This window comes from Giraffa tippelskirchi, chromosome 7 (assembly GCF_054371585.1).
Source record: "Giraffa tippelskirchi isolate mGirTip1 chromosome 7, T2T-mGirTip1v1.2.pri, whole genome shotgun sequence".
In the NCBI taxonomy this organism is placed as follows: Eukaryota; Metazoa; Chordata; class Mammalia; order Artiodactyla; family Giraffidae; genus Giraffa; species Giraffa tippelskirchi.
In genome coordinates this window covers 145,676,425-145,900,065 of record NC_137281.1, presented here as the reverse complement: position 1 = coordinate 145,900,065, position 223,641 = coordinate 145,676,425, and the positions used below count along the sequence as shown (strand labels likewise).

Here is a 223,641-nt window from a genome sequence, read left to right as displayed (position 1 = left end):
GTTAAGAGAGACTGAGCAGTTTATCCAGAGTAGAAGTGGCAAGGACAGAATTTGAACCCAGATCTTCCAAATTCAAATCTACAATAAAGCCAAAGATAGCTGTGGATATCTGTTTACCATTGTTAATCATAACGATGATGTTGACACCTCGCTTAATATGTGTCAGGCTGTGCTAGTGCTTTTCATGAATTTTCATGAATCCTCACATTCTCTGACACGGGTGGGTTTGAAGGACAGGGATGCTGAGTGGGATGAGGAGGGTGGTAGTCCTCTTGGGGCCTAGCCTGGGGATGGCTAAGTCCCTTGATCTTTCTAGTCAACAAAAACAAGCGTGGAATTTTTTTCAGAAGAAGCTTTGGTTTAAAAAATGAAGGAGGTGTATAGCTGATTCATTTTGCTGTTCAACAGAAACTGACTCAACATTGTAAAGCAACTGTACTCCAGTAAAGATTAATTTTAAAAAATTAAGGAAGTAAATGAAACCAAGAAAATGCAAAAGAAGAGGAGTAAGTGGACTTAGTAATATTGATGTCGCCTGCTATGAAGTCCAAACTCAGGGGTCAGATTCACTGTGAGCCCTGACCACAGGCCTCAACCTTGCCTGGCAGATTTGGGATTGAGAGGCAGCAAAGAAAGGAGAGCCCAGAACAACAGCGAGCCACGCTCTTTACAAACACACACACACACTTGGGGTGGGGCTGAAACCCACAGACCTGACACTGTTACGAGAGTCTGGCCACCCAGGCCAGATGTCCTGAGAAGCTAATGAGGCTTATCCTTAGGGCCTCTCACTTGTATGAGTCCCTTCCAAGATTATGTAATTTTTCAAGGTCATAAATTTTATAACACTTGGAAATTAAGGTTTTTATACCGTAGTAGGGTTAGACCATTGTCTCCACCCCAGCTTCTCATCTGTCACACCTCCCTTCACGTCAGGTGAGGGAATGTGGCTGTGGCATTTGGAGGTGTGACTAAGGGAATTTGAGTTGGGAATACGTCAGTTGGGTTCACTTTCATATACTCATTGGTTATGCTGGGAAAATATCCATTTGGGTCATGTGTAGTGCATTTATGTATGTCACGTATTTATTGCTAGCCAGTTTGGTTAGAAATGTCTCTCTCTCAGGGAACTTGTCCGGCAGGCCAGTGGTTAAGACTCCGCAGGGGGCACAAATTTGATCCCTGGTCAAGGAACTAAGATACCGTATGCCACTCGGTGTGACCAAATAGAAGAAAGAAATGGCTTTTCTAGAATATTCCAATCACACACCATGAGGACTCACCTGGCTCAGTGACAGGTGCAGGGGCAGAACCTTATCACATCCGGCCCCAAAAGTGTGCAGGTGAAGGAACAAGGGTTGAGATGGACGGGGCCAGGAGCCTGTCTGGGAGACATTCTTCCACACGACAGATGGTCAGAGCACATTGAGATTTTCTGTTGTCTGCAGCTTGTAAAGTTTGAGGAGCCTGCTTTAAGAAAAACAATAAAAAATTAGGTATGAAAGACGATACTTACTTAGACTAAGAAAAAAAAAAAATCACAAGTCACAAAGTGTTAAGAAGCTAGCAAATACCACAAACATCACAACGTCCAGAAAAATAATCCAGACCAGCATCTGGATCCGCCCCTGCCAGCACTGCATGTAGGTCTGCCGTTTCTCCTCTGATGGATGTGAGCAGAAGGACAATAAAGATATTTAACTTCAGCAGGACTTCTCTGGTGGTCCAGTGGTTAAGGTTCAGTGCTCCCCATGCAAGGGAGCCTGGGTTCCATCCCTGGATTCCATCTGTTGAACTAGATCCCGCATGCCACAACTAAAGATCCTGCCACAGTGAAGACAAACCATCCTGTGGGCCTAGCTAAGACCTGGTTCACCCAAATAAATTAAAAAAAAATAAACATTAAAAAAAACAAACAAGATCTAACTTCAGCTTACCCATTTGGAGTTCCCAGGAAAGAAAGGTGGCAATAATCAAATATGAATTTTAGCCATCTTTTGGCACCCTGTGCAGGCCCCTGGTGGTGGACACAGATACTCCTGAAGTCAGCAGCTCAGACGGTTTCCTGAACTGAGGGCTAAGAGCTACAGGCCTGCTTCCCATGGCCCTGGCCTTTGCTGTGCTCAAATAGAGAGAGCAGAGATCTCCACAGAGTCAGAAGGCTTCTGGGACTGATCCTTAGGAACTCTGGAGGACCCCCTTGGGCCAGAGGGAGGCTCTGCAGGAAGACTGGCTCCCACAGCTCAGGGGACACCTCCTAATGTTTACTTGGCAGTTGGGTGTTTACTGTACCCTGCTTCCCCAGATGCAGGCCACGCAACAAGGATTTGTGTGAAAGTGGAATTCTTCGAGATCTTCCCAGGAGTGGGGGAGGGAGATTGAGAAGAGAGAGAGGCTGAGCAAGCGGGGATGGGAGGTCAAGCAAGAGGCCACAGGAGGTGGGAGGGGAGTGGCCCAGCATGCAGGGAGCTTGGGAGATGGAGGTGTTTGTAGTCCTCACCACAGCTAGGGGTTAGGGGCTGACCACAAGGACCGAGGGTCTTCTAGGGTGGTAAAGAACCCACCTGCCAATGAGGAGACATAGGAGACACGGGTTCGATCCTTGAGTCTGGAAGATCCCCTAGAGGAGGGCATGGCAACCCACTGCAGTATTCTTGTCTGGAGAATGCCATGGACAGGGGAGCCTGGCGGGCTACAGGCCATGGAGTCGCAAAGAGTCAGACACGACTGAAAAACTTAGCACGTGGCACACAGGGACTGAGGGAAGCCACTTCCCAGGCACTTCCCTGACCTCCATGCAGGCAGCTGGGGACAGGTCCCAGCAGCCGGGGACAGGGGCTGACGGGGGTCCTGGAGTGACACAGGGCCCCGAGGATACGCGGACAGGGCACCGACAGCACACGCTATGCTCCCCCCCCTTCTGCTGCTGCTAACCCTTCTAGCTGCCTGCTCCTTACTCATGGTTTGTTATCACAACCAGTCACCATGTACTGATTATCTCGGTGACTCCTCAAAAAACAGCTCCATATTGCCCCCATGTCATGGGTGAAGCAACTCAAGTCAGAGACCACTGCGGTGACCTGCCCCAGACCCTTCCTGCCCACCACCTTGGGCCTCACCGCCCTGTCTGCTTCCTCCCTGAGCCAGGAACTCTGTCTGGTTTGCTCACCTCTCCTACCCATTGCCTAGTGCAGCGTGGGCACAAAATAGGCGCCCAGTTCATAAAGGATCCCAGAACAAAGGGCTCAGCCATCTCACTAAATGCCAGGCCTCTGGGGACCGTGCCTCCTCATACGGCACCGTGGCGATGCCCCTCAGCGCCGGCCCAGGGATGACAGGGCACCCCTGAAAAAGAAAAAGAAAGTGAAGTCGCTCAGTCCCCTGAGCAGAGGCTTGGAGAGTGCCCAGGGGGATGGGCCCCAGATGTATTCTGACAGCACCCTCATTCACATCCTGTAGGAGCATTTGTGAAATTGCCCTCTAACCATCCCGGTCTCCTGGGAACGACAGCAGCCTGTTTAGGGATGGTTTTCAACATGTCCCTCCAGCTCCCACCAAACTGCGTAGCATTCTCAGCCAGTATGTGAGTTTTCAACGTCAGGCTGGGAGCTCGCGAGTGGTCTCTGGAATGTGCCCCCAGTGGTCTCAAGGTCCTGCCTGCGAACTCAGAGGGCTGTGGACGGCCCCTTAAAGGAAAATAAGGCAGCTGGAGGTGGAGCCATAGCAATTGGATAAAGTATTTAGACGGCACACAAGCCAAAGGAAAAGCACATTGGCCTTTGGAGACTGTCTGAGGCCCTGCCGGGGTTGAGAGGGACATGTTGCTCCCAGATCTTGGGAGGGCACTGAGGGATACAAAGCCCACCCCATCCGGTCCTGCCTGCCCCTCACCTGGGTCTGTGTCCTGGGTGGGGGGAGACAGAGACCCTGGCACCTGGCTGTGCCACCTCTCACTGCTGCTGGAGCAGGGAGAGGGGGGTCTGGGCCAGGAGGGAGAGGGAGATGTCACCCTGAAGGGGACCCCGAGCTGGGGAGGGGCCGCAGCCAAGCAGCGCTTGCAGGCCCCCGGGGAGCTCCAGGCCGGTTGCCACCTGCCCTCCCCAACTCAGACTAAATATCCAGCCCTGCGGGTAAGTGAGAAATTCTTGGCCTCAGCCTGCCCAGGCCTCCCTGGCTTCAAATCGCTTTCCTTCATGGAACAGGGGCCGCAGTCTGCCCTTGGCCTGCTCTTCCTGTCCCTCACTCCAGGGGCCCACACTGACTGGCAGACTGGTCCAAGCAGGGAGGGTAGGGGCACTGAGGCCTTGGGAGGCAGCCAAGAAGGGGGCGGGAGGGCGAACCAGAGACTGAGGGCAGACATGGAGTCAGAGACTGTCTGAGAGCAAGACACGGGGTAAGGCAGGCTGTGAAACGAAGGCGACGAGGTGGGATGAGAGAAAAAGAGAAAGTGGGGCGGGTGTGCAGAGAGAGAGGCAGAGGCAGGGAGAGGGACAGAGGAGAGGTGGGGAAAGAGAGACATCCCATGGGGATGCCAGAGAAGGAGAAATGCACAGGAAGGAGAGACAGAGGGCGGGGCCCTGAGCTGGGGCTCCCACTTCTGAGCGCAGCCGCGCCCATCAGACCTCTGCAGGGAAAGGACCGAGCTCTCCAAGGTGGGCCTGAGGGGCTGGCACAGCGACGGCGGCATCTGCTTCCTGTCTGCACCCCTCTCATGGGGGACGGGCACCCCCCAGGCCTTGTCTCCAGAGCTGCAGTCCACTCCAGACAAACCTGGGCTCTGCATTGGGAGCTGCAAATCCACACGGACGGCTGTGGCTCTCGAGTTGTGTGGGCTGGAGTCCCGTAGGTTCTGGCAGTGCCATTGTGGAATCAGGCAAGAGCGGGCAGACAGTGGAGAAGGGGAGGAGAGACAGCACCTCCCTCCCCGGCTCTGAGCTGGAGAGAACTGGGAGTCTGCACTGAAAGGCTTTTGGCAGGTGCCCTGAGACCCCCGGACCTCCCAGGGCCCGACCGCGCTGTGGCCAGCTGTCTTCCCCACATCTCGGGGAGCGATACGTGAGAGCGGAGCCCCCAGCAGTCCAGACTGGCCAGAGCAAAGCAAGAGGCACAATGTTCTTGACAAATGACACTTATATGAGAAACAAAAAAAAAGTTTGAAAAGCTAATAAACGGGCTCTGTAAACGAGTCCAGGCCCAAGCCCGGCGTGTATCCCTCCCAATATTCTGCCCATCCTCTTGCGAGTTTTCTTTCTCTGCTTCTCCGCTCCCTGGGCCCAAGCCCCACCCTCTCTGTAGGAGTTTTTTGATCCAGTCCTACTACTGCTTCTCCTCATTAGTCTATTCATTTAGTCATTCACTCACTCACTTCACCATCCATCCAGTAATTCATGTATTCGGGACTTCCCTGGTGGTCCAGTGGTTAAGACTCTGCACTCCCAGTGCAGTAGGCCTGGGTTCAATCCCCAGTTGGGATCCCTGGTTAGAGAACTAAGATCCCACACAGCTCTCAGCACAGTCGATAAATAAATAAATACAAATAATAATTTATGTGTTCAACCACTGATTTCTTCATTCAGTGTTCCTTGAACAGTCCCCTAGGTTTACAGTCCAGCTGCTGCGGACCAGATGCTTGTGTCGCCCCAGAATTCATATGTTGGAGCCCTAATCCCCAGTTCAATGGTATCTGGAGGTGGGTTTGAGAGGTAGTTATGTTTAGATGAGGTCTTGGAAGTGGGGTAGGGGGGAGGTCTCATGATGGAATCAGTGTCCTTCTAAGAAGAAGAAGAGGCCAGAGCTCGCTCACCCTCTCTCTGTGCCATATCAGGACACAGCAAGAAATCAGGAAGGGGGGGGTCTCACCAAACCCTGGATCTGCTGGCCCTTGAGCACCAACTTCGCCGCCTCCAGGCTGTGAGAAATAGATTTCCATTGCTTGAGCCACCCAGTCCGCAGAATTTCATTACGGTAGCCCAAGCCGATCAAGACCCCAGTCAGTCAAAGAGGATGATAGACAGAGTGAAAGTTAACATGAGAGGGGTTAGAGGCCAGCACAGGAAGTGTTGTAGTCAAGGTATGCTGAAGCAGTTTAGACAGCAAATTCCCGAGACTCTTGGAGAAGGGAGATGGAGATTTTCCCAAAGGAAGTGGAGGTTTGGGTTCCCCTGGTCTGCTCTGGCTTCTACCAGAACTTGGAGGCAGGAGAGCTCCGACGTCCCCAAGTCACAGGAAGACCCCGGGACAGATCAGGTGATGGAAGGGGAGGCTTCTAGGCTGTGAGCCTCAGTGTGCCCCTGGAGGTGGCCGTGGCTCCCTCAGTCCTGCCCTCCGGGCGGGGCTGCAACAGGCAAAACTGAAGGCTGGGAATCCAGCCAGACGCTCCAAGGAGAGGCTTGGGTGGAAGAGTTTGGGGGATAGGAGGGTCTAGGCGAGCATGAGGGAGGGGCTCCAGCTCTGGAAGCAGGTGGAGGGGAGGCTGATTACTATCCTGGGGCAGGGGTCTCCTGGGGAGGAAGCAGACGTGAGCCGGCCAGAGGTGGGAAGTGGGGTGGAGAGAGAGTGTGTGTGTGTGTGTGTGTGTGTGTGTGTGTGTTGGGGTGATGGTGGTTTACACCTTGGGACAAGGCAGGAGATGAAGAAGTGCTCAGACCAAGAGCAGAGGCTCAGAACATCGTCCAGCTTTCTGCTTAGGCATCAGCTTTCTCGGGACTGAAGTAAACTCAGGACTTCCTTGGTAATGAGCAGTAAAAGAGAATGTATTGGCTGCCTGCCTGAAAAGTGCAGAACAGGACAGACTTAAGGTCCGTTCTCAACACCATCTGGACTTGGTTTCCCTCCACTCTTGGCTCTACCCTCAATGGCAGTGGCTTATTCTCAGGCCAAGTCCTCTGCCCTACGGCTCTTTGCTCACAGGTTCTAACCATTAGGAGCCCCAGCGCGAAAGCCTTTCTGGTGCTGATGGGATGTATCCTGGCCTCAACTAGTCCTTGTGGCTAAGGCAATATAATGCTTTGATTGGCTAAGATCTTCATCCCATGACACCACAAGGAAAATTGCTTCCACCAGAAAAGTGTGAATGGTTTTGAAACATAGCTGTTCCCATTGGCCCACTACTGTCTTTAAAAAGTATTATGATATTTATGTTGGGCTAGACTATTTTTATTCCAGGAGAATGTAAACTCCATGAGAACAGAGACTGGTAACATTGCTCAGTGATGGAAACCCAGCACAATAGTGCATGCTACAATGCTCAGTGAAGGACCGCTGAATGAATTCAGCAGGCTGAGTTAACTGGTGGAAACCCCAGATTACTGGCTAGTGATTGTTCACTGTTTAGTGTACCTTAGACCATTCTAAGCAGTTTAAACATTTAAAGTTATTTAGCCATTACACAATTCCATGGCAAGTTACTGTTATCACCTGATGGGGAAATAGAGGCACAGGGAAGCTACGCAGCAAGAAGCAGACCTAGGGTTCTGATTCAGGCATCTATCTGGCTCCAGCACATGTGTTCACAAGCACTACCTCATACAGCTCAACAGATGTGGAAAGTCCACATGTTGGATTTTTAAGGCAGATGAATTTCCCAGACTATAATTTCTATGGACACTGCTTCTTTTATCTTTAGGTTAAAAGTTCCTTCAGCTTTCCTTGACCCTCATAGGGGAGTAGAAGGAAGTGATTCTGTGGAACCTGGGAACAGCTCCTGTTGTTCCTCCCGGCTGCTCTGTGGTCACCTAAATGGAAAGGAAATCCAACAAAGAGAGGATATCAGTGTATCAGTGAATACAGCTGATTTACTTCGCGGTACAGCAGAAATTAACGCAACATTGTAAAGCAACTATACTCCAACAAAAAAAATGAATTGGATATAGCTTCCTAGTTGGGAAATCGCAAAGGGGCTGAGTTTCTATACATGCACCTTCTTTTTCTATCATTCAGTCATTCAAAAATATTTACTGAATCACATGAGACAGGAACATCTCATGGTACTAGAAAAGAAGGAAGTCTTTGGGAAATGATGGGGCATGGCAGAACAAGAAGCCAACTTGTGGGAGGTTCCAGGGGGTAGAGCAATTTGAACAACAAAAGAAAATAATAACATTGGATTATAACCCATAGGATAAAATAAGTAGCCATGAAATCCAACTGAAGTCTAAAAAATACTGAAAAAAATGAGGAAGAAGGAACAGCTCTTTTTTTTATGGAAGAATTCCAATAAATATGGAAATAATGAAGGAAATACAAAATCACCATTAGGCAAACAGTAATAGTAGTAATCATTGGCAAGATCCACCAGTGCCGGATGCTGTAATCAGTGGAAAAAAGTTTGAGGAGAATCAGGATATTTGCATAGTTTCAAAAATTCTCCCCCTACCAAGAAACTTACTAACTACGTAGGGAAGGAGAACAGTAATTTTACAGTAGTGAAACCCAGTGGAGAAACCCAGCAAACATATGCTTAACCATGTGATCAAGTTTAATGTCATCAGTAATAGACATGTTCTCATATGGTGAGGAGGATCCAGCATCACGTCCATGGTATTTTTACCCAAAATGCATAACCTCAATCACAGGAAAACATCAGACATACTCAAGTCAAGAGACAGACTAAAAAAATAACTGAAAGGCGCTCATTGAAAGAGTCAAGGTCATGAAAAACAAGAACAGACTAAAGAACTATCACAGAGTAGAGGAGACGGAAGAGACTCAACAGCTAAATGCCAATAAGGGTCCTAAAAGAGAAAGACACTATGGGACAAACTGATGAATTCAGAAAGGGTCTGTGGTTCTGTTAATGGTCTCATAACTCTTGTTAGTTTACCCATGTTACTTTGGTCATTGTGCCATAGCTACATAAACTGTGACCATTAGGGGAAGCTGGAAAGGGCATGTGTGAATATCGTATTAATTTTGCAACTTCTTAGCAACTTTTCTCTAAGTGTAAGTCATTTGAAAACAGAAAGTTAAAACATATATTTATTGAGCACCTACTTACTGCTGAGCACCAGGGATACAAAAACTTGTACAAAGACAGCTCTGCTGGAAACAAATCCTGTTTCCAAGGAGCAGTGTTTCTCAAACTTCGATGTGCAGTTAGAACCCTGGGGACTTTGTTAGTAAGCACATTCTGCTCCAGTGTGTCCATGATGAGAGTCTGCATGCCTAACGAGCTCCCAGGGGATGCTGTTGCTCCTGGTTTATGGACCACACTTAGGGTGACAACGACTGAAAGTATAACAGGAGAGCAAAACATACACACACCAGGCCACAAGGAAAGCAAGAGAGTGTGCTGTGTGGTGAGACCTGGAGGGCGCACAAGACGGGAGTCATCAGCTTCTCATATGGGCTCCTGCTCAGAGAAGGATCCTCCAGACCATTCACTCCAGGCTATTCACTCCATCTGGCCTCAGCATGTTGCTCAGAAGTGTTGGCCACTTCTTTCCAGGCTGCCTTAGGCTGCAGCCTTTCTGGGCCTGCCCAGGCTGGAGTTCAGTGAGAAGGGACAGGTGTGGCGCTACTGACGCACTCAGAAATTCCGTCAGGTCTGCGAGAGCCAGGCCTGGACCTGGGGTTGCACACATGTTCCTGTTCAGACCTCTGTTGGCCAGCACCGGCCTCACTTTCCCTGGAGCCATCCCCTTAACCAGCTCCTCGGCAAGGAAGCGCTGTGGGGCCCCCTGGATTAAATTCCACTCCTGTGCCTGCCCAGGCCCCACCATCTCTAGGGCTTAAGTGTGAACTTTGAACTTCTCCCTAAGGCTTCTGTGAAATCCTACAGGCTTGTAGGCCCACAGGCCCTTCTGCATTCATACCTGCTGGGGCAACCCTACCACAGTCATGGCAAAATAAAACCACTTCCTCAAAGCACGCCAGTGGTCAGTGTGGAGATGATCATGGTAGGAGTGGTGATCAGTCAGTCTGACTCTGGCCAACCCTCTGCCAAGCTTCCCAGGGGATCTGTTGCCAGCCTGTCTCTCCATCCTGATGCTAGACTCTCCAGGAGGACCTCACAGGTTCCCGCTTGTGCTCTGAGTCCTTTCTTGAACAGCCAAGTTTTTAAAAATGACAGTACTTCAGAGAGGAAGCAGTCCCTTGTGTTCTAAGGATGGGGGACTTCCTGATGTCCCATTTTGGGATCCCATGAGACTTCAGGGATCACCATCCAGCCTAAAACATGTCTCTCTCTCCTTTGAACTGAAGTAAAGCTAATTTACAATGTTGTATTCGTTTCTGGTGTATAGCAAAGTGATCCAGTTACACACACACATAGAAAATATAATATATATGCTTTTTCATATTCTTTTCCATTATAATTTGTTACAACATACTGCATATAGTTCCCTATGCTATGTAGTAGGACCTTGTTGTTTATCTCTGTCATACATGGTAGTTTGTATCTTCCAATCCCAAACTTCTAATTTATCCCTCACCCCTTTCCCCTTTAGTAACCATAATTTTGTTTTCTAAAACATGTCTCTCTTTTGCTTTACCCATCTTGTCCTTTCTTCAGGGTCCTATAGAGCTCACAGCCTCCAGAAAACTTTCTCTGACCACCTCAGCACACAGCGACATCTCCCTTCTCTCCCCTGTAATATAGTCTTATTGTCGGATGCATCATCAGAGGTATAGGGTTTAGAGGTTTTCCAGGCAGGTTCTGAACTTAGCTGTCTGGATTCAGATCTCAGCCCTGCCATCTGGGAGTTGTGTGACTTTGTTACTTAATATTTCCAGGCCTTGGTTTCATCATCTGTAAAGGGAAATGAAAATAATTCCTATCTCATTGAGTTGTTAGGAAGATTAAAAGATATAATGTAGGTAAGCAACCCAGACTGAAACCTGGAGCGCAGTAACTGCTCAGTAAACATTACTCATTAATAGCTATTGGTATCAGCTATTCAATCAGAGTGTGTGTGCATGCCAGGTCACTTCATTCATGTCCGACTCTTTGCAGCCCTATGGACTGTAGCCCACCAGGGTCCCTGTCCATGGGATTCTCCAGGCAAAAATACTGGAGTGGGTTGCCATGCCCTCCTCTAGGGGATCTTCCAGACTCAAGGATCGAACCCACGTCTCTTATATCTCCTGCATTGGCAGGAGGGTTCTTTACCACCTGGGAAGCCCGTTCAATCAGTACCTAATTTTATATTGTTTTATATCAAGTGACTTTGGGATGTGATCACAGGAAGCATTCTCTCAATAATGATAATCACAACAACAACATATCTAATGATGATTTTATGCCCAGCACTGGATTAAAATCTTCACTCGCAGTATCTCCAGACTTCAGGAAACATTGGTCCGACCATTAACCAATGAAATATTGTGGAAACCATAACATGTCATGAGGGTAATTTGAAATGAAGGACAAGTACAAAGGTTTCAACATATTGGCTTGTTTTTGATTCTGCTTTGTTTTGTTTTGGTCGACATAAGTTGGCACTAGAAAACAGAGAAATGAAAGGCACAGACTTGCCAAGGTTTTTCCATCCTTGTCCAGGAGGAAAACAGTTATAATTCTTTTCTGAGCAAGAGTTACAAATCGATCAGAGGAAACAGTGGGGCCAACCTGCAACCCTTCAGTGTAGAGTTTGGGTAGCTTTGTCAAACACCTCCATGAGACCTAAATGAGACCTGTTAGCTGGGAGAGTCATGTCCACCATGCTCATCTTCTATATTTAGGTGGTTAAGTGCAAAGTCTTGTTTGGCTCCCAGCTCTGATGCTTATAAGCTGTGTAACATGGACAAGTTGCTTAACCTCCCTGAGCATCTGTTTCCATATGTGTGGAATGTGGATAATAATAACTGTCTCATCGCTTGCCCTTGAGGATAAAAGAAAATGACATATATCAAGAGCATAGTATAGTGTCGGACACTTGGCACAACTAGTAGCTGTCATTACTTTCCTTATCTTGGAACGTGAAAACTGCTTTATAAACTCCTCTCTTCCCAGATTCTTGGCTTTTTATATTTTAATTTTGTTCTCTTTTCAAGTTTTCTAGATAAGCTCCTTTTGAAAAATTCTAGCCATGTCTTGGCTGAACTTTGGGAAAATGAACATGTCTAGCCCTAGACAGTGGGTGAGGGCTGTCCTTTGAGCCTGGTCACCATGGTGGCAGCTGGAAACCTGGGGAAACTGGGGCAGGTGGTGATGGGAAGATGAGAAGCGTTGGTGGGGGACCATTTCAGATTCTGTTCTCTTCTCTCATGGGGACACGAACGTATAGTCTTGCCTCCCTAACAAATGATAAGCCCCTTTGGTTAAAATTCTTAAGTACCCTATGCCTCCGTTTCTCCATCTGTAAAATGGGTGTCACCTACCTAGGGCTGTTATGGGGATTCAATGAGATAATACACATAAATGCTTAGCACAAAGCCTGGCAAATAGTGTGTACTCAAAAATATTTGCTTTTCCTCTTTTACAGTGTGGTAATGCTGAGCATCGCTGGGCATAGAGTGAGGTCCCCGCGTCGTGGCTTCCATTCCCCGTGCCGTCTGCTCTGATTCCCTGCGGTCTGCCCTAAGTTCAGCGACTCACACCCCCACCCTTGTTGATCCAGCTGGGAGGTGATATCGAAAGCAGGTGATGCTGTCTGTTTGGGGACTCTGAACTGTTTCTGGACCTTGTGTCAGCAGTGTTAAGGGAGCCAGGTTACAGCCACACTTAACGAGGAAAACAGGAGCTCAGTGCCTGCCAGAGGGCAATGGAGCGGAGAACACCAGCCCTTCCTCCGGGGGAGACGCTGTCTGCCCGGGCTCTTGGCTGGGATGTGTTGTGAGGTCTGGCTTCCCTCTTTCTCTTTTCTTTTCCCTACCTCAAGCCCTCACCACCCACCATCCAGTCCAGGCTCTCTAGCTTGGAGATGGGGTTTAAAACCATGGCTAACTAACTAAATATGGCTGAGGTCTTTCCCTTTGTTTTCTCATTAAGTCATTCCTACAGTCCTATGAGGTAGGTCTCAATATTATTATTTTTTAATTAACTCTGCCTACTGGACACCACCTCTTGGAGGTTCCACTAGCATGTCATAGTCTAGAAGTATTCATCCCAATTTTACAGAAGGGAAAGTGGAGTCTCAGAGAGGTGGTTGTGATCTTTGCTGCAGATTGCACAGCTAAAATGGCGAGCAGCAAAGATATGAAGTCAGGTCTCTGACACCTGCTCCCTCCTGTCCTTATACCCACCTTCCCCTAGAGGCAGACAGCAGGATGACAGAAGTCTGATACTCACAGAGCAGGAGGGAGAAGGCTTTTGTGGCCAATTCTGCCATATGTGTGTGCATGCTTAGTTGTTCAGTTATGTCCGACTCTGCGACCCCATGGACTGAAGCCCGCCAGGCTCCTCTGTCCATGGAATTTTCCAGGCAAGAATACTGGAGTGGGTTGCCATGCCCTCCTCCAGAGGATCTTCCCGACCCAGGGATTGAACCCAGGCCTCCCACAGTTCTGCCATACTCCAGCTTTGGCTGATGAAACCACCTTCTAGGCCCAAGAGACCTCTCTTCATGGCTTCTTCTGATCCAGCCTGGGTTCAACTACGTCTGCCTCCCCTTTTACCTTCAGAACCTTCTCACCGGCCTGACCTGCTTGTCCTTTGGCCCCTTGCAGGGCTTCAGAGGGCTTGGCCATGCCTGTGTGCGTGGACCCTGCTGGGGGCTTGGGGCACTGCTGCTGTCTCCCCAGGAATTGCAAAGGTCAGCAAGGGTCTCAGAGAGGCCAGACTCTGGGGTTAATTAGATGAGGACCAACTGGATTGGGGCAGGAAAACCGCCACTTCGGCTCAGATCCCAGACATGCACCCTGTTTACCATCACCAGGTTCTACTTCTACTTCCTCTCAGGCCCCTCCTCCCGAAGCCTTTTCCGCTTGCAGCTTTTCTCCAAGAGACAGCTGACTGCTTTCTTCTATAGCCTGTCTTCGCTGGTAGCTGCCCTTCCAGCCCGGGGCAGTGACTGTACATGTCAGGAGGCGCCTCTGTTCCCCATGGCTTGGGAAAATACCCCACAGCTGACCCTGACCCCCGGGTGGAGAGGAATGTTGAGGCTGGAGCTTGAGCGGGATCTGCCATCCTGGCCAGCGGCCTTCCCCTGACTGGGGATGAGTGATGGGGAGGGGTCTGGGGGGGCGGGTCAGGGACTCTGGCTGCAAGCACGGGGGAATCTTCTGAGAGCCCCAGGGGCAGGCAAGGGACAAGATCCCATTCTTGGAGCCCATTCCTCATGCCAGACGCTGGACTGGCTCCTGAGGCTCCTTCTTGAAGCATTGAGATGTGTAGTGTTCTGGGAGCCTGACCCTAGATCATACCCAGCCAGCCTTCTCTCCAGGGAGGCTGGGATAGGTGCCCGGAGTTAAGAGAGAGGATACCGGGGGAGTGGATGACTGTCAAGACTCAACTCTTCTCATCTGAAAATGCCAAGTAGAGCTGGATTAGTGGTTTCCAAGCTGTTTCTGATAAGCTGCGTGGTTCCTCTGAGATGCCTCGGAGGCTACAAGGCAAGGGGATGAGTGTGTGTTGGGGAGTAGGGAATTAGGGTGGGCCGCTTTTCAGCTGGAGTGGCTCCCCAGTTTCAGTGTCATCACTGAGTTGGCCCATGAGGCCCTGGTGGTCTGGTGCCTACATCCCTTCATCTTCATCTGAGCTACCCTGCTTGCCTGGCTCCACCATAATGATCTTCTACAATTTCCTCCAACACAAGCGTTTTCTTGCCTCTGGGATTTTTCTTGTAATGTGTCTTGTCTGGACCATCTTCCCTCTAGCTCTTCGCTTATTTCCTACTTCTTTGGGGATGCCTTCCCCAATGTCTCTCAACTCTGTGATAGGCCACCTAGCTGCATACAACTTTTTCATAGCTCTACTTCAATTGTAACTCATTGTTGATCTACTTACCCAATTATTTGTTCAAGGTCTGCCTCCCCCACTAGACTGTAAACTCACGAGGTTTGTGAGGGTTGGGTCTGTGTTGCTACTGCCATGTCCCCTAGCACAGCACCTAGCACACAGTATCCACTCAGCAAGTGTTTGTTGAATGCTGAAATACTGCACAAAGGTTCTTGCTACTTTTTGAAAAAGTTTGAGAAGCACAGACCTACAGTCTCTAGGCCCTGTCCAGTTTTGCATTTACATCTTTAAAACTTAGGTGCTGCTACTTTCACCACCAAAACACAGTATTTAATGGGCTCTTTCCATTAGAACCTTACCTGGCTTTTTCTTAACTTCCAGGGTACTTAAAAGGGAATGATGCATACAGTAATGGGAAGAAAAATAAAGGAATCCCAAGAAAGACAAGGTAAGAGCCCTCTCTCTCCTCTAAAACCAACACTGGTGAAGCAGGTGGGGGTGGGGAGGACAGCCAGGTACAGGACCCAGTATTGAGTCCCAGGGCACACCTGTCCCATGTTCATCAAGCTGCCTGGTGGGGTAAGGATGGGTAGCCACTCAGGCCATAATGACCATAGCTCTCAGGCCAGTTGTTTGCTCACCTGTGAATTGGTGGCTGACCCTATGCTGTCCCCAGCCTGTTCCAAGCAGTTGGGGAGACTTCCAAGCATGTCTTTTTCAGGCCAGATGTGTGTCCACTGGCTGTGAACTCTTGCATGGAGAACAGGTGGGTGGTAATGATTCTAGCAGGAGAGCTGAGAGTGACTGGAAGCTAAGGAGACAATTCTATCAAGCTGTCAAGAACAGAAAAACAGTGTTCTTTCTCTGTGCTTGCTTTTACAGCAGGGAGGAGATGGAATCCAGGGCTGGAGAAAGAGCCTTGGCCCCCATGGCAGATTCTGGAGTCTCCTGCAATTTCCCATACCCCACCCCACTCATCTCCCTCCTCTGTAAATTGACATGCCATGTGTAGTGAACATCTGTTGTATGAATATGCCCAGCACTCCTTCTCCTTCCTTGGATAACGGAAACTCAATTTTCCTTTAGGGAACTCTGCCTTGCTGATTCCAGGCATTCCTGGTGGGGCTTTCAGCCATGGGGACCCTCCCAACTATCTACCTCAAAGGGTGGGCACAGGATCCCAGACACATCCAACAAACTCTCTCCTAGGGAATTTGAATCTGGGATGGAGTCAGTACTGACCACAGAAGGCAACTGGCTTAGAGCCACCCTGGCTTCTATAGCTGCTCTGGTCCCTGGCTTCCCAGGCCTGGTTGTTGAACACCTCCTTTAGAACCCTGTCTCTTTTGAATAAATTCTTTTTCCCTCCTGAAGTTTACTGGAGTTGGCCCCTAGAACTTACAGTCAAAGCTGATGTGTAGCCCATATGCTTATATCCCCTGTTTTCTAGCCTCTCCCCTTCCTCTAGACCCACATTGAGACCCATTTTCACTTTCCACACCCTGAAAACCTTAGTATTTCCAGACATTTTCTCCTATGCTGGTCTGCTCTCAGGAAAGAATCTACACCCATCATTACACTTCAGAGTGAATGAAAACATTGTTTTGCTCTTCTAGGGGAAGATGGATTTCCAGCCCTGTGTCTAAATGTTCACTGAGAGCCTTTGTCTCTTGTTTTGGGAATGAGAGGTACTCACGAAGAGGTGGGAGAGAGACTTTGGGGACAGAGTAGGCCTTCCCCCAACACCCTGAAATGGGTCCTGACCACTTCCCCCCGCACTCATCATTTGCATGCAGTGGGAACGGCTTTCTCCAGCAGTTGCTTACATCTTGATAATTGCAAAGCTGCTCTGATACTTGTTAAATTTCTTTCCCACTGCAGTTACCTGCTTCAAGCTGTGAGATCTTAATTCAGTGCAACTGAGCACTTACAGTGTGCAAGACTCAACCATTCATATCCAGGATACAAACGTGCTTAGTTGATGTTCGCAGTCTTGTTGAGCAGACTCTACCTGACCATGTCTCCTACACGAGCTGAGTGCTGCTAGAGAGCTGAGTCAATTGCCCTGGGACCACAAAGAGAGAGGGCAGCAGACAGGAGGGGCCCATCATCTCATCCACCCAGCTTTTCTCTTTTGGTTTGTATATAAATAGGGATTCTTTGGTTGCAAGCAACAACAAGGACTCTGACTAATCTGTACATTAGAAAAATAGAATAGAGTTACTGGAAAGATTTTAGGAGCAAACAGAATAGAAGAACTGAACAGGTAAGTATCGAAAAGGTCAGGAATTCAGGCAGCGACAGGGTTCTCAGGCCCAGAAACTCCTTTGGAGTATGTCTGTTTGGGGAGCTGAGATTGAGTGTTCGAGTTATAAAGTGCGGGTCTCTGGGTCAAATCATGGCAGAGAATCTAATTGGCCAGTTTGGGTCATGTGCCACATGGCAGGTATTGTGATTGGCTGCCCCATCAGAATGATCTATAGAAAGGTGGAAGGACAGTTACCTAAAGGAAAATGGATGCTGATAGCAGAATAAGAGAGAAGGGATGCCGGGTAGACGAAATGACAAAGCTCTCCTTAGTCACAAACTAGAAGGTGATTGATACCTTGTCTGCTGGATCCACGTTCTGACTTGGATTGTTCCCATGGCAACCACAGGCTGAGCAAAAGGCTATAACCAATGAAAATCACTTTGCACAGAGCAGATGCAGTCTCTTCATGTTGCAGGTGGATAAACTGAGGTCTGGAGACAGGAGACGCCTCGATTGTAATCTGCAGCCAGTGCTGAACGAGGAGCACACAGAAAGTCACACTGGACCCCTAGGCTTCTGCCTCTGGTAGAAGTTATCCACGCCAGCAATGGAGTAGGGGTGAAGGTCCCTATGGATGCCATTGGGAACGGTCCTAGGATCCTGTATGGGAAAGGCAAAGTTGGATGCTTCGTGAGTATTTGTCCAACTGCCCTGGCCCCACCCTGGTGTTAGGAGGCAAAGTGGGCTCCCCCACTTCTAAATTGCATGCGTGCTTAGTCACTCAGTCGTGTCTGACTCTTTGTGACCCCATGGACTGTAGCCCACCAGGCTCCCATATCCATGGGAATTCCCAGGCAAGAATACTAAAGTGGATTGTCATTTTCTCCTCCAGGGGATCTTCCTGACCTAGGGATCGAACTCGCGTCTCTTGCATTCCCTGCGTTGGCAGGTGGATCCTTTACCACTGAGCTACCTGGGAAGCCCATATCCAGGGTTCAAACAAACATGCAGTGTCGAGTCCCTATATCCTGGATCCCTGCAGGAGGGAACTGTCTGGGGCTGTGTTGAGCTTCTGGCTTTGGTGGGGCTTTCTGAGCTGGCCTTGGCGTTCCCAAAGCGACCCTTCATCCAGGGCCTCTGGACGGCCCACTGCAGAGAATGCCAGGCTCAGTCCTCTGTCCTGGACTTGCCCCTCTCTGCTCGGCCTCGCCAGGTCCCTGCAGACCCAGACAAGGCCCGTCCCCCTTGGTGTTTACAGTCTGTGAACACTTGTGGCCATTTCTGCCGCCCCGGCAGGACTGGGAGGACTCATCCATCCTGCCTGCCCTTATTAAGTCAGTCGACCGTCAGATTTGCCTCTGCTCAGCTACAGCTGACGACCGCCCTGGGGCCTCTTCCCTCCCCAGGGTTGGCAGGGTGCCTCTGCAGCCCCTTGGCTCTCTCTCCCCCTCATGCCACCGCAGCTCGGCATCTTTCTAATCCCCTTTCCCCCAGGAGGTCTCATTTCAGCCTCCCTGATCTGCCCACACCTCCCAAGTCCCTTCTCCTGGAAGTTCCAGGTTCCAGCTTGAGAATTCAGGGTGTGGAGAGGGGTTGGGCCCTGTGCCCACCCTGCTCGGCCCTCTCCCGTCCAGCTGGCATGGGGAGGCCTTTCCCTTTGCTGGCCTTCACATGCTGGGCCATTTCCTCCTGCTTCCAGCTCATTAGCGCAGGTACGCCAGGATCCAGACCTGTCTCCTGCCCAACCCTCAGCTTAGGGGTCTGCTCCTGCCTGGGCGGCTCCTTCCTGCTCTCCTGCCCCTGCCCCTGCCCCTGGGTTTCCCACCCAGTCTGGAGCACTTGGCACTTGGTGTCCAGCCCTCTCCCCTCCCCACCCCGCAGTTTCTCTCTCTGGTTTTCCCTGGTCTGGCTCTCTTTCCAGGGTCTGGAAATGGGGAAGCCTTTCTGCTTGGGGATCCTATGGATCCAGCCCAGTCTTCCTTAGCCAACATGGAAACGGCGTGAAAGTCCAGGGGCAGGTTTTGTTGGGGTGAACATAAGAGGTCATGACTCCCAGGGCTGGATGGGACTGCCTCAAGCCATCTAGCCCATCCCTTGTCTTTTGGAAAAAACATTAAAACCATCCCGCTCCCTTGGCACTTTAGGGGCAGTTTTCCTTGTACTTCAGAATGAATAGACTGCAGGCTCTGTGAGGGGGCCTGGTTTGTAGAAGATGCCCCACAAATATTTTCTGGGCAAATAAATCACCTCTTGAGTGTCTGTTTTGGTGAGTGGGCAGAAATACAGCTTGTCATCTGCTCCAGGGGCTGTTAAGAAGGACTTCTTCCCTTTTGCAATGGAATCAGAGTTCACACTAGAGCAATGCCAGCAGCTACGGTCACGGTCATTGGCAACGGGGGCCATGCAGAAGCTCCACACAGCTTTCCAAGTCCTTTGAAAATAAGGCTCTTCCAACTCCTGGGTGCTGGTTTTTTATCTCTACATCATGGTGGCCATTCCTGGTGGGTAACTAAGGGTATCAAACAAAGCCCTGATTAAGAAAGCTTCATTCAATTCTTCTTGAACCCACTCACATGATGGGTTCACTTTCTCCTTCCCATATTTTACCTCTGGGGGGCGTTGGATGAGAGTGAGGCAGAGACACAAGGGCAACTGTGGGACTGGTCTTTTGGCACGTTTTAAAATGAGCACTGGTCCTTTCTGGCAGTTCAGCTTATCTCCCCCTGGTCTCCCAGGATTACTCAGTTCTCTGCACTAACTGGTGAAACCTGCTGTTGTATGACCACTGACCTCTGGGCTCAAGGGAACTCTCAGTGGCTGAAGAACTCCTGGACGACAGCAGTGGGGTGCCTGGGGTTTCAAGAGTCACTTTCCAAAGTGGCTCTTCCCAAAGGTCAACTCTCAGTGTCTGAGATGAGGAGCCCAAGGCCAAGAGTGGAGAGGAGACCTTGGGCAAAGAGAGGTAATGAAGTCTTTGGAATACCCTGAGTCTTTCAAAGACTGAGACGCTCCTTAGAAGTCTTCCTCCCATGTAGAAATCCTTTCTAAATGCCCGTTCAGCCTCTCTTTGAACACTTCCACTGTCAGAGAGGGTATCACTCAGCAATGGGATCTGTCCTGTTGTTAAACATCTCTAAAGGTTGCATTTACTGTTAAGTGTAAATCTGTTTCCCATGTTCCTATCTCTGGATCTGGAACAATACTGTGAACCCTACTATGGCAGACAAGAGTATCAACCTTCCACTTTAGGTGACTTCTCAGTAGCTTTGATTACAGTTGAGCTGACCATGCTTTTCTTCTTTGAATCTTCTCTTTCCTTGGATTCTGTATCACTTCCTCCTTCCACTTTGAATAATCCTTTGTTATTTCCCTTGTAGGATTATTCTCTTTGCCCCATCTTAAAAAATACTAAATCTTTAACTCAAAAAATAATATTATTGAGGCATATTTTGTCACCATGTAGTTCACCATGTTTAAGTTTACAATTCAATTGTTTTTTGGTAAATTTACCAAGTTGTACAACCATTACCATTAATCAAGTTTAGAACATTTTTATCTCCCCAATAAAACCTCTTGTGCTCATTTAATGTTAATATCTTTCCACCTACTCCCACCCCATCACTTGAATCTACTGCCCTATAGCCTTGCCCTTTTCGGATATTTCACATAAATGCAATCATAAAATACATGGTGTTGTGACTGGCTTCTTTCACTGAGCATAATGTGGTTGAAGTTCATCAATGCAGTGGTTGAAGTTCATCAATGCAGTAGTTGAAGTTCATCCACATATTGGTAATTCACTTCTGTTTATAGTATTTCTTTGTATGGATATACCAAATGTTGTCTGACCATTCACCAGTCTATGGGCATTTAGACAATAGGTAACCTTTGATTTTTATGACTAATGCTGCTACGTCTGTATTGTTCATGTGGATGGAGTAGAAAATGGCAACTCACTCCAGTATTCTTGCCTGGAAAATTCCACAGACAGAGGAGTCTGGCAGGCTACAGTTCAGGGAGTCGCAAAGAGTCCACACGGCTGAGCCACTGAGTACATTCATATGTAAGTCTTTGTGTAAATATACTATAATCCTTAACTCGTCTCACTCCTAAGGTAGTCTCTTCCAAATCTACAATTCTAAAGCCCGCACCCACAGCCTTTTTCTCCTGGGCACACAGAATACATTTTCCAGCCTTCCTTGTTATGGTAATCACCTTGTGATTGAGTTCTAATCAACGAAATGTGGGCAGAATGATGTTTGCTTCTTCCAGACACTACCCTTAGAAAATCTGTGCTATCCTCTGAATTTTTCTCTCCTTTCATTTATTGGCTGAATGATAAGGAGGAAGAATCTCCATATTGGTGCTCCATGATGGAAGGATGGCCCTGCATGACCATGTGGATCAGAGCCCTGCCTGACATGAATAAAAATAAGCTTACTCTTCTGGGATTGTTTCTTATTGCAGTTAACCCGTTATGACTAATGCAAACATAGAACAACTGAAGCCCTCTCTTACCTGACAATCCTGCAACAGTTGAAGATTGCCAGACTCTTCTCCAACAAGATTTCTCTTCTCCAGTATCTCAACCTTTCCTCCTAGGTTATTTTTATCTTCATTCAGGTCATCCTCTCCTAGATACATTTCAGGGCTGTAATAAGCCATTTAAGACATGGCAGAAGAATTAAGCACAAAATTGCCATTGTGTTATAAAATATGGAGTACACTGATACCCTCCCTGTACTGAGCCCTGGATTCTACCCAAGATGGCACTAGACCTTTTAGAAGTTTACATTGTTGGTTTATTTCACACCAGTGGTAAACTAGGATCTTCCTTTTCAACGGTCTTGGTCCACTCCCACCCCTACCCCAGCCCCCCAAAAAAAGTCATTTCACATGAGCTGCTACTGAAACGTCTCTCTCGTTCTCTAAGTACTGCTTTTTTTGGACTAAGATGCAAGACTTTTTCACTTATCTGTATTAAATCTCAACTTATCTGTATCAGTATAAATCTTGCTTCTATCCTCCAATTTTATCGTTTATCCCTCCAGTTCTATGTCATGTGATAATTTGATAAAAATGCTTTTTCTGACTTCATCCAAATTGTGAGAGGTCTTGTACAGGTCCCAGGCCTGTCTCATGTGCTACTATAGAGCTCAAGGACCTCCCATCCATTCTTCAATGTGGGGAATCATCGATTCCCACATAACGGCCTTATTGGAGGCTCCAGATTTTCCCCAACATATCCACATTGAGTAGCTCTTGAATTTCATTTGACTATCATTCCAAAATCTGGCAAAATTTCTCTGATCAGGAACCTCATTGAAAAAGGAAATGGATTTAGACCCTGGTGTGGTTTAATTTTTGCAAACTTGACTCTGGTAACCATCACTGTGCTTCTTTCTCACTGTCCTGTCCACCTGAGACTTGTCTTGACTTACAGACCCTGCTCATATAGAATCCTCTCTGGGAACTTCCCTGACCAGTTGCCCCATATTTCCAGCCTGTGGGGCTTTGTCCTGTGTTCAGTTGCTCTCTGAGATGATCTCAATCACAGCACTTACCATGATAGTTGTTTCTGCCTTTCCTACTACACTGGAAGCTCCTTGAGGATGGGGACTAAGCTTTATTTTTCTTGGTGATGCTGATGCCTGACAAAAAGGTGCTCAATAAAGGATGGCTGAAATGCACAGGGCATTCCCCAGCTATCTGCTTGAAATCAAAAACATATGGCTTATCTCACTTTGGGGCAAAGGTATGAGAGAGGCTGCAGGGTGGATGGACTTGGATATATAGATTATGACATGGGCAAGATACAAGTTCAGCAACATGAGCTTGTGGGATTATAGGAGGGACCTGAGGCCAAGGAAGAGCAAGACTGAGGGACAGAAGTCTAACTGGGGGGCTGAGTCTCCAGGGGCCCAGAGAAAGTGGGAATCAGACAATAGAGGTAGCTGGTGAAAGGGTTGGCAAAAAAGGGCCCAGTTGGGTTGGTGGGTCATGGCATCAGAAGGCTGGGGACCAGGCTCCACCAGTTTTATAAGGGAGGAGCCATGTGGAGGGACAGATTAGTTGGAAGCAGTGCTGGGGACTGATTTTAAGCATGGCAAATTCACTGGCTTTATATTGACTGGTGATAATTTGGAATGACTTTGGATAGGTTGAAGGAGATTAAGAGCATGCCACTTCCTCCCTCACACAAATGACTCCTTGCAATTGACCAGAAGGCATCCGTTTCAGAATCCCAGATAAATATTCTGTCCCCTTCGGGGCCACCTGATAGTTTAGATGTGGGGAACAGGTCTATCTGTCTGAGAAAAGGAGCTGACTAGAACTAGGCATGCCATTCATTGACCCCAGCCTACCCCTCCAGCCTCATCTCCTACCTTTACTCCATTCCTATCCAAACTCCAGCCACCTAAGTTACTTGTAACTCCCTTCAATAGCTCAGGTTTTGTCTTCTATCCATGACTTTCCCTATGAAGTGCTTCTTTTGGGCATGTCCCCTGCTCCTACATGGTGAACTCATCCTTAGCCTTCAAGATTCAGGTCATGGCTTGGGAGGTGGGAGGAAGGTTCAGGAGGGACATATGTATACTACAGCTGATTCATGTTGATGTATGGTAGACACCAACACAATATTGTAAAGCAATTATCCTTCAGTTAAAAATAAATAAATTTAAAAAAAAGATTCAAGTCAAAGTCAGGGCTCTCTGAGAAATACTCCCAAGCCAACCTCAACTGCCTGGTCATTGGTTTTTCTTTAGGGTGCCCACCAGACTGGTAATTCCCATCTCACAGGCAGTGAGGATGGCTACCCACCTCCAGTGCCCAACACAATGCCTGGCATGTGTTAGGTGCTCAAAAAATGTCTGTGGAATGGGGGGGGGGGCGGGCGGGCGCATATGCCAGCCAAATAGGCTAAGTATTAGAAAGTAGGCAGGAGCTCAGAGGCAGCTCAGGCAGCAAAAAGAATTCCAGATCCCACCAAATAATACGCCTGAGAATACCAGTACATATCTTTTTTTTTTTTTTTGAAGTATTTATTTGGCTTCACCAGATCTTAGTTGCAGCACACAGGATCTTTTAGTTGCAGCATACAAACTTTTAGCTGTGGCATGTGGGATCTAGTTCCCTGACCAGGTATCGAACCCGGGCCCCCTACATTGAGAGCTCAGAGTCTTAGCCACTGGACCACCAGAGAAGTCCCCTTGGTACACATCTTGAGACTGAAGTTGCAGGTGGCAGAATGCAGCAGCTAAATAGGGTGTGTGTGTGTGTGTGAGAGAGAGAGAGAGAGAGCGAGCAAGGAGAGGGGCAGAGAGGGAGGCCAGTCCCCTGTGGAGCAATGGCTCAATCAGAAAAGGGGACTGTTTCCCCTCACTCATCACGGACATGTCAATGTTTCTTCCTGCCATCTGGAAGAAGGGAGATGCTGACAGATTATCTCCCATACGCCTTTCTGGCCCCCCGCCCTATCCCTCCCCACCACCGGCTTTGGCACGTGCACCTACCCTGTTAGAGATGTTCTCAGGCTCTGAGGCCCCGCTGCTGACATGTACAGCCATTCTTGGCTCCCCTGGCCCAGACAGCCAAGTGGCTCCCAGCTTCTTGGGGGAGTTGAAAGAGAAAAGGTTGAGAGGCCTGGGGGTCAGGCAACCCCGGTTCAAGTGCTGGTGCTGCCAGTAGCCAGTCACGTGACCTTGGACAGACATGTCTCCTGCTTTGGGTCTCAGTTTCTTCAACCGTAATCGAAGGAATTGGCTGGCTGATCTCTCGGGGAGGTCCCCTCCAGGGTTCACATTCTGTGGATCCTACCGCTTTTGGATCCACTCCCATCGCTTGTCTGTCTGCTCCTCAAATCAAACCCTCAGTGTTGACAGGGAATTTGAGTTCATCCAATAAAACCCTCTCTATCATACACGAGGAAGCTGAATCTGGGAAGGGCCAAGGGCACGACAGGGAGACGCTGGAGGCACAGGCAGGATGAGAATCAGGGTCTGTGCTCCCTGCTGTGACCTGTCTTTGTTCTTTCAGGACTGCCTTGTTCCCAGGCTGCCCAGAACAGGTTGATGCCCGGCACAGCGGAGCCTTGGTCTTTTTCAGGCAGTTAGCTCAGGGCCACTGCTTTCTGAGCCTGTCCCAGAGGCCCACCACCCTGGACCAAAGCCAAGTCTAGAGACCTGAGCGTCAGCCCTCTCTGTGTTACTGACCCCAGGCAAGTCACTACACCTCTTTGGCTTTGTTGTTCCATGGTTATATGGACCCCTTTGGACTGTGAACTCTCAGGAATGAGGATTTACCTGCTGTTTTAAGCCCCGGGCTTAGCTTTCAAAGTCAAGTTGCTTAGTTCAGATTTTCAGGACAGAATCTTGTAGGTCCAGTAACAAAACCACAGAAGTCTTAGATCACTGATCAGCCAATGAAAAGGCTGCCCCTGGGTCACGTGTTCATCCCTGATCCAATCAGCTGTGGCTTGGAGTGCTGGGTTGGTAAATACTGTTGCTTTATCTAGAAGTGAAGCTGCTCGCCTTTGCGATTCCATGGACTATAGCTTACCAGGCTCCTCCATCGTCCATGGTATTTTTCAGGCAAGAGTACTGCAGTGGGTTGCCATTTCCTTCTCCAGGGGGTCTTCCCGACCTGGGGATCGAATCCGGGTCTCTCACGTTGCAGGCAGACGTTTTACCCTCTGAGCCACCAGGGAAGCCCAATGCTCCATCTAGGGGTGGCGCTTTAAAGGACTTCTACTCCAGTCTCCTGTTGGTGAGGAAACTGGCTCAGAGAGGCTGTCACTTTAGGCAAGGACACACAGCTGGTGAACGATGATGCTGCGGATTGGTACTCCAAAGTCCCATGTGTTTCCCACTGCTTCCGACGGAGAGCAAAGAGGGCAGAGTGAGGTCCAGGGGTTCAGCTGAGGGAGTGAGCTTTTCCTGGACTTGGCAGTGGTGTTCTGGGAAGGCTTCTTGAAACAAGTGGGAGTTTTCAGATGGGCATTAAATGACAGGCAGGCAAGGGGTGGGAAGAACATTCCAGGTGAAGAAAATGGTGTGAGCCGAGGAATTGGGGTAAGGGGACGTGGGTGGGGAAGTGAGGGAGTTCTGAGTGGGACTGTGTTGAGTATTGGCAGACAAGAGGGGAAGGGGTGTGAAACCCACTGGTGTTGGGGGCCTGGTCAAAAGGTGGGGCTGGATTTATGCAGTACTGGGGAGCCACTGAAGATTGTTGAGCAGGTTTTTGGCCTCATCAGACCTGTGCAGCCAGAAAAAAAAAAAAGTGTGATTAGTTGTTTACACGTCTGCTTCTCCCTCACTGTTTTTTTTGGACAGAGATGGGGAGGAGTGGAGTGGAGCTCAGGAGGTACTGGTGGCACCCGCTATCTGCAGGCCAGGACCTGAGGAGGAGTGAGAAGAGAGTGGATGGTGGCCAGGGCCTCCCGACTGGAGGTGGAGGGTGAGGAGGAGAGGGAGGAGCCGGAGATGCCTCTCCTTCCTCCCTTGGCCATCAGCCTCCTCCGGCCTGAGGTCTGGTCTGGTGAGGCAGAGCACAGAGCATGCCTCTGCTGTCTGTGTGAGTTCCTGAGAAGTGAGATCTTTAATTTTTGTCTGTTGAGTCCCAATGGGCGAGGGGCCAGCCTGTGTTACAACCTCCCAGAGGCCCCTGGGCCAAGGCACTCAGACCAGAGTGGACGGAAACAAGGAATGAGTCATGCAGACCGGCTGGGGCCCACTGGGATCTGGCTGCCCCTCCTCCGACCCCCCCAGCCTGGTGTCTGTACCCTGTCCTGGGGAGTTTAGGAGTCCAGGCCTGTCCCTAAGGGCCTGGGGTCCTAGAGAGAGGGTAGGGGCACCAGGGAAAACCTCATTGAGTATCTCGATCCTCAACATATAATCCAGAGGAAAATGGGCATCTGAAGATGGTGGCAGAAGCTGTCATCCTTCTTTCTTTGTCTTGATGATGAACAAACGAGCTGCTATGGACTTATTCTGGGAAAGACCCCACAGCGGCCCCTGTCCTCTGTCCCCCCCAAGCTCCTATCCCTTGGGGTGTGACAGATGTCACTGTGTCCCATCAGAAAACTAAAGTGAGGACAGGCTGGGAGACGCCGACAACCACTAAGGGCAATTGCTTCCTGCTCAGCTTGCCCTCAAATTCCTGCCCACCATTCCAGAATCCAGGGCAGGGCTGCATTGTCCTTCAGCCCACAGGGATTTCTCCCTGGGGACTTGGAGAAGATAATACAGTGTGTGATCTGTCCCCACCTGAACAACCCCCTGACCCCTAGGAGAGTACTGAGGCCCCTGAGGTCTTAACTGTTGTTGTTCAGTCATTTAGTTGTGTCTGACTCTTTGCAACCTCATGGACTGCAGGATACCAGGCTTCCCTGTCCCTCACTGTCTCTCAAAGTTTGCTCAAACTCATGTCCACTGAGCCAGTGATGTCATCCAACCATCTCATCCTCTGTCGTCCCCTTTTCCTCCTGCCCTCAATCTTTTCCAGCATTAGGGTCTTTTCCAATGAGTTGGCTCTTCCCACCAAGTAGCCAAAGGATTGGAGCTTTAGTTTCAGCTGATGATATTCTTCCAGTGAATATTCAGGGTTGATTTCCTTTGGGGTTGACTGGTGGTCTTACTGGGGGTGGGGGGCGCTCAATTAAAAGAAGGAGGACTTCCTGGCTGCTCACATCATTTCTTGCTCAGGTCTTCAGAGACTCTGCTTGGAGAGAAGTTATGCTTCAGCCTTCCAGGAGTTCTAGAGCAGGGGTCCCCAACCCCTGGACCTCAGATTGGTACAGTCCACGGACTGTTAGGAACCGGGCCGCACAGCAGGAGGTGAGCAACAGGTGAGTGAGAGAAACTTCATCTGCTGCTCCCCCTGGCTCCCCACTGGTCACATTACTGCCTGAACCACCTCCTCCCAGCCCCTAGTCCATGGAAAGGTTGTCTTCCACGAAACCGGTCCGTGGGGCCAAAAAGGCTGGGGACTGCTGTTCTAGAGGATTCCACTCCAGTCAGGGCTGAAAGGATTTATCCAGATAAATAGGAAATGTGGTCTGAACTTCAGCTAAATGCACAAAGCTTTCAGATCAGCCCACCCTTGTATCAGGGATTGGAAATGAAGGGAAACGGAGTGAACTCAGTTATTTTGAAGAGCTGCCAATTTCACATCATCGCAGGACATCCTGGAGCGAGTGCAGTGTGCTGTAGTGGAAACAGCACGGACTTTGGAGCCGGTCAGACTTTTCAGTTAAATCCTGGCTCAACTCCTGGCGGTATGACCTTGAGCAAGAGACTTCATCCCTCTGGGCTTGTGAAATGGGAATTGCAATGCCTACCTCATAGGGCCACGTTGAGGCTCTGTCTGTGTCACTTCTCTTTTCCAGAGAGAAAAGCTGAGATGAGCCTTACTTGGCGATAGAAAACAACTTGATGTAGGGTGAGCTTATTTCCTTCCTTCTCCTTGGTGAGCAGGAATTGGATGTACCGAACCTCACCACAGTGACTTTTCTCTGCCCTTGACCTAAAATAGATCCCTAGTCGTAAAGAGGCCTGAGAAGGGTAGGTTGGGTTTGATGGGGACCAGCTCGTGACAGCAACTTCATGTGACCATCAGCCCACACCCTGCCCCCCACCACACCACAAACAGCTCTGCATGTTTCCGGTTCCCAGAGAACTGCAGCCGGAGATGCGATTCCAGAGAACTGCTCCTCTGGAAGCTGGCATCTGTATAATATTCACCAGGAAAACCAGGAGGGATTCCACGCGTAGCCACGTACTAGCTTTGTAATTCATTTTACCTCTCTGAGCCTGCATTTCCTCATCTGTTACATGAGGAAGTAACAGTACTTATTACCAGGATTAAAGGAGAAGGACTGGAAAACACTTAGCACAGTGCCTGGTACTTTCTAAGCGCTCCAGAAATATCAGCTGGCAAAGGAAGGAGCAGTAACTGACCGCCTCCCATCCCAGGGCAGATAGGACTGGTTATCTACTTTGCCCTGAAGGTGGGGATGGCAAGAAATGCATCATTATCTCCATTTTCAGATGGGAAAATAGAAGCCAAGCATAGCTGAGCCCTGAGCTCACCGAAGGCAGAAACATTCACGTGTGCCTGGAGCGGGGACAGCACTGGCAGACCAGAGCAGGGTGGTTGTGAGTACTGGGGGGGTGCCAGGTCATGGTGTCTGAAGTGGCATGGTCTTGGCAGCCCCTGCGGGCCTTGGAAGCTTCACGCAGGAGAGAGCTGGGGCCTTTGCATGCAGCCTCCACCTTCCAGACTGGAGGCCAAGGCCGCACGGTGCTGGGTCCCAGCTGCCCAGTCTCTGGACAAAGGCATCAGAGCCCGTGAGCTGCTCCCATCTGGAAGGCCAGGGGCCCAATTAACCTTCCTTCAGCTGTTCCACACACTGATTAACCAGGAAATGTGTTATTTGTTCTGAGCAGGGGAACAAGCTCTCCTAGACAGAGGAATTCAGGACTGGAGGTCCAGTCACTTCCAAGGAAGAAAAATCCCTGGAATTCTGTCAGGAGTCTGGGTCTCAGCCAAGGGAACAGAAATTCGGTCCTCGTTTTTGGTCTTTATTTACCAAATTAGTTCAGGTTCTGGTAGCTGTCTGGCTGCCAGCGTTATCCCAACAAGACGACACAGGGAAGCAATTCAGTTGCCCCGGTGATTAGCAGCCTGCCATCTCCCTTTGTGGTGCATGTGTCCCAGCAAACCTCTCCCCACTGTAATCTTTCTATCAACCCCTTGGGACTCTCTCTGCAGGGCTTTCCAGAGATGATTCCTTTCCCCAGACCCAAAAGAGGCTTAGCATCATTTTGTGCCTCTTTAGGGAGGAAGTGGGAATCAGGGATAATGAAGTTAACACCCGGTGAGTCAGAGACCTTGCTGGAAACAGCTCCCCTTCTTTCACTGAACAGGGACGGTAGAGGAAGACAGAAAATTCTGCTACCTCCACATCCCCTGGGAACTGAGTGGTAGGCTACCCAGCAGGGAAGAGGCTGGGGGGTGTGCAGTGGAGGGTCTTAGGTGGGGACTGCTGCAGAAATGACTGGGAAAAGCATTTCAGTAGTCAGAAGGACTCCAGAGGCTCAAGCCCAGGGAGAAGGCAAGACAGTGCCGTCTTAAAAGCTTGGACTCAGGTGGGAGATAACCAAGGTTGGAATCCTTCCTCTGCTACTTATCAGCTCTGTGATCGTGGGCAAGTCAGTACCTATTCCCAGCCTCAGTTTCCTCCTTTGTGTACCTGGAAATGACAACACCTCCTTTCTTTTGTTGAATGAGTCAATTTATGTGCATGCTTAGCACATAAATGTTGGCAGCTTCAAAAAGGAAAAACAAAGAAAAAACTCAACCATTTACGGGACTGGAGATTCTGAAGAGCTGTATCCACAGATTCCAACAGTTACAGGGAAAGGGAGTGATGGGCAGTCAATGGGAGGCAGGACAGGAGGATGGCTCTGGGATGGGGGAGTAGGAGATGCCAGTCTTTACAGCAGACTAGCCTGGCTGTGGGCCCCCAGGAGAACAGGGTGGGAATTTCCAAGGACCACTTGTCCTCACCAAGGAGTGGGAGGGGCGCCTAGTGGTGAGCGAAGTGTCTGTGCGAGGGTTTTGGCTGAGGTGGAGCAGCGAGAGGCTGAATGGGCGGCAGACTTCCAGAAGTGCAGACGGAGGAGACGGAGCAGTAATAATGACTTGGACACATGGGAGGAAAAAATAGCTCAGGGACGAAGGAGATGCCAAGGTTTCTGGCCTTGGGAGGCTCACGGGGACTTGAGGTGAGCACCAAGGGATGAAGAGGAGAGATCCTAAAGGAACTGGGGAGATAGTGAGGTGAGGAACAGAAGCCAGAACTAAAGAATTGGGTGGATGATGGGGCAAGGAGTGGGAAGTGTGGAGCTGAGGCTTTCCCGTAGCCTCGAAGGAGCAGTGTCTCAGGGAGAGAGAGCGGTGCATTCTGGGAAGTGAGATGGCATTCATCCCAACACGCAAGTGCAGAATTCAAGGAGATCCTGAGGGCCAACCCTGCAGGCAACAAGCACATGAACTTGGACCAGGAATCACCACCAGGAACTCAGTTATTCTCTGTGAAAACGGGTATAATGATACCAGCCCGCCCTTCTTGATGGGATTCTTCTGTGGTTCATTCAGTTAGCCATCCACTGAACACATAATTCCTGGCTGTCTATGAGAGGCAAGCACTGTTCTAGGTTCTGAGGAAACAGTGGTGATCCAGGCAGGCAAGATATCTATTCCTTTAGAGCTATCACTGTGGCTTGGGAAGTCAGACAAGACTTTCATAGGTTGTTGTGCAGGATTTTTTTTCTGTGGTCTTCATATTTCTGCTGAAGCTGCAAAGGCTGAAACAATAAGATTAAATGCTCTCACATGCCAAAGAGAAGTACTAGGCATCTTAGTAAAGGTAGAACTAGTTCAATAACTATCAGGACATATCCCTGGATGTGCTGTGTGCTTAGTCGCTCAGTCGTGTCAGACTTTTTGCGACCCCACAGACTTTAACCCACAAGGCTCCTCTGTCCATGGGATTTCCCAGGCAAGAATACTGGAGTGGGTTGCCATTTCCTTCTCTATATTCTTGGATTCCAGTTTATAAATTAAAAGGGGTTGAAGAAAGTCACTGAGTCAGAGAACAGTTGCCTTGGTAAGCAGGGCTGAGATTTCCCCTGAGGGTACACCCCAAGCTGACCAAGTGAGGAAAACCAGTCACAAAGATTGGGGGCCTCCAAAGAAGAAGAAACTAGCATGACTCCCTATAACTCTGCCTCCACTGATGCTAGCTGAGGTGCTAGAAATTGCAAGCACCCCAGTGCACCAAGGCACAGCAAGAAAGTCCTTGGGAGAACCCTACCTATGTCTTTAGGAATTGGGGATGCACTAAAGGAAGTAAACTGTGTGCATCTTTTATCTGGAGAATTCTGCCTATGGAGCCTGACTGGAGCGGCTCTTGTAGCAGGATGAGATGCGCCAACTCAGCCCTGGTTTGTTGGCAGGGACAGGACAGTCCCGTGGCAGATAGGGGACACAGGGAAGTTGTCCAGAGAGTGCTTTTTCTATGGTAGTGCAGGGCAGAGATCCTGCAGAGAACTTCCCAAGAACCCCCAAATGTGCCCACGAACAAGCCAGAGAGCTGGGCACCTGCTAGCTAAGGGCACCCGTCACATAGAACTTTACCACTTTTCCTCTAACACCTCTCCCCGAACCCTGACACTTGGAGGAGCCACTGCAGAAAAGGAAGGTCAGAAAATCAGACCACACCCCACCCTCCCCAGTACAGGATCTTGAGCCAGGGGACAGACCTGTGGCAGGAGAGGAGGGGTATTAAATTGGATACAAGATTGATTAAATTGGATGAGGTTTTGATTTGGACAGGACCAGACATTTTATTGCCTGAAAAATTGGTCTTAATTATAGAAATGAAACTGTTTTTGTGACTGGTAGGGATGGGCAGCCAAGGACTCTGCTTGAGATGTCATTAAGGGTGGAGAAGAGAAATTTACTACAGTATGAATCGTGGCTGTGAGGGGAGAAAAACAGAGCTGCTTCATGCTTGTCTCTCTTCAAGTTCAGCCCATTCAATAAATCAATTATCCAGGCAAACAAATAAATAATTTCAACTAGTCTAGGGCAATGAAGGTGAAACAGGGTGATGGATGAAAAAGCGATGACTTGCGAGGTGGTTGGGAAGATACCCTGGAGAAGGAAATGGCTACCCACTCCTGTATTCCTGTCTGGAGAATTCCATGGACAGAGGAGCCTGGCGGGCTACAGTCCATGTGGCTGCAAAGAGTTGGACAGGACTGAGCGACTATCACTTCCATTTTTCACTTCACTGGGAGTGGGAAGGCTGCTGCTCTTAGGTTAGGGGGTCAGGGATGGCTGCTCCAGGAGGTGATGTTTGAGCTGAGAGGGGAAATGGTGAGGAGCTAGTCCTGTAAAACATCTTGGAGATGAGTGTTTTGGGGAGAGGAAAAGTGGGCATTAACTTTTAACTTAGTCTGTTCAAGAAGCAGAGAGGAGACCAACATAGCTGCAGTGTAGTGAGCTCTCCAGGCCAAGGTGAGATAGATCAGAGAGGGGGCCCGCCCTGCAGGGCTTTGGAGGCCAGGGTCAAGAGTTGAGGCTTATTTTCAACATTAGATATTTACTGGGTCTGTCCTTTGTGTGATGCGGAATGTTATAAACCGGTGTCTTCCTGCCTGTTGGGTCTCTCTGCCTCTCAAGAAGCAGTGTGCTGTGCGTGTGCTTAATTCCTCAGTCGTATCTGACTCTTTGCGACCCCATGGACTGTAGCCGGCCAGGCTCCTCTGTCCATAGGGATTCTCCAGGCCAGAATACTGGAGTGGGTTGCCATGCCCACCTCCAGGGGATCTTGCCAATCCAGGGATCAAACCCAGGTCTCCCTCACTGCAGGCAGATTCTTTACCATCTGAGCCACCAGGGAAAGCCCCAAGAAGCAGTAGGCTGCAGAAATGCAGGGCGTGGGGGCAGGGATGGTTGCCAGGCCTTAAGACTTTAGGGCAGGGGACCACCGGGGTGAGTGAGGAGCTGATGGTCGGGGGAGGGGGTACTAATATCGGTGGCCTTTGGCATTCTAGCACCCCTGCCCTCTCCCTGCGAGCACACACACTGCATCAGTCAGAAGCAATCCTGAGGGAGGGAGGAGTGGGATGGGAGGCTAAGAAATGGGATCTGAACTCCAGGCTGCAGGACTGGATTTCATTCACCTCTTGCTCACACGCTGTCTCCTTAAGTGACCTTGTTCCAGATCCTCCATGTTTATTCCTCTGTGAAGAAAAAGAGGACACCTTTTGCGGGATCCGCCGCCATCACCGCCTTGGGCTTGTAGGCTCGACGCTGACGCAACAGGAAGGGGATTAAGATCAAGGAGCGAGGGCGGCCGGCAGCGGCAGGTCTGGACAAGCCGCGGGACGGCCAAGGACGCGGCCAGGTCCACCAGAGGGCGCCCGCCTCCAGACGACCCTCCCGCGCTCCCCGCGTCCCGCCGCGGCGGAGACAGGCGAGCTGCCCCGCGCTGCCCCGGCTCCAGCCGCAGCCCTGGGCCGAAGCCCCCAGTGGTTCGGGCGGGAAGCGAAGGGTCCAGGGCCCGTCCTTCGGGTCCGATCTCTGGCATGCCGTTCTTGGTACCTCTCCCGACCGCCTTCAGACCTTCGAGGCTGCAGCCTTGGTCTTCCAACCGTGCAGTTTGTCCCTGAGGTCAGGGGCGGGAGATCAATTCTGGACAGGTCAGCAGTTCAGCTTGCCTAGGACAGCAGAAAGGTGGTTCGGGTGCCCCTGTCCCGACAGTTGTCATCTCGCCTGCCAGCCCTCGCTCGGGTCGGCCCTGCGCCGCCCCCAGCTCCTCACGGGTTAACCCCCCTCGCCGCCCGCTCGCTTCCCGGTGCCAAAGTGGGTGTTGCTGGAATTCCTCTCTCTCCCTCTCCCGTAATAAGGGGGCTGAACTGTCCCTCCGAGGAGGGGGCATGGTGTGGATAAAAGAGACGAAAAATCAGGGGGAGGTTTCCAAAAATAAAGCCCTCCAGTTCTCCTTCCGAAGGCTACAGCGACAGGGAGAAGGCGCGAAGGTGCAACAGCGGTGCGCGCCCAGCTGGAGACGCAGCGCGGCCTCCGGGCTCGGTGCGCGCAGCCCCCGGCCGCTCCCGCCGCCTGGCTCCGGCTCCAGGGAGAGCCTGGCCCGCAGTCTGACTCGGGGCCCCCTAGACGGGGAGAGGCGGGCCACCGGCAGGGGACCAGAGCGCAGCCAGCGGGCGACGGGCGCACCGACTGTGAGCCCCGGGGGCCGTTCCCCCCGCGCGCGCAGCTCTCCAGGCGCCCAGGCGCCATGAGGCCCCCAACGACCGCCCGCTGCCCCGGGCGCGCCCTGCAGAACCCCTGGAGGAGCTTCTGGCCGCTCACCCTGGCTCTCTTCGTGGGCATGGGTCAGGCTCAGAGGGACCCGGTGGGAAGATACGAGCCGGCTGGAAGAGACGCGAGTCTGCTGCGGCGCCCTGGGGGCAGCCCGGTAGCGGCTACAGCCAAGGTGTACAGTCTGTTCCGGGAGCAGGACGCGCCCGTCCGGGGTTCGCTGCCCGCGGAGCTGGTCCAACCTAGCTGGGGGAGCCCCAGGAGGTCCACCGAGGCGGAGGCCAGGAGGCCGCCCCGCGCGCAGCAGCCGCGGCGAGTCCAGCCACCTGCGCAGACTTGGAGAAGCCGACCCTCGGGCCAGCAGCAGCCCGCACCCCGGGCCCGGGCCGCGCCGGCTCTGACGCGTCTCGGGACGGTGCAGCGGCCGCGCGCTGCGCGAGGGCGGCTTACGGGGTGAGCGCTGGAGAGGGAAGGGTGGGGGTTTGAGGGAGCGAGGGTCGGTCTCCCGAACACTCGTTCGTGGAGGGGTGTGTAGGCGAGAGGACAGGGCGGGGGTTCTGCCTGTCTCGCCTCTGTCCTCAATACTGCGGGAAACAGACCGAGGTCCCGAAGCTGGGGCTCGATCTGACCCGCTTTCAAAGAGTAGAGAGGAAAGAGAAACACCGTCCACACCCTTTCGTACCAGCTCTCGCCCAGATCCGACGTTAAATCCTTTCCCAATGCGGCAGTGCATTCGCCCGCGCTCCTCCCGTCCGCCTTAACCGGGTGTCTGCTGACGCCCGCTGCCGGCAGCGGCGTGGGGATCCGAAGGGGATCTCGGAGAGGGCATCGGAGTGGATGTTCCAGGCTCTTAGAACCGGGAGAAGCTGAGCGGCCTTAGTGCGCGGTGGGTGGAGGATGTCGGGGTGGGGGGTGGGGGCTCCAGAGCGCGAGGGCTGATGCATCTCCAGGAACGAGGCTTCGAAGCCTGCGTGTGGGGACAAAGCTGTGCGCTGGGGCACAGGCCGGCCTGAGTCCGGGGATGGCTGGACGAGGTAGTGGGCGTGGACTCGGGGGGCACTTTGGGCAGGAAGCCTGTCCTCGGGTGTGGCTGCGACACTGTGGGTCCGTGGCGGAGTGGGTCTGTGTGTGCGCCTGTGCAGCTAGGTGTCAGCGCGACTTTGCAGGACTACGTCTCCCCTCAACCCTGCCATTTAGTTCCACCCCCCTCCCGATGCAACACCCGCTGCCTGTCGAGGGCCCCCTCGCGGCGTGGGGAACGCTCCCCAGCCATCCCCACCCCCAGATGAGGATTCTTGGGGCGGCGGGGCGCTGGGCCTGGCCGGAGTGGGACAGATGTCTACAGAATGGAGGGCGACCGAGCCCGGGCAGTAAGGGTGCCCGGTATGGGGCACCACTGGGGAGGCTGGGAAGGAACCTGGCGGCCCTTCTGGGCCTGGGCCCGATTTGCCAGTTGGGTTCAGTCCTCCGGCGCATAGCAAGAAGGACGCTGCACCCCCAGGGCTACTCCTGAGGCTGTTCTTACTGCCTCTCCACTCCCTGTTTTCCTTGGCTGCAGCACTGTTCTCCTGTATTTCAGCAGGATTCTCTCCCTTCATTCAAATTTCTGTTTAGAGAGGCCCCACCCTCTCTCTCTTCATCCTGCGTTATGTTTCTTCATGGCACTGATTCCCATCTGACATATTATGTTTCTGCTTTTATGGTCTGGTCTCCCAGGGCACACTAATGTCAGCTCTAGGAAAAGAGAGGCTTTGTATTCTGCATTGCCAGGTCACCAGTGCCTAGAACAGTGCTCGAGTATAGTTGAAGCTTGCTCAGTACCTGTTGAATGAGTGAAGGAATGTCTCACTGTCCGTGCAAGGCCCGGCTTAAGGCAGACGGAGAGGAGACCTGGGCACTGCCAAGTAGTTTACACGGAGGATCAGTCAGTGAGCGATAATGGCTGTTCAAGTGAATACATGCTTCCTAAGAGCAAGTGTGCCGAGCTAGGGACAGGGGATGGGGCCCAAGACAAAGATATTGTTCTTGCCAGGAGAGCAGCTCAATTATTTCAAATCAAATTGGAGAAATGAATACATATGCACTGGCAAACATGCTTTCTAGTATCAGAATCTTCCTGTTAAGAATAAAGGAATGGACGGTTGGGGCTGAGGAGTTCAGAGGAAAAAGAAGCCCTGTAAGCTCGAGCCCCTGGGGTTCATGTGGGAAAGAAGGGGGAGGGTAACAGGAGTAGAACCCCCAAGATGTAGCACTGCCAGAGGACAGCGGCTTTTTTTTTTTTTACTGTGGGCAGTGGTTTAGGGGCAGGACTGCACCTTGGTGTCAGGGAGCCACAGGGCTGAGGCTGGAGGCATAGATTTGGGCCAGACCATGGAGGAGCTTACCCTGTCAGCATTCTGATGGGAGTTGGGGGGAGGAGGAATACTGCAGTGGAGGTGGGAGGGTGCACTATTAGCAGCTGTGAAAAGAGGTGGTGATGAGCAAAGCAGACTGTCACCAGGATAAGGCTGGTAGATGTGCACAGGTGTGTAAGGACCTGGGCTGGGTGCCACCCACAAGCACCTGCCAAACACAGGTGCACACATCGCATCACATGCTGGGTTTGACTCCTCCCCCAGGTTATTTTCTGCAGCTTTGATAAAGAGTGGGTTCCTCAGGCACTCCAGCTAGCCACTCCAAGGCAATTGGGGAGGGACTGAGTGGCCATCTTCCATCGACTTCTTCTCCCTAAGTCCATTCTGACTAATGGCTTACGGCCAGGCTGACCTCTCTGGTAATTGCCTTGAGAATTTCTCAGGTGGCGCTAGTGTTAAAGAACCCACCTGCCAATGCAGGAGGCACCAGAGACATGGTTTTTATCCTTGGGTCGGGAAGATCCCCTGGAGGAGGGCAGCTTGGAGAATCCCAGTATTCTTGCCTGGAGAATCCCATGGACAGAGGGAGCCTGGCGGGCTACAGTCCATGGGGTATAATCGACTGAAGGGACTAAGCTTGCATGCATGCAAGGACTAAGTGCCACCTGCTGGTAAATCTTGGAATTGCACCACTACTACTGGGGATTCTTCATTCATTCAACAAATATTTGGAAGGTCTTCTGTATGCCAGGCACTCAGCTGGACCATGGGGATATAGCAGTGGCCAAGATAGCCTCTGTCTTCGTGGAACCTGCCATGTAGTGGGGATTTATTGCACACAATGAAGATTTTAAGTGTGCGCCAGGCACAGCGCTAGGTGTCTGGGACACAGAGTAACCAGAGCAGAAACAATTCCTGCATTATTGAAATTTACAGTCCACAGGGGAGTTTCTAAGCCATTGTTTCCCAGTATTCAGTGTTTATTAAGCTTAGCCTCACAGCATATCACTTTCATAATATTTTCCTCTTTTTTTTCTTGTTCTATTATTTTCTTTAAATTTATAAACTGTTAAAAATAACAGGATTTTGTGTTTTATTTATTTTCAAGTGTTTTTTATTATGGAGTTTTATACAAGCCTATAAACCCACAAAAGGTATTGGAAATAATACAACTAACAATCCAATTTTTTTAAACTTTAATATTTTGGCATAGTTTGCTTCTGATTTTTTTTAGTTGAAGTATCTTCTGCAAGTTTGTCTCCCCTCTCCCCAGATGTTAACCACTACCTTGAATTTACTAATGATGCCAATCTATGTTTTTATACCATTGGTACGGATGCATGCATCCATAACATACATAACATTGTTTTGCATATTTTAGATAAGTGATACCATGCTGCATTATTCTTCTACAAGTTGCTTTTTCCTCATTAGATTTTTGAGATTTAACTAAGTTAATATAATCAACCCAAGTTTATTTATTTTAATTGTTGGATATTATGCCATTGTCTGAATATACCACAGTTTATTTATCCATCCTTCTGTTTTTGGACAGTTAGATGAGTTACATATTTTGGTATTACAAACAGTGCGTGACTCATTTTTCTAAATAACTAAATCCATTTGCAAGGACACTTTGTATCACTATCCTAAGTTGAAGATAGTACCACTTGTCATAAAGAGAAGGTAACTGTAGGAAAATTGAAGTGAAAACAAAATGTTCTCCAAGTCTAGTCAGATACTATTATCGTAAGAAGTTCAGCCCCGTGGTGTGTTCTCCCTATTGGAAAGGGCAATCGGCAAGTGTTGGGGGGAGAGGACTTGGCATGAAGACCCAACCTTGGATAGAGATTTTTCCTCACTGACCTAGTCAGACTAGAAACATCGCTAAAAAGGGAATCACTTTCTCCCTGTGTGATTCAGCATTGCTGCAAGTTCTGAGGATGGAAACCTCAAATCCCCTTTTCTACCCTCAGTGTTGTTCATTCCCTTTTTTGGGAAACACTGGATTCAGTGAAACAATGAGGTAGTAAAGGTGCACCACATGTCAGGCCCTGTGTTAGACTTTCGGGGCACAAAGAGGAATAAGAAAGCCCCGTGAAGGTACTCGACACATACACCAGCAGCCTGAGACAATCAGTACCACATGGTGTGGAGGTTGGAGAACAGAGAAGGCTGGGTAGATGTCAGGGGAGGGTTTACCCGAAGGAGGTTAGCGTTTGATCTGGAGCGTGCCAAGGATTTCAATCAGCAAAGAAGAGAGGGAAGGCCATGTAGGCAGAGAGAGCAGCTTAAGCAAAGGCATCAAATGGTGCCCAAGTGTCGTACAGGGAGGGGGGAGGATAGCAAAACTTTGTGTCATGGCTTTGGTTGTGGGTGGCCATGGAGATAAGGGAGGGGTGGTGGGGGCAGTTAGACTCTACAGGCAGGTGGGGTGGGGTTGGCTTTGTAGAGGCCAGCGGAGAGCCTGGAGGCGATTGTAACAGAGGACCAGTACGGCCAGATTTGTTCCAGGTGGAACAGCAGCTGTCCTAGGCTGTTAGCCAGATGTGTTCCCAGGGGTTGGGCAGTGATGCTGGACATCGGGCTAATGTTTGCAGAGCAGTGCCGCCCCAAAGGCTGGGCTTATAAAAATCTCTGAATGGTATGTTCCAGAGAGCCAGAACCCCTGAGTCATTTGCCCCAGCTAGTCAGTCTCATCTGCTCTCTCCAGCTAGCCAGAGCCCACTGAACAGTCATCTCCCATCAGGCACCTCCTGGAGCTTGCACCCAAGGCTCTGGCTAGTCTCCTGGACTTCTCTGGAAGGCCCTGTTAGCTGAACATGGCTCCCTTGCTTGGCAGCTTCGATCCTGACCAGTTCTCCCGGTGGCCCTGGTGGCCCTGGTGGCCTCGAAGGCTGTACCCTGGGCAGGCAGGGCAGGGCAGGCCGAGCTGCTGCCCTCCTTCAGTCAGCTCTGTGGCCATCCTGAGGGCATCTAGGGTGACAGCAGGCTCAGGGAGCCTCCTGGAACCGGGCTCCACGCCATGACCTCTTGGCCGGGCAGACTTCTTGGTCTGTGTTCTCTGGCCACCCCCCACCCCCGCCGGGCGCTAGACTTTAGGAAACTCCCAGGGCATGCTGCCTGTTTCCTCTCAAAGACCTCCCAGGCCTCTCAGAGGCCTTGTCACCACCACCAAGGGTAATGACTTACAAATGGGTGGGTCGTTTCCCCTCCCACTGGGGCACACACCTCAGAAGCTGTGGGTAGGAGGATCAGCCCTTTCTGCAGAACCCAGTGACTGACTGGGGCCCTGGTGGGGAGGAGGCCTTCAGGGAACCAGTAAACTGCTGAGGGAAGTGGTCCAGAGAGGCTTTGAGGTGGCCGAGATGGCACAGCCCTCGGCCGAGAGGACATTCTGTGAGCTCCCTGGGAGGCAGCTCCCCAGAGCTTTGGGCTGAAGGGCCAGAAACGGGCCTCAGCATTTTCAAACGGCAGGAATTTATTTTGAATGTTTCGTAAGGTTTCAAAACCCGCACGAGTTTTGGGCTTGACACAAACATCAACCAAACTCTTAAGTGAGACCAGATGCCCCCATGCTGGAGACAGAGGTCACGGGAATGGCCTCCCGGTCAGTCCTTCACCCCGACTCTCGGACTCTGAACCTCTGCCACCTTGTTCACCCTGCATTTCAGTGAGTGCTCGGTAGACAATTTCTGATGGAAACCATGGGATATGTGAGGCCAGAGCCAAGCCCACTCTGAGCTGGGGAGGCAAGACCCCAGAGGTCTTTTCCAAGAAGAGCCCTCTGGGGACATCACTGGGGTCTGGGCATGTGGGTCTTTAGATCGACAGTCAGGGTGGGTGAAAGCTATTGGTGCTGAAGGGCCCCACTGGAAACCAGAGGGCAGATTTTGGGTGAAATGGGTGAATGGCAGCTGCTGGGCCATGTCTCCTGTGGGTGTCCTTAGTGCTGGGGGAAGGACTATCCCACTTCAAGTAAGTTCCATCAGCCTGCCCAAATAAAAAGTATACTCGCCATGCAGAGCTGCTTACCCCAAGTCCCCAGCCCTATTGTCCCACCAGCCTGTCACCTCCTCAGCCCCTCTTAAGGAACATTCTGGAGCCTGGCTCTTTCCATCACCCTCCTAGTTGCTCGGTCTCACCCTGTACCAGCCTGCCCGAGGGCTAAGGCTCCTCCCAGTGTGGATTTGTTGGCAGGGGATGCAGATGTGGTCCTTAAGGCTGTGGTGTGTGTGTGTGTCTTCCAGCTTCCCTTGGATCATCAGCGTTTGTTGGCAAGGGCCATGGTGATTATTTTTCGGTGAGAGGCCACGTGGAGTTGGAGCATGACTTCGAGTTGGGCCAACCTAGGTTTGAATCTGGCTCTGACACTTCCTTCTTATTTAGCCTTGGCAAGGGACTGAGCCACTCTGAACTTGCTTTTTGGTCGTCTTCGTGATCCCCGTGCCAGTGGAGTGCCTTCTCATGTCAGGGGCTCTATGTCCCTATCTTGTTGAATCCTCCCAACAACCCCATGAGGCAGGTATTATTATCTGCCTTGTACAGATGATGAGAGTGATGCTTCCCAAGGTCGTGTCACCAGTGGCAGATCAGGATTTCATCTTAGTGCCTGCCCCTGGGCCATGCTGCCTCCCTCGAGAAGGGGGCAGTGCCTGGCCTGGCAGAGTTCCCCCAGGCCCTGCCTGTAGAGGGCAGGACCATCAGACATTAAGCTTTGTGAATAATCTTGCTGTGAGCATCCCACGCTGACCCTGTCTTGGTGGCTCCACAGGAGGAATGTCTGCGGGGGACAGTGCTGCCCAGGATGGACGACGGCAAACAGTACCAACCACTGTATCAAACGTGAGTGCCTCCACTCCATCCACCGTCCCTCCCTCTCTCTCCATTGAGCTGGGTCGGGTGTGGCATCTCTGGAACCTGGAGCACGAGTCTTCCCCAGTTCGCCTTCTGAGCAGGCAGCCCCCTCTCCAGCGGGAAGCGGTGGAAGGGAGGAGATGAAAAAGTGCCTCCAGGAAATTCCTCGGTAGTCCAGTAGTTAGGACTCTGTGCTTTCACTGCCAAAGGCCCGGGTTCAATCCTTGGTCAAGGAACTAAGATCCCACAAGCTGTACAGCAAAAAAAAAAAAAAAAAAAGCCCTCCAACTGAAAATGACTTCTCAGATAAATCCCCACTGGTGTTTATAAAGCTTCCTGTATGCCTCTTCTGATGCCCCCCTGTGTTGGGGCTCACCCCTAACTTGCCCTGGGGTCTGCAGAACACACCTGGCCCCAGAGCCTCAGCATCACACATTCTGTGGGAAGAGGGTACTCACAGCGCGTGCTGTGGGATCCACCCCTGCCCTGGCCCCCCTGGCCCCTGGCCCCTGGCGGGCATTCTACCAGCACGGTCAGATGAGTCTCTGGTTGTGTCTGGGGCAGTCTTCCTTTGGACCTCTCTGAAGCCTGGCAGGCTGGCCCGACTGGCACCTTTACTACTACCAGCATGACTACCGTTACTACCACTAGTACCATTACTACTCCTACCGCCTCTACTACCATCATTACTACTACAGCTGCTGCTGCTTCTACTACTGCTATTACTGTACTACCAACACCACCACTGCTGATACTGCAACAGTGACGATGACTACTACTAGCTAACAGCTGGGGACTTGCTATATACCCGATGCTGTGCTAAGCTCTTCACATATATCATCTTACTTGAGTCTCTCAATCCTGTAACGTGAGTATTTACTGCTCATCCCACTTACAGCCTAGGACACTGAGGCTCAGTTCGGTTAGGAAACGTGCCTGAGGGGACAGTACTCTAAGTCTGGCTCAGGAGGCAGACTCTAGGCAGTATGACCCAGAACCCCGTACTCTTACCTGTGGGGCTTTGCTTTCTCCCAATACTGACTGAGTTTAGGGCCTTCTGGACTCTGGGAGCCCCACAGGTGATGACTGGGCAGTTTCAGAGAGCTTGGATCTTCCTCCTTCATACCCCGGGGTCCCTCTCGAGCCCTCATCAGCACCCTGCCCCCCACCCCAGTCTTTGTGGCAGTACCAGGAGCTCTGCCCAGCTGTTCCATCCTGGATCCGATTCTACCCTCTGCCCTAAGCCTGGCTGCAAAGCTCTAGTCCCACCAGCACCCTTTCCCGCCCAAGGACAAGCCCTAGGCCCTTTCCAGTGTGAGATTTTCACAGCTAGTGGTCCAGGGGACTGACGAAACCTATGATGTTCCTGTCCCTGATGGATGCCCTCATTTCTGGTCTCCTGATGCCTTCTGAGATAGGGATAGACAGGGATGCAATGGAGTTGCTTCCATTCCTACCGGGCCGGCTCACCAAGCTTCCAGTTCTGCCTCTGACCTTATGGCCTTGACCCTCTCCTGGTCTGATGATGAAGCCTGGGCAGAATCCTAGGTCTCTCTGAGGATCTCCAGATAAAGAAGGCAAAACCCCAATCTCAGAAACAAACAACAAAGCAGATTTCTACCTGAAAATTCTTTCCTTTTCGGGGAACCTGGATTAGTGGGGCTTGCAGAAGCTAGGTACTCAGTGACTAGGGGCACAGTTGGGTGAGGGGCCCCTCTTCATAATTTGAAAGATAAGCACTGTGTGCCTCAGATGACTGGCTCAAGGTCACACAACTCCTTAGTGGAGGATCTGGGACCTGAAATTGGTGACTCCCCTGGGCAGAGAAGCCAAGGATGTGGGTAGCCCAGTAAGTTTATGGTTAGGAGAAGCTCTGGGGCTGGGGGCTGGGCACTGGTATGTTATTAAAGTTCTGTAGGTGATTCTAGCCAGGGCTGAAGACTGCTAAGCAGAGTTTGGGGTCAATCATGGAAAGAGCTGCCTTGGGAGCCCTACTCAAATTTGAATGCTCCCATGAATCGTCTGTTGTTGTTGTTGTTGTTCAGTTGCTCACTTGTGTCTGACTCTTTGTGACCTCATGGACTGCAGTACATCAGGCTTCCCTGTCCACCATCTCCCGGAGCTTGCTCAAATTCATGTCCACTGAGTCGCTGATACCATCCAACCATCTCATCCTCTGTCATCCCCTTCTCTTCCTGCCCTCAATCTTTCCCAGCATCAGGGTCTTTTCCAGTGAGTTGGCTCTTTGCACCAGGTAGCCAAAGTATTGGAGCTTCAGCTTCAGCATCAGCCCTTCCAGTGAATATTCAGTGTTGATTTCCTTTGGGATTGACTGGTTTGATCTCCTTGCAGTCCAAGGGACTCTCCCAGAGTCTTCTCCAGCACTGCAGTTTGAAAGCATTAGTTCTTCAGCATTCAGCCTTCTTTATGGTCCAACTCTCACATCCATACATGACTACTGGAAAAACCATGGCTTTGACTGTATGGACCTTTAGCAACAAAGTGATGTCTCTGCTTTTTAATATGCTGTCTAGGTTTGTCATAGCTTTCCTTCCAAGGAGCAAACATTACTTAATTTAATGGCTGCAGTCACTGTCCACAGCAATTTTGGAGCCCAAGAAAATAAAATTTGTCACTTCGACTTTTTCCCCTTCTATTTGCCATTAAGTGATGGGGCTGGATACCATGATCTTAGTTTTTTTGAACATTGAGTTCTGAGCCAGCTTTTTTACTCTCCTCTGGGATCTTATTAAAGTGCAGACTGTGACTCAGCAGGTCTGGGGTGAGGCTGGAGAGTTTGTTTCTAACAAGCTCCTAGGGGATGCTGATGCTGCTGGTCCTCGGACCACACTTTGAGTAGCAGGCCCGGGGCCGGGGTTGGGGGATGCTCTGGAGGCCTGGGGAGGGATTTGGGGCTAGAGGTGAGGAGGAGGGCTTGTAAGTTCTAGGGAGCTTAGTAGAGAGTGTTGCTGAGGTTTGAGTTGAAGTTGCGGGGGCTGGCTTCAGAGTGGGTGGCCTTCTCCCCAGCTGCCTGAGGGTCTGGGCACGAGCCTCACCCGGGCCTGAAGGCTCTCGATTTCCTGACTTGCTCATGACTTTCCAGCATCATTCTCTGCCAATCTGGAGTTTCAACACTGGAAACTCGAGGTTGGGTGAGTCTGCTGATTGTCAGAACTGACATGTGTGTGCACCCTTGCGCCCTGAGCAGGGGGCGGCTGCTCTGGTGTGCTGTCAGTACCCACTCCAGCCTGGGGGTCCTCAGCCCTGTTATTTCTCTCCCTGGCCTTCTGCTGCCCCTCCAGGTGTCTCTGGGACTCTGGCATGCAGGCTGGCAGCGCTGTGGGAGAACTTTGCCAGTGGGTGTTAGCCTCTCCCACTAGAAGTCGACTTGCCCACTGAAGGTCTGTGTACTAATTAGCTGGGCCCAGTGCTGTTTGCTTGTTGCTATTTTGCTGCTAATGAGCCTAATGAGAACCACGTGGATGGCGGGATGTTGGCCCTGGATGGCTGGGTCCGAAGCTCTGTCAAGTATGGGCTCTTGCTTCCATGCCCTGTCAGCTGGCAGTCCTGCTTCCCCTGTGTGGTTTGCGTCTCTCTATCCCCTCCCCATGCTATACTCCTCTGGCTGGAACCAAGGCTGCCAGTTCTGGGGAGTGCTCATGACTCTGGCCTAGTGGTTTCACAGATGTGGGGTGCCTCTCCTGGTCTGGCAAGGTTGGGGGTGACAGGGAGGGGTGTGTGACATTCCCCCAACTGCCAAGTCTAGGCTCAGAATGGTGCAGGGAGTCAATCCATCCCCTGGTCTCTCCCAGATACCTGTGGGTCCAGCCCACTGCCCACGCACAGGGAGTGATGGCCTTTGGGCCCTGGGTCTCCCCTGACCCCCCACTTGCCTCCTCTCACGGAATCCTAGGTTGCCGTAACATACCAGCCATCTTCCTCACAGCCTCTCTATTTCTGTCTGGTCCCTGGGCCTCGGGGAGCTATGGTGTCTGCAGGTGTCCGTTGCTGGAAGCTCAGCTGCTCTCTGCAGCCTGGCGGGGTCTGGAGCTGGGCCCTCGCCTCCTCCTCTGATCTTGGTCTCCTCCTTCCCTTCTGTGGCTTTGCCAGCCCTGCCACACAATTTATGTGTTTATGTATTTGTGCAGGCAGCTCGCTGGGGCCTGCCGGCCCGCTCAGCTGAAGCAAAGGACTGCAGGGTGTGGGGAGGCTGGATCCTGTTTAAGAGTTAGGGCTTTTGGAATACTGTCCAGGCTTCCCAGACTGACTCACCCCAATACACACATAGCCTTTGCGGGGACTTCTAAAGGCTCATCCTGGGGAAGAGGATTTGAAGAATTCTCTGGCTTCTCCTTTTATCTCAGCCTAGATGCACAGGGGCCACGGATGTTCTGGGGAAGGCAGAAGGCTCTCGGGGAAGGGGCTAGGAGGGTTACCACCCCCACACTCCCACCAGGAGTAAGGCACAGAGTGAGAATATGTACTTCAGATTCCGGTGCCAGATTCATAGAGTCATGGCTTTGAATCCCAGCTCTGTGTCCTCAAGCAAGTGCCTGGCCCTCTCCCAGCCCCAGAGCCTCACCCAGTAAGTGAGTATAACACCCAGTAAGTGAGGATAACACTTCACCCAGTAAGTGGGTATAACAGTCTCTATAGAGCTGCTTCTAATAATAGTAACACACTCAAGCTCTTACTGAGGATCAGAACTTGATTATTAATTTTTCACCCTGACAACAACCCTCCTGTAAACCAGATTTGATCTTTATCCCCATTTACAGATGAGGTTAACTCTTTGTCCAAGTCATGCAGCTGGGAATCGGCAGAGCCTGGGTGTGAATTCAGGTAGCCTGGTCCAGAGGACAGGGCTTGACGCCACGCTCCTGGGAAACGAGTGAGTGCGTGTAGAGAGCCTGGCATGGGGTAACTTTGGCTGTGATCTTAATCTCAATCCAGGAAGCTATGCTGCCTGCCTGGGTTTAAATGCTGGCTCCATAGCTTAGCTGCAGGACCCTGGGCAAGATATTTAAGCTTTCTGTGCCTCAATTTCTTTTTCCGTAAAATATGACTAATACTCATCCCTGCCTCACAGAATTCTAAGGAACAAAGAGATGGCTTAGGGCAAATGTTTAGTTCAAAGCCTGGCATGTTCTGGGTGCTCTGTACATGTCTGGCCTTGATGGTGAGAGCAGGGACTGTATCTCGTGGGCCCAATGCAGGTGTTCATTGGATACCAGGCGAAGGCTCACCGACAATGTGTTGAGCAACACACGGCTTTTCCCAGGCCCGTGCAGAGAGGTCTCCTCCTGCTGCCCTGGGCTCATCAGCCTTTTCAGAAAACTCCCCATGGTGCTCAGGAGACCCTGGAATGGCCTAGGCACTTGTTCTTGTGTTTTGACCCCAAGCCTCTCTACTCATGGGGCCATTACAACAGCATGACTTCTAGACCACATCTCATTGCTGTGAGGACCCCCATCCCTTCTGATCACAGCTTCTCCTGAGTTTCCCTGAAGGAGCTCTTCCAGCCCACCCAGCCCAGCCCTGCAAATGACCCCACCGCAAAGGCCAAGACTCTGGCCGGATGGGGAAGAGCCCCAACTTTGGAGCCAGACTCTCTGAGTTCAAACTCTTGCTCCATCACTTACTAGCACGGGGATCTCAGACAAGTTGCTGGACTGCTCTAAGCCTGTTTGTCCATATGTCAAATGAGGGTCAGACTGGTACCTGTGGTTGTTGTAAGAATCTTCAGAGGAGATACATATAAAGAAATTGGCCCCAGGGTCTCATAATGGTAAGTGCTGAGCAAATGTTAGGGAAAAGGGTCAGGGGACGTGTGCGATTTGCAGGTTCATTACTGATTGTTTAGGAACCAGTAGAACTAGAGGCTCGAGCCTACCTATGGCTCATCTCTGGGTGAATCGTCCAGTGAGATTCAGTAGTTGGTGGGAGAGATAGAAAGGAAAGTGAAAGGCGTTAAGGAGAGTTATCACATGACTGCAGTGGAGACCCAGCTAACACAAAGGGCACAGTCCTAGCAAGAGACATTGCTCATTTCTACCCCCAACATGTGGGGGTACCTTAGATCTTCCTGTTGAGCAGGTGTGTGCCCCCAAATCTTTTTGCTCAAAGGAGTATTTAGGAGATGCTGTTACCCAGGGCCTTCTCTGGAGGCTCAGACGGTAAAGAATATGCCTGCAATGCAGGAGACACAGGAGTCGCAGGTTCTATGCCTGGGTCGGGAAGATCCCTTGGAGAAGGGAATGGCAACCCACTCCAGTATTCTTGCCTGGAGAATCCTTTGGACAGAGGAGCCTAGTGTGTTACAGCCCATGGGGTCACAAAGAGTCAGACATGACTGAGCGACTAACACACACATGCACGGATGTACACACATGCATGCACACATACACACACACACACAAAGAATTCTATGGAGAGAGGAGCCTGGTGGGTTATAGTCCTTGGATCACAAAGAGTTGTACATGGCTGAGCGACTAATGCTTTTACTTTCACTTCCCCAGGAGGGTCCTGAAGCCAGGGGCTGTGTCCTGTCTATGTCAGTGGGGTGCCTTCTTGGTACACGTGTATTAAAGGACTGAGTGGGTGAATGATTACTCGAGTGACCTGATAGTTTCCTTCTGCCATCCCCAGCTGCCTCTTTTCATCTCCTCGGCTTCGCCTTTCCTGCTCAACCTCTTAATGCTGGTCTACCTTTGACTTTCTCCAGATCTTCCAAATCCTTCTCCCAAAGAGGGGGGACCATGTGAAGCAAATCCAGCATTAATTGCTCCCCCTCCATTATTGAGTGCCAGTAGGCACTGTGCCAGACAATTAAAGCACAACAATAATAAGAGTGGCAGTACTCGCTCTGTGCCAGGGACCACACTAAACCCTTCAGCACCCCTCACCCTGTGAGCGGCCACCACGTCGATCTCTGTGCCGGCCCCTCCCACGTCCCTTGGCTGCTGCTTCTCCTCTGCCCAGCAACTAAACATTGGACTGAGTTCTGGGCTCTCTTCTTTTCTTTTTCACTGCACCGTCCTGGAGTGATCTAATGCATTCCCATGGATGTGAACATCGTCTGTGGGCTGATGACACCCAGATTTATGTGCATCTTCAGCCAGACCTCTCCTCCGACCTCCAGACTCCTTTCATCCTGCTGTCTCCTCGACCTCTTGATGCTCTTGATGCCTCCAGACACCACCCCCCACCCCAGATTTACCAAAGCGAGCTCATGGTTTCCCTCCCACTGAGCCAGCATCCCTGACCAGGTCTTACCCACCCTGTTAAAAGGCAACCCGTCCATCTGAATGCTCGAGCTGCACTCTTGGGGACCATTTAGGACACCTTCCTCTTGCTTGGTTTTTGTCCAATCCATCACCAAGCCCTGTGTGCATCACTTCCTAAATCTCTTGGGAGTCTCCCTGCTTCTCACTCACCCACCCCCCACCCCACAACCAGTGCTTCTCCAGTCTCTGGTCCCGGGCACTAGCATGTCCTCCTAGGTGACCGCTGCAGCTGGCTGACGGCTCCCACTGTCCCCCTTACCCTCCAGTTCCATCTCATAAATTGGATAATCACACATGTATGTGTGTTAAGTCACTTCAGTCTTGTCTGACTCTTCGCAACCCTACGGACACTAGTCCGCCAGGCTCCTCTGTCCATGGGATTCTCCAGGCAAGAATACTGGCTGCTGCTGCTGCTAAGTCGCGTCAGTTGTGTCTGACTCTGTGCGACCCCACAGAGGGCAGCCCACCAGGCTCCTCTGTCCCTGGGATTCTCCAGGCAAGAATACTGGAGTGGGGTGGGTTGCCATTTCCTTCTCCAGGGGATCTTCCCGACCCAGGGATGGAACCCGCATCTCTTACGTCTCCTGGAGTGGCAGGTGTGTTCTTTACCACTAGCGCCACCTGGGAAGTCCAGATATTCACCCATCCCTAGTCAAGCCTTCCTGCAGCAGTATGTCTGCCCCTCGCTCACCGAATCCAGTCTGGGTTCCTGGGATGTGCCGCCTCCAGGCTGTTCCACGAGATTTCTCTCATCTCCATAGGTGGCTGCCTCCTCTTTCCGGTCTCTGTTTCCAGCCCCCCCAACCACTCCGTGGAGAGTTGCCCCCAGCAGCCTTGTTTTTCTGGATCTCAGCCCCTTGACTGTTTCCTCCAGCCTTCATATCCCAACTTCTCTTCCTCTGCTTGTTTGTTTACTTGTTTTATGAGTCTTGCTGAGCTGGAGGCTCTGTAAAGAAAAGGACAGTGTCTGTCTTGTTTACCGTCCTAGGCAAAGAGTAAATGTTGGATGCACGACTATTTTCTAGAGAAAACGAGACTGGCAGGGGTGATGAAACTTGCCTGAGGTCACCAGGTTGGAATTCAAATGCAGGTCTCTTTGGCTGTAAGGCTGCCCTCTCTTCCACACGTCTGCCCTGGCCTTGGCTTAGTTATAAGTGGGAATGGTGTACTCCTTTCCTCTCGACCTTCGTGGGTCCTGGGCATGGAGCTGGTGTGTCTTGCAGAAGGGCTTGGATGGCTCCATGTCAGCCACAGAGCTGTCCTCTGTGTCCTGGAGTGGCTCCCCTGGAAAAGACTGGGTCCCGGGGCATATCCCCCATCTCCAGGGACCCTCTTTAAATCCCTGCCTCCTCTAGACAGAGCCCTCGGGGCTGTGAAGGGGGTGGACAGGTGAGGTTCTGCTTTAGGGCAGGAGCTTGCGGCGAACCCAGGCCTCAGCCCTGGGCCCCTGAGTCCTACCCAGTGGTCTCTTCCTCATGCCTGCTGGAGCTGATGGGAATTGAGGCTGCTCTCTGCCCTAGCCCCTGGCCCCCCAACTGGCCCAGGATCTCTGCATTTGCTAATGCAATTAGCAGGGCGGTCCATGCTGAGGGGCTGGGGGCCAAGGTCTGACTCACACCTCCCCTTCCTCCCCTCCCGCCGCCAAACGGTAGAGGCTCCTTCGGCCTGCCAGACGACGACGTCTGCAGAGCGCGCGCGAGGGGCCAAGAACGGCATCTTTCTCTCATTAGAGGCTTTTATGTGAATACAACTGCTATTTTGGAGCCGGGCGCTTGGCTGGCCCCTGAGCCCCAGGGCTGCTTCCAGCCCTCCTTAGCTGCCGCCCCAGACCAGCTGTGGTGGGAACGGCGGAGTCCTTGATGACCTGACTTCTCCCACAGCCTGGCAGTTCAGGGCTGAGTCGGCGTCTGGGGGGACACAGCCCCTGGGCAGAGTTTAGGTGTGGAGAGAACGAGTCCCCCATGGATTCTGAGTGTATGAAAGCCAGTGAGGGATTTCCTGGCCCTGGGGGGGCTCTGACATCAGAGTCCCCTTTCTTTGGGAACCAAAGCTCAAGGCTGTGGAGAAACAGCTCAGGGCCATAGTTACACCCCCACCCCCACCCCCTCAGTGAAGTGAATTCCGAAGGCAAACAGACTCCAGGTAGGGGTCGAAGGTGGGGTGCCGTAGGAAGGGCAGTACTGAGAGTGACAGGAGACTGTCCTGCCTGCAAAGGCCTCTAGGTATGGAAGAGACAGGGCCCTGTCCTGAGGAGGGATCAGGTACTCAGTGGAAGGGGGTCCTAGTGTTCCACTGAAGCAGAGTATAGGAAAGATGGCGGTTTAATCTGAGGGGCTGTTGAGGAGCCTCAGGTGTGTGGGTGCTGGGCCCAGCATCTAATCTGGAAGTTAGGTTTATCTCCCAGACAAGACAGCATGCGGGGGCCTGGAGGCTTCAGAGGAGGGTGCGGGCTTAAGCCACCCACCCTGAAGTCAGTGCCTCACCTAATGGATAACTGATGGGGGGAGAAGGCATCTCTAAGTCCCAGGAGAGAGAGCTGATGACAAGAGGCCTATGTGGTGAGGGTGGGAGGAGGTGGGGAGGGGATTGGCTGTGTTCAACACCCGAGAAGCAGCCCTACCTCTGCACCACAGTGCCTGTTACATCTCTGTAACCAGGGCCCACGATGTCGTTGCCTTTTCCTGGGAAAAAGGTCATGGCAGAGAAATCCACAAGCCCTCTTGCTTCCGTCCCTGGAGGTGTGGATTTTTTTTTTTTTTTTTTAATAAAAGCTTTCTTTTTATTTTTAAAAGCTTTGCAAAATGCTGTCCAATACAACTTCCTGTGGAAACTTCCTGTGGAAATGCTCTGCATCTTGCCGTCTAACACGGTAGCCATGAGCCTCCTTTAGCTGTTGAACCCTTGACATATGGCTAGTGCAACTGAATTTTAAATTTTATTTAATCAGTTTCATTGTCAATAGCTCTGTATTGCTCATGGCTACAGGCTTCCCTAGTGGCTCAGAAGGTAAAGAATCTGCCTGCAATGAAAGAGACCCGGGTTCGATCCCTGGGTTGGGAAGATCCCCTGAAGAAGGGTATGGCAACCCACTCCAGTATTCCTGCCTTGAGAATCCCCATGGGGAGAGGTGCCTGGCGGGCTACAGTCAGGGTCGTAAGAGTCGGACACGACTAAGCCCAGCACAACACAGCTCATGGCTACAGCACTAGACAGCTCTGGACAGCACAGCCTCAGAGAGTACAGAGCAACTTCCATGTCCCTCGTTTCTGCTGAGGCTCACACAACTCTTTGAGGCAGTAATTGTCAGACCCATTTGATGGATGAGACAACTGAGGCACAGGTTGAGGCATCTCAGTGAGACAAGAGGTGCCCAAGGTCACACAGGTGGGGTGTGGCTGAGCGAGGGGTCAAACAAAATCTTCCTGACTCAACCCACGGTCCTTTTGCTACCAAGTCACTGTTCACAGAGGTTCTGAGCAGATGGTAGAAGCAGCCTGCCTGGTGGGAGCTCTTTCCAGACTCTCCCCTCCCCAGGCCTGCCCATTCTGAATTTGGTCTCCTCCCAAATGGAGGGGTTTTGTGTGGAAAATCTGAGCAAACCTCTTCTTGACTGTACTGGAGCAGAGTGAAGGTGGAAGGGGGCACAGCCAGAAGTCGGGGGAGGGGGTGTGGTGGAGAGAACGATATTTTCTATTTCTTACTTTCAAAGCAGTTTCGGGAGTTTTCTTTTTATTCCGTCTCTTTTGGCATCCTGCTTGCTAACTTCACAGAGCTAAACTCCCAAAGCTGAAACTTTCTACATGTCCAATCCTCAGTGAGAAAGAGAGTGCCAGGAATGTGGACAAGCCAGGGTTCAGGAGCCCAAATTATGAATGGCCAATGGCTGGCATTGGTGAGTGGGCATGGGAATCCAGAAGCAGCATCACCTCCGGGTTCTGAGGATGCTGGTCCCCAACAGGGAGGGGCTGGATATGTCTTCGATGGCTAGACATGGGCATGATGGCATCATGCTTGATAACCTGTCACCAATAATCAACAAAGACTCGTTAAAGCCATCTACCCTCTCTGGGTTGATTTCTCAAATATAAGGCATGACCTCTGCTCTTGTGGGGAAAAATGGGAGGAATGAGGATCCAAGCGTGAAACATGAAGACGGCCCAGCCCACCAGGCTGGGAATTTTCTCTCTTAAACTTCCCACAATGCCGCATGAAACTGCCTCTCTGGGGGTGCCTCGGCATTTCCTTCTTTGCTTTATGCAATCGCCCCTGCCATGGGCGATTCTGCAATGGCTGCGCCCTAGATACTTCAGTTTTGAAATCTGTGCTCGTTTGACTTAGGAATGCTTTTCACGGTCTCCTTTAAATAAAAGGCACATGACCACTATGGCCCCCTCCTTCCCCAAGGGTTCCAAACTTTTGCATTTCACGCACCAGTAAATATCCAAAAACATTTTGTGTATCAAAGTACAGTAGCCAGCTTTTCATTTCGCCAAGTGAGGATATTAGAAACACCATTTGCCATCACCTTTAAACACTTCAAAGAACATTTTAACACCAGAAAAGGAGACAAGATATAATCTTAAAATAAAAGGCACTTAAATTTTTTTTTTTTATTGGAGTACAGTTACTTTACAGTGTTGTGTTACTTCCTGCTGTACAGCAAAGTGAATCAGCTATCCATATACATATCTCCCCTTGTTTTTGGATTTCTTTCCCATTTAGATCACCACAGAGCACTGAATAGAGTTCCCTGTGCTACATAGCAGGTTCTCACTACTTATATACTTTATACATAGTATCAGTAGTATATATATGTCAACCTCAATCTCCCAGTTCATCCCACTGCGCACTTTCCCTGTTGGTATCCATATGTTTGTCCTCTGCATCTGAAAGACACTTTTTCAATGGGGAAAAAATAGTATTATAAGAAACACAAGAAACTGTTTTGTTTTTCTTGTTTTATGGCAGGCCGGTAAAAACTGACCTAAGACTGTACCCCTTCATGGCAGGCACTTGGAGCCACCATTTGGGACCAGTTAGGGGTGGTTTTGCGGGGAGTGGGGAGGGAGGAGAGGGGTTTACGCTCCGATCCCATAATGCAGATGCTCAGCTCAGAACAAAACACTGTAGCAAGGGAATCTAACCTGCTGAGACTTGTGAAGACAACTGCAGAGGAGGATGCAAATGAAGTCGGTGAGATCTGGCTCACAACCTCTGAAAACCCACCACTTGTTTCAGGAGGACCTTTCTTAGCCGACCTGGCCTCTGTGCTGTTTCAGAAATGACTGGTCCAGAAAGGTTATCTTTCCAAACGAGTTTTTTCTGCCAACACGTCTGGCTGGTTTGGAAGCCTTTTAGAACTTTTATTGACCACAATATTACATGCATACACACATGCCAGTTTTATAGTTTCCCCCAGCCACCCACTTACCGTGAGCTGTTTGTTCATCACACCAGCCAAAGTTTGCCAAGCCCGGTCCTCATTGAAGACCTCACTGCCTGGTGGCAAAGGGCTTCTGTGGTTGTGAGAACCCACCACGGGGCTGAGCTTCCTCCACGCAGGGACCACTCTTGTTGTCTTTGTATCCCTGGCACCCAATCTGACCCAGAGAAGGTGCTCACTAAATGTTTACGGATGTATTGGTGAATGAGGCAGAACCAGGGGCAGGTGAATCACAGGGAACCATAGGCTCATATTGCAGGATGGGGGGTGTTGGATTTTTACAGAGTGTAAGATCTTATTGTTAACATCAAGGACGGGCCATCCTTGGAGCCCAGGAGGGGAAGGACAGAAGCTAGACTGGTTTCGAAGGGCTCTCTTAAGGGCAAAGACCACCCACGCAGAGGTGGAATAGAAACGGAGACTGGGAGGGGCTGTGTGACCTTTCCCTCCCCCAAACCAGGCTTTGCCAACAGAGAGGTGTGGGTGGATCTGAGGGGCTAAGGGTGATGTAGCATCTGTGGCCCACATGGGAAACCACTCAGGCCCTCCCTTTCTACTCCATCCCCAAAATAAACCAGGGCTGACACCTATCCTGCGCAAACCTGCTTCCGCAATGTTCGCTGGTCCTGGTTTGGCCCCAAGCAGCCCGTGTCTCTGATGGTCATGGTGACAAGGGCTTGGTGGCTGATCAGGTGGGGGCTTGCTCCACTTGGGCAGGTGGAGGGGCAGCTGAGTGATAGGCCAAAATCCTGCTGAGGTGGCAGTTTGTGTTTGAGGACGTGCTCAGGGTTACAATTCTCTCGCACAGACTGCTTACCTGGAGGTCTGGGGCCTACCAAGAACGGATGCCCAGGCATTGAGGAAAATGCTCTTGCCTTAGGATCTAACTCATGGTTGGGATCCTACAGTGAGACCTATTATTTCCTTACTTGCCCCTGAGTAGGCAAGCTGCCCTTGGTTTACACTATGCCCAATCTATTCACCCTTTCTGTCTCTGGTCAGCGTCACCACCTCCAGGAAGCCTTCCCTGACTTTTACTTCTTGCCTCAGACTGGGTTAGAGGCTCTGGTCAACACTTATCACATGCCCTATGTCCTGGCTTCCATGTGAGACAGGACACTCCCTGAGAGTGGGAGCCTCTTTACCATTGGCCTCACACCTAGTGAGTGCTCGGTGAATGTTCACTGAATGAATGCATGAGCTGGTAACACATCCTCCCACAATCTCAGATTGACTGTGTGGGCTTTGGAGAGGGATGGGTCTGATGATCTGAGGTCTGCACCACCAGAGCTGACCTGGGATGCACAGCGTCCCGGGGCAGGGCTCCCAAGGGTGCATTCAGTGGCTGACTTAAGGCCAACAGATCCCTTTTGTTGTTTCATCATTAGCTCTGGGCCAAGGTTCAGAGGTGGGTCAGCCCTGCTGGGAGGCAGTGGGGGTGGATGGAGCCTGAGCTTTTCAGTCAAACACACCTGGATTGGGTCCTCCATCCAATACAGACTGGCTGGGTGACCTCTGCACGTCTTTTAATCTCTCTGAGTTTCAGAGGCATTATTTGTAAAATGAGAATCACGATCCCACATGCTGTATAGGATTGTTTTAGGCTTAAATGAGACAGTGTACGCAAAGCACAGTGCCTGGCATGTTGTAAGCACTGAATAGATTGATAGTAGCTGCCATAATTAAAGAGCTTCCCAGGTGGCTCAGGGTTGGTAAAGAATCTGCCTGCAATGCAGGAGATGCAGGAATTATGGGTTCGATCCCTGGCTTGGGGAGAGCCCCTGAAGGAGGGTATGGCAACCCATTCTTGCCTGGAGAATCTCATGGACAAAGAAGCATGGCGGACTACAGTCCATGGGGTCACAGACAGTCAGACATGACTGAAGTGACTGAGTACACACACAGGCTGTAATAAAAATAATATCGGTTGTGTTGCTATGAAGCATATGCTAGGAGTTAAGGAGGCAAAGAGATGTAAAGGACAGTCACTGCACCTGGGGGTGCTGACTGTATTAGTTAGAGAGTTGAAATACATACATAAAAAATCTATCACACTGATGGTGGGTGAGGGGGCTTCCCTGATGGTTCAGTGGGTAAAGAATTCGCCTGCAAAGCAGGAGACACAGCAGATGTGGGCTCGATCCCTGAGTCGGGAAGATCCCCTGGAGGAGGAAATGGCAACCTTGACAGGCTACCGCCCAAAGGCTTGCAAAGAGCTGGACACAACTGAGCACCAGCCCAGACGGACAGACTGATGGTGGCCCGTCGGGCATGAGTGCTGTGCACCGTGGTTCAGAGGAGGGAGCAGTACCTGGAGGCAGGTCATCTGGGATGGGGGGCAGGGAGGCCTTGAGGGAACAGCAGGACCTGGTGGAGAGGAATGGGAGAGAGCCCCACGAGGGGGACACAGCACACACAAAGGCTGAGAGAAAAGAGTAAACCACGTCCGCAGGCCAGTCCCCAGCTGTACAGACCACGCACAGGGAGCACTAAGTGTGTGTAGAACATGGTGTCGGGGCTGACGCCGGTCACACAGTCTTTGATGGGTGGTCCAAACACAGCCGGGCGGCCCTCACCCTCTCCCTGTCTCCGCAGCTGTGTGCCAGCCGCCCTGCCAGAACCGGGGCTCCTGCAGCCGGCCCCAGCTCTGCGTGTGCCGCTCAGGCTTCCGCGGAGCCCGCTGCGAAGAGGTCATTCCTGAGGAGGAATTCGACCCCCAGAACTCCAGGCCAGCACCCCGACGCTCGGCCGAGGGGCCCCCCAACCTGCGCAGGAGCAGTGTGGCCAGAGAAAGCACCACGGTCAGAGCGCGGCCCCCAGCGCCACAGGTGCAGCTGGCCAGGTAAGTCCCCTTCCTCAGAGGGCCCTCCCTTCTTGGGGGGCGGTGCTCAGCCTCTCTGGGGGGGCTTCTGCCTTCGGCCTGTTTGGTGAAGACCTTGATGGAGAAGGCCAGAGTCCCTCTGTCCTGCCCCATCCTCTCTTCCCCATCCCCGGCCCCGCCAGAGGGGTGGCAAGCAGGGCAGCAGGTTTCGGGGTTGGCACAGGCTCTGGCAGACTGGACTGCACGGTGGAGGTGGGAGGGGAGCTCCTACCCTCCAGGTCCTGGGAGAAAGATGAGGAGGGCATGTGCCTGGACCCAGGCTCTCTGCTTTCAAATCCTAGTTGCCACTTCCTAAATGGGTGACCTTGGGCAAGTTACTTACCTCTCTGATTCCTCATCAGTAAGGTGGGGACAACGACGTTGATGATAACCATGGAACTGTAAGGATTAGGTTCGTTAATAAGAAGAAAGTGTTTAGAAAGGTGCCTGGCACAGAGTAAACTCTATAAATGTTTCTCCTCCACTTCCTTCTTTTCTACCTGTGGTCTGTGCGATTCAGGAAGGACTCCTCTGCCAGGAAAAAAAAAAAAAAAAAAACCCTTCCAGGATTTCCCTGGTGGTCCAGTGGTTAAGACTCTGCTTGACTGCAGGGGGCCATGAGTTCGATCCCTGGTCAGGGAACTAAGATGCCATACGCTGTGCTGCCAAAAAAAAATAATAATAAAAAAGAAAAAGTTTTTCAAAAGCCACTTCAGCTGACTTACCACCAGTGCTAGCAGCCTCTCTCCTTGGAGTGGCCTGCAGGAACATGTAGGGGAAGGGAGACAGCTAAGAAGTGGGAAAGGGGTGTTCTCAGGCAGAAGTCCCTGGCCTATTTGCCAGCCAACCTGGCCAGACATTTCCTAGCTCAGGACAGGAAATCTGAACTTTGGTAAACTGGTCCATTTCTGGGGGCTGTGTTTTCTTTTTGGTTTTTCAGTTTAGTTTTTCCATTTGCTTCCTACTTAGAAAGTTCTTTCTGAAATGTTTGAACCTTGTCTTGCTGAACTCAGGGAAAAAAAGGATTTGCCCTCCTGGAGGAGGTTGGCAGAACCAGCGGGAGGAGGCTGACCTCGAGACCATGTCCCCAGTGGGAAAGCTCAGGAGAGAAAGGAAAGGAGCTTGAAGTTGTCCAGCCACTCTGAAGGGAGAGAGCAGGGGCAGACCAGGGTCTTGGTAGGGGTGTTTCGCCACCCAAGCGAGCAGGTGGTTTTCAAGGGCAGCCAGGAGCAGAAAAAAGCAGAAGGGTGAACTTAGGTCAAGGCCTCGGGAGCACCAAAGTCAAAACCAGAAGAGCCAAACTCTTTGGCCAAGGCCTTGGGATGCTGGGGCAGAGAGAGGGGCAGAGCTAAGGGCCAGGTGGACAAGGCGGGGGCACGGCGACCGCCTGGGATTGGCTGTGACCATCTGGGCAGGGCCTGAGCCTTGTTCTAATGGGTCCCAGCTCTGGGTCCAAGGTGGGTGGGCCTAGTGTGAAGGCACTTGGAAGAACCCCAGGGGTGGCAGCTCCAGGGCAGGTCCTGGAAGCAGGGTGGAAGCAGAATCCTTCCAGCCGGGCTTCCCCCCGCCCCTCTCCCCGAAGCTTTTCTTGGCTTGTGGGATTTGTTCATTTTATAGTGCATTTATCCCCCTGTGTTGGTGCTTGCTCAGCAGGTCATTCTGTCCCCCTTGGACCCTTGAGTCGGAACTGTTTGATATTCCCTGCCCCGTCTTCCCAGCCTCTCCGGCTCCTCTTTCTCAAAGCCCAGTCCCACTTCCTTCAGAAAGCACCCCCCCCCATCGTGTCCGCCCAGCTCTGACCTCCTGCAGCACACGCTTGGCCCATGTCCCTGGAGTCTGTGCCCTGTGTCTGCGATCAGGCTGTGCGGCCTGTGCCCTGGAAGTCAGTGCCTGTTTCAGGGTGGATGTCCCCACAACGCCGCTTCGCAGAAATCACTCCATCTGCGTGGCTTTCTGTCGCTTGGTCCCAACTAAAGAGTGACCTCACAAAGGGCCAATTGGCCCTGAGCCCTCACCTTGCCCGGGAACCAAGGGCACCGCCACCCCTCCCCTCAACCCGGGAGGCCATGCCTCCCGGTTGCCGCACTTCTTACTTGGCCTTGGGATGGTCTGTTTATTTGCTCCCTGGACCAGGAGCTCCCTGAGGGCAGAGACCACTGTGCCCTCCTCCTCTTTCATGGACATGTCCGTGGTGCCTCACATCAGCCCCGGCACTCTGTAGTCAACACAAGCTGAATGAGAACATGGATGAGGCACGATGCTGGGGAGAGGAGGAGGCCGGGAGGGGAGGAGGACGAACTCTGCGAGGCTTTGGTCCCTGGGGAGGGTCCCCCGTGAGCGGGAGGCAGTGGAGGACGAAGGCCCGGGATGAGGTCTCGGGCCCCACAGCGGGGCTGTCCTTTCTGAGCTTCACAGGCTCCCTGGCCAGGGGCTACTGTGATGTTTTTAATGAGCTACAGCCTCAAGGCCAGCGCGGTCTCTCTCTCTCTCTCTCTCTCTCTCTCTCTGCCCTGGCTCCTCAATGCCATGAAATCTGGGAAAGTCCGAGCGGCCCGCTGTCGGCCCAGCTGTGTTTTGCTTTGGGAGGCCAAGTCCCGCTTGCCTGGTGGTGTCAGACATTTCCTGTGAGCCTGGCCAGCTTTCCCAAGCAGCCTCTGGCCTCTCTCCTGATGGCAACTTGGATAGGCCCTTGGTGTCCAGATAAAGGGAGTGACATAAATGCAGTGGGCACTCTAGGAGGGAGGGGTGCAAAATGAGCAGGGAGGGGAGACACTGAAGGGGCTGGTGACAGCCAGAGGCCACCATCAGGAGAGCACTAGACAGAGGCCAAGAGACTTGTGTCTCAGAAGGAAGATGCGAGGGGGACGGTGGTGAGGAGGGACACAGGAGAGCCTCGGGCAGCAGGCAGCATGCCCTATGAGAGCCAGACGTGGACTGATGTTGTCCAGCTGTGGCCTGGGCTGGCTACAGAGGCCCAGAGACTCCCTCTGAGACCCAGATTCAGACTTCTTCCCCAGGCTGGGCAGAGAGCCTGCCCCACCTGGGGAGCAGGAGCCAGGCAGCTGGGAAACAGCCTCAGGAGACTGGGGGGAGGAGGTGGTTATGACAACCTAGGACTAGCAGGCCTGGAAAACAGTGCTTCACACCTGTGCTTCTCAGCCTGCAGTGGGCATGTGACTCATGTTAACTTGTTAACATGGGAACTTGTTAACATGCAGCCTCTGATTTGGCAGGTCTGGGGTTAGCATCTCTATTATGATCTCAGGTGATGGTGATGCTGATGCTGTTGGTCCATGGACCCTCTCTCGCCTTGATGCGTGAGGGTCCAAGCCTGTGCTTGGATTCAGAGACTCCTGGAGTCCAGTTCTGGATTTACCAGCTAGCTGTGTGACATCTGCTGTGCTCAGTCGCTCCGTCGTGTCCAACTCTTTGTGACCTATGGGCTGCAGCCTGCCAGGCTCCTCTGTCCATGGGATTCTCCAGGCAAGAATACTGGAGTGAGTTGCCGTTCCCTTCTGCAGGGGATCTTCCTGACCCAGGAATCGAACCCGTATCTCTGGCATCTCCTGCATTGCAAGCAGGTTCTTTACCCACTGAGCCACCTGGGAAGCCCTGGTAGCTCAGATGGTAAAGCATCTGCCTGCAATGAAGGAGACCCAGGTTTGATCCCTGGGTTGGGAAGATCCCGTGGAGACAGGCACGGCAACTCACTCCAGTATTCTTGCCTGGAGAATCCCCATGGACAGACCATGGGTTCACAACGAGTCGGACACGACTGAGTGACTAATACTTTGTGTGACATCAGACAAATATCCTAACCTCTCTGAGTCAATATCTCCTCCTAATAGGATTGCAGAGGGGAGGAAATGAGATCATGTGAGTAGAGCATTTAGTACGGTGCCTAATATGAGTGCTAATAAGATACGGGTTAGTGTTCAATATGTGTTAACCATCAGTGGACGAGTTCTCTTTGCTATGGGGACTTGGGTGGCAAAAAGCAGGCCAGCAACTGGGATGCCTTGTGTGTGTGCGTGTGCAGACCTGCTCTGGAGAGAAACCAGAGCCCAGCCCCAGCCTCAGGGGTGCTGTGATCCAGCAGTGGCATCAGTAGTGGTTTCTGGCTGGTTTGGCTTTTCCACCAGGACCGTTCTCACCAGCCCTATGGGGGAGGGGGAAGGGGAGGCATCACAACATTTCTCAGAATGAAAGGGACCTCCACAGGGGTTGCTTCTTAGTCTGGCCTGAGGACATAGAGGCAGGGCCCTGGGGACATCCTCAGCAGGCTTGGTCAGTGCTGGAGCAACAAGGGGCCTGGGGGACAGTGTTGAGGAGGACAAGGGAGGCCGGGGGAGAAATGTCTGGGAAGCTCTGAGCCCCATGGTGATGGCTGTCAGTAGATGGTTCCCTGAGAAGGCAGCCTTCTTTCCACTGTTCCCATCCATCTCTCCCTCTCCTCCTCTGTCTCCTCCTCTTTGCACGCCCCGCAAAGTTAGATGTTTAAAACAATGCTGCATGTATGATCCTTCAGTTCTATAGGTCAGCCATCTGACACGGGGCTCACCAGACTAACGGTAAGGGGTCGGCAGGGCTGAGATCCCGGAGGCTCTGGAGTGGGGGGGGTGTGTGGGGGGAATCTGTTTTCTTGCTCATTCAGGTTGTTTGTTGGCACAGTTCGCTTCCTTGCAGTTGTAGGACTAAGGTCCTCACTTCCTCGCTGGTCGTCACTTGAGGGCCATCACATCTAGAAGCCGCCCACATTCCTTGGCTTGTCGCCACCTTCCTATCTTCAAAGCCAGCAACAGTGGGTGAATGCTTCATATTTTAACTCTTCCCCTCTGCCTCCCTCTCCAGCTGAATCTCTCACTGACTCCTCTGCCTCCTTCTTCCACTTTTAAGGGCATATATGATTACATGGGCTCCCTTGGATAAGCCAGGACACTCCCCATATTTTAAGGTCAGCTAATTAGCAACTGTAACTCCACCTGCAAACTCGATTTCCTCTTGCCATTTCATGTAAGGAGGGGACAGAGACCATGGGGGCCAGCCACACCCACACGCTGCAGCCCGTTCCAGCTGGGACCTTCTACCTGCAGTATCACAGCTCCTCTTATCAAGGCCTTGCCACAAGGGCGGCCCTACATGAGTGATCGGCCCCCAAACATCTCCAACATCAGCTCTTACCACTCACTTACTCTGCTTCTGCCACACGAGCCAGTGGGTTTTCCCTGCAATATGCCAGAGATGCTCCCACCTCAGGGCCTTTGCAATTGCTGGCCCCCCTCCCTGGAACACCGTGTTCCTTTCCTAGGGCTGCCGTAAGGACCACAAACAGAACGGCTTAAAACAACAGAAATGTATTTTCTCATGGTTCAGGAGGGAAGAGCCCAAAGTTAAAGTGTTGGTAGGGTTGTTCCTTCTAGAAGCTCTGAGGACAATCTGTCCCATGCTTTCCCCCAGCATCTGACAGCTCCCTACAAGTCCCTTGGCTTGTAGTTGCATCACCCTAGTCTCTGCCTCTCAAAATACATGCTGTATTTTGTATGTGTGTGTTGGGGGGTATTCTTATAAGAATACCAGTCACTGGATTTAGGGTCCACCCTAATCCAGTAGAATCTCATCTAACCCTAACTAATGACATCTGGAACCACTCCTCCCCCATAGCCAAATAAAGTTATATTCACAGATTGGCAGTTAGGACCTCAACATACCTTTTGTGGGGGCAGAGGAGCACCCAATTCAACCTACATCAAACCCTCTTCCCAGTCACATACGCACAGGGCTCGCTTCCTTCCCACTCCAAGTCTTTCCTTCTCAGTGGGACTCGTGCCCGTGTTCACCGGATTTTATTTTATTTAAAAAAATTTTTTTATTGGAGCGCTGTTGCTTTACAATGTTGTGTTGGTTTTTACTGTACATCAGAATGAATCAGCTATTGTTGTCGTTGCTATTGTTGTCGTTCGGTCACCAAGTCGTGTCTGACTCTTTGTGACCCCATGGACTGCAACACTCCAGGCCTCCCTGTCCCTCACCATCTCCCGGAGTTTGCCCAAGTTCATGTCCATTGAATCGACGATGCCATCCAATCACCGCATCCTCTGTCGAAAGGTTTTAGGGGTCAGAATCAGCTATATGTATACATATATTCCCTCTTTTTTCGATTTCCTTCCCATTTAGGTCACTACAGAGAACTAAGTAGAGTTCCCTGAGCTATACAGTAGGTTCTCATTAGTTATGGATTTTATACATAGTAGTATATATATGGGGCTTCCCTGGTGGCTCAGCGGTAAAGAATTTGCCTGCAATGCAGGAGACCCGGTTCGATCCCTGAGTCAAAAAGATCCCCTGGAGGAGGGCATGGCAAACCACTCTAGTACCCTTGCCTAGAGAAGCCTGGCAGGCTGCAGTCCATGGGGTCGCACAGAGTCGGACACAACTGAACGACTAAGCAACAGAAGCAGCGGTGTATACGTGGGCTTCTCTGATGGCTCAATGGTAAAGAATCCGCCTGCCAATGCAGGAGACGTCGGTTTGATCCCTGGGTCGGGAAGATCCCCTGGAGAAGGGACTGGAAACCCACTCTAGTATTTGTGCCTGGGAAATCCGGTGGACAGAGGAGCCTGTTGGGCTACAGTCCATGGGGGCACAGAAGAGGCGGACACGACTTAGTGACTAAACGACAACAACAGTCTATGTGTGTCAGTCCCAGTCTCCCAGTTAATCCCAGTCCCCCTTCCCCTCTTGGTGTCCATACATTTATTCTCTTTGTCTGTGTCTCTTTTTCTCCTCTAATTTGAAGCTGCACACCCCAAACACTCCCTACCCCCTACCCAACTATTCTTTTTCTTACCTCCGTAAAATGTCAGGCCCAGGAGGACAGGGGTTTTATCTCTTTGCAATGTATCTCCAGCACCTTGAACACAACTGGCTTAGAGTGGAGTGGAGCCAACAGGGCTGAGGGCAGCTCGACTCTCTCCCCATCGTCTTCACTTCTCACAAACCCTGCGGTGGGTTCCCAAAGTCCCCGTTCTGCTAACAAGGCTTAGGGGTGGGGGTACCAGGCCCCTCAGGGCTCTCGTCTGTGGGGAGAGGGAGGAAGGGCAGGGGCACTGGGGCAGCTCCTGACTCAGGCCTGGCTGTGCCACTGGGCACGTGTGGCTGTGTGTGCCTGCAGGGTGGGCAGGTGTAGAACTCCCCTTCTCGGGAGGACCCCTGGCATCGTTCAGCCCCATGTCTCCACTCTGGCCCCGGGGGACTTCCTGATGTGTGACCTTTAACCTGCTTTGGCTGAGAGTGAGCCTGCAGGCTTCCTGCAGGAGGTGCTGCCTCCCCTCGCCCCCAGGCCTCCTGCAGGGGCTGCAGGGACTCTGCCCCAAGGTGTGGTCCCTGCCAGTCTGCACCATGAACCACCGCAGTGGGGACCCAGGCATCCTTCCTAACAGAATGACAAGGCATTTGCCCAGGAGATCAACGACCTGGAATCACACCAGGTCCCTAGGGACAGGGCAGCAGGTGCAAGGAGGCAACCCCACTGTGTGTGTGCTGGGAAAGTGCTGGGCTTTAGGGTTGGCCAGCATTTAAACCCTAGTGTCCTCGAAAACTAGAAAACTAGTCGTGCAAGTTGCTTTACCTCACTGCAACTCAGGTTCTTTGAAGTGGGAACAGTGATGCCCATCTCCTGGGGTGGCTGTGAGAATTCCTTGGAATAATGCACAGAGAGTGATTAGTGGGGTGTCCAGAAAAAACCTCTTACCGTACTTGCCTACTTCCCATGTTTATGACAAATCAGTGAGATACCCAATTTGCCAGAAGGAGTTTTTTCTCCAACCCACAATCTGGGCTTACAGAAGGGGAAACTGAGGCAGGACAAAGATTGGCAGCTAGATAGCGGGCCTGTCCTGGGGACCCAGGAGATCCTGCCTCCAGGCCAGGCGGAAAGCTTGCCGGGGTCCTCCAAGCCTGGTTCCAGCTGCAGCCACCTCCCTCCTACTGCCTCCCACGTCTCTGGGCTCCAGCATCCTGCCACGTACTTCTGCTTGCTCCTGCGGGCAACACGATCCCCTGTTGGTCCTCTCTCCTCCTTGTTCCAGTCCCTCGGACCCAAGATTAGTCTCTGATACACCCGGGACCTGATGAGAGATGGACTCATGCTAGGAAACCTTGGAAAGGTCCTTTGTCCTCCCCAAGCCTCAGTTTCCATATTTGTAAATGAGAAACAACAAGTGGATTTTCTCTGAGGTCAAGAACTAGTGGTGTCAGACTCTGGCTGACAGCTTGGCCATTTTCTATCCCTGACAGTGAAATGTGCTTATTCCCCCTTTACCCACTTCCAAGGTCGTGACAAGGATAGATGATGCCTTTCATCTGCTAAGGGCAGATCTTAGCTCTCCCTGACAGGAAGCCTCCAGTCCTCCTTGGCAAGGCTGCAGTGGGTTTAATCAGCCTGCATCTTTCATCCTGCATCACCTGCTCCCTCAGGGCCATCAAGTAGTGCCTCTGTGCTCTGTTGACTCAGCCCTGCAATCCTGAGTGAGTCAAGTTTTCAGGACCTCCGGGGGTTGAACTCCTTCCTTCCTTCCTTCCTTTTCTTTCTTTTTTTAGTGTTTTTTTTTTTTCTGATTTGTTTTTATAACTCTGAGCCCCAAGCTTGCCCCGTAGGGGTTTTCTGGAATTCCCCAACCCTTAGTATCTTGACTCTACTATTTTGAAAAGATTTAGAAGCAGGGTATGCAATTTGACTTCCAAGCTAAGCCACTAACTAGCCTCGGATCTTGGGCAACTCACTTAACTTCACTGAGCCTTGCAAATGGTGATTACTGCTATTATTTAGCAGTCCTGGCAGTGAGCTGGGTTATTTACTTATGCTTCCTATACATGCCTGAGTCACATTCATAAGCAGGCCTCCCTGACTGCCTTTGTAAAGTTTTAACCTTTTAAAATTAGCCTAAACCACTGGACACAACACTTGGGAATGTGCTTCACATTACGGTCTCTGTGCCAGGTACCCCACAGTTGTGCAGTGCACAACCTTTGCCACTGTGTATGGTGACCCTGAACTTGGCTCTTTCCCAGAAGGGCGATATCTCCTATTTTCTTACTATTTAATATTGTAATCCCTCACCTTGAGGGTCCCCTCATCTGGTTCACTTTTTAATTTCCACAGTACTTTCCATTTTCCACTTTCTAACAGAATATATAATTTACTTGTTATGTTTATTGTGTATTGTCCATTTTTCCCCAAGTATAGTGTGAGCTGTTTTGTTCAGTGGCATATCCCCAGCTCCTGGAACAGTACCTGGCATACAGTAAGCACTCAATAAACAAATAAATATCTACTAAATGAACATCTCTATCACCATGTATCCTCTGCTGCTGCCTGGAGCCAGGAAAGTTGGTCTCAGGTCCCTTCCCTTCTGAGCTGAACCTCAGCCCATCCCCTGGCACGTTGTTGATCAGAAGGGGGCTCTCCCAGTCCTCCCAGCAGGTGGGTACCTGCTCACCCTGTGCCCCTTGGCCTCAGGGGTCTGGAGCCAGGCAAGCAGAGAGCAATGCTTCTCTCCTAAGGGTGGCTGGAGCGCAGACAGAGCAGAGCTTAACAGACCCTTAGGAGTGCCAGGAGTCTGGTGGGCGCTGCGGCAGCTGTAAAGGGGTCTCCTTCCGGTTTCTTCTATCTCTTAGGCCTTAGAAGAGTCCCATGAATGCTCTTCCCTGGGACTGCAGGTTTGGAAGAGGGAGGGCTCAGAGGGGAGTCTGAGGGAGATGCTCACTCGTGGGCCTCCAGCCAGAACAAATGGAAAGGGTTTTATTTTCTCAAGGCTGAAGTCACAGAAGCCCTGCTGCTGCTTTTTGAAGAGAGTAGAAGAGACCTGTGTCTCAGCTGAAAGCTTCCTTCATCTCCCTGCCCCCCCCCCCACCTCCCTGCTGTTTGCAGAGGGTTCTGAAAACATGGGCCACATTAAGGTTTGTGCACGGTCCCTTGGCACTCAACCCCTGCCAGCCCCATGTATCCCTGCCAGGCAGAAACTGCCTGGAGTAACAGGGTGGGTCTTAAATGCTCTGTTTCTACCACAGAGAGGAGGGGGCCAGGCTGTGTGTGCTGGATCTTCCAGCCTCTAGTCTAGTCACACCCCAGGAGATGTCTGTCACATCATAGTCTCTATGACAGGTACTCCAAGAATTGTGCAGTGCACAGCCTGTACAACTGTATGTGGTGTCCCTGGATCTGGCTTCTTCCCAGGAGGAAAGTAACTCCCATTTCCCCCACAAGGAGGGTTGCTTCAAGGCAGTCCTCTCCAGCTGGGTTTGGCTGCCGAGGCCCCTCCTATATCTCTCCAAAAAGCAAGTGGACCTTTAGACTTTGTAGGGTCCAGACATGCACCTCCCCAACCCACACAAATACCCGAGGGCCACGGAGTTCAGGGCGACGGCTGGCCTTAGGGTACCTATGCGTGAAAACAAAAGGACACAGGCTCTAGGTGGACACAGTCTTGCAAGGCTTTCGCTCTAGGCCAAGGGGGTCCGACAGAGGTTGTGAGGAGGGCGGGGCCGGTGTGCCTTCTCTCCAAGCAGCAGAGCCTGCACGCCTGTTCCTTCCAGCATGCTGGGCCCAGGGCAGACACTTCTGGGTCGATGAAGAGGCCAAGCTCCTTGAGACTCTAAGTGCTCAAGGATGAAGGGGGCCCAGGACCTTCTAACACCTCTTCATTCCCACCCAGGGCAAGTGGACAGATTCAAGGAAAATGGTTTCTGCTTCCTGCACACTTCTCTTCTCTTCTCTTCCTCCCTCTCGTAATGAAGCTTGAAGGTGGACATCTGACCCAAGGCGGCCCTGAAATCTCTGATGAAGACTGCCTGACCCCCTTTTCTAGGATTATCCCAGAGTCGAGGATTATCAGGACCCTCCCTAGGTTGGGTTCCAGAAAGGGTCTCCCTCCTGGCCCCAGCCCTGGCCCCAGCCCTCTGCAGATCTCTGAGATAGGAGCTGTTTACTTCCTATTTGCCCCAGAGCCTGCAGCCAAGTGATGAAGAAAGTACCTTCCTCCTCTAATTCTCCTTTTCATCATCACCACCAACAGGATTTACTGGCCCCTGCTCTGTTCCAGGCATTGTGTGGGTGAGCTACCTGCCTCTCCTGGTTCTCCCCACACCAAAGTCACCAGCTCAGTGACACGCGGGAAGTGGATGCTGCACAAATGTCTTTGTTGAGCCCAGCGAGGGGAATACAGATGGATGGGGTGCAAGGTGTACCGGTCTCAGGGAGGGGGCAATCTCCCAGGCACAGAGAGGCAGGGAGACTTACCAGTGCTCCCCACAGCCCTCATCCTAGCCTCATCCTGAGGGGTGTCTAGCTTTGTGGATATAGTGAGGAATGTTTGGGTTCCAATTGAGTGGGGTGAAGAGTGGTCCTCAGGGGCAAGATCTCCAGCACCTTAACTGGTCCTCACAATGACCCGCTGAGGAGGATATGCCCCAAGGAGGAAATGGACAGGAAGGTTGTGGTCGAGGTGATATTCTAGCTCACGATGGGGTGGTGGTTAGATTGGATCAGAGTATGACTTTAGTGTGGTATTAGAATGCGGTTTCAACCTTCGTTCTGTGGTTAGGGTTGGGCTAGTGTTATGCTGGAGTAGAATTTAGGACTGTGGGTTTTCTGAGTGTGGCATGGTTGCTATTTTAACCTACCATTGACGGAGCCTTATTGAGTCAGCCAGCCCTATCGTGCAAAGCACTCTACAAGCACCACTTCAATTAATACCCATACGGCACAGAGGTTAAGAGCACGGGTCATGAGTCAGACCTCATGTCATCTGGTTCTGTTGCTCACGAGCCGTTCGATGTTGTGCGAATCTCTTCATCTCTGTGAGTCGAAGTGGATAAAGTGCTTGATCCATGAGAGCTGAGACCCTTGTCTGTAACAGTCAGGGTTCCAGCAGGAAACAGATGGCACATTCAAAGGGGACAGTTTGATAAAGGGTCTATTTGCAAAGGCAGGAACAGGTCAGAGGAATCAAGAGTATAGGGAAGCCCTGAGCCCTGCAGGTCTCAGGGGCAAGGGGTCAGTGGTTACCGGAACCCAGAGTAGCCACAGGCGAGGACCACAGCAGGGTCTGGCAGAGGAATAGAGCCCCCACCCCACAGGCCCCGTCCACAGTGGTCCATCAGGAGGGAACTGGAGGGTCAATACGTCCACTCTCTCTGCCTTCTTGCTGGGACCCCATGTGGGCTGAGCAGCACTGGAAGACACAGGGCAAAGGAGCCTTCTACAGCCCAGAGTCGGGTGGAGAGAAGTCCACAGGCGCAAGTGGGAGATACCCAGCCCCTTAGCCAGTGCTCACAATGATCCTATGATCCTTCCCACAAGAAAGAAACTGACAGGAAGGGGCATTCCAGCCCAACTCTGATCAAGACTGGAACTCGTGCTCATGGCCATTTTGCTAAATAGCTCAAGAGCAGGTGAACTCAGGCAAGCACAGAGCAGCCAGCTTGGTGTGGGAGCTGCTGAGGACTGGGCTTGGCAAGGCATTTTGTGTTTTTTCAGAAAACTCAAGAAAGCTGAAGAGAGAGCCTGGAGGAGATTGTTGGGGCCATTAAAACGTTTTAATATATGCAGTTTCCAGCATCTGACTTAAAAAAGTAGTAACAACAAACATTTCAAGCTTGTGGCTGTACTCATAGCATTAAACTGACCAAAGTGCTCTAGGATTTTTGTTTGAAAGGAAAGGTTAGGGAGGGATGAAGCCAGAAGGGAACTGAAAGACAGTCAGTGCTGTTTTTCACATGCCCCAGGGGAATGTCCTTCCCATCCGGTTGCTTTGTACGGAACTGTGGCTGCTCAGGGAATGTTGCCCTCTGATGTGGGGTGTGTGTGTGTTTGTGTGTGTGTGTGTGTGTGTGTGTGAGAGAGAGAGAGAGAGAGAGAGAAAGGGAGAGACAGGGAGTGGGTGGAAAGCTGTACAGAGAGAACAAGCCTCAAAAATCATAATGGAGATTTTTCAGGCCCTGTGAATTCTTCTTTTGAGCTCAAAGTTTTCAAATATATATCAGGTTTCACCTCTTGTTCGGGACGCAGAGGAAGTTTCTGATTTATGGGTCCAGTAGTTTTTCCAGTTATGCAATCTGTAAATCTGCCATCAGTTAATTAATTTGCCACTCTCAGAAAAGGCACTGTAAGCTTCCCAGGTGGAAATCACTTTACCAAAGTACAGCGCTATCATGATAACAGCAATAAAAGAGGGACTTTGAAAATGTATACTTGTTTCCACTTGCGGAATTAACTGAATCGGTGTCTTAGCCTTCCTCTTCCAATCACTGGCATGCACACACATGCGTGTGTGCACGCGTGCGTGTGCACACACACACACACACACATACACACCACACCCCACCTCTGGAGAGCAGCTAAGGAGGAAGATTTAAGCCTTGCAGGGTAATTTCCCAGAAAAGGATTAGAAAGGAAAAATGGGTGAAATGCAAAGTCATCCGATGATGACTGCGGTTGTAAGCCTGGCGACTTAGGACCCAGAGGGGTGTGTCTGTGCGTCCGTCTGTCTGTCTGCAGATGACATAGTGAAGATTGCTAAATGATTTCCAATAACAAGATGTGAAAACACATAGTTCCTTTTTTAGCCACATAGCTGTGGTTTTGTGTTCGTGATTCATTGTGGAAGTGAGTAGCTGTGACAGGCATTTTGTGGGGTTTTTTTTTCTTCTTTTTTGCCCTAAAAAAATATTTGTGAAAGGTCTAAAATTCAAGGAAGTCCAGTGCTTTTTGAAAAAAAAATCCCCATTCCTTGAAAAATGAAAATCGCAAATCAAAACCTCTGGAGCTACCATATTTCTGCTTCCAGTCAGTTACCCTCACTATGGTTTCCTCCTGGAGCCTCAACTCCTCACTGCTACCTGACATGTTCACCCAAGGGTGCACCCAATCAGCAATGGGTAGGGGTTGCTTCAGAGGCCTCTGGAGGATATCTGGTCCTCTGAGGGGTGGGGGCATCCTCTTGAGACCCCAGACAAGTCACACCATTGGGCAACAAGCTGATTCTACATTGTTTTCTTTTTCTGAGGTCCTTGGGTCAAGGTAAGAGCCCATACAGCAGGCAATAATAGTGTGTGAGGGAGCAATCGTGACATAATTTATGTCTTATAACTAGATAAGTCTGGGTTAGAATCTCAGCTCTGCCACTTAACAGTTATGCTGTCCAGAACAAGTGATTTGACCTCACAAGCCTCAGTTTTCTCATCTGTGAGATGGGGATGCCCACCACTAATAGAATTGTCAGGAGGACTTACTAACATGCATAAATGAATCCGGCACCTTTTAGGTGTCCTATGAATGGCTTCCCTGGTGGCGCAGAGGGTAAAGAGTCTGTCTGCAATGCAGGAGACCCAGGTTTGATTCTTGGGTTGGGAAGATCCCCCCTGGAGAAGGAAATGGCAACCCACTCCAGTACCCTTGCCTGGAAAATCCCATGGATGGAGAAGCCTGGTAGGCTACAGTCCATGGGGTCGCAAAGAGTCGGACATGACTGAGCGATTCCACTATGAATGGCACTCATCTTATTTGTCCCAAAACTTTGGGGTTACTGAGACTTTTGTTTATAGCAACAGGAGTAACTGGAAACTCTTGAGAATTTGCCCAGACTACTTGAAGGTGTTTCTGGTCCCGGTGAGGTTTCCCAACATAGTCAAGGGTGAGCAGCAGGTTGGGGAATGCCAGCCACCCAAGGTCCAGAGCTCAGGCTTTGAGACCCCACCCCAGCACCTCCCTGCTATTGGTGCGAGTGAGCAAATAAACCTCTTTTCTCTCTGTGCCGCAGTTTTCTCTTCTGTAAAACGGAAGATGATCGTTTTTATAACCTAGGATTGCACTAATTAAGTAATTCTCAAGCATAAAGGGAGAAGGCAATGGCACCCCACTCCAGTACTCTTGCCTGGGAAACCCCATGGACAGAGGAGCCTGGTAGGCTACAGTCCATGGGGTCGCTAAGAGTCGGACACGACTGAGCAACTTCACTTTCACATTTCACTTTCATGCACTGGAGGAGGAAATGGCAACCCACTCCAGTATTCTTGCCTGGAGAATCCCAGGGACGGAGGAGCCTGGTGGGCTGCCGTCTATGGGGTCGCACAGAGTCGGACACGACTGAAGTGACTTAGCAGCAGCAGCAGCAAGCATAAAGAGCTTAGTAAAATTTTTAAAATGAAGTGCCTCAAGCAGATGTCTCGCACATAATCAGGTGGTAGGTTTGGGATGAGCAAAGGCTTCTTCCCAGGTCTTTTAGAAATCTGGTCCCAGGGTAGAGTTCCAGATCCTGGCAGGGCAGGCTGGCTGCAGGCTGCAGAGACTTTGACCAGCCCCTGAGAAGTATATCCTTGACCCAGGCACCAGCTGCCTCTGTCTACAACAAGCCTGTTCAGGCAGGTCCAGAAGTGGGTAAACTCATCTGAGGTTGCAGGCCTGTGTTTGCTGTCCGATTAGGCAGGCCAGCTAAGCTGTGTGTGAGTGTGTGTGTGTGTGCGTATGTTGGGGGTGGGTATACATGGAAGGGAGATGGGTCCCAGAGACCACAGGCTGGGAGCTCCAGGTTCAGGAGGTGGATATCTCATGGCCAGTTTGGTGGTGGTGAGAGGTCTGTATACCAAGTTCCTCAAGGCTTTGGGAAGAGGTCCAAGCTCAACCTCCCCAGCCTAAAGGTCTCTCCTCCTCCTCTGATCTGTGCCCAAAGGCCCTGACTCATGTTTTCTTTCTCTTCACCTCTTTACCTCCCCAGCCTCTTCCTTTTTCCCTGCGCTTCTTTGGAATTCTTACAACACCAGCTTGTGGCGAGGGTGGAGGTGCAAAGGAGCGTGATGAGCTTTGGAGTCCAGTAGGCCTGGTTTGGATCCTGGGTTTTGCCACCCATGACACCCATGAGCTGGGGGCCAGCGACCTACTGCCTCCACAGCACATGTGCCCCGCAGGTGCTAGGGAGTTAGCCCCACCTCCCAGGGCGCTGGGGACCTTTCTCAGGTGATGTTTGTTCTGTGCCTGGGACACTGTAAGCACAGCAGTTACTTGACCCAAGTGGGTGTGTGTGGAGTCCTGTTGCTCCAAGACTTCACCAGCTCACCCCTGCCACACCCAGGGGGAACTGCAAATGCCCTGGGAGGTGGGGGTGGGGGAGGAGAGCACTCTTGGCCAGGCAGGGTGGGCCCCAGGGAGGAGTCGTGCAAGATTGCCTTCCTAAGAGACCATTTTTAATCTTGTTCCTCCCTGATAAAAACACTTGCCTTCCAGGCTTCCCTTTTGTACATTCCAAACCTAAGTCCTGGACTCGAGGCTCTAAAGCTCAATCCCAAAGTGTAGCTCTCAAGCCATGATGTAGTGCAGAGGTTTAGTGTACAGGCTCCAGGGCCAGATGCAGAGGCAGGTCAGCTGTGTCCGATGCCCAGCTCTATTAGTTATGGGCTGTGTGACCTTAGGCAAGATACCTAGCAACTTTGCCTCACCTGTAAAATAGTCATAATAATAGTACCCACTTCCTCATATAATGATGATTAAATTAATTTATAAAGTGCTTAGAGAAGTACCTGGCAAATACCAGCACTGTGTAGTTACTTGCTGTTATGTATTGTCATCCTTGGGGCTTCCCTGGTGGCTCAGCAGTAAAGAATCTGCCTGCAATGCAGGAGATACAGGAGATGTTGGTTCAATCCCTGGGTTAGGAAGATCCCCTGGAGGAGGGCATGGAAACCCACTCCAGTATTCTTGCCTGGAGAATCCCATGGACAGAGGAGCCTGGTGGGCTACAGTCCATAGCGTTGCAAAGAGTCAGACACGACTGAGCAACTTAGCACACAAGCACAGCTGTGGGCCCAGTGTTGTGAGGACTCCGAGAAGGACACAAAGAGGGTACAATCCAGGCCCTTCCTCTCCCCTCTGGGGGTCTGTGTCCTGGGCTACACCGTAGCCCTTTGGATGGTCCTGCTGGACCAGAAGGAGGGGAGAGGGTGATTGCCTGGCAGGTCCACACTTGGGCAAAATGACACTTGTGTAGAAACTGAGGAGCATGTCCTGGGGCCCTGGGCAGCCTCTCAGGGCACCTTCTCCTCCCCGCTCTGGCCCCCTAAAGTGCCTGAGGTGTGATCTCTGGGCCTGGGCAGCCCTCTCCGGCTTCCTGCCCAGCTGCCTGGCCCCTCCAAGAGAGAAAAAGGGTGATGCAGTCTCAAGAGTGGTGGGCTGGGCAGCTGGTGAGGCCGGCCGCCTGCTCAGTGGTAAAACGTCCACAATTGACCGAGGCATGAGGGGTCCATGGAGTGGAGTGCAGTGAGGCTCAGAGAGGTTTCTGGACCCCTGGGAGACTGAGGCAGCACCCACATAAGGCTGCTCTAGCATCGGGAGCCAGGCCTCATGCCTGGGCTCCGTGACATACAGACAGTCCCCCTGGGCATGCACAGCTCCACCAGCCTCTGCCTCTTGTCTGCCCACAAGGAAGAAGGGCGCTGCGTTCTCTCTCAAACTGCAGGGAGCAGAGCGGGGTGCATTTCTGGGCAGGGGGGCTCCCTGAGTTCTGCCCCCTCCCCATCTGTCAGCCTGGCAGGGGCATCCCCTGGGTGTGTATGTGCACAAGCTCCAGACCTCTTGGACCTGGGTGTGGCCACAGAGAAAGCTCCAGGCTCAGACCTCAGAGCATGGGGAGGTGACTCACAGGCGGCCACCCGGGTGGGGCTGGGTGGGGACCTCAGGCTGACCAGTGGGCCCAAAGGGGTCGTGAGTGGGCACAGCAGGACTAGCAGCAGGGGAGGTCTGGAGACATGTAGGGGGACCTTTTGGGAGAGCAGCGAGGCGTGAGGGTGCCAGTGTTGGTGAGGCAGCATCCTAGGGCCAGACAGTGGGGGCAGCGAGGGCCTGGGTCCCCCGGGACTGGCCCACTGACCACATCACCTCCCTTGTCTCTCAGATGTCATAGACCCAGAGCCCCATCCTGAACAGGAATGCCTGCTGTTTCCTTTCTGGTATGGCAGGAGGGAGCTATTCGATTCCTGGGACAAGATGGTCCTGTCTCTCCAGGGACCACCATGTCACTGGGGCAACCGTGGCTTTTTAGACGTCCTTCCTCAAGCCATGCTGAAACCTGCTCCCTGTGCCATGGTCCTGGGACCATGTCTTCTGGAAACCCCATCTCTTTCCTGCCACATCCTCCTGCCATCTGATGACGGATAATACAGAGTGGAGGCAGGACAGTAAGGTTTAGGAGGGTGCAGATTCCCCCAGGCCAGGTCCACCGGGGAACCCGAGGGCCTGGGGACAAAGAATGCAGTGAGGGTAGCCAGGGGAAACGTCTAACCACATAGCTCCAGGCCAGAGTAGACTTTTGAGGTTCATCTCCCAACTCCTCCGCTTTCTACACCACGCTGTCCAATGCAGTAGCCATCAGCCATGAAGGGACTGTTTAAATTTGTGTGTGTGTGTGCTAAGTCACTTCAGTCGTGTCCAACTCTGTGTGACCCTATGGACTGTAGCTCATCAGGCTCCTCTGTCCGTGGGATTCTCCAGACAAGAATACTGGAGTGGGTTGCCTTTCCCTTCTCCAGGAGATCTTCCCAACCCAGGGACTGAACCCAGGTCTCTTACATCTCCTGCATTGGCAGGAGGGTTCTTTACCACTAGAGCCACCTGGGAAGCCCTCTTTAAATTTAATTTAATGTCAAACTCAGTTACTCACTCACTAGTTGCATTTCCAAGTGCTTCAAATCCTCAAAAGACTAGTACTTAGCATATTGGATGGCACAGACTATAGAGATTTCCACCGTCACAGGAAGTTCTATTGGACAGTGTGATTCTAGTTGAATGATCCTGGACAAGTCCTTAAGCGCTCTGTGCCTCAGTTTCATTTTCTGAAAAATGGGTTAATAACAGTAGCTAGCCCCTAAGGTGGTTGTGAAGATTAGATGACATAGTGCAAATATAACAATTGGTACACAGCACAGAGTTAGTGCTCAACCAGTGTTTATTATTATTGTCTAGAACAAGTCGAACAGAGTTCAAATTGTCTCCCCTCTTTACCGTGACACGTGGGAACCCACCAACCTGGCAACTCTGATACCCAGAGGCTGGGGAGTGGCTGCTGTCTTAGCCAAGCCTGGGCCTCACCTGCTCAGCCCCCTAGACAATACATCATTGTGAATCAGCAGGCTCCTGGCTCTGTGACAAAACCGTAGGGCCCCCTCTTCTTTACCCCCCAGAGCTGGATGTCCCCTTGTTCCTTGTGGAGGCAGGGTAGATTTGCACCAGAGGGCTGGAGTGTGATGTTTGGAAACATTCCCTTTGGTCTCTGGGGATTTGGCACAAGGGTCATCTGATCATGAACTGGGCATGAGGCCTGTTTGACCAGCGAGTAGGAGAGAGGGAGCAAAGCATTGTGAGGGTTTCCCGCTGCCTCCCCAGGACCCAGATTCCCAGGGGAGACTGAGCCCCTTGGGAGGTGCCAAGGTGTGTTCACCCGTAAGAGCCAGGCTTGCAGTCCCGGGAAGGCCAGAAGCATGCCTCCAAGCAGAAGGCCATGAAGTTGGAGCAACACCCTCCTGTCCTGGTCTTCTCTCCTCTCCCCTTCTACCTCTCCAAAGCCAGCATTGTTCCCCAGGCCCCTCCTCTGCCCACCTTTATTCTTTCTTTACTCGAGTGTTTCTCGAAGGGTTTCTGTGTCAGAGGACCTGGCAGTCATAAGCAATACCATGAACGATCAATGCAATCAATTCCATGATTAGAGCTGGGGACAGTTTTATTAGCAGAAACTATGACGGTCGTCTGTGTGTGCTAAATAAAAAACCAGCTCTAGGCTCACGCAGGGAGCCCTGAAAAGAGCAAGCCGTCGAGTGAAGTACAATGGGCTGTTGCCACATTTTCCCGTCAATATTCCTTCACTGCTTGTTCACTGGCTTTATCGTGTGCTAGCAGACAAGCAGTAGCAGACGCCAAAGTTTGGAGACAAATTTATGGAAGCAAAACCCAACACTGAGACTCGTCTGTTCATTAACATATTTCCCTCTTTGAAACTGAGACGTGGAAGCAGACGCAATGCCTCAGTCCAGCAGCAGAACTCTGGACTGGTTTGTTATGCATAGTCTCTCGGAATGATATCATCCCTGAACCTCCAGCTCTCCACCGGGACTGCCTTGACTGTGTCTGCAGCCCCAGCCCTTCTCCTAAGTGCTGCAGCCCAGGTGTTTCCATCGGCACATCCATCCTGAGACACCAGCACTCATCAGGTCCCAAACTGAGCCACTTCTTGGCTCTCTTCTCGAGATCTTGGCTCTTGGATCATCCTCCACCCATCCGTCTGAGCCACAGCTGGGAACTCTTTATGTATTAAATATCCTTTGAATCCATGCCCTCTTCTTGGTCCCGTCCTTGGTCCCTACTAGCCTAGACCACAGCCAAAGCCTTCCAGCTGGCCTCCAGCCCTCCCCTCTCTGGTCTATCCATCAGCAGGCAATCTTTCATCAGAATAATAAACATTCAAACAGCCCATCCCATCATGTCCCAGCCCTACTCGAAGACCACCAGCATCTCAAGGCTGGTATATGGCTTCCCCTGTACCTTCACACCTTTGCTGGAGTGCTGATTCCCTTGCTCAGTCTCCACTGGGCAGAGGGTAAGACAGTCTTTGCCATCCTTGGACCTGGATGCCTGGGAAGTGGCAGGCATTCAGTAAGTGCTTCTTGAATGAGTGAAAGAGGGTGGGCTGCTCCAGAATCTCTAGGGACTCCCCCTGACCCATGCAATGCAGCCCAGACACCTCCCTGATATTTCAAGCCCTCGACCATATGAACCCAAACGTATGCTCACAGCCTCAGTGAAATGGCAATGGAGAAATGACAAGCGGTAGGGTGACTTGAGGATGAACTTACCTGATTTGTTAACCTGGCTTCAGTACTCACAAGTTCTGCGATCTTCAGAACTTCCCTGCCCTCTGTTTTCTTGACTGTAAAATGGAAATAATGAGTTACTCTTAGGGTTGTGGAGAGGCTTTCGTGAGATAATGCATGTGACGTGCACTGTTGGCACACAGCCTGGCACAGAGCAAGCACTCATTAAATTGTAGCACCCGTTCATTCCCCTACCACCCACTTCCCACTGCCCCCCCCACAACACACACACACACACACACACACACACACACACACACACACACACACACACACACAGGAAACCACTTATTAATTCCCAGGGTATCCTTCCAAGGTTGCTTTAGGAATATGCAAATAAATTCAACATGTATCCTTATTTTTTCTATTTTTACACAAAAGTTTACATGCCCCACAGCAGGAGTCAGCAAACGTCTTCCATAAAAAGCCAGATAGTAAATATTTTAGGCTTTGTGCAACATATGGTGTCTGCAACTACTCAGCTCTGCCATCGTAGAGCAAAAGCAGTTGTAGACAATGAGTGTGGCTGTGTTCCAATTAAAATGTATTTATGGAAACTTAAATTTGAATTTCGTATCTCTTTCTCATGTCATGAAATATTATTCTTCTTTTGATTTTTTCCAACCATTAGAAATATAAAAAATGATTGTTAAGTCACAGTCTGTACAAAAACAGTCGGTGGGCCAGATTTAGGCTTTTTTTTTCACTTTTCTACATATCTTTGAGAGCTTTTACTATGGATGTAGAAGAGCTGCGTCTTTCCGTTTTGAGGGCATAGGACTCCATCCCATGGATGTCTCTTAGTTTAACCAGCCTCCTACTAAGGGACACTTAAATTGTTTCTATTCATTACAAAATATTTTGCTCTTAGGAAACAGGGCTACTATGAATGATCTTGTTCATCCATCACTGTGGATATTTACGAGTGTCTTAGGGCAGATTCCCCTAGAGGTGGAGCTGGAACACGAATTGGGGTGCTTGTGATTTTGCGGGGAGAGGGAAACAAAACGGAAAGGTGGACAGAGCCAAGCAAAGACTGGTTCTGGGAAAATCAAGCCAAAGCATAATTGAGGGTGGAGCTTGGAGAGTTGTCCCGCCTTGAGGGGAAGGGGTGGGGCTTTTAAACTTCCAGTTCCTGCAGTCGTTAGTTTCGTGATCATGGTGGTGGGAGGAGCCTGTGAGGTGGTGGCCTTTCGTTCAAGAGAAGCCAGTGTGGGGTGCACCGGCCCTGGAGTGGAAGGGACAGGGCGGCCGCAGGCAGACCTGCAGGGGCAAAGCATCGATGCATTGGAGTGTGGATCAGTTCAGTTCAGTTCAGTCGCTCAGTCGTGTCCGACTCTTTGCGACCCCATGGACTGCAGCACACCAGGCCTCCCTGTCCATCACCAACTCCTGGAGTTCACCCAAACTCATGTCCACTGAGTTGGTGATGCCATCCAACCATCTCATCCTCTGCCGTCCCCTTCTCTTCCTGCCTTCAATCTTTCCCAGTATCAGAGTCTTTTCAAATGAGTCAGTTCTTCGCATCAGGTGGCCATCAGGTGGGGTGTGGATGGGCGTTGCCAAATTGCTCTCGATATAGGCTGTATCGATGAACATTCCTACCAGCAGCATCTGAGAGTACCTGTTTCTGCAGGATCTCACCAAATTAGTCTGTTATTAAACTTTTGGGTTGTTTGCTCATCTGATGGATTGAAAAAGGCTACCTGAGTTGTTTCCATTTGCACATCTCAGAATGAGAGAAGTTGAGCATATTTTCACATATTGAAGAAACATATGGGTCTCCCCCCCCCCCCGCCATGAACTAACTGTTCATATTCCTTTGCTGATTTTTCTTCTAGGGCTATTGCTCTGTCTTTTCTGTTTATAGGAGCTCTTTAAATCTTATGAAGATTGGTTCTTTGTCTGTGATATAAATTGCACATGTTTTTCCTTTTTCCCATTTTGTCATTTGTCTTTTTACTTTGTTTAAAGCGGTTTTGGCCAAGCAGAGATTTTTTGATCATAGGGTTGTCTGGACAAGTAAATTATATGTTATGTAAAACAGCTAGAGTGATGTCTGCTACCTGGTAGGCATTGAAAGGATGTTTTTTCCTTCCCTCCCCTCCATTCTGTGCTTTATCCAACTGTGCTCATCTTCCTTCCTTAAATATGACCTGTGCTTCCTGCCTTCATGTATTTTCTTATGTGGATGTCTTCCTCTTCATTTTGGTCTGTGAAAATCCTACTCATCTCTTAAGCCCCAGCTCAAATGTCATGGTCTTTCTTACATCTGAACTCCTGTACATCTGTTAGTCATCAGAGTTCACCTTGGATCCTAGTAATAAGCACACATTTATCATGCTTTTCCTGAGCCTCAATTTCCTTTTCTCTAAATTGGAGTTGCTAGGGAAAAGACTGATTTGTTTTTATTACTAAACAATACATGTTTACTGTAAAATTGTAAAAACAATTTTTTTTACTGAAAGACAGCTAAAAATATGGAAACATAAAGTTTACACATATACAGGCACTCTCATCCCCAAGGGGCAGCCACTGTTTACAGATCCTTCCAGACCTTTTTCTATCCCCTTATAAATATCTGTAGGGGAGAAAGAGAATTTTTTTTTTCAAACAGAAACCTGGAAGTATACTGTCCATATTATTCCGCAACTTACTTTCTTCATTCAATAAAATAACATAAGATGATGCATTTAAAGCACCTGGCTCAGTGCTCTATCCATGGGAGTTATAACTATTCAACGCACCTTGTAGTGGTGTTTTTAAACTTTCTTTTGGCAGCAGAACACCTAGTAAACAAAATAGTATATGTGTGTTAGTCACTCAGTCATGTCCAACTCTTTGTGACTCCCATGCGCTGTAGCTCACAGGCTCTTCTGTCCATGGGATTTCCCAGGCAAGATAATGGAGTGAGTAGCCATTCCATTCTCCAGGGGATCTTCCTGACCCAGGGTTTGAACCCAGGTCTCCTGCGTTGCAGACAGATTCTTTACCGTCTGAGCCACCAGGGTGGAAGCCCCTTTGAAGAGTGGAGCCACCAGGCTCAGGTGAAAGTGGGTCAAGTGGAGGGCACAGAGTCCCTCGCCCACTCATCTCCCCATCACTGCTAGGAAACCTTAGTGTGTTGGGTAGGATGTGAGGGCACCATATTTACTGAGTGGCATTATTTTGGGTGTACACTGTCCAAGGAGTTTTCACTCAGCTCGGAAGATCCCAGCCAGCTGGGATTGGAAGGTTTTCTTCCCAAATAGGTTGAAAGAGCTCGAGCGTTCTCAGGCTGCAGCAAATCTTGGTAAATCATGTAGCTCAGTGGTTTCTGCTTGGTTCCATGCTGGTCTGTGATGGAGACCAGCATCTGTTTTTGTTGGTTCAGGAAGAAATGAAAAAAAGTCAGTGAGGTGAGATGTCCATGAAGTTAAGCTTATTCCCTGGAGAAGGGAAAGACTACCCACTCCAGTATTCTGGCCTGGAGAATCTCATGGCCTGTACAGTTCATGGGGTTGCAAAGGGTCAGACACAACCAAGTGACTTTCACTGTCAAGCTTATTCAAATATTTCTTATTGCCATTGAAATATATTTTCTTTCATAAAATTATGGTGGTAATAATTAGTAGTTGTATGTGTGTTTTAATGTCTTACCTAAATAAAAAGTTGGCTATATTATGTTGGTCCCCTAAATTTGTTTCAAAATTTTACTGATCCATGGAATGCTGAAGTCTAGAGAGAGCTGTTTCAGTCCATCATGGCAACTTTGCCAGGACCTCCCTAGAACAATCTCAGACAGACAGTCTTGTGCCGGGCAAGTCTGAGAACCACTATCCTTTGATGAAATCACAGCAGCTCTTCCAGGGCTGAGAGCGCACAGAACCACACCCTGCACAGCCGAGAGTGCCCAGTTCCCCCCATCCTGGGGACTGTAGTCCAAGAAAGTCCCTTTCTCAGGAACATTCTCACTTGTCTCATTGCCACCACTCTCTGGGAGCCAGAGTTGAACTGAGAACTCAGATTTGTTGTTGTTCAGTTGCTAAGTTGTGTCCGACTCTTTGTGACCCCACGGACTGCAGCACGCCAGGCTTCGCTGTCCTCCACTGTCTCCTGGAGTTTGCTCAAATTTGTGTCGATTGAGTCGGTGATGATATCTAACCATCTCATCTTCTGTTGCTTCCTTCTCCTTTTGCCCTCAATCTTTCCCAGCACCAGGATTCCTTTTCTCAATGAGTCAGTTCTTTGCATCAGGTGGCCAAAATTGGAGCTTCAGCTTCAGTATCAGTCCTTCCAATGAATATTTAGGGTTGATTTCCTTTAGGATTGGCAGGTTTGATCTCCTTGCAGTTCAAGGGACTCTCAAGAGCCTTCTCCAGCATGATGGTTCGAAGGCATCAATTCTTCGGTGCTCAGCCTTCTTTATGGTCCAATTCTCACATCTATACATGACTACTGGAAAAACCATAGCTTTGACTATACGGACCTTTGTTGGCAAAGTGATTTTTCTGCTTTTTAATATGCTGTAAAGGTTTGTCATAACTTTCCTTTCAAGGAACAGGTGCCTCTGAATTTCATGGCTGCAGTCACCATCCACAATGATTTTCAAGCCCAAGAAAAGAAGATCTGTCACTGCTTCCACTTTTTCTCCTTCTATTTGCCATGAAGTGATGGGACTGCCATGATCTTAGTTTTTTGAACGTTGAATTTCAAGCCAGCTTTTTCATTCTCCTCTTTCACCGTCATCAAGAGGCTCTTTAGTTCTTCTTCACTTTCTGCCATTAGAGAAGTATCATCTGCATATCTGAGGTTGTTGATATTTCTCCCAGGTCGCCTCCCTCCCTGCCCACCTCCACAGACTGGGCTGGGGCTTATGAAGGGAGATCATGGTCTCCTTCTAGGGGTGCTTTCAGCATAAGACATAGGACCTATGAAAGAACCAAGGCTTCCTCCTTCTGTGAGCCTCTCAGAAGTTAAGATTTTGATTTCCGTCATTTAACCCAAAGTCCCCATCACAGCAGTAGATGACAATAGATTGAGCTCAGAAGGCTGTGGTTGTTAAAAATGTGTTGCCACCAGATTAGTCACTTGGCCCTTTGTATGCAAGAATGCTTGGACAGTGTAACAAGATATTTGAGGGTGTCTTTTATTCCCCTTAGATAGAGAAGAATTTTTGGTGGTTTGGGGAGAGATATTTTGTCTGAACTGTAGCTAGAACTTTTTTTTCTTTGTTCACGTGAGAATTCTGACATAGTTTTCAACTTGTGACCACTTATTTATATTTGCAAAATAATCACTTGGTCTCAGTGTGTCTCTTGACCCTCACCACAGCCCAGTGAGGTGGATGTCACCCTTCTTGTTTTACTGATTGAATCTGAGTTTCAGGTGATCTCAGTGACTGCTCACGTGGGAGGCAGAACTGACATCAGCCTAGCCCGAATCCTATCCTCTCTCCTCTGTATAGACAGGCCTTTCTATGACTAGGGATTTTTTTTTTTTTTTTCCCCTTCTCTGCAAAGTTGAACCATTGGCCCTTAAGGGATTTGAACTCAGGATTCTTGGGGTCATTAGCATTGAGTTCCAATTAGAGAAACAAGTGATGGCCACAGTAACAACGGTGACTGCAAACCTCCAAGAAAGGACCCTTTGAGTTTCCACCTCGACCAGATTGGAGAGCTCTTTGTCAGCAGCATCAAGTTCAGAAATGTCCCAGGTGGTCTGGGCAGAACCTGAACTACTGCATCCGCTTCCCGGGGTGCTCTGTGATGCCAACACAATAAGCCACAGCACCAGCCTAGTGCCACAAGGAGCAGACTCCCGCTGACCCACCAGCCCACTTACCTCTCACTCTTTGGTGAACTCTTATAAGCCCCTGGAAGGCTTGTGTTTCCTGCTGCAGTTAATTGTGCTGACTTTCTCCTGGGAGTGAAGAGCAGGTACCTGCGCGTTGGGCTCCCAGTTCTGGTCCATGACAGCTTTCAGAGCTTCTGGGGTGGCGAATGGGCCCTCTCTCTCATTCCAGCTCTCAAACCTGGGGAGCAGGCTGAGGCCTGGTCGGGGCTCTCAGCGTGAGGATGGCAGTCGGTCGCCCTGAAGAACAGCAGCACTGAAGCTCACGGGAGCCAAGTCCTAGACCAACAGGGCAGGGGAAGGGCTGGAAGATGTCAAACTCTGAGCCCTGTCCTGGGGCTTCAGCCAGGAAAGGATGAGAGGGGGATTGCTCATGGCCTGGACCCCTGGGGCCCCTGGACTCCTGGACCCCTGGAGTAGGGATGGTGGAGGGAGAGGGTCCCAGGACCGTATGCTGCTTGGGCAAGGAATCCAGTGGAGAGACTAGGGGTGGGACCTGCTGGAGGAAAGAGCACCACCCCAGGCCAGTGCAGAGGCCTCTTGGCTGAGCTTCTGTTGTGGTCTGGGCTGCCTTATTGGGTGGCACAGGGGTCTAGCTGCCCTGGGTTGGAATCCTGGGGTCTGATTTACTGTTGTATAATCTTGGGCAAGTAATTACTCTCTCAGCTTCAGTGTCTACAATGCGTTCATACCCACCACAGTCCAGACACTGTCGTGTATACAGTGGTTCGTATACATTGTGACAGTGACAGAGTAGTTACAACGGAGGCTGCCTTGTAGAATGGCCTGACTAATAATAGATACGTAAAGAACAGGTTCAGATTTATGAGACCAACAGCTCAAATTCCTCAGGTACCAAAGACACGAGCAGAAAATTTTCACAAATGTTAAATAGATGTATGAAAAATTCAACCTCAGAAATAACAAAAAGGGAGCTAAGGTAACACTGAAGTATCATTTATGATGATTGTTACTGATTTATGAAAAATTAATAATATGTTATGCTGGTGAGGCTGCAGTCCAAATGGTACATGTATACATTTCGATGCAGCTTTTTGGGAGCACTATCTCCAGTGTATACCTAGAGCCATAAATGTTTGTAATCTTTGGAATTAATTGCATTCTAGCCCTTGGAATTAAGCCTAAAATAATAATCGTTTTCAAAATATTTCTTACAAGAAATTTTCAAACATACAGAATAAAAATTAGTTTAATGAACCCCCATACTAAAAGAATATTTTTAATATTTATTTATTTGGCTGTGCCAAGTCTTAGTTGCAGCACGTGAGAGCTTCATTGCCACATGTGGAATCTTCATTGTTACATGCAGTATCTAATTCTCTGACCAAGGATTGAACCCAGGCCCCCTGCATTGGGAGCACGGAGTCTTAACCACTGGACCACAAGGAAGTCCCCTAAAAGAATATTTTAAGTGAAGAAAAAAAGCCATATGAGTCAAGATGCCCACAGCTGAAAATGTAAAACAATCTAAATAGGAAATAGAATAAATATATTGTGATTCATCTTCATACAGACTATCATGTAGCAATTAAGACGATAAATGTGAAAATTGTAGAATTGTATCAAGTACCACCTAATATTAAATGAAAAATCAGGATTTAAATGATCTCTACTGATAATGACAATAGCATTTAAATGATATCTACAGATAATGACAATAGGTGGGGAGACTCCTTCTCCCCACCATTGCTTCCCCGTTTCACTCTCGCAGACAATGACAATGATATTTACAGATAATGACACAATAGATAATAGATAGATAATAGATAATGACAATATACTTGAGCAAAGGTTGAAAGGAAACATGCCAAAGTATTTGCTGTGTTGAGGTGGTGGGTGATGAATTCAATTCTTTCTCCGTGAATATTGTTGTTATATTAGTTTAACAATAAAATTAATCAGGGGGATAGTCAGGTTTTCTTCCCTGAATCAATCTGTGAACACGTGTTTGCTGGGCACCTATTCCGCAGGCAATCTGTAAGCATGATAGGTTGTATTAATAAGAGATAAAGGGGGAACTCCCTGGCAGTCCAGTGGTTAAGACTGCACTTCCACTGCACAGAGCATGGGTTCGCTACTTGGTCGGGGAGTTAAGATCCCCCATGTCGCATGGTGTGGCCAAAATAAGTAAATAAAATATAACAGTTTATGTGTCAAGGTTCATCACTCGTCACTCTTAAAAAAAAAAACCGCGGCAAGGGACAGGCACTGGACTCGGTTTTAAGGTGGGGGCTAGTCCATAAGAGTCTCAAACTCTACAAATGTCAGAGCTACGTGAGACCAGTGTAACACCTTAATTTTGCAGTCGAGGGCCTTGAGGCCCAGGGAGGCTAAGTGACTTGCCCAGAATACCCAGCCAAAGCCTGGTAGTCCCACACAAAGGTGGGCACTCCCATTGAACCAGCCAGCTGGCCTGGACCCTTTCTCCCTGTCTCAGGGCACCTCCATTTTCCTGGAGTTGGGAAGAAGGAAGCCAAGTAGAGAACACTCTCCCAGTGCGGAGGCAGGGGCTGGATGTCTTGAACTGGAAGGGCACAGGGACGCTGCTCCCGGGAATGCCAACCTCATGCCTCGCTTGTCTCCCCAGGACCCTGAGTGGGCTCAGCCAGACCCACTCCTCCCAGCAGCGTGTGGGGCTGTCCCAGACTGCCCAACTTTATCCAGCCCCTGTGGCCAGTGGCCAGCTGACCTCCAATGCCCTGCCCATGGGGCCAAGTCCTGAGCGGAGGCATGGTGCCCCACAGGCAGCATATCTGGACCACCCGTCATCCTCCTGGGGTAAGGATGCCCTGTCTCTGGATCCTCATAGAGCCTCCTGCCCACCACTGCTTCCCCACTTCACTCTCTCAGAAAGGCTGAGGTGTCACCCTGTCCCTCATCCTTTCGGCCAACGAACAGTTGTCAAGCACCTGCTTTGTGCCAGGCCCCAGGGGTCCCAAGCCAGCTGTTAGAGAGACTGTGCCACCTTGAGACACTTAGACCTTGACTTGTCCTTTTCCGCCCTATCTGTCACCCATCCGGCCTTTGCGTCCTTCGTATCCAGCTGTGAATCTCCCTTCCCCAGCCCCAGTCCTTCCCTTTCATCCTTTCTGTAAAGCCTGAGCCTCCTGGACCAACCTGACTAGTCGCTTCTTTAGCCCCTACAGCAGGACCTCTGCTTCCCAGAGAAGAGAACTGAGCATCCCTGAGGATTCCACCTTCGCACATTCTTGGTCGTTGCTCAGCAATCCTTCCTGGGGTGCCCGGACACTTTGTCTCTCTCATTCCTCAGAGCAGCCTCTCCAAGCGGCCCCCACCTTCCCCAGCCCCATCCCACGGCCATGCTTCTCACTCCCCAGAGTCCTCACCTTCCTGCCTCCATATGCGCCCCGCCATGCCATGCACGTCATTCCCTTACCTGAACCCGTGCCTGAGTTGACTGCCTTTCTTTGTTTCCCATTTTTAAAGTTGAGGTGAAATTCACATAATGTAAAATTAACCATTTTAAAGGGTACACCTCCATGGTTTTCAGGATATCCACAATTTTATGCAGCCACCACCACCACTGTCTAATTACAGAACATTGCCATAACTCCAAAAAGAAGCCCCATGCCCGTTAAGCAGTCACTCTCTTCTCCCCACCCCCACCCCCTTGCTGTCCTTAAAGATTTGCCAGTCGTGGGCATTTCATGTAAACACGGTCTTACCATGTGTGGCCTTTTGTGTATGGCTCCATCACTTGGTATAGCATTTTCAAGGTGGATCCGTGTTGCGGACAACACGCATGAGTGATCTTCTTGCTGTCTTGAAAAGGAAGGGCCCTTCCTCTTGTCTAAGGCATGTGCCACTGTTTCTTGACTCCTCTGGACCCCTAGGCTGCCACTTGGCCTCCCCCGACCCTGGTTCTCCTCCCTCTTCAAACTGTCCCACCCTCAGCCCTTCCCCTACAGCTTATACAGTTGATTATAAATCTCCCATTCTCTCTGTCTCTCATAAACACACACACACGCAAAGTTATTTTCCTCTTCCTTCCTTTCTGTCTCTGCTCGCTTCACAGTCAAGTCTACACAGACCTTTCATAGTTCCCTTCTCAGCTCCTCTGCCTCCTGGCTTCGCTCCCTGGCCCCCAGTATGGAATGAATACCCCTGCTTTGTACATCCGCTGTCGCCACTCATGTTGAATGAAGCGCCCTCCTCTTACTCTGCCCTAGTGACCTCCCAACCACTCTTCCTGCCTCCCCATTCACCCACACACCCCAGCTGGGAGGACAAGACACCCCTACTTCCCTTTGACCTCTCCCTGAAAGTTTTCAATGATTTCCCCACCACCAACTGAATAAAGCACCCTATCCTTGTTCTGGCCCTTAGGGCCTCCAAAACCTGACTCTCATCATTCTTTCAGGCATTCTCTTGGAAAACTGTCTACGCTGGCAAGTCTGAGCTACATTCTGTTCTCTGCGCTGGGGTTCAGAGCCCAGCTGCCTCCCTTGCCAGCTGTGTGACATGGGATACAACCCATCCCTCACTGAGCCTCAGTTTCCTTACCTGTCAGATGGGAATGCTAACTAGGATCTAGGAACATGGCCAATATTCAACCGCCTTAACCTACAAAGATGGCAATTTCTAATGGTTCTACCTAAAATAAGACTCCAGAGGGTTGAGAGTGGTTGTGCACGAAGCCCAAACTCAGTTGCTGGCCCATCAGCATCCCTTAGGAGATGTTGGACCGCGAGCTGTTACCCTGCCCCCACTACGAGACCTTGCATCCAGGAGGGACTTAGCAAATGCCCTTGGGATGGATTCAAGCCAGTCCCGTGTGGGCCTTTCTAGCCAGCCTCTGGAGGTCACAGCTGTGCCTCTCAGCCCTGCCCCCTGGACCCAAGCCCTCTCTCTGCAGGGCTGAATCTCACGGAGAAAATCAAGAAGATCAAGATAGTCTTCACTCCCACCATCTGCAAGCAGACCTGTGCCCGCGGGCGCTGTGCCAACAGCTGCGAGCGTGGCGACACCACCACCCTATACAGCCAGAGTGGCCACGGGCATGACCCCAAGTCTGGATTCCGCATCTGTGAGTCCATTCCCAGCTCGGAAGTTTCCTGGCTGGCCCTGGGGGGGTGGGTGTGGGTGTGGCGGCCGGGGTGGGGGTTGGGGGGTTGGTCAGAGGGACCGGCCTGCCTTGGCCTGGAGCCCAGATCTTCTGCAGGAAGGAAGCCCTGAGCTCTCCTACTGTGGCTCCCGTGAGCTGTCTGGGGTCACACAACCCTGAGTCCTCACCCAGCTCTGTCACGTGTGACTTGGCAGGTCACACAACCTCTCTGAGTCCCAGTTTCCTCATAGAGAGGTGAAGGAGTAAATGGGGCCACTCCCCTCACCATCCTCCAGGTCACCGTGGGGCTGAGGAAAGGCAAGGCCTAGTTATTATCTGTCCTCCTTCACTCCCAGGCCTCCTGGAAAGTCCCTGCATTTCCGAGGGGACCGGGTTCCGGAAGCCATCAGACTTGGGGGCCTGGTCACCCCCGCTCCCCCCATCCCGCTGGCCCACATAGTAGGTGCTGCTGTACGCTTCCGCCGCCAGTCACCCTGAGGTCGGTGTTGTAGATTTTTGCCAGATCCCCTGCCTGAACGGGGGCCGCTGCATCGGCAGGGATGAGTGCTGGTGCCCCGCCAACTCCACCGGGAAGTTCTGCCACCTGCCCGCCCCCAGGCTGGACCAGGAGCCTCCAGAGAGGGGCCCCCGCCACCGGGCCCCGCTGGAGGGCCCCTTGAAGCAGTCCACCTTCACGCTGCCTCTCTCCAACCAGCTGGGTGAGTGTGGGGCTGGGGAACCACGTGGGGTGGGTGCTGGCATCCTGATAGAGGAGATGGGAAACTGAGTCTCCAGCACTTCCTTCTCCTCCATCCTCAGGGCTCAGTTTCGTTCCCTAAATTTTTTTCTGCCTTTCCTTCTGAGTTCATCAATTTATTTATTTATATATTTTTTGCCCTTACCCTCTACTGAGTGCTATGAGTAAGACAAAAGAGTCTAAGAGTAGGGTCCTGACTTTAAGGGACCCATGGCTCCTGGACAGGAGAGGGAAGGTGCCTCTATTATTAGGTGCCAAAGAAAGGGTACAAAAAAAATACAGAATTTTGTAGGAGATCAGGAGAGAGACCCGAGCTCGGGGTATTCTGGGAAGGCTGCCTGGAGGAGGTGGACTTCAGTTAGGCATTAAACAATGGGTTGGCTTTGGTTAAGCAGAGGGGAATGGGAGGGCTTCCGGGGCAGAGGGACTGGTCTGAACAAAGGCATGGGGTGGGAAGCAGGCAGGGTTGGTTGGGCTGGAGCCCAAGGGCTGTGCAGGATCGTGGGAGAAGGTGGAATCAGGAAGGTACTTTGGAAGTTGGTGAGGAAGGTTCTTCATAGGAAGGTGTGGAATGAAGGAGTCTGTGCTTTGTCCTGTCCTCCCTGAGAAATTTTTCTGGGCTTTGAGTAGAAAATGAAGAAACAGAGGAGAGATTTGGGGAGACACACAGAGGCCCACCTGGCCCAGGGCTGATGCCACTCCTCAGAGGGTGGGGCCCTGTGTCCTCACCTCTGACCCCAGCCCCTGTGCCCAGCCTCGGTGAACCCCTCCTTGGTGAAAGTGCACATCCGCCACCCGCCCGAGGCCTCGGTGCAGATCCACCAGGTGGCTCGGGTGCGAGGCGAGGAGGCCCCAGAAGAGAACAGCGTGGAGACCAGGCCCTCGCCCCGGCTCCCTGCCGGCCCTGGCCACGGCCACTGGGACAGCAACCGCATCCCCGCCCGGTCTGGAGAAGCTCCCCGGCTACCTCCTCCAGTGGTGCCCAGGACTCCGGCCCTGCTGGGCCGATGCTACCTGAGCACTTTAAACGGACAGGTGAGATTGCGGCTCTAGCCCCAGCCCCGGGGGCTTTGAGACAGTGACTGCTCCCCGCAGTGCCCCTCCCCTTCTCTCTCCTCCTGGTTCATAGAGAATGTGAGCGTCTGCAGGGTCTCCCATTTCCCAGATGGGAAAACTGAGAGCATAAAATTGCCATGAGTGTTGAGAGGTTGGGCAAGCCAACCTGGGCTCCACTGGGTACCTGTCAGTGCCAGGCACATAGAAGAGGACCCAAGAGAGGACCTCTTTGCAGGGGAACCGGCCTCCTCGGGTCCCAGCAAATCCTGAGCTCTGCCAGAGCTGAGTATAGAACCCCCGGGGCATGGATAGAGGGGCTGTTAGACCTGGCGAGGAGTTTGAGATGTAAAATCAGCAAATGCAGGTTAAACCCCAAAGCCTTGGGCATGCGATGATAAAAGACGATCCGTTCCCTCTGCCACCAATGGCATCTGCAGTCAGCGATGGGAAATCAAGTGAGCTTTTCTCACTTTAGGTGCCTGAGTCCAGGCACCTAAAGATAGGGGCTAAGCCAGACCCAGGATGGTTTTCCCTAGGGTTGCCGTTTGGTATTTCTGGAAACCCCTCCTGAGGTTAGGGAGCTGGAGCCAGTGGGGAGTAGCTCAAGGATAGGGTCCTGGGTCCCCGGATCCTCTCAGCTGCAATGTTGCTAACCATGGACCTGCTCGCAGGAGATGGTCCTGGCATTCTCTGGAGTTTGATGGAGGAAAGCCCATCCTTCAGAACCCCTGTGTCTTTGGGTTGGGGGCATGGACGGGGCACAGTTTGCAGATCTCACAGAGAAGATCTTGTCTGGGTGTGTCGCTGCCACCCCGTCCCCTAAGTTTACTGTCTGGCGGGGTGGACCTCGGGTTTCTCTACCTCCTTCCGGGACAACGCCTCCCCTCCCCTCCCTTAGGTGGGGCATCCTCTGGCAGTATGTGAGGGGTGAACTCATGACTCGGGCTCTCCTGGGACATCTCTGTGTGGGAGAGGGAAGCAGGTGACGACTGCCCACGGTCCTTTTTTTTCCAGTGTGCCAATCCCCTGCCAGAGCTGACGGCCCAGGAAGACTGCTGTGGCAGCGTGGGAGCCTTCTGGGGGGTGACCTCCTGTGCCCCGTGTCCACCCAGACCAGGTGAGTGCTGGGTGCCAGGCTCCAGGCTGGTGAGCAAAGCTCTCCCGGGGCCTGGCCTCTGCAGCGGACACCTCCCTCACCCTGCCCGCATCCCCCACCAGGGTCTCAGAGGCCAGGCAGAAACTGGGCAGGCTCTCCAGGTCTGCTTCTGACCGGTGGTAGAGGCTCCTGACAGCTCAGACCCGCAGCCAGGTGCAGCGTGGCCTGCCTGCTCCATCTGATGGCCTGAAAGAGGTTACTGCCTTTCGCCAGTTGTTCTTGCTCAGATTTTAGGAATCCCATCCCAGGCTGGGCCCCCTGGTATACCCCTCAACCCCTTCCACATACCCCCTGCCCAGGTCCCAGAGGCCCCAAGGTTTTTGAGTTAGTGACTCAATGTTTCCTTCATTCTCTCCTCCTCACCTCGGCTTCCTGCCTCCCAGTCTTTGAATCTGGGTTGAGCACCTGCCCCAGAATGTCCTGTGCCTTAGGGTATGCGAAACTCGCTTCCTGCCCTCTTTCCAATGATAGGAAAGCCTAACACGCATTCATTCATTCAGTCAGTCAACAAATACTCACCAGGTGCCTCGTGTACTCTGAGCCCTGAGAATTCAGGAATGCTGCTCTCACAGGCATTGATCTCAAAGTTGGGAGGCGGGTGACAAGGTTCCTGTGCCTGAGTATGGCTCCTGCCCACTCAGCCTGTCTCCCCCTCCCGGCCCCCCACAGGTCTCCCTCCCAGGTCTGGGCCCAGGCCCGGCAGGTATATCTTTTTGCCTGTCAGCAGTCGACTCAGTGAGTCAGCTTTGTGGGGGGCCTGGCCCAGAGCCCGAAGGTGGGAGCGGCAGGACTGTTCCTTACTTCAGACTTGCCTGTGGAGCGGTGATCATATTTTCCAGACTTAAAAGAAATGTGGACAGTTTCACAGTGTGATAGACTCTTTGGTGAAACAGCACAGGGTAGTATTTAGCTTCCAGGCCTGAGTGTCCAACTCATGATGGGTACCAGTCCCAGCTGTTACCTGCTGAGCTCTCTCTGTCTCATCTCCAATCTGTGGAGTGGAGACAGGAACAGTGCCAGCCTCGTGGGGCCGCTGTCAAGAGTCAGTGAGATGGTTCCTGTACTAACCATTAGGGCATTTTGTGGTAGCTGTTATAATTACTGTTAAAAGTATCCCTCCAAAAAGGGTAAAGGGACTGGCCTCCCTGCCTGGTTGGGAAGAGTGTGTGGAACTGCTCAGCATCTCCCCCTGCAGGCCAGAGATGTTTTCACCACTTTTCTTCCTCCTGGTCAGACCCACCCTTGAGACTTCCTCATACCACACTCCATTCAGCCAACACTGATGAAGTACCCATAGTGTGCAGCCCTGACCAAACAGTGAAGAACAGGTAGAAATAGTGCCGCCCCTCTCAAGCGTATAGTCTGGTGCAGGAGCAGACAGCAGAACTGGGGCCACGGATAGTTCCTATAGCACCTTTGTGCAAATGAGTGAAAGGTACCCCTTCCACGTGTTCAAAATAGTCTTTATAATTAGACAAATCCAGGTTGCCAATGATTCTGTCAGATGTCATCCTTTTGTGCAGTGCACAACCTGCACATATGTACACTGTGGGCTAAGAGATCCTTCCTCAAACTGGTGGCTCAGGGAAGGCTTTTAGGAGGTGACTTCCAGGATGAGATCTGAAGAATTATTAGAGTAAGCGAAAGAGGTGGGGAAGTGCTTAATAACCCAAGGAAATTGCATAGGCCGGCAAGATCAAGAGCATGAGAACATTTCCTGGAGCAGAACACGCCCAAGGCCGAGGCCTCATCCCCTCCCTCTACCAGATAGTACCTCCGAACACCACCTCCCTCACTGTGTTCAGCACATCTCAGCAAGCTGGGCACCAGGGTGCAGACCCTGGAATGTTAAGCATTCCCATACTAAGCAAGAAATTACAAAGACAGGGCAATGTCAACATTTAAAATGTGGTAAAGTGCAGTTGGGCATTGTGGAGAGAAGGGGCAGGATGCTGGGGAACCTTGTTTGTATTGACAGGACGCCAGACAGCTCCACGCCTGAGCCTGGGGAGCTGGGATGAGGAGTGTTTCCTTAAGTAGGCAAGACAGGCAAACTACTGTGCAAGACTCAGGAAAAAGAAGGCGAGCAGCTGGGGTGGGTTTGGGAATGGTTGGCAAGATAGGCATGACTCCTGTGTTCTAGAACGTTCTCAGCCCTAGTGGCTTTGCCCCTCTGAACCTCTACTTCTCTTCTGATAAAAACACTGCTGCACCCCTCAGGGAAGGGCTTTGTTGCTCCCAACAAGGTGGTCTAATAGAATCAGGGGGTGAAGGCAGTAATAAGGCCAGAAGCTGGGGTGGGGGAGGAGTCATGTGTGACTTCATAGCTTTCCCCAAATCACCTTTGACTCCTGAAGCTGTACAGGGTGGTTGAAGAAGATCCCTGCAGAATGCTGCTATTTGTGACATGGAAAAGAACTGCCTTGAAGTCTCAGCTACATGGCACAGACAAATCCTTTTTCTTCCAGAAAAAAATAAACCCTCAGTGCCTTCTTTCTCAAGGAAACAGCTTGAGAAGTCAATCGAGGCCAGCCTCTGGTCTCCCCACCTTTTCTGCCTTCACTCTGAGTGGCAGATGCAGCTGACCTGCCAGGACCTGGCCTGAACCACATCTTCCTGACCCTTGAGCAGTTATCTCAAGAGCTATGGCTTTCCCCCCACCAGGGTCTGGAGAGCACAGAGCCCTCAAAAGCCACTTTGATTGAGGCCACATTTTTGAGTTTTCACCCGAGAAAGACAGACATCTGGGTTGACTGGAAAGTTGGCCGCTGCCCCATCTGGCTTGACACTGGCCATGTCAACCCTGAGGCCCCTTTGCAGGGGCAAGTGGGGCTGGCACACGGCGTGGGGCCTGCAGTGGTGCACCCCAGCTATTTGCCACGAGACCATCTCTCCATCTGCCTGGTGTGGGATGAGTTCACCTCGGAACCTAGGCCCCTCCCTGTATCTCCAGGGAGAGCGGATTCTCTTGCTCTGCCCTTTCAAGGAATTCTATGACTTTCCCTCTGAAAAAACAATTATAGCTGCCAGTTACTGAATTTTTACACTATGCTGTGCTTTCACGTGCATTATCTCACTTCACTGTCATGACCCCCTGCAAGCTAAGGATCTTTACCCCCATTTGTTGGGGGAGAAAAATGTAGCTCAGAGAGGGCTAAAGAGCTTCTCCAGGGTCACACAGCTAGGACCGAGGAGCTATATTTCAAATCACACTGTGTCTAATGCTTAACTGATCAGGATCTCCATAATCAGTGAGGGGGAGGGGGGACTAGTGAAATTCGCTCACTTTTGTCTGACTCTTTGCGACCTCATGGACCATACAGTCCATGAAATTCTCCAGGCTAGAATACTGGAGTGGGTAGCCTTTCCCTTCTCTGGGGGAATCTTCCTAACCCAGGGATTGAACCCAGGTCTCCCACATTGCGGGCGAATTCTTGATCAGCCGAGCCACCAGGGAAGGCCAAGAATACTGGAATGGGTAGCCTATCCCTTCTCCAGTAGATCTTCCCAGCCCAGGAATCGAACTGGGGTCTCCTGCATTGCAGGCAGATTCTTTACCAACTGAGCTATCAGGGAAGCCCTGGGACTGCCTTATCCGTAATCAGCAAGGGGTGGGGTGGGGGTGTTGGGACTGCCTAAAGACAACACAAGTCAGGATGCTAGACCAGGATTTCAGTCAAGAGGGTGCATCCCAGGACTGTATTCCAGGTGTACACGAAAGCTAGCATCTGGCCAGAAGACTGGATTGAACAGACAGGCAAGGCACCAGCCTGCAGCCCTGGTCTGAGTTAAGGGAGATGTGTTGAAAGAAACATGGGGTGGGGGGAGGAGCAGGTAGGCTTATTCTGTGTGATTTGGTGAGGGGGAGAAAACAGATGCATGGAAGTTTCTAGTAGGCAGAGCTCAATTGGAAGCTGAGCAATAGGGACACCTTATTAAAAACTGCAGCTGTTTAGCTCTATAGTGGAATGTTTCCAGAAGTCCTCAGCTCCCCACCAAGAGGAGTGTGCCTACCAAGAACTAGTGAGTGGAAGGAGTGGGAGAAGGAACTTGATTTTCGAGGGGATGGAGGTTTATGTAGATGTCTGGACATTTACTTGAAACTCTCAATAGAAGGAAAGCCTTGGTTTGGCTTGGTTTTGCCATGGTCCTTGCCCACAAGGGGTGTTCCGGCTGCCGGTCTGTGATGTCAGCCCCTGGGGAGAATGGGCGTGTGAAGGTGATGTCTGAGGGGGGTGGGGCAGAGAATCCTAGTGTGAGTCACGGCAGCATCACCCTGTCACGTCCTCCTTGTGTGTGTGTGTGTGTTAGTTGCTCAGTCGTGTGCGACTGTTTGCCCCACCAGGCTCCTCTGTTCGTAGAATTCTCTGGGCAAGACTACTGAAGTGGATAGCCGTTCACTTCCCCAGGGATCTTCCCAACCTAGGGATCAAACACCAGTCTCCTGCACTGCTGGCAGGTTCTTTACCATCTGTGCCACCAGGGAAGCCCCACATCCTCCTTAGAGCTCTCTATTCAGAAGGTGTGATATGAGCTGGGCACCATGCTTATTCTCATTTCATTGCATGCTAACCACACCTTTAGGTGGGTGTTACTATCTTCATTTTATAGATGAAACTGGCCCTGACGTTCCAGGTCTATGTGACCCCTGCCCCCTAGTTCTAATTGCTCTGTAATCTGCTTCCCCTGCCTCTTGTCTTGGGCATTCGCTGAACTAGAGGACCTGGGCCGGGGGAACAGCTGTGCTGGGGTGGGGCTCCTGTTCCCTGCAACTCTGGGTCAGACGCCCAGCCTCCTGCCCTAAAGAAATGAGATTTTCCGAATTGCAGTTTGTTGGGCTGAAAAAAGTCGTGACTCTTTGGCTCAGGGTTGTCCTGAGAGCTTCCAAGGGACTCAGAGCCTCCTGGGAAATGTGCCTCGGCTCATGTTCACACCCTTCCTACCCCTGCAGGGGTGTCACTCACATGTGGAAACTCTGGCCTGGAGAGCCCCAGGGAGCAGTGGGGTCGGGGTGGCTGGTGTGGTACCCATTTGAGCCAGGTGTCTGACCGGACCCCTCCCTACCTCATGGTTCATAGTGACCAAGACACCCATTTTGGCTTCAGATCCACCCTGAAGAAGCAGTCAGAGCCCATCTTTGGGTGGGATTTCTGCATCACTGGTAGCAGGGGGGCAATCCATTGGGAATTCACCAGTGGAATAATGGACATTATGATAATAATCAATATGTGACAAGCCTCACGCTCAGACCTTTTCTTGCTTGTTTAGTGTTCACAATAATGCCCTGAGAAAAGAATGGTCATCTCCATTTTACTGATAAGAAAACCAAGGCTCAGAGAGTTACTTGCCCAAGTCTCTCCAGCCAGTAAGGAGCAGCCGGCCAGCTTGTTGTCCTTAAAACTGTGTTGCTGGAAGGAAGGGAGGGAGGGAGGGAAGAAGGGAGGGAGGAAGTCTAGGGGAGCATCTCTAGGGACTGTGCCAGGCCCTGAGCTAGCTTTAGTCTGATGTTGATTGTTTCAGTAAAGTTAATCCTCACAACAACCCACAAACTGAGTTTCTATCCCCACTTCTACATGGGAAAAAAATTAAGGCCTTGAGGGAGGTTAAGAAGTGTGCCCCAAGCCACACAGCTAGTCAGAGTGGAGCCAGGAATTAGATGTGAGCCTGCCTGCCCCAGCACCCACACCCTTTCCGCTGCCCCCAGGGGAGTCAAAGTTTTCTTTCCAGCTTACCCGCCAGAGTTTGCTAATCAGGACTTAAGCTCCAGCCTGTACATGTGCCCATGTGTATCGAGCTTATCCTCGTCCAGTGTATGTGTGTGTGTGTGTGTGTGTGTGTGTTCTCTGGACCCTCCACACCTTCCTGCTACAACCATCTGTCATCACAGACTGAGATCAGCGTGGCTTGTAAACAGCCCCATAGCCAGACATATGTCTCCCCCATCTCCTCCCCGAGCTCTGTCAACAGAGTCAGGGCCAAAACTGTCTCCAGCAATTAGTTTGCCCATGTTGAGGCCTCCTTCAGGATTCCAGCAGCTGAGGGTAAAAATCAGCAGGGCAGGGGCAGGCTGCAGCCAGTGGCCCTTCTGCTTCCTTCTGTGAGCAACAGAGGGGTGGCAGTGAGTGGACAGGGCCTGAGGCCAGGGCCAGAAGACCTGAGTTCCAGGCCCACGTGGCCCAGGTTTCCTGACCAGGAAAGTCACACACATCTGCCCGACCTGCTTCCCAGGCATCTGGGGATGTTCAGACTCCTTGGAGTTCAGGTTGAGTCCAGCTGACGCCTCAGCAGCTGCTTTGACTTCTCAGGTCAAGGTCCTGACTGCAAGGCCACTCCGCAAGAGCTCTTTGAAACACCCATGGGAATCCCAGCTCAAAACTCTGTCTTTCCAGATCCACAAGTCCTCTGCTCTCTGACCCTGGTTTTATCTTGATCTGGCTGAGGGGCCACAGGAGGAGTAAAGGGTCTGCACTGTTTCCCTTATCAATTCTACATGATTCTTCTGTTGTACACATTGTGGAGCATCTGCCCAGGATCTGATTAATTCCCCAGTATCTGATTAATTCCTCTGACCTCCTTCAGGATGACTCCGCCATTTTTTCTCATTCACTCTCCTGATCCCTTGTTCTTAAAGAGGAGGAGGTCCCAGGAAGAGTGATACGTCTCCTTCTGGGCAGGTATCACCCTATGGCCTCTGGACCCTAGGATTCTTGTCCTAGACAACTCCTAAGGCTTGTCATGAATTCATGAATTCATTCATTCATTTGTAGTTAGTAGAGGGATGGTTCAGAATTTGTCTTCTGGAGGCAGATTCATAATCCCAGCTCCATCCACCAGCTGGGTGACCTTGGGCATGTGTCTTAACCTCTCTATGCCTCAGTTTGCTCATCTGAGAGTTGGGGATAAGGTTAGTATCTCCAAGGGCTGTTATGAGGATTAAATAAGTTATTACCTCTAAAGCCTTTATAGAAGGGCCTAGCCCATAGTACAAGATATTTTGCTGTGCTGTGCTTAGTCGCTCAGTCGTGTCTGACTATCTGCAACCCCATGGACTGTACTCCACCAGGCTCCTCTGTCCATGGGGATTCTCCAGGCAAGAATATGGGAGTGGGTTGCCATGCCCTTCTCCAGGGGATCGCCCCAACCCAGGGGTCAAACCCAGGTCTCCCGCATTGCAGGCGGATTCTTTACCGACTGAGCCACCAGGGAAGCCCAAGAATACTGGAGTGGATAGGGTAGCCTATCCCTTCTCCAAGGGATCTTCTCAACCCAGGAATCGAACCAGGGTATCCTGCATTGCAGGCATATTCTTTACCAGCTGAGCTACCAGGGAAGCCCACGAGCCATTTTAGTGCTTGCTATTATATTATTCATTCCATTTTGATTGAGTGCCTGTGCTGTTTCGTGTGCTGGGCGTGTTTCCAGAGACATAGCAATGACAGAGAAGGCAAGGTCCCTGTCCTCACAGAGCTTACACTTTATCAGGGGAGATGGACAAGCAAACAGGCAGCCACAGCACGTTTAATCACTATGATGAGGGAAGGCCCGTGTGTGTTGGGAGCACTTGAGAGATGTGCCTGGTGATATCCGTCCTACCCCATCAATGCTGAAATCTCAGAGCCGTGGATGGGTGCTGAGTTCTCACCCTAAGCCAGGGTCTCTCCCTTCCACATGGTCATCTGAACTTCGGTTTTCTTTCCCTCAAAGAGATGTAAGTAGATTTTTCTGGATCGGATGCTGCACTTGTCCTTACAGAAGCTAGGAAGCAGCCCCTTATAGATGACACGGCCTCTGTGAGGTGTGAGGAGAGGCGCTGAGGGTCCTGGCAAAAGTGGGCGTTTCACCAGGAACACTGGCTTCAGCATTTCTCTCTAGAAGCCCGCCCTCACCAAGGGTTGTCCAGTCAATGGTTTCTCTGCAGGCCAGTGAGAGGGCAGAGTCCTCTTGGGAGGAAAGCGCTTTACAGGAAAAGCATGTGTTTCCAGACTAACGAAACAGCCCAGCTGCTGTCAGTTCACACATCCCCCGGGTTCACAGGGTTTCCTGCGGGTGCCACGGCTGGGTCCACCCGTCCTCTGAGCCCAGCTCTCTGCCATCCCTCTCCTGTTCGTTAAAGAAGCAAAAAAAAAGTTGGTGGCAAATATGTATACATGTATAAATATATACATATTACAACTTCAATTTACAATCCTTTGTTAAAGTTCTGCCTAACTTCTCCCCCGGGCACCAGCTGCTGCCCTGGCCTCCTGGCTCCCCGCTTCCTCCTCTCCGGGTGGGTGAAGCGCCCTTCACGGCCAGAAGCTTGGTTGCAACCTTGACTCAGCCCCTCTGAGCTTCACCTTCCTTCCTAATCTGTTAACTGAGGATAATGACCCCTGCCTCGCAGGGTTATTGTGAGAGCCTGGGACCATATGCGCCGAAGGCCTCCCGCCGCCGAAGCGCCAGCCAGATGTTCCCGGCCCCCTGGCATCAGCCTCGCGCCATTCCTTCCCACCTTCTGCTCCTCGTAAATCAGCTTGCTTTCTGAGTTTCCCCACACAGCTTCCCCTCGTGCTTTCCCTCCTCCCTGTCCTCAGTTCTCGCCACCAGGCGCCAGGCCAGACACTCACATTTCCCAGCCTCACCCCCATCCATCTTCTCAATGTCGGCGGCGTTTCCAGATCCCTTGCTTATCTCTGCACTGCGGCCTTTTAGGCCGTTTTTTCCCCATGTGGATGAAAACATGCAAACCCTGGGGAAGACCGTTTGTGGCAAATATGTATACATATTTATACATATACATATATATAACAACTTCAATTTACAATCCTTTAGCCTTAAAAAAAAATTAAGTTTTACTAATTTATGGCTTCCCTTGGTCTCCATGTCAGGCAGTCCCAAACATCCTTAGGCAAGAGTGGGCCTTCCAGGGAAACACAGCGCCTCCTCATGTTTGTCTTTGGTATCACAACACGGACCGCACGACAGTGTTCCACTTGTGGGTTTTTTCAGTTAGGTGGTCTGGTGTTCACTAAAGCAACCCTCACCAAATGGAGAAGCGACTCTAAAACATTCTTGCAAAGAAACAGGATTTAAAATAATACAATAAGTGCAATCATTTAAAAATGCAAGGCTGACGATTCTCCTCTGACAAGTTATCAGCCATATTCCAAGGTAAAAGTAACGAGGGCCTCTCAGATGGGACCCAAAATGGACCCCAGGGGTCGGATGATCAAGAAGACTATACAAAATACAGCTTATATCTAGCATCATTAATACCAAACCCCACCTTCAGTGTATAATGTACCAAGAGATAACAGCTAATGATGGACTAAAAGCTATCTTGATTAGAAAAACATTTTAAAACCCCGGGGGACTTTTCTGGTAGTCCAGTGGTTGCGACTTTGAGCTCCTAGTGCAGGGGCATGGGTTTGATCCCTGGTCAGGAAACTAAGATCCCACATGCCAAAAACAAAAACAAAAAGAATACCAAGTGAGTGCACACTTTGCTGTACAATTGGATGAAGTTGTAGGTATTCCTAACGCCTCTCTTGGTACTTGCAAGAATCTATTTCAACAATAAATATATGAAGAACTATCTATTGTGTAAGCCACTAAAGGCTGAAACTATATGGAAGATAGAAGACCTATATTCTCAACAATATATGACTTCTTGAATAAAGATAAGATTTACCCAATAACTCTATATGCTCAGTGGTTGATACTAGGACCAGCAAGTTAATGGAGCTGAAGAAGGCTGTTTGCAACGTCCCCTCACCACAGCCTTCATAGGCAAGCTATTGCCACAAAGAAGTCAGAGCTAGAAGAAGATACGTTGCCACAGAAAGTCATCACACTGTTAACTTTATAAAACAAGACATTAAAAGTATGATGGTATCTTTACAGAACTTCGTGTTGCAATAGTATCTGTAGAATCCCTGTACCTTTCAAAATTACTGGCTACGACTTGACAAGGAAATTATCAAACTGAAATGTGTTCTTTTTTTTAAAAAAAAAAAACAAAAAGATAGATGCTCCACATTTATTGCCTTTACCTTTGATGACAGGTTGCTGTCAGCAGTATACCATCTGCTAGTGCTTTTGAAAGAAAAAAAATATTTAAATAAAAACATCTTCAAAGCGCTTCTTTGGAGGTTGACATATAAATCTGTCCCTCCAAGGTAGAGGAGATGTTTTCTCTGTTTTTATTAGATGTCAATTGTTTGTTTTTTTTTTTTAATGCACCCTTCTTTTCTCTCTCTCTTTAAAGTAAAGGAGAATGTTGTGAAATCAGGATAGGAGTTATCAGCACCAAAGTACTGAGAGTTATTGCCTGGTTGGTCCATCTGGACTCAGATTGCTGCCCAGTTTTGTTCGTTATAATCTTCAAGCAGGGATGCTTTCCAAGCAAGTCGTGATGGGAGAGAGCCTTTTGAAAATGGATGTTGGAAACAATCCCATCATCGTGTGATTTGTTGCTGTAAATCCGCTCATTTGCATACCTGAAAAACTTGAAAATGGGTTTTCTAACTTTTTTGAATTTGTCAGCGTAACTAACTGACCTTAGGGAACATGAAACTCTCCTAACCAAATGTCAACATGGTTGAAATTGCATCACACGATTGGTGAGTGTGAATGAATGAATATCGTGGTCTTATAAGTGCAACCAACAGTGAGCATCTTCCATCTCTAAGTGAGATTGTCAGATATGGCAGTGTTAAAATTAAACATCAGAAGAAACCGAACTTAGAACCCGACTGTGAATTGTCATATCCAGATGTTTAAACACTAACAAAATAACTATAGTTGTGTAAGATGCAGCCATTAGGAGAAAGTGGATGATGGATGCACGGGACCTCTGTACTATTTTTTGCAACTTCCTGCAACTCTATAATTATTTCACAAACAGAAAGTAAAAACTGAATAAAACTTGTTCAGTCACATGTTATACAACATTGATATCATATAATATAAACTGTATCTAATATTATCACTATATACAAGATATATAGTCACTTAGTATCATTTTTAGTCATAGAGAGTAGGCGCTGAGAGTAGCCTGGTGAGTGTCAGGGAAAGGATTTTGGCCAAGGAGGCACAGCTGCCCAGGGCGATGACTTGGGGAGGGGCTGGAGCCTCATAGCTGCAGAGTGGGCTGGACATCCAGACTGCGCCCCAATTCCCAGCGTGGGTGACAGAGGAGCCCAAGGGCCCTCCACTGAGACTTAACTGTATCTTTACTCCTTAGCCTCCCCGGTGATTGAAAATGGCCAGCTGGAGTGTCCCCAGGGGTACAAGAGACTGAACCTCACTCACTGCGAAGGTAAGGATGACCAGGCCCAGGGCTGGGCTTGGGGACCTGAGATGACAGAGGTACAATAATGCAGAGAGATGCTCCCCCGTGGTAGACGCAGCGGCTGCTGCTGAGTGGTCTTCGCTGGGTCACTAAGCCCCAGCTTGTTGAGGGGGGTGGCTGCCAGCTCCAGGGCCTAAGGAAATCAGAGGGCGATGATGGTGCAAGCTGAGCGAGGGCCTGGGAGCCAAACTGTTCCCTCCGTCCCTTCTCTCCCAACCCCCACCCAGATTTAGGGCTGTGTGGTGCGGCAACTCAGGGTGCTATCCCCGCATATCCACTCCACTCCTGGGCCACTCTCCCTGGAACAGGAGGACTTCGGACTCCAGGGTGGGAGATCAAGTCAGCCTGCAAAGATGGGACTGTGGACTTTCCCCAGAAAAGCCCCTCTGCTTCTCAGGCCTCCTTCCTGGAGTGGGGCAGGCACAGGCAGAGGTTGGGGCTGGGGGAAGGAGACCCTGAAGCACAGTCTCTGGGCCTTGCTGACCTGGCTAGCAGGCTCTGTGAAGCCAGCTGAGGCCTGGATGTTCTGCATTAGAGACCCCCAGAGGGACAAGGCCCAGGGGTACCTCAGGACCGAAGAATGGGAAGGGGGGATGCTCAGCCATGGCCCTGAGCAGGAAGCCCTTGTTGGCTGTGGACCTGGCAAGAGGTGTGATGTGAGCTGGGCCTGCCAGCCCCTGGGAGGCTCCTGGGGTTGAGACAGATGCCCTTTGGGGAACTGGACAAATCGCTGTCTGTATGGTTTGCTTTGGGTGAAGCCAGGTTAGAGGCAGGGGATTGACTCAGATGGCCTCCTAGGTCCCCTCCCCTGGAGGCTTCTTCAGGAGGGAGGAGTCTGGGCCATCTCTGCCTGTGGGGATTTCCGGCCCACAGATAAGAACTGGTGCCTGGACCAGGCAAAAGGAGAGGCCTCTGATCAAGCCCAGCCCGGGAGGTCTGCCTCTCTCAGGGGCAATGAAGAAAGGACCTCATGGGCAGTGGGTGAGCAGAGAAGTTAGTATTTTTGCCCTTAGAGAGTGCAGTGGGGTTGCTCGTATCTAAACTGTCCCCAGTGGCCTCTCTGCCGGGCAGGTCTCCCAGTCTGCAGGGTTAAAGTTATTCCCAGGGCCTCAGATGGGCTCTCCACCTCCCCCTCACTGAGCTCCTGAGGGGCCCTCCCCAGGAGACCCTGCCCCTGAGACCTCCCCCAACCCATGTCTGTGGCTGCGATCTCCCTGTCTGGGATGGGACCCCTCATCTCTGTACCTGTAGGTACCGTCCCTATCATCTCCATCCTTGTCTCCTACTTCCCCAGGCTAATCTGGGGGTATTGCTGTGAGCTGCATACATTGTACTAGGTGTTAGTTCATAGTGATGCACAAGACACAGCCGCTGCCCCAGGTAAAGGCAGATGCCTTAACAACTTCACACAATGAGAGAAGTGCTCTCAAGAGGAGGAGGCTCTGGGCGCTATGGCATCCTTTGCAGACTGGAAGATCAGGGAAGGGTCCAGGTGATACCAGGCTTCCCTGATAGCTCAGTTGGTAAAGAATCCGCCTGCGAGGCAGGAGACACCAGTTTGATTCCTAGGTCGGGAAGATCCTCTGGAGAAGGGATAGGCCACCCACTCCAGTATTCTTGGGCTTCCCTCGTGGCTCAACTGGTAAAGAAACCACCCGCAATGCGATAATACCTGACCTAGACTTTAAAAATGAGTGTGCTGTGCTAAGTCACTTCAGTCGTGTCCAACTCTTTGCAACCCCGTGGACTATAGCTCGCCAGGTTTCTCTGTCCATGGGATTCTCCAGGCAAGAATACTGGAGTAGGTTGCCATTTCCTCCTTCAGCGGATCTTCCTGACCCAGGGATCGAACCTGCATCTCTTTGGTCTCCTGCATTGGCAGGTGGATTCTTTACTCCTAGCGCCACCTGGGAAGTAGAGAAGAGTTAGCCAACTAAAAAGGGACATGGGGATTCCAGGCCGAGGGACCGGCATGAACCAAGGAGCAGTTTGGGCTGGCTAGAGTACTGCCAGTGTATCCACAGGAGATTACACAGGCATCTCAGGGTCTCATCAGAGCCACCGGTTCAGCCACAGGCTTTTGGAAAATGGTCGAGGGCCTTGGATACCAGGTGAGGGTTTAGAGGCTCCCTCTAGGAGGTGATGGGGAGCCCAGGAGCTTCTCAAGCAGACGGGAGATTCTGCAACTCAGATTTGTGTTTAGATGTCACTCTGTCCGCAGCCTGGAGGCAAACGGATCAGTTCCCCTTCTCAGCTCCCCCTCCCCCAATAGAACATCCAGCAAGGAGTAGCTCCCCTTGGTGCCCAAGCTGGGTCATCTTTCAGCATCTTTATTCCTGTGCCCGGTGCCTACTCCCCCCAAAGCTTGCGGGCAAGCAGGTGGCTCTGGGCTGCTAAGTGTTATCTGCGGGCCCCAGAGCTGGGTGCCCATCACAGATCTTCCGTGTTCACCATTGTCAACAAAGGTGCTGTCCCCAGGAGGGCTTCTGACATTTTGGAGTGTGAGGGTTGGGGTTTCCCCTGCCCTCCTCCCAGTGCCTGCCTCCAGCTTCTCACCTCCTGTTTCTTTCTGAGGAGAAGTTCTCAGCAACTGCAACTTGGAAGTTGCCATCCTGCAGCTTCTCACTATGGACATGACCCTTGAATCTTGGGTCCAGCAGAGATGCTTCAGAGTCTCTCAAGGAAGACTGAACAGAAGGCACTGGACACCATTCTCCACCCTCCAAGCCAACTCTCCCCTTATCTGCTCCTTGTTACTTCCCAGGATGCCACCTACTAGCTGAGCAACTTTGGGCAAGTCACTCCTGGAGCCTCAATTTGCTCACTTGTAAAATGAGGCCACGTGGACCTACTTGATAAAATTGTGAGAAGTAAATAAGATATCATGTGCAAGGGCTTCCCAGGTGGCACAGTAGTAAAGAATCTGCCTGCCAGTGCAGGAGACGCAGGTTTGATCCTTGGATCAGCAGGACTCCCCACAACCTACTACAGTATTCTTGCCTGGAGAATCCCAGGGACAGAGGAGCCTGGTGGGCTCCAATCCATGGGGTCGCAAAGAGCCAGACACAGCTAATCAACTGAGCACACACACACACACACATATATCATATGCACACCAGCTGGTGTGGTCCCTGGCATGCTAGGCACTCAATGAACTCTAGCTCTTAACATTGTGACCATAATCACCAGTTCCTGGACCCAGTGATTTGCAATGTTTATCTAATTTTATCCCCCTAATGAGACTACATGGTGGTTACTATTATTATCCCCACTTTACAAATGAGAAATTGAGGCCCAGAGGGAGGGATCACACTGAGTAAACAGCTCTCTTGTTGCTGTTCTTCTACTTGGAGAATCGTAGCAGAGCTCTGCCTGGGTTCTTCCCCTCCATCATGAGAGGGTGGGGTGGGGTGGGCACCTGGTCATCTCCCCGCTCCCCGCAGATGTCAACGAGTGCCTGACGCTAGGCCTGTGCGAGGACTCGGAGTGTGTGAACACGAGGGGCAGCTACCTGTGTACGTGCAGACCCGGCCTCCTGCTGGATCCGTCCAGGAGCCGCTGTGTGTGTGAGTGCGGGGTGGGGGTGGAGGGCCAGGGTAGGGGTGCTGGGGGGGCGAGATGGGACCCTCAGGGTCCACAGGCCAAGCTGAGAGCAGAAATGCCCCCAGACCCCAGGCTGCCTCTCCACCTAGGACTGGGCCCCAACAAACCCCCTCTGCTTCATCCTACTGGGATGGAGATAGTCACTGCTTCTCTTTTGGCTTCAGGCATTTCTTTGAAGGCTTTGCAGTTTGGGATTTTCTGCCTCCTGTTTCTCTCTAATCATTGCTGTCCCATCTGTTGCCTCATCTGCTTGGGGGATATGTGCATTGCTGTGATGTCTCGCTGAGCTGTGATGTCTCACTGAGCTGCGGCTGTGTCTTCCAGCGCCTGAGCCTAGCTGCCTGGGCCCTTTGCTGCAGACTTTTCTTAAAAAGCCTGTCCATCATAGGAAGAGTCTGCCTGCCCCAGGGCCTTTCCGTAAATCCCGTGGTCCCCATATCTGGACGTGCTCTGCGTCCACTAGCACAGACGTGTCACTAGTCATATCAGCATCCTGTCTGTGTGTGTGTCTGTGTGTACACTCAGGCAGCTGTTTCCAGGGACCTCTGTGGTTTCCAGCTGGGAGAGGCCCAGGCTAGCTAGCAGTCGCCTGCCCACACCCCCCCACCCCTCCGTTTGCCACTCCCCATGGCAGAGCTGACACCACAGCCCAGACCAGGGAGGCCTGACCAGGACTGAATAAAACCAGTCTCGACTGGACTCTGTAAAGTAGCAACCCAGGTCAGGTCGGCCACCCAAGGCTCAACAAAGCTCCCTGTGGCCGGCCAAGCCCTCAGTCTGGGAACTGCCAAGTCCTGGGTCTGGGAGACTGCAAGACAAACAGACTCGAGCACCACCCTCACAAGAGGGAGCACCCTTGAGAGGGAGAGACTGGACCCAGTGTCCCCAGGGCAAGGAGATAATAAGAGGAGACAGCAAAAGGTGAGGGGATACAGAGTGGGGAGAACATGTCAGGAAGAGTTTACGGTCACTTATTTATTAATGTTGGAAAGAGACCCTCCAGGCAGGGAGGCAGAGATGGCCCTGGGTGTTGTTATTCTCTAAGCCCACCGTGGCTCACATTCACTGCAGTCCACAGGATTTTGATTCATGGATCTAGCCCTCCATCCGCCAATCAACAAGCATTGACTGAGCACCCACATGCACCAGACACTACCCAGGTTGCCTGGGCTGCGAAGATGACCAAGGCAGGGCCCCTGTCCTCAAAGCTCCCCATCAGTCCGGTGGTTCTCATGTGGACTCATCTACCCAGGGAGACCATGGCCCTCAGGGCACACCGCTCCCCACGGGCGCTCCCCAGGATGGCTTTTGTCAACACCGTAGACTGAGAATCTGAGACAAGCAGGCGCGTCCCCTTCTCTGCTCTCAGCTTTCCCACGTGAGGGTGGACGTCCAGGTCCCTCAAACAGATAACCCGAGGAGGGGCTGCAGCCACTCTCCCTCGTGTTCTGTGAGCACTTTCAGGGCCCCAACTTCTACACCGAGACACAGGCCTGGCCGATCTGAGCCTGCGTGGCCGGCCACTCCACCATCCTCTGCCTTTCCCGTCACGCTGGCTGCCTGCCCGCCCCCCACCTGTCCACCCCCACCTGCTGCCATACCCAGTGACCCACCCCCTCCTGCCCACCCCCTCCTGCCCACCCTCACTTGCCGCTGTGCCTGTTGCAGCGGACAAGGCCGTCTCCATGCAGCAGGGGCTGTGCTACCGGCTGCTGGGGCCCGGCACCTGCGCCCTGCCTTTGGCCCAGCGGATCACCAAGCAGATATGCTGCTGCAGCCGAGTGGGCAAAGCCTGGGGCAGCCTGTGTGAGAAATGCCCCCTGCCTGGCACAGGTAACCCTCTGTCCCCTTCTAGGGTCCTGGCCACCGAGCTGCTTCCTCCATGCCAGTGGCCACTGTCCCCCCACCCTGGACCTAACCTAAGGCCAGAGACCCTGAGTCCTCCTCCCTGACCAACTCCTTAACCCAACCTGGGGCCCCTCCCTCCTCACTGCCACATTGCCTTGTTCCCCAGGAGGGAGGGAAAGGAGGACCCTGGCTTCCTGTGGGAACAGCACCCCTCAGCTTGTCCTCTGACCCTTGAACTCGCAGAGGCCTTCAGGGAGATCTGCCCTGCGGGCCACGGCTACACCTACTCGAGCTCGGACATCCGCCTGTCCATGAGGAAAGCTGAGGAGGAGGAACTGGCCCGGCCCTCGAGGGAGCGTGGCCCGAAGAGCAACGGGACCCTGCCCAGGCCAGCAGAGAGGCAGCCACTGCGGGCGGCCACCAGCACCTGGATGGAGGCCGAGACTGTCCCCGACAAGGGTATCTGGTTTGGGGAGGAGGTCTGAGGGCTTCCCCGCCCCCTCAGGTTACAGCACCTCAAAGAGCCGTGGGGTGTTTACCCTGGGCCCATGGCGGCCCACCTCGAGGGCATTAGGAAAGGGAGCTGGAAACGCAGCACGGCCTTGGGAACCTGCTCCCGTGGCCTGGCCTGATGGAATGGCCGCACCTCCTCCTTTTGGGTCAAGAGGTGCTCATGTCCCAGAGATCTGCTGGTGGGAGGTCCACAGCACCCCACCACCACCGCTGCTGACCCTGCCTTTCCATCCCCTGCCCCTGCCACGCCGCTTCTGGGGCTGGTGCTGGCTCCTGGAGGAGCTGTCAGGTGCATTCTGGGGAATCTGGGGGCTTCAGATCCCCTCCCCTGGCCTCAGAGTCAGAGCACTGGCTCCAGCTCAACTGCCTTGGGCCCAGAAGGCTTGGGGCTGGAAAGACATAGGGCTTGAGGCACCCCTGGCAGGTGCCCTGGGAAACCATGCAGAAGGCACACCTGGGTTACTGGTAGCATGGAGTACAAGGACGTATTAGGACAGGGAGAACTATGTGATGAACAAAGTGCTCCACGAATCAGGAACAGACCGACTGGGCAGTCAGGCAGAGCCCCAGTCACCATGGTAACTGGGTACTGGCCAGGAGCGATCGGCGCCATCCACCCCCACCCCCTGCTTCCTAGAACTGTTGCCTTGCCCTGTAGCCTGGGCCCAGGGCAGAGCAACCTCGTGTGGCCAGGAGGCTTGGGAGGGAGGAGGCGGCAGCTCAAGGAGGGTTGCAGTGAGGACAAAAAGGGCAGACTGGCCCAGAGCGGTGGGACTTCTGTTGCCGGTGGCATTCAGGGAAAGCCAGAGGTTTCCTCTTACCAAATGACCACCTTGTAGGCCCCCCAGCCCGGGGATTCTGGGGTCTGGGCTGGCTAGTCCTGGAAGGGTGGCAGGGGCAGGTAAGACGAGTCTGAGCTCTCTCTGCCACCAGGCCTGCTGTGGACAAAGTAGGAAGGTCACAGAGTGAACCAGCCCTGGCTGTGGGGGGAAGGAGCAGGCAGACATACGTGTCCTCCCTGAGCTCACGCTCTCACCTTTCCTCCCCAGGTGACTCTCAGGCCAGCCAGGTAAGTGAGTCATCTCACCAAGGAGCCGGGCACAAGTGGCAGAGACTGGGACCTGAGAGCGCTGAGGCTGCAGGGCAATGTCACATGAGGGAGGGAAGGGAGGACGATCCAGTGTGCGTAGGATTTTATTTACAGAGAAGCCAAAGTGGGAGAGTTGATCCCAAGGCCCAGCTGTGCCCTAAAAGAAGTAGTAATCGCAGCTCTGGTTTTTCCGGCAGCTACAGTGCAAGTTCTGTCATTCGAGAAGGTCGGGGGTGGAGGGGAGCCCTTCAGAAGGAGAGCAGGAATGTGTCCTGTTAGTCCTGGCTGTGGCTCAGACTGGCATCACAGCATATGAGGTCTAGAACTGTGTGCTAAGTCACTTCAGTCATGTGACCCTATGGACTGTAGCCCACCAGGCTCCTCCATCCATGGGATTCTCCAGGCAGAGAGACACCTTCTCCCGTTCCTGTGCAGGTGACAACCAGCGTTACCCAGCTATCCACCTGGGTCCCAGGTGAGTGCCTCCTCCTAGTGGCACCCAGGAAACAAAGGGAGGGAAGGAGAGACTTTAACTAGAAGTAGCGATAGTACAAGTGAGCTGATGCCAGAGGCTCGGATCAGGTGAGGTTGTGGGTGATGTGAGAGGTGAACGCTTTTCCTTTTCCTGGGAGCTCTTTACACCTAAGGTGTTAGGTCAGTGAAAGACACCGCCATATCTTGCGAATACCTCCCCAGCCGCAGCATTCAGTCTGCCCTTCGTGGTGCTGAGACCAAAAGGAACCAAAGAGGAATAAAAGAGACCAAAGAGGAAGAGCTGGCTGAAGTCGGGGGCAGGTCTGGTCCAGAGGGCCCTGCTCCCAGGCCTGCCTTCCCTCAGGAGATGGTTAGAGCTTTGCAGAGCCCATCAGGAGATGGTTAGAGCTCTAAAGAGCCCAGCTGGCTGACTGGGGACAGGACGCTATTCAGAAGTCAGCTTCAGCTTCCTCTGCTGTGAGGTAGACACGAATGCCTGCCCTGCTGCCTCTTAAGGCAGGTGAGATGTTGGTGTTTGAGGCAGAGCTCTCTAACTCTAAAGTGTTTTGCAAGCAGAAGGAGAAAGCTGAAGTAGGCCTGGGCTTCGGCTTGTCTCCAACAAGCTAGTGGCTGTGGACAAGTGGCTGTTCCCACAAGCCTCCGCCTCCTCCCCTGCGAACCTGAGGGTGAGACTAGATGCTCTGTGAGCCCCATTAGGGCTCTTAGAGTCTCTGACTGTTTGGAGCCAAGTGGAGTTTCAGGAGGCTAGGAGGCAGAGGGGATGACCCACCCAGGCTCCAGCCCTTGGTCTCGGAGCCTGACGGCAGGGAAGAGGGAAGGTTACTGCCTGGCACCTCTGGAGGGAATGCTGTCCAAGAGGTAGGAAAGTGGGCAGTCCAGGGGCCAAGGCCCACCCGCTCCCCCACCCCTCTTCCGTCCATAGGAGGTGCCCTGGGAAGACCAACACCATCAGTGCCTGAACAGGGGATCCCGGAGGCCAGGGAAGAAGTACAAGTGACTGCCCCCACCGATGTGCCGGCGACCCCGGCGCCCTCAGGTACGTGCAGCAGCCCCTCAAGGAGCTCCCGGCTCTTCCCCCAGATGCACAGGGCCCAGTGGACTCCTGGTGGGGTCAGCACCCCCAGCTGCATCCCACAGAGGGCACAGGCTGCCCCTAGTGACCAGAAGAGTCCCGTCTGGAGAACCAGTCAAGCCAGGCAGGAGAAAGAGAAGGGAGAGTTCGCCTTCCAGGAGAACCCGGGGGACCCTCTCCAGGAAGGAGTGCCCGTGGGGCCCCCAGGATCCCGACTCTTCCAGGCTGTTGACCCCGAGTCAGCTGAGTGCCCTGGCAGCGGGCAGCCTCCTGCCCAGGGAGAGGGCCGACTTTCAGGAGGGAAAGTGGTTCTATGTCTAAGGTTGTTTGGCTGCCCGGAAGCCTGCTTCCCTGGCTCTGGCCACTGCAGCGGTGAGGGGGTGCAGTGCGGGGGAGAGCCCTGGCATACCCACCTTGCTCTGGAATGCACCCTCCTCAAAGCCTCCTTGTCTGGGGACTTGGCTCCAGAGAAGCAGGGCCAGTGCTGGAGCAACTGCTCCCTGCTCACATGTGTGCTCACGTGTGTGTGTGCTCACACATGTGCTTATGGGTGTGCTCACGTGTGTCCATGTGTGTACTCACATGTGTGTATGTGCTCATGTGTGTGCTCGCGCGTGTGCTCACACGTGTGTCTCTGTGTGTTCACATGTGTGTATGTGCTTATTGTGTCACGTGTGTGCTCGTGTGTGCGCTCACATGTGTCCATGTGGGCACTCACACGTGTGTATATGCTCATGTGTGTGCGCTCGTGTGTGCTCATGCGTGTGTCTGTGTGTACTCACATGTGTGTAAGTGCTTGTGAGTGTGTCGTGTGTGTGCTCACATGTGTGTCTCTGTGTGCTCACATGTGTATGTGCTTGTGTGTGTCACATGTGTGTGCTCACGTGTGTGTGCACATATGTGTGTAAGTGCTTGTGAGTGTGTCGTGTGTGTGCTCATGTGTGTGCGTCCACGTGTGTGCTCACATGTGTATCCGCATGAGTGCCCTCGTCAGGGCCTTGCTGCTTTTAACCTCTTAGACTGAGGTCACCTTGGAGTGAGGGGTATTTCCTTCAGCAAAGGGAGAGAACCTGCAGGTTGAGGGAACAGTCCAGAGAGAGTGAATTGGGCTGGGAGTCTGGCCTTCCTAGGCCTGAACCAGGGCGTCCCTGCTGCCCTCCCCAGGACCCCGCTTCTCTGGGCTCAGTGTACTGCTCCAGGCAGTGTCCTAGGCCCCTCTCCGCTCAGCAGGCAAGATGAGCTAGGTTCAGGGGCAGAGCTTGGGCGTCAGCTTTGTGGGGACACAACCCTGTGCACACACACAGTCCAGAACCTTTCTCCTGGTGCCTTTCCCCCCTTGACACTCCCAGCCTTACCTCTCTGGGAGGACATGTAGCTCCTGGCCGGAGGTCCTCCTGAGCCCCTAGGCTGACACAAACTCGGAGCCAGGCCAGGGGCAGGGTAGTCTCACACACATGTCCGTGTGGGCATTCAGTTTAGTTCAGTCTAGCAGACACTGTGAAGCCCCGTTATGCACCAACACAGGCATATCCCGGCCCATTTCCTGGGGTCTCCAGGGGTTTCCTCAGTGCTGTGGAGCAAGGCAGGGAGCCTGGGTGTGTAGGCTTTGGGCTAAGACTTACAGTGAAAGCCTCTCTTATTCATTCAGTCATCTGTTCATTCAGCATGTTTAAGTGCCAGGTACTTTTCTAGTGTTAAGGACACAGGTTCAAAAGAGCTATACTCTCTGCCCTCCATGCAGCCTCAGCCCTGAGTCCTAGTGACTCTCCAAACTGTTTCTGAATTCAGTATCCATCTCCTGCTTTCTGCCCCATTACCACCACCCAGGGCAGTCCTTGTTTAACTCATTTCGGTGGGTTTCTCAGGACCCCTGTGCCTCCCCTCCCACCCCAGTCCATCTGCCACCTTCCTGCCTTTCTGATCAAGGTGGTATGTGAGAGGCGTGGTCTTCCTGAGATGGCTCTGATTGTACCCCGACTCCCATGACCCCCTTTCTTACCAGCTTGTCTCAATGTGGCATTCAAGGCCCTGCTTAGCTGGCCCCAGCCCACCTCTACCCTCATCACCTGGCAGTTTTCCCAGGACCCTACTCACGAGATCTGTCTACCTCTCTGGGAGAAACTGGGCAAGGTGTACCAGGGGAGGGAAGCCCTCGCCCTAGGGTGAGAACTGACCCTGTATTCAGGGTGAGGTCTTCCTGGGGCCCTCAGGGGCGGAGGCCCTTTGCTGGGACATAGGACACCGGTTACTGAGATCCCTGGGTCTCAGTCAGAAGGATGCGCTACTGCACGCTCCATCCTGGTAGGGCTCAGGTCCTTGGGAAGAGGGGCCGTACATGGGATCTTATACAAGGCCTCGCTATACGTGGATGTGGGAGGGTCCAGCCAAGGCTGGGGTGAGGCTCCTGTGCTTGCGTACCCTATCTCCATCCTCCCCCCATCCCAGTCCACTGGCCTCACCCGTCCCCACCCTGCCACAGCCTCAGCTGTGCTGTCTCCCACAGGCATTGACAGATGTGCTGCTGGGGCCACCAACATCTGTGGCCCGGGCACCTGTGTGAACCTCCCAGATGGATACAGATGCATCTGCAGCCCCGGCTACCGGCTGCACCCCAGCCAGGCCTACTGCACAGGTGTCCCCGCGGGTGGCCTGGGCTTACTCGGTGGCTGGGGTGGATGGGGGCAGGGCTGGGGGCCAGTCCAGAGGCCAAGGCAACCAAAAGTCCAAGCAGTGCTGTGTGGTTGATGGGCAGAGGAGCCACAGTCCCTGTGGACAAAGCTAACCTTGACCTTGGGGAGGCTGGTCGCTGGAAGTATCACCTGAGGAGTCTTCAGGAGAGTGGGAAGCCACCCCTGGGCCTCAGAGCCCAGAAAAAGAACACTTTTACTTGGCGCCCTCGGCTCTGAGATCAACCCACCCCTCAAACTGGCCATCTCGCTGTCTGCATAGCAGACCGAAGCCTGACCTGCTGTCTCCACCACAGCCATCCCCGGGGTAGAGGTTTGGAGGCACAACACATAAATCATCCAATGTGGGCCTGATCCACTCCCCTGGTATTTTATACAAGGGAGACATATCCGCTGTGCCTTGAAGGAGAAAGGAAATGATCATGGGGCCCTAGGGAAGGGGAACATGGGGCAGAGAGTGGGTGCAGGGCCACTGCCCCAGGCCCTTGGTTCCTGAATAAGCCCGATGGATGGACTTCAAGGTCCCCAGGCTCAGAGATTTTTTCGTCTCTCCAGCCTCCTCTGCTCCCTCAGTCCCTCCTTGCCCCACAGCACCATCCCCTATCCAGCCCTTAGCATGGTGAGTGGCTCACAGGTACCCAAAGGAAGGCCTTCCTGACTGCCCTCCCCATCTCCCTCTGCTCAGATGACAATGAGTGTCTGAGGGACCCCTGCAAGGGAAGGGGACGCTGTGTCAACCGCGTGGGCTCCTACTCCTGCTTCTGCTACCCTGGCTACAAGCTGGCTGCCTCGGGGGCCACGCAGGAATGCCAAGGTAAGCTGAGCCACCCTTGCCCCTGGAAGGGGTACAGGACCCCACAGGTAATGTTTGGGTGGAGGAGGATCCAGCATTTGCAGCACTTAGTTGCAGCACTGCAGTGTGGGGAATGCAGGGACTGCAGGAATCGAAACCAGGGCTCAGACCTGGACCTGGGAAGAAGCAGAACCTACACTGAGGCTGAGGTTGCTGAGACCAGACGGAGGGGTACGAATCTGAAAGGCAGCAAAATATTCACCAACATTCCAAGGAACTGTGATGGGAGCCAAGAGTGTGAGGGGAAACCCGGGGACATGGCTGGAGATGAAGACTAGCAGCCAGGTCCCCAGATTCTGAGTGACAAGGAGCTTCTTTCCTGTTGGGTACAGAGGGTGACCTGTGAGGACACCAACTGGAACTCCGGGCCACCTGGGGAGCAGGGGTGCCTTTGCTGGGAGATGTCCACAAGCTTTAAGCTTCCCTGGGAAGCTCTGCATGGGGCCGCTGGACAAAGACACTTCCAACAAAGGCCCTTTAATATGCAGCATTTATACCGCATGTGAAACACTCTGCTTACATTTTTACTAACGAGTTTACAGAGAATAGGATGAAGTTGTTTCCAAGCAGTGCCATACAATTCATAACCCAGTCGGAATCCTTCACCTGGAGAATGGCCCTGCTGTTCTCAGGACTCATGTTTCTGGTTCTGGCCCGGGAGCCGTGTGAGCTCCAGGGGTACTGCACTAAGTAAGGCGTGGACTCCGGCCCTGTGGAATGAGGATGCACCAGTTACGTATGGAAGAAAGTCTGAAGGTTTCCCACAGGGATGTTTGAGTAGGGCCAGAATAATAACTACCGTTTAATGAGCTGTTCTCATGTGCCAGCGCCATCGTAAGTCCTTTATTTTGTGACGCTCATCATCCTACCCCATGCAGTAGAAACCCTTATCCCCATTTCACAGTTTAACAAACTGAGGCTCAGAGAGGTGAATTGAAACATGCAGAGACCTCACATAGAGCCGTGGCTGAGCTGGAAACAGAATCAAAATCGTCCTGGCCCCAAAGCATGGTTTGCTTCCAACACACACACACACACACACACACACACACACACACACACACACACACACACGGTGAAGGAAAAGAGGAAGCGGAGGGTATTTCAGGGGAAGGGAAGCATTTCTGCAGAGGGAAGAGTCATGAACAAGTCTGGCGCACTCTGAGAATAACGATAAATCCAGAGTGATGGGAGCGCCTGGTATGTGGAGGAAGTGGCGGGAACCGACGCCAGTTTGCTAAGTGTCTTGAGCGCCAGGCTGAAGTGCTTGGTCGCCGTCCCACAGACAGTGGCAGCCAGCAGAGGTCTGCGAGCAGAGGGCGGCGGTGCGGTCAGCCGGCTCTCAGGGAGGTGACTCAGGCGGCAGTGCTCAGAACAGCCTGGAGCTATCAAGGGCAGAGGCCCAGGGGCTAAGGGGGTTCTCTGGTGGGCTTTGCAGCCTTGGCAAGTGTTGTGGGCTGGAGGCACTGCTCCCTGCAGGCCCAGCCCAAGATGCTGGCCTGGGACAGGCAGTGGCTGCTGCAGGGAAGAGTGTCACCAGGTCTGACCCAGACAAGGGATCCTGCCGCATGCCAGCCTGGGTGTCTGGAGGTCTCTGCCAGCCTGACAGCTGGGGGAGGAGGCCGGAGGCTCAAGGTCAGCTCTCAGAGCTTCTCCAACAGGGCGTGGCTGCCACCTGATGAGGCCTCATCCAATAACATCCACTTTCTAAATGTTGTTGCTCTCATATAAGAGTATCCTCCTTATTTTAAATATTTTTATTTATAAATTGTTTCATTAATTTATATAATTAATAGAAACCATTACAATTTCTAGAACAAATTATTTGACTATTAAATATTTGAGTTTCCCTGATAGCTCAGTGGTAAAGAATCCGCCTGCAATGAAGGAGACCCAGGTTCGATTCCTGGGACAGAAAGATCCCTAGGAGGAAGAAATGGCGACCCACTCCAGTATTCTTGCCTGGAGAATCCCATGAACAGAGGAACCTGGTGGGCTACAGTCCATAGGGTAACAAAGAGTCAGACATGACTGAGCAATAATTATTATTAAATAATAATTTAAATTAAATATTTAAAACAACATTTGCTTTGCTAGTAAATATGAGCCTCTCTTCATATGTTAGCCATTGGATTTCCTTACCTAGAAATTGCTTATTCTCATCTTTTGCTCAGTTCAGTGGTCATTCTTGTTTTTCCTTGTGGCTGTTTAGAAGTTCCTTGTATATTCCAGATACTTGCCTAAGTTTAGATATGACAGTTCTTACCTCTTATCCTCTGTCCATTGACCTTACTCACGTATCCTTCTTTGAACAAATATTCTTAGTTCTGGTGTATAGAAACTCACCTTTTTGGTTTATTTTTATGCTTTGAGGAATTTATGGAAAAATTCCTTCCTCACTCAAAGTCACAAATATATTCTCCTACACCTTCCTTTATTACAGTTACAGTTTTGCCTTTCATGACATGTTCTTTTTATTTATTTATTTATGCATTTTATTTAGTTACGTACTTTATTTCTTTGGCTGTGCCGGGTCTTAGTTGTGGCGTGTGGGATCTAATTCCCTGATCAGGGACCCAACCCTGGCCTCTCACTTTGGAAGCGCGAAGTCTTACCCGCTGGATCACCAGGGAAGTCCCTCACGACATGTTTTAATCCATCTGGAGTCCATCCTTGTGTGGGTGTTAAGACTGAGTCTTTTCCGCTTCCACTTTTCTCCATGGAACAAGTCAGTTTTCCCAGCCTTGTTCACCCAGCAGTCATCCCAGCCCCAGCAGCTCGTGAGTCCTTTAGCAAGATTCCTTTCCTCTTCCTCTGGGAATAGAGCTTCCCAAAGTGAGGGCCGGTTATTTCAGAATTGCCTGGAGAGCTAAAAGGCAGGTTCCTAGGCCCACCCCAGTGCTACTGGGTCAGAATCTCTGGACCTGGGCCTTGGAGTGCACATTGTATACTTTCTCCACTCTGCACTGAAGTGTTACGAGGTATCGCTCAGATGAAAACACTGTCTGAAAATAAATGCTTATTATTCCACTCATGCAATAGGTACTTTGGGGGTTCTGGGCTAGGCACTAAGGGCCCCGGAATAATAAGGCACATTCTCAGAAGTCGTGGGGGTGGGGGGAAGCATTTACTCATCCCTACTGGCCCAAGCTGATCCCGAAGGGAACCCTGGGAAGGTCCGTGTGGGTTGGAGGGGCAAGGGCAGCCTCACTGAGAGATGGAAAGGAGACAGCCAAGCCGGTGGGTGTGAAGCCACTCCAGGCAAGGAGGCAGCACATGCAGAAGCCCAGAAGCAGGTTCTGTGTGGCTGTTGAGGCTAGCAGGCGTGTGAGAGGCAGGAACCACAGTGAGAGAACCAGGCAGGGCCCAGGTCATGAGAGATCTCACATGCCAGGCAGAGGAGCTTGGGTTTTATGGAGTAGGTTTAGTGCTAGAATAATAATAATAATTGGAGAAGGAAATGGCAACCCACTCCAGTATTCTTGCCTGGAGAATCCCATGGACAGAGGAGCCCATGGATGGGCTACAGTCCACAGGGTCACAGAGAGTTGGACATGACTTGACGACTGAGCACAATAATAATAATTCAGTGCTTACCTCGTGCCAGGCAGGGCTGTGCTAAGCCCTTCACCTGAATGACCTCATTTCATCTGCACAGAGCCTCTGTGAAGTGTTGAACCATTGCTGGGAGTGGGGGGTGGGGGAAAAAGACAAGTCCTCTATTAATTTGTCTGTGGTGGGCAGGGAATGAGGGGTGGCCAGAGCCATCTAGAGTTGATCAATTGAACCCATCCTTGAAATGGGAGCAGGACTCTGCTGGCCATCAAACCAAGCAGAGGCATTTGTGTGAACGAAGGCTTGGAGGCTAGACCAGTGGGGATAGGCAAACACAGCAAGGCTGGGGTGAGGCCTTGTGAGGCAGCCTGAGCGGCAGGGAGCGCTGGTAGGGCCTTAACAGAGGAGGGCATGACCAGGCTTGGGTTTTCAAGCCATTATGGGGCCCCATTATGCTTTGGGACAATAGAAGAAACCACAGGGACAGATCCACAGCTGCCTAAGATACTATCTCTCATTGGCTGCTTAATTCCTAACCTTTTTTTTTTTTGGCTGCTCCACACAGCTTGCAGGGTCTTAGTTCCCCAACCAGGGATTGAACCTAGGCCCCAGGCAGTGAAAGCACCAAGTCCTAACCACTGGACCACCAGGGAATCCCAATCCCTAACCTTTAATCCCTAACCTTGGGCTTCCCTGGTGGCTCAGATGGTAAAGCGTCTGCCTGCAATGTGGGAGACCTGTGTTCGATCCCTGCGTTGGGAAGGTCCCCTGGAGAAGGAAATGGCAACCCACTCTAGTATTCTTGCCTGGAAAATCCCATGGACGGAGGAGCCTGGTAGGCTACAGTCCATGGGGTCGCAAAGAGTTGGACACAACTGAGCGACTTCACTAACCTTTAAGAAGGCCCCTAAGAACTCTAGGAGCAGAGCTCTGGGGGATGTATTGGGATCAGGAGGAGGACTTTGGTGGCCTCCTTGGATAGTGCTGTATGCACTGCCACCTGACCTCAAGACCAGCCCTTGCACTGGAGTGAGGAGACAGCTGTGAGGGTCTCCAAGGGCCCCCAAAGTAGCCACCTTCCCTGGGAGAAGGGAACTCATGAGTTTGCAGAGGCCTGAGCTAGGTCAGTCTGACTTGGCCTCAGAGCCCCTGCTGTTCATGGCTGTGGCAAGGATGTCTTCCCTGTCTGGGCCTCAGCATGGGCATCCTTGACCTTGGCCTCTGAGGGGATGCCCCAGCACCCCTTGCAGGGCTGGCCCCAACTCAGGACTTTTCTGTGTGTTCACAGACATAGATGAGTGTGAGCAGCCAGGGGTGTGCAGCCGGGGTCGGTGCACCAACACGGAGGGTTCCTACAACTGTGAGTGTGACCAGGGCTACATCATGGTCAGGAAAGGACATTGCCAAGGTAAGGAATGGGTGCCCTCCTCCATCTCCTGTCCCTCCCCTTCACCTCCTGGCTCCTCCCCATCATCTCCTTTCCTTCCCCATCATCTCCTGATCCCTCCACATCATCACCTGTCCCTTCCCATCATCTCCTGGTTCCACCCCACCATCTCCTGTCCCTCCCCACCATCTGCTGTCCCACTCCATCATCTCTTTGTCCCTCCCCATCACCCCTTGGTCCCTCCCCACCATCTCCTGTCCCTCTCCATCATCTCCTGGCTCCTCCTCCTCATCTCTTGGTCCCTCTCTATCCTCTCATGGTCTCTTCCCACCATCTCCTGTCCCTTTGCATCATCTCCTGGTCCCTCCCCATCATCTCCTGGTCCCTTCCCATGTACCGCCCACCACCAGCTCCCCTTCCAGCTTATCCCTGACTGTTCTCCTTTATGCTGAGCCCACTCCTGTGCACAGAGAGACCTGTCTAGGGATTCCAGGAGCCTCTCTGTTCCCTTAGTGGGATTGTGGCATCCTGTCTGCCCTGACAGCATGGGAGCACAGTAACTTTACATTCATGAGATCCCAGGGGCTCCCCTCTGTGCACCTCTGCCCACCACTTGAGTCGCATGGTAGAGGGAAGGTTGATATCTGGGAGGTGCCTCAGGCATCAGGCTTGATCTACTGGTGAAAGCTTGTTAGGCTGTAAGCTGGACTGTATCCTTAGATGACCGTGTGTGGACACCTGACAAATGTTCATGCATTGGGCCAATACATGCTAGTTGAAAAAAATGAATGAATAAGCCCTCATCCCAGCCCCCTTTCCCAGTGTCACAAGTCAGCTGTGACATTGCCCACTGATGTCCTCACAGACTGGCTTGAACATGCTACCATCATGCCAGCTCCCAGCAGCCCTGCCACTTCCACCTCCCTGCGAGGCTGGGGTATCAAATGCTCACAAAAGGCCCAGGTCATGTGCTCCCAACTGGCTGAGACAAGAATGGGTGAGGGTAAATCAAGGCTCTCTCTGGAAGGAAGTCCTGCCTTGGATCCAAAGTTAGGTCCAGACTCCTCTCTGCCTCCAGGTTTCCCAGGGCCAGGGCTTGCCTGGATTCAGAAGATCCTGGAGGTGAGAGATGAGCCTGTGTGTCTGGTGAAGGGAGACCACCCCCCGTTCCCAATGCCACTACTACAGTAGCAGAGTCCAGAGCCCTGGCAGGTCTTGACAGAGGGGAGAGGTCACTGGCATTATAGGACAGACAAATCCCTGTCTGAATCCCTAGCGTCTCACCTTCCCCTCTCAATGCTTCCCCCTTTAAAGTCAGGCCCACTATAATCAAAGGCAGAACCCACTCCCCTTGTCCTCATGAGCTTGCTGACAGTCTGGCAGTCTGGCATTTTCCAGGAGAAGGGAGAGTGAAGGGAGTTGACATTTGATGGTGCTTGCTGTATGTGCCAAATGCTGGACTAGGGACTCAATAGATTGCCTCATTTAAGCATCCAACATTATTCATTTGGCATGAGACCTGATTAAAAAGTAAAACCAAAGGAAATGAACTAGGAAAATCCAAAGACATCTAAAATCTCAAATTTATACTAACCAGTCCACATTGAGGGCACAGGCTCTGGTGGAGACAGATCTGGGTTTGGCTTATTGTCTCAGTGTCTGAAGATGGAAACCATAACGCCCATCGCAGGGGCTCTGGTTAACCTGCCGAATAACCATGCAAAGTGCACAGGTGGCCCTGCGGCGAGTAGGAGAGCCCATTCTCTCTCATGTCTTGTCTCCCCGCAATGCCTGAGCCCGTGCCTCTGGATCACCCCCTTCCCTTCCAGAGGAAAGGTCCCAGACACACACACCTTGGCTGGGAGGTCAGGCTGTGTTCCTGGCCCAGGGCAGACACTCTGAGTCTGCTGAAAGAAAGACTGATGTAGCCTGCGCGCTCCTCCAGGTTTCCACCCGTAACCACAGCCCCGGCCCATCACCCCGGGAGCCCAGACAATTTCCCCCTCCCTCTTTCTTCTTCCTCCAACTAAGAAACCACTCTCTCTCCACTTAAACGCAGAGTCTCTGGTGAAGGGCCCGAGTGGTCTGGACAGCAGCCCGTCCAAAGTCTCCATGGCATTTCCGTCGTCCCGGGACTCTGGGTTCCCACGGAGAGGGGCTAGGTTCCCCTGCAGACTGCCAGGGCTCCACTGTCCTCCACCTGCCCCCAAGGTCACCCATGTGTCCAGCCCCTGCGGGAGCACTCTCCCCACCTTGTGCTCTCACAGTACCCTTCCATCTCCTTAAGCAGAGACTGCAGTGCTGGTTAGAGAAGCTCCACCATCTGCCCGGTGTACAGACAGCAGGCTGGCAAGCTGGTCCCTGGGGTGACTGTTTCCCGGGGTCTTCTGGGGTCTTTCCAGCAGCCTCATACCAAGAGGATGTGAAGCTTTAGCGAATCACATGGTCTCATTCTTTGGTCAGCAAACACTTCTTGCGTGCCAACTGTGTCCCAGCCATGGGCCAAGAATACAGCCATAAAAAAGACAGACAGCGCCTGCCCCACAATGACCAGGGTAAAACCTTTACCAAAACATACCATAATCTTAGGTTAAAATTTAAACCCTAGACTAGGCAAAAAACATCTGGCTCTTGTACAGGCACCGAAAGGTTGGTGGGACAGCCTCAGGATTATCTGGTGACTTCAGAGCCTGTGCTTTTAACAGGGAGTCCATTTCATCCATGGCTTGGCTAGTGGCTCTGATATATCGACCCCCATTTAGAAGAGGCCCGCCCTGATTCAGATAGAGACTGGGGGCTGCTTTGACCCTCTGCCACCGCCACCACCCCCACCTCCCAGGCATGAACATCACTGACTGGGGCTCTGGTCTGAGGAAGGAAGCCAGTGGCGGTGTGCCAGGATAGGCTGGGTTATGCTGCGGTAACAACCAGCCTCAATCTTAGTGTCGTGTAAGACAGAGAAGACTTGATATCTGACCAAAGCCGCATATCCATCATGGATCTGCTGGGGGTCCTGCCCCATGTCTTCTCACCCTTGAACCAGGCTAAAGGAATAGCATCTTGAATGTGGCCACTGTCCATGGAAGAAAGAAAGAGCACTCTGCAGGGTTGCACACAAATAAGTGTTTGGGCCCATAAATTACACACGTGATATCCACTCCAAGCTACTGGCCAGCACTAGTCCTCCTGCCCCACCCAACCGCAAGGGACCAGGAGGCACAAACCCACCACGACCCAAAAAGTGAGAGCTGGAATTCTTAGTGAAGCAGCATTTGTCCCGCTGGTCTCCTAATGCCCAACATGATGCACTTCCAGCACCACCTCCACAGCTGTGCCCAGAACATTTGGGGCAGGGCAGAGCTCAGAGCCCTTTGCTCCCGCTAAGTCTAATCTCCTTCCGATGTTGCCTGATCCCTGCAGGAGAGGTCCAGACACTCCTCGGTGTGGTCTTAGAGGAGGATCCTTGCCTCCTTCTCTTTCTCTTCGTCCCCGAGTCTCGCATCCCTGAAGCAGACTTGTGGCTCATTCCCAATGGCTTTGCCCATCTTGCTTCTGGTATCTCAGCCAGGACCAGCAGGCCAGGGTGCTGGCCAAAGTTGGTGGCCCTAGAACCTTCATTTCTTCTACCTCCATCTTGTTTTCTCCAGTTCTGTTTTTACAGAAGCTTCTAGAATAGTTTAGCCTGGTATCACCACAGCCCAACAAGGGGCTCTTGGCTGCCCTCTTTCCTGAGATGAACCTTATCTCAGTGTCTCTGACATTGCCCAGGAGTTCTGGGTATCTCGTCACACACACACCCCTGCAACATTCTCTGATCTGTGTATGTCTTCCTCATGTGGACCTGTAGGGTGAAGTTTTGGCCGTGAGAAGTGACTGGTTCCCTGGAACAGAGGGCTCTGATGTACCCGGTCTTCTGCAGACCAAACAACCTCAGAGGACATTCATTTTCACCCTCCACTTCCGAGCCCATGTCCTGTTTTATCATGACAACTGCTGCCTTGAGTCCTTTTGCAGGAAGCCTGTGTTCTGACCCTGGGCTCTGCCTCTGTCCTTTCTCTTCTCCCTGGGTGCTGAGCAGGTCTTCCTCCTGGTCAGTAGCGCCTCTGAATCTCCATGAGCAGATGGACTTCCTGCGGGAGGGCGACAATTACCCACGCAGGGAGGGTGAACCCTCCTGTTTCCTCTGGAGCTCAGTCAATCTGTCCGTAGTGAAGAGTGATTGGGAGCCTGTATACTAGGCTGGAGGAGCCGAACGTCTTCCTGCCGTCCTGACCCAGAATTCAATCCCCGAGTTCCGACCTCCCCAACTCGGCCTAGGTCGCTGGGGTGCCTTGGAGGCTGGACTCTCCAGCATGCCGGCTTCGCACTGGGCAGAACCCTGTGTGCCACTCCTGGGAGCAAGCTCACCCTCTGCCCCCTTGTTCTCACCTCCCAGGACTGGCTCCTCTCCCTCCATGGCTCATCCCTCCCCCTGCTTGTCTGATTGGTGCTCAGACTCACCCTTTTGGGCTGGGCTTTCCTGGATCTCACCAGAGTGGGTGTGGGAGCACTGTGTGGTTCTCAACTGGAAGAAAATTCCCCTCTCCAGCAGCCTTCCTAGCCTCTGCGTCAGCCTTACTCTGCATCATCCTCAGGGCTGGTCTTGGACACATCAAAGACTGGGGGAGTCATCCTCAGTCTTCGTTTCCGGGTGTCGGGAAGCCCGTTTTGGCCTTCATTGCCCAGCTAGGATCTGTTCTGGGATCTCTGGGGCCTTCTGTGCCAAGCACGTCCAGTCCCGTCATCGTCACCCCTTGTAAACGAACAAGGGAGAGACGAAGGCCCTTCCCAAGAGTCGAGCCCTCTCACCCTCCCCAAGCTAGTGAGAGCACGGCCTCCTGCAGCAGGGCTTCTCCTTCAAAGTCTCTCATCTCTCTTTTATCCAGGACGGTGGGTGGGAGGTGGGGCTGGAAACACAGGACAGCACTCACTTTCTCCTAGTTTCCATCTGTACAGAAACTGACATCCCTCCTTCTCCCCGACCGAGGGCAGGGTCAAGGATGTGCTCCTTCACAGGTCAACCACCCGCGGGCCGTGGTTCCCAGAAATGACCAAGGGAGGGGCTGTTATTTTGCAGATATCAACGAATGCCGTCACCCTGGCACATGCCCTGATGGGAGATGCGTCAACTCCCCTGGCTCCTACACTTGCCTGCCCTGCGAGGAGGGCTACAGGGGCCAGGGCGGGAGCTGTGTAGGTGAGGGCTGCCTGCCAAGGCACCGAGGGGGCTGTTTGGCCTGGGGACCCTGAATTGAGCCCCCACATGGAGGTGGGGGGTGGAGGGAGGCGTGGGCAGAGGGAAATGGTTTGGAGGTTATTGTCCTTCGTGACCCGGCTGGGTTTCCAGATGACGTTGGGGATGAGGTGGGCGTGCTTCAGTTACTGGTGCTCTGCCTTCTGAATCAGCCAGGGTGGGGGGCCCCTTAGGCTCCTTGGCCATATCCATCCAGAAGCTACATACAGCCCAAGGTTCCAGAGGCTTCTGTGGCTGGATTCTGCTAGGTAGGCTGAAGGTGCCAAGCATCTCTTGGAAGAGGCTGATGCCAGTGGTGTGGTCCTCCAGGAGGAGGGGGTCTTCTGCCCTCCTGCACCTCATGAGCAATCTCTAACACCAGTGCCTAAGAGAAGGGCGAGTGCTCTTCTCTGGAGGTCGGGGGTGGGGCGGGGTGCATGTCAGCTGTCGGAGGAATGCACTTTCCCTCAGCTCCCACAAAAAGAAGGGCCCAGGGCTCGGGATGCCAGGAGGGACTGAGTCGTGAATAGAGGCTTTGAGACTCTGGAGAGGGCAGGCGTTTCCCAGGCCCTTGAGACTGCCGCTCAACCGCCCAGGCAGAGCTTGGCCTTGCACTGTGTTACCCACTCGCCCGCTGAAACTGGTGGGTGGGCTGAGAACTTGGGGTCATACCCGTTTGGTTGGCGGGGAGGAGACCAGAGAGGTTCAGACTCACTCTAAGGTGAGGCAGGAGTCCTCAGTCCTCCAGGTGTCCTCAGATGGGCCAAACCAGTCCCAGGGCTAGGGGGAGGACCTGGCACCCCCTTTTCTAGGAACTTGTAGGGTGCCCTGTGTCACTGGATGGAGCTGAAGTCAGCTCAGGGACGGAAGTTAGTTCAGCGGGGGAAGGGCGCCCAGCCGAGGTAGATGGGTCCAGGAGCAGGAATGACCTCTGGTCCTTCCCAGGGTGCTAGGGCCCCTCGGAATGCTGGTTCCCTGGCTTCATAACAGAGGCGCTCTCGGCCTGATGCTGGAGGCTGCGCGAGGAACAGGAGGCCATCCCGCCAGCTTGGACTTCTCTCCCACAGATGTGAATGAGTGTCTGACCCCTGGGGTCTGCGCCCACGGAACGTGCATCAACATGGAGGGCTCTTTTAGATGCTCCTGTGAGCAGGGCTATGAAGTCACCCCAGATGAGAAGGGCTGCCAAGGTACAAGGATCCGAAGCGCCCTTTGTCCCTCCACGGCATGTCCACCTGCAGCTCCTTCTCTCTGGCCCACATCCCTGAGCTGACCCAACACAGCGCTGCTGCACAGACTGTCTTTCCCCCACCACCCCTCCCAGCCCCACCCTACCCCTCCCTGTCAACCTCCGGCTAGCCTGGCATGTCTGTCCTGCAGAGAGCCCCACACAGAACTCAATGGCCTGTTTCAGATGTCGACGAGTGTGCCATCCGGGCCTCGTGCCCCATGGGCCTCTGTCTCAACACGGAGGGGTCCTTTACCTGCTCAGCCTGCGAGAGTGGGTACTGGGTGAATGAGGATGGCACCGCCTGTGAAGGTAACCCTGGGAAGGGGGTTGGCCAAGGGGGACTGAGAGCACAGGCCCTTGGACCTCCCAAAGAACACTCCATTTGTCCCCTGGTTTGGGGTTGATGCTGGGGGTCTTCGGGCTAGGCTAGAGGACCCTGTGAATGGACTTGAGCTTCTGTTTTCTCCATGAGGACAGAAGGAGAAGGGAGTCACAGCGACAAGAGGGAAGGAAGCTGATGGCCAAGCCACCCCAGAAGCATACCAGGGAGAGGATGCGGGGGTTGCTCTGTAGGAGGCCCAGAGCCAGGGGCTCCCCTTCCCCGGGGGCCCGCAGAGTCCGACAAGCTCAGAGAGGGAACCAGAGGCGCAGGGTGGTTCTGGCCTGGCCAGGTGGAGGGAGGCATCCCCGGACCCCCTGGGTGACTGACTGGCTGTCTGTCTGCCCCAGACCTAGACGAATGCGCCTTTCCGGGAGTCTGCCCGTCCGGAGTCTGCACCAACACTGCCGGCTCCTTCTCCTGCAGGGACTGCGAGGCGGGCTACCAGCCCAGCGCCCTGGGCCACACCTGTGAAGGTGAGAGGCCCCCGATGGGGAGCAGGAGACTAACCCTTCACCCTCAGAGAAGGGAGTTCACCTCGGAGGGTGGGCTAGCTAGGGACGCCTATTCTCAGCCCTGCCTCCCTAAACAGGAGTCAGAAAGGTGACTGCAGATCTGGGTCCAGGGGTCCAGTGAGCCACTGGACGAAAGCTTCAGTGCTTGTCAGAATCACTAGGGGAGTTTGTTCGATAGACATGTGACTTCCAGGCCTTGTCAGACGGGCTAAATCTGTCTGCTGGGGGGGCCTTGGGATCTGTTATCTAACAAGCTCCTCAAGGGTTCCTTGTAAAGGTGGGTGCTACAACATTATTCTGAAGACCCTGGCCGGTATCAGGCCATCTGTGAAAGAAAGTGAAAGTGTTAGTTGCTCAGTTGTGTCTGACTCTTTGTAACCCCATGGACTGTATGAACTGTAGCCTGCCAGGCTCCTCTGTCCATGGGATTCTCCAGGCAAGAATACTAGAGTGGGTTGCCATTTCCTTCTCCAGGGGAATCGTCCTGGCCTAGGGATCAAACCCAGGTCTCCTGCTTTGGCAGGCGGATTCTTTACGGTCTGTGCTACCAGGGAAGGCCCAGGGCAATCTGTAGGCCAATTTAAATTATCCACTTTCTGTTACCTCCTCAGGTTCTCTGTATCTGCTTCCTCGGCTTATTTCTCGGTTGTTTTCCTGCTGTTTCTGTAAAATCTCAGCCATGATGAGGGCAGTAGGGTTTGGCCACCCTAGGCCAGGGTTGCTGGGAGAGACCAGGTGTCCCTGGGGCAGGCACGGTGTGGGCAGCAGGAGGCTGGGGGAGCCTGCTGGGCTGGGCTGGGGCAGCATAGAGGGAGCTGCAGCCATCCTGCTCCCCGAAGGCTCCCTCGCCAGCTTCTCCCAGCTGTGCCAGTTTACAAGGGGATAATGCTCCTATGGGTCCGGTCTCCTCGGGCAGACCTCCAGGTCCTCTGGAGACCTCCTTGTTGATCCCTGCCCTTGAGAGGTCTTCCCATCAGTTCCGCCTCCCCACCCCACCCCTCCGCACTACCATCTCCTTCTGTGGCCCGGCAGATGTGGACGAGTGTGAAGACCCCCAGAGCAGCTGCCTGGGAGGCGAGTGCAAGAACACGGCTGGCTCCTACCAATGCCTCTGTCCCCCGGGCTTCCAGCTGGTCAACGGCACGGTGTGTGAGGGTGAGTGGCTCAGGTCTCCCCGGCCGGGGACGGGGTGGGGCAGAGGGTTTCCCTACATCGCACACTCCCCAGAACATCCCCCGCCTGGGGAGAGACACCGGGAGACACCACCTGCTCATCTGCCCGCAGATGTGAACGAGTGTGTGGGCGAGGAGTACTGCGCACCACGTGGCGAGTGCCTCAACAGCCACGGGTCCTTCTTCTGTCTCTGTGCTGACGGCTTCATCAGCGCAGACGGGGGCACCAGCTGCCAAGGTGAGAAGCCGGCAGCAGGGGCCGTTAGGGGTCATCCCACATACTGACAAAACGGTCCACCTGGGATGGGAAGATGGGAGGCTGAGTGATGAGGTTGGCAGCCAGGTGTCAGGGAGGGACTCTGGAGCAGGTGCCTTCACCCTCTGCCCTGCCTGACTCCAGGGCTCCACGCCCAACTACGCCTCTGGCTTCCAGCTCTGGACTCTCGCTCAGATCTTCCAGCCCTTTCCTACTTTGAGCCACTCCCTGACCCTCCTCTGGGTGAAACTGCACAAGGCCCTAGGGACCCATGGCTGGCCCTGCTGACAAACGTCTCTCTTCTAGATGTGGACGAGTGTGCAGTCACTGACCGTTGTCTCGGGGGCCAGTGTGTCAACACCGAGGGCTCCTTCAACTGTGTGTGTGAGACTGGCTTCCAGCCCTCCCCAGAGAGCGGGGAGTGTGTGGGTAAGGGCTCCGGGGGGTAAGCAGACAGGGCTCTGCCCCACGTCGACAGACAGACACCTCCATCCTGCCAGCTCCTCAGGAGCCAGGAACCCCAGCTTCGAGCACTTTCCGCATATAAATCATCCAATGGATAATGTCTTTATTCGGCCTCTTCTGACTCAGAGATTGCCCCCAGGATGTCCTTGTGCTGTAGCAGAGCACACAGTCTAGTTTTTTTTAAAACGAAATGGATGCAATAGACATTTACACCACCTGGGTTCAGTGCCTTTTGTTGGAACAAATAGACAGCTATGGATAATCTTGAAACTAAGCAAGGGAGACATATACACTTTGGGAAAGGTTTTATAGAGAGAAAAGTAGACATTGCTCTGCTGTGGAGGGAAGGGTGCGGGGAAAAGGAGTGTCACAGAGGCCGAGAGCTCTCCTCCTGGACAATCAGGCCTGCGGATCAGGGGAAAGAGTCCTAAACTTGATGTTTTGGGGTTGAAATTAACATAGTGGTTTAGAACCAATCAAGAACCTCAGAAGTTGAGGGGCATGACCTTGTAATGCCAGAGAGGTGGGGTCAGGGTAGTGACCTGGCCACTTCTGTCCCCTCTCCTGGCCCTGGGGACAGACATTGATGAGTGCGAGGACCTCGGAGAACCGATGTGCGGGGCCTGGAGGTGTGAGAACAGCCCTGGCTCCTACCGCTGTGTCCTGGGCTGCCAGCCTGGCTTCCACATGGCCCCGACTGGAGACTGCATTGGTGAGTGGGGAGGGAGCACGCGGGCTGGGAGGCCCAGGACAACACCTACTTTTCACGTATCTGGCTAGAAACTATTTTTGCAGCTGTTTGTGTATTTTCCACGCAGCAGTTACACAAAAATTGAAGAGGACTGTTAGTTTTCTCTCTGTGTTCAGAAGTTAGTCTTCAGAGATCGTGGTGTTAATAAGCCAGATAAATAAGTATTCCTGGCGAATAGAGAGCACACCCTACACTGTAGCCCACCCTGTCCCACAGACATAGACGAGTGTGCCAACGACACCGTGTGTGGGAACCATGGCTTCTGCGACAACACCGACGGCTCCTTCCGCTGCCTCTGTGACCAGGGCTTCGAGACCTCGCCCTCCGGCTGGGACTGCGTTGGTGAGAAGCCTGCGGGCTAGCCAGTTCTGAACCAGGGAAGGGAAGGCTCTTGGGCCCTTGACCCCATCTCCACAGATCTTGGCTGCCCTGCATAGAGGGGCCCTAGGGCCCTCCTCCTGAAAGGTTCAGGGTCACGTGGGCTCCATATAGAGCCCTCAACATAGAGTGACAAGGAAGGGGGATTTCAGCTCCCCCGACAGAGGATGAGATGGTTGGATGGCATCACCGACTCAACGGACATGAGTTTGAGTAAAACTCCGGGAGTTGGTGATGGACAGGGAGGCCTGGCGTGCTGTAGTCCATGGGGTTGCAAAGAGTCGGACATGACTGAGCGACCGAACTGAACTGAACTGAACTACAGGGGCGCCTTGGGCTTCCCAGGTGGCTCAGTGGTAAAGACTCCACCTGCCAGTGCAGGAGATTCAGGAGACGTGGGTCCAATCCCCGGGTTGGGAAGATCCCTTGGAGTGGGAAATGGCAACCCACTCCAGCATTCTTGCCTGGAGGATTCCCATGGATAGCGGAGCCTGGCGGGCTACAGTCGGTGCATGGAGTCACAAAGAGGGACACCCGATTGCGCCGCGGAGCGCCACACTCACACCCTACAGGGGCGCCGTGGCCAGGTTGATCGGGGAAGCAAGACCCCGTTCTACCAGCAGGGGGAGCAAGCACACTAGTGAAGGCGCCACGCTTTCCCAGAGACAAGGGTTCAAGAGGCACGTTTGGGGAACGTGCAGAGGGAGGAACTCTTCCTCTTTGTCCATTTATGGGCCCTTTTCTGCCACCCTTCTCCTTCTCCCTCCCTTCCCATCCCCTCTGCTCATCTGGTTCTCCTTCCTGCGAAGTCATACCCTCTCCCCCTCTTCCCCAGGCCCTAGGCTGTTTCTTTGGGGGTTGGGGGCGGGAGGATGAGACAGGGATGTGCCCGCGGGGCTGGAGGCAGGGGCAGGGGCCTGGGCTGCCTCTCCCTCGCCCGCGAGCCAGTCCTCCTGTCTGGCAGACGTGAACGAGTGTGAGCTCATGCTGGCGGTGTGTGGGGCGGCGCTCTGCGAGAACGTGGAGGGCTCCTTCCTGTGCCTCTGCGCCAGCGACCTGGAGGAGTACGACGCTCAGGAGGGGCGTTGCCGCCCGCGGGGGGCTGGAGGTGAGCCCCGCGCCCCACCCTCACGGTGCACCCCCCGCTGTCTGGCGTACACAGTGCTTACGCTGCTCCAGCTCTTGAGAGGGATCTCGGCGATGTGGGCAGGGGAGCATCTTAGGGCTGGAGTGCGGAGGGGTGAGGAGTCTGAGTGTGGAGCAAAGTCGGCTACACCCTGGGAACTTCCAGGAGGTTGCAGGGCTTCGACGACCCCACAGGAGGCTCCAGAAGCTCTAATGCCAACTTGGGAGGGGGGCAGGGAGCTCAGATTGAGCCTTGGTTGTTATTGTTCAGTCGCCAAGTCGTGTCTGACTCTTCGTGACCCCATGGACTTCAGCACACCAGGCTTCCCTGTCCCTCACCATCTGAGCCTTGGAGGGACCCTCAGTCAAACCCCAGGAAGCTCTTGGGTGAGGGAGGCCCTGAAACTGAGCTAAGCTCTGACTCTTCCGTCCCACTCCACTCCAGAGCTGCCGGGTTCAGCCTCTCAGCCTAGGACTAGGATTCAGCTGGCCTTCTCTGACTTGGGGAAAAGCAAGCAGGACCCGGAACAAGGCAGGGTGGGAGGGGCAGGGGTACAGTGTGACACAGAGGAACGATGTACCATACCATGCCCGTATGGTGTGGTGTGCCGGGGACTGGGGCCACCCCACTGCAGGGGGGGAAGGCAGGATGGTATCTTGGAAAGAGCGGGGGCTTGGCACCCGAGGAACTGGGGTCACTTCCCTGCTCTGCCACTAGGTGGCTCTTGCAAGTCACCTAGCTTCTCTAAGCCGCAACTGCCTCTTCTATAAAAGAAAGCTGATGATAATAAACTCTTCATAAGCCTTATCAAATGAGATAATAAAAGTACACTGTAACGTGCCGTATAAATGTTTAAAACTTAAATGCCCCAGGGGACCATGAACAGACGTTAATAAGGGGCATCTGTCGCACACAGGTCCGAGTGTCCCTGAGGCCCGGCCAGGGGCGCACCCACCAGGCCCCGTCCGCATGGAATGCTACTCTGGACAGAAGGACCAGACGCCCTGCTCCAGCCTTCTGGGCCGGAACACCACGCAGGCCGAGTGCTGCTGCACCCAGGGCACCGGCTGGGGAGATGCCTGTGACCTGTGCCCAGATGAGGACTCAGGCAAGGCCCCCAAGGGTCCCAGGTCCTCTCAGGGGTGGGGTGGGGGTGGCAGAGTCTTTCTCTCTCTGAGCTTGGATGCCTCCCTGCACAGTCGAGTTCAGCGAGATCTGCCCTAGTGGGAAAGGCTACATCCCTGTGGAAGGAGCCTGGATGTTTGGACAGACCACGTACACAGGTAATCTCCCCAAGACCCTCCTCCCCAAACGCCACTCACCTCAGTGGGCCCGGCCTGGTCCCCCAGGAGGCCTCTGTGTGCAGGTCCCACCTCTTGGGTTGCTTCTAACCTTCCTGTCCCAAGGCTGCAGATCTTTAGCTGGAAGTTCTGACCTGAGCTCCTCCTGGATTGTCCTGGCAACCCCACTTTGGTTTCTCTGCGCCCCACAAGGCTGAGCCCTCCAGGAACAAGCTATGATGCCTTGACTAACCCAGTCCCAGGGCACAGGGACAGAGGCCAGAGGCAGCTGCTGATCTCCCTGGCCCCACTTACAGAGCCAGGAACTTTGGGAAACTCATACACAGAGAGGGTGGTTCGGGTATGGACTCATACCTGAAACTGGAAAAGGAAATAGCAGAAACGGAAATGATTCTCCTTGAGTGCTTGTTATGTGCCAAGCACTATTTTAAGCACCTTACATATATTAACATCTCAACCCTCATAACAACTCTACAAGGTTAAGGAGTAGGAGCCACATTTTCTAGGTAGGGAACTGAAGCAAGGGACAACCTAAGCAATTGGCCCAATGTCACCCGCCCCAGCAAGTGGCAAGGCTGGGATTAGGCCCCAGTCAGTCTGGCTTTGGAGCCCCTAGACCTAAGGACCACCTCATCCCGCATCTTGCCTTGCCCTCACTAAGCTCTGGCCTCCCACAGATGCCGACGAGTGCGTGATGTTTGGGCCCGGGCTCTGCCAGAATGGCCGGTGTCTCAACACGGTGCCTGGCTACATCTGCCTGTGCAACCCTGGCTACCACTATAATGCCGCCCGCAGGAAGTGTGAGGGTGAGGACGCCTGCCACCCCTCCCCACCTCGGGGCCCACAGCTGAATGCTCCCTCACCCTCCTGCCAGGCAGCCCAGTTCTGGCTGAAGTGTCCCCCTTCCCCAGGGAGGATGCCTGCTGTAGCAGGCGGGTCTGAGGTGGTGGTGGGGGGCACCTACTGGCAAGCCATCCTTGGGCTGGGGCCTCCTAGACTGGACGGGAGGTGGGGGGGGGTATTATCAGTTACGAGAAACCCCCCTTCCCTGAAGACGGGGGTGGGTGGGCACAGCGCGTGGGCAACTGCCCCCGACGTTCCTCCCCGTCTCCCTGCCTCCCAGATCACGACGAGTGCCAGGACCTGGCCTGTGAGAATGGCGAGTGTGTGAACACGGAAGGCTCCTTCCACTGCTTCTGCAGCCCGCCCCTCACCCTGGACCTCAGCCAGCAGCGCTGCGTGAACAGCACCAGTGGTGTGGGTCGGTGGGGGTGGGGGCTGGGGGTGGGAGCAGCAGGGGGAGCGGACCAGGGCTGGGGAGGCTCACGTGCCCTGTGCCCCCAGAGGACCTGCCTGACCATGACATCCACATGGACATCTGCTGGAAGAGAGTCACCAATTACGTGTGCAGCCATCCCCTGCACGGCCGCCGCACCACCTACACGGAGTGCTGCTGTCAGGACGGCGAGGCCTGGAGCCAGCAGTGCGCTCTGTGCCCCCCCAGGAGCTCCGGTGAGACGGCAGGAGGCGGGGACACCGGCAGAACTGGGCCCCCAGGCCAGGGCATGTCCTCACCTGGAAAGGGTGGGGGATTCAGAAAGGAGCAGGGCAAGTCATGGGCCTGTCTTCCCTCCCTCTTGTTTGGGGATGGATGCTGTGGGGCAGGGCGGGGTGGGGGGAAAGGAACACCGCCAGGAACTCGGGGTGGTGGTCCCAGCACCTCCCTCTCTCCTTGAGTCAGGAAACAGCACCCCGGGCCTCAGCTCCCAGGAGCCCAGGCCCAGCTTCCTCTCTCCCCCCTGCTCCCGACAGAGGTCTATGCTCAGCTCTGCAACGTGGCCCGGATCGAAGCCGAGCGGGAGGCCGGGATCCACTTCCGGCCCGGCTATGAGTATGGCCCCGGGCCCGATGACCTGCACTATAGCCTCTATGGCCCAGACGGGGTCCCCTTCTACAACTACCTGGGCCCCGAGGACGCCATCCCCGAGCCACTCTTCCCCAGCACGGCCGGCCGCTCAGGGGACCGCATACCGCTCCCTGAACCTCCCCTGCAGCCCTCAGAACTCCAGCCCCACTACGTGGCCAGCCATCCAGGTCTGTGTTGCTGCAAAAACGGGGAAGAGGTGGGCTCTGAAGCTGTTTCACTTCCATCTTCTCCATCTGCTCATCACTGTCAGCAGGGTGAGGACAGGAAAGGGAAAAATCCACCCAGCCCTCTCACGGGTCACCCAAGGGACAGGCGCTAACAACTCCCTCTGATGGACTAACTAACACAGGGGACACAAAAACGTGCGGGACGTCATCCCAACCTCAAAAGCTGCTTGTGGGAGCAGAGAGCGGGAGCCAGCAGCACACTCCTCCCACGCCACTTACAGTCTGCAGAACACCCTGCTCTACAGGTTCAAACCTGTGACCCGAAGTGGGAATTGTTCAATCGCTAAGTCATCTCTGACTCTTTGTGACCCCATGGACTGCAGCATGCCAGGCTTCCCTGTCCTTCACTATCTCCCTGAGTTTGTTCAAACTCATGTCCATTGAGTCGGTGATGCCATCCAACCATCTCATCCTCTGTTGTCCCCTTCTCCTCCTGCCTTCAATCTTTTCCCAGCATCAGGGTCTTTTTCCAGTGAGTCAAGCTCTTATCATCAGGTGGCCAAAGTATTGGAGCTTCACCTTCAGGATCAGTTCTTCCAATGAATATTCAGGGTTGATTTCCTTTGGGATTGACTGGTTTGACCTCCATGCTACCCAAGGGACTCTCAAGAGTCTTCTTCAGCACCACAGTTCAAAATGGGAATTAAGGATTTCTAACCCCTTTAAAGGCCCACTGTGGTGACCTGGTTCATAAGTGGCAATGACCCCAGCACTTGGGACTTGGATTCTAATAAGGAAGTCGGGCCTGGCATCTGTGCAGTGGTGTTTGCCACGGGCACAGCCACTGTATCAGACTGATCAAAACTACACTGAGGGAGGGTCTTAGGAGGAGGGTCTTTCCCAGGGGAGGGGAGTTACTTAGAGAAAGAAGAGGGTTAGGCAGACCTGGGAGCAGTTTTGCTTTATGGTGAGTGAGGGTAGTCCCTTTTGCTACCAATCCTGTCCACCCCCAAAAAGCTATGTGAAGATTTTAACATAACATCCTGCCACCAACCACGACAAAATCAAAACTGTATAGAGACACCAAAGTGCTCAGGAGCCCTGGTATTGTGAAATCAGTGAGTCCCCACTTCCCGGGAGCCTCATTTAAAGCAAGCACATTTCCCCATCTAAAATTGACACATACTTATTTTTTAGGGGTATTGCCTTTTGTTTCACCATCTTTCTGTGACAGTGTTATAACCCTCCCCACCCTGACCCCAAGAGTTCATTAGGCTCCTCTGAGCAGAGGGCAAGGGCCCCAGGGTGGGGTACGAGACCTCAGCCCCTCTGGCTCTCTGACTCCCCCCTCCCAGAGCACCAGGCCGGCTTCGAAGGGCTCCAGGCCGAGGAGTGCGGCATCCTGAACGGCTGTGAGAATGGCCGCTGCGTGCGCGTGCGCGAGGGCTACACCTGTGACTGCTTCGAGGGCTTCCAGCTGGACACGGCCCACATGGCCTGTGTGGGTAGGTCTGGAATCAAGGGTGCCAATGCCTAGGGGGCAGGACGGCCCTGCTGGCTCCATGTGGAATAGTCAGACTGGCCCACTGCTCACTTAGGGACGCCTGACTTCGCCTAGTTGGCAGACCCATTGCTGCCCGCTAGTGGGCCTGCCGGGCACCAGGCCAGGTGGTGAGAGCTCCCAAGGTCTATCGCTGTGCTTAGAAAGCCCCTTCTGTGGAGGTTTCTAGATAGAAGAAAGGCAGGGGCAAGACAGCATGGTCACAGTATGGGCTTACGACCCCTGGCTTTGTGTCCGTGAGTTGCTTCCTTTGAGGCATCCTCTGGCTGCCACACGGACAATTCTGCTACAGGGCAGGGGTCGGGGCTTACTGACCAGGGGGCGCCGGGGGCAGCAGGCCATAGGTACGCAGGCTCCCTACAGCTCTCTCCTCCCTCTCCTCCTCTCAGATGTGAATGAGTGTGATGACCTGAGCGGGCCTGCTGCGCTCTGTGTCCATGGTCACTGTGAGAACACAGAGGGCTCCTACCGCTGCCACTGCCTCCCGGGTTATGTGGCCGAGGCGGGCCCCCCCCACTGCACCGCCAAGGAGTAGCAGAGAGGGGTCAAGTGTGGGCAGTTACCTGGAAATGGGCCCTGGCCACAGGCAGGGCCTTGAGGAAGCTTTCCTAGCTGGGGACACGCCGTGAAGACACCGGCCGGAGGCCCTGCGGCCCAGCTCCCAGCCAGCCTTGCCTGCTTTTCATCTCCCCCAGCTTCGGCTCTTGCTGTGTGAGCTTCTGTCACGGCCTCCACACCGCCATGCCCTTGCTTGGCTCAAACACCACCAAGTGCTTTAATGCTTCAACCACTGGCCACGAGGCCCAGTCTGTCATCTGTCCTGGCCTTGCCATGGAATGCTCATCAAAGGATGGCCCTCAACCAGCCCCTCAAGCTGTGCAAATGTGCAAGGTCCTTCGGCCTCACACTGCACATACCCCTTTTCCAGACATGATCCATGTATCATCCTGATGCTTCTACACCTGGATCGGAGGCCACATCTGCCCTGGAATGGCCCTTCAGAATCTGTCAAGTGAAAAAGGATGGGGCGGGGTGCGGGGGAGGAGTTTGGGGAGTGATCGCCACCACTCAGCCAGTCTGGTCTGGGCCAGATTTAGCCACGTCTCCACCCTGTTGCCAGTTCTGTGGCCCCAGAGAAAGGCAGAAGATGCCCTCATCTCAGAGAAGCAAGACTGATACTAGCTTGCTAGCAAGAGATGCACATGAAGGGGAGTAAGGAGCCTGAGAGAGCGGCAACAGGACAATATTAAAAAAAAAAAAAATTGGGGGAGTTGATGAGAAAGGGGGCACCACAGCTTTACACAGATCTAAAGAAAATAATCAGTAGCTTCAGGTAAATAACCATTCAGTCTACCCGGCGATAGCTCCTGTGCACCACAGCAAGAGCTGCCCCGAGACAGGGTGCCTATCTCCGAAGACCTCCATTAAATATATACTGCTTCTTACAGGACACAGGTCTCACCTAGGCTCTCCTTTTGTGGACACCAGTTGGATGTGCTAAAAATAAAGAGGTCTATTTTCTAGCTTCTGAGATACAGTGTAATCCTGTTTAGGAGAAGCCAGGTTCCCTGTGTTGTCTCCTTTCTCTACTCAGAGGCGTCTGCCCTCTTTCCCCTTCATACGATGGCTGGCTGGCATCCCACTGAGGTTACAAGTAGAGACTCACTCCAGGCTGGGCTAGCTGGGAGTGTAGAACCACGGTGGAATAAAGAAATGTACATTTCTGGGCTATTCTGGTTTTGTTTTTATTTCATATTAAACCAAATTTCTTTACCACGTTGACTGAGTCTGAACATTAGAGATGAGACTGTGCTTACCCCCTCACCAGCTCTGCCAACATGACTGGGTTCCAACAGAAGGTTCTTTCCTCTTCTAAGGCAAGATCTGACTTTGCATTTCTCTGATGAATGGCAATGTAAATGAACAAGGCTCCGTGTGCCTGAAGATGTGGAGATGAATCCTCTTTTCTTAATTGAATCTGCCCTGTCCTACTTGCTGCTCTGATTGTCAGCCATCACATAACTTATTGAATGCTTGCTATGTGCCAGGCCTATGTTGAACGCTGTACACAAATTTCATTTAACAATCATCCAACAATCCTACTTACTATATTTATTCCCAATTTACAGATGGGGAACTTGGACTTACAAAAGCTTCAATAATCTGGTCTAGGTCACTACACTAGTTGAGATGTTTTCAGCAGATAAAAATATATAGTTCTGAAACATATGAAAATATTCTGACCTTCATTCATAATAAAAAGAAATGCAAGTGAAAACTATACGGAGACACTTTTTTAAACTGTTAAGATTGGTAAAAATTTAAACGTCTGTTAAAGTGTTTAGTTGGCAAGCATCTATGGGAAAGCGGTATACTCACACACATAGCTGACAGTATATTCTGATACAACTTCTGAAAAGGATGGCAATGTCTTTCAAAATTATAAAAGCACTTACTCTTTAAATCAAGCATTCCACTTCTCAGAATTTAAATTTAACCTTCAGATATAGTCTCACCAAATGTAAAGTGACGTATGTAAGGGGTTACTTATTTTAGCATTATTTGTAATAGCAAAAGATTAGAAACAATGCATTGCCATGGAGCCCCTAAAAGAAAAAGGGAGGGGTGCTCTAAATGCCTGGATAAGATATCCAAAACAGATTAAGGGAAGAAGGAAGTTTACACAGCAAAGTGAAACATATGCTGCTATTGCTATTTGTCTAAAGAGAGGGAGAAGAGAAGTGGGTTTGTGCTAACCTCATCTCCGCCGCTCCACCTCACACCTCACATTTCAGAGAACTCACCGTTCTTCAGTATACCCTTCGGGCACTGCATCTTCTTAACTGCTGCTCCCACGGCCCTACCTCCCAACCCCCGCCCTCCTGTCACCCTTCCAGGGATGTTTCCATGCCTGTACACATATTTCCTTGTGTTAGAAACACAAATATTAATAGCACACTATGCGTGCTGTTCTGCACTTTTCTGCTTTTTTCACGTCATACGTACTTGCACATAAAGGACTGCCTCAGTCTATTTTATAACTGTATACTTCTCCATTGAATAGACAAATCATAATTTATTTAATCAGCCTATTAATGGGTGTTTCCATTGTTTCCTATCTTTTGCTATTATAAATAATGCTACGATGAATATTCCTATGCATATGTTATTTCACATTGTGTCTATGGGGTTATATCTGTGGGGTAAATTCTTAGAAACAATGGTAGTTGATGGGAAGGGCAATAGGTGGATGCGCACAGGACTGGGAGACTCTTTACTGTATCCCCATATGTGTCTTTTTGAATTTTGTACTGTGTCTTACCTATTCAAAAATAAAATATTTTTTAAATACAGCTGCTGGACATAGACTGCTTAAATGTTCCCTCTCTTTATATATTTACCTATGTTTTACAATTAAAGCCAGATGATAACTGTTTCAAAACTTCTTAAATCAAATTTCCTTTAAACAGCCTGGTGACATTTCTCTGGAGAAATGGCAAACAGGGATTTTAAAAGGCAGTCATAAATATCAATGCTGCTGCTGCTGCTGCTGCTAAGTCACTTCAGTCGTGTCCGACTCTGTGCGACCCCACAGACGGCAGCCCACCAGGCTCCGCCGTCCCTGGGATTCTCCAGGCAAGAACACTGGAGTGGGTTGCCATTTCCTTCTCCAGGGCATGAAAGGGAAAAGTGAAAGTGAAGTTGCTCAGTCGTGTCCGACTCGTAGCGACCCCATGGACTGTAGCCCACCAGGCTCCTCCGTCCATGGGATTTTCCAGGCAATCAATGCTAGATACCTTAAAAAGTAGAAGAGTTTCCTGCTTTTGAGACATACATGCAAGGCCATGTTGCAAGGGACACTGTTAGACCCCGCCCACTGCAGGGTATCAGTTCAGGGCCTGAGTTCAGGGGTGGGCTACCCCCTCTCAGCACTGATGATCAGTGCTGCCCCCTTCTCTGTACAGGATGTTCCAGCCAAATTCTGACCCTCCTCTTATGCTTTACAACGAAAGACCAAAAGAATGGGGCACAATTCTCAGAAGAAAGAGAAAGAAGAGTATCTTCATGGACACCTACTTTAGTAGTCCTTCCTAATCTCTTATCTCTGAATCCCCTGTTAACTGGTCAACATTCCCACACAGAGACGAAGGGCAGGAGGGACACCTATAGTTTACAGCCAACAACATAAAGATTCACAACATAAAACAGAGGGAGGGTCCCGTGCCTTCAGTTCTTGCACAATTGTTTGGCTACAACAACGGTGGGGCATGCTTCCCCAGGCATCACTAGCTTATGAAGGTAAATAAAACCAATTCTGCAATAAACGGGGTCTTGATAACCTCCCCTCAAAGTAATGGGGAGGCAAAAAATCTTCCAACTGATCCTGAAAAAGTGTAACATTTACCTAAATGAACTGCAGTGAACAAAACTTGTGACAATGTCTGCGGGCTTTTACAGCCTTCCAGGAAGAGGGCATCTGGTCAGAAAGGCCTGCAGAAGATCCTAAACCTGTTTTACCATCACTTACTGTTTATTCCAAGCCAACTGCCCACTGTCCCCTTGATGCCATCATCTCCTCATGCCCTGTGTTCTTAAAATTTCTACATCACCCTCCTCCAATGGAGACCTCTTGTCACCACCTCAGGCTTCCCTATGAAGCTTTCCCAGTGTAATGAAGTAAGCTAATTTCTCCCAAACCCACTTTTTCTAAACACAAAATTCAATTCTTCCATTCATAGGAGGTATTTACACATAGTGGAGAAGGCAATGGCACCTCACTCCAGTACTCTTGCCTGGGAAATCCCATGGACGGAGGAGCCTGGTAGGCTGCAGTCCTCGGGGTCGCGAAGAGTCGGACACGACTGAGTGACTTCACTTGCACTTTTCACGCATTGGAGAAGGCAATGGCAACCCACTCCAGTGTTCTTGCCTGGAGAATCCCAGGGACGGGGGAGCCTGGTGGGCTGCCGTCTATGGGGTCACGCAGAGTCGGACACGACTGAAGTGACTTAGCAGCAGCAGCAGCAGCATTTATACATAGTCTTTGGAAGAGATCCTGTTCTTGACTAACTGACCACTGGAACTTAATGGTTTATTGAATAACTAAAGCTATTATGTTTGTGCCAAGCTCATCATATCAATAAATAACCCCCAAAAATATCATAGAAGAGGTTTAACACTTAAAATGTAACAAAATCTCAAGGAGGATGAAAGGACTTAGTCTGTGCTGAAAACCTTATTAGGCCCAGGTATTGGCAGTCATTTTCAATGGCTTAGTAAAGTTAACACACAGATGCTTCCACACACTGCTTTCTGACTTTTCCCATAGCAATCTGCTAAGAAAAAAACCTGCTCAGGTTTCTGAGTGACCTTTTCTGTCTGTATACACTGCAGACACACGATAGGTTTGTTCTAAGTCCTAGGTTTTCCCATATCAAAAATGTAAGTAAGTTTCTGTCCCAGATTCTGTATTTCTATTTTTCTTGTGGATAATTCTTTTATTGAATGCCCTTAATTAAGTCTAGGAAAGTTTCAATCCATTCCAGAATGCAAAATTTGCTGATATGAACTTTTAGGCTCTCGAAGAAAAGGTGAGTTTAATCAGTAATCCTAACAGAATCAACTTGGTTGTGCTTTCCCCACCGTTAGCATTCATTAATCATTTGTCACGGTGGTGGTGCTTTTTATCTTTTCTTTTAGTTGTCTGTTGCCATGCAGCTCTGGCTGCCCCAGCACTGTCACATACATACTACAGTTGTTTCTAGCTCCTTAGCCTATTTAAGTATACTCAAACAAATACTTTAAAATTCATTGGAATCTGTGTATAAACAGCTCTTCTTTCAGAGACTCTAAAGTAAGGTTATCAAATTTAACAAATAAAAATACAGGATATCCAATTAAGTTTGAATTTCAGATAAATAACAAATAATTTTTAGTATTCACAGAGACACACTTATACTAAAATTTTCTATTTGTCTAAAATTCAAATTTAAATGGGCACCCTGCATTTGATAGTTCAAACTGAAAAAAAAAAAAACCCCAAGTATCTACTATCTATATCAACAAAGGGACAACTTCCAGCTATACAATGAGACCAGAAACATTTTATACCATAAGGTAAATAAAGCAACATATTCTAAAAAGATTCAGTCACTAAATTAGCAAAGAATCTCAAAATGCCTTGTGTGAATATGGAGTATGAAGCTTATTTGCAAACCTATGATTCAAGTATCAGTGAGGTTTAGGTCCAAGTTCTTCTGGGTGATGGGTTATTGGTTTTGTGAATCTAACACATTCCTAAGTATGAAAAGAAAATGTATCTGCTGTAACAAATGGGAAGGGAAGAATGGCTGCACAGAAAATAATGGTAAGTAAACTAACACATTAAGGAAGGGTGAGATGAAAAAGATAACATTTCAAACAACAAGATCCTACTGTATAGCACAGGGGAACTATATTCAATATCCTGTGATAAACCATAATGGAAGAGAAAATAAAAAAGAAAGTATATATGTATACAACTGAGTCACTTTGCTGTACAGCAGAGATTGGCACAATACTGCAAATCAACTATACTTCAATAAAAGTAAGTAAATAAATAAATAAATAGCAAAACAAAAAGATAACATTTCATTTGCCTTTCTCATCCTCTCTGGTCTAGTAACACAGTGTTCAAGTTACACAATAGTGATTCTGATCCACAACACAAGTAAATAAGGACTTTAAAACGAAGCTTTTATACATAGCTATACACATTTGTACAAGTAGCTCTGAAGGCCAGAGAAGTAGCTCCTGGAACCTTGGAGGCTCTACAGATGATACTGGTTTCAACCAGTTACTAAATCTTAGGTAACAGCATCCACAGGCTTGGCCTTACAACTGGGTAGGAGAAATTAAATCAAGAGTAAAAGTTTCACATTCTGAAAATAGTGGTGAAACAACATCCTGGATTAAGGGAAAATAAAATTGAGAGAGGGTCATGATGGGAACGAAACTTCTAGAATTGTTCTAATCCCAGGTTCCTCAAATCAGTCAGATGATAGCAATCTCCAGGTTATTTGTCATCACATCAAAGTTTGACAGAGAAGGATGATCCACAAGAGCAACCTTGCTGCGCTTGAGGATTGTTCAACACTTGAAACGAGCTTCGGATCAGTTCTTGGCTGAAGTCCACATGGGCCCCTTTGACGAAGGCCAAGCTATCAGAGTCAACCACCACTCTTGCCCCACCCTTTTCAAACACCCTGAAAAGAGGAGAGGAAGGCATTAATGAACATCATAAACACCAGAAACATAACACCCTCTGAGCCCAGAGATGCCCATCCTGTTCTCTAAAATACGGAGGAAGCTTCCCTTAGGACCTCTAACATGTGCTGATTTTCTTTGAGGCAAAAAGACTCAATGGAAAGAATACTGGGAAATGTTTAGAAATTTAGGCCTGGAAACTTTCTAGTCCAGCCTGCTGCTCTCTACCAATGACCCTATGGACTTAGGCCAATTTTCCTCCTATGACTTAGTTATTTTGTTTCAAGACAACAAATCTTCATTGCATCCCCACTGTGTGAGAAGGGTGATGCAGTGTTATCCTTAGCAAAAGTTTTAAACGTAGAATAAAAGTGAACCTGAAACTGGAGACACTTTTATCCCTCCTGCACATTCTCGGAGGACCCACCCCTTTCTCCTTGCCTGTCGTCAGGGTTGATAACTGTATCCAGTGAAAATTTGTATTGGAATCCGGAGCATCCACCTCCCTCCACCTCCAGCCTGAGGAATTCAGACCCTTCGGTGATTTCCAGAAGCCTCTGAAATGCAGGAAGGAGGGTCAAGAATGCCAGGCAAGGAGAGAAAGAAGGGTGGGCCAAAGGGAAGTCCCCCCCCCCAACTCCCAGTCCTCGCCTGCCACCCCTGCCCCGCGACCCGCTTCTTACCTGGACACAGCTGTCAGTGAGGTGGATCTGCCCTTCGCCAGCTTCGGGGCTAGAGGTCGACACTTCCCGAAGCGCTCGGGGTCTGCGGGAGGCCGCGAGGAGCCTGCTGCGCAAAGGAGGAGGGTGAGCCTGGGAGCAAAAGAGCACCTAGAGCCCTCCACCTGGACAGCCCCACGCCAAACCTGAAGTCCCCCCGCCTGGACAGCCCCACGCCAAACCTGAAGTCCCCCTACCTGGACAGCTTCACGCCAAACCTGAAGTCCCCCCACCTGAACAGCCCCACGCCAAACCTGAAGTCCCCTCGTCTGGACAGCCCCACGCCAAACCTGAAGTCCCCCAGCCTGGACAGCCCCACGCCAAACCTGAAGTGCCCCCGCCTGGACAGCCCCACGCCAAACCTGAAGTCCCCTCGCCTGGACAGCCCCACGCCACACCTGATCCCCCCGCCTGGACAGCCCCACGCCAAACCTGAAGTCCCCCTGCCTGGACAGCCCCACGCCAAACCTGAAGTCCCCCCGCCTGGACAGCCTCACACCACACCTGAAGTCCCTCCACCTGACAGCCTCACGCCAAACCTGAAGTCCCCCCACCTGGACAGCCTCACGCCAAACCTTCACCTCCCCCGGGAGCCTTAGTTTCGCCTGAGTCCTGGAAGCGCTAACCAGGTGCTTTTCTAGACTTAGTTACCTGCTCTTTTGCCAGGGAGTCATAACTCTCAGGGCCACAGCTGTTAGCCCTCGGACGGCCGCCATTTTCTTCTGCAAGCTCCGCCCCCTCACATTTCCCCAATCGCCTTCTGCGCCTGGGCCTCGGGAGGCGGGATCCACGAAAACCCCGCCCCTAAGCACATCTATTGGGAGATGCGGAAGGAGAAGGGATTTTATTGGCTAGAAATGCTCCCATTGCGGAAGCGAGGACACACCCACAAAGCCCAGGCGGAGCGCTAGCAAGGGGAGGCGTTCCGGATGAAGATGGATCTCCCTTGCCCCGCGGCGGAGCGGAGCGGATGGGCGGAGTTTGCGAGAGTCCCAGACCCCCTGTCTGGCTCCGTGGAGCCGGGGGCGGGGCGCGGGCAGGCCTCGGCCCCGCTGGTTAGTGACCGGTCGCCTGACTGGGCTCCAGAGCATCTGGGCTCCTCCCCCGGCCTGGCCCATCCCTGAAGACTTTATCTTGTGACCGAGAGAGCTGGTTCTTCCTTCCTTGAGCTTGGAGCCTTAGCAGCGATGCATATCTTGGCTGTCGCGATCCTGTTCCTGGCACTCAGTGCCTCCGCCATGGCCGAGCCGGTGAAATTCAAGGACTGCGGTGAGCCCTGGGGCCAGTCCGAAATTCCCGCGCCCTCTGCGGGAGCCCCTGACAGAATCTGATGCTAAGACCTCTGGGCTGGGTTTGGCGGGTCCTGCGAGCAGCCAGGCTCAGCCTCGGACCCTTCGTGGAGTGGGCTGGAGTCGGTTGGGGTAGGGGACAAGGTGCTGGCCTGGATAAAACCCGACCTCTCACAGCTTGATCTCATCAACCTATGTTTGGGTCCGAGCACATTTCTGGAGGTGGGCTTTTTGCTGAAGTTTCCGAAAGTTTGTAGGGCAAACAACCGAAGGTTCACGTGCCGCTTGGGGCGTCAGGGGTGAGGTGCAAAACTTCTCTTTATTCATGCCTTGTGTCTTGGGTGCCCGCTCCCTCCCCACTCCTTTTGCTTTTCTTTTACATTTCCCTTTTGCTGAAACGTCGAAAGTCAATTCTCCTTTCATGAGCTATTCCTTTAGGGCTTCGTTTTGGGCTATGGAACTTGTAATTCTTTCCAGTTTTCTTCTCCTATTTATAAAACTCTTGTTTCTGGTCACAACTTGTGATGCATAACCCTCTCTTGCAACTGTGGTTGGAGTCTTTGATGAGAAATACAACGGGGTAGAAATTGTGAGTTCCTTCAGTCAAATCTATCCAAATTAAATGTTTGAGCAGAGCTTTTCTGAAGTGGAGAGGTGTAATGATAAGTAAAAGAGAAATAAAACTGACTTTATAAAATTTGTGAGCTGGAAGGAGACTTGGAGATCCTATAATCAATCATGGGCTTTCCAGGTGGCACTAGCGGTAAAGAACTTGCCTGCCAGTGCAGGAGATGCAAGAGAGGAGGTTTAATCCCTGAGTCTGGGAAGATCCCCTGAAGAAGGAAATGGCAACCCATCCCAATATTCTTGCGTGGGAAATCCCATGGACAGAGGAGCCTCACAGGCTATGCAGTCCATGAGGCCGCAAAGAGTCAGACATGACTGAGCACACACACACTCATATAGTCAATCACTGAGTTTCAGAGATGTTAAGTAACTCACCCAATCACAGAGCATAATGACAACCAGAATAAATGTGCTTCTTCACATCCAGTCCCCAGGTAATAGTAACTGCCCAATAAATATGTGTTGGAAAAGTAAATAAGGGAATAAATACTCTTTCCACTATATTTCCAAAATTCATGTTGAGGCAAGAGCAGAATTAGGGGCTAGGGCTAGGAGTGATCAAGGAATAAAAATCGCTGGCCTATTAATGCTTAACAAATGCTGTTCCACTGAACTAGGAGAGTGGCTTGAAAGATGTTATTATCACCTCACATTACTGCCTTTCCCTCCACTAAACTTAGTGGCCAACTTTGGATAAAGGCACTACGTTAACTTTATCAACTCATTCAACTCTTGCATTCTGAAACCGGCACATAAAGTAACTTGCCCAAGTTCTTACAGCTTGTAAGCAGTAGGAAACTAGTGGATGTTTGTGAGTCACTTTGGATTTCAACAGTAGCATTAACATTAAAAAAAAAAAAAAAAAACTAAGGAAACTGAGATTGGTCTGCTCATGTGAAAAAAACAGGTGTACGCCTATGGCAAGAACTTCTTAAGGGAAGGAGAGTTTCAGTGACAGACTTTCAGTTTACTTTGGAATTGGGAAATATAGTGTAAAAACTTCAGTGCCCACATCAAAAGGATTTTTGAGCCCCATTCTGCCTCCTTTCTCCTAAAGTGATATTTCCTCAAGTCAGAAATGGGGCCAAGCAAACTAGTTTTGCAATTTTTGAGGGTTAGGACTGAGAAATTTGCTCTGTTGACACTGGAAATCCAAGAACCTCTTGTCAACAAGAAGAAAAAAAAAAAACTAAATAAAGTAGCTAAGTACTACCCTCTAGATCAGTAGAGGGTACTGAGGATACTCAGTACCTCCTAGATCATGTGAGCCAGCCTTGATAGAAACTAGAAGTTGAAAGCTTCAGCATAAGCACTGTTTTTTTAATAAGTTGTTGATTAAGGTTCTGGATATTTTTTTTTCCTGGTCCTAGAAGATAGGACAGAGTGGAAGAGAGTGCTTAGAGAAAAGAATCTTGTCTTTATGTTTTGAGGACTTTGCTGTGATGGAGAAGCAAGTTGGGATAGGGGACAGCAAAATATGGTTTACAGAACTAGCTGGAGCAGTGTTAGTCAAAACAAGGAAACTGTTCCACCCAAGATAACGTGCACTCAATGTGCCATTTTCTTAGTCTTCATACACTGTACTTTGGAGACAGTCTGTTCTATTGTCTGGATCCAAAATTTCTACCCACAAAGTAAATTTGAGGTGAGAGGCTCACCTTTTGTGTCAAAGGGGAACTTGCTAACCCACCCAGGAGCGGCTGCTCTAGATTGAATTCATGGACTAAATCCCAGTATGATGATGATGATGATGATGTGTGTTTGTGTGTTCACTCTCAGTTGTGTCTGACTCTGTGACCCCATGAACTGTAGCCCACCAGGCTCCTCTGTCCATTTGATTTTCCAGGCAAGAAGACTGGAGTGGGTTGCCATTTCCTCCTTCAGGGGATCTTCCTGACTCAGGGATGAAACCCATGTCTCTTGTGTCTCCTGCCTTGGCAGGTGGATTCTTTAGAACTCAAGCCACCTGGGAATTGCCCCAGTATAATGATAGTAATGGTGAATACCTGTACAGCATTACTATGTTCTAAGCACTTATTAAGAGTTATCATGTATTAGCTCACCTACCCTCTGAGGTAGGTACTGTTATTAGCCCCAGGGAGACTAAGTATCTTGCCTTAAGTTTCCACAGTACTTGATGGAGCCAGTGAGATTTCACAGCCAGGTGTCGGATCCCGGAGTCTAGCTCTCAGCAATGGTATATGAGTGGTGCAGCTTAAACTTACCCAGTTGTTTACTTCTATTCTCTCCCATTCAGCTGTCTGGTTTCAGGGGCCTGGATGAAGTAAGAAGATTCTTGAAGATTTGTGCTTAACTTTTCTTGGTCAGAGTATTTTTGTCGTTATTTAGACTGGTGGGGGAAAAAAGGCACACTCCCTGCCTCCAACCACTTATTTTGAAGAACATGGGTTCCAGAGTAGAGTGTACACCTCTACTCTGTGTATTGCAAATGTGTGCTTGAAACTGTTCTCATTGGTAGCAGTATTCAAAGCTCAGAGACCATGAGTTGGAGAGCTACCAGGGCAGGATTGAAAGACCAGGGGTGGGTGGGGGTGGGAAGGACAGTTAAGAGAGCAGCCAGTCTCAAGGTTCCAACTGGAAACAGTAGCCTTAGATCCCAAGTGGAAACAGTAGCTATGCAACTTGAGTCATCACTTAAGCCCTGTGTGCCACTTTCAGATCCTGTGTCAGGATGGCAGGAGGGGTGGGGATGGTTTCCCCTGGTGGAGCCCTCCCAGCTTGTAGAGCAGGGGAGCTGGCTGTGTATACTCGATCATTTCCTTAATTCCCCTCCACCTGTCAAATATGAGCAGTTTCTCACCACCCTGCTGGTCCCAGTGGTCTCATTGGGAAGGCAGAGCACCTTCCCATTAGATAGGAGACAGCCTAGGTGATTTGTTTTCCCTCCCATCCAAACAAATTGTTCTTCTTTTGCAGGTTCTGGGGTCGGAGTTATAAAGGAAGTGAATGTGAGCCCATGTCCCACCCAGCCCTGCAAACTGCACAAAGGACAGTCTTACAGTGTCAATGTCACGTTCACCAGTAGTAAGTAAAAGTGGTTTTTACCTTCAAATTCATCTTAAAGTGTGACATCAATCTAAGAATTGGAGTGAGCGTGAGAATGTGAGGGGGAGGGAATTGCAGTCAGGAATTCCGTGACCTCCCTCTCAGTGAACAAAGCTAGGATTCACCATACTTTTACACACCCTTCTCATACTGGGTCCCCCCTGCCTGTTTCTTGGAGTCCATAGTTGCCAGACTCCCTTTAAGCAAAGGGGATTTCCATGTGTTCACAGGTCAGAGAAGACAGCTTGTCTTATTGTGGTCCATATTACACAGCAGATTTCATGGGAATGTCAACTCTAGCTACAGACTGCAGAGTGTTAGTACCAACCCCAACTCTGTAAACTTTAGTACTCTTCCAAAATGTTATTTCAAGCAATATATCTTCCAGTTATTATCTATATTCTGCCTGAAAATATAGGAGCAATTAATATTTATCCTCTGTAAGGTTTGGGGAACTCACTCTTGACCCAAGAAACAACCAAGAATTCCAAGCTTTCTTCTTCAACTTGAAGAAATGTTATTGGAACTTATTTATTTCTTATTTATTCATCTCCTTCAGATTCCCAGGAGTCTAGACAAATGTAAAATCTCTGTTTCTAAAAAGGGCAGCTGCCCTAAATCTTCCCCTCATTTTCTATCCTATGGAACTAGACAGACTAACAAAAAAAATCTCAGAGTTCCTATCATCTCTTGTTCATAAGCCTAAAGACAGCTCTAAGTCCTAGAGTTGTTATCCCTCCTGGATAAATACCCCATCCCCTCTATTGTTCCAAATCAAAAATGTATCTTCTCAACAAAAGTAGCTGGGAGACAGAAAGAAACAGAGCCAATACTCGAGATCTCTAGAAGAATCTAATAGCTCATAACTCCATTGCCCTAATTTTATTACGTTTATTCCCTCTGCCTTTTGATTTGGAGAGTAAAGGTGAACAAGAAATGTACCTTTCTCTTACCCAATTTCTAAAGAGTTACTGCTTTCGCTACTGTTACAGGCCATGGCCCTTCTGTGGAGACTTCTAGTCCCTCTTTCTGTATTGTCTCTCCACTTGATTCTTAATTTTTATTGGAATCCTTAGGACAGGATATTTGAGAATTCAGAGACCACACTCTTTAAGATGCACGATACACTTTGACAGAATCTGATACAGATAGTAAACAGAAAGTTGACTGCCAAAAATCAGTTAGCTTGTTCCATAAGGTTATTTATCCAGGTAGCTCTGGTTCTTCTAAGAAACTGAAAGGCAGTGAAGAGCAAGGTGGGGTTAAGAGCAAAGAAAACAGCCCCCACTGATTATTTTTATATTTGTATAATTTAGTAATTTTTCAAGTTTCTGAGTGAATACTCTCGGCATAGCATTCACTAAGTATAACTGCAAAGAGAAATATACCCTAGGAATTAAGAGGTACATACTTCGGTTTGTCAGCACAGCAATGCCATTGCTTGAGACTATGTCTGAATTCTTTATTTTGAGTTTGGAAATAGGCTATTTCCTTCGCTATCTGATTCTCTCTCTTTTTTTTTTCCTCTTAGATACTCAGTCTCAAAGTAGCAAGGCTGTGGTACATGGCATTGTAATGGGCATCCCAGTTCCCTTTCCCATTCCTGAGTCTGATGGTTGTAAGTCTGGAATCAGATGCCCCATCGAAAAAGACAAGACCTATAACTATGTGAACAAACTACCTGTGAAGAGTGAATACCCCTCCGTAAGTGACATTGTGATTGAGAACACTGAAAGTCCTGTGACTAGTTTGGAAATCGAAGGAGAGAGGGCAAGAAGAAAAGAATAGAATAGGAATCCTTCATCTCTATGAGAAAAAAGCGAATGCCTCAGGGAAAGGATCGTGGGAATTGTGAGGTGCAGAGTTCTCACTGTGTCCCTTTGTTCTTTGTCTCTTGCCTAATGGTTGAAAAGTGAGAGTGTCAGTCACTCAGTCGTATCCAGCTCTTTCCGACCCCATGGACTGTAGCCTGCCAGGCTCCCCTGTCCACGGAATTCTCCAGGCAAGAATACTGGAGTGGGTTGCCAGTTCCTTCTCCAGGGAATCCTTCCCTCTCCAGGGCTTGAACCCATGTCTCCTGTATAGGCAGGCAGATTCTTTACCACTGAGCCAACCAGGGAAGCCCTACAAAATTTTAGCTAGGTATCAGATAGTTCAAGATTTCAAGTAATCGTCACATTGTCACCAGAAAAACCTGGTCTCTCCATTAATCTCTTAACAAAAGGGCAGTCATGTGTGAGGTCCATAGCAGAGTGGTAGCTTTTTCCTCTCTGCTTTCTCTCCTCCACGCCACCCCCACCCTCATCTCTGACTCACACTGCTACACCTGCCTCTTCATCTGTGGAATACGTGAGATAGAGCCTGCTAGAATGGGCCTGTGTTAACGATTATGAATCTTGGTAAGAATGAGGAAGTAAGGGACTACTCTTTCCAATGAAGAGAAAGAGCTGCATTTCTTAAAAGGAGATCGAGTCAAACCAGGAGCAATCTGGCCATTTTTCCCCTAGAAACAGCCAGTAATTAAAGAACATTCTAAAAAGACTCAAATATAGGGAGTCTGTGCTTACCATGCACATGTGCTTAGTCACTAAGTTGCATCTGACTCTTTGCAACTCCAGGGACTGTAGCCCGCCAGGCTCCTCTGTCCATCGGATTCTCCAGTCAAGAATACTGGAGTGGGTTGCCATGCCCTCCTCTAGGGGATCTTCCCAACCCAGGGATTAAACACAGGTCTCCCGCACTGCAGGCAGATTCTTTACCATCGGAGCCACTAGGGAAGCCCCTAGGGAGTCTGTGTTTGAGAGATATCAGAGGCGCTAAAGGCCGGGGACAGATTTGTAGATTAACTTGCAGACCACCCATGTAATCATGGACATATCTGAGCCTCAGTAACTTAAATCATCTAGTTAGGACCTGATACAGAGTAGGCACTTAATATATGGTAGTTATTGTTCAGTGACATTTCATTTGTTTTTTGTTTGTTTTTTGTTTTGTTGCTCTGCAGGGCTTAAGTGACATTTCATTTGAAAACCAGCTCAAACTATGTTAATGTGTGCAGTAAGTGAAACAGTAGTTAATGTGTACTAGTCTTGAAAAACTTCCCAAACAAGTTTCAAAGCTGGGTATCACTGTTACCCAAATGTTGCATTCTGAAGAAACATTTTGAGTACAAAAGAGAGGTTGTAACTAAAAGCAAGTAAGCTAAGGTCCACATAAGAAAGAACTGGCCCGGGTGCCAGTGATCTATTAAGAATTAGAAGGATTGCTTCTTGGCCTTTTGGCTAAGATCAAGTATAGTATCTATTCTTATCAGTGTAATATCTGATACATTCTCTATCCAAGGACAATATATTAAATGAATTTTTGGAGCAGGAAGTTGGCATAGGAGCTTGCTTCATCCACTCCACGCATTGACCTGGTACTTCCAGGAACAGTGCACCCCCTCCCCCAGCCTTGGGGGAAATTAAAAAAAAAAAAAGAATTAGAAGGAGACAGCTCCTAGTGTAACCAGTCAAGGCAGAGATCTCTATAGGGGTATACTGTCAAAAAACGGTTTAAGGGCATTAATCAAAGCTATATTGCCACAAAGGTCACTGTCCCTGAAAGTATTCATACAACCCTAAACTTCTGTGGACATCCTTTGTGCCTTGGCATTTCTTTTTTCAGCTAATAAGTAAGTTTCCTGAAACCTAGGAATCAAACTATTTACTCTCCGCTCTTCATAGTTAAAGTTGGGAGAAGCTGGATCATGTTGTCAAAATGCATGTGAAATTGTTTAACTTAAAAATTCTTTGTCATGGGTGCCTTCATTTATGTATCATTGATCTAAGAGGAAAAAGAATGCTTTAGAAATTGTATTTAAGAAGCTAACTAGACTAGGATGCGGTACTACTAACACTAAATCCTAGGTGTAACTTGGTTTACCCTTCTAAGCTTAAGGACACAGACTGTGCCTGCATCCTACCCAAACAGCCTTCATGATGGCATGATTTAATAAGAAAAGTATGAGGAATAGACAGTTTGTTACAATTTCCGTCTAGGATTCATAGTTAAAATTCATAGTTTAACCCATTCTGGATTGAGGTGAGGTCCTAGTTTAATTTCATTGTTGATTCTTTTTCTTTCTTCAGATAAAAGTGGTGGTGGAGTGGGAACTTACCGATGACAAAAACCAACGTTTCTTCTGCTGGCAGATCCCCATAGAGGTTGAAGCCTAGAGCTGTTCAGTGCCAATATGTTCATCTGGGGGTGAGAGAGCACAGGTGGAGGGAGGGGAGGAGAAATCAAGTCTAAACTCAATCAGTGCCATAAGATGAAAGGAATTTCGAGACTGCCGTTTTATGCCTCTCAACCTCCAAAAGCGTCTAAGACCCTGTTCCTGAGAGCTTGGAACTGTCGCCCTTGTATTATCCTTTGTAAAAGGGTTGGGACTTATCCAACTTTTCTTTCCAAGAGAAAGTGAGACTGCAGGGATTGATTCAGTTGTCTTCAGGTTTCGGAGGTTTTTTGTTGGTTTTGGCAGGTTTTGTTTTTGGTTTGGGTTTTTTTTGTCTTGTTTTGCTTTTGGAATAAGGAGGGTGTCACCAGACAGAACCTGAATGAAGCTGCTTGGGGGACACTGGATAACTTGCCCTAGGGCTGCCGGCCCTTGCAGCAGAGGATGGGTTCCAAACCGCCTCCGTCCACCTGGGATCACACCTGCAAGTTCCTTGACTCCATGTGCCTCGTTGAGCTCAGTGCATCTGGCCAGTGAGCCTCCTCAACACTAGCACCAACTGTTTCTCCGGCCTTGATTTGCTCTGCAGCACTGTCACTGAAATTTCTCTGCGGTTAGCTCATGTCTCCTTTTCTATCTTAGGTCATTTTCATTAATTGCAGCATTTGATTAGCAGGTGTTTTGATTTTTTTTTTAACAATACTAACTTGTGACCTCTTTATGCATGTCTCTTTGAATAAACAAACACTTGGCAATCTTCTTCTGCATTTGGGCTGTGGACAACTTCTTTTACCCAGTGTGTTACACCAGATCCATGGGAGGTGAGCATCCAGTCCCATGGTCCCCAAGTACAGTAAAGATATGACTTTCAGAAACTGCTGTTTCTCCCTTTCACACAGGACTCACCTCTCAGTCTGACATAAAATGACCTTGTTTGCTTCACTTTGCACAATCTTGTACCACCAAGGGTGCTTGAAAGAAACAGTGCAAGCAAGCATCCCTTAGTGGAATAACAGCATCTGCAAGGTCAAGGGAAGTGAATTTGGGGTGGGAGTGGGAAGTAAGAAGTTATAAGTTGGCATAAGCATAGTAATCTTCGGGAATCTTCTGCCATGGAGAAAGTCTAGAAGCTTAAAGATGAAATGTGAAGTTGCAGCAAGTACTGGCTGAATTATTTAAATCTTGGAGTGTCCTGCTCTTTAAGTACAAGTACAATCATGGGCATATAGTTTGCTGTTTTGAATCAATGTACTATCTATCAGGTTTTAGCTGTCACAGGGACTACAACCCCATTCACAAAGGAGTCGGGTAATGTGGCCCTTGGAAGGTCATCTCTTTTAGGCTGGAGTGCTTAGGCAGCAAATAAATTATTTAGTCTAGTTCTTTTCACCCTATTTTCACTAGATTTCTTCAGCTTGTGAGTTTCCCAGGAAAACCACCAGGGGACAGCCATACATTGGGAATAAAGTTATCAGCAGCCAAGATTTCCTAGTTAATTCCTAGAGCCATTCAATCATTGTACTCTAGCTAGGATGTTTTGTGTATTCTATCACATTGTGCCTAAAGGGACAGCCCACTCTGTCTTCCTGTGCCGGACCCTGGGTTTATCAGACTTAAATGGATTCCAAAGGTGCTGTGGCTTCAGACTGCTGGTAGTTGGATCCTGGCTTCATCAATCAGTAGGATTACAGTGTGTGCTTAGTCGCTCAGTTGTGTCCGACTCTGTGACCCCATGGACTGTAGCCTGCCAGGCTCCTCTGTCCATGGAGATTCTCCAGGCAAGAATATTGGAGTGGGTTGCCATGCCCTCTTCCACAGGATCTTCCCAATCCAGGGATCAAACCCAGGTCTCCTGCATTGCAGGTGGATTCTTTGCCATCTGAGCCATCCAGGAGCCAAGAATTACCAGTAGGATCTTAAAATCCCCTAACCTTTGTGCACTTCAGTTTCCTTATGTGTTAACTAGAGATAATAATAGTAAAGCTGTGAGGATTAAATGAGATGTTACATATAAAACATTAGAATGACCCTGACACATGGTATGCAATCAGGAAATATCAGCTGCTACTCTAAGAAACATAGACACTGTCCCTCATCTAGATAGAGCCGGAAAATCAGAAGGTTCAATCTGCTGTGTGATGACATGTCCCCTCAAAGATGAAGCAATCCTCTGTACAGGAGAAAAGCTCAGTTCTCCTGTGTGTCTGCTTGCTCTCCTTCCCCGAAGACTCTCATGTCATTGGGCTCCTTTGAGGCTAACAGCTCCCTGCCCTGCATTTTATACTTCTGCCCTCACGTTGAAAGAAGACAGAAGAAAAGCAGTTCCACTAGTGAATATCCTTCAGTCAGAGCAGAAGGGTCCCGCAACAGCTTAGAACCGTTTACTGGCCATTGTGAGGCTACATGGAGCCTGCAGCAGAGAGCAGGGTAGGGCTCCCGTGGGGGGATTAGTTTGAAAGGTCATCTTCCATACAGAGGGCTCATAGGCAACCCTCTCAAAAAGGTCATGCTGTTTCCAGTGATGCTCTCACTTTTCTAGTCTACTGAGCAAGCCATGGAGACTCAGACAGCTGCTCTTCTGCATGAATTCCAGGGTAGAGAAACCCCAGGCTTCAGTGAATTAAAAAATATGGTGGTGGGGCTACCCTGGTGGTGCAGTGATAAAGAATCCCCTGCTAATGCAGGAGACATGAGTTCAGTCTCTGATAGGGGAAGATCCCCCATGTTTTGGAGCAACCAAGCACATGAACCACAACTATTGAGACTCTGTTCTAGAGCCTGTGAGCCACAACTACTGAAGACTGTGTGCCTGAGAGCCTGTGCTCCACAAGAGAACCCACCACAATGAGAAGCCCACACGCCACAGTTAGAGAGTAGCCCCCACTCGCTGCAAGTAGAGAAAAGCCTGCACAGCAATGAAGACCCAGCACAGTCAAAAATAAATAAAATTCAGTTCAGTTCAGTCACTCAGTCATGTCTGACTCTTTGCAACCCCATGGACTGCAGCATGCCATGCTTCCCTGTCCATCACCAACTCCTGGAGCTTGCTCAAACTCATGTCCACTGAGTCGGTGATGCCATCCAACCATCTCATCCTCTGTTGTCCCCTTCTCCTCCTGCCTTCAATCTTTCCCAGCATCAGGGTTTTTTCCAATGAGTCAGTTCTTTTCCAATGAGTCAGTTCTTCACATCAGGTGGCCAAAGTATTGGAGCCTCAGCATCAGCATCAGTCCTTCCAATGAATATTCAAGACTGATTTCCTTTAGGATGGGCTGGTTGGATCTGCTTGCAGTCCAAGGGACTCTCAAGAGTCTTCTCCAATACCAGTGTTCAAAAGCATCAATTCTTCAGTACTCAGCTTTCTTTATGGTCCAGCTCTCACATCCATACAAGACTACCAGAAAAACCGTAGCTTTGACTAGATGGACCTTTGTCAGCAAAGTAATGTCTCTGCTTTTTAATATGCTGTCTAGGTTGGTCATAGTTTTTCTTCTGAGGAGCAAGCGTCTTTTAATTTTATGGCTGCAGTCACCATCCACAGTGATTTTGGAGCCCAAGAGAATAAAAAACAAACCAAGATGGGGACTTCTGCTTACGGAATAAAGGGAATTCAATACCTAGTATTCCCAGTTTGGAGGTGTATTAGGTGGGAGGCCTGGCATTTAGTCAAATTTTCAGGCTAATGAAAAGTAATGAGCATGGAGTAATTTCTAATCTCATATGTTTGGTTTTGAAATTTTAGTTGACTTTTACAAAGAAACAGATTGATCTTAATCATGCTTTGCAAGGGTTGGTAAAACAGTCTGTGCTCTAGGTACACCCACAGACATAAGAAAGTGACTAGCCATAGGTGAGGTCTGGGCTAGGGGATGATGATTTGGATTAACCATTCACATCAGACAATCTGAAAAGCAAATATTGCTTAAATGACAGGATTAGCGTGAGGACAGGATCATGGTACATAGGAAGAGCACTGACACAGATGAAAGGGTTATATGTGAAAAATGTCTTGGAGGATGTTCCCAAGGGTCCTTGGGAAGGAGACATAATAGGATATAGAACTTGGGGGATTTAAAGGCCTGAGATACTCGGTTGAGGAGAGAGAAAGAAAGAGAGATTGTGTGTGTGTGTGTGTGTGTGTGTATGTGTGTGTGTGTGTGTGTTGGGAACTGGAAAGGCAGTCTCGTGCGACCTCCGGTAGAAAGTTGTGCTGGATCTCCATGGATGTTACCTAAAAAGTCTTTAGAAGAATTGAGTCATTTTTGGGTGGTTGTGTTTTCTTCTACGAAGAGACTTCTCTGGCCTATCCCTCTGATTCTAAACTGAATCCTATTCACTTACAGCTGTCAGTTGACTAGCAACTAAATGGTCTGAGTGTTGGTTGCCATGGAAACAGCTAAAAGGCCCATTGCTATGGGAACCTACCATCCTTTCCCAACGAGAGGTTTGGTTCCTTCAAAGGAGTGGAGGGGGTTAGAGATGGGGCCCAGGAGATGGGCTGCAGAGGTGTCTTGAGGGTCCTTGGAGAAGGTAAGCAAAGTGATGAGCAGGCCTGGCTGGCGCCTTATGACTGGGGCCAAAGAGAAGCAGTGGCGTCTCCCACTTGCTGTAGGCATTCCCTGCCTGCTGTCTGTTCCTTGCCCCATGGTGCCAGAAGAGTGCAGCTGTTGGCCATCCTAAAGGGAGAGCAAAGGCATGAGACCCTGGGGACAGACCCAGCCCTTCAGCACTGTTCCTCTCACCTGCTGGGGCCCTGAGAGGAAAAGTCCTGGCCCCTCTCTGCCTGGCAGGCTGTTCTCCACACATCATGTGTCCCAGATAAGCAGCCAGCAGGTGAAAGGATGAGCTTAGCTCTGCCTGCCAGTGGGTCAAGCCGATAAGGAGCCTGACAGACAAAATGGATGGCTGCTGGCTGTGAATATGGCAGAGATGCTGGAGGTTCCAGGTGAGGAAGCAGGACTTTTGTTCTCAGCCTTAGAGAAATGCATTACTCTGCTCTCCACCCCCTTCCCTACCCACAGGCCTCTACCACAAAAAGCAGTACTGCAGGTGGAGCAAAATCTTAAAAATGTGGGGTTTCACAGAGGTTTTTAGAAGATGCACACAACAGTTATGAGATTCTTTTCCAGGTTTTGCAAGCAAGGGAAACAACTTTTAGTGTTTAGTGGTAAGCTGACCTTTTACTGAAACAAAGACAAAACATCCTAGTGGCTCTGCCATTAATTACTGTCAATGTGTCATGTAAAAATGGAAGGGATTGGGCTAGATAACCTCTAATGTCTCTGTCAGAACTAACAGCTTATGATTCACTGAGACACTGAAAGGAAGCTCAAGCCCCATGGGCCAGCGGATGCAGACTGGTCACACCTGTGAGAGCGAGGACAATTCCTGGAGTCCCGAGGGGCTTAGGACAGAGATGACGGCCAAAATCTTTGATTTAGAGACTATTTCACATAGGGCTTCACTGGTGGCTCAGGTGGTAAAGAATCTTCCTGCAATGCAGGAGACCCGGATTTGATTCCCTAGGTCGGGAAGATCTCCTGGAGAAGGAAATGGCAACCCACTCCAGTATTCTTGCCTGGAGCAGTCCATGGACAGAGGACCCTGTTGGACTGCATGCAGTCCATGGAGTGGGAAAGAGTCAGACAGGACAGGATGACTAACACTTTCAGATAGATTTGGCCCAAGGAACTTGTACCTGATTCTCCAGAATTCTGAGATGTGGTTTTGATCTTCTCATCTTGCCTTCTCCCACATGGACTTGGCTCCTCCTAGGGAGCTTTAGAGTCCAGGAGCCCAGTACCTGACAGTGATGCCACTGCAAGCTGAACTGCTCCACAGGACCAATGAGCATTTCCCTAGGATCATGTAGGGAGGTTTTCACTTTTGGAACACAGTAGTTTATAGGTTTTCTTTTTTAATATTTATTTATTTGGCTGCATCAGGTCTTAGTTTTGGCATATGGGATCTGGTTCCCTGACCAGGGATCGAACCTGGGTCCCCTGCATTGGGAGCACAGAGTCTTAGCCACTGGACCACCAGGGAAGTCCTGGTTATAGATTTCTATACAGTTTAAAATTTAAAATATATCCTGGGTTTCTATCCCAGTTCCAACTCTTTCCCCAGCTGATTGCCTTGGAATGAGTTATTTTTCTTAATTCCCCAGTGGCTGAGATGGTAAAGAATCCACCTGCAATGCAGGAGACCTGAGTTCAATCCCTGGGTTGGGAAGATCCCTTAGAGGAGGGCATGGCAACCCACTCCAGTATTCTTGCCTGGAGAATCCCTATGGACAGAGGAGCCTGGCAGCTACAGTCCATGGGGTTGCAAAGAGTCGGACACGACTGAGTGACTAAGAACAGCACAGCACAAGGCCTCAGTTTCCTCAGCTGTAAAACAGGAGGATAAGCAGACCACCCTGAGGATGGTTCTCATGATGACCCAAGGTGGTATGTCAGAGTGCTCATCACAGTGCCTGGCTCTGGCTCTGATAAGGACCAGAAGATTATTACCCTCCTAGATAAGAAAGGAAGGTTGCATCCATGGAAACTGCTCAGTGGCCTAGAATCACAGGCATTTGCTATGGGTTTTTCTTCCAGATTTCATTTCAGGGGCCATTCAAGACCAGTGGCTTCCTCATGGCCTCCTGTGGTTTGGCTTCATTAAAGCAGATTCTAATCCTCTTTTTATGACACTTTGCCACATTGTTTTTTATGTGTAGTTTTTTGTGTGTCAGCTTACTTGTCTTCTAAACTGTAAACATCTTGAGAATTGAGACTGCCGTTTCCTCTTTAAGTAAATGCTGAAAACTCAGCAATTATTTAGCAATTTTTATTTATTTATTTTGCCCCTCTACATGGCTTGCAGAATCTTAGTTCCCCAGTCACAGATTAATTTGACTTGGGTCACCACAGTGAAAGCACTGAGCCCTAACCACTGGACCACCAGGGGTTTCCCATTTAGCAAATTGTTTTAATGTGGAAAACAAATGTCATGATTCTTTAGGTTTTGAATCTGACCGTTTAACCCTCTAGTCGCCTTGGTCTCCAAAGGGCTGGGAAGAGACACAGTTGATTTGGTTTCATTCTCCCTAAGAAGGGCCCAGTAGTGCCTGATCCTGGGTAGGTGGCTCTAGAGCAGGACTCAGGCTCCCATTTTGTAGAAGCCAGCTGTAATCTGTGTCCAGGGCTCGTTGACAACACCGGTTTGTCTCCAGCCCGCAGGTTCCCCGGCCATGGGCTCATGAGGAAATGGCTCCCCGCCTCCCCTCCTGGCGGTTGTCTGTCTTCAGTTCTGTTCCCCCAACCTCCCAGCTGTTCTTGGCTGCTCACCCCCGTCTGGGTCACGATGCCTGCTCTGTAGCTGCGGATTGTATCAGGTTGCCTCTGAGAGTTCTAGAGAAAGCGGATCTGGCTTATCCAGCTCTCCTCTCTCTGGTATACTGAATCTCTGCAGCCCCTCCGCTTCCCTCCAGAGCTTGCCAGGGGTTGGCTGGATGGGAACGAGCCCCACAGAGCTATCCAGAGCGTCTCCCAGCCTGTGGCTGCTGAAAAGCATCTTCTTTCAAGGTGGGTAAAGAAAGCGCTGGGGAAGGGAGGGCGCTGGTGGGATGGAGGTAGGAGAAAAGACTCTAGGAATATTGTGGGCTAGTGAGGACAACTGGCAGTTCATCCTGTGGATTTTTCTGCTTAGTTTTTATTGACTTGATGAGCTGGACACACTCACAGAAAACAAGGTCTTGGATTTGGTCATTCTAAGAACAAGTTTAAGATTTTGCCACCAAACCAGATGTCTAAGGCAGATGGTGCTCTGGAAATATTTGCTCTTAGTCCTGAGGGTATGGATGGCTTAGACAACTGCTCACTTTCATTACCCTGATCCCCTTGTGGAATTTATATGAGAGGACACTGTGCACTCCTTCAAGCAAGGAGCACCTATTGTGTGCCAGGCACTCTGCAGGGCCCTGGGAGTGGAAAAGTGAGAAGGGCCAGGTCCCTGCCTTCAAGGAGCTCCAAGTCTAGTGGTAGAGGCAAGCCGCAATCCATCAAGGTCATACAGCAGGACCATGCTGTGACTGTCACAGGTGCAGCAAGCCATGGCATCCAGACGGAAGAGCACTGAAGGCAATTTTGGTCTGAAAGAGGCAGAGCCAGGTCAGGCTTCTGCTGGGAGCATGTCTGCAAATGGAGATGGCTAATGCAGTAGCAGGTCTTTATTCATCCATCGTTTATTCTTCCTTCATTCAACAAACATGTCCCTGCCCTTTGTCTTCTGAGGGTGTTTTTTTTTTAATATTTATTTTAGTGAATTTACCTTCTCCTGAACTTCTGGTCTTGGTGAATTTGTTTTTACTTAAAGTTTCCCCTCCTTTGTTTATTCTGGAACTAAATAAGCGTATTTGGTTATGTCCTGACTGTGTATCCAGTGTATATGTATGTATCTCCAGCTAAAATTAGCGATTTGGATTTCAGAATTCTGGTTCCCATCTGACCCACTTCTCTTTTCTCTGACTATGCTCTGGCCACACCGGTCTCCTTTCAGTTCCTCAAGTTGGCTCCCCTGAGTGCTCCCCTCCTCTAGCCACGGGACTCTTACACATGCTGTTCCCTCCGCCTGGAATGTCTCCCCTCATTTAGTTAGCTGTCATTTAGCTAACTCTTACTCATCCTTCCCATTTATACTGGAATGTCTCTTTCTCAAAGATGCCTTCCAGGACCACCTCACCTGGATCAGATCAAGTCCCTACTTTGCTCTATTGTTCCTATAGCCCCTCATTTCCTTCCTTCCTGGCACAGCTTACAATTACATACTGATAGGATTAGTTGATTCATGTCATCTCTCCCAATAACTTGTAACCACCACTGGGGTAGAAAATACTTCTATTTTTCTCATCACCATATTCAGCACTTCATCTGAGCAGCAGGTGGCCAATACATATTTTTTGAAAGAATTAGTTAATGAAATGATTGATAACTTTTTTGCCACTATTTGCCTTGAGCCTGAATGACGGTGTGTCCAAAACCAAAAACAATACAAAATGTAAAAACAAGGACCGGTACCGAACAGGGAGTCTCCTCTGAGAGAGGCACAGAAAGAAGGTAAGCGAGGGGCAAGATGTCCCAGAGCTAGCAGACTCTGGGCTTGTCGCAGTAGAGAGCCAAAAAAATGGAGGGTCTGGAGCCCCCTGCAGGGTCAGACCTAGGAGGTAGGCTGGGAAGGAGGGAGAACCAATAGATAGAGATTGAGCCGTTACCCTGATTCTCGGAGGATATCTGTGTCCCTTGGGTGTGAAATAATGGGCTGGGGTACAAAAGACAGGATAACTGTCCCATTTTCCCTATGGCTTCAGTTATAACTAGACCTTGAGGAATGAGGGGGAGGAAGATCATTTTATGTTAAAACCAATACTGATAAAGAGTGGAATGTAAATATCATGTGATTATAAAAAGTCATGAGATTTTAAAAATGTCAGTGCTATGACTGTAGTGGTAGTTTAGTGAAAGAGTCTGAAAAGCATTAATACATCAGAGTACTATATACCAAAGAATTTCATATGATTGAAGTTTTATAAATCAGATAATACTAGAAATGCATGAAGAACTGGCTCTCTCGAGGCAAAATTTTTCTTTTAATTTTTGTACCACTCACCCCTCCCTTGAAGACCTAGCACAACTGTAGTTGTGCATAAAGTATTGAACTGAACCCACAGCAAACCACTCACTCTTAGTCTGGTCTGGAAATTGTTCACTGGATTTTATTATCAAGATTGCTCTGCCTACACACCCCTCTAGAAAGATTTGGGGCCACTTCAATGTCATTCTGGAGAAGAGCTAAATAAAGAGGCTTCATAGAGAGTTATGTCCAAACCAGTGGTCCCTAACATTTTTGTCACCAGGCACCAGTTTTGTGGAAGACAATTTTTCCACAGACCAGGGAATGGTTTGGAGATGATTCAAGCTCATTACATTTGCTGTGCACTTTATTTCTATTGTTATTACATAAGCTCCACCTCATGGCAAATATATGGGGAAACAGTGGAAACAGTGACAGACTTTATTTTTTGAGGCTCCAAAATCACTGCAGATGGTGACTGCAGCCATGAAATTAAAAGACGCTTGTGGAAGAAAAGTTATGACCAACCTAGACAGCATATTAAAAAGCAGAAGAAACATTACTTTGCCAACAAAGGTCTGTCTAGTCAAAGCTATGATTTTTCCAGTAGTTGTGTATGGATGTGAGAGTTGAACTATAAAGAAAGCTGAATGCCAAAGAATTGATGCTTTTGAACTGTGGTGTTGGAGAAGACTCTTGAGAGTCCCTTGGACTGAAAAGAGATCCAACCAGCCCATCCTAAAGGAAATCAGTCCTGAATGTTCATTGGAAAGACTGATGCTGAAGCTGATGTGAAGAACTGACTCATTAGAAAAGTCCCTGATGCTGGGAAAGATTGAAGGCAGGAGGAGAAGGGGACAACAGAGGATGCGATGGTTGGATGGCATCACCGACTCAATGGACATTGAGTTTGAGTAAACTCCGGGAGTTGGCAATGGACAGGGAGGCCTGGTGTGCTGCAGTTCATGGGGTCACAAAGAGTCAGACACGACTGAGCGACTGAACTAACTGAAGCTCCACCTCAGATGGAAGAGTGAGATGCAAGCAGAAAAGTGGGAAGAGGATTTAATAACTTCCTGCTGTTGCCTGGAAGCAAGTTATTCCCTAGTTCTCTGCATGTTTTCATTGTTTTCTGTGTTTAACTTGACTCCAAAGAAAAACTGTGAGCTGTTTGAAGTCAGAGCTGTGTCTACTTTTCACACAAAGTACTTGGAAACCATGTATAATAAATACTCGACCACAATCCAACCCAGGGAATCACCAGGACTGGAGTGGATGGAATCTTGGCAAATATTACCAGCCAAAGTGCAAAGCCACAGAGAGCAAAATCCTCAGAGGTAGGTGGTAGGAAGCAGAAAGTTGGTAGAGTAAGTGTGTCAGGAAGGCTGGTGGGTCCTTGCCAGTGAGCTGAGCCTCAGACAGCAGAGATGGGCATGGGAGGGGTGATTACTGGGATGGATTCTCAGCAGGGGCTGAGATGAAGGAGACAATGTTCCCAGACTTAATCATTGCTTTTAACTCCCCCAGCATAATCTCTAATGGTCCCTGGCTGGTGCCATTCAGAGCCTCCACCCCCAGACCCCACACTCTGCCTACCTGAGCAAACTCTTCCCAGCTCCTCAGCAACTCTGTATCTCAAATCTATGCCTGTTGGCTCCTTTTCCAATGCTCTCATCCCTGCACCTATTTATTCAGGCTTCAGGGGAGGGGAAGGAGTGAGGCTAAATCTCCAGTCTGGATACTGTTTCTAGAGTGTATCAAACCGACTACTCTAGAATCAGCAGTACTCTGATGAAGGGATGGGACCCTTGGGTAAAATGTAGCAAGCCTAAGGTCCTGGAAGGGGAAGGCACCGGAGGAACCAGAAACCAGTGATGCTGTCTGGAAGCAGCGGGGCCAGGCTGCACCCTTGTCAGCAAAGGGTTGGAAATAAGCCAAGTAGAACAGAATGGAAAAACAAGAATCATCTGTGGTTTAAAAAAATTAAAAGGTTGAGAGGGGAGGAAACCTAGAGTCAAAGACACGAGACTTGTTGCCAAAGAAGTTGGGGATGAGGACAAGAGCTAGGCGACACGTTTCTCCTCTCTCCTGACCGCATTTTCTCCTTTTCTCATAACCTCCATGATAAATCACCTGTAAATTATAACCTCGCAAGCGGCACCCACTTGAAATTGCAATCTGGCAGCCCTAAGATTGGCATTCAGGGACTGTCTTTGTCACGAAAAGCAGAAATCTTGTTTATTTTGGTAAATTAATTGCTGGCATAGAGGGCTTTTCATTTTCCAACCCGAATGCTACGAAAAGAGGACTGCAGGGTTGGAAAGCACCAAAAGGGTACTCCGGGTTAAATCGCCTGCTTGAGCAGCAGACATGTCCTGTCCTTGGCGTCTCTGGATTTAAATCCACAAAATAGGCTGGGACTGTGTACTGAAACTGATGTGTACACATAAGTAGCCCCTGAGTCTTCACTCCTTGGCAAAGTGCAGGCAACCTGCCCTCCTGGGGAAGGGGATGATGTCTGCACCATGTCTACAACCCCTGCCACAGGGGATGGGGGCTTCCCTCGTGGCTCAGTGGTAAAGAATCCACCTGCCAATGCAGGAGACACGGGTTTGATCCCTGGGTCAGAAAGATGCCCTGAAGAAGGAAATGGCAATCCACTCCAGTATTCTTGCCTGGAAAATTCCATGGACAGAGGAGCCTGGCAGGCTACAGTCCATGGGGTCATGAAAGAGTTGGACACGACTGAGTAACTAAACAACAAGACAGGAGGTGAATGCTTCAGAGTGGCATTAGAGGAAGATAGCCATAGCCACCTCTTGGTGAAAAGGCTCTGGGAAGTCTCAGTGTCATAAAGGTCACTGTGGCCTCTGCATGTGATGCTGTCCTGCCATCTTCGCCAACACCAGATTTGACCTGGTCATCTTCCTATGTAATGAGTCTGCCAGTTGGTCAGCTGTCTGTATCAGTCCCACCATGGGGAACAACTGGGTGTGATGCCTTTGGGAAGGATGTCTGTCACAGAACTTACCAGAACCCACAGACCCACATACTTGACATGTACATGCACAAGAGAGATGCCAATCCTGTCCTATTCTGGAAAGTATCCAAGTGAAGTGAAGGGACTTTCCTGGTGGTCCAATGGTTAAGACTCCATGAAGGCGGCACGGTTCAACCCCTCATTGAGGAAATAAGAACCCACATGCCGCACTGTGTGGCCAAAAAGATAAAAACTTTTACAAATAAAAAGATTTAAAAATAAATAAATAAAGTGATGGGAAGGCAAGATTTCAGTGAGGTTATTTGGGAAAGGTTTCTTAGAGGGGAGGAGATGTTCGACCAATTATTCAAGGGATATTTTCATCTTGATTTAGCATGAAGAAAGGGGAGGGCCTTTCAGGACATGGGTGAGAGGATGGTCTGGAGACAGGAGGAAGTAGGAAGCTGATTTTCTGCAGGGAGTTATGTCAGGTGGTGCATGGGGTTGGGGGTCAGGTCAGGAAGAAGTGAGTGGCCCAGGTGACTCGCTTGATGAGTAACTCGGGCTCAATGAGGGTTGCACATCTAAACACACAGCAGGTTTCCAAGCAGGGGGGAGGGGATAATGATGCCAGCCTGAGTGTGTGGATGAGCTGGAACCAGGAGGCTGGAGCAAGGGGTCCAAACAGGAACTTAGCCTTATTGAGAGCATAGCACCAGAGGTTAGGCCAGGTTAAAGGCAGAGGAAAGAAAGGGGGTGACAGGAGAATGCCTTTGAGAAATAAAGGTGAAAGGAGGCTCAAGGCCCTGGGATTCACTGGAGCAAGTTTATAAGAGCAGAAGGAAGAACCTGAGAGAAGCAGAGTCCTGCCAGCTAGACCCCCAGCCCCTCGGCCACTGAGTAAAACCTATAAAGCAGTTCTAGTATTTAGAAGGAAAATCTTTCATATCCATAATCTGTTTTAGTCAGAATATCTCTGAGATGTAGGCAGGGTCAGAGGTCATCTCCCTATAGCAGGGGAAGGCATGGAAGCACATGTAATTAAAATAACTTGCCTGAGATCCTGGACAAACCTCACCATTTTCATTAGGCAGGCCACGAGGAAGAGCAAACAGTTCCCTGGCGAAGCCCTCTTTCCCCAGGGCCTTCCTACCTCGCAAGTAACCTTTTTCCTTGGACTCCACGGGGTCAGCGCACCAAGCTGGCACCCAGGTCTCAGGACACCAGGTCACCAGATCCCCCGTGGGACCTCAAATGTCTGCAAGCCTTCCCACCTCAGGACAGTCAGGGGAGGCTGGATCCTGACTCCACAGCACTCTTGTGGCTCTTTCCTCAAAACTCTTGCTGTGCCAGGTCTTCTCGCCAGCCCCATGTTAGCTTGCTTCTCCTCAAGGTCCAGCTGTGGGTTTAGATCAGCCCCTGCTCAGCCCCTTCCTATCCACCCTCCTACTGCTCTGCAAGGACTTATCCCCCCTCCCCTTCTCATCCTTTCTGGGGAACTTCACTTTTTCTTATTGAAAGAGATAATTGGCTGGATGCGAGCTTGTGGGTGTCTTATTGCTCAGATAAGGGGTTTTCATATCAGTCCTGATGAGAGACAGCAGAGGGGCTCTTTCATTTTGGCTCCTCAAGTCTGGAAATGCTTTAGGGAACTGAGCTGCCCTTTGTCTAAAAAAATCCTTTCCAAGAAACTCAATGTCCAGAATCAATAAAAATGACTCAGCCCCGATGGAAGTGGTAGGAGAGCCCTGTCAATCCATCGTTTCCCTTCCTTCCAACTCAAGCGCCCAGAAGCAGCACCCTGTTTATGGGGGTGGGATGGGGGGAATGAGCAATGGAGGTGGATGTGGTGGTGGTGGTCCATAGAGACAGTCTGAAAACTGCTTATCTAGCCCCCATTTACAAATGAAGAAATGGAGGCCAGGAGGGAAAGTCACAAGCCCAAGACCACACGGAGTGCCTTCTGGGACTTGGTCTATGGTTTGGTTGGCCCTGCTCTCATTCTCTCTCCTGGGGACCTCTGCTACATCTGTGCTTGGATGCATCCACCCATCCACTCATCCAGTATCGCTGGAGCTCTGTGCCCACCTCCACATGGGCCACAGATGCAGTGATGAGCACCACATGGTCCCTGCTCCTTGCAATCATGCCACCTCAGCTAGCCAGGTAGCTGCAAATTTTTCCCACCCCGGCACAAGCCCCCACCCTGCCTGTCACTCAGGCTCCCAGCAGCCAGAGCTAAAGATAGAATTGAGGGCAGCGTTTTAAGTTAGCGGCGGCAGACCTGGCTGGCCGAGTGGGGAGGAGGGGGCCCACTAGGCCGAGGTAGGAGACCTCCCCTGAGCAGCCAGCTGGGTTTCACATTCCCACAAGACTGACCTCAACTGTGGACATGGCCCTGGGTGGGGCTGGTGGAACTTCCGTCTGACACCTCACGCCAGACACCCACCTTCCCCTGGACTTCAGATATATTCTCTTGGCTTTCTCTCTTCACTGTCCATTGTCTCACTAACACTGGGCTTTGATTATTTGCAAAGCCAGTGAAGACCCCACATCTACAGGTCTGCTCTGCCCTCGTGCTGACGTTGCACAGGTTAGCACGCGGCCAGGGGAAACCAGGTGATGAAACCCAGGGCTGGGGAGGTGGAGTGTTCTGCCTGGAGCCTACAGGCCTTACTTCCCGGCGGGGGGAGTGGCTTCTGCTGACTGATAGAACCTAGAGGATGAAGTCACCATCAGACCCCAACCAGTTGGATTTCCTCTTCCTATCTTCAGGCCACCTGCTTCTCTTTGCTGCTCCCTAGTAATGGGCCAGCTGATGCTGGTAAACATCACACTGGCCTGGCAGGGAAGTAAGTAGCATGGGAGGAGAAAACCCTGGATTTGTTCCCACTCTGGGCCATAACCCTCCACCCTGTGGGCAAGGCAGGCCGCTGAGTAGGCCTGGGAAGAAAAGCAGGAAGAAAGGACCAGCCACTTGGAGCAGCTCATGCCTCCCCAGAAATGCAGGAGGGGAGGGAAAACTGCTTCCCCTCTTACCTGGGCCTGACTGGGGGGTCATCTCAGCGTTTCAGCGTCAAAGGAAATGACAGAGACAAGATACCTCCTGTCGTCCTCCAGCTTGGCGTGCTGGTGTCAGCCAATGCTTTCTAAATCAAAGGGTTTGGTGAGAGCCCCCTGGAAGGGGCAGGCTGCAGGGCTGAGGGGGGTGCGTGGGCAACTCTGCTCAATATTCGCCCCCTCGCCGCACAATGGCAGAACGGGGATTACCATTTCAAGAACCTGCTTTCCAGGGACAGAAATAGTAGAGAAGGGTGGGGTGCGGAGGCTGGGGCTGCCACATACTGCTTTTCCACGGGCATTCTGGGTAAGAATATTAATGAGACTATTAATAACTTCTTACCTCTGTATAAGCCTTCAAGACCTTTCTCTAGATGTTTTCACCGCCTGTACACCCATTATCTCATTTGGTTTTCAAGGCAACTCTGTGAAGCTGTGAGGTCATCACCCCCATTTCATAGATGGGGAAACTAAGGCCCAGAGAAGGGAATTGTCACATGCTAACCAGCTGATTCTGCTAATAAGTGGCTGAGCAGGGACCAGAACCCAAATTTCCTTTGGGTCATCTCTTCCGTGGTCCCATTGCAACATGGTTCCAAAAAGCCAGGGCTTTCTGCTGGGCTATACTGAGGTTACCTCTGGGGATGATGGGATACCAAGTCCTACAAGGCCTTTGTCCAGTTACTTTCCCAGTTACTTAAGACTGATACACCTAGTGCTTCACATGGTCGATACCCTGCTCCAGACCCCAGAGACAGCCATCAACAAACACATGGTTTTTGCCATTAAAGAGTTCACAGCTTGATGAGTAGAGAGACAAACTCTTAGACATCTCAGTGCCGTAGGATCCATTTGAGGACCAAGATAGCACAGGCCATTGTGAGAGTACAGAGTTTAAGCTTTCAGCCTGTCTGGTGGTACCAGAGAGGGCTTCCTGGAGGAGGTGGTGCACCAACCAGCTCCTTAGCCAAGGTTATTCTCTCTGATTGTGCTCCTCTTCTCAATACCAATCCATGCTCGTCTTCACAGCACTCCCTCCTACCTATAACCCCAGCCTCTGGCCAATTACAAGACTGATGGAGCCAAGCAGCAGCTAGACTGTCCTGAACTTGCAGACCAGAATGGACCCATTCTTTGTCCCAGGGGTTGCTATGGTCACATCCCACTGCTGGAAATGGACAAGAGATTGTGTTCTGAGCTCAGTGCCAAACTGGACTTCCCCTCGTGCAGCCATGGAAGGAAGGTGTGGTGAGTTACCCAACCCACCTGCTCATCCTTAGCTCATTCTACCCAGGAGTCATCTCAGATGTGCAAAAACCTAACCTACTTTAAAAGTCTGCTGATCAGACTTCACATAGCTCTGCTAATTCCTGGCATTTATTGCTTCTCTATTTTAACCCAGATCTGTCATTATTAAAACTTTACCTTTCCCTATTCTGTTTTTGGAAGAGACAGGGAAGTTGGTCATATTTTCCAAAGCCAAGAGGCCTCTGAATACTTGAAAACGATAATCAAACCACACTGCAGGCTTCTCCATTTGAGGTGGATGATTTTCAGTTACTTCCTGCATTAATTTATGCCTTTATCCTTACTTCTTTCAGGCCTCTTCCCTCCTCCTTTAGTTGAGGAATTCACCACTGGACGAAGAGTAGCCCCGAAGTGCTGATCTGAACTGATGACACTGGGAGGAGGGCAGCAGCCAGGGGACATTCTGCAGGGGTGCAGTGGGCACGAGGAGATCAGATTTTCAGAGGCCAGATGATGCTCACAGAAGGGAGCCCTGAGGTCAGAACCCTGAGGTGCAGCAACCCTAAGAGATAGACAGATGGGAGAAAAGGAGTTGTCACTGCCATCAAAGAAGGGCCAAAAAGCAAAGAAAATCAGGGAGCCTGTGTTATCACAGGAGCCAAGGAAAGAAGTGCTTGTGAAGGAGGGACTCACCAGGATGGAATGCTACAGAAAGGCCATCTCAGATAGGGACTGCGAAATAGCCTCTGAATTTCGAAATAAGGAAGTCACTGGGAATTGAGAGCAATCTGAGTGAAGAGCAGAATCTGAAGACCAGGCTTCCCTCATGGCCCAAGTGGATAAGAATCCACCTGCCAATTTAGGGGACAATGGTTCGATCCCTGGCCTGGGAAGAACTCACATGCTGTGGAGCCACTAAGCTGTGTGCCACAACTATTGAGCCTGTGCTCTAGAGCTCTAGAGCTCATACGTGTGTGTGTGTGTGTGTATTCTTATATATACATATATATATACACATATGCTTCCCAGGTGGTGCTAGTGGTAAAGAACCCACCTGCCAATGCAAGAGACGTAAGAGAGGACATGGCAATCCACTCAAGTATTCTTGCCTGGAGAATCCCATGGACAGAGAAGCCTGGTAGGCTACAGTCCACAAGGTCACAAAGAGTCAGACGTGACTGTAGCAACTGGGCATGCACATATGTATATCACTTCGGTTCAGCTGCTCAGTCATGTCTGACTCTTTGAGACCCCATGGACTACAGCAGGCCAGGCTTCCTTGTCCATTACCAACTGCTGGAGGTTGCTCAAACTCATGTCCATTGAGTCGGTGATGCCATCCAACCATCTCATCCTCTGTCGTCCCCTTCTCCTCCTGCTTTCAATCTTTCCCAGCATCAGGGTCTTTTCCAATGAGTCAGTTCTTCACATCAGGTGGCCATTGGAGCTTCAGTTCAGCATCAGTTCCTCCAATGAATATTTAGGACTGATTTCTTTTAGGATTGACTGGTTTTATTTCCTTGCAGTCCAAGGGATTCTCAAGAGTCTTCTCCAGTACCACAGTTCAAAAGCATCAATTCTTCTGCACTCAGCTTTCTTTGTGGTCCAACTCTCACACCCATACATGACTACTGGAAAAACCATAGCTTTGACTAGACAGACCTTTGTCAGCAAAGTAATGTCTCTGCTTTTTAATATGCTGTCTAGGTTGGTCATAGCTTTTCTTCCAAGGAGCAAGCATCTTTTAATTTAATGGCTGCAGTCACCATCTGCAGCTATTTTGGAGCCCAAGAAAATAAAGTCTGTCGCTGTTTCCATTGTTTCCCCATATATTTGCCATGAAATGATGGGACTGTATGCCATGATCATTTTTTGAATGTTGAGTTTTAAACCAACTTTTCACTCTCCTCTTTCACTTTCATCAAGAGGCTCTTTAGTTCCTCTTCGTTTTCTTCCATAAGGGTGGGGTCATCTGCATATCTGAGGTTATTGATATTTCTCCCTGCAATCTTGATTCCAGCTTGTGCTTCATCCAGCCTGGCATTTTGCTTGATGTGTTCTGCGTATAAGTTAAATAAGCAGGGTGATAATATACAGTCTTGACGTACTCCTTTTCTGTTTTGGAGTCAGTCCTTTGTTCCATGTCCGGTTCTAACTGTTGCTTCTTGACCTGCATACAGATTTCTCAGGAGGCAGGTAAGGTGGTCTGGTATTCCCATTTCTTGAAGAATTTTCCATAGTTTGTTGTAATCCACACAGTCAAAGCCTTTGGCGTAGTCAATAAAGCAGAAGGAGATATTTTTCTGGAACTCTCTTGCTTTTCTGATGATCCAACAGATGTTGGCAATTTGATCTCTGGTTCCTCTTTTTCTAAATCCAGCTTGAACACCTGGAATTTCTCAGTTCCTGTACTGTTGAAGCCTGGCTTGGAGAATTTTGAGCATTACTTTGCTGGCATGTGAGATGAGTGCAATTGTGCAGTAGTTTGAACATTCTTTGACATAGTCTTTCTTTGGGATTGGAATGAAAACTGACCTTTTCCCATCCTGTGGCCACTGCTGGGTTTTCCAAATTTGCTGGCATATTGAGTGCAGCACTTTCGCAGCAGCATCTTTTAGGATTTGAAATAGCTCAACACACACACATTATATATATTATATGTGTATATTATATATACACACATATGTGTATGTAAATATATAATTTACATACACACAGGGTTGTTGAGATAAGAAGGTGGGTTTAAGGGAGAAGATTTACTTTATGCTTAAAGAGTGAATCTAAAGCATGTTCAAATGCTAATGAGAAGAAGCTGGTAGAGAGGGAGAAACACAAGAAACACGTGTGGACACGTGTGGTTGGAAAACCAACCAAAGGAGGTTTCAAAAGGAGTTGGAAAGGGGGAGTCACCAAAGCACTTGATCAGATTAGCCTAAATTCTTATCTGGATTCCTACCTTATCCACTGTGACCAGAGGGCAAAGAAGGAAAGAATTTGTTTGATGGCAGGATGCTGGTGGACCTTCGGCCAAACAACTCTTATTTTCTCTGAAGTTTATCTGCTGGGAATGTGGAGGGAGATGTTTGCAATTTGCAAGGTGGTGTCTTAAAGAGAGTGGAGAATGTCTGAAAGAGCTGATGATGAGCTCTAGAGAGTTAACTAAGGAAAAGAAAGAAAATTCTGGGCCACTTGAAGTCCTGGTTGTGATGCAGGCTGTGGCCCTGTAGTGTCCTCACTCCATGCAGCTGTGTGATTTTTCTCCCACAGCACCAGGATCCTAGGTAGTGGTGTGTGTGTGTGTGTGTGTGTGTTCAGTCACTTCAGTCATGTCCAACTCTTTGTGACCCCATGGACTGTATCCACCAGGCTCCTCTGTCCATGGGATTCTCTAGGCAAGAATACTGTGGTGGGTTGCCAGGCCCTCCTCCAGGGGACCTTCCCCACCGAGCGATTGAATCCGCCTCTCTTATGTCTTCTGCATTGGCAGGTGGGTTCTTTACTACTAGCACCACCTGTGCAGAGAAGGCAAATCATTGAGTTAACTTTGGGCTGGGGCTTTGCCCAAAGGGTCTTATGACAAGGGGACAACAGAGGTAAGCGTGATTAGGAAAAAAAAAAAAAGGAAGAAATACAGACCCCAGGCTGATTCAGAATAGAAGGGAAAACAGGGGATGCTGATATAGGGAGAAAGTGAAAAGCCCAGGAACTGGAAGACCAATGACATCACAGGTCAGCTGTGGGAAAGGCTGTGGAGAGCACAAAAGGGTGTGGGGGACTGTCTGCAGGACGTCTGTGTTTAACACCCCAGAGCTGGGGTAGTCCCAAGATGACTAGGTCCAGGGGGTCGCTGTGGAGTAGGGGGTGCATCTGAGACATCAAGCTGTTGAGAGAGTAGCCCGTGTAGATGTGATGTCATCCGGTGTGATGATGACATTTAGGTTTGCAGCGGATAAGGTTGTCCCCAGAAGAGGGAGAGGAAGGGCTCCCTTTAAAGAGGTCGCCCCATGACAGTGCCAGGGCTTCCCTGATAGCTCAGTTGGTAAAGAATCCACCTGCAATGCAGGAGACCCCAGTTCGATTCCTGGGTCAGGAAGATCCGCTGGAGAAGGGATAGGCTACCCACTCCAGTATTCTTGGACTTCCCGTGTGGCTTAGCTGGTAAAGAATCCACCTGCAATGCGGGAAACCTGGGTTTGATCCCTGGGTTGGGAAGATCCCCTGGAGAAGGGAAAGGCTATCCACTCCAGTATTCTGGCCTGGAGAATTCCATGGACTGTATAGTCCATGGGATCGCAAAGAGTGGGACATGACTGAGCAACTTTCACTTCACTTCACTTCATGACAGCGCCACGGAAGAGTGGAGTGCAAAGCAAGCAGCCTGAACCTGCTGGGGCTGGTTTTCCCTGTAGAGGGCGGGGCATCATGGTTCACTGAGCCAGAGTCACCATCCTACCTCCTGAGGCCCAGGGCTGAGAGAGAAGGGCAGCTTCCACCTGAGATGCCCAAAGGGAAACGGTGCCCATGGCGCATCAGTTGTGGAGCAGCAGGGGTGGGGGAGAGCCCAGAGGCCCAAGGAAAATTTTGGTAGTGGAGAGGGCCATGGGAGGTGAGAAAGGGAAGGTCAGAGGGACATGGGGTAAGTGTGAAGAACAGCCTAGCTGGCAGAAGGGGCTACCCCCTTGGGTCCGGTGGCTTGAACTGGCTGCAATTTTTAAAGGAATCTGACCAGGCAGTACAGTTATCGGGGCTGGGAAAACTGGAGCCTCTCGGAGGGGGTCAGCAGCAGCTTCAATCATCCTTCATGTTTCTGAGGCAGCCCTCGTGCACGTGCGCAGGCTGGCACCAGGACTCAGCCTATGTGGGAATGAGCCATGTGGCTTTGATGGCTGGAGGTGAGGAGGGGTCCGAGGCCTGGGTCCTTACACCGGCTGCCTGGAAGAGGCTGCAGGTGCACTGAAAAGCTCCTGGACCAGAGTTTGGTCCCTTGGCCTGAGGACGTGGGCTACCAGGTATAGTTAGGGGGATGATCTGATTGGCCCAAGGCTAGCAGAGAATAAGAACAAGTTCTCTCTAGACTCGTGGGCTCAGAGGCCCCTGTTGAGAGTCTTAGTCACATGACACACCACGTGACACTCCATGCCTTCTCTTAGGCAGCCCCATTTCCTGCCGGCTTCTGGCCTCTCCTCCCATGCCCCTTGCCTCTGGACGATGCTGCTTCTGCCACCCTGGTAGCTGGGCATGCTGCTGCTCTCAGAGTTCCACCCTGACTCTTCCGAATAACTCCTCTGCCTGGCATGGCATTCCACCTTCCTAGATGGTGCCCGTGTCGCAGACACACTCACTCACTTGGCGCCCCCCCCAACCTGTTTACCATCAGATAAGATGGAACGGGTGTACTTCCCAGCACACTGCAGTGGGTGGGAGCAGTGAGGTCAGGAGGACACAGAGGGAAAACAGGCAGAATTCCCCAGAATCTGTTTTCTGCATCTTGGCCTCCTTAACCATAGGGTGGAACCAACTGTATTTGCTCACTTACTTTAGAGCAACTATATGAAGGTGAATGAGGTGATATATGGATGAAATTCTGTGTAAACTGACCCAAAATGCCCATTGAATTATTTTTTTGGTACAAAGGAGAGCCACGTAGATGCCAATAGTGGCTTTCTCTATACTAACAGGCACTTGCATGGCACTTTCTAATATACAAAGCATTTTCACAGACATGCTTAAACACAACCTTATTCAAAAGTGCCTAGCAGGGAGTCCAACGTACAAAATTTATTCAATAAATGACAGCTGTGATTTCTCCCTCAGTCATCACAGCTCCATTTTATTTTATTTGGCTGTGCCAGGTCTTAGCTGTAGCGTGTGAGGTCTAATTCCCTGATCAGGGATCGAACCCAGGCCCCCTGCATTGGGAGTGTGGGGACTTAACTGCTGGACCATCGGGGAAGTCCCATCACAGTTCTGTTTTATAAACAAGAGAACTGAGGCTTAGAGAGGTTAATGAACCTACCCGAAGTTCTCTCAGAATTAGTTCCTAGAGTCCCCTGATTACAAATTTGGGGACCTGGAAATGTCAGTACGTGCCTCTGCAGGACACTGAAGCCCTCTTTCCTTGAAGATCCCAAGCTTTGGAGACAAGCACCCGGAAGGGGACATGGGTGCCCCACTTTGGGCCTCTTTTCTGCCCTCCTCTGCAGGACAGCCCTGAGAAGCAAACCACAGCAAACCCAGATCTGGGAATGAGTGGAGGAGGAGGGAGGAAGTGGAGGGAAGAGGGAGAAAATAAACAGCCAAGCTGAAAACAGTGAAAGTAACTGTGACCAGAGAGGCAGAGAGCTGATGGATAGCAACGTCTCTGAAGGAGGAGAGGCAGGGCCCAGAGGTTGGAGAGAGCATGCCAGAGGCCCAGGGAGGGGCTGGGAGAGCAATTCTGGGTGAATCAAGCGTGCAAAGGCTGTGTGTTCCTTCTCAGCACAGGATATTGATGGCTTATTGACCCAAGGCATGGGAGAAGGGTGGCTGCGGGGCTGGCTTGGGGGTGTGGGGGGGGAGTGGGGTAACAAGGCTGTGGGCGAGGATGGGAGGAGAGGCCCAGGGAGAGAGGAGAGGGAGGACCAATGTAAAAGAGGGAGGGGTGGAGGAGGTGGATGGGGATGACTCCTTATGGCATAAGAGAGGGCATTGACCCGGCACCCAGCTTGGTGCCCTGAGGTTAGCGGTGATTTTTCGGGCAGCTGGAAACAACCAGCAACTCTGCCCTGCCCTCCCATTGCCACATCTCTCCCTTGGACACCCTGGCCCCACTCACAGGCCCACACTGGTCCTGGATGCTTAGCATGCATCAGACAGCGTGCAGACGATTGTGACAAAATTAGCCAATTTCCAAAACCCATTAAATACGCCTCCTGATAGCATCTCTCTCAGGGCCATTTTCAAAAGCGTGAGACGCCTGGGGAGGCTTCCCAGTGACTGGTTCTGGGCTGTCCTCTCCTCCCCCTCCGCCTGATTCCCTGGACTCAGTTGTCTCTCTTGGTGGCTCTTGCAGAGCTGCAACCCCGGCTCCTGGCATCCTTGCCGGCACTCTCAGTGCCTCCCCGAGGAGTGTAATTGCATGCATCCAGCCCTGACTGATGGCCACTGCAGTGTGCCAGGCTGCAGGACTGTGGGTGCCAGCCAGATTGACGGCGTGACCCTCCCCGCCCCTGAGCTCTAGTGACCCTTCTTTTAAGATGGAAGCAAAATGAATATAAAACCCACTGGGGAAAGGAAACACAATCAAGAAAATCATAGAGTTGAAAAGAATCTTTAAAACTACCTACTCCATCTCCCTCACTTTATATGTTTAAAAAAAAAAAAAACCAAGGACCAGAGAGGGGATGTGATTGCCTGTGTTTTACAGCTAGTTAGCAATAAAGCCAGGTGACTTCCCTGGTGGCTCAGATGGTAAAGAATCTGCCTGCAAAATGCGGGAGACCCAGTTCGATCCCAGGATTGGGAAGATCTCCTGGAGAAGGAAATGGCTACCCACTCCAGTATTCTTGCCTGGAGAATTCCAAGGACAGAGGAACCTAGCGGACTACAGTCCATGGGGTCGCAGAGTCAGACACACCTGAGCGACTAACACGTTCACTTTCCAGAACAAGAAGCCAGATCCCCAGCTCCTGGGTTTCTCCTCTCCCCGTGGCTCAATCTGGTGAAGAGCACTGGGTCAGATATGAAATAACCATCAGACTCCAAGAAAGTGCTGGAACTAGAGTCCAAAGACCTGGGTCCAAACCCTGACTTTGTCCCTTAATAGCTATCTAAACTTGGGCAAGGCTTTTAAACTTGTTTGCATCAGTATCCTCTTCTATATAAAAGGGAAAATAGGGCATTTTATTTGGAGTTTGCCCATAAAACTCTATATGAAATGGATAAGAAGGCATTTCCCTGGCACCTAATAGAGACAAGTATTCATTTTTCCCCCCATCCCACCCCTACCATCCTTTCTTCCCTGTTCCACAAGAAATTCTATCTTTTACTTAATTATAAATTCCTTGAGGGAAAGGACTGCTTTACTCATCTTTGTAATCCTGGTGCCTGGCATATAGCAGGGTATCAAGAGAAGATTCTGCAATACTGGGAAAGTACCACAGAGCAGTCCAAAGTATGTCTTGGCAGCTCTTGTTGCAGTTTCCTCATTGGAAATTTTCTCGGGCAGCACAGAGAGGAAAGAGAAAAGGGCTTGAGGGAGACACACTCTCTGCTTGCAGTCTGAAGTCAACGAGATGGCCGCAATAGATATCTGGGAGGCATTGCTTGCAGATGTGGGGTTGGGGCAGCCAGGGCTTCTGCCCGAGGGAGACACATCCCACTCCTGGAGAAAGACACCACGAAGGGGCTCAGTCAGCCACTCATGCGGGAGAGAGAGCAGCAGGTTTGGAGAGGAAGGCAGCCAAGAAGCAGGCTGAGAACTTCTGGTAAAGAAGGACTGGAGGGCTTTCCTGGTGGCTCAGTGGTAAAGAATCCGCCTGCCATTGCAGGAGACACAAGTTCGATCCCTCATCCAGGAAGATCCCCCGTGCCTCGGAGCAACAAAACGGTGTTGCACTGAACTATTGAGCTTATGTTCTAGAGCCCAGGAACTGCAACAAATGAGCCCATGTGCCACAACCAGGGAAGCCCACACACTGTGCTCCTGAACAAGAGAAGCTGCCACATTGAGAAGCCAGCATACCACAACAAAGAGGAGCCCCGGCTCACTGCAACTAGAGAAAAAGCCCATGCAGCAACTGAGAAGACAGTTCAGTTCAGTCTCTCAGTCGTGTCCAACTCTTTGCAACCCCATGAACTGTAGCACACCAGGCCTCCCTGTCCATCACCAACTCCCTGGAGTTTACTCAAACTCATGTCTTTTGAGTCAGTGATGCCATCCAACCATCTCATCCTCTGTCGTCCCCTTCTCCTCCCGCCTTCGATCTTTCCTAGCATCAGGGTCTTTTCCAATGAGTCAGTTCTTCCAATCAGGTGGCCAAAGTATTGAAGTTTCAGCTTCAACAAAGACTCAGCACAGCCATAAATAAATATTTTTTTTAAAAAAGGACTGAAGAAGGAAAGAAGGTGGAGGAGAGGCTGGAGAGAGAGAAGGAAATGTCAGAGGTCACAGCAGAGAGGGGAAGAAGGAGGTGTACTAGCATTTCTGCTTTGGTGGGGCGGCAACTCCGGCTAGGACGGCATGGAGCTGGGTGTTGTATGCCAGACTCCAGGGCAGTGCAGGGAGAGAGAAGGTGTTCCCAGCTGGGCCAGCCTCCTCCCTGGTTCTCCACTTCTAGGCAGAGTACAGACAATAATGAGAACAGACAGCCCGCCAGCAGGGATGGGGGAGGCTAAAATGTGAGGTGAAAAATGGGAAGTGAAATGCAGCAGTTGGGTGCTCCCTGTGCTCTGTCAAGACCAGCAGCTCTCAACCCAGCTGCACGTTAGAACCATCTGGAGGTGCTTTCTAGAAAGTGTGGATGCTCTAGCTTGTCCCCCAGAGAACCTGATGAAAGTGGTTTGGGGTAGACCTCAGAAACCAGAATTTCTTAAAAAAAAAAAAAAACACCTCAGGGGATTCTAATGTGCAGCCAGAGCTGAGAGAGGATGTGGAGGACAGATGGGGCCTTTGTGCCTCTTGACCCCTGGTGTGGCCTTCCACAGGGACCACAAGGGTGGGTGGAGTGTCACCGTGGACAGCCCCAGGATCCCTGATGGAGCACAGAGGAGATGGACAACGCAACTGGGAGTCAAGTGGCTCTGCCCCTCACCTGCTGTGTCATCAGGCAAGGGACTTTGCCCAGGCTTCAGCTACTTAAAAAAGAGGGTGGACTGGAGGGGTGATTCCCAATGGCCTTGGACCAGTCTTGGGCTATGATGCTAAGAACGCTCTACCACGAAGGGATGGCATTACTTCCCTTTCTTGTCCCCAGCCCTCCAGGCTAATAGATGAATCCCAGAGAGGTGGAGAGGCTTGCCCACACTGCTTCCTGCATTTCCATTCCCCACATCACAAAGGGAGGGTTCTTCGTTCAACCCCGCTTGGCCCACCACTTCTCACTCCCCCTCCTCCCCATCCACTTATTCCCTTCCCACCTTGCTTTAAGAAGAAAAGAGGGGAAGAAATGAGTGAAACGTGGGTGTATCCATCAGGGTCCTCCAGAGGAACAGAACAGGAGGATACATGGATGTTGAGATCTATTTCAAGGAATCGGCTTATGCAGCGGTGGAAATTGACAAGTCTGAAATCTGTAGGGAAGGTCCACAGGCTGGGAAATCTCGGGTAGGAGGTGATGCTGTAGTCTTCAGACAGAATTGCTTCCTCCTCGGGGAAATCTCAGTTTTGCTTTCAAGACATTCCTACTGATTAGATGAGTCTTACCTTTACTTAAAGCCAGCGGGCTGTAGATGTTGACCACAAATACTAAGATTTTTTACAGTAGCATTTAACCCACATATATTTTTAATTGCAATAAACAACACTTGGATTAATTTCTACATTGCATTTTGTGTGTTTCATTCGTTTCATCCTTTGATAGTTTCCCCCCTGCTTGATTTGTTTTGTGTGTATGTTAATTGAATTTTTTTCACTCTACTTGTTTCTGGTATTAGTTTGGAAGATATTATTGTTTTGGTGATTGTCTTAGAAAAAGTCTACATCCTTAAATTATTGAAATCTAAACTAAATCAGTGTTTTTGCCCTCTTTTCAAACATTACAAGACTCTTGGGCACTTGGTTTCTGTCTTCTGAGCCCTGAGTGTATAAAATCTCAAACCTAAGTTTACTAAGGTTGAGAAGACCTCCTCAGGGTGATAGCCAGGTTCAATTATTTGAATTCCTTCTTTCATTCTGTATATTCCTTACTTCCTTTCCTTTTTTATTTTTTGAATAATTTTATTCATTTATTTTTGACTGCACTGGGTCTTCGTTGCTGCCAGGGCTTTTCTCTAGTTGCAGCAAGCAGGGGCTACTCTCTAGTTGTGCCCAGTCTACTCTTGAAGGTGGCTTCTCTTGTTGTGGAGCCTGGCTTATAGAGTATAGGCTCAGTAGTTGTGGTGTATGGGCCAAGTTGCTCCGTGGCCTGTGGGATCTTCCCGGACCAGGGATTGAAACCATGTCTCCTGCATTGGCAGGCTAATTCTTTACTACTGAGCCACAAAGGAAGCCCTCTTACTTCCTTTCTTAATGCTAAATCATTGCTGCATTAAAAGTATTTCTTCCAGGGAATCCCCTGGAGGTCCAATGGTTAGGATTCAGTGCTTTCACTGCTTGGGCCTGAGTTCAAGCCCTTGTCAGGGAACTAAGATCCCATACACAGCCCACCCCCCAAAATAATTTTTTTTAATCCAGAATATTTAGTTGTTTTTAGCAGAAGGGTTGTTTAGTGTATCTAGACTTCCATGTTTCCAGAAACGGAAGTCTGCCTAATCTCTCTGAGCCTCATATTAAATGGGGATAATAATAATACTAATTACCTTACATGGTTGTTTTGAGGAATAAATAAAAAATATAATAAAGCAGTTAAAATATTCAAAAATAGTTTGTCAAATTTATATGTATGTAATGTGTGTATATACGTATGTACATACATACTTACATACATATATTTTTAAACATTGGAAGCCTCTTATTCTCTGGGTAGTTCACTTTTGTGCAAACCTTAGAATAAATGTCCTTCTGCCACCCTTTTTTTTTTTTTTTTGCTGTGCTGCACATCTTGCTGGATCTTAATTCCCCCACCAGGAATTGAACCTGTTCCCTTGGCAGTGAAAGCAAAGTCTTAACCACTGGACCACCAGGGAATGTCCCTAATCCTGCCATCTTTGATTAATTAGACAATATCTTGACATTGTTAGGTAAAACTGTTATTATTTGCAAATACTGATCTGAATGAATCAGAATTTTAAGGTTCTTTTACAGTCAAAACAAAATAAAGAAACAAGTTGGTTTCTAACAGCCAATAGAACTCATAATTTTCTTTTTTATTTAAACATTATTAGAACAACCTCATTTTTATCATTTATTGACCTTATAATAAATAAGTATTGAACTTATAAAGTAAGTTTCTTCTAATAAGTATCATTTTATCTTTTTTATTTATTACAGTTCCATATAAACAATTGATATATCATACAGGGTCCTCAGTGCTACAGGAGTTGAGAACATCCATGAGTCGAAGTTTCTGATGAAAGCTTCATTGTGGTGCTAGTGGTATAGAAACTGCCTGCCAATGAAGATGCAAAAGACGCGGGCTCGATCCCCAGGCCAGGAAGATCCCCCAGAGAAGGAAATGGTGACCCACTCCAGTATTCTTGCCTGGAGAATCCCACGGACAGAGGAGCTTGGCAGGCTGCAGTCCATGGGGTCGCAAAGAGTCAGACACGACTGAGCGACTGAGCACCCAGAAAGAGGGATGCTCTGGAGGTTTGGACGTTCAGAGAGAAATCATTCCTCCCCATGTATCACCCCTAACCAGTTATTGATTCTGCTTTCCCTCCCTGACCATGGACCTTGTGATTTCTGAAGAAAGCAGCTTTAATCTCTTCCTAGCCCAGCTGTCCTCCAGGTCTCCCTTTCAAGAGAGCTGAGTCCTTTTTGTAGTTCTAGAATGTAAGTTTTACTAATGACATGTGGAAGCACTAAAGTCAGTGTCAACTCATATCTTTTTCTCTAAGACAAATACTCTCAGTCCCCAGTTTACTCTGGGTGGAGTACTGCCCTAAGTATTTTATTTTTACTTTATTATTATTATTTTTTTTGCCACACCACTTAGCATGTGCAACTTCCCCGCACAGAAATCAAACCTGTGCTCCCTGCAGTGGAAACTCAGACTATTAACCACTGGACCCCCAGGGAATCGCAGACTACTGTCCAATCTCTCTACTCCCCTTCACAGTTGTGAAACACTGTTGTATATTCACTGTGCTCATTCCCTCACCTCCCACTCTCTCCTCAACACTGGCATCCACCCTGTCACTCCATATTTACCACTCTGGCTAAGGTCACTGACGATTTCTGTGTTGTTAAAGGCAATGAGCATCCTTCAGTCTTATTTTACTTGACCTTTCATCATCTTTCCACATGGCTGAGCACTCCTTCTTTTGTGAATCTTTCTTGCCTTCACTTCTGTGACCCATGATTTTTAGGCTTGGTTTCACCTCCCTTACCCTCCTATTACCTTTTTAGGCTCATTCTTTTTACCCAAAATTAAATGTAGAGTTTCCTTGAGGTTGAGACCCAGGTCCTCTCTTTTCTTTACATAATACTTGATTTCCTGGGGTGTCTCATTCATGTGCATGGTTTTAGTTGCTGTCTCTGCTAATTTTCCTCAAACTGTATTTCCAGTTCAGACTCACAGATCCAGCTGCCTGCTGGACAACTAGACTTGACTGTCTCAAGGGACCACAAGCCAACAGGTCCAAAATCATTCATGCTTTTCCCCCAACACTTGCTGCTCCCCTAGGAGTACCTCTCCTAGAGAATGGCACCATTAGCCATCCAAACCAGAAATCTGGGCATCATCTGTGACAAATTCCTCTCCCTTACTACACCCCTCCAATCCCAGCTTGTCTAATCCATTACTGAGTCTTGTTTATTTCATCTCCTAAATAGCTCTCTAATCTATTTACTTTGCTCTAACTCCTTCTATTCAGATTCCTTTCTAGGCTGCCATCTTATTTCACCTGGACCACAGTAGTGGCCTCCATGCTGATGTGCCTAATTAATGAACTAATTTTACCACCTGTCTCCAAATCTATTCTTAGTTACAGATCTCATCTAAAGGAAGATCTGATAATAACAGCTTCCTGCATAACCCCTCAATGGCCTCCCACTGATTTTACAATAAAAGCAAAACATCATGAGACCCTGCTTATCTCTTCCCCCTCACCTGGTTCTCTTTTATTCTCTTCCCTCCAACCTCATTGGCCTTCTTCCTTATATGCCACCACAAAACTTTTGTACATCCTGTTTCCCTTCTTATTCAGTTAGCTATCCTCATTCGTAAGTGCTCAAAGCAATGTATCACCTTCCCAGGAAAATCTTACCTAAATTTTCTTATTACATCAATCCCTCTGTTATAGAGTCTTATAACTGTTGCCATTCTGAGCTGCACTTTTCACAGTTAAAATTTAAATATTCATTAGTATGACTACCCAGTCATTGTCTGTGTTCCATCTGGTATTTCTCATAACTGTATCCCAATGCCTAACAGAGTGTATGCCTCACAAGGAGACTTCAACAAACATTTGTAGGGCGAAAGATCAAAAAAGGCAGGTAATATTTTTAGGATAGGTGCTATTATTAACCCCATGTTACATAATGAAGAAATTGAGGCTCAGATAGGTTAAGTACATTAGTGAGCTAAGAAGTGGCTGAGTCAGAGTCTGAGCCTGCCTTTCTGATCCCCAGAGCCTGCAATGCTTAAGCAACACTCTGCCTTCCCAAGTGGGCCAAACACCAAAACCAGAGTAACCAACAGTTTTCCAAGGATGCCAGTTCCCTGCAGCCTCATTTGCATACTCCTGGACATCAAAAGCAGAGTTCTGCAAACCAAAACTGAATCCTAGAATCCTGGAGCTGTATGGGATTTAGAAACCCTCTGGTGAGAAGACACAATCTGCCCAAAGTCACACAGCAAGGTGGTGGGGTGGCAGGTTTAGAGTTAGAACTTCTAACTCTAAACTCAGCTCTGTACACCCTGAGCTCTACATATCCACCCTGCCTCTTTTCTCAGGGCAGGAGCTTAGTGTCCAAGCTCCAAAGTTCAATCTGCCAAGAGCAGTGGCCTCCAAAGTTTTTTTCTTTAATTCGTAAAAATTTTTGATGTGGACCATTTTTAAAATCTTTACTGAATTTGTAACAGCATTGCTACTGTTTTATGCTTTGTTTTTTTGGCCATAAGACATGTGAGATATCAGTTCTCCAACCAAGGATGGAACCCCACCTCCTGTACTGAAAGGAGAAGTCTTAACCACTGGACTGCCAGGGAAGTCCCCAAACTTTTTTTTTTTAATATTTGTTTATTTGGCTGCACTGGGTCATGTTGGCTCTAGAGCACATGAGCTTGCCCCATAGCATGTAGGATCTTAGTCCCCGATCAGGGATCAAACCTGTAACCCCTGAATTGTAAGGCAGATTCTTAACCACTAGGCCACAAGGCAAGTCCCCAAAGTTTTTAGACTATGGTCAATTTGTGATTGGGGAGAGGGGAGCAGAAAGCAAGAAATCCCTGGATCCATTTATTCTCACTTTCCAAGATAAAAGAACTTAGTGTTATCAGTTAGCGGAGAAGGCAATGGCACCCCACTCCAGTACTCTTGCCTGGAAAATCCCATGGACGGAGGAGCCTGGTAGGCTGCAGTCCATGGGGTTGCTAGGAGTCGGACACGACTGAGTGACTTCACTTTTACTTTTCACTTTCATGCATTGGAGAAGGAAATGGCAACCCACTCCAGTATTCTTGCCTGGAGAATCCCAGGGACGGGGGAGCCTGGTGGGCTACCGTCTATGGGGTCGCGCAGAGTCGGACACAACTGAAGCGACTTAGCAGCAGTTATCAGTTAGATGCTATCCTACAAGCAAATTTAGGGGGTTTCCTATATATCTGCTCTAGCACTAGGAGTGTGGCTGCTTCAGATTTGAATCACATTACTTGTTCTGCCCTGACACTGTTGTTGTTGCCGTTTAATCACTAAGTTGTGTCTGACTCTTTGCGACCCCATGGACTGCAGCATGCACCGCTGTCCTACACTATCTCCTGAAGTTTGCTAAAACTCATATCCTTTGAGTAGGTGATGCCATCCAACCATCTCATCCTCTGTCACCCCCTTTTCCTCTTGCCCTCAATCTTTCCCAGCATCAGGGACCTTTCCAATGAGTCAGCTCTTCACGTCAGGTGGCCAAAGTATTGGAGATTCAGCTTCAGCATCAGTCCTGCCAATGAATATTCAGGGCTGATTTCCTTTAGGACTGACTGGTTTGATCTTCTTGCAGTCCAAGGGACTCTCAAGAGTCTTCTCCAGCACCACAATTCGAAAGCATTGATTTTTCCATGTTCAGTCTTCTTTATGGTCTAACTCTCACATCCATACATGACTACTGGAAAAATCATAGCTTTGACTAGATGGATCTTTGTCAGTAAAGTGGTATCTTTGCTTTTTAATATGCTGTCTAGGTTTGTCATAGCTTTTCTTCCAGGAGCAAGTGTCTTTTAGTTTCATGACTGCAGTCACCATCCGTGGTGATTTTGGAGCCCAAGAAAAGAAAATCTGTCACTGTTTCCAGTTTTTCCCCTTTTATTTGCCATTAAGTGATGGGACCAGATGCCATGATCTTAGTTTTATGAATGTTCAGTTTTAAGTCAGCCTTTTCACTCTCCTCTTTCACCTTCATCAAGAGGCTCTTTAGTTCTTCCTTACTTTCTGTTATTAGAGTGGTGGTATCATCTACATACCTGAGGTTGTTGATATTTCTCCTGGCAATCTTGATTCCAGCTTGTGATTCACCTAGCCTGGTATTTTGCATGATGTACTCTGCACATAAATTAAATAAGCAGGGTGACAATATACAGCCTTGATGTACTCTTTTCCCAGTCTTGAGCCAGTCTGCTGCTCCATGTCCAGTCCTAATTGTTGTTTCTTGACCTGCATACAGGTTTCTCAGGAGATAAGTAAGGTGGTCTGGTATCCCCATCTCTTTAAGAATTTTCTATAATTTGTTGTGATCCACACAGTCAAAGGCTTTCATGTAGTCAATGAAGCAGAAGTAGATGTTTTTCTGGAATTCTCTTGTTTTCTCTATGATCCAGTGGATGTTAGCAATTTGATCTCTGGTTCCTCTGTTTTTTCTAAATTCAGCTTGTACATCTGGACATTCTTGGTTCACATACTGCTGAAGCCTAGCTTGAAGGATTTTGAGCATTACCTTGCTAGCATGTGAAATAAGCGCAATTGTACAGCAGTTTGAACATTCTTTGGCACTGTCCTTCTTTGGGATTGCCGTGAAAGCTGACCTTTTCCAGTCCTGTGGCCACTGTTGAGTCTTCCAAATTTGCTGATATAGTGAGTACAGCACATTAACAGAATCATCTTTTAGGATTTTAAATAGATCAACTGGAATTCCATCACCCCCGCTAGCTTTGTTTGTAGTGATGCTTCCTAAGGCCAACTTGAATTCACACTCCAGGATGTCTGGCTCTAGGTGAATGACCACACCATTGGGCTATCCAGGTCATTAAGCCCTTTTTTGTATCTTCTGTGATCCCCTGGAGAAGGAAATGGCAGCCCATTCCAATATTATTGCCTGGACAAGGATAGGGAAGCCTGGCATGCTGCAGTCCATAGGGTCGCAAAGAGTCAGACACGACTTAGTGACTGAACAACAAGAGGGATAATGAATATTAAATACTTAGTACACAGCTTAGCTGATAATCAGCGGTCTACAGGGCTGGTAGCCATTCTTACACACTGATAACAAAGCATTCCCACCTCCCATTACAGAAATTCCAACTATGCTCATGCTTCTGTAGGAGATGAGAGGTTGCCCAGAGTCAAGGAACAGTCAGGCTTGTGGGTAGAGAAAAAGGGCTAAGGTCCTTCCATTTTTTTCACTCTGTATGCTTCCAGGATCGCCAGCTATACTCTAAGTGCATGCTCAGTTGCTCAGTTGAGTCTGATTCTTTGTAACAGCCCATAAGTCTCCTCTGTAAATGGGATTTCCCAGGCAAGAATACTGGCATGGGTTGCCATTTTCTCCTCCAGGGGATCTTCCCTACACAGGGATCGAACCTGAATACTAGAGTGGGTTGCCATGCCCTTCTCCATGGGATCTTCCCAACCTAGGGAACTCCTGTGTTCCCTGCTTGGCAGGTGGATTCTTTGCCACTTGCTCCACCTGGAAAGCCCTCTCTTGCATTGGCAGATGAATTCTTTACTACCAAACCACCTGGGAAACCCTTCATTATTAGCTATCTGTCCTCAAGAGAAATTATGCTTTTAAATCTTTGTGGGTGGGGAGGTTTGAAGAATATACTTAAAGCTGCTTTTCTTTGGTTTCTTTATCCATCCCCTGCCTCCAGTCCCCAGTCAGGATATTAACCAGCTTAGAAATTTTGATCAGCCATAGGAATGTTGGCAGGTCAATTTGATCCAAGATGGAATCCAAGGCTGGGACCACAGTCCCTTAACCAAAATTCTGAAATTCAAAATACTCTGAGATCAAAAGCTTTTTCATAAGTCTAAGGCAAAAAAAAAAAAAAAAAAAACACCATCTCATTTGAAAGAAGACCCTGAACTGCCGTGAAGCTCTTTAACATCTTTATTGATCACACTTGGGATGATTAGTCATACATTTTTCTAAGGAAATATCGACATGCTTGATTCTGTGATGCAGCTCTGGACCTCACTAAGGATTTTACATAATAAGCAGTAGATGCACCGTATTACCTTGTTAAAATCGGAAAAATTCTAAATTCTGAAAAACATCTGGCTCCAAGGGTTTCAGATAATTTATGGTGGACCTGTCTTTGCAGACAGACTCTCAAGTCTTCCTTGTCCGCAGTCCAACTGCTTCCTACTATTCATCAGCTGGGTCATCTGTGAGGGCAGACAAACCTGGCTAAGACTCAGAAGCCTCAGGGCTCTACTGGAAACTCAGCACCAGGGACAGTAACACACCCCACAGTTGATGCCAAATTTGCTAACATCTTGGACTTGGTTTTCCTACATGGAGAGAGAGCTTGGTGCAATGCACCATGCCAGAGAGGTGCAACCGTTGTTTTCCAACAGAAAAGCACAAGGTATAGGTGTGGGGGTGGGAGACAGTTGATGTCGTGGTTCTGGGCAGAGGAAATAAATGTGTTTCTTATCTTTTTCCTCCAGCTGGTTCCAGGCTCTTCTCCTCTGACATTATTAAAAGCCTGGCAGGTTCTTTGAACGTTTGTTTCCATCAAGTTTCCTTGCTTTTCTAATCTGCAAATACTTCTAAATGGTTTCCTTTCCTGAGTTTACTGTGTTGCTCAGCCACTAGATTTTCCCAGCCTCATCTTCCCGGCAACCAGGTAACTAGGTGGAGACCTTGTTAGATGTGGACAGGAAGTTCCTAGTGGACTCCTGCCAGCCCTGGCCACTCTAATCAAAGGGAAGTGAAGTAAATCACAGGTTCCCTATGTTATCCACGCCCAGGTTATCATTAGGTCTCTGAGCAGGAAAAGAGGGACAACAGTGAGGTGGTTTCCATCATTACTAAATGCAGTCACATCCAGCCTCAAAGAAAACAATGCCTCAACTGGCGAGTATAAAGTCACAGTATGTTAGAGCTGCAAGGGACCTTAGAGATTCCATGCTGGAGGCAGTAGAAGCAGAATGGTTGCTTTTGTCTAGTCAACAATTACCTATTAATTGTCTAGTTATGTCAGGCACAGTTAATATGGGACTTCCCTGGTGGCTCAGACAGTGAAGAATCTGCCTGCAATGCAGGAGACCCAGGTTCGATCCTTGAGTTGGGAAGATCCCCTGGAGAAGGGAATGGCAACCCACTCCAGTATTCTTGCCTGAAGAATGCTGTGAACAGAGGCTACAGTCCATGGGGTTGCAAAGAGCCAGACATGACTAAGTGATGAACACTATGTCAGGCACAGCCTAGTTACCAGGGATGAAAAATACAGTCGTATCTTCCTCTCCGAAATCAGCGTCAGGTAGGAGAGAGAGACAAGTAAGATTTAGAAGTACAATGTGCTGAGTGCTCTAGGAGGGAAACATGGACGAATTTACAGAAAACCAGAGGAGGGGAGTCCAGCCCAGGCTGAGGAGTCTGGACAAAGAGGCCCGAGAAGGAAGCACCTGAGCTGAGATTTTAGGGATGTGCAGGTGGGTACAGCAGAGGATTTCGAGGAAGTAGAACAGCACCAACAAAGGCGGGGCACTACTCGAGAACTGACTCACCACCTCTTTGTATATGTTTGTATTTGGCCTTATTTCACAGCTAACATCAGCTTATCTCTGATGACTAAGGCCATGTCTTGTGTCTCTGTGTATCCCCAGAACCTATTCCATTCCCTATATACAATAAGCGCTCCATCAGTGGTTTTCAGTGATAATGGCTTTAAGGCCACACGCATCAGAACTGTAGTCAGGCAGATGCTGTCACAGTAGAAATCAGAACGTGACAGGAGAAACTTGCAAACCTGCGCTCTCTGTCTCCAACCCTTAATACGTTGTCCCGAGCAGGAAATTTGACCTGAAAGCTCCAGCAAACCGTAGAAATTGAAATTGCTCCCAACTTCCTGGGGCTGCAAATTCCTCGGGAATGTGTGTGGTCATGCCCTTGTTCTCGAGAAATTTAGCTTTGAGCTCCAGTACCTTATTAATCAGTCCATCGGCACGGAGAGAATTCCATGGTCTCTCTGAGCTGCTGCTTCTTTTCTCCCCACAGATATCAAGCTTATTCCTCGATTACCTATCTCAGAGGCATTTATCAGGCTAAAAGAGGGGTAGCTGGATTCACCGTGAGCCCTTTGAAAACACAAAACATCACTCACTCATGTTATAAATGATTGTTCTACTCATAAGAAATTAGAAAGCCCAGACTCCCCTGCTGTCACCAGCTCTTGGTTGTGTCTAGTTGTTCTCTCTCTGGACCTCATTTTTTTCCCTGTGGTAGAGTCTACAGATGACCTTTGCAGATCTCACATTGTTCCATAGTTTTCTTTTTCTTTTATTCATTTTCAGTGCCTATAAACTAAAAGCCTTATCCAGCCTTTGCAAACTGTATTCTGGGACAGCTGGGTGTTAATCCCGAGTTAATCATGTTGTAACTCACATCCATTGGTACCAGAGCTCTATAGCATGGGCTGGATGAATTGCAGCAGGGACAATCTAGTTGTCCCTGGCAAACTGCAGTGGCTATAGTCCAGAAAGTTCCTTTTTGGCTGGAGATTTGAGGACTGGGGAGTGGCCCGTCAGCTGGGAGAGAGATTCAGGTTACAAGCCCAGGAGATGTGTTCCTCTAGATGGAAGTCTCATTTAACTGCAGAAAATGGTTTCTATAACATTGGGGCAATCCCCTGCAGCTTAACAGAAGCCTTGGCATTGAAAAGCATTAACTGTCTTACAGGTTGCTGTAGTCTCTCTCTCTCAATCTCTCTCGTCTTCTTTTCTGCCCACTCTTTGTCTTGCTTCATCACTCATTCACTTTCTCCCCTCACAGTTGCCTGACCATCTTGGGGCTCAGCTCTCCTTCTTCACTTCCCTTTTCCTCCCCAAGCTGTCTCCTTTGCCCCCTCCTTCGCTCCTGACCTTCTGTTTTCCACTCTCTGCATCCACACTGCTGGTTTCTTCTTTGCCTTCCGTTTTCCAGTGAGAATCACTAGGGCTTTAGTCCACCCAGCTGTAAGGGGAACACAACCCTTTAGAAATGTGACCTCATTTACTATAAATCTCCCACTGTGCAGGCCAGGGGAGAGGTCACCCCCTCGGCTCCCCATTATCCCTGCTGGAAGTGATGAAATTGGGAGAGGAGATGAGTCTTCAAAGGGCACCCAACATACCAATCATACAATTCAGTAAATATCTGTTTTTATATAAGTTTTAAAATAATTTGATGGTAAAGCATGTATACTGCAGAGAATTTGGAAACTACAGAAGAGGAAAAAGAGGAACATCTAAATGAACCATGGTTGCCTCCACCCAGAGACAACCCTTAACAGCTCTTTGCTTTAATTCCTCCTAGGATGTTTCTAGGCTTTTTTTTTTTTGCACACTTCTGGTTATATTGTATGTATGACTATGTAACCTACTTTCCCCCACTTCATATTATAGCATAAGCATTTCCCTCGTGGTATTGTACACTCTTTAAAAACATTATTTAAATTTGCTTACCCTGTGTCTTGTTTTCTTAAACATTTATGTGTGTTCCAAATTTTCTACGATAATCAATTCTGTAATAGCCAGTTTTTAAATTTGTTTTGGTTTTTTGTTCATTTTGGCCCTGCCACGTGGCAAGTGGGATCATAATTCCTCAACCAGGGATCAAACCTATGTTACTTGCATTGGAAGTGCAGAGTCTTAACTGCTGGACTTCTGGGGAAGTCCTCTTTTTTTTTCCTGTGATAGCTAGTTTTATGTGCAAATTTTATAGTGTGTGTTGTAGAGTTGAAGAGTGAGGACTTGGAGACTGCCTATCTAGCTTGGAATCTGGATTCTACCCTTATAAGCCATATAATCTTGGGTAAATTAATGGTCTTGGTTTTCACATCCTGTACAATAAGGATGGTAAAGTAACTTTTTCATAGGGTTGTTGCTAGAATTAAATAAGATGACTCATCTAAAGCAGTTAGGACAGTGCCTGGCATGAGTAGTTATAAAAGTTACCTATTACTGTTGTCTTAGGGTAGATTCCCAGTAGTGTATTTACTTTGGCCCTTGATACATAAATGCCAAATTGCTTTCCAAAAAAGAACTCACCTGTATTGACAAAAACTCTCCTGATTTGAACTCAGGACCTGCCTGATGCCAAGGCTCTTGTTCTTTCTACTTGCCACACCCCTCCAGCACCTCCTCAGGCAAAGACTAGGGATTCCTGTATTAATTGTTCTCTTAATACAAAAGAAATGGATTATTGTTCAGGCTTAGTGAAACATTCAGCACAGTGCCTGGCACTTATTAGAATGAATACAATTTATACAGTATAATGAATTCTTACTTCATAGATTTAATAGGTGATTCATTAGACAATACTCATTAAGCTCTTAGCCTAGTTCCTGGCACATGGCAGGCACGCAAAAAAGCCCCTCATCTATCCATCCATCCATCCAACTGTCCGTCTCTCTGTCGTCTCTTGTACTTCTCTCTCCTTAGTTCTCCAGTGCCCAGCCTGGCAAGGTGTGCCTTCACGGCCCTCGTTGTGGAACGTCCTCACCGACACAGCAGAACCTCGTTGTGGTGTAGTCAGGGCCCAAGGTCTGTAAAGGAATAATAGGTTTGGGAGCCAGAGGGAGAGGATGGAATACCTGGATTGGATGAGTGATAGCATGTAGGCTGCAGGGGAATCAAGTATGTGCTCACTAAGAGGCAGGGCTTAAGTGGGTGCCCCAAATTCTTCTGAGACCGTCGGGGACCAGGAATCAAGAAGCTGACAGCTGCAAGTAGCTTGGTCTCTTGAGGACTTTTCCCTTGTCCCTTTCACACACACACACACACACACCCCACACACACACATCTCTTCCACAACAGGCGAAGAGAAGAGCTCTGGGAGTAGGTGTTCTGGAAAAGGGAAGCAGCAGCTTGAGTGTTTCATCCTGGAATTTGTCACCTTCCTTTCAGCTGGCACACCCTGCTTCCCCCACCCCACCAGGGCTGGGTTGCCTCTGCTCCTTCCTCTCCCGCCCCTGTTCCCGCTTGAGTTCCCTTAGTCCAGATGAACCAGGCCAAGAACTTCAAAAAGAGCATCAGAAAAATCAAGGGAAAACAAAAGGGAATTAACAGCCCCCCGACAAAGCACTTGAAAACCCTTAGTCTTTGAATTTGGCAAACACAGATTCCTGTCCCAACAGAGCACGTGGGGCCTTATGGCATCCCAGTTCCACCTGAGAGCAAATGTATAACCTGAGTGGCTCTTTTTGCATTTTGATGCTGTATCCTCTTCTGCTCCATCGTTAAATGTCCCAGCTCCTCAGATCATGATGGAGATGAGAAGGCTTGCTGGAGAAGAGAGGAAAAAAACTCAGCTTTGGCATCAGACAGACCTGGCTTCAAATCTTGCCCACCATTTGCTGAAATGTGTGAATCTGGAACATTAACCTCCATGAGCCTTGACTTAAATTATTTTGAAAATGAAAAGATAAAAGCATTTGACACAGAGTAGGGACGCAGGATGAGTCTCTCTTGCTCACCCCGAGCTGAAAGAGGTAACAAGTACTCAGTTTCTCTAAGAACATTTTCTTAGCATCAGTAGCTCTTTCAGCTCCCTGCCTCCCCAGACTGTGATCTGGCAAGGAGTGAAGGGTCATTTCTCTCATCAGCATATCAGACACACAGACGTGTGCAGCAGGGAGGCATAAAAAAGTGTTTTCCTACACACAGAGGAAGAAAAGTCTCTCCTTTCCCAGCTTAGAAATTCACCCCTGGGGCAAGCACACAGCAACACACACACACACAGATGGGAGTGATCCTAGGTCCTGGATGTAGCTCTTCAGAGGATTCCTTGAGGGCAAGACCTGGCAGAAGTTGGGGGCTCACTGTCTCAGGGTGAAGGCATAAAAGGCCTCCCCCTGCAGACCCTGCCTGGCTGACTGTAACTTCCAGGGCTGGGGAAAGGTCATGCATCAGTTTTGTCAAAAGCCGGTAGACTTCCTTCATTCTGCATGACAGACTCTAGGTTCATCTACATTACTATAAATGACCCAATTAATGCATATATATGGAATCCAGAAAACTGGTACTGATGAACCTAAGGAATAGAGACACAGACATAGAGAATGGACTTGTGGACACAGTAAGGGAAGGAGAGAGTGGGATGACTTGAGAGTAGCATTGAGAGATACACATTACCGTGGTAAAATAACCAGCTAGCTAGCGGGAAGATGCTATATAGCACAGGGAGTTCAGTTCCATGCTCTGTGATGATGAAGAGAGGTGGGATGGGGCCTGGGTGGGAGGGAGGCTCAGGAAAGAGGGGATATATGTATACACAAGTATATTCACGTTGTTGATTCACGTTGTTGTACAGCAGAAACTAACACAACATTATAAAGCAATTATACTCCAATAAAAAAAAAAAAAGACCCTGCAGCTGGTCAGACTTCTTAGCAGAGAGTGCTGTAAAATTCTAAAAGACATCTGGTAGGACTATTGCTAATTCACATCTCAAAAAAAAAAAAAGCCAGTGGAGCAGACAAGGTGACGAACACCTTGATTTTATGACAGGTTTGACCAGTGGACAAAGCCTTCTCTAAAGCCAGATCCACATGCTTTGAAATGGCTTTCATACCAATATCATGAGAAATAATTCAATTTTAACTTATTTCTGTTGCCGCTTACTTACCATTCATTTCTTCTCTACCAGCCTGTTGTTTTTAGATCTTTTGTGTAACATAATGATAGACCATAAAATTGCTTTACTGCCTCAAAATGAAAAAAAAGTGCCTTCTCAGGTAGAATTAGAATGCCACAAGGTCCCATGGTCTCTGCTAAGTCAGGAACCTGTGTTTGCCAAGCTCAAAGGCCAAGGATTTTCATGTGATTTTTACAGTTTATTTCCCTTTTGCTTTTCTTTAATTTTTCTGATGTGCCTGGCCTGACTCAGCTGGGCTAAGGGGACCAAGAGAGAATGGGGTGAGGGGGTGGGGAGCGGAGGGAGCAGTGGCAATGCAACTTCTCTTTGGTTTGCTATTGACCTTTGACACCTTTTTTCCAAGTGGGAAGTTGCTTAAATTCTCTGCGCCTCATTTTTCCCATCTTTAACTTGAGAATGACAGATGTTTATGAAGAACATATGAGATATTGGCTGAGCAGATTTCTGAGTTCCAGAAACTAGGGGTGGCTCAGTGGTGAGGAATCCACCTGCCAATATAGGAGACATGGGTTCAATCCCTGATCCAGGAAGATCCCACATGCTGCAGAGCAATTAGGTCTGTGCTCTAGAGCCCAGGAGCTGCAACTACTACATACTGCAGCGACTGAAGCCCACGTGTCCTAGAGCCAGTGCTCAGCAACAAGAGAAGCTACCTTGATGAGAAGCCCATGCACCACAAGCAGAGAGTAGCCCCTACTTGCTGAAACTAGAGAAAAGCCCTCAAAGCAATGAAAACCCAGCACAACCAAAAATAAACAAACAAAAATTTTTTTTAAAAAAGAAACTGTAGCGTGCAAGGCAAACATCAAGCATTCTTATTCTTTCACTCATTTTTGTTTTCATTATTGCATCAGGTTAAAAACCCAGTTGGTCTGCTTGCTGCTTCTGCTGCTAATTCCCATCCACCCCACCCCACCCCCTAGACCCCCACACATACACGCTCTGGAAAAGTGGGGGAGTGCCAACAGTTCAGGTTCCTCTGCCAATGAGCCAATGCTCACATGCCCCCGAGGCAGCCTGTGGATGCCAGAGTTGATGGTGGAGTTCTGAACTGCGCCATCTGCAGCTGCTGTGTTCCTCCACCGTATGCTCTGGTTCTGCCTCTCGCCCATTCTCCTTCCCAGACTTGAGTGAGCCTGTGGCTGGCAGGAGGGCAGGGAGTTCCACAGAAGTGGTGCTGAGAACTCTCCTCATCTCCTTTCTCTGGCATGAATTGGTGTGTTGCTAAAAAAGATATTGCCTTTGCAATTTAGTTTTGTACTCTCCTATGGAGAGAAGTGAACAGTTGTGGTAATGAACTTCCAAAGGCCACCAAAGAAGTTTAAGAAACAGATTACACACCCTTTTGCTGGTGAGGGAGTGGGAGGAAGGTCTGCCTCTAATCCAAGGGTCTGATTCAGAAACAGTGAAGATCTCCAGTGCTCTCTCTTGAGTCCAGTGTGTGGTTAGTTGTTCAGTCGTGTCCAATTCTTTGCAACCCCATGGACTGTAGCCTGCCAGGCTCCTCTGTCCATGGGGATTCTCCAGGCAAGAATACTGGAGTGGGTTGCCATGTCCTCCTCCAGGGGAATCTTCCCAACCCAGGGATCAAACCCAGGTCTCCCACATTGCAGGTGGATTCTTTACCATTTGAGTCACCAGGGAAACCCAAGAATACCCAACCCAGGGATCAAACCCAGGTCTCCCGCATTGCAGGTGGACTCTTTACCATCTAGGCACCAGGAAAGTCCAAGAATACTGGCGTGAGTATCCTATCCCTTCTCCAGGGGATCTTCCCAGCCCAGGAATCGACCTGGGATCTCCTGCATTTCAGGTGGATTCTTTACCAGCTGAGCTACCAGGGAAGCCATCTTGAGTCCAGAGTTATGCTTATACCCAGGAATGAATTCTGCTTTGGAGCCATGTCCATGGGAACAGGATTTAGCTAATGAGCAGCCCAAAGACCTGTTTGTCACTGCACTCTGCCAGCTTGTCTCCCCACCACCACTCCACCCCAACCCAGGGCTTTCTGGGTCTCAGCCATGTAGCCTTGAACATGAGTTGGACTTGGACAGGGATGAGGGTGGGATTTGCCTTCCTCCTTATGGGGAGCATCTCTTCCAATATGTGGCCTATTGATGTAGTGAGCTGAGCAGATCTCCCTCCACTTAGTGCTGATTTATATTCCTTAGGGAATGTTGTAAGCAAATCAACCCCTTGTAAAAGAGCTAAGAGTCTGTGCATGAAAGAGCTTATGAAGGAAAAGTCCCCAGGTGGAAAGAGATTAGCAACTGGAGCTAATTCCAAAAGAAATGGAGCCCATCATGTTATTCTGTTCGGGGAATGTCAGAGAGGTGGGAGCAGAACAGGACATGAAGACATCTCTTCCAGGGTTTTCACCCAGTGCCTACTCTATCACTTATCTGTGGGCATTGTTCTGGTCCCAGCTAAGATACCTGCTGCTTCCTCCAGGAAGGCTTCCAGTGTTGCTCAGCCCCACTGAGATCTCCTGTTCCAAGCCCTAACCTTTCCCTTTCCCACTTAGACAATCAAGATAAGATGAGGTTTGGGAGTGAGGAGGTTCAGAAAGTTTGCTTGGAACTAAAAAAAGAATAAAATTGAAACAGTGTAAAATCTTAGAAACTGAGGGATTTATAACACTCATTAGCATTACCCAGGGTAAGCAGAGTTTTCTTACCTCCCCACCATTGCCCTCTTGCAGGTAACATCAGCTTCCTAGAAGCAGGAGATCCCAACATTACCCTTGATGCCCTACCCTTTCCTTCACAATAAATCTCTCCACTCTGTTCTCCCCCAGAAGTGTCTCAAACCCATCCCCTGCTCCCGCTCCTGCTGAATCTGCCTTATTCATGTTCACACCATTTCTTGGATTCTGCTATAGCTTTCTCATCTGTCCTCCAGCCTCATCTCTTCACTCCAGCCTTTCTACCCAGAATGTTTTCCTCTCCTGGCCTGCCTGATGGATGCCTTATCCTTTAATAAAACTCAACTCAAATGTCACCACCTCCAGGAAGCCTCCTGGGACTTTCCCAGGTAGAGCTAGCTAATCATTTCCTTCTCTGTTCAATATTTTTTTAACATTATTTATTTTATTTGGCTGCGTGCAGTCTTAGTTAGGCTTAGTTGCTCCACGGCATTTGGGATCTTAGTTCCCTGACCAGGAATTGAATCCAGATTCTTAACGATGAGACCACGAAGGAAATCCATTTCTCTGTGCACTTTTCACTTACCCTATGATAGTATTTCTCTTGATGCATTAGAATTGCTGCTTATCATGTCCAGCCACCCCACCACTCTCTTTAAAAATATTTATTTACTTATTTATTCGGCTGCACCGGTCTTAGTTGCAGCATGCAGAATATTTAGTTGTGGCAGGTAGAATCTAGTTCCCTGAGCAGAGATCGAACCCAGCCCCCTGCATTGGGAGCGTGGAGTCTCAGCCCCTGGACAACTAGGGAAGTCCCACTGCCATCCTTCATGGAAGCTCTTTCAAGGATCCAGACTATGACTTATACTTTATATTTTCAGGGTCTAGCAGGGGAACTGACTTTCATTACATAGCAGGAAAGGCTCAATGGAGAAAGAAAGGAAGGGTATGGCAAATGGAGTGGAAACTCTGCACAGTTGCAGATTTTTCAGTTCCTGAGATGCCTCCCATATCTTGAGAAGGATAAAAGGTAATTTCCCTAAAATAAACTTGTACTGCTGCACTGGCCCACCATTCTCTATCACAAGACTCACATGGTTTTGATTGCTTTTATGGTTTCCTCAAAGCTGCTGAAGAGGCTTGCAATCCTAAAGAAGTACAGGCCCAGGGAGATGAGGCAACTGCCTAAGGTCCAACAGCCAAATTCACGACAAAGAGCAGACTAGAACTCAGGTCTTTTGGTGGACCAGAGACCAGGGCCCTTGATACAACACCAGCGGCCTCACTTCAAGTTTTCCCTCCAGGCAACAGTATATAATTATCAACATTAGTATTTAAAATTTATATGTGGCTTTTGCTTCACTGGCCTTCTTATTATCCATTTGATTAGCAATTCTGTATGCAGCCCAGAGGTGGAGCAAAGCCAGAATGGGGTGGTGGTGGGGAGACAGAGGAAGAAAAAGGCCAAGTAGGGAGCCATGAGTCCCTGTGAAGGGGAAGCCAGAGGGGAGTTAAGGAGCAAGAGGGCACTTAGACACAAGGGACAGTGTGAGGGTAGGGTTGGAGGGTGTCTGTGCAGATACTATATGGCCCTCAGGATGAGCAGTCCAAGAGCCTTCCTAGCCTTGGGACTTCCACACCGATGGGGCAAGGGCAAGAAAAGCAAGAATATATTTAACATCCAACATGTTAAACACCAATCAATACTAGCTGGAAGACAGAGGAAGACCATGAGCTTGAGGAGTGCCCTGCCCACTCCTGAAGAGAAGCAGACCCAAACTCCATGATGGGGGCTCTTGGCTCCTGCAGTGGATGCTAGGAGTTCAATAGAACTGGTGTAGATACTCCATGTCGTGGGGAGTGAGGGCGTCCTGGAGACCACTCTTCAGTGCGCTGTGTATTCTTGGATGGGGGAGGGAGAATTCCTGCTGCCAGAGGCTGGCTCTCAGTGACTCCTTCCATCCCCAGACCCAGCTTCAGCTTGCTCTGACATTTGTTTATTTATTTATTTTGTCTGCATCAGGTCTTAGTTGCGGTGTACACGCTCAGCAGTTATGGTACATGAGCTCCAGTACTTGGCAGTGAGTGGGCTTAGTTGATCCACAATGTGCAGGGTTTTTAGTTCCCTGACCAGGGATTAAAACCCTGAGCTCTGCTTTGCAAGATGGATTCTTAACCAATGGACCACCAGAGAAGTCCCTCCGGGGTTTACTTTGCAGGCCTCTATTTACTTTCAGAAAATGAAAATCCTCTCCTTTCCCAACTTCCTGGTACTATGATGAGACTCAAGACCTTGTAAAAAAACAGCCTCATCCACTCATAACACTCAAGATGCTGATACACTCATGCTTGAAAAAAGGAAATTGGGTGGGGGTGGGGGTGATAAAGAACAGCACAATCAGGGAGACAAAGCAGCTGGAAACCCTGGCTGGCATCTGAGGATATCAGGGACCCTTCCGGGAGAACCGAAGGGAACACTCACCCACTGAGGGCCTATTTGGGGCCAACGTGTCACATATGCCATCTCACTTTGTCCTCATATGACCCCGCAAGGTGATTCAGCTCCCCCCATTTCTCTAAGGAGAAACTCAAGGCTTTGAGAGGTTAAGTAACTATTCAAAGTTATATAGTTAACAGGAGAGACACTAGGACCAAATCTTAGGCCCACAGTCTTTAGAGCCTGTACACTTCCCAGCACAGCACTGAGATCTCTAAATCAGGAGATTTAATCTCTATGAGCCTGGTGTCTTCATGTATAAAATAGGAAAGAAAGGAAAGAAAAAAAAAATACTGCCTCATAGAGTTAAGAAAATTAAATGAGATGATATTGGTTAAAAAACGTTAAGACTCAGCATGGTGTCTGGTATACAGTAGGTGCCCTATAAGTGGCTTTTGTTTGCTTGTTTTTCTTTTGGGGATGGGGGGGCGTGCAGATCTTTATTAAAACTCAGGGCTCCAAAATGGGAGCACCGCCCATAGCTCCCGGGGAAATGCGGGAGTAGGTTTGAGGCAAAGGTCTGGGGAAAGGCGGCTCAGCTCCTGGAACCAGAGAAGCCCGTTCCAGTGGCGCGCCCCTCGCTCGGCTGCCTCTTCTGGGCTCCCCGCGACTTCCCGCCCCGCCCCGCCCCGCCCCGGAGCGGGTCCGGAGTGCCTGGTGGGCTGATTCCGGAGCGTAGAAGGGAGCACGGAGGCGAGAGGGAGGCGGCGGCGGCGGGAGGCGGGGAGGCGGGGGACCTTGCTCACTGCTCTCCCAAGTCGGCGCGGAGCCGCCTCGGGCCGAGCTGAGTGAGGGCTGCGCGGCGGCGGCGGGGCCGGGTCAGGATGCGGGGCTCCCGGGACCGAGCCGGGCTGGGCGGGCGGCGGCGGCGGCGGCGGGCGGCGGGCGGGAGCTGTCCGCGGTGCTGAAGCAGCGGCGGCGGCGGCGGCGGCGGAGGCGGCGGGGACCCGGGGCCGGGAGCAGAGGCGCCCTTCTGGGAGCTTCACCGAAGCCGCGAGGCGAGGGCGCCAGTCGCTCCCCGGCTCATGCCCGGCGGGCCCCCCAAGCCCCGCGGAGGAGGTGGGACTGCCCTCGGCGGGACAGGTAAGGAGCCGTCTGGGGGCGCAGCGGGAGCGCAGAGCTAGGCGCCTGGCTGGGATTGAGCTGGGGAGGGCAGTGGGACCCCTCTCAGCGATGGGGGCTCTGACTTCCTTCCAGCCCGAGATCGCGCCAAGTCCATCCGTCCCCCTCCCCCTACAGGCTGGAGATGCTGGCAGGGGCCTGGGGGACTAGGGCCCACACAGGCACCCAGGTACCCTGACCCTACACCGCCAGGCCTTGACCCCGACCTCAGGCAGCTCTGAGACATCCTGCTCATAAGGAACCGAAGAGAGTCTCTAGGACTCCTGGTACCCCAGTCCCTGAGCGACATTAGGGAAACCTGAGCCGCTTCACTAAGCTCCCCTCTCCTCCTGCAAGCCTGCTCATCAGGGTGACTAGGGTGGGCTGTGGTCCCCCTGCCTCAAGATTTCTTTGCCCGGGAAATGGCCCTTGGGCCAACAGATAGGCCAGGCCCTTTTCTCCAGAGAAGGAGGGAAGTACCAGAAGATACCTCAGTATTTTTCCTGTGGCCCTCTTGACTCTCATGGAAGAAGGCTGGTTTTGCAGTGCACTGGTTGGTGCATGAGGGCAGAGGTGGGGAACCTGAGTCCCATTTTCTCTTAGGTGACTGTATACTGGTGACCCTAGACAGAGCCTCTATTTGGAGTCCTCCCTCCTTCTGGCAAGAGAGTGCTGAATGAGCTCATTCAGGCCTGCAAAGTGCTTCCATTTCTTCAGAACAGAGTTCTCTGAGTGGCAGAACGTGGTGATCAAAATGAAACTGTGTAGAGGAAGACTGGCCTATCGCTGTGGCTGACCACTGCTTTATCCCCATCCTCTCAACCCAGCATAACTTCTCCCCTGACAGTCACAGAAAGAGCACTAGACTAGGAGTTCCTAGCCGGGCGCTGGCATTAACTGGCTTTAGGCCAGTTACCTAACCTTTCTGAACCTCAGTTTCCTCATATGTCAAGTGAGGATAAAGTAGCTGCTCTGTTCACCTCAAGGAACTGCCGTAGGAATCAGTGAAACAAATCCGAGATTTAAGATTTGTCAACTGTATGCCTCTATACAAGTGTGCGTGCCTGTCCCCATCCAGCAGTCAGGCCTGCTGGCAGTGACCCAACCCTTGTCACTCTTACCCCCATTTTCTCCCAGCCCAACCTTGGCTCTCTTTGTCCTTGGCCTTCTGGGGTCCCAGAGTCAGGGAAGCACTACTTGTAAATCTTGAGGAGCCCAAAGGGTTCCCTCCCCTTCTCCTCTCCCATCATCACCTATAGAAGACAATATAGGGTGAGAGTCTAACTTAGTTTGTTATCTTTTTTTCCCCCAAGAATCACAGATCTAGGGAAACAGCTCCTTGAAGGCAAGGATTGTGTTGTTTTCATCTCTTTGCTTTCCTCCACACCTCCCCTCCCCCATGGCACCTGGAAGATAGTAAGGACTCAGTAATTGGGTGTAAAATAAAAGAATGAAGTTTTATAAAAGCATTTGACTAGAAGTCAGGAGCCCTGCGTTCTGGTCCCAGATCTACCACTATCTCAGGCATCTCCTCTCCCCTCTGTGGGCTTCAGTTTTCTCAACTGTCAAAGGAGAGGGTTGAGGGAGATGAGTTTTAAGATTCTAAAGATTCCTGATATTCTGTGCGGCTCTCTGAGGGCTGTCCCAAGCCCTCACATCCCTCAGTTCTCCTTGAACACAGAAGACCGACTTAATTAACCTGGTTTGGAGAGTAAGTTATGTTCTCTCAGTAAAGAATCAGATTTTTTTAATGGAGTAGAGGGAAGCAAAGGAACCAAAAAAGGCCATTTATATTTTTGGCGTTTTCTTAAGATTTCCCTCTCTTCCTTATTTCCCTGAGAATGCCATGAAGGTTTACAGAGTTGCTGAACTAGGGGGTAGGTCCCTGACTCCAAGCCCAAAGGCCAGGAAAACATTCCCCACCCCTCAATCCAGAACACCCCTGTGTGTAGCCAAGGGCCAGGGACCCAGTCCTAGGCCATCTTCTCCTAGGCACCTTTCCTGACTGGGATCCCCCTCCTAAGACTAGAGGTGGGGACAGTCAGGAAAGATCCATCCCTGGGGAGAGTTTTTTAATTTGAAAACAAAATGAGCTTCTCTGACAATAATTTTCCTCAACTGCGGCAGGCCCAGCGATGTTCACAAAAGCCTTAGCTAATTGGCAATTGGGTAGAGCTGAGTAAGCCATGCCAGTGACCTCCCAGACTTACCCTGCAAGCACCCAGCCAGGGTGGGGGAATCAACCCCTCCCCCATGTCAGCACTTTCTGGCTCCCAGCTGTTGGTGCAGCACTGGCAAGAATCAGCTCTCCAGAGTTAATGGGCAGTCACTAACCCTCACAACAAAGTGATGGCAATGGTGGCAGTAGAAAGCATGGAAAGGGGCTTTATTTCCTGTGTGACTGGTCTCTGGGGGTGCTGGCTTGCTGCTGGGGCTGGAACAATGTACCGCCCCGCTTCTGCAGCAGTCTGAGTAGACTTCTCAGACTCAGAGGTGTCAGGGTGCAGGGCACCTCTGGTCACCCAGGCAGACACATCTGGCTCCTCTCCCAACTGGGGAAATCTGCCCACTGACTACTTCTTATCTTCCCCTCCAGCCCCCTCCCTACTGAGTCTCCCATTCTGACCCCCTTCACAAGGCCTCAAAGGGAAAAAAGAGAGTCAACCCTGGCACATGACTGGCTAATCTCAGTTATTTGGGGCTGGAAGTAGAGGGGTGGGTGGTGAGGAGGAAGAGGAGGAGATCAATGTGACATGGTCATTAAATAATAATGTGTGTGTGTGTGTGTGTGAAGCAAGAGACTGAAACTGAGATACCCACATGCAGGCCCCTTCCCCTGGTGGCACACACAAGATGCCAGAGGTAGAGAATATCTGGAGAAATCTGTACATTATTAATTACTTTCAAATTCAAAAGGCCAACTCATCTGTGCATCCTAGAGGGACCTCCAGCCTTAAAGTACGCCACTCCAGAGAGGAAAAGGTAGAAGGAATAGGCTTCACTTTGGGGAGAAGAAATATCCCAGATCTTTAAACCTTTGGTATTTTACAAGCTCCTTCCCTTCTCAGGGGCTGGGTGGACAGCCTGCCTGGAGCAAAGCCCCCCTCTGCTGCAAGCAAGGGGACACAAAAGACTGATCTCATCTCTGCTCTCTGTAACCAGGTCCTCTCTTCTCTTGCCTCCTCTTTATTCTCTCTTCCTCCTCCCTGTAGCTCCTCTGCCAGCCCTCAGCCTCAACCCTTGCCCCAAGCAAACCAAGTAGAGAGTAAGGGCCCAATGCTCAGATGTGTTATCTTCCACTGTTAGATGCTCTGTTTGCTTCTAAGTGTTTGGGAATGAGCTGCTTCAGTGGAGAGAGAGATTGTTTCAGCAAGAATAAAGATTTGATTTCCACCTGAAAATGGACTAATTTGTGTAATGGTATCACCATTCCAATCCTCCCAGCAATTTTCACCTTTGTCAGCTACAAACCCACCCCTAAGGCAAGCATATTTTGCTCTGAAAGAGGCCAGTCCAGCCTATGGGAGTTCAGGGTGGCAGTGGATAAAACAGAGGGTGAACTGAAGTTCCCAAGAAAAGAGCAACTGAGACGCCTCCTGTGGGAGCTGAGAAGTATTCCAGCTGTTAATCTTTCCTGGGTTTCCTCCTCAGCCCTCTTTTCACTCTCCATAGGTCCTTCTTCATTCTCAAATCTCTCTCCACACCTGACTGTCCACCTGGCAATTGATGTATGGAGATGAAGCCCCAGGTGGGGTTCCTACTCTTGTATCCCAAAGGCACTTCAAAACCAAACTCATCACTCTCTTTCTCATTCTTTCCATCTGTGTATGTTTCATTTTTTCAGCTTGGTACTTGGTGACCCATTTCAATCTAAATATTCTTTTTTTTTTTCAGCTCAGGAATCATGTTCTGCTTTTGCTTCTTTAATTATTATTTTTTTCCCTCCAGTCTCTCTGTTCTGTCTTTCTGACATTCCTGTTAGATGAATGTTTGACCTCCTGGGACTCTCCTCCATTTCTCTTAACTTGCATATCTTCCATCTTTTTGTCTTTTTGCTCTATGTCTTGGAAAATTTCATTAACTTCTTCTTTTACATTAAAAAGTTAATCTTTAACAGTGTCCATTCTATTATCCAGAATCTCAATTGAATTTTTAAGAATTTAAACAATTATTTTAAATTTTTAAAATACTTTGTTGTTCTTTGACTGCTCCTTTTTCATAGCAGCCTATTCTTGTTTTATGGATGCAACATCCTCTTACATCTGTCTGAGGATATGAATTGAAAAAAATTTATATATATATTTTCTATAATTTGAATGATTTAGAATTCTTGTTGGGTTGGTTTTATATTTGTTTATTTAATCTTTCTCTTTTATTGTCACATAGCTATTTTTCATTATCTCAGACTCATGAATGAAAAAGATATTGACTAATATAGGCTGCTGGCATGTATTTCCTCTGAAGTTGGATACGTTTGTTTCCCTAATAGGCCTCTCCTTTGAATGTTTATTGTTCTTACCTCTGGTGTTTGGGACTGTGACTGCCTCTGTACTCATTTCTTCACCAAGGAATCTCATCTGCTTTGTATCTCCCAGAAATTCCTCTGTGTTTCTGGTCCACTGATAATCTTTTCTGTTTTCCAGTTTTGTTGTGATTTCATTATTTTGAAAATATATCCTGTCATCTTAATGGAATCTTAAGAGAGAGAAGAGGTGGACATTCATGCTCAGACTGCCTTCTCAAAGCAGCAGCTTCCCCCTAGATTTTTTGCCTAAGTTGGTGGCATTACCTTCTACTTAGTTAAAGAAACCAGAAACCTGGAGGTCATTCTTGCTCCTCTCTCTTCCTCACTTATGGTTGGTCTCAAAATCCTATTCGCTTAGCCTCCTAACTACTCCTCAGGTTTTACCCTTCATCTCCATCCATTTCACCATCAGGTTCAGGTCCTCATCCCCTTCTGCCCGCATTGTACAATAGCCTCTTAATAGACTCCAAACTCCTGTTTTCACACTCCTCAAATCCTTTCTAGCCACTGCTGCCACCCAGAGTTGTTGTTGTTCAGTTGCTAAGTTATGTCCAACTCTTTGCAACCCCAAGGACTGCAGCATGCCAGGCTTCCCTGTCCTTCACTATCTCCCAGAGTTTGCTCAAACTCATGTCCATTGAGTCGGTGATGCCATCCAACTATCTCATCCTCTGTCACCCTCTTCTCCTACTGCCTTCAGTCTTTCCCATTATCAGAGTCTTTTCCGACAAGTCAGCTCTTTGCATCAGGTGGTCAAAGTATTAGAGCTTCAGCTTCAGCATCAGGCCTTCCAATGAATATTCAGGGTTGATTTCCTTTAGGATTGACTGATTTGCTCTCCTTGCAGTCCAAGGGAATCTCAAGAGTTTTCTCCAGCACAGAAATTTGAAAGTATCAATTCTTCGGTGTTCAGCCTTCTTTATGGTCCAGCTCTCACATCCGTACATGACTACTAGAAGAAACCATAGCTAAAACACAGGCATGACCATATCTCTTCCTTGCAACAACCATCACTGGCTCCCCATTGCCCAGAATAAAAAGCTTCTCTGCAAGGAATTGAAGGCCTTCCCACCTCCCTTGCCTGATTCCATCAATATCAAGCCACCTGACTTCCCCTCTAGACCACTGTCCCATGCCTCTGTGCTGTTTCCTCTGCTGGAAATACTCATTTCTCATTGTCTCACCTAATGACTCATCTTTTCCCTTCAAGACTCAGTTCAGATGTCACCTGCTGTGAAAACCTTTTCCTAGTTTCATCACCTCCACTCCTTTCTCAGGATAGGAGTCCCATATCAGTTTACCCACAACATTCCATGTCCTGCTAGCACAACTTACTCCATGGCATTGAAACCTTGTATTTGCTAGTCTGTATTCTCCCCTCCTCCTCAAAGCAGGTACCACTTCTGGTTGATTTTCGCATTCTAAAAACTGGTCCGAACTGCTTAAGAAGTGTTTATTGTACAAAACTAAATATGCCCCAGCCAGATGTGCTCCATCCATCCCAGGTCCTGGAAAGAGTTTCTTAAGGAGGAGACTCAGCCCACCTAGTTCACTCATTCACTAATTCATTCATTCATTCGTGAGACCAACTGTTTATGGAGTGCCTATTATATGCCAGGCCAGGGGCCGCAAGTATGAGGAAGCAGACGGAGTCCCCACCCTCTTGAAGCTCAGGCGATCTGGTGAGGGAGAGAGACACTAATCAAGGAATCACACGTATGTAAATAGAGACTGGGATAAGCTCTTGGAAAGAAAGAGGTGGAGCCTGGAAAGCAGATAACCAGCAACCTAAATCTAGGCTGAGGATGTAGGGATGACCTCCCTAAGGAAGTGACTTTTGAACCGAGAGCTGAAGTATTCTGATGTGGGTGGAGACAAAGTTTCTGAGCAGCATAGCTGTGAAGTAAAGGAGCGGGGAAGGACTAGAGCTGAGGGGGGGGGGTGGCATGGAAGACAAATGTTCCTCCTCTCTATTTCTGCCTGACTACCTCAAAGCTTAGCGGCTAAAACAAGGGACATCTTATTTTGTCTCATGACATTGAGGGTCAGAAATTCACGCAGGCTTGAACTGTGTGATTATTCCATTCCATGTGGCATGGGCAGAGGTCACCCAGTGGTCCTCAGCGGACAGATGGGCTGGCTTGAAGAGTCCAAGATGGCTTCACTCACATGTCTGGCATCTTGGGTTGACCAGAAGGCTGGGTTCAGCAGGCTCCACCAACCAGAGCATCACATACATGGCCTTTCCAGTCTGACAGCTTCAGGGTAATTCAGAGCAGCTCAGGGTCCCAAGGGTGAGTACTCCAGCAAGCAAGGTGAAAGATGCATGACCTTCTGTAACCTCGCCTCTGAAGTCTCATAGCATCATCTTAGCTGTGCTATGTGGTCAAAGCAGTCACAAACGCACTGAGATTAGAAAGGAGGGACATAGACCGCTACTTCTCGATGAGAGGAAAGTCAAAGGATTGATAGTCAGGTTGTGCAGTCATCACGACTTCTTTTTTAAGCCAGGGAAATGACAATATGTTTAAGTGCCATTAGAGAAGATCAAGAGTTAGGAGCATTTGAAAACAGAAGAGAAAGAAAGGATAATCAATTGTGTTAGCTTCTTGAGGAGGAAACTGAAGCAAAGAAAGCTAAATCTCCCATTTTCTCTCAACTCTGTTGCCTCCCACTCCCACACTGACCCCTGACTCTTTCTCTCTTTGCTGTCAGATGCAACAAGCAGCATCCATGACTCCGAAGCTGGCTTGGTGGCTCTCTTGCTTACAGGCCAGAAATCATCAAATCCAGCCCCAAGTCATCTACTAACAGCCTCTCAAGTCACAGGACTTCACAGTTTACAGAACAGTTTACATATTATCTGCCTGGAAGTTGGTCTAGCACCTATTCTTAAAGACGGCACCTCTCCTCTGGATTGTAATCATTTCTATTTAATCTTCTGCCCTGCTAGGAAGTTCTGGCTTTTATCTTCCAGTTAAGAAGCAGTCTTTCTTGTTGCACTGAGAGATAGTGGTCAGAGGTTGAACTTCCTCACTATAGCTCTGTATTTATTTGAATCCAGACCTTAAGGTTATCTAAGCAGCCATCCCTGGGCTGCTAAATCACCCCAAATCTCTTAATCTTTTCCTAAAGCTCCCATTTCCCATTCCCTTCAATAAGGTCTCTGATTTTAACCCATTCAAGACCAAGTCCTTGCCATTCTCACACCCACACCATTTATCACAACCCTCTACACACAGGTAGGTTCTGAAAGGCCAGGTGTTGGACTCAGTTAAACCTAGGTTCAACTCCAGGGTCTGATACTGTTTAATCTTGGGCAAGTTACTTAACCTTTCTGAGCCTCAGTTTCCTCATCTGAAAATGAGAAATAATAATAGCCAATTTCATCAGTTGTTGTACATGTTTGAAATACAGTGTGTGAAACACGGGGCTCACATAAGGATGCAGTAAAAAGTAGCTATTATGATTTTGCAGCATTATGATAAGGACCGGCCCCATCCCACGGACAACGACCCAACTCCTGGTCCCACATCACACTGTCCATGTGGTCTCTTTTTAGCAATGTTCACCCTGCCTCTTCTCACTGCAGCAGACCTCCTCCAAGCCCCATCCCCGAGAGCTAATCCCAGAGAACTTGATGCTGTTCAGGCCAGCAAGAGCTCTGATCAGACAGACTGGGTCAGATGGAGCTCTGCTGCTCTCCAGCTGTGTGATCTCAGAAAACCTGTTAAACCTCTCTGAGTCTCAAACCCCCTCACCCATGTTAAGAGGACAGATTACATGAGATACTGTATTTGAAGCACTTGCCATGGTGTCCAGAACAAAGCAACCACTCAACAGATGGCAGCCAACACATAGTGGCAGCAAAGCAAAGTGACTCTGAGGTCAGACTCTGGGATCAGGGCTCATGTCCTGTCCAGTACTCACCAGTTGCGTGCCTGTGGGCACTTACAAGTTTCTTATGCCTCAGTGTCTTCATCTGTAAAATGGAGACAATGACAGAGATAATGATTTATAGAGTTTCCATAAGGATTAAATGAGAGAATACATCACATTTAGAACAGTGCCTAGGACACAGTAAGAATTTAGTTAAGTGTGAGATGTTATTATTTCAACCTTAAACTTCTTTGTATTTTTATATTTAAGGTACATTGACTATTAAGTAGCATATTGTCGGATTGTGTTGTTTTAAAAATCTAGTCTTCGTCTCTTTTTAAAATCATCTTTGGAATATAATCTACATACAGTAATAGTCACTCATTTTAAGTACACAATTCAATGAATTTTGTGAAATACCTGCAGTCATATAACCACTACCACTATCAAGATACAGAACATCACCCCCAAAAATCTTCATGCCCCTTTGCAGTCTATCCCCTACCCCCACCTTGGCCCTTAATAACCACTGATCTTCTCTTTGTCACCATAGTTTGGCCTTCTCTAGAATTTCATATAAATGGAATAATACAGTATGGGACTATCTTTGTCTTTTATGGGCAATTTTATTCCATTTACTTCCAATATAGTTACTCACATAGTTGGGTGTAAGTCTAACATTTTACTATTTGTTTTCTATTTGTCTCACTGGTTCTATATTCCTTCTGCCTCATTTTGGATAAATTAAATACCTTTATTATTTCATGTCTGTTATCTCACTAGTTGTATATTCTTTTACTCTTCTTTCTGTGATCATCAGAGCAATGGTTCTTAAAATGGGTCCCTGGGCCAACAGATTCAACTTACCCAGATTCTTGATAGAAATGAAAATTCTCAAGCCCCATCCTGGAATCATAAACTCTGAGGGTGGAAGCCAGCCGTCTGGGTTTAACAAGTCCTCCTGGTGATGTTGAGACTGGCTAGTTTGAGAACCACTGCCTGAAGACAACTTTTGCTTCTGGTAAACAGCAAGGTTATATGCAGATCACCTTAATCCAGTTAGGAGCAGAGCTGATTCAAAGCATGGTTTCTGTCCTCAGGAGGGCTGATCTGTTACTGGTTTTCTTCTGCTCCCAATGGGTAGCCCTAAGGTGGTCCCAGTTGAAAACTGGACATGTTTACTGGAGCCCTTCTTCCTTAACCATTCCTGAACTCCAGTTTTCCTCCTCCCTGCTGGAAGAGGGAAAAAGTATTGCCAAAGGTCAGGCTCACCTGTCCTTAGCCCCTTGACCCTTCAAGTTCTTACTTCCTTGGTGACTGTTCAGTGCCTTCATAGTTCCCCTGGCTTTCGTAGGCAGGTTTGTGTAACACAAATTAGTCTGCAACTGCTGGAAAAGAAGCCCTCTGTCCTATTGTTATTTTCCCGCTAGAATTACAGAGTCAAAATGAGCATTTAGAACCGTTCACTTCCTGGCACGTGGCAAAAAACTCAGTAAGTATAAGTTCTTCTTCTTCTTTCTTCTCCCAGTAGAATCCTAGGGTCATCTTGAGCTGAGCTGTTAAAAATCAACCCCTTCTATCCTTTCCATACATTTTATAGATAAGCAAACTGATGTCACACTGCGTGACTGGACTCCAGTGCAATCAGACCCCCTTGGGAGGCTGTATTTGGACAGTTTCCTGTCCCTCGTCTGGGAGGTGGCAGTGGGCTCTCCTTCCCCAGATCATCATGGCACACCCAAGAGCCCAGCTCAGTTCTCAGCTCAAAAGGAAACAAGCCGGGGACCTGGCTTCACAGACCCACCTCTCCTCCCCTCTTCTTGCATGGCCCAGACCTCCAGCCACGACCACACGTTTGGAGCACCCTTCTTACATTCAGAATCCCAGACATCTCATGTCTTTCCTCTGGAGCAGAGTGCACACCTGCACACACACACACACACACAAACATGCTCACCAGTAAGTGAGCGTGTACATAGTACCATACACAGTGTGGAAGGACCACAGTCCAGGAGAGACCAGGCAGCCAAAGTGGAGAGTGAAAATTGTTCTGCGTTGAATGCTAGTCCTTTATTCCAGGGAACAGAGGGAGGCAACCCTAAGCAACAGGCCAAAAGGTCAGGCCAGGCCAAGGCCAGAGAAGGCTGGGCTGGAGCCCAGCCACCACTTCCTGCGGGCCAGGACTCAGAGCTGGGTCCCCAGAGTCAGCCCAGTGAACTCCTGTGTGACCCTAATAAGTGATGGAAAGAACATGACCTGTTAAGAGAATCATGACCCTTAGCCAGACTGTGGGCAGGTGCTGCAGCCTGTGACTTGGTTACTTTATGAAAACAGGTGTGTGTAATTGTGTATGCGTGCTTTGTGCCTCTCTGTGCATATTGGACTGGGGGCAGGTCTTGATGTTGTGCTCAGCCTCATTCCTTCTCAGAAGGAATGCTCCAGCCTGGGGAGGTTTAAAACTGATTTTAGATAATTTGGCTCAGAAGAAATCCATTAATTTTTTTCTGATTTAAAAGTAGTGCATGTTCATCGTAAAAAATGAATGTGGAAAACAGAAAAAAATGTGGTGTTAAAAAAAAAAATGAAAAGCACCTGTGCTCCCACCCCTGGAGATAATCACTGTTGACATTTTGGCGGAGTTGAGATCACATGCACATATAGTGTTCTTTTCTCCCTTCTCACTGAATCTGCAGAGAGCATTTTCTCATATTATTCTTTTTTTACAAACCTGTTTGAAGGCCCTGTACCGTTGTTTTTGCACCATAATTTATTTAACTTGCCCCCAGTTGTTGGACATTCAGGTGGCTTCCGGGTTGTCCCTGTGGTGGAAAACCCAGGCTCATATACCTTTGTGCATGAAGTGCTGATCTCTACTTTAAGGCACGACCAGGGCATGTGTTGGCGGGTGGGGGGACACTGATCCAGGAAAGGCTGCGTGGCTTGGGTTTCAGAGGTTCAGCTGGGTGTACTTTGACCAAGAGAGGGTGACTGGCAGGAACTGGGTGATGGGCTGGGACACAGCCACCCCTGCCAGCCCCGGATAAGGGCCCCCACAAACACCCCTCAGAGCTCCAGGGCCTGACTCCTGGTCACAAGTATCCCTCCTTTGCCCCTAGGGGATGACAGTGCAGCCTCTTGGTGATGCAGGGCATAGGGCAGGGGTGAGTTTGATGGATTTATTTGTTCTGAGGACCCTAGGGCTGGTCTCCCCAGCCCTAATCCCTCAGAAAGGCCCCTGCCCACCTCTGCCCACATGGATGGAAGCCCAGAGAGTAGGTGAGGTGAGCAGGGGCAGGGGCCAGGTGGAAGGGCAGGGCTGGGAGAAGGCAGCCAAGAGGGAGTTGGGAAGCTGGGCAACGACCCCTTGGCTCCATGGCTCATCTAGCAAATAGATGTCTTGGCGTCCCTTTGCCTCCCTGACCCTGCTGGAGGGGCCGTGGTGGGGAAGGTGAGCCCTGCACCCCCTGGGCTCATCTGAGTGTGCTCATCTATTCCTGACTATGACAGAGGACAGGGAGTGGGGGAATTTCACTTCTGGAGGGCTCCTCGAAGCTATGGAATTGTGGTATATTAGTGCCACCATCGACATCAGTGGCTGTTTAATCCAACTCCTCTTGTTCCAAATGGGGAAACTGTCAGATCAAAAAGCTAACGTGGATCAGGAATGGAAACTCAGTGTATCTAACTCCCAAACCTCGAGCCTGTGGTCACATGTCCTTTAGCTCTACGTCTGTGGCTCACATCTGCTGGTGGGGGGAGGCTGAGACAGGGGCTCAGAAGCTGGCCTAGGGGGTTAGAGGGTCCAGCCCTGCTGGGAATCAGTCCAGAGGAGCCCAGACATGGATGTAACCTTGTGAGGCCTCTGTCTTGGATGCCCAGCTCCCCATCAGCAGGAAGGAGCCCCTCCATGTCACTGTAGTCCAAGGGCTCCCCTCCCTGCATGTCTGACCTCTGGAGAGGAAGGAGGAGAGAGCAGCAGTGAGGCCTCTGGGTTGATGAGCATGCCTCCTCCATACGGCAGTGACCTAAGCCCTCCCCCAGATCCCAGAATTTGCCTTAGAAGGGAGGTGAGCCTAAGGAGCACCCCTTAAGACCATACTTGGGGAGAAGCGCCTCCACCAGGAAGAGCTGACCTCTGTGAGCACGTGGCATGGGGCGAGCTCTGAGCTAAACATGGGCCAACTCAACCTGAGAACAAATCCTCTATCAATGCAGCATCCACCTGCCACCGATCCTGACAGTATCTCCCAAGGCCCACCCCCCGTTTCTCCATCTGCTCATAGAGTTTCAGTGGTCCTCAGTTTATCAGAAGCCACGGCAAAGCCTCCTATCCATGAGACAGTCAGTCCAAGCCACCCCCCACATACAGCCACAAGGAAGGCTTCAGGACCCAAGTCTCATCCTATCAACCCTACCAAGACCCCCGAGGGCCCCTTTGACCTCAACAGGGCTGCACCGTCTGGCCCCGCAGTCAGTCTCACACCTTTCTCTGTACCCACAGCCACACCAGCCTCATCTCCGGCTCTCAGACCAACCAGCTTTTATCCGCCCACTGTGTGAAATGTGCCCCCTCTCCCCTCGCCTTGTCAACCCATCTTCTTCCTTCAGATCTCAGCTCCAAACCTCGCCTTGCACCTCTGTGTCAGTTCCATCCGTCGTGCATTCTGACACCCTCTGCTGTACCTCCCCTTCAGGACAGGGGTCTTCTCCACCAGACTGTGAGCTCTGGAAGACCGAGTGCACATCCTTCTTCCTCTCCCTGCTTCATCCCCAGCATCCGTACAGCCCCTGGCCATCACCGATGCTCAGTGACGATGCGGTGAATGGATAAATGAATGACCCAACTCTATGAGGTAAGGTCTGCTACAGACAAAGAAACAGAGGATCTGAGTTAAGTAGCCAGCTCAAGGTCCCACGGCTGGCTGGTGGTCCAGGCAGGGACCAGGGCAAGTCAGACTGCAGAGTCTGTGCTCTTCACTACTTGTCCTTCATCCAGAATGCCGGCCGCAGTGTCTTTCTGTCTTGCTCTCCCCAGCAGGCCCTCTGAGGACGGCTCAACTGGCCACCAAGTCCCAGGGTTCTGGGGCTCCCCTCCCTGGAGCTGCCCCCAGAACCATGGAGAGTCTAAGTGAGCTACAGAACCCACTGCTGCCTCGGAGCCCCACGCACCTCCATGGCCCCTACCCCTACCCCGAGGCTTCTCCCACCTGGCCGTGCCGGGAGAAGATCTATTCCTACCTCCTGGGTGGTGCTGGCCCTGCGCATGCCCACCAGCTCCTGGACCCAGGGTCCCTGCAGCTGGCTGTGGAGGCCTGGTACAGGCCCAGCTGCCTCCTGGGGAGGGACAAGGTCAAGGAGCCCCGGGCAGGCAGCTGTGAGACCAGCTTCACAGAGGGCAGGGAGCCCCCGGCTGGGCCTATGGAGCGGTCCACGGAACCTGGCCAAGCGGAAGAGGATGTCGCCATCCAGACTGTGTCCTACGGGGTTCAAGAGGAGCTCCAAGGCCAAGAGGGTGACCCGGAGGAGGAAGAGGTAAGCACGTGTGTGTAAATGCAGATTCTCAGGCCCACCTCCAGGTATTGAGATTTTGTAGGCCCGGCTTGGGCCCCAGGAATCTGTATTTTACTAAAGAAAAGGCCCTCTGACACAGATGCTGTCCACACTTTGAGAAACACTAGTTAGAGCTGACTGTTTAATCTTTTTTTTTTTTTTTTACTATTTAGTGCATTAAGGTATCTTTCTATTGAAGCTCATGTACAATATTATGTAAGTTTCAGGTGTACAACATAGTGATTCACAATTTTTAAAGGTTATGACTATTTATTTGCCTTTTTAATAGCATTTTTTGTTCTTTTTTTTTTTTTTCCAGTTCAAACGAGATATAATTGCTATGTAACATTAAGGTATATAATGCCATGATTTGATTCATGGTTGTATCACAAAATGTTTACCACAATAAGATTAGTTAACACACCCTTTACCTCACCTAATTACCATTTTGCTGTTGTTACAATGAGAACATTTAAGATCTACTCTCATAGAAACTTTCAAGTATATAATACAGTATTATTAACTACACTCACCACACTGTAGCAGATCCCCAGAACTTATTCCTCTTATAACTGGAGGTTTTTACTCTTTAACCAACTTCTCCTCATTGTTCTTACTCCCCAGCACCCGGCAACCACCGACCTACTCACTGTTTCTATGAGTCCAGTTTTTTTAGATCTTACATATAAGTGAGATCAAATGGTATTTGTCTTGGACTTAGCATGGAGAAGGAAATGGCAACCCACTCCAATATTCTTGCCTGAAGAATCCCATGGACAGAGGAGCCTGGCAGACTACTGTCCATAGGGTTGCAAGAGTCAGACACAACTTAGTTACTAAACTACTACTACTACTATTTCACTTAGCATAATGTATCAAGACTCATGTTGGCCCAAATGGCAGGATTTTCTTCTTTTTGTGGCTGAATGATATTCCCTTATACATATAGATAGATAAACATTGTCTGTCCATTCATCCCTCCATCTATGAACTTTTGGTCTTTGAGGAAAGTCCACCTGGTTCTTGTTTTCTTAATTATATAAGCAATTTAAAGTCAGTGCAAAAAGTTATTCAAAGATAGCTATTATTTTAGTGAATGATCTTCCAGTCTTTTTACTTACGTTTTTTTCTACCTCCCCCGCCCCAAAAGAGTTCTTGCTATACATATTTCTGTAACTGAATTTTCCTCTCTAAGCAACGTATTTGCTCCACATAATCTAACATTTTCTACCAAGGTGAATTTTAAGGGTTACATGGTATCCCATTGTAAATTCTTCCACCACGAATTAACCCAATCTCCTGGTCACTGGGCATTGAGACTGTTCCTGATCTTTCACAGTTACTATCCTATAATGAACATTCTAGTACATGTATACTTGTGCAATGGAGAAGGCAATGGCACCCCACTCCAGTACTCTTGCCTGGAAAATCCCATGGACGGAGGAGCCTGGTAGGCTACAGTCCATGGGGTCGCTAAGAGTCGGACTCGACTGAGCGACTTCACTTTCACTTTTCCCTTTCATGCACTGGAGAAGGAAATGGCAACCCACTCCAGTGTTCTTGCCTGGAGAATCCTAGGGACGGCGGAGCCTGGTGGGCTGCCGTCTATGGGGTCGCACAGAGTCGGACACGACTGAAGCGACTTAGCAGCAGCATACTTGTGCATGTATTGTTGCATGTGTATACTTGTAGTCTTTCCTCCTAGTGATAAATTCCTAAGGGTGGAATCATCGAACCATTGTCAAGGTTTTTGGTAGAGAGTCTGGAGCCCAACCCACACTCCCACTAACGACAGATGAGTCTGCCCGCTGCCCCACACCACTGCCGACGGGTGTCCCGGGCCAGGTCACAAGAGCCCACTCGTGTTTTGCAGAGTGACGCCACATCGACGGAGAGTGAAAGTGAAGACAACTTCCTTACGCTGCCTCCCAGGGACCACCTGGGTCTCACCATCTTCTCCATGCTGTGCTGCTTCTGGCCCCTGGGCATCGCCGCCTTCTACTTCTCCCAGGGGGTAAGAGTCCGTGGGGACCCAGGGCTTCTGCTCTGGCCACCCTCCCTCCCCAGGGGACCTGGGGTCAGGGCCTGGGGGGCTGGGGCTATTTTGCTGGGCATGGAGATGTTCCCTTTCACCAGCGCCTCTCTCTCCCTAGACCAGCAAGGCCATCTCCAAGGGGGACTTCCGCCTGGCCAACACCACCTCCCGCCGGGCCCTCTTCCTGGCCACACTCTCCATCGCCGTGGGGGCTGGTCTCTATGTGGCCGTGGTGGTGGCCCTGGCAGCTTACATGTCCCAGAATGGCCATGGCTAGTGGCCTAGAAGGCCTGGCGTCCTGACTCCCCTACTCTGCCTAAGGAGGCAGTGGGGGGTGCTGGGGGGAGCAGACTCTCTGGGGAGACAACTCATGGGGGTGGCTTGTCAGGAGGAGGCCTCCCAGGCTGCATCCTGCGGGGCACGACCTTCACTTCCTCCTGCCCATTGCCACCAGCCTAGAGCGGGCCAGGGGCATCACTCTGTCCCAGAAAGGGTAGGGCTGACCACTGGCCATCCAGACAGAACTGCCTCTGGCTGGGAGCTCTCCCCATTCTGCTCATTCCCCAAAGGGTCTCCTGCCCTGTGGCAACCCACTACCCAACTCTGCTAACCTCTCCGCAGAGAAGAGCAGATTACAGGGATAGAAAGGGGTGCCTGGGGGGCAGAGGAGTGGACCCAGGCCTTCCAGCACACAGGAGTCTCCACCTGGGGTCTCCCTGAACTTCCCGACTCCACTCTCTGGCCTGTGATGCCCAGACCTCAGCCAGCCAAAAAGGAAATACACACAAAGGGACCCCCTTGGTCTTTCTGGTTCTAGAGGGTGCTTACCTCTTCTGTGGGCTTGTAAGACAGAGTAGATTCTAGGTAGAGAGGGGGCGCCTGGGGTGGGTAAACTGTACTGAGAGCAGGTTCTTGGAGCATCTTTGTGCAGGAACGAAAGGCAGATGAGATGACAGAGAGTCTGGAGGGCCCTGGAATATCGTTGTTCCTGTTCTCTGTCCCCATCCTCCTTTTCTGGATTCCTCCAGGGGCTCTGAGCTGGCACCATGCCAGGCAGACAGAGAGAGAGAGTGCCATCAGTCCAGCAGCCACTGAGTGAAGGATCCTGGATCCAGCCATGGGGGAGTGTAGCGAGGAGACCCTGTGTAGTGAGTGTAGATGAGGGGGACACAGGGCTGGCATGGCAGCTGAACAGCCCAGGAGGGCCTCCTAGAGGAGGTGAGCAAGGTCTAGATGGATATAGAGAATGTATTGAAGGAATACTAAGGGATGACCCTTAGTATTTGTGGGCGGGGATGTGGCAGGAGCCTCCCACAGGAGTTTCGGAGCTGTTTGGATTACGCCTAAAACATCCAGCTGGAGCCAAACTGAGGGCTCCACCAACTCAGAGAAGAGGAAGATCAGGCCTGTATCCCACCTCTGAATGCTGGAGGTCAGTGGTGGACCCCTGGTCAGCCTTGGACCTTCTTCACCGGCATCCCTGCTCAGAGCTGCTCTTAACGCTCTTAGCCAATAGGGAAATTTCAGAATTCTAGAAACACCCAGACAGGCAGGAGGAGCACATTTGGGAGGGCAGACCTGCCAGGGTTCCAGCTATGGCTCTCATTGTGCATGATCTGTGGACCTGGTCATTCCGGGGCCCCATCCGGAGCTCGGGGCTGTGAACCCACCAACTTGTCCACCATCCTCCCCGAGCCCAGGCATTACCCAGCCCTCCACTCACTGCATCCCCCGAAGTCTCACAGGCCCAGGATCAGCAATTTTAATGTCCCATTACTGTATATACTTATCCTTGTAATAAACATTTCTGTAACACCTGGTGCCCTCTGGGCCTCTTGCTGTCCCCGCCTACCTCTACCTTTGCCTGCGTTCGATCCTTCCCCAAGACTGACCTCCAACCCCCAGTCTACTGCTCCTGGCCTCTTGCAGCATGTTCTCTAGAGGACCTGCCCACATCCAGGCCTTAGGAGAAGAGGTGGGCGCTCTGGCTTGGAGGATTACTCTGCTGGGAGTAGCCTGGATGCAGGGTGATGGTGTGGTGTGCATTTGACTCTGCAAGACAAGGCGAGGTCCAGGCTGAAGAAAAATCCATTCTAGACTCAAGAGCCTTGGAGGTCAGGAGGAAGAGACGTGGGCCAGGGTGACTGAGGATCCCCTGAGCTGCCTGGAGCCATCAGGGGTGGACACAAGATATGGGGTCACCAAGGACCCCCACTCCCCTGATGCCCTCTCTCGAGTCCCTTATACTCACAATGGGGGCTGCTCAAGCATGGTATGGGGAGGAAACCTTCTCTGTCTGCCTCAGATCCCAACCTCAGCACCAAATCCCCAGTATCCTCTCTGTTCCTGGCCCCCAGGAACCTGCTTGGGCTGTCAGAGGGACCAGCCTGGCCTCTAGGTCACTGCATGGAGAGCACTGGCATGCCCACACTCACACATGACTACTTGGAAGATACAGCTCCGCACATACACACACACACACACACACACACACACACACGCTGCTTAGGCTGGGTACCCCTGAGACAGAGATCACTACATGATACTCATTAGAAGATACTCTTGGGAGAACATTCGAGGAGAGGAGCAGAAGGAGGCAGATCTGAACTATGGGGAGGTCAGGCTGCAGTGCTGGCCAAATGACTGTCTGGACCAACCCGAGGCGGGGCCTGGAGCCAAGGTGCCCTGCAGAGTTGACTCAAGGTGGGACAAAGGACCAGGCCTCCATTGCTGCTTGTCAATCAGTCACTGAATGGGAGCCACCCAGAAAAGGGCTGTGACCCTTGGGCAAAGTGGCTCTCTTCAGCCGAGGCTGCTCCCAGGGTGGGGGATTCCCTGAAGGCTGTTTGCTGGAGGACGAAGCCTGTCATTCCTGTGGGGCCCTGAGCAGCACGTCTCCGCACCCAGCACACCCACCATGCAGCAGCAGACCCGGTGATGCCACCTACATCCTGCGGCCTTTACCTCCCCACACCGAAGGCTGCTTCCTGGGAACTGTGCGCCACTGGGCCCACAGATAGGATAAGCTGAAGGTGCTTCAACCACTGATGGATGGAAGCTGGTGGACAAATACCCCCAGGTTTTGCAGCGTCTCAGTGGAAGGACACCAGCCATGTTCTACCTGCTCTGAGGATTCCCCAGAAGGATGGAGCCTCAGCTTCCGGCAGTGGCAGTTTAACCAAAAGCACGTCCCTCGCTGGTTGCCTTCCTCTCCCCATCTTCTTCCTCATTTTCCTGCTTCCTAGGATCAGCTCCCAATAAACTACCCACAATCGAACCCTTGCCTCAGAGGAACCCTGGGGAACGCAAACCAAGACACAGACACGCGCGCACACACACACACGTACATGTACACACAGCATGTGCGTGCCCGCACCTCCATACATACACATCTCCATCCATGCACGTGCGCACACGGGCACAGCCCACACAAGCACAGATACTGCATGCACACACTCACATGTGCACACACCCACGCCGGGGTGACGCAGGAAACGTGGTGGCCCCACCCAGCCCTGCCTGCTCTGGGGTCTCCTCATCCCCAGTGGGCTGGGCGCCTGGCAGTGGGCAGCACCCACTCCAGTCCAGGTCCTGCAGCCCCTGCCTCCTGCCCAGCCCCCCAGAACACTGCTCCATGCCTGGAGACAAAAGAGAAACAGGCCAACAATTTCCTGTGTTCAACCCAGGTCTTTCTCCCCATGGTCCTCACCCACCCCTTACTCTCCACAGCAAACTCAGACTCTGCAGGAGAAAATGGAGTCAGCAGTAACAGACCCCCTCGGGGCTTCTCTGCCCAGACCCCTCGGAAGCGTCAGTCCCATGAAGACTGGGGCCCGTACTGATCAGTCCCTGCCACTCAGGCAGGGCCCCTTCCCCTGGCAAGCTGGGGCCTGCCTCTGGGCATGCCTGGGGCACATCAGGCCTCCTGCTTCCAGCTCTGCCTGAGTCTCAGTGCCTGAGGCTCCGGGGAAGCAGGGGGCCGGCAGTTACCCACCCCCTTCCTGGCTGGTTCCTCAGGCTGGCAGAGGAGCTGCAGGCAGGGAGTGTCCCCTGGGCATAGGTGCCCGTGATGAGCCGCAGTACCAGCACATCTGTGCAAATATCACCAATTATTTTCCCCACTATAAACACCCAGCAGGAAGGCAGGGAAGCAACCAACCCAAACTGTTTAAAATAGAAACCAAAATTGCTGCGCAGGGAAGTCGGGGCAGCGGGCAGAGTGGGGACTTGTACCAGGAACTGGGGTCTCCCCCTCCAGCTGCCCTTACGGTGCACCTGATCCCCTCCCCCTCCCTGCAACCCCATCTCAACTTTCTCCTCCACTGGCCAAGTGGAAGGAGATGGGAAGGGTCATCCCTGGGGGTCGGAGGGTGGAATGGGGGCCCTCTGCAGGGCGAGAAGACGGCTGAAGGACAGACACAAAGGAAGCAGGTGGGGGGGGCCAGTGGTGGGGCAGCTGGGCTACAGTGTGGAGAGGAGTCAGGGGAGGGAGGCTTCCTTCAGTGCTCCCGAGGGTGGAGGGAGGAGGGGTACCCTCGGATAGCAGGCTGGGGACCTTGGACTTTTCTTGATGGTGGCAAGAACTAGAAACCAACTCCCCAGGGGCTTCAGGTTCCTTCTCTGTCCCTCCCTCCCCGCAAACAGAGCTGATAGACAGCAGGTCGCTGGTCCAGTCACACGGGTCATCAGCATGCTGAAACATTTCCTTACCAGTTGATAAACAGGCCCTGCCCCAGATCCCCCCCT

The 223,641-nt window shown here is 50.3% G+C and overlaps 4 protein-coding genes, 2 long non-coding RNA genes and 3 other non-coding genes across 18 annotated transcripts; 4 read left to right on the top strand and 5 right to left on the bottom strand.

Annotated features, from left to right (window-relative positions):
- Positions 1–30,436: 30,436 nt before the first annotated feature.
- LOC145513286 (uncharacterized) lies at positions 30,437–35,367 on the bottom strand. 2 transcript variants are annotated; one of them, XR_014059273.1, is made up of 4 exons: positions 35,031–35,367; positions 34,284–34,378; positions 33,842–33,901; positions 30,437–31,456 (listed from the first exon to the last, which is right to left on the bottom strand). It is a non-coding gene; the product is annotated as an uncharacterized LOC145513286 (long non-coding RNA). The 2 variants fall into 2 exon arrangements; XR_014059272.1 differs by having other exon boundaries at positions 34,263–34,378; positions 35,031–35,331.
- On the top strand, positions 34,373–140,862 carry LTBP2 (latent transforming growth factor beta binding protein 2). Of its 8 annotated transcripts, XM_081509206.1 has the most exons (37): positions 34,560–35,432; positions 42,108–42,178; positions 57,515–57,761; positions 68,059–68,076; positions 87,127–87,317; positions 89,416–89,586; positions 90,117–90,323; positions 91,116–91,396; positions 92,432–92,534; positions 103,798–103,872; positions 107,349–107,471; positions 109,177–109,341; positions 109,600–109,815; positions 110,919–110,938; positions 111,395–111,434; positions 112,377–112,490; positions 115,030–115,158; positions 115,899–116,027; positions 120,910–121,029; positions 126,125–126,244; positions 127,348–127,470; positions 127,695–127,820; positions 128,241–128,366; positions 129,438–129,560; positions 129,690–129,815; positions 130,140–130,262; positions 130,879–131,010; positions 131,266–131,391; positions 132,392–132,535; positions 133,470–133,661; positions 133,753–133,836; positions 134,532–134,660; positions 134,978–135,115; positions 135,199–135,366; positions 135,667–135,948; positions 137,304–137,453; positions 137,899–140,862. In XM_081509206.1, exons 1-37 carry the CDS (start codon positions 34,957–34,959, stop codon positions 138,042–138,044), a joined length of 5,454 nt encoding a protein of 1,817 aa, XP_081365332.1. In that variant the 5' UTR covers positions 34,560–34,956; the 3' UTR covers positions 138,045–140,862. The 8 variants fall into 8 exon arrangements, with proteins under 8 accessions (XP_081365331.1, XP_081365330.1, XP_081365326.1 ...); XM_081509205.1 differs by lacking the exon at positions 68,059–68,076 and having other exon boundaries at positions 34,373–35,432; positions 111,329–111,434; positions 134,978–135,109; XM_081509204.1 differs by lacking the exon at positions 68,059–68,076 and having other exon boundaries at positions 34,373–35,432; positions 111,329–111,434.
- On the bottom strand, positions 76,754–88,383 carry LOC145513287 (uncharacterized). Its single transcript, XR_014059274.1, has 3 exons — positions 88,226–88,383; positions 84,510–84,797; positions 76,754–78,742 (listed from the first exon to the last, which is right to left on the bottom strand). It is a non-coding gene; the product is annotated as an uncharacterized LOC145513287 (long non-coding RNA).
- Positions 120,202–120,274, bottom strand: TRNAE-UUC (transfer RNA glutamic acid (anticodon UUC)). Its single transcript has one exon. It is a non-coding gene; the product is annotated as a tRNA-Glu (tRNA).
- Positions 140,863–143,593: 2,731 nt separating the features above from the next.
- ISCA2 (iron-sulfur cluster assembly 2) lies at positions 143,594–146,199 on the bottom strand. Of its 2 annotated transcripts, none has more exons than XM_081509195.1 (4): positions 146,125–146,199; positions 145,438–145,543; positions 145,196–145,311; positions 143,594–144,753 (listed from the first exon to the last, which is right to left on the bottom strand). In XM_081509195.1, the coding sequence occupies exons 1-4, from the start codon at positions 146,187–146,189 to the stop codon at positions 144,579–144,581; spliced, it is 462 nt and encodes a 153-aa protein (XP_081365321.1). In that variant the 5' UTR covers positions 146,190–146,199; the 3' UTR covers positions 143,594–144,578. The 2 variants fall into 2 exon arrangements, with proteins under 2 accessions (XP_081365321.1, XP_081365322.1); XM_081509196.1 differs by having other exon boundaries at positions 145,438–145,540.
- A 295-nt stretch (positions 146,200–146,494) lies between these two features.
- Positions 146,495–155,438, top strand: NPC2 (NPC intracellular cholesterol transporter 2). The gene is made up of 4 exons (XM_081509197.1): positions 146,495–146,742; positions 150,327–150,434; positions 151,987–152,159; positions 154,586–155,438. Exons 1-4 carry the CDS (start codon positions 146,661–146,663, stop codon positions 154,670–154,672), a joined length of 450 nt encoding a protein of 149 aa, XP_081365323.1. The 5' UTR covers positions 146,495–146,660; the 3' UTR covers positions 154,673–155,438.
- On the top strand, positions 153,717–153,899 carry LOC145516025 (U2 spliceosomal RNA). The gene has a single exon (XR_014061206.1). It is a non-coding gene; the product is annotated as a U2 spliceosomal RNA (small nuclear RNA).
- Positions 155,439–160,643: 5,205 nt separating the features above from the next.
- On the bottom strand, positions 160,644–160,716 carry TRNAG-CCC (transfer RNA glycine (anticodon CCC)). Its single transcript has one exon. It is a non-coding gene; the product is annotated as a tRNA-Gly (tRNA).
- Positions 160,717–162,067: 1,351 nt separating this feature from the next.
- SYNDIG1L (synapse differentiation inducing 1 like) lies at positions 162,068–220,715 on the top strand. Its single transcript, XM_081509194.1, has 5 exons — positions 162,068–162,239; positions 215,919–216,163; positions 216,346–216,842; positions 218,734–218,874; positions 219,014–220,715. The coding sequence occupies exons 3-5, from the start codon at positions 216,426–216,428 to the stop codon at positions 219,170–219,172; spliced, it is 717 nt and encodes a 238-aa protein (XP_081365320.1). The 5' UTR covers positions 162,068–162,239; positions 215,919–216,163; positions 216,346–216,425; the 3' UTR covers positions 219,173–220,715.
- The last annotated feature ends 2,926 nt before the right edge of the window (positions 220,716–223,641 follow it).

Coding starts and splice junctions, on each gene's coding strand:
- LTBP2 (XM_081509198.1), top strand. CDS start 34,957: ATGAGGCCCCCAACGACCGCCCGCTGCCCCGGGCGCGCCCTGCAGAAC. Junction 91,397..92,431: donor TGAGCACTTTAAACGGACAG/GTGAGATTGCGG, acceptor TTTTTTTTCCAG/TGTGCCAATCCCCTGCCAGA. Junction 109,342..109,599: donor ATGCCCCCTGCCTGGCACAG/GTAACCCTCTGT, acceptor TTGAACTCGCAG/AGGCCTTCAGGGAGATCTGC.
- ISCA2 (XM_081509195.1), bottom strand. CDS start 146,189: ATGGCGGCCGTCCGAGGGCTAACAGCTGTGGCCCTGAGAGTTATGACT. Junction 145,544..146,124: donor ACTCCCTGGCAAAAGAGCAG/GTAACTAAGTCT, acceptor TCCTTTGCGCAG/CAGGCTCCTCGCGGCCTCCC. Junction 144,754..145,195: donor GTTATCAACCCTGACGACAG/GCAAGGAGAAAG, acceptor TCCTCTTTTCAG/GGTGTTTGAAAAGGGTGGGG.
- SYNDIG1L (XM_081509194.1), top strand. CDS start 216,426: ATGGAGAGTCTAAGTGAGCTACAGAACCCACTGCTGCCTCGGAGCCCC. Junction 216,843..218,733: donor GTGACCCGGAGGAGGAAGAG/GTAAGCACGTGT, acceptor CGTGTTTTGCAG/AGTGACGCCACATCGACGGA. Junction 218,875..219,013: donor CCTTCTACTTCTCCCAGGGG/GTAAGAGTCCGT, acceptor CTCTCTCCCTAG/ACCAGCAAGGCCATCTCCAA.
- NPC2 (XM_081509197.1), top strand. CDS start 146,661: ATGCATATCTTGGCTGTCGCGATCCTGTTCCTGGCACTCAGTGCCTCC. Junction 146,743..150,326: donor GGTGAAATTCAAGGACTGCG/GTGAGCCCTGGG, acceptor CTTCTTTTGCAG/GTTCTGGGGTCGGAGTTATA. Junction 152,160..154,585: donor TGAAGAGTGAATACCCCTCC/GTAAGTGACATT, acceptor TTCTTTCTTCAG/ATAAAAGTGGTGGTGGAGTG.